The following is a 288,358-nucleotide window of genomic DNA, read 5'->3' as shown; positions in this document are numbered from 1 at the left end:
AGTTTGTGTGTCTTGAATGTACTCATGTGTTATCGTTATTAATTTCTCGTATGTTGAATTAGTAATCCCTTTATGTATTGGTGAAAACTATTGATGAAACATATCATTTCATGGTATCTTGACTTGCATGTGCTAGTACAACCTATCTCTTCGTGTGTTGAGGTTTATTGTACTTCTTTCATCATTGTTGCATGACTAACCTTTTTGGTTGTAACCCCTTTTGTGATTGTTATCATTTATGGAATTCTACTTGGTGTTCATATGTCTTCTAGTAGGTTTTTTGTTATTAATCTTGTTTAAGTTCTATGTTTTCTCCTTTATGTACTTCCAGGTTAAAATTACACAAAAATCCTAAACACCCCTATCATATGAGGGAGTTGTCCCTCTCAAACTTAGAGGAAGATCATGTTTCACAAAACAATCTCTTCAATTGTTGGAACGTTTGTCACTGCTCATCAGGCAAATAGGGTCAGTTTCAGGTAAACGACCGTAGTGACAAATATGTTTACCAACAAGAAGTCAAGATCAAATTTGGAGTTAGTTGTTCATTTAACGTATCGATTGAGAGAAGCAACTAAGATCGAGTCTGGTTTCAGGAAAGATCTATCCTATGTAAGATGTTTATCTAAGTTACCTAGTTTGATTTTAAGAGAAGTGACTAAGACTCAGTCTGGTTTCAGGAATGATCTATCATGTGTAAGACATTTATCTAAGTTACTTAAGTTTGATAAATGGTTGATTGAACTAGCTGAAAGATGATCAACAAAATCATGCAACACCATGACAGAAGTGCACTGTTTCGATTTGTTTATGCTCAGAATAATGATAACCAATTTTATGCTCCTTGTAGATTGTTTTAGGCAAGTTTGACTATTCTGGACTGACAAAATCAAAGATTCATATGACAAGTTTTACAAGACTAGATGCCAATTTAATAGCTTCAGGACGATAAAAACATAAATTCGTATGAGTTGTTGCCTATGTTCACACGACAGATGGGTATACCTTAGACGACAAACTAATGAATGTGATGTTTTTTTGTATGACACAGGACCAGAGCTCAGACGATAATTCCCTAAGCAGGATGACAGTTTATCATATTTTGTACGACACAAAATTCAGGGTCAGATGACAAACTGTAAGACTTGATGAAATTTTGTATGACAACAGTTATATAGAAAAACAATAAATCAAAAGAATCATACAATAGTTTATTGGACAGAGACAAAATTTCTGACAGACAGAGTTTTCAATGACTGACGATGACCAATTTTGAGATGGACTGAGTTTTTGGACAACTGAGATAGACTAGTTTGTGATAGAGTTTTAACTAAGATAGACTAATTTTTGACACGGACAGAGTTTTGACTAAGATAGACTAGTTTTTTGACACGGACAGAGTTTTGACTAAGATAGACTAATTTTTTATACGGACAGTGTTTTGACCAAGATAGACTAGTTTTTGACACAGACATAGTTTTGACTAAGATAGACTAGTTTTTGACACAGACAGAGTTTTGACCACTGAGTTGTTTATTGTTTTCTCCAGTTTTGGTATTCCAGTTTCAGTTTCAGGGATGAAATCATAGTAAACACACAATATGTATAATGACTTCAATCACAACATACTAACCCTATGGAAATAGGTGAGAGAAGGAAACCTTTGCTTGCATACTCCGGTACACATCCAATAGCTAATCAGAATACGGTTGCTGAGTCTCACGCAATGGATTCTCAATGTTGTATTAGCTAACTCCAAACGCTAATGGGGGCATGAAATGGCAAGTATCTTGGGAGAGTTACTATCTCTCTTGCACAAAGATTATCCCCCCTTTTGGAGGTGAACCGGGTAGCTTCTAATCTTAATTGGAACTAGTAAGGGATCTGTTCAGTGCGTCAGGGTATAAACTCAATTAAGAGGTCTCCCAGCCTTGAAAACCAAGGTTTGATATACTCAAATGTACAAAGGAGAGCTATTCACGAGCACTATCGTTGACTTGATTTTCATCAAATCACGTTTATTTTATAGTGGGTTGGAGTACTTGGCATTAGCCATTCCCACTTGGGTCGTTCCCCTCTCACCGACCTTATAAGCTCCTCGGGAGGGCAGGCCCGCTAAAGTTACACAAATCTCAAACCTAGAAAAAACCTCAAGGGTCTAGATTTCTAATTGTCTATGCAAACAAGAGCATACTCTCCTACCTCTCAGAATTTTCTTAAAACACAAAAGATAGATTTGTTCATTAACCAGATAGAAATTTAGATGCCTAAAAATGAATTTACAGAATACACAATGTTTACTCGAACTCCTCAAGCAACCTGCAAAGACAATGAATCAGTAATCATAATGTCTTTGTTTGACAAGCATATTCTTCGACAAGCATTCTGCAAAAAATGATTGGGCTGTGAAAAATTCCTCAGATGAACAAACAAGCCAGGGTCAGCGTTAGTATGATAAAAATTGAATAAGAAAACCTGAAGAATGAAATCTGCTTTTAACCCAAAAACACAGAATATCGTACGATGATTATCACTGACTCGTATGATAATTCATACGAGATCATATGATATCTGCAGTTTGTCGTTCGGCACTGTGGGAAAACTCGTACGATATTTTACAGTAATTGTACGGACGAAAATCCAAAAAAAATAAAAAATAAGAAAAATAAGAAAAAGTTAGTCTTTGAGGCCGAAAGATGTAGTCTTCTGCCCCACGGTGGGCGCCAAAAATGTGTGTGTGAAAAGTGGAATAAGTATCTGTAAGCTGTAAGACACAACACTTCAATTAAGTCATTACATATATGGTTAGACATATATAAGCATGAATAATAAAACCATAACAAATCGACCAATTGCCTTCTAAAAGATGCGAGTATAGACTTGCTCTCAAATTTGTATAAGCAAATACTATATTAGCATGATATTAAGCTAAATGGATGCAAGATTATGCTAGATGGATGAATAGTAAGCTATATGAATTCAAGAAATCATAATTGAACTAAATATGCAAAAAACTAAACTAAGATGCAATAATCTCAGAAAGGCAAGCACAATATCTTCAATGACTCTAGAGCAAAAACTGCATAATAACAATAAATCTCCAGGGTGTTTTGAATGAGAGATGAAGGCTGAATTTATAGAGAATCACAAGAGAGATCAAGAAAAAACACAATTTAAGATAATTGAAATAATCGAGAGATCTGATTCAGTTAACCTTGAGATAGATTCCAATTATAGTTTGATTGAAATGCATTCAAATTATAAGTTCGAGTTTGCATTGGAGATAAAACTCAATTAATTTCATGCAATTGAGATGAAAATAAGTAGTTCCATGCATATTTCTTTGATTTATTCAAGAAAAGTCTTTTCAATGCAACCGAACTTCTTTTCCCAAAAGATTTGAGTTCCAATTTTAGAGAATGATTAAATTAATTTAATCTGGTTATATGGTTTCAACAACCACTATCAACTTAATATTGATGACAAATCCTCCATCAAGATTAAAGGTCGTGGTACATTGAATATTGATGGCAAGCTTAAGGCTCATGATGTGTACTACATGGAACAACTGAAGCATAATCTGCTGAGTGTAAGTTAGATGTGTGATAAAGGGTACAAGTTTACATTTAACGCTACTGGTTGTCAAATAAGAAAGCAGAGTACCGGTCAAGTTGTGGCAGAAGGAAAGAGAAAAGATGGTAATGTCTACAATCTGAGGGAATGCTATGTGTCCCAATGTATGATGGGAGAGGTTGATGAAAGCTAGTTGTGGCACCAGAGATTAGGTCATGTGAACTTTGACAATCTGGTGAAGATAAGAAAGAATTGGTGTGTAAGAAACATTCCACGAATAACTAAACCAGCAAGTACTTTTTGTGATGAATGCATCAAAGGCAAGCAAATCAGAGTGAGCTGCAAAACAAAAGAATAAAATACCTCAAGACCTCTGGAGTTAGTATATACAAATTTGTGTGGACCATCAAGGACAAGGGACTTGACTGGTGAGAGATACTTCATGCTATTCATTGATGACTACTCAAGAATGACTTGGGTGACATTTTTGCATAAAAAATCATAGGGGTTAGCATCCCCTCAATTTTTCTTTAAAATTTCAAACTCAGAGGTCACCTTTGGTGTTTCTTTCCTCTTTCGGTCTTATGTTTCCTTTCTTTGAACCTAAGTCATTGAACCTTTTCATAGTTCAAAGGTTTAAGGTTCAAAACATGCTTTAAGTAATTTGCTTTGCGGTTTTGTATTATGGTAAGGCAAGCACATTGTTGTAATTTGTATTGAACTTGAATCCTTGAACCTTTTTGGTTCAAGGTTCAACCGGTTCTCTTGCATGAGTCGTGGCTATGTAATGTTATTTAATGAGCAAGTGTGAATGTGTTAAGTCAGTTTTGAACTTGAACTTTGAACTATTTACAAATCGGTTCAATGTTCAAGGTTCAAAACCTCCCTTTCTATTTGTTAAAGGTATTTGCTCATTCCCGGTGTTGTGTTGAGCCGTAGGTTGAGAATTCTTTGTTATATCTCCTCAAATTGAACTTGAACCATTGAACTCTTTGCGAGTTTGTTCAAAGTTCAAAAGGTTCATTCCAAGTTGGATCTAAAGACTTTAATAACACTGAAGGTGGCACTGCAAAAGGAATATTACCGACATCTTATAATTTAAAATTCTAAATTTGGAAAGAAATCGTGAAAGCATTAACCGTTTGTGCGGAGTTGATGGGTAATTAAGAAAGTGTCAGGTTCCTATCATATCACTGGTTATCTCACATGTTCAAATGAATTATTATGAGGCGTGTGTAGATCTTTCTTAGCTGTTTTCCCGTTTGTTTTAAAAAGACATTTGAATTCTCAAAATTATAAAAGTTGTAGTTGCTATTATTGAAGGAGTTAGAGACACAGAAAGTAATTTCAGCTCCATTTTGTCGAGGGTTTCATAGATTTCATGGTGGTTACAGGTGAGTTTTCATAATTTCCCTCTACTGTGTTTTTAGCTCAAAAGGTCGGTCAGAGTAGGAGAGATCTTTTGTTTTGGAATAGAATTTTGTCTTGTTTAGGAATTGTTGTTTAATGTAAAAGTGGCCTCAATGAGGCCAACACTTCCAAAACTTGGTCACACATCATGCTTGGTGAGTATACTTCCAGAGTTGCGCGACACCTCTTTGGCCCAAGCTAACTTGGGAGATTTCTTAGAAAGGGCTAAAAACCCCAAAGAAGGTTCAATGATTGAGAGCATAGTAACAAGTGGCTTGATGGAAGTTGTTGCTTTTCCAACTGGCGCTCCCTATCCAGATTTGGTAATAGCGTGCATAAACAGATATGATGTTGATAGCAGGTGCATTAGAACCAGTAGTGGCGAGTTGTTGGTGGAGATTAATAGAGAGACAATAATGGTTGTGATGGGGATCCCACATAAGGATCCATACGAGGACTGGTCAATTGGGACCTCATATGCATTTTTCTCTGAGATGAAAAGCACATATAGAAGTGTTATTGCAAGGAATTGGCTTCTGAAGGTTCAAAAAGGGGGGTCCCGGTAACCTAAGCCTCTTACTAGGGAACCTTTCATCATAGAGGTGTGAGATTTTGTCATACTTCTAAATAGACTTAAATGAAACTCGCATTGTTTCTACTAGGAGGATTGGATGTACTTCTATATCTAGGTGTTATTAGTTGGTGAGAAATACCTTGGCTGGGCTCAGGTTATCATTGAAAGGCTTCATGAGGGTTTGAGAAACTTTGTTGGTATGTCCATCTTTTACACATATTCATACTTTTTCTACATATTGGCTTGTACCAGAAACTAAAAAGGATTGCATAACGAGCCATGGGTAGACGGAATGAAGGTTTATGACTATTACCCTTACCTGCAACAATAGAAGTATGCACAGTATTTCATTAGATGGAATGATGTTTTCGCAGGAAGGCTTGCCTTTTAATTGCAAGGAGATATTAATAAAAGAATGTCAGCAGAGGCCATGGAACTTATTAGCATCTATGGAAGTTATTCCATCCAGTTTTCCAGATTTACTTATATTCGGGTGGGCAGTTTTGAAGGTGAGCCATTCAAATTACCCAGATATGATTTTGATAGTTATGCAATAATTGAAGTGAGCTGGCAATTGGCTCACATTGACAAAAGGTTAGGGACAAAGGGTTAATCTGGAAGTGTTTTCCCTATTGAACTTGGTTATTACAGTTGTAAATATGTATCAGATGCCTTGAACTTAGAATTGGAGTTCAAGAAAATGAATCTGTAGCCCTACATTGCCAAGCGAAAATTTGACAGTAGGGGATATGTTGTAGAAAATTTGAATGTGGATGATCATTTCTTCTATGAACCTCACTTAGAAGATTATTGGGAAAAATGTGGCGATGAATTTAAAGTGAGGAGGAGATTATGGTCAAGGTTCACCCTACAGCAGGTTATTACCATGAAATTGCCCATTAATGTATCAAGTGTACAAGAAGAGGAAGGGAAAGATGTCTCAGATCCTAAATTCAATGAAAAGGTTCAAGGGTAGCCAATTCCTAAAATTGACTGGGATAAAAGAGAGGATGAAAGCATTCAATCCAAATCCTTCAACGTCATAAGAAGAACAGAAAAATGGCTAAGGGATCGAAAGTTCAGAAAGGATTTAAACATGCCTCCTCATGAATTAATAGTTGGTCCATGTGCTACAACTCAGATTCCTACTTCTTCCTCTAACAAGATTGTTGATATTGCCGGTGACACAAGACCAATTATTGAAGAGGTTCAACCCAAAAGGTCAAACAGGTCTCCACTGAATTCTTTAGCAGTGTGAGTTAGTCACTCAAGGAGAAAAAAGAAGAGTAGAGAACCAGTAGTGAACCAAATTGTTGTGGACTTGGATCTGGGTGAAGAAACTGAAGTGACAATAGATCAACAAGTATTGAGTAACCCTCCATTGCAGGATACAGATGTAGGTAAGGAACCTAAAGAAGGGCCAAACCCAATGAGCACTCTGATTATTATTGACTCCCCAGATGCTCAGACACCTCCACCGTCTAAAGAAACTTCTAGCACTCCTCGATGGCTAGGAGCTTCAATTGGGAAGAAACGTAATGTTGTCCCTATTACAATTCCCATGGAGGATATGGTGAGCAAGTGCCTCGGGAAAGTATCTAAACAAAAGAAGCTCAAAACATAGGCAATGGTGGAAGTGGACTTGGCAATAGGTCATTGGGTGGCTGAAGTAGCTAAGCCCATATCAGGCAGAGATTCAGAGAAGGCCACTAAAGATGATTTTACTATGGGAAAATTGATTTAGGAGTTGCTTCAAGGGCAGTAGATGCTAAACACCTAGAATACTCCACAAAAAGGATGATATCTAGTTCTTGGAAGGATGAGAAAGACAAGAAGGAGCTGAAATAGGTTATCACCCAAATGGCAAAATACATTAACGCCATACATCATCCAAGCCCTCAGCCACTGTCTTAGATGACATTTTCCTTTTACCCTAAATCATCAGTGAACCAGAATCTGTTAGATCAAGTCCAAAGGAGCTGCATGATAATTGAAATATTCGATAAATGGCTTGATTATATTGCACAACAAGGTTCAGACTACATTGTCAGCCTGGTTAAAGTATATGAAGATGTCATTATTGTGAGCAAAGAACTAGATCTAGAAATTGTTGCATGGGAGAAGGAAAGAACCAAATGGGTGGTAGTCCTGGCCCAAATGAATGATGTGAAGAAGTTTGGTGTGATGAAATTCCTAACTAAGAAACTAGTAGAAAATCTAGATGATAATGTGCTTTATGTGTCAAGAAAGAATGTCGAATGGAGAAATTTGATTATTAGGCAAGGCGATGAGGAATCTGCTAAATTAGTTAAAGGGTTGAAGGATTTGATTGATACAATGCAAAAGGATTTAAAGTGTATTGATATACGACTCATGAAGGAGGATGGGCAGACAATTGAAGTCGTTGCAGATATGGCCAAGATCTTCAAAGAAAGAGTGTAGCTTGTAAAAGAAATGAAATCTCTGACCAGCGATGACTTTTCAAAAGTGGCAAGGATAGAGTCATGTTGACAATCTTCTTTGATCACTTGGAGGCACATAAAGAAAAGGTTACGTAGGTGAACATGGACAAGGAAGTGTGGAAGCAACATATCCTACACATTGGACTTCCATACTTTTAGGTCATCTTGAACTTTTCAGTAGCACATCTGGAGTGGTGTAATGTGCGTGGTGTCATTGAAAAGAAGGACAAATCAACGGTCACTTCTTGCATGATGGAGTCCTGATCAGCTAACAGATGAGTTGTCATCCTTTCTGTGGTCTTTTTTAATTTAGTTTCATAAATTTCAAAGCAGATGGTTTCTTTGACTCTAGGTTAGAGTTAAAAGGTTTAGGGTTATTTTGTAACAAACTATTGGCTTGGAGGCTATATATGTAAAAAAATCGAGCTTTGTTAAGGTCCAAAAAAACTTTGATTTGGAGGAACAGATTTGATTTTCCTGAAATTTCTCAGAACTGACATTTCTGGTACTTGAATGAAATGCTATTTTGATGCAATCTTAAAAATATGTGTGTTCGGAGGATTAGCCATCTCTGTTGAGGTGTACGCTGATGTACGAAATATGTCATTTCAATACCAATTCTTTTTGTGTTTGTGAATTCATTGATTTTCGTTGTTTACAAGAAATTTCATTGTTGTTTAAATGGCACTGATCCCCCTTGTCCTATGAGGCATGAGTGAGAATCGATCGACATTTACACTACTTTGAGTTTACTTTACTTTGAGTTTATTGAATGAATATATGCGGAAGTAGAAGTCTGTGAGCTTTACACTTATAAATAGATCTTTTGTAGCATTCTTTTGTGTTGATCAATGAATGCAAAAGCATTTCGCACTTTTTGCTGAAAAGTGTATTCGTTTATAAATTAACTGCATAAAAATTCATTGCAAATTTCACGAGGAGCTGCCCTCTAATACAGAGGATGAACCTCAATTCGGTTCACCTAACTGTTGATTCATTTTCTTTCCTTTCATAAGGGGTGTGCACGAGTCATTATTGTAATATTTATAAATTGAAGAAAGGGAAAATCTGTTAACCAACAGATTTTTGGCGACTCTGCTGGGGAGTCGAATCATAAGACTGGTTTCTTGGTTACAAGATACCAAGAATTGGATTGTCAATTTTTAAAGAACCTTTTTGAGTGTTATCAAAATTTTGTATTGTAGACAGACTAGAGCCAAGAAGATATACTAGGTCTCAAAGGCGGGAAGGAATAGTTGACTCTGTGTTTCAAGAATTGCAGAACCTAAATTTTCAGCCATCCCTTTTCACCTCAGAGATGAGCAAGAAGCAAACCTCCTTTTCCTTCATTCCCTGTATCCTCAGTTTTTCAAGCTCTAACCTTGCATGGTATTTTTTTACCCAGTATAATCAACCCGACCCCTCTCAATATCGTTCTTCCAATGGCAACAAACAATCCTTAGGGGGGCATAGTAGGTCCACTAAATTTGGATTTAAATCTAAATGCTCTACCCAAAGGAGTGAGAGATCACTTGCCAAAATTTAGTGGTGATGGGAATACCACAGTTGATGAACACTTGAATATGTTCAATGTTGCTTGGGGTATCATAGTTGTCCAGCATGAAGATGTTGCAGTGGGGCTATTTGTACAAACACTAACTGGAGTTGTTGCGGATTGGTTCTATCACCTGCCAAACAGTTTAATAACAAATTGGTAGGACTTGAAAACAAGGTTTGAAGCAAGGTTCAAAGTAGCAGAGGATGAACACTCTCTTTTGGCTCAATTGGCCCAATTAAAAAAGGAGATTCCAGAATCTATGAGAGATTTCATAGAAAAAATTGATAAGATTGTACATAAAATTTCTATCAATCAAAAACCCTCAGACAACAATCTGAAATATTTTTTCATAAATTCCATGCCTTCAGAGATAGGTTTCTTGATCCACAGACAAAGAGTTGCAACATTGAGTGACGTTAAAACACTTGTTGTTGAGTTGGAGGATGACTTGATCACTGCAAGAAAGTGGAAGAGAGAAGTACAGGTACCCAATGCTCAATCATCTACTTCTTCAAATCCTATAATCCAGAGACTGATGAATGATGTAATAACTCTTAAAATACAACTACCTAAATCTAGTACATCTTATTCATCACCTTATCAAGACATACCTAGGAGGAATACAAATCAGTCTCTGGGGATTGGAAACAAATCTTTACAATTACCCCCAACCCAACAAATATTGGCGATTGAAACCCCATCACCAAAAGGGAGTATGTGTGTTTTTCATCTTATAGATGAGAATGATGGCAATTCTTGTCCTGAAATGGTGTTATGTGCAACTGATTAGTTATAAAGAGATTTCAAATGAATTAAGTGAAGAAGAATCTTTTAGGAAACCTGGCAACTCTAAAATCCACTTCCTAGAGTACGAGTCAAATTTAGAAAGAGGAGGTGACATTTTGGTTACTTTAGAGGATCCTTCATGTGTTGTGCTGATAAGGAATCAACAGAATGTAAAACCTCAGAGTGTCTCTTCATCCTCTGCTATGAGTTCTTAAGGTAAGGAAATTGTTTCCAGATTTCATAACAATGATCATAAGCCTCAAGAACCTCAGTTGGTAAAATCTATAGAAATAGAAGGTTCATTTGATATTGTAGACTTTTGTAAATCCTCCTAGATCCAAATTACACCGACTGAGTACCTTAAATTAAATCCCAAAGAATTGGATAGACTTATTAAGTTTGTAAAAGGAAATAATGTATTACAAGCTAATGGAGCACAACAGTCAGTAAATACTACATTGTCTTCCCAAAGTGATGTGTCAGCTCATCCTATTGCTCATGAAGTGACCCCTGAAATAACTGCCCTCCAAACCGATGATACTTTGTCTATTCTTGAGTCAAAACCTGAGCCTTTTTATATATCATTGTTCATAAATGGTCATAAATTAAATAACTGTATTATAGACTGAGGTGTATCAGATAATATCATGCCATCTGCAATAGCCAAAGCGTTGGGGTTATCCTTGACATAAACCTTTCACAGATGTTATTCAATGGACTCCAAGAAAATACCCCTATTAAGACAGATCAAATATGCTCAAGTACTCCTTGCTACTCACTTGAATAAAAGAATCAAGCTAACTATTCTAATAGTTGATATCCCTACAAGCTATGGCATGTTACTAGGTCGTACATTCTATAGAGACTTAGGAGGTGAGATAAAGATGGATTGGTCTCAAGCCACTATTCTTATAGGAAAACAGCTAGTCATTTTGCAGCTTGAACCTAAATCTAAGTTTACTATTTTTCCCTCTGATGATCCAAAGGCTCAAATTTGTATCAAGAATGTCAATTCAGAAATTACATGATTTTATTTGATAATGAAGCTATAGAAAATGTGTCACAACAGGAGGCAGAAGAAAATTTATGGCTAATGGAGTTTGATGGGAGTTGTGCGGCATTGGGTTCTAGTGTAGGGGTAGTTCTTATTCCTCCCTCTGGTATTCACATTCCTTTTTCTTTAAAACTAGAATTCAAGAACACAAACAATATGGCTAAGTATGAAGCTTTATTGTTGGGATTAACCGAAGTGAAGAAATTGGGAGTAAAGCTTCTACAAGTCAAGGGAGATGCGGAGTTGATTGTGAAATAGGTCAAAGGATTGTTCAATGTAAAGAATGAGAAATTGAAGCATTACCGAAATAGAGCCTAGGATGAAATTGAAGATTTTGATGCATTTTCTATTGAGGCCATTCCCAGAGAACAAAGCTCCAAAGTGGATTCTTTAGCAATATCGGCTTCTTTATTGATTCCTCATCCTGAGTTTACAAATGATACTTATCGAGTGGAGTTGATATGTCGTCCTAGTGTTCCTGATAACTCTGAGTTTTGGCAGGTCTTTGAAAATGATAAACAAATTAACAATTTCATGCAGTGTATAGAAACATTCACTACTACATTCTTTGAAGGGTCAGATATGGAATGTAAAGAGTTTTCACCAGAGCGGGCCAAAGAGCTGAGTGATGGAGTTATGCAGTTAAAAGGGAATAAGATTTCTAAAGGGTTGGCCTCTTTAGAACGTCTCTTTGATCGCCATGATGCTTATAAGAAAAGAAAAGATGAACAGATTCCTGTAGTCCAAGATGTTGGAGGTTATGAAAGAATTAACATTGGCATTAAGGAAGATCCCAAGTATATAAATCTAGTAAAATGTTGCACACCTGCAGAGAAAGAAAGGTTCATTGCTCTCTTGTTGGAATACAAAGATGTTTTTTCTTGGTGTTATGATGACCTGAAGAACTTCAGCGAAGGAAAATTTCAACATCACATCCCTCTGAAGCCTAGAGTGAGTCCTTGCTGACAAAAGCTTAGAAATTTCAATCCTAAAGTAGCTGAAGTAATATTTCAGGAAGTAGACAAAATGTTGAAGGCCGGGATTATATACCCTATTCACCATTCTACGTGGATAGCCAACATTGTCCTTGTCTGAAAGAAAAATTGGGAAATAAGAATTTGTGTGGACTTTAGGAACCTGAATCAAGCCAATCTCAAAGATACTTACCCATTACCTGCTATGGATCATATTTTGCAAACAGTTTTAGATTCATAAATGATGTCCATGTTTGATAGATTTTTTGGTTATAATCAAATCAGTGTTTTAGAAAGTGATCAGCATAAAACTGCCTTCATTACTCCCTGGGGTACTTTTGCTTATAACAAGATGCCATTTGGTCTGATCAATGCAGGGGCAACCTTTCAAAGGGCTATGAACTTATATTTTGGTCATTTGAAAGATAAGATAATTGTTGTATATCTTAAAGAGAAGAAAGCATCACCTGAGAGACTTGAGGCAAGTGTTACAAAGGTGTCATGAACATGGAGTGTCATTGAATCCAAAGAAGTCGGTATTCAGGGTGACAGAAGGTAAATTGCTTGGTCACATCATCTCTAAAGAAGGAGTAAGAGTGGACTTTAAGAGGGTAAAGGCAATTCAGAAGCTAAGTCTACCATCAAATAGAAATGCAGTCAGATCTTTCTTTGGACAGGTAAATTTTTTGAGGAGATTTGTTCCAGATTTTGCAGAAACCACTAGGTACATTGTAAACCTAATGAGTGAAAAGCAAGCATTTAAATGGAATGAAGAGGGAAAGAAAGCATTTGAATCAATAAAGGAGGCCATTGCCCAGGAACTTGTTCTAGTTAACCCAGATTTTAAGAAGGATTTTATTATTTATTGTTATGCCTCAGAGCATACTATGTCAGGGATTTTGCTACAAAATAACGAAGATAATGAAGTTCCAATATCCTTCATGAGTGTTCCACTAAAGAAACATGAACTGAAATATTCCTTGATGGAAAAGCAAGCGTATGCAGTTGTGAAAGTTGTAAAACAATTTAGGTACTATATTCTTCATTCTCACGCAATTGTTTATGTGCCGCATTTTACAGTTAAGATCATTTTGACACAACGGGATATAGGAATGAACAATAGAGCCTCATGGGTATCTAAGATACAGGAGTTTAATTTGGACATTAAACCAACAAAATTGGTGAGGGGACAAGGCCTATGTAAGTTGATTGCTAAAAGTAAGAATGAAACAATCGAGGAGCTACGCTTGGTCTTATTTGTTGGGCTTCAAGATTACTGGTTTGCAGACGTTGCATATTATTTAACCTATGGGGATTGTACAGTGCATCTTTCTCCAAGAGAAAAATGGAACATGAGACTAAAGGTTATCAAATATGTCATTTTTTATGATGTGTTGTACAAAAAGGGGTTGGATGGAACTTTCCTACACTGTGTGGATAAGTCACTTCAAGAGTCACTTTTGAAGACCTTTCATGATAAAGCCCATGGTGGTCATTTTTCATCAATAGTAACTGCTTACAAAATCTTGAGAAATTGCTATTATTGGCTAGGTATGTTCAAAGATGCATATGCATGGGTAGCCACGTGTGAAAAGTGTAAATTATTCACACGTAAGCCATTTGACCGGTAGTTGTGGATGAACCATTCAAGCAGTGGGGTTTAGATTGTATAGGCCTCTTGTCACCTACCTCAAGTGTAGGGAATACACACATACTGACAACCACAGATTACTTCACCAAATGGGTTGAAGCTATTCCAACGCGGAAGACAACTTATGAGTTTGTTTGTAGTTTTCTTAAAGAAAATATTCTAGTTCGATTTGGAGTTCCTCAGAAAATTGTGGTTGATAATGCAACTAATTTCTCTTCTGTTGAGATTTCATTGTTTTGTTATGATTATGGGATCTCTCTCACTCACTCTTCAGATTATTACCCTCAGGGTAATGGCCAGGCAAAGTCGAGCAATAAAAATCTCATAAATATTATGAAAAAATTGGTGAGTGAAAACTTCAAAGACTGGTACAAAAGATTGTATGAAGCTCTTTGGGCAGATCATACATCTCCAAAAAGAGATATAGGGATGTCACCTTTTGAATTGGTATATGGTGTGGGTGCTCAGGTGGCACTTCCCTTAGAACTTGCGGCTTCCAAGTTATAAACTATCATTGAGGATGCGTATTTTCAGGATTCTCTGGAGAAAAGGATTACACATTTGATGAAGATTGATGAAGAAAGGGACAAGCTAGTTGACCGGATCACAGAACATCAAATGAGGGTCAAGAAAATATTTGACAGGCAAGCCAGGCCACGAAAATTCATGCTGGGTGATCAAGTTTTTCTTTGAGACAGAAGAAGGGAACCAAAAGGGGGGCATGCGAAGTTTGAATCTTTATGGAAAGGACCATTTGTAATTCAGGAGGTAAAAGGCCCTAACTCTTTCAAATTAGTGTATCAAGATGGTTTTGTTCTTCCCCTGACCTATAATGGGTGGATTTGAAGCTATATCAATTGTAAGGGAGAGTCCCTCATGAGTCTTGTACATAAGTTTTGGTTTGTTTAGTTTGTTGTTTTGTTCTATTTTTTGTGTTTGTTTTGGTCCTTTTGAATAAGGTTTGTTTGTGAAACCAGAGATCTTGAGGTTCATATCTTGGTCCCTTGTCATCCCAATCCCCAGTCAAAGCCAATGTTAGCATCCCCTCAATTTTTCATTAAAATTTCAAACTCGGAGGTCGCCTTTGGTGTTTCTTTCCTCTTTCGGTCTTATGTTACCTTTCTTTGAACCCAAGTCATTGAACCTTTTCATAGTTCAAAGGTTCAAGGTTCAAAACACGCTTTAAGTAATTCACTTCATGACATTGTATTATGGTAAGGCAAGCACATTGTTGTAATTTGTATTGAAGTTGAATCCTTGAACCTTTTTGGTTCAAGGTTCAATAGGTTCTCTTGCATGAGTTGCGGCTATGTAATGTTATTTAACGAGCAAGTGTGAATGTGTTAAGTCAGTTTTGAACTTGAACTTTGAACTATTTACAAATTGGTCCAAGGTTCAAAGTTCAAAACCTCCCTTTCTATTTGTTAAAGGTCTTTGCTCATTCTCGGTGTTGTATTGAGCCGCAGGTTGAGAATTCTTTGTTCTGTCTCCTCAAATTGAACTTGAACCATTGAACTCTTTGCGAGTTTGTTCAAAGTTCAAAAGGTTCATTCCAAGTTGGATCTAAAGACTTTAATGACACTGAAGGTGGCGCAAAAAAAGGGATATTCCCGACATCTTATAATTTAAAATTTAAAATTTAGAAAGAAATCATAAAAACATTAACCATTTGTGCAAAGTTGATGGGTAATTAAGAAAGTGTCAGGTTCCTATCATATCACTGGTTATCTCAAACATTCGAATGAATTATTATGAGGCGTGTGTAGATCTTTCTTAGCTATTTTCCCATTTGTTTTAAAAAGACATGTAAATTCTCAAAATTGTAAAACTTGTAGCTGCTATTATTGAAGGAGCCAGAGATGTCGAAGGTAACTTCAGCTCCATTCTATTGAGGGTTTCACAGATTTCATGGTGGTTACAGGTGAGTTTTGATAATTTCCCTCTATTGTGTTCTTAACTCAGAAGGTCGGTCAGAGTAGAAGATATCTTTTTTTTTGGAATATAATTATGTCATGTTTAGGAATTGTTGTTTAATGTAAAAGTGGCCTTAATGAGGCCAATACTTCCAAAACTTGGTCACACATCATGCTTGGTGAGTATACTTCCAGAGTTGGGCAACACCTCTTTGGCCCAAGCTGACAGGGGAGATTTCTTAGAAAGGGCTAAAAACCTTGGAGAAGGTTCAATGATGGAGAGGATAGTAAGAAGTGGCTTGATGGTAGCCACAGCTTTTCCAATCATTGCTCCCTGTCCAAATTTGGTAATAGCATGCATGAACAGATATGATATTGATAGCAGGTGCATTAGAACCAGTAGTGGCGAGTTGTTGGTGGAGATTAATAGAGAGACATTAATGGAAGCGATGAGGATCCCACATAAGGAGCTATATGAGGACTGGTCAATTGGGACCTCATATGCATTTTTCTCTAAGAAGAAAAGCACATATAGAAGCATTATTGCAATGAATTGGCTTCTGAAGGTTAAAAAATGGGGGTCCTAATTACTTAAGCCTCTTACCAAGGAACATTTCATCACAGAGGTGTGAGCTATTATCATACTACTAAATAGATTTAAAGGAAACTCGTACTCTTTCTACATGGAGGATTGGATGTACTTCTATATCCAGGTGTTATTAGCTGGTGAGAAATACCTTGACTGGGCTCAGGTTATCGCTGAAAGGCTTCATAAGGGTTTGAGCAACTTTATTGGTATGTCCAGCTTTTACATGTCTTCATACTTATTCTACATATTGGCGTGTACCAAAGAATGGAAAGGATTGCATAATGAGCCATGGGTAGATAGATTGAAAGTTTATGACTATTACCCTTACCTGCAACAACAGAAGTATGCAGAGTATATCATTTGATGGAATGATGTTTTTGCAGGAAAGCTTGCCTTTGAATGGCAATGAGATATTAATAAAATAATGTCAGCAAAGGCCATGGAGCTGATTAGCATCTATGAAAGTTATTTCATCCATTTTTCCAAATTTACTTATTCCCGGGTGGGCTGTTTTGAAGGTGATCCATTCAAATTACCCAGATATGCTTTTGACAGTTATGTACTAATTGAAGTGAGCCGGCAATTGGCTCACATTGACAAAAGGTTAGGGACAAAGGTTAAATTTAGAGGTTGTTTTCCTATTGACCTTGGTTACTACAGTTGTAAATATGTATCTGATGCCTTGAACTTAGAATTGGAGTTCAAGAAAATGAATCCACAACCCTACATTGCCAGGCAAAAAATTGACAGCTAGGGATATGCTGTAGAAAATTTGAATGTGGATGATCATTTCTTCCATGAACGTAAGTTAGAAGATTATTGGGAAAACTATGGAAATGAATTTGAAGTCAGGAGGAGATTATAGTCAAGGTTCACCCTACAATAGGTTATTACCATGAAATTGCCCATTAATGTATCAAGTGTACAAGAAGAGGAAGGGGAAGATGTCTTCGATCTTGAATTCAATGAAAAGGTTCAAGGGTAGCCAATTCCTCAAATTGATTGGGATAAAAGAGAGGATGAAAGCATTCAAGACAAGTCCTTCAATGTCATAAGAAGAACAAAAACATGGCTAAGGGATTGAAAGTTTAGAAAGGATTCAAACAAGCTTCCTCCTGAATTAACAGTTGGTCCATGTGCTACAACTCAAATTCCTACTTCTTCCTCTAACAAGATTGTTGATATTGTAGGTGACACAAGGCCAATTATTGAAGAGGTTCAACCCAGAAGGTCAAAGAGGTGTCCATTGAATTCTTTAGCAGTCCAAGTTACTCACTCGAGGAGCAAAAAGAAGAGTAGAGAACTAGTGGTGAACCAAATTGTTGTGGACTTGGATCCGGATGGAGAAACTAAAGTGATAATGGATCAGCAAGTATTGAGTAACCCTCCATTGTAGGATATAGATGCAGGTAAGGAACAGGAAGAAGGGCCAAACCCAATGAGCACTCTAACTATTATTGACTCCCCGGATGCTCAGACACCTCCACCATCTAAAGAAACTTCCAGCACTCCTCGATGGCTAAGATCTTCAATTGGGAAGAAACTTAATGTTGTGCCTATTAAATTTCCCATGGAGGATATGGTGAGCAAGTTCCTCGAGAAAGTATCTAAACCAAAGAATCTCAAAATGTAGGCAATGGTGGAACTAGACGAGGCAATAGGTCATTAGGTAGCTGAAGTAGCTAAACCCATCTCAGGAAGAGATTTAGAGAAGGCCACTGAAGATGATTTTACTATGGAGAAAATTGATTTAGGAGTTTCTTCAAGGGAAGTAGATGCTAAACAACTGGAATCCTCCATAAAAAGGATGATATCCAGGTCTTGGAAGGATGAGAAAGACAAGAAGGAGCTGAAACAGGTTGCCACCCAAATGGCAGAATAAATTAATGCCATACATCATCCAAGCACTTAGCCACTGTCTTAGATGACATTGTCCTTTGACCCTAAATCACCGATGAACTAGAATCTGTTAGATCAAGTCTAGAGGAGCTGCATGATAGCTGAAATATTCGATAAATTGCTTGATTATATTGCAAAGCAAAGTTCAGACTACATTACCAGCCTAGTTAAAGTATATGAAGACGACATAACTATGAGTAAAGAACTAGAGCTAGAAAGTGTTGCATGGGAGAAGGAAAGAACCAAATGGGTGGCAGTCCTGGCCCAAATGAATGATGTGCAAAAGTTTGGTGTGATGAAATTTCTAACTAAGAAACTAGTGTAAAATCTGGATGATAATGTGCTTTATGTGTCAAGAAAGAATGTCGAATGGAGAAATTCGATTATTAGGCAAGGCCATGAGGAATCTTCTGAATTACTTAAAGGGTTGAAGGATTTGATTGATACAATGCAGAAGGATTTAAAGTGCATTGATATACAACTCATGAAGGAGGATGGACAGATAATTGAATCTATTGCAGATATGGCCAAGTTCTTCAAAGAAAGAGTGCAGCTTGTAAAAGAAATGAAATCTTTTACCACCAATGAATTTTCAAAAGTGGCGAGGATAGAGTCGATGTTGATAGTCTGCTTTGATCACTTGGAGGCACATAAAGAAAAGGTTACGTAGGTGAACATGGACAAGGAAGTGTGGAAGCAATGTATCCTACACATCGGACTCCCATACTTTCAGGTCATCTTGAACTTTTCAGCAGTGCATCTGGAGTGGCATAATGTGCGTGGTGTCGCGGAAAATCAAGACAAATCAGCGGTCGCTTCTTCCACGATGGAGTCCTGATCAGCTAACGAATTAGTTGTCATCCTATATGCGGCCTTTGTTTATTTAGTTTCATAAAGTTCAAAGCAAACAATTCCTTTGACTCTAGGTTCGAGTTAAAAGGTTTAGGGTTATTTTATAACAAACTATTGGCATGGAGGCTATATATGTAAAAAAAGCAAGATTTGTTAAGGTCCAAAAAAGCTTTGATTTAGGGGAACAGATTTGATTTTCTTTGAATTTCTCAGAACTGATATTTATGGTACTTGAATGAAATGCTATTTTGATGCAATCTTAAAAATTTGTGTGTTTGGAGGATTAGGGATCTCTGTTGAGATGTATGTGGATGTGTGAAATATGTCATTTCATTACCAATTCTTTTTGTGTTTGTGAATTCATTGATTTTCATTATTTACAAGAAATTTCATTGTTGTTTAAATGGTACTGATCCCCCTTGTCCTATGAGGCATGAGTGAGAATCGATCAACATTTACACTACTTTGAGTTTACTTTACTTTGAGTTTATTGAATGAATATATGTGGAAGTAGAAGTCTATGAGCTTTACACTTATAAATAGATCTTTTGTAGCATTCTTTTGTGTTGATGAACAAATGTGAAAGCCTTTCGTGCTATCTGATGAAAAGTGTATTCATTTCTAAATTAATTGTATAAAAATTCATTGCAAATCTCATGAGGAGCTTCCCTCTAATACAAAGGATGAACCTCAATTCGGTTCACCCAACTGTTGGTTCATTTGCTTTCCTTTTATAAGGGGTGTGCATGAGTCAATATTGTAATATATATATATATATATTAAAGAAAGGGCAAATATGTTAACCAACAAAAGGCATTTGAAAGATTCAAGATTTTTAGAAGGATTGTTGAAAATGATAGTGGACACTAGTTAAAGTGTTTAAGATCAGACCGGGGTGGAGAATATTCTTCAAATGAGTTTATTTACTATTGTGAGAAACATGGAATTCAAAGACAGTATTCAACAACAAGAACACCACAACAAAATGGTGTGGTAGAAAGGAAGAATAGGACAGTAAAGGAAATGACTAGAACAATGTTAAATGAGGCTAGCATATCAGATACATACTGGAAGGAAGCAATTCATACTATTGTCTATAAATTAAATTGGGTATAGCTAAGAGTAAACAGTAGAATGACTCCTTATGAGTTATGGTACAACCAGAAACCCTCACTCAAGCATTTTAGAGTGTTTGGAAGTAAGTGCTTCATCAAGAGAGATGCATATGGATTAGGAAGTTTTGATTCCAGAAGTGATGAAGGAATCTTCTTAGGTTACTCAACCAAGAGCAAATCCTACAAATGCTACAAGAAGAATTTGAGAAAAATGGTTGCTAGTATAAATGTGAGAGTAGATGAAGACCTTCATAAGAGATAATCTACACCGACACCCTATATTGATGTTTCAAACAATGAGCATGAAGATCAATCATAAAATGGACCGGTAGAGGAAGCACCAAGAAATAACTCCAACCAGTATGTGTAGAAGAATTATCTGGAAGAATGGATCATAAGAGATAAAAATGAAGGTGTGCAAACCAGAAGAAGACTAGCCTAGAATGATGAGCAGGTAAATTTCTGCCTCATGACAGAACTTGAACCCAAAACTTTTGTTGAAGCTAGAAAAATTGAGAAATGGGTAGATGCCATGGATTAAGAGTTGACACAAATTGAGAAGAGTCAAACATTGGAACTTGTTCCTAGACCGACAGACAAGAATGTCATAGGTACCATGTGGGTCTACTGGAATAAGATGAATGAAGAAGGAAAGATAATCCGACATAAAGCAAGGTTAGTTTGCAAAGGATATGCTCAAGTGGAAGGTATTGACTTCGAAGAAACCTTTGCACCAGTTGCTAGGTTAGAGGCAATAAGAATGTTTTCAGCTTTCTCTGCCTATAAAGGTTACAAAGTCTACCAAATGGATGTCAAATCTACCTTTTTGAATGGTAACCTTGAAGAAGAGGTATATATGGAACAACCAGAGGATTATCTTTTACATGATGATGAGAGTTTTGTATGATGGTTGAAGAAAGCCTTGTATGGTTTGAAGTAGGCTCCCAGAGGATGGTATTCCCGGTTGGATAAATACTTGAAGGAGCAAGGATTCCACAAAGGAAATGCAAACACTAACTTGTATGTCAAGGTAAATGGAGATCACATGATTATAGTGGTTGTATATGTGGATGATATTATCTTTGGTGGAGACAAGGACATCATGTGCAAAGAATTTGCAGATCAGATGGACAAAATTTGAGATGTCTATGCTGGGTGAGTTGTCCTATTTTCTTGGTTTGTAGATCTCACAGTAGGAGAAAGTAATTTTCATCTCCCAAACCAAGTATGTGAAAGACATGCTGAAGAAATTTTAAATGGAGGACATCAAACCGGTAAGTACTCCCATGGTTACCAGTTGTAAGTTGAGAAAACTAGATGAGTCACCAAAAGTTGAGCCAACATTGTATAGGTCTATAATTGGTAGTCTGTTATATTTAATAGCATCTAGACCAAATATTGTACAAGTTGTTTGCATGGTAGCAAGATTCCAAGTTGCTCCTAAGAAGTCTCACCTAGATGCAGTCAAAAGAATCTTCAGGTATCTGCAAGGAACTATCAACTATGGCATATGGTATCGAAAGAAAGGAGACTTATCTTTGTAGGCTTATACTGATGCGGATTGGGTAGGAAGTATTGGTGACCGGAAAATTACAAGTGGAGGTGTTTTCTACTTAGGAGACCGGTTAGTATCATGGCATAACAAGAAGCAAGACTCAGTGTCATTATCCACTGCTGAGGCCAAATATATAGTTGTTGCTACATGTTGTTCACAAGTGCTATGGATGAAGCACACATTGAAGGACATACAGGTGGAGATATTGGATCCTATTCCAATTCGGTGTGATAAATCTGCAATCAAAATCTCCAAGAATCCAGTCATGCACTCAAGAACAAAACACATTACATTCAATTATCACTTCTTGAGGGAGAAGGTAGTAGACAAAGAGGTCATAGTTGAATATGTTCCAACTGGGGAGCAGATTGCTGATATATTTACCAAGCCACTTCGTTTAGGTCCATTTGAGTACGTAAGACAAAAGATGGGAGTTGTCCCACAAACCATCAACACTTAAATGCGTAGGAGGATGTATGATTTAGGGGGAACTAGTACTCTCTTATGATTCTTGAATCATGAAGCATGGACACAGGGGAAGATTGTGTCCTAACTGGGTGGATCCAAGGAAGAGATTATTGGTGCCAGACTAAGGTTCCCTTTGCCATTGTTGTCAAAGGGGGAGAGAAATCGAAACAGATAATGTTGACATCAATGCCAAAGGGGGAGATTGTTGGCATTGAGTTGTCATTGATGTCAACCGGTATTGCAGGCTACTAGTAGAGGTATATCAACCCCATATGAAGAAGATTGTTCAGGCATAAGGAATATTAACATGAAGGCTTGTCAACTGATATGGAGGAAGACAAGTAGGTATTGAGACTGTTAGTGACATCATCGGTAAGAGGTGATATTAAGTTGTGTGTTGGCATGACAAGTTGTAACCGGTATAAAGGTTGGTTGTTTTCTTGTGATAATGTTTGTGATATAGAAGAAGAGTGACAAAGAGATCACAAACCATTGGAGGTGAAGTTGTGCTACTGGTGTAGTGTACACTACCACTTAACAATAGGAGAAGGTATCACTGGTAGGGGCTTGTGTCGGTATGCATTTGATGAATGATCAATTTTAAACCAACTTTGTGTTGGTGAGTTGAGTGTATGTCGATGTGATGCCACATGGAGCTGAGGTGGCGAGCATGTAGAGGTCGGTGAAGTTTCCATCAATAGGGTTCTTGGAGCAGTTAGTCGACATTAAATGAAATAGCCACAAATCATGGGTCGATAACAAATTGATGCGGCTCGAGGAAGAATGAATGACAAAGAAAGATCAGGGATTTGTTGGCGCCTGGATCAAAGCAAGGAAATCAGATTGCAAGAGGACCTCGAGAAGGAAACATCTGGGTTATAGAATCAACAAATTTCAAGGCTGGAAATCATGGTCGGGTTTGCTATTTTTGGTAAACATATTTTGGATAGATGGAAAACATGTGATGGCTTATTCCTCCAATGCGGGTGTGTGATCCAAGGTAGATGAGGATCGGATTAGATGCAGATTTGGTCAGAAGAAGGAAACCCTAGCCACCCTTTGTTTGAATTAGTTTTTGGCGAGAAAGGTTCAGTTTAAAAAGATGGCAACCTAAGACAGATTGAGTTGCTTCTACTAAAGGGAAAAGAAGAGAGTGAAATTGTTGTCTGAGAGCCAAAGAGAAAAATACTTGATGTGTTTGTGAGTGGAGATTGTACCAGTAAGGAGAAGTAGGGTAAACCGGTGTAAGGAACAAATCAAAAGAGTGAGCATAGAATGCAGAGGTGACAAACTTAAGGAAGCAGTACCTGATAGAGAGTGACCAAGTGCAGTTTAAATTCAGTATAACAAAGGGAGAGAAGACTAAGGAGAGTTAGAACTAGCAGGAAGGCTAAGTTGTAGTGTGTGTCGAGTTGATATAAACTGGTAAGATAGAAACCGACAATGCAAATCTTGAAAGGTTGCAAAACTTCATTTGCAACAAGGATCCAAATTGTTTATCTAATTTTTTCATATTGTTGAGTGCAGGGGTTGTAGCTCATTTAGGTTGTATCCTATAAATTGTGTAGGGGTTGGTGCTCCTTTGATTTGATGCTCATAAATCAGGGGTTGGTTCTCCTTGGGTTGGTGCCCTAAAATTTGTAATCAGATCTTTTCATTTTGAGGCTAGATTGTAGCAAAAGATCTCCAGTAACTATTCTCACCGAGGTTTTTCCCACATTGGGTTTTCCTCATACATCTGGTGTTATGTGTTGCATCTTCATGTGTGTGATGTATTAATCATTTAGTTATTTCTCCTACACACATTGTTTGCATTGCTTTGGTAACCTGTATGCATCTTGTGTATCTCATATTGAACCGTCATAGCATTGATTAAGTAAAAACTGTTAAAATCACAAAATCACCCCCCTCTTAGTGATCCATTGTGTTGGACACAATGTCAACAGTGACTCTTCTTATGCTTCCTCCATGAGATTTTTTAGCACCCCTCAAATAGCATGATGATGATGGTATCTTTGAACATCCCTTTGAATTGTTCTTCATACTTGGGCTCACTTGTGATAACTTGTAGTTCTCCATTCAACATCTCTATAGGATTGTCTTCCTCTCCGATGACATTTGACATTTCTTGCAATTAATTCTCAAGGATCTCCTTTTGTAGCATGAATGAAAATTCTTCAAGAAATTCCTCTTCTTGTAATAGATGTGAATCACTATCTTCTATGACTATCGAACTAACTATTGGCAGCAAAGCAACAGGAAAACTGAGAGGGGGAGGGGGTGAATCATTTTTCACTAAACTCAACCAAATAAACCTTAACTGTAGATTTGATCATTAACATCAATTACAAAAATAATCACCACATCAACAACACACATAACACATGGATTTTTGACGTGGAAAACCTAGTTAAGGGAAAAACCATGGTGGGAACCTACCCATAATATGTTGATACTCTATAGTAGTATGTGTAAATATTATAATGGGGAATACACATGCATTCAGGAACACTGCCTAGAGCTCACTACTCAAATATAAGAAAGGACTACAACCTAGTGGAAGTCTCACTATCTTAAAAATATCAGACAACAATCCAGATTACATGAACAACAAAGATCGGTATAATCATTTAAAGTGAAATCGCCATTATTTGGATACCACCAACCATAAACAACTATTCCCTTCGAGTATCTGAATATCCTCTTTATAGTAGTAACATGACTTTCCTTAGGATCAACCTGAAATATTGCAACAAGGCATACAACATTCATAATGCCAGACCTAATCTGAGTCAAATATAGCAGTCCACCAATCATAGATCTATACAAGATCTGGTTAGCCTTCGAAGATTCATCATCTTTTGTCATCTTACATCTAGTCACCATTGGAGTTCCAATAGGTTTGGAATCATCTAACCCAAACTTCTTCAACAATTCTTCACATTCTTAGATTGAGATATGAAAATGCCTTTATCAATCTGTGAAATTTGCAATCTCATAAATAACTTCATTTCACCTATCATAGACATCTCAAATTCTTTTTGCATATCATCAATAAACTTCTTACTCAAATTATCATCTCCTCCAAAAATAATATCATCAACAAAGACTTCAACAATCAAAATATTGTCATTATCAATCTTGAAGTACAAATTACTATCAACAGTACCTTTATAGAATCCCAACTTCATCAAATACATGTCCAATCTAGCATACCAGGATCTAGGGGCTTGTTTAAGACCATACAATGCTTTCTTTAATCTGCAAAGCATGCCTTCTTCATCTATCAAAAAAAATCCACTTGGTTGCTCAATGTAGACTTCCTCTTCCAATTCACCATTCAAAAAGCTTGACTTCACATCCATCTGATATACCTTAAATTTTTTATGAGCACCATATGCAAGAAATAATCTAACTTCAATTCTAGCTACCAGAGAAAAAGTCTCCTCAAAATCAATACCTTCCATTTGTGAATATCCCTTACATACCAGTCTTTCTTTGTTTCTAACAACTTCTCCATCTTCATTTAGCTTATTTCGGAACTCCCATTTAGTACCAATTCAATTCTTGTCCTTAGGTCTCAGAAAAAGTTCCCATATTTTGTTCTTCTCAATCTAATCTAACTCTTCTTCCATAGCTTTTACCCAATTTTCATCTTTACAAGCTTCAACAACATCTTTAGGATTAATTTTAGAAATCAAACATGTCTCTTCAGCAACAATTATTTTCCTAGTCATCATATTTTTATTCTTATCACCAATAATTTGATTCTTTGAATGATTTATTCTTACATACCTCAAGGTCTTTTGATTATTTTGATTCGCAGGCTCTTGAAATTCTTCACTGATAGCAGCATATTGAATTACTATCTCTTTTGGATCACTCTGCTTCATACTCTCATTCTGCACTTGCTTTGAAATAGCATCATGATCATCAAACTCATATCTGCATGCTTTGATTTGCTTCTCATGATTCTCATCAACCTTCACATTCACACTTTCCACTATCTTTCTCAGTCTTTTGTTATAATACCATTAGGCTTTTCTCTTAGTAGAATATCCCAAAAAGATTCCTTCATCACATCTTCCATCAAATTTACCTATATCCTCATATCTTTTTATATAACATTTTCTTCCAAAGATTTTGAAATATCTAAGTGTAGGAACATGACCAAACCATAACTCATAAGGGTTTTTACCGGAATCACCTTTTATATGCACCCAGTTGAATGTGTATACAACAGTGCTAACAAATTCTCTCTAAAAGATATGTGGAGCATTTCCTTCAATCATCATAGTCCTAGAAGCATCCAAAATAGTTCTATTCTTCCTTTCAATAACTCCATTCTGCTGAGGGGTTCTTGGAGCAGATAAATGTCTTCTGATTCCATGCTCTTCACAAAAAGAATTAAACTCATCGGAGGTAAATTATCCATCTCTGTTAGACCTTGGGCACTTGAGATTCAATCTTGTCTCTATCTTTGAATATTTTGAATTTCTCCAGTGCTTCAAATTTCTCCCTTAGAAAAGTGACCCACATCATCCTAGAATAGTCATCAATAAAAAACATAAAGTATCTATCTCTCTACAAGCTTCTTAGTCTAGAAGGTCCACATAAATCAGTATGCACAAGATCTAACAATCCATTAGATCTATATAGTTTTCTCTTGAATGAAACTCTTGTTTTCTTTCCCAATTGACATTCTTTACATACCAGATTACTAGGCTTCACTATCTTCGATAGATCTCTAACTGCTTGAGTAGAACTGATCTTAATCATGCAATTAAAGTTAACATGACACATTATCCTATACCACAACCAACTCTCATCAATATGAGCAACCAAACAACTTTTCTCACTAGCATTGAGATGAAAGATATTACCTTTAAATTTAGTAGCTAATACAATCTCTATACTAGAGCTATTCAAGATCTTACATTTCCCATTCTTGAATTGAAAATCATATCCTTTATCAACCATTTGTCCAACACTCAAAATATTATTCTTAAAACCTTCAACACATAAAACAACATCAGTATTATGCTTATCATCAAGAGAAATATGACCCCTACCATAGATTACACAAGCTTTGTTGTCTCCAAATCTCACTACACCACCATCATACTTCTCCATACTCACAAATTTACCTTTATCTCTTGTCATATGATGTGAACAACCACTATCAATCACCCATTCATTTTTCTCATCAACTTTAGCAGCCAAAGCTTTCTCTTCAACAATACAGCTTGTAGAATCAACAAATACCAGATCATCTTCCTTGATAGCAATGTACACAAATCCATCTTTAGAATTCCCTTTCTCAGACTCCTCATCTGTCACACCTTCATCAGCAACATAATAACATTTCTTTTGATATCTATACTTCCAATTATGCTTGTAATACTTATCATACTTTGACAATCTCTCATCTCTCTCAGGACACCTACAAGAAAAATGACCAATCTTATCACATGAAAAACATTTCAAAGGTAACTTTCCTTCATACTTACCAGCTCCCTTAGGTAATCTTTAAGAAATAAGTGCTTCAAGCTCTTCCAATTCTCTTTCCTATTCTTCTATCTCTCTCATTTCCCTTTCATATCTGAAAACCCTAGTTGAACTTTCTCCCAGATCATACTTCTTCTTCACGGATATAGTAGCTTTAAATGCAGTCTCAGTTTTACAATGTAATTCACCAAGTTAACTCAATTCAAAACTAGCAAGCTTACCAACTAGCTTATCTATTGTCACAGTTGTCACAGTCCAGATCTCATCATAGTAGAAACTTTATTCTTATAAGCAAGAGGCAAAGATCTCAATACTTTAGCCACAATCTCATCTTCTTCAAGAACTCCATTGGCACATCTAATGTTCAACACAAGATCATTTACTTTAGCCATAAAGGATGCAATATTCTTATCTTCTCCCATCTTCAACATCTCATATTTTCCTTTCAAACTCTGTAATTTAGAAACTTTCACATGTTTATCTCCTTCATATAGGGTTTCAAGCTTCTCTTAAATATCATGTGCAGTCTACAATCCCATCACATTAGTCATCTCTACATCAGTCAAGGAACTCAACAATGCTTCTTTAGCTCATCATATATTACTTTCAGTATCCTTGATCTCAGCCACAGTAATAGGACCATTCGGAGGAACATTGTCAACATTCTTTGTGATCTTCCAATAATGTTCTCCAAGACAATTCAAGTGAACTTCCATCTGGTGCTTCCATATAGAGTAATTAGTTCCATCAAATCTTAGACTCTCCTTGAAAACAACAGTTGCCATCCCAGATCTCCTCAAGTGGCCAAGCTCCTTCTAGAGGATCTAGCTCTAATACCAATTATTGGCAGCAAAGCAGTAGGAAAACTGCGAGGGGGGTTGAATCGGTTTTCACCAAATTCAACCAAATTAACCTTAACTGTAGATATGATCATGAATGTCAATGACATAAATAATCACCACATCAACAACACACATAACACATGGATTTTAAATGTGGAAAACCTAGTTAAGGGAAAAACCACGGTGGGAACCTACCCACAATATGATGATACTCTGCAGTAGTATGTGTAAATATTACAATGGGGAATTCACATGCATTAAATCGCACTGCTCAAATACAAGGGCTACAACCCAAAGGAAGGCTTATTGCCTTACAAAGATCGGACAACAATCCAAATTACATGAACTGAAAGAATAACATCTCCAAATGTCTGATTATAGTTCCAATTAAGCACATTGTCTCCACACTAATTCTTCTTTGCGCATCCACACTTTTCAATGATAGGTTCACGTATTCTCACATACAACAACCTTAGACATCGCAGAAACACAACTTACATGATTACATCACCTATTTATACAAATCATCAACCTTAACCTTAAGGTCAACTCAACAAATAAGCCCTAAATACAAAATTACATCACACGATACATAAATCCATAACCAGACCAATATAATGTCGACAAGGACATAGCATGGACCCAAATCAAATCCTCAAACACGCAACATCACCAAATAATTTTCCAAGATCATCTGCAACATGCTAAACCACCGCATATGTCGCATAACATGAAGAATACCATCGAGCCAATAAAATCTTCAATAGCGCACACCATGATCAACATGAAACACCAAAATGCATAGAAAACAATCAAAGAACATCAACAAGAAACCTGAATTCCACCGCAATCACTGCAACAACTCGGATAATAAGAATCATTATTATTTCATCCCCGAAGCTCAAGAAAACCAACTGACAAACTGAAAGATACGCTTTTGAAGTTCCAAATCATGAACCATCTAGTCAAAGGACACACATGAATTCCCCAAACATTCTTCAAAATCCGCAACTCAAGATATAATCATTCCAAAGCAATATGAATCAAATACCACGACTCTGCAACACAACCAATCAGAAAAACCAGCCATCACACCGGATCACACAACTCGAACAAATCACCTTCTAGAATACTGAAACTCATACTGAATCAACTAGAGATAAATATTATGAAACCCAATAAACCGCATTAGCACATCTGCAATAGATCACCCATACCAACTCTCTGCAACAAGGTAATATGTTGGCATCAATGACAACAACACATTCCAACAACTCTAATATCCAATACTAACACATTAATCATCACTAACCACTATCCCATCATCTTGAACATTCTCAATTGCTTCTTAAAATTGCATTCTAATGTACTCTTCTTTAGATGCAAGGTATGGAAAGCTATTCACTGCAATACATTAATTATTAAGTTGACTTATGTCATCGATTTGTGATTGACTTTCTTCATTGTAGGATGATGTAGCAATGCCTTACTCATGTATTCTTCTATACTTGTTAGCTACAAGGGATGTGCTCCGAGCTCTATTCATTATACACTCGTCCCAAGATAGCATTGGTAATCCCATCTGGCCTCTAGCTTGATTGATAATTTCTTTGCACCATGAGAAAGCTAATTTAGAGTGGGGTGCATTGTGAATTCTACACCATCATGGTAGCAATATGTGTTCTAAGTATAATTCACCTGAACAAGCTTATTTTTTATCATCCATATAAATTGTGAAAGAGGATCATTTCTCTTTGGGACACTGAAATTGTTTGATTTTGCCTCTAGCTTGGGGACAATCTAAAAAAAGATATTTACTTGTACTGTCGATTCCATCCTTGACAAGAATGTCAATCAATGCATCTCCTCATGTTTAGTCATCTCATGGATTCTACACTATCTTGGCACTACAAGGTTTGACAAGCAGCATGGATGAAGCTGCGCATTCAATCTCTACCAAAGTTGAAGAACATCAACTTATTTATCATCTTGGCAATGCTACTGCCCTTCCATTGAGAAACTGTTCTTTTTAACTTTTTGATTTTTTTTTTGGATTTTCTAGTTTTTCACTTTTTTGGATTTTCAAATTTTCTACTTTTTTGGGATTTTTTTTGAATAAAAAAGATCTTGCAAATTTCAAATTTAGCTTGAAATCTCAACTAATTATAGGTACATGAATTATTTTTTTTCTTTTACAAGTCTGGTTGATATTCTAGCAATCATCTTCCTCTTGTGATAACTTTGTTGGGTGTTGAGGATGACTCTCCATTGATCTTCCACTGGATTCCCCTATTCAAGTGTTCGCATTCATGTATTCGCTATCTTTCCCTCCTTCAAGCACCAATTCTATTGATGGTGTTTTTATGCAGTATGCAACACAGATAAAAATACCAAAGGCACTCTATCCTCTCTTTATCAAAATCTCCTCAAAGGCTAAATAATGTGATCAATTGAGATGACTCCAAGGTTTTTAATGCTAGGTCTTGATGTGTAGATAGCTCAATGGTTGATGTGATTGTTTCTAATCTAAGGGGGACTTATGTTGAACATGAATGTTGTGGGAACATGAAGACTTACTTAACTTGGAAAACAAATAGAAAAAGGAATTAAGGGTTAAGAAAGCTAATCTAATCCTAAGAATGTAGAAGCTAATTGTTGATTGTGAGTCTTTCTCCTTGTAGTGCTCACAATTTTTTCTTTTTTATCTTGTTTTCTTGCAATGTTTCTCCATGATGTTGGGATCTTCTATGTTGCAATTGCTTAGCTAGAACTTCTTGTGTAGCCTTTTGATGTTATCCTTGAAGTGTATCTCTGATTTAACCATTTGATCTTGGTACTAGCTTCATCAATATGTTATTCATATCTATTAATGAAGTCCTTTTTCTATTGAATTCTAGTTTCACCTCCTATAATTGTGATGCTCTTTGATGTTACAATTTACTCCTCCATCCCCTCCTTAGTCACCTATGAAACAAACAAAAAAATCTAATCAAACACACTTGATATTCCACTCTAAGTATTCTAACTTCTTATCTTTATATCCGATTATGTAGTTTGATTAAGTTTTTATTTTTGAATTTTGCTTCTAGTTTGAACTACTCCCTTGCTAGTATCCAATTGCAATTAGGCCTGCAAATAATAATTATTATAAATCAAAGAAACAATCAAAAGTTAAGTGTAAAATGTATATTGTATCAAGGCCTAGGTCTGATTTCAATGTCACATGCCCCATTTATGTCTGGCCTCATGTTTAAATCCTCTTTATAATCTCACTAAGGTCTGCATGCCTTGCTTAGGTCAAGACCCATCCATCAACAAGTTGTGATTTAGGTCCATGTGTTAGGATTCAAGCTGACTTATTCCCTTTACATGCTTCATTTCATACTTATCTTTAAGCGCCCCATATTTAGGTCCACATGCTTCACTTTTCTTAGGCTACTCACACATTTTAATCTTTAGGCTGGGTCCTAAATTTAGGTTCACATTCTTGGTAAGGACCTATTTCCATTTTGTTTCCTTAACGCTTTTTTATTTGGGTCACATCTTTAACATTTGGGTCCTATTGATGTGTTCTTTATGACAGCGCCTAACACAAAATAAAGTTACCTAACAGTCAATTCACTCTCTCTTGATCAAAGTGCAATTGTATGCTAAGATTGATGTGAGTTCAAACAATCAACTCTAAGGTTCCTTTTTGCAATGTACGTGACTTAATTTGTTGATGTGATTTGTCGGTAATCCAAGGGGACTTATGCACACTCAGAGAAGATTAAGCAATTTTGCAATTTTCAAGGAATTCACTCACGAATGATTTATCAATGAGGCTCTTTTTAATATTTTTGGATTTTAAATATGTAGAAAGTAAATGGGAAGAGTTTAGAAACGCTACTCTAACTCTAAGAACAAGGAGACAATGATTTCTCAAGTGAAACCAAACCGCACTTTGCTTTGCCAATCTTCATCAACTAGAAAAATATGATGCAATCTTCAAAGTTGCGCATGAGTTTTTCATACCACCAATGGACACCATCATAGAACAATATCCACCCAATGATCAAAGTTAAGTTTATGCATAAAAGGCTTAGACTAATCTTGCAAAGTTAATAGCAAGCAGCTACTAACAAAAGGTATGAGAAAGGGTTTCACCGCAAACAATCTCATCAAATCCTATTCATCTAACAACTGAAAGCAAATCTAATCTAAGTGAAGAGAGAAAGACAATGAAAGTTACAAAATGGAACAAGCACACACCATCATATTGAACAATGTATTAAGTTACAGCTTCAACATCTTATAGCAACAATCTCAAAGAGAAATCTCTCCTCCTTTACAAATGAGGGGGGTCATCCCTTTATATAGGCTTCAAGCCTTGGCCACATGCAAACTCTAATTAGGGTTTTCCCCTAAAAGATTCCCTACACATGATGCAACAATGTGGGAATATTCTTTAATGACCCATCATGCCCATTAAAAATTGATTAGATTCCTGCCAAAAATAGTGCCCATAAAGCATTAATTAATCATTACATTCAAAATGTGCCCACTATGCAATAAATGCACCCTCATGCAAAAGATCACCCAACCTGCAAAAGAGGATTCATTATTTCATTAAGTATGATGACTATCATGCATTAAATCAGCCGCCACTTGGTCAAATATTCCAGCAATGAATGCACCACAATGATGCCATGCGTTCAATTGATTCTTGCCATTCAAGGGTCAAGTGGACCCTGTCGTCATTTATAAATTTCTTCGTCGTGCTTCATTAATACAAAATATTCTCTTTGCATGTTGCCAACTCATCTTTTGCAAGAATCATTCCATTCTAAGCTCAAAAAAGACGTTTTGGAAGATTTTCTTGCCTTGGAAGAATTTTAACAAATTTATTTGCCCCTACAGGAATCCTGTACATCTGGAATTCTTGGAGAGAGAAAATCCTTGGAGAGAGAAAGTTTTGTCCAGGAAGACTTTTTGTGTTTTTGAGTTAAACTTGTTCTAAAGGAGATTTTTTATCAATTTGTCATTTTTCCTATTTTGTAGGATTTTTTTCATTTCTGAGCTCCGAAATCTAGGAGAGAGAAAATTATCTCCCTTGACCAATTTTTTACCTTGCCTCAAAATTTCTTCATTCTAGGCAAATTTTATTCTCTGAGAAAGAATTTTGAAATTTCTTCCTTGACTAGGATTTCCATGCTTCCCTTCCAATGTCAATTTCATTTTGTGGAGGAATTCTTTATCCGGAAAGAAATTTCTTTCTTACGCCTATCCAACACTTCATCTCCAACTTGGGTGATAAACACACATGGTGAAGGAATTTTTTTCAAGGAGGAAAAATCTTCCACATTGATGGGAAAGGCTTGGGATAGACTAGCCTAGTCTATGCTCTTTGATCCTCTTCATGGATCACCAGGTGTTCCAAACACACCCTAGGTTCCTTAGGACTTCCCTTGTTTGTAGGATCCCCTGACCTTGCCCAATCCACCCACCAACAACAAGTGATTATTCTCCTAGGCTCTCACCTACTCACAAGCTTCAAAAAGCCTTACATAGGCTTATAAGGGTTTAACTCTTCCTACACCTTCTCAGGTCCTAGCAAGGATAGGACAGGTCTTTAAGATGTTTCTGCAACCACTCATGTGCCCCCAAGAGGTCTTGACATTCCTTCTTGTTACCGATTTCACTATTTTGATTTTTTCCTACAAAATAGGGTTACAAGGAATGAGCCCCTATTAGGCCTCCATTCTGGACTTTTAGGGCTTCCACCTGCAAATGATGCCAAAACTTGGAAAACTTCCCAAAGGGACTGTTATTCATTTGTCAAAAGCTCAAGGATTTTCCTAGTTTTGGGACCCCAAGTGTCCGTACACTGCCCTAGGTGAAATTAAGGGTTTTTAAGGGTTTTATAGCCTTGCTAGGGACACAGAGATGGTTTTCTATCTTCACCACCTTATCTGGATTGGTGGAAGCTCCTCCTTCTCACCAATGATTCTCCACACACCCCTCTTCAACTCCTCTAAAGGGTTCCTCCTTCCTTGTCCTTCCTTGCTCTCACGGACCTTTGCAACGGACCTTTGCAACCTTGACCCTTCCTAGCCGGGCGCAGTCCAGTCTCGCCTAGGAGTGGGTCTTTAAATGGTTTTCCTACATTTTCCAGGGCCCTGCTTCCTCCAAGATACTATATAGGGTCTATACTCCTATACCCCATGGTTTCATGGTGTTTCCATAATGGGGATAGGAGTTACCAACCCATTTTCACAAAACAGTCCAAAACTAGACAGTGAAGAAGAAATTACAAAATATTTACAAAGCACACAAAACCTGCAAAACAAACCTGATCTAAATGCTCAAAATGAAACTATTAACACTACACAAGACTCTCAACATAGTTTAGTTTCCAGAACAATCTATTATCAATCCTTCAATGCTCCATTTGTGCCGACTGGCAACAAAAACTCAGTCACAGTCAAGGTGTTTCTCCTTTGGCCGTACAATCTGACATCCAACCACTCATTTTAGGGTTTGCAACAATTTATAATGTCTTTGCCTTGGTTAGTGTGCCAAGGTTAGGGTTCCCAATGCCAAGCTAAGGTTATGACCAATTTGTTGGAAAAGTTGTTGAGCAACTTTGAAAAGTTGTCATGCAACTTTTTGCAACTTTTAAGCAACTTTTGCAATGTTGCTTTTCTTGGCTTTTAGGCCTTTATTAGGCTATCCTCTAGACACAAACATGCCAAAAGGACCCCAAACTCATCAATAGGCTCACATTCCCTCAACTCCAAGAGAAAACTCAACCTAGACTTGTGAACCTAGGACCTAAACTAGGACCTAAACAAAACCAATGAGCTCTTGGCTCTTATTATATTTACATGGCTTCATAAAGAAGCAAAATCACAACAAAACCAAATGGTGGGAGCCCTTAGAAGGGTTCTCCTGCACCATACTCCCCCTCTGCACAAAAATAAGGAACTAGGGGAGAGATAAGAGTCAGATCAATACCAAGTTTCTTGAACGTACCCTCTTCAACCCAAGTGGCTTCAGACTCAGGTTGACCTACCCACTTCACTAAGTGTTCCATGTAGACCTGGTGTCTAGTAGACTTCTTCACCCTTGACTCCAAGATCTGCTCTGCTATGGGCTGCTTCACTTGAGGCAAGGCATTCACATCTAAGTCCTGCAACACCTTGGCTTGATTCTTAGTCTGCCCTGCTATTTCACCTATGTATAATATCAGATCAACAACATTGAAGACTGGTGATATAGCCAAATCTGAAGGAAGATCCACCTTGTAGGCATTCTCACCATATGTGGACAGAATTTTACAGGGTCCTACCCTCTTCATTTGCAGCTTAGTAGGCATGCTGCTTTGCATTCTAGCTTTGCTTAAATGGACCATCACATAGTCACCCACTTTGAACTGAACCTCTCTCCTTTTCTCATCCACCTTATCTTTCAATTTTTGAGTAGACTCTAGGATGGCTCTCTTGACCTATTCTTGTACTTCCTTGATGGTTTGGGTGAAGTCCTCTGCTTGCCACTCTTCATCTCCATTGAACCAAGTTCTCTTAGTTCACACACCCCTCTAGGGTGTATGCCATAGACAACCTCAAAAGGACTCCTTCCAGTGGTCCTATTTACACTATCATTGTAGGCATACTCAGCTTGTGGAATAACTAGATCCCAAGTTTGCCCATACTCCTTGGTTAGACACCTTAGCAATTTTCCTAACACCTTGTTAATGACTTTAGTTTGACCATCAGTTTGTGGATGGTACGATGAGCTGAATGATAGATTAGTTCCTAGTCTTCTCCATAAGGTTTGCCAAAAATAGCCCATGAACTTTCTATCCCTATCTGAACCAATACTTAATGGGAGTCCATGAATCCTTACAATCTCCTTAAAGAAGAAACGTACAATATAACTAGCATCATGAGTAGTTCTACATGGAATGAAGTGGCTCATCTTGGAAAACCTATCTACTACCACATAGATGCTATCCATACCTGTCTTTGTCTTGGGAAGTCCTACCACAAAGTCCATGCTCACACACTCCCAAGGCCTATTTGGAACCGGTAATGGCTGAGAGAGGCCTGCATTGCTTGATCCTCCTTTTGCCCTTTGGCACACACCACATTGCTCCACATACCTTCTCACATCCCTTGGCAACCTAGGCCAATAGTAGTATCTTTGTACTAGATCCAAAGTTTTATGGATTCAAAAGTGTCCACTTAGGCTTCCATTGTGTTTCTCTTGTATGAGATTTTCTCTCATGGATCCTCTAGGCAAACATAACTGATTGCCTTTGAACAAGAGACCATTTTGAAGAGTATAATCTGCATACTCACCATGAAAATGATTCTCAAACTCCTTGCAGACCTTGTAGGCTGATGAGAAGTCTTCATCTTCTTCATAGAGATCCTTGAAACCTTCTATCCCTATGCTCTGCAATTGCATTTCTTGGACAATCAATAACTTCTGACTTAAAGTATCTGCCACCTTATTGAGCTGCCCCTTTTTATGCTTGATGGTAAAGGTAAAGGATTCGAGGTACTCCATCCACTTCAAATTTATTTTTCTAAGATTCTCTTGAATGTTAATGTAACTCAAATCCTGGTTATTCGTGAACACCATAAATTATTTTGGGAGTAGGTAATGTCTCCACTTCTTGAGAGACTGAACTAGTGCATACAACTCTAGATCATATGCTGAACTCCTCTTCTTTGCCTCATTAAGCTTCTCACTGAAAAATTCCACAGGCCTTCCCTCTTGGCTCAAAACACCCCCTACTGCAATTCCACTTGCATCACACTCCAATGTAAATAGCTTGTCAAAAGTAGGTAAGAGTAGGATGGGTTTTGTGGCTACTTCTTGCTTCAATAATTGGAATGCTTCATCAGCTTGTTCAGTCCATTTGAACTTATTTTTTAGGCCTCCTTTTATAGTCTCAAGTACTGGTGCACATATGCCACTAAAGTTCCTCACAAACTTTCTATAGAATTGGGCTAAACCATGTAAGCTCCTAACTTCAGTCCCTATTTTAGGGGCAGGCCAATTCAAGATTGCCTCCACTTTGCTTGGGTCCATCTTCAAGGTTCCCTTAGACACCACAAACCCCAGGTAGACTAACTCTTGCTTCAAGAACTCACATTTCTCTAAGTTCATTGCCAACTTCTCTTCATGCAACCTCTATAAGACTAACCTCAAATGTTCAAGGTGCTCCTCTTTGGTTCTGCTATAGATGAGTATGTCATCTAAGTACACCACCACAAATCTGCCTGTGAAGTCCTTCAACACCTCATTTATCAACCTCATGAAGGTGCTTGGGGCATTGGTAAGTCCAAATGGCATCACAAGCCATTCATACAACCCTTCTGTGGTCTTAAAAGTGGTCTTCCACTCATCACCCTCCTTAATCCTAATTTGATGATAACCACTTTTAAGGTCCAACTTAGTAAAATACATGGCACCCCCTAAACAGTCCATCAAATCCTCTATTCTAGGAATTGGGAATCTGTACCTTATAGTGATCCTATTTATTGCCCTTGAATTAGTGCAAAGTCTCCACTTGCCTCCCTTCTTTGATGCTAGCACTATCGGGACTGCACATGGGTTGATGCTCTTCTTGATCAGTCCTTGATCCAACAACTCCTGCACTTGCCTTGCCACCTCCTTGTTTTGATCAGGTGTGAGCTTATATGCTTCTTTATTGGGCAAGGATGCACCAAGTACAAAGTCTATTTGATGGCTTATAGACCTTCTTGGTGGAAGTGTTGCAGGTGCTCCATCACTCACTATGTCTTTATATTCTTCCAACATTTGCTTTACCTCCTTAGGTACCTCTGTCTGCAACTTGCCTTCCTCCTCCTTTGGCTTCACAAAGATGGCACATCCCACTACCTCCTCTTCATGCAGCAGGTGTAAGAACTCTTTACCAGTGTTAAGTAAGACACTAGGTGTTCTTGAGGCTCCCTCATCATTCTCTGTCAGAGACTGAATCTTAAAGGTTCTGTTGTCCTTCTTGAAGGAAATGGAGTTCTCCTCTCCATCATAGATCACCTTCCTATCAAATTGCCAGGGTCTACCTAGTAGCAGATGACAAGCATCCATGGGTAGCACATCACAAAGGATCTTGTCCTTGTACCCTCCAATAGAAAACTCCAACCAAGTCTGTTCATTGACAAGCACACTCTGCTCTTGATTCAACCATGTCACCTTGTAAGGATTAGTGTGGGGTAACTTTATGAGTTTCAACTTCTTGGCTACCTCATCTGATATGATGTTATCAGTTGAGCCTAAATCAACTATCACCTTGCAAACCTTACCAAGGATTTTGCATTTCACCCTAAACAATGCTCTCCTATGCTTAGGTTCATCCTTAACCGACTGTCTTATCAAGACCCTATTGAACATCAGATTTTCTCCAATTTCTGATTCAATATGGTCCACCTCAGGTGTTTTGCTGCTTGATGTGTCTTCATGGGCATAAGCAACCCTCTTTCCACTATTTGATGAGGTAGGCTAGTCAGGGCATCTATAGGCCGGGTGTCCCAATTGACCACAATTGTAGCATTTCATGGTTGCAAAGTAGGAATTACCCCTTCCGGTACCTCTACCCCTATTTGGACCTCCTTGTGCACCTCTTCCTCTAGAATGGCCTCCTATGAGATTGGTTTCACTGTTATGCTCAATCAACTTGGACTCTCCTTGGTTCCTTTGCTCATTTGTCTTGCTTTGGTAACCACCTCGGTGACTCATTTGATCTCTACCTCTGCCTCTACCCTTATTGTTGGAGTCTCCCTTCTTTTTGTTCCTCTCTTCCACCTTAGCAGTAAGCTAATGACACTTTTGGACAGTGGTAGGAGTCCATAGGCTTATCTCCTCTTGGATGTTCCACTTTAGGCCACTTAGATACCTAGCCACCTTGATAGATTCCTCTTCTTGGACTTTGGATCTAAGACAAAGCTTTTGAAACTCCTCTATGTCAGAGGCCACATCAAGATCTTTCTTCTTCAATCCCTATCTTTTCTTATGAAGTTGGGCTTCATAATCTTCTGGCAAGTAGTTCTCCTTGATCTTACTCACCATGGCCTTCCAGTTTTCAATAGGTGGCTTCCCCATGTTGATTCTCTCCTCTTGCAGGTACTTCCACCATGTCAAGGCTACTCCCCTTAGTCTTGATTTGGCAACCTTAACCTTTTGGACTTCTTTCACACCTTCACACTCAAAATGGTTCTCCATACCCTCAATCCATTCCATGACAGTGTCAATATCCATCCTTCCACTGAAAAGTGGCAATCCTTCAAAAGATTTTGTATTCAAATCCTTAATGGCCTTTACAAAAGGTTCTTGATTGATTAAGGGGTCTAGTTCAGGTATGATGTCATCTATATCAATAGTTTTCTTGCCTCTATCATTGGTGTCCGCACCCCAGAGTTCTTGTGCCCTTTGATCAACCACTTCTTGCAGCGTGTCCCTTATCTCACTCATAGCATCTTCAAGGAGTCTATTTTTCTCCTTTTGTTCTTCTACCTCCCTAGCCAGCTTTGCATTGGTGACCATTATGGTCTCCCCTATTGATTCACTATAATATAGAGACATGCATGGTCCACCAAATCTTTAACCTGGCTCTGATACCAATCTGATGGGAAAGGCTTGGGATAGACTAGCCTAGTCTATGCTCTTTGATCCTCTTCTTGGATCACCAAGTGTTCCAACCACACCCCAGGGTCTCTAGGACTTCCCTTGTTTGTGGGATCCCCTAACCTTTCCCAATCCACCCACCAACAACAAGTGATTCTTCTCCTAGGCTCTCACCTACTCACAAGCTTCAAAAACCCTTACATAGGCTTATAAGGGTTTAACTCTTCCTACACCTTCTCAGGTCCTAGCAAGGATAGGATAGGTCTTTAAGATATTTCTGCAACCACTCATGTGCCCCCAAGAGGTTTTTGACATTCCTTCTTGTTACCAATTTCACTCTTTTGCTTTTTTCTTACAAAATAGGGCTACAAGGAATGAGCCCCTATTAGGCCTCCATTCTGGACTTTTAGGGCTTCCACCTGCAAATAATGCCAAAACTTGGAAAACTTCCCAAAGGGACTGCTATTCATTTGTCAAAAGCTCAAGGATTTTCCTAGTTTTGGGACCCCAAGTGTCCGTACACTGCCCTAGGTGAAATTAAGGGTTTTTAAGGGTTTTTAAGGCCTGCTAGGGACACAGAGATGGTTTGATGTCTTCACCACCTTGTCTGGATTGGTGGAAGCTCCTCCTTCTCACCAATGATGCTCCACACACCCATCTTCAACTCCTCCAAAGGGTGCCTCCTTCCTTTTCCTTCCTTTCTCTCACAAACCTCTGCAACCTTGACCCTTCCTAGCCGGGCATACTCCAGTCTCGCCTAGGAGTGGGTCTTTAAAGGGTTTTCCTACATTTTCCAGGGCCTTGCTTCCTTTGAGATACTATACAGGGTCTGTAATCCTATACCCCATGGTTTCATGGTGTTTCCACAATGGGGATAGGAGTTACCAACCCATTTTCACAAAACAATCCAAAACTGGACAGTGAAGAAGAAATTACAAAATATTTACAAAGCACACAAAACCTGCAAAACAAACCTGATCTAAATGCTCAAAATGAAACTATTAACACTACACAAGACTCTCAACACAGTTTAGTTTCCAGAACAATCTATTATCAATCCTTCAATGCTCCATTTGTGCCGACTGGCAACAAAAACTCAGTCACAGTCAAGGTGTTTCTCCTTTGGCCGTACAATCTGACATCCAACCACTCATTTTAGGGTTTGCAACAATTTATAATGTCTTTGACTCGGTTTGTGTGCCAAGGTTAGGGTTCCCAATGCCAAGCTAAGGTTATGACCAATTTGTTGGAAAAGTTGTTGAGCAACTTTGAAAAGTTGTCATGCAACTTTTTGCAACTTTTAAGCAACTTTTGCAATGTTGCTTTTCTTGGCTTTTAGGCCTTTATTAGGCTATCCTCTAGACACAACCATGCCAAAAGGACCCCAAACTCATCAATAGGCTCACATTCCCTCAACTCCAAGAGAAAACTCAACCTAGACTTGTGAACCTAGGACCTAAACTAGGACCTAAACAAAACCAATGAGCTCTTGGCTCTTATTATATTTACATGGCTTCATAAAGAAGCAAAATCACAACAAAACCAAATGGTGGGAGCCCTTAGAAGGGTGCTCCTGCACCACATACCCTTCATTTGGCGCCCATTTTTTACCTTCATTCTACTTTACCCCTGAGGAAGGAATTTCTTCAATCCTTAGCCAAATTTCACATTTTCCAAGATTTCTATCTTGTAGGAAGGAATTTCCAACGCACTCAATATTTCACTTTCATGGAATTTTGTCCTAAAGGAAGGAATTTCCAACACTTAGCCAATTTTTCACTTTCTTGGAATTCCTTCATCCTCGGTGTAATTTTTTCTTGTGAAGAAATTTTTTGATCAATCATCAACTTTCCTATTTTTTAGGAATTTTTTCAAATTTGAGTTTCAAGGTCTAGGAGAGAAAAAGTTCTCCCCCTTGACCAATTTTTGTCATCGCCTTGAAATTTCTTCAACTTTTGGTAAATTTCCATGCCTGAGAAAGTATTTTTGAATCGCTTCCCTGAGGGGATTTTCCTTTTTTTCTTGTCCTTGACTTCAAATTTCCATGTCCCTCATTTTCAATCATTTCCTTGGGCATGGAATTTACCTCGCTTGGAATTCCAATCAATGGCGCCAAAAAACACATGCAACTAGATTTTAGCCTTTGGAGGAAAATTCCTCCATGGGGCTATTTTAGCGCTCTCCTTTCATGCTTGGGTGCTAAAATCATATAGTCAAGGAATTCTTCTTGGGGAGGAAAATTCTTACATGTCCTAGTTTCAGCGCTTACCTATCTATCTTGGGCGGAAATCACATCTTGAGGAGGAACTTTTACTTTGTTGGCTTTTCCTTTGCACCCCTGTCCTAGCACTCTAACTTGACCTTGGGCATCAAAACAATATGCTTCAGGAATTTTTCCTCCATGATCCCAATCTAGTACTCTACCCTCTGACTGTGTGCGAATTTGATGTGGTGTAGGAAAACGTGGTGTGGAGGGAAATTCCTCCATCACCAAGTTCTGGCACTCCTTGCTCTTGGGCATCATTTCCACATGGTCATGGAATTTTGGATTTTCTCGTTTTTCCTTCTTGAGGTTATTCTAGCACTCACTTGTGACTTGGATATCATTTTCACTAGGGTAAAGGATTACTTGATTTCTCGCCCGACTTAGTCATTTTTTATCAACTACCACATTAGGATGCCATTTTTGGAATTGAAGTGATTTTCGTGTCTTAGGAGGACTTTCAATGCCTTTCCATTTTTGGAATGATTTCTACACTTGCCATTTTTCATTCAAAAGCCTATTTTTTTATAACTTTTCGAATTTAGACCAATATTCAAGAATGCTTAGTCTTTAGTGCTAGGACCCATGCCTGTGAAGAACCTACCAAAAAGGACTTACTAAAAATAGTAAGTATTTCAAGATGTCAAAATTAGGGCAAAAAAGATAGGATAACAGTTACTAACAATAGTAAGTATTTCAAAATGTCAAAATTAGGGCAAAACAAGATAGGATAACAGTTACTAAAAATAGTAAGTATTTCAAAATGTCAAAATTAGGGAAAAACAAGATAGGATAACACTTACTAAAAATAGAAACCGCTAAAAATTAGAAAATTTGATTTTTGGTGAAATAAAGACGATCTGGGAGGCAGTGAAATCCCTAAAAAATAGGAACTTTCTAAAAATAGAAAGTAACTCAGAATTCATTCAAATTTTACTGGTAGGTTCCTTGAAGAGTCTTGATTCTAATGCAATGTTCAGTTTTTCCAAAACCCTAAGGAAAAGACCCCAAATCTAAGTCTGAAGGGAAAAACCCTAAAATAGGCAAAATAGGATTTAGACTTAGCCAAATTTTCTCAAACAACTTGCAAACTTGAACAAATTCACCCCAAAACACGTGCAAACGAAGGAGACAGAAGGGATTGCTACAAAAAGACCCAGAAAAACACAACCAAAAATTAACTCAGAATTCATTCAAATTTTACTAGTACGTTCCTTGAAGAGTCCTGATTCTAATTCAATGTTCAATTTTTCCAAAACCCTAAGGAAAAGACCCAAATCTAAGTCTGAAGGGCAAAACCCTAAAAAAGGAAAAACAAGTTTCAGACTTAGCCAAATTTGCTCAAACAACTTGTAGACTTGAACAAATTCACCCCAAAACACTTGCAAATGAAGTAGATAGAAGGGATTGCTATGAAAAGACCCAAAAAAACACAACCAAAAGACCAAGAGGACCTAAAACATAGGGGTCCCCATTTGCAATTGGGTGATGTGTGAAAACGTCACAACAAGTCCACTATAAAATTTGAGCCTACACATTTGATTTAGATCTATATTTGATAGCACAAATTTGTTTTAGGTCTAGCCCTATGCCACATGTTTGATCATTGATTACCCCTATATCTAAGGGCACACATTTCATGTTCAAGCCCACACTCCTTGTTTGGGTCAAGTCTTATCACCAATACGTTTCCTTTTGATCTTTCTTAACTCCATTTTTCTCTTTGGTTCCACACATTTCACCTTGAGTCTAGACCTTTCCACCTTTACCGCATGCCTCAAATTAGGGTCTCTTTTATGCATTTTAGGCCTAAACACTTGACCCTAGGCCTGCCTTATTTTCTTGGGCGAGTTTCATGGTTCAATTGTACAACTTTCCATGCTTGAGCGAGATTTTAGCTTTCATTTGCATAAAACCTTTAGGTGGCATTTTAGCTTTCAATTGCACAAAGAGGGTGGTTGTTGCCTCTTCATTTGGACAAGTAAATTTGCCTAATCGTCATCTCAACCTTCAATTATAGAAAGATCACAACATTTATGTTCTCATTTGCACAAATCTGGTGGAAATTTCATGTTGGTTTGCACAAGGATGGTAGCATTTTGAGGCTTGTTTGCACAACCTTTGTGGCATGTCAACCTTTGTGTGCACAAAAACATCTTGCTTAAGCAACACTGGAGGGTCCATTTGCACTAGGCTGAGCAGCATTTTGGTGTTGAATTGCACAACTTAGAGAGCACAATGCATCTAGGCATACACAACATGGGGTACAAAATTGAGGGCATGCACTATGTTCCCTAGGTTCACACTTAGTAACCTTTATTAAAGTTTTCAATTATGACCTTGAACTCCTTCAAAGTTTGATTTTTCTCCAAGCTTAATTTTAACATTTTTTAGGCCTGATTTGTTCACTCTGAGGCTTGATTGCTCATGTTTTAGGACTATTTTAATTGCTTGCAGATCAAACTTTTGTTGTTTTAGGTCTTATACTTACCCCCTTAAGATCTACACCCTAAGTTTACTAGGCACATATTGAAGGTGCTTGTACAATTTGGCCATATTGTGCAAGTTTTCTCAAAACAACACAGTGAAAAATTCTGTCTTCAATTCTAACCTTAGTGCTTTCAGGTTTGATTCCTAACCCTTAAGGTCTAATGTTTGTGTTTGGAGGTCTAATATAGGTCTGAGTCCAAGTTCTAGGCCTGACTTTATGCATTGACAAGTCTGATTCAAAGTGTTTGTAGATATAATCTTATTGTTTTAAGGTTTGATGTTTGTTATTTACTATTGGGCACATTGTACATGCAGGGGTGCACAAAATTACACCTTTGTATCCTCCTATACTTGGGTGCAAATTCTAGGTCCAATTGCCCAAATTGGTCATGGTGAGCAAGCCAATATCAGGACCATGAAATGAGCAAAAAATTTAACTAAGACAAATTTTCATCTTCAAAGTTGTGATGATCTCACTACTTTCACACTTCATCACTTGGATGTATATGATCATTGAAAGCAATTCTAACAACCAACCATCAAACCTAGCGTTTTTCCATCTTAAAACCCTAGGACCTATTCATGTTAACTAATGAGATTCTAATGACTTGATCACCTAAAACAACTTAATCACACAAGTCTCAATCTAACTAACCTCCTCACAAGCAAAGGTTAACCACTATGAGAGTGACACTAGGCCAAGACAAGAACACCAAAACCTGAAGCCTAAAGCAAAAAAGTGGGGGTCACCATTTGCAATGAGGCGATGTGTGAAAACAACACAACACTTCAACATTATGGCAATTGTGAAGAACATAAATGGACACTAGGAGGGGGGTGAATCAGTGTATTTTAAAACTTTTAACTATGTGTGCAAGTACTTAAACTGCAAATTAATTAAGAGCATACACAAACACACACAAATCAAACCACAACACAGACTATACGAGGAAAACCCAATGTGGGAAAAACCTCAGTGAGAATACCTGTTGGAGTCTATTGCTCCAATCCAGCCTTGCGGTGAATAACAAATTACAAACTTTAGGGCACCAACCCAAGGAGCACCAACCCCTTAACTTTAGGGAACCAACCAAAGGAGCACCAACCCCTAAAATTTAGGGCACAAACCCAAGGAGCACCAACCCCTAAACTTTAGGGAACCAACACCTACTCAAAGGAGCACCTACCCCTGCTTTGAGCACCCACTCAGAGATTTACAATGTTTATAATAATTTACAATATGGTGATAAAGCTTTGTTACAAATAAGTTCTATAACACTTCCAAGTTTCTCATATCTTGAGAATGAATTTTTCAAGATATTGAGAATCTTCCTTTGTTTCTTCTTCCTCCTCTATCTGGTTGTCTTCTTCTCTTAGCTATAGCTTCACTTTCTAGAATACTCTATTCTTGCTCTATTCTTACTTCCTCCACTTCTATAGATTTCTTTGTTTTCTCTCGGCAGCAATACCACTCTATTCAGCACACTCTCTTGGCAGCAACCCCAAACTCTCCTCAGCATACACTACACAGTCGACTTGTTAAGATATTTATATGTTTCCCTCTATCTTTATCTCAACAGCCACACCTACCAATGTCGAATCACATTTACAACCTTGTATAATTGACTCTGCATAGAAGAATGTTTTTCCCTCCAAATCTGCAATTTAAAGTTAATTCATTTGTCTCTTTGGGATTCGGTCTGTGGTAGATTGGATTTTCTTTCTTGGATCGACCATCTACAATAAATGGATGTTCTCTGATTTTCTAAAAATTCTTTGTACTAGGTTTCTATATTTAGCAAGCTCAATCTATCCAACAGATTTTATTCTGCCTTTGTCGATCACCTCAAGTCCTTCAACCATCTGCAACTCAGTTGCCATTAATGCGTTTTCCATCCTTTGTCCACCTACCTGGACAAGATCGACAACTACCATACTAAAATCCATCAACATCGACTTCTACGTATCAGATATTCTCATCAACAAGACAGGGAGCACATGTCTCCATTTTTTTTGTCCAGATCATTCAGTCAAGGTCAGACAACATCCACATCAAACCCTTGTGCCTATCGGCATGCACAGATGTCGTCAAAAGTCTTCTTAATTGCCATCTAGGTCACTTGGTCAACCTTGGTCAAATGCCACATGGACTATTGTGCCTATCAAGATGTCAATGTATCGACTAAAACACCTCTAGTGGTCATAATGACCTTAAATTATGTCTCTACGAGATGGCAAGATGCACGCCATTTTTCCTTTTAACCTACCCTGCATCATCGTTCACGTGCCCATTTTACCCATGCGAGCTAAGAGACTTGGTTTCTCTCTTTGTCTACATTTACCTCGTAGGATCCTCTTTTCATCTCTCTGCAAGTTGTGAGATAGTGGGACTTCTCTTTCTTTACTAACTTATCCCGCATGATCATCATACACCTATCTTGAATGGTGCAGGATAGCGGGAACCATTTACCGCTATCTTCATGTTACCCTGCACAACCATCATCTCATCCTACTTATCACTATGGGATAGCAGGATACATATCTCGCGTCTTCTTATGTTTCCCTGCATGACCATTGCTTCTCATGTTTTGATGACATGGGATAGCAGGGAGCCTCTAACCATCCATCGATTTCTAATCCCATAGGACCAATTCATTTTTTTCATTAGCAATACGGGATAGAGGGGGGAACTCGATGTGCCATTGTCATTGTTATCCCACACGATCACACACATCTTGTCCATTACGCCATGGGATAACAGGGGTCTTTGAGCTCTATGAAACATTTATCCCGCACGACAAGTGCATCTTGATTTTCAATGTTGCGAGGTAGTTGTGGATAGCCTTTTCTTCACTTATGTGTTATCCTGGATAGTTTCTTTCCTTCATGCAAATACACCATGGGACCCACCAACACAAGTGAACCAACCAAATGCTACCACATGGAAATCATGGCTCACAATACCCAACTCAAAACTTGGTCAAACACTGAAGACTTCCCTGTCGAGTGTTGAGTGTGACAACTGATGCACCAAAGAAGGGCCCACATGTACAACTCACCAACATGTAACTCCAAACCACTACCGACATGTGGAGATAATGAACTTGACCAAATCTCTTGTAGCATAACACAACGTGTTATGCGTAATTTCATACATGACTGCATAACCTGCGTGTTATGTGTTTTGTATGTCTTCGTGTTATGCACACTACTACATGCTTCTTTGCAACCTCATGATATTCCTTGACATCAATGACAATAATGCCAACAATCTCCCCCTTTAGCATTGATGTCAACATTCTTGCAGACCACTCGCAGACCCTTTCTCCCCCTTTGACAACAATGGTAAAGGGTGAAATGACCAACTGTTCTGACACCAAATGTTCTCCCCTTTGATTTTCTATAGTAATGAATGGAACTTCCAATTTCGATCATGACACATCTGAAATAGATTAGAAATTTCCTTTACAACTTCTTGAAAGATGTCATATCTTCATGTTGGGCTACCTCTATTGCCTGTAGCTAGATGAACCATTATTACAATATAAAAAGCAATGTCAATACTACTTATAAAAATTCAGAAATCCCCTTGAGACTGAAATTGAAAGTGTTGCACATAGGTGGAAGGACACCCAATTTTTTCCTCAGATATTCAAAGTTGTCCTTAGGCAGGGGCTTAATGAAAATATCAATAACTTGTTCACCAGTGCACACATATTCTACTTTTACCTCTTTCTCTGCAACCTTTTCCTTGAGAAAATGGTACTTGATTGCAATGTTCTTTGTCCTAGAATGCATGGAAGGGATCTTTGATATATTTATAGCACTTGAATTGGCAAACATTATGGGGATAGGATCTGAAAAACTCTACCTTAATTTCCTTGAGAGTTTGCTTCATCCACATGACTTGAGAGCAACATGTGGCAGCTGCAATGTACTATGTTTTAGCCTGCTTTAGCAGTTGATAGTGAAATGGACTCTTGTTTCTTGTTATGCCATGACAACTTATCTTCGAGGAAGAAAGCTCCACCACTGGTTCTCTTCCTGTCATCTACACATCCTACCTAATTAGCATCAGTATAGGCTTGCAAAGTGAAATCTCCTTTCTTCGAATACCATAAGCCATAAGTGAGTGTTCCCTGCAGATGCTTGAATATCCTCCTAATAGCATTGACATGCGATTTCTTACGAGCTACTTGGAATCTTACCACCATACACACAGCTTGAACTATATCAGGCCTTGATGTTGTAAGATACATTATGCTTCCTATCATGGATCTATACAAGGTCTAATCTACACTAGGTGACTCATAATCTTTTCTTAACTTGCATCCTTTTACCATGGGAATACCAACCGATTTGTTGTCCTCCATCTGAAATTTATTCAACATGTCTTTAGCATACTTAGTTTGTGAAATGAATATGCCCTTATTTTTCTATGATATTTGCAAACCAAGGAAATATGATAATTCTCCCAGCATAGACATTTCAAACTCTGACTGCATCTGATCAGAAAATTCTTTGCCTAAAATATCTTTATTGTCTCCAAAGATGATGTCATCTACATATACCACAACTATAATCATGTGGTCTCCATCCATCTTAATGTACAAGTTGCTGCCAACATTTCCCTTTTTGAAACCTTGTCGATGGAGATACTTATCCAGTCTAGAATATCATGCTCTAGTTGGCTACTTTAGACCATATAATGCTTTCTTCAATCTGCAAACAAATTTATCATCTTCATGTAGCTAAAACCCTTCAGGTTGCTCAATGTAGACCTCTTCTTCTAGATTTCTATTGAGAAATGCAGATTTAACATCCATTTGATTTACTTTGTATCCCTTATAGGCTGAGAATGCCAAGAACATTCTGATAGCTTCAAGCCCTACCATAGGTGCAAATGTATCCTCAAAATCGATGCCTTCTACTTGAGCATATCTCTTGCACACTAGTCTTTCCTTATTTCTTACTACCTTGCCTTCATCATTCATCTTGTTCTTGTAGACCCATTTAGTTCCAATGACATTTTTGTCTGCAGGTCTAGGAACCAATTCCCATGTTTTGTTCATTTCAATCCGTTGCAACTCTTCTTCCATATCCTTCATCCACTTCTCACTCTTGTTGGCTTCATCATATGTTATGGGTTTGATGCAGACAAGGTAGGGAGATCCAATGAAGGACAACCCCGCCTTGCAGCCAATAACATAATCACCATGAAAGATATTGATAACTGGTTCACACAACACAAGATTTAATCGGGAAAATAGAAAAGACAAATCCTTATAAGAGTTAATGAGTTACATATGCCCACAAGATTTACACACATTAGACCACAAACAAGGATTACAAAAAAATTCTTCCAACTCAAATCTATGATCCACAGATCATCTGCTCGACAATTCAGCCTCCGGTAACAGTCTGTATTGTTCTGCACTGATCCGGACCTCAATCCCTATGGACTTCAGTCCCCCTAGACCAGAATCCCTCTGGAAACTACATATGTTCTGAATCTTTTCTTCCTCGGACCTTCTCCTCCAAAATGAATCTCCAAACATCCTCTTTATACCATCCGCAAGCAACAACAACTAAATCAAGTCGGCCAAAGATCAACCGGTTCATGATGAAACATGCAAACAATAATATGTCGGCCCAAATCACCAAGAACACCTCCAGTAATGCTTAGAACTTCACAAGAACATCGGTCAGGTCCAAAACACCATCTCCCAACGATCTGCAAGTTACGAAAACCATCTACAACCCAATTTAGCTTCGCTTTACTCACTATAGGACCAACCGGTAAGAACACACCAACACCAGACCAATACCGGAATCGATATCTCACTAGAATCAAATGAAAATTCCATGAATCCTAAATATGATCAAGACAACGAGCTCAAGGTGATAAATCCAGATCTACAACACTAAATTCTTAGACATGAAGAAACACAACAATCTCCAATCAATTCCACTGCTAACTGCTCCAACCGGATGAACTACTCTAGTGGTCCTGCATCAGACTCTTGAGGTTAATCTAGTTCAACGATCTATCAGTAGGTACTTGCAACTACCTTAGGGGTTTGGTGGTCTGACTACAGGTTCCAACTGCCTCTCCTCCGTGAATCTACCAGACCACCTTGAAGCCTGCCTTGGTTTGGCAATCTGTTCAAGTCTCCACCTACCAACTACCTCAAGCTCAAGCTCCTAGGTTCGGTGGTCTACTTGCAAGCCTTGTACTACCTCAATGCTTAGCAATCTGATCAAGTCTTCAAGTTGCCTCAAGCTCTTTTCATCCAACTAGTTCGCAACCAGCTCTTCCTCCATCAACAGGTTCATAACCATCTCTGATACCACTTGATGTAGACAAGGTAGGGAGATCCAATGAAGGATAGCCCCGCCTTACAACCAATAACATAATCACTATGAAAGATACCAGTAACTGGTTCACACAACACAAGATGTAATCAGGAAAACAAAAAAGAGAAATCCTTATAAGAGTTAATGAGTTACATATTCCCACAAGCTTTACACACGTTGAACCGTAGCGCAGGATTACAAAATAATTCTTACAACTCAAATCTATGATCCATAGATCATCTGCTCAACAATTTAGCCTCTAGTAATAGTCTGCACTGTTTTGCACTAATCCGGACCTCAATCCCTTTGGACTTCAGTCCCCTCAGACCAGAATCTCTCCGGAAATTACATATGTTCTGAATATTTTCTTCCTCGAACCTTCTCCTCCAAAATGAATCTCCAAACTTCCTCTTTATACCATCTACAAGCAACAACAACTAAATTAAGTCGGCCAAAGATCAACCGGTTCATGATGAAATGTGCAAACAATAATATGTCGACCCAAATCACCAAGAACACCTCCAATAATGCTTAGAACTTCGCAAGAACATTGATCAGGTCCAAAACACCATCTCCCAACGATCTGCAAGTTATGGAAACCATTTGCAACCCAATTCAGCTTCGCTTTACTCACTGCAAGACCAATCAATAAGAACACACCAACACCAGACCAATACCAGAATCGATATCTCACCAAAATCAAATGCAAATGCCATGAATCCCAAATAAGATTAAGACAATGATCTCAAGGTGATAAATCCAAATCCGCAATGCTAAATTCCTAAACATGAAGAAACGCAACAATCTCTAAGCAATTGCACTGCTAACTACTCCAACCGGATGAACTACTCCAGTGCTCCTGCATCAGGGTTCCATCTCAGTCATTAGGCAGAAATTTACTTCCTCTGTCTTCCTTGCTCTCCTTCTAGTTTGCACACCATCATTCTTGTTACCAATAATCTGATTTTGAGGGTGATTCTTTTGCACATATCTATTTGGGGCTTTTCTTGGTGCTTCTTGTTCACTTTCAAATTGTTCTTCATCTTTGACATGTGGTTCTTCAATTTGATTCACTGTGGTTGGTTTACCTTTATGTAGATCTTCATCAATTTTTACATGCACACTTTCAACTATCTTCTTTAGTCTTTTGTTAAAACATTTATAGGCCTTGTTGAGTGTAGAGTAGCCCAAGAAGATACCTTTATCACATCTTGATTCAAAGCTACCCAATCCATCTTCATCTCTTTTGATGAAGCATTTGCTACAAAACACCTTGAAATGCTTGACTGAGGTCTCCTATCATACCATAGTTCATAAGGTGTCATATTGTTGTTCACCCTTAGTTGTACTCTATTTAAGGTGTATACAATTGTGTGAATTGCCCCTTTCCAATAAACATCAGGCAGATTAGCTTCATTTAACATTATTTTGGCCATCACTTTGACTGTTCTATTCTTCCTTTCCACAAGACCATTTTGTTGTGGTGTCCTAGGAGATAAATATTTTCTTTTGATTCCATGTCTATCACAGCAATCTTCAGACTCATTTGATGTAAACTCGCCTCCATGGTCTGACCTCAAGCATTTCAGCTCGTATACACTTTCCTTCTCAACCATTTTCTTGAAGACCTTGAATCTCTCAAATGTTTGTGACTTGTCTTGGAAGAAAGTGACCAATGTCATCCTAGAAAAATCATCTATAAGTAGCATGAAGTATCTTTCTCCATTTAGGGCTCTTGTTCTTGTAGGCCCACACAAATCAGTAAGCACAAGCTCAAGAGGTCTTGTAGTTTAGTATTCTTTTGTCTTGAAGCTTACTTTAGTTTTCTTCCCTCTTTGGCACTCATCACAAAAGGTGCTTGTAGGTTTGATGATCTCTGGTATGTGTCTTACATATCTTTTCTTGCTCACTTTGACCAAATTGTCAAAATTAATGTGTCCTAACTTCCAATGCCACAGCCAGCTCTCATCAACTTGTCCCATCAAGCACAGAGACTCAAAGCATTCCTTAAAGTTGTATACATTTCCATATATTCTTTTACCTTTTGCCACAAGTTGACCATTACTTTCATTTCTGATTTCACATCCCTTAGAATCAAATGTAAACTTATATCCTTTGTCACACATTTGACTCACACTTAGCAAATTATGTTTCAGACCTTCCACATAATAAACATCATGAGCTTTCAGCATGCCATCTATGTTTAGAGTACCTTTACCCTTGATTTTGATTGATGAGTTGTCTCCAAAGCTTACTGAACCACCATTCCAATCTACAAGTTTAATAAATTTCTTCTTGTCACCAGTCATGTGGTTGGAGCATCCACTATATAATACCCACAAGTTTTTCCTTTCAGCATGTAGGGCAGTTTGAACAATCAAACGTGACTCATCCTTGTCTTTATCCTTTTCTGCCCAAACTTGTTTGGTTTCTTTCTTCTTTTCTGTTGTCCCATTCAGATTTGGTTTTGTATTAGGTTCAAATTTGGCACTGTCTTCTTTTTCTTAGCTATCCTAAGCTTACAATGTTTAGCAACATGTCCCAAGTTTTGACAATGATAACATTTTATATCTACATTGAATGATGCATTTGAAAAACTATTGTAGGACTGAGATACATTTCTTCTACATTCATAACTCCTATGACTATTCCCATTACAATGATAACAAATGACATTCATATCCCTAAGAGCAACAAAATGATTTCTACTTTCAAAACTAGGTGGAGTTGTATGCATAATCTTACAATTAACAGTTCTATGACCATAAGTATTACATTTATAGCAGGTATCCATGGAATTGAGGTACATACCAATCATTATTGAAGTTGTTTCTCATTGGTCTCCTTGGAGCAGCATAGTTTGATCTTCTTGAGCTCTTCCTTCTTGTATCCTTGACCTTTGTGAAGCCTCCATTATCAACATTTTCTTTTCTTTTAGGATCAACATGCTAGTTCATTGATTAATTCTTTGTAGAAGCAGCATATGTCTTCTTCTAATTTGGCTTGTTGACTGTGAATGTTTGTTTGATTTCACTTTCACTTGAAGATGTGAAGCATATATCCTTGCTCAATGAATCTTTATTGTAAGAACATTGTCCATTTTAAAATCCACCACCATTGATTTCCTTGTTGTGCTTCTGCTTACTTAAAATTTTGTCTAATGCTTCAATGCTTCCACCGTACTTAATCCTTATGTTGAGTTCATCCTTGTTCCTTTCCAATTCCTTTCTTAGCTTTACAAGATCTTCTTCCAATTTTTGACACTCTTTATCCTTCTTGTCTAAATCTAATTTTGTTACTTCATGCATCCTTTTAGCTTCTTCCAATTGAATTCTCAAATTAGAAATTGTTGTCTTTGATTCCTCAAGTGATTTGTTCAGTAGATCTTGTTCTTCAGTATCAGCATTCCTATACTTTTTTATATTCCTTTATTACTTTTCTAAGTTCTTCTAGTGCACTCACAAGTTCACCCTCAAGGTCTACTTCAGCTTCAATTTCCTCTTCATCATCAACAACATGTTCATAAGATAACTCTCCTTGTGCCATAAAGAGATTGACTTCTTTTTCAGCTTCACTACAACAATCTTTAGAGACACTTTCTTCATCAGAGACATCATTTTCAAATGTGTAAAGACTGCTCTTTCTCCTAAAATTTCTTCTCCTTGACTTATAAGAATTCTTCATCTTTTCTTTTCCAAACACCTTCATGTTTTTCTTTTTATCTTCATCATTTTCTCCATAAGGGCACCTAGATGCAAACTGTTCAATCTTGCCATAGTTGAAACATTTGAAAGGCAACTTACCTTTGTACCTTCCTAAACCTCTTTTTATCTTCCTTACAAAGTTTGCTACGACAACATTAGAATCAATTTCATCCTCATTTGTAGCTTGTTCTTTTCCCTTTTGTATGGTATTGAAGGCAATCTCTCTCTTTGAAGGTTCAACACTTATTGTCCTTAGAACATAGGCTGACAGAGAGCCAAATAGTTCATCCATAGAGAAGGTGGTCAGATCTTTAGCATCTTCAATGGCAGAGACTTTAGTGTCATATTTTGGATTGAGAGATTTGTGTGCCTTTTTGACAATAACTTCATCTTTGACTTCTTCTCCAGGTCCTCTTATAGTATTTACAATTTCATCTACTCTTTGAATGCATTTAGCTATTTTCTCTTCTTCCTTCATTTTTAGTCTTTCAAAAAGACCTCTGAGATTTTGTAGTTTGGCCTCCTTTACTTTGATATTGCCCTCATAGATTTTTTGTAGCTTGTCCCAAGTATATTTTAATGAAGTGTAGTACATGACTTTGACAAACTCTATATCAGACAAACCACTTAAGATTCCATTCTTATCTTTTGCATTGTTTTCCTGTTCTCGTTTAGCATCAGGATCAGTAGGAGGGGTGTATGGAATTATATATCCATTCTTTACTGACATCCATACATCAAACCTAAGAGAAGACATGTATGTCTCCATTCTTCTACTCCAGAAGGCATAGTTGGTGCCATCAAACATGTGCCTTGGAGGAAGACTCATTTCTAGCCATTGTGTTCACAAGACAGGATCTACCCAAGCTAAAGGAAGCTTTATAGTAAGGGAACCTAGGGCTCTGATACCAATTGAAGAACACAAATGGACATTGAGAGGGGGGTGAATCAGTTTATTTTAAAACTTTTAACTACGTGTGCAAGTAATGAAATTGCAATTCAAATTAGAACATAAACACACACAAATAAAACCACAACACAAAATATATGAGGAAAACCCAAAGTGGGAAAAACCTCGGTTAGAATAGCTGATGGAGTCTACTTCTCCAATATAGCCTCATAGTGAATAAGATATTACAAAGTTAAGGGCACCAACCCAAGGAGCACCAATCCCTAAACTTTAGGGCACCAACCCCTGAAATTATGAGCACCTACTCAAAGTAGCACCTACCCCTTCTCTGAGAACCCACTCAGAGATTTGCAATGTTTATAAGAATTTACAATGTAGTGATAAAGCCTTGTTACAAATGGGTTTTGTAACACTTACAAGTTTCTCATCTCTTGAGAATGAATTTCTCTGCCTACTAAGGTTCTTCCTCTATTTCTTATTCTTCCTCTATCTGGTCGTCTTCTTCTCTTAGCTACAACTTCACTTTCCAGAATACTTTGTTCTCGCTTTGCTCTTACTTCCTCCACTTCTTTAGATTTCTCTATTTTCTCTCGGCAACAATACCACTCCATTCAACACTCTCTCTTGGTAGCAACCCTACACTCTCCTCAATAGACACTACACAGTTGACTTGTTAAGATATTTCTATTTTTCCCTCTATCTTTGTCTCAATAGCCACACCCAATGTCAAATCACATTTACAGCCCTGCACAATCGACTGTATAGAAGAATGTTTTTCCCTCCAAATCTGCAATTTAAAATTAATTCATTTATCTCTTTTGGATTCAGTATGTGGCATATTGGATTTTCTTTTTTGGATCGACCAATAAATGACTCTTCTCTGATTTTCTAAAAATTCTTTGTACTGGGTTGCTATATTTAGCAAGCTCAATCTATCCAACATATTTAATTATGCCTTTGTTAATCACCACGAGCCCTTCAATCATCTGCAAATAGATCACCATTAATGCATTTTCCATCCTCTATCAACCTACCCAAACAAGATCGACAACTAACATACTAAAATCCATTGTCACCAACTTCTGTGTATCAGATGTTCTCATCGACAAGCCAAGGAGCCACATGCCTCCATTTTCTTTGTCTAGATCATTCGGTCAAGTTTGGTCAGCATCCACGTAAAACTCTTGAGCCTATCGGCATGCATAGATGTCATCAAAAGTCTTCTTAATCGCCATCCAAGTCACTTGATCAACCTCGGTCACATGCCACATGGATTATCATACCTATCGAGTTGCGAACTTGTCGACTGAAACACTTCTAATGGTCATAATGACCTTAAACCCTATCTCTACGGGATGGCGGGATGCGTGCCATTTTTCCTTTTAACCTACCTCACATCATCATTCACACCCCCATTTTACCCATGCGAGATAAGAGACTTGGTTGTTCTCTTTGTCTACATTTACCCCGCAAGATCCTCTTTTCATCACTCTGCAAGCTGTGGGATAACAGGATCCTTCTCTTTCTTTACTAACTTATCCCGCATGATCATCACACACTCATTTTAAATGGTGCAGGATAGCAGGAACCATTTACTGCTATCTTCATGTTACTCTGTGTGACCATCATCTCATCCTAGTTAGCACTATGAGATAGCGGGATACATATCTCGCTTCTTCTTATGTTTCCCTGCATGACCATCCCTTCTCACATTTTAACAATGTGGGATAGTGGGGAGCCTCTAACCATCCATTGATTTCTAATCCTGCAAGACCAATTCGCTTTTGTCATCAGCGATGAGGGATAGTGGGGGGAACTCAGTGTGCCATTATAGTTTTTATCCCACACGGTCACACACATCTTGTCCATTACGCTGTGGGATAGCGGGGGTCTTTGACCTCTATGAAACTTCTATCCCACATGACAACTGAATCTTTCTTTTCAACATTGCGGGGTAGTTGTGGATGGCCTTTTCTTCGCTTAAGTGTTATCCTACACACTCTTTCCTTCATGTGAATACACCATAGGAACCCCCGACACATGTGAACCAAACAACTGCCGCCACATGGAAATCACGGCTCACAATACCCAACTCGGAACTTGGTCAAACATTGAAGACTTCCCTGCCAAGTGTTGAGTGCAACAACTGACGCACCAAAGAAGGGCCCACATGTACAACTCACCAACACATAACTCCAGACCGTTGTCGACATGTGGAGATAATGAAGTCGATTGAAGCTCCTATAGCATAACTCAATGTGTTATGCGTAGTTTCATACATGACTACATAACCTGCGTGTTATGCACTTCGCATGTCTTTTTGTTATGCACACTACAATGTCCTGCTTCTCTGCAACCTCACGATATTCCTTAACATCAATGACAATAATGCCAACAAATTAAAGCAACTAGGTTTTTTCTCCAATTCCTCTTGAAAATTCATAGCACAAATAGAGAAATAATCAATATTAACACTATTCTAGTACAAAAGGCACAAATTTACTCGTCTATTTGCTTCCCTGAAGCTCTAGCCTTTTGGTCACACTGAATTCACAATGCCTTGCAGAGCTTTATCACCTTCAAATTCTTGAATGCAAAGTGACAAATGGTGCTTTGATTGTCGAATTTATTATGGGCGAGCTAAAAATTTGATTCCAGTCTTGTCTACATTAATGCAATTGAGACAATTCATTTGAAACTGGTAGCCGTGCTCAAATTCAAACCCTAACTATGGATATTGTCATGCATGAACAATGGACGGCCATGATTTGGTCTTCTATGCTCTAATTTTTAGTGACTAGACAATCTTTCTTCATCTTGGCAGTCAACATCGCATCCACTTCATCTCCATGTCCATGTGGCAATGCCACTTCAATGTTTTTGGGCCCACCTTATTACTTTACACATCTTCGTAGTCCCTTTTCTTTCATTTCTCACCACTTGCAGAGTTGCGAGGTGAGGGATTTTCATTTTATAATGCTCACTTTTCATCCCCCACACCTCCATAGGTCTCAAAGTAAAGTTAATTTCTTGCAAAGTTGTAGGGTACATTTTGCATGTTACATTTTCTCGCTTCCCTTTCCCTGCACCTCTACAGGTATGAATTGCTTCATTGTTTACCACCCTAAAAACTGAGGGAAAAACATTATATTTAATACTTGCACCCTATAGCTCCATAGGTGCACAAAGATAACAATGATTTACACATTGTGATCTGTGGAATGTGGATCACTTAAGTGACCAAATTTTGCAAATTTTTAAATGTTGCCACTTAACCAAGGGTAGGGAGTCGTTGGCTAGGAAAATTAAAAGACTTAGACATCAGACCCATGAAAATATTAAAATAGATAAATATCTTGTCCTAATACAAAGGAGCTGATAAATGAACGTCAAGGTAGACTTAAAGTTGTAACTAATAGCTCGAGTAACCAGTCCAACAAGTCAACATAGGATTATAACAAAAGCAGAACAAACACCAAGTACGATGCAAAACCCTTTGATACTTAGGTTAAATTTTTGCAACCCTTGCACATGCAGAAATCAGAATTAGGAACAAATGCTTGGCAGAAATTACGAAAAATTTTGCAAGTCCTAACATGACCAATGCATAAAACTCAAGATCATAGGCAAAACATTAGTTCTTAGTGTTGCCCCCTTTTTATTTTTCATTTATAGCCTATCAAAAAAAGAGGGTAATTATTTTCTAGGACTTAAGTCTTCATTAAACGAACTTCATACTCATTCGTCGAACCTTTAATAAAGTTCACAATTCGAGTTCAAGAGAAATGCGTTCCATAAAGTTCCAAGTTGTCATTAGCATAGTCATTGAACTTGAACTTTGAACTTTTACGGTTCAAGGTTCAAGGTTCAATCGGTCTTTTGTCTTGTGTTTTGCGGCTGTCTTTTTAGTGCTTGTCTTGTGTTCGCTTTGAACTTGAACCATTGAACTTTTGTTTTGAAACGATTCAAGCTTCAAGGTTCATTCCCGTGCTTTTGAATCTTCCTTTTGTCTCTTTCTGCTTGTTCACAAATGTGACTTGTTGTCATTGAACTTTGAACCAATGGACTTCTTTAAAAATGAGTTCAAGGCTCAAAGCGGTGTTTTCAACTTAGCCCGTTGGTGTCATGAAAAAAAAAAGGCGGCGCAATCAAAACAGAATTTTCCTTGGTTTTCGTGTTTTCAAATTGTAATTATGGAAACAATCATGAGAAGGCATGTCGACTGTGTGGAGTTGATTTCTAATTAATAAGCATGTCAAAATTATATCAAATCACAAGTGGTTTCACACAGAGAATAAGCTGGGCCAAAGCGTGTGCTAGTTCATTTCATTCTTGTCCGTCTTTAAATATGGGGCATCTCAGGTAAGGTAATTATTGTTGCCATTGGCGAAGAGTGGAGATGCAGAAGTTAATTTAGCTCAGTTCTTCCGAGGGTTTCACAATTTGATGTTGAAGACAGGTGAGTTCAATTGCTTATTTTCCCCTGCTCTATTTAGTTTTGAAAATTGGAAAGTGTAATTCTTTGCTTTGGAATTGAATGTTGTCTGATTGACGCAATTTAAAGAAAAAATGAGACCGATTCTGCCCAAATTGGGTCGAACATCATGCCTGGTTAGTACCCTTCCAGAGTTAGATGATACAGCCTTCATTCAGGATGAGTTAGATAACTTTTTAGAGAGGGCCAAGAACCCGACAGCTAATTCCATGATGAAAAAGATAGTTCATAGTGGTCTTGTTGAGGCCGTTGCATTCCCAATTGTTGCTCCTTGCCCAGAATTAGTATATGCATGTATGAACTGATATGATGCTGGTAATAGGTGTATTAGAGCCAATAATGGAGACATGCTAGTGCGGATTGACAGAGAAACTGTAATGGCTGCAATTGGAATTCCTCACAAAGAGCCATATGAAGATTGGTCCATAGGAACCTCATACGCATTTTTCTCTGAGAAGAGAAGTGTTTATCGGAGCGTCATAGCCAGGAACTGGCTCCTTAAAATACAAAAGGGAGGTTCTAAGCTGCCCAAACCCTTAACAAGAGAGCATTTCATCACAGAAGTTAGGGATATTGTGGTCCTTTTGAACAGGCTTAAGGGGAATTCACATGCCTTCTATTGGGAGGACTGGATGTATTTTTACATTCAGGTGTTATTAGCTGGTGAGAAATACCTGGACTGGGCGCAAGTAATTGCTGAGAGATTGCATGAAGGGTTGAGTAATTTTGTTGGAACAGCTAATTTTCACATGACTTCATACTTGTTCTATATTTTAGCATGTATCAGAGAATGGTCGGGATTACATCAGGAACCTTAGGTTAATGGAATGAAGGTCTACGAGTGCTATCCACATTTGCAAATACAGAGATACACAAAAAATTTCTTGAGATGGAATGATGTCTTTGCAGGAAGATTAACTTTTGAACTGCAGGGAAATTTGAATAATAGGATGTCACCTGAGGCATTAAAGTTGGTCACCACATATGGGAGTTGTTTCATTCAATTTCCTAGATTCTCTTATATCAAAATTGGAGGCTTTGAAGATGAACCTTTCAGATTACCCAGATATGCTTTCGACAACTATATACTTTTAGAAGTTAGCAAACAGCTAGCTCATGTGGATAAGAGATTTGGGATGAAAAGTGAATCTGAAGCAATTTTCCTAGTTGAACTCGGACATTATAGTTGCCAAACTGTTTCTGATGCCTTGAACTTAGAATTGGAGCTCAAGAAGATGAATTTGCCGCCATATGTTGCTCGGTAGGAGTTCGACAGCAAAGAATATGCAATGAAGCAACTGAATGTTGATGTGAACTTCTCACATATACCCCAATTAGAAGATTATTGGGAGGATTGTTGTGATGAATTTGAAGTTCGGAGAAGATTATGGTCGAGGTTCACTTTATAGAAAATTATTACTTTGAAATTGCCCATGAACATTGCAAGAATACAAGAAGCAGAAGATGAAGATGTATTGGACCCAGAGTTCAATAAAAGAGTTCATGTGCAACCTATTCCTGAAATTGATTGGGATAGGAAAGAAGAAGAAAATATTCAGTCAAGAACCTTTAATGTAATAAGGAGAACGGCGAAATGGTTAAGAGATCGTAGGACTAGAATAAAATTTGATGCCGGCTTAGTCGAGAAATCAGTTGAGAAATCTCATGCTGCTGTACCAATTTCTTCTTCTAACATTGTTGTTGATATTGCAGGTGTCACTGGTACTCGAAGTGAAAAGGTTCAAACTAGAAGACTTAAAGAACCACTGTTTGGCCCCTCATCGGTTCGAGTCACCCGTTCCAGAAGTAAAAGGAAAGGTGCAGACATCACAGGAAAAGAAACCATCATAGTTCTTGATGCTGAGGATGTGCAAGTGAGTATGGGTGAACCAGAAACAGACATCCCTGTAGCTCAAGATGTAGGTAAAGAAAAGGAGCAATCTGGGGAAGGCCCCGATCAAGTGACTACTTTGGTGACCATGGATTCCTCTGAATGTCAAACGCCACCAGCTAAGATATCCTCAAGTGTTTCAAGGTGGTTAGGAGCATCAATAAGTAAGAAACGCAATGTAGTCCCTATCAGTGTACCCATGGAAGATATGGTGAGCAAATGCCTCGGAAAAACACCTAAGTCCAAAAAGCTAAAAGCAGAAGCTATGCTAGAGGTGGATGAGAATACAGGGCACTGGGTAGCTAAAGTGGCTAGGCCTATTTTTGACAAAAATCCAGAAAACGCAACAGAGCAGGATTTTGTTGTTGAAAAGCTTGATTTAGGAACTGCTTCAAGGGCTGCTGATGCAAAACACTTAGAGTCCTCTGCTAAACGAATGTTGTCCAAAACATGGAAGGATGAGAAAGACAAATGAGAGTTGAAGCAGACCCTGAAGTAGATGGTGGAGTATATTAACGCCATTCATCATCCCAGCCCACAGCCCCTATCACAGGTTCCTCAAAATTTTGATCCTAGATCTCCCATGAACCAAAATTTGCTGGATAAGGTTTAGAGAAATCATGTCCTGGCAGAAACCTTTGAAGAGTGGCTTGAGTTCATAATTCAGCAAGGAACAAAGTATATTGCTAATCTGGTAAAGGCATACGAGGATGTTGTGACTATGACTCAAGAGCTGGAAACAGAGGTGTCGGCGTGGGAAAAGGAAAGGAAAAAATGGGCTGTAGTACTGGTTCAAATGAAAGATGTACAGAAGTATGGCATCATGAACTTCCTTACAAAAAAGGTAGTAAATGATTTAGATGACAAGGTACTGCATGTGGCCAAGGAAAACAATGAATGGAGAAATTCAATCATAAAACAAGGTCATGAAGAGTCCATTAAGTTGCTAAAAGAATTGAAAGAACTCATTGTCGTGATGCAGAAAGACCTGAAGTGCATCGATGTACAACTTCTGAAGGAAGACGGACAGACCATTGAACAGGTAGTAGATATGGTGCAAAATTTCAAAGGGAAAATCAATTCCGTTAAAGAATCAAAATCCTTTACCCGCGATGACTTCACCAGAGTGGCCCGCATTGAATCCATGTTGGTTGTCTGTTCAGATCACTTAGAGGTGCATAAAACTAAAGTCACGCAGGTGGGTATGGATAAAGAAGTCTAGAAGCAACGCATCCTGCACATTGGTCTCTCGCATTACCAAGTAGTTCATAATTTCTCCGCGGCTCATATGGAGTGGAAAAATATACGTGGCACCACGCACACTTCAGAGACAATTTAGGCCGTTTTCTGTTCTTTTAGTTATGGCTCTATCTACAGCTTGTAGTCGTTTAGTTAAATTTCAGTTATAGGCGGTTGTTTCTGGAATTTCATATTTGCATTTTATTTATAAAGACAATTAAGCCTGGCGGCTATATATATTTGTAAGGATGTTTTTGCGTGATATAATTTTTTTGGATGTAAAACTTGAAGGACCAGACTAATTTCACTGGTAATTTTAGTGAAATACCCATCTTTGAGTGGAATGAAATATATGATACAACTTGAGAAACCTGTGTGTTTTGAATGTGTAAAATTTCTGTTGGAATGATGATGTGTTCGTGTATCAATTTCTTTTCTCTGATTTTTCATTTGAAGTCTATGAATCAATTTGGTAAATGAAACTAGCTGTAAGCTTTTGAATTTTCTGATTCCCCTTGTCCTGTGAGACATGAGTGAGTGTCAATCAGAATTCAAACATTCTTTTATCATCCTAAGAGTTAATTTCCATTTGAGATCAAACATCTTATTATGAATTTCATTATCCATCATTAAGCATTCATATTGTGTTGACTAATGAATGTTGAAGCCTTTTGTTTACTTTCTGGTTAAAAGTGAATCACATAAAGAGAAAATTATTCAAAATTCATTGAATATTATATAGGGAGTTGTACCTTAATTCAGAGGGTAAGAACAATAATTATTTACCCAACTACTGGTTATCATTGGTTTTCTATTTGGGCAACAGGGGTATTTATTTGTAAATTTTGAGAAATCCAATCCGTTAACCAACACTTAGCATTATTCAATTTCTCATTAAAAGAGACCACTGGTTTACCTTCTTGACTAAGAAAAACCCCTATTGCCAATCCACTTGCATCTCACTCAACTTGAAATACTTTATTCAAGTCAGGATGTGTAAGAATAGGTTGCTCACTCACCTTTTGTTTAAGAAATCTGAAACTTCTTTCAACCACTCAACTTGAAATACTTTATTCAAGTCAGGATGTGTAAGAATAGGTTGCTCACTCACCTTTTGTTTAAGAAATCTGAAACTTCTTTCAACCTCTTGTGGCCATTCAAATTGTCTTTTAGAACCCTTAATTGTATCATAATGGGAGCAACTACATGACTGAATTGTTTTATGAACTTTCTATAAAAGCTAGAAAGAACATGAAAACTTCTTACCTCCATTGTAGTCCTTTGTGTTGGCCAATCAATAATGGCTTGAACCTTCTCTTTGTCCATCTTCAACCTACCCTTGGACACTACAAAGCCCAAATAAATCAACTTGATTCGCATAAGGACACATTTCTTCAAATTAATCTGCAATTTTTTTTCATGTAACCTTGTCATAACCAATCTCAAATGCTCCAAATGCTCTTCCTTGGACCCACTAAACACCAAAATGTCATCAAGATGTTGGTTGAAAGTTTTGTACACCTAGGGAAGCATACAAAATTGTGGTTTCAGCCACAGTGTGTGAGTATAAACTCTCCTAATTCTAAGGTAAGGCTCCCCCTTTACTACTACTAAGACTAATATAATTTGGGTGGGATGACATCTTATTCTTTCTTCAAGACATACGACATTCTTTCTCTTACTTTAGAAAAGAAGTTATAGCAACAACAGTAAATACAGAAATGCAACTTTTTCTAGGATTTTTAGAACATAAAGGGAAGCAAAGTTTCCATGAAAGCACAAAGACTTTCGTCACTTCCTCAAGATGAGAAAATAAAAATGAAAGCACAAAGTCTTCAACAATCGTATTTTCCTATCAACCTTCTCAAAATGATAATAGTGTACAACACACAATAGCTCAAAGTCTGTCTGTATGATGCACTTCACCTTACATGCACAGGTCTTAAAAATAAAATCAGTACAAAGTCTAGAAATTATCTCCTTACTTGAGCTTTCTACACTAGCTTCAAATGTGATAAGCAACTCAAAGTCTACAAGACCAAGTCTAAAAACCAAACCTATAACTCTAAATACAATTAGCATCTCAAAGTCTGCAAGATTGAATTTAAGTCCCTCTTGAACAATAGAACAAAAATCACAATCGATTCCAGAAAATGTTGTCACACAACAACTTGAATTGGCACAAAGTCTCAACACAACTTGCCTCTTTTATTGAAAGCAATTTGATTTACATTTAACCTCAAAGTCTTAGAGTGCACATACAGACTGGTAGAATTTTGTTACATTTCCAAGAGATCCCTATTACATAGAGCACCCTCGTTTATATATAGGAGAGGGGTTGAGAGAAAAATATGGGAGAAGACTAACTAATTGAGACTTTTTTCACAATTAACTATGACTTCTTCAAGTTATAGTCCTATTGTCTTTCGAGTTGTAATTTGTTTACATGCAATTACAATTTACAAGAATGCAAGTAATGTGATTACTTGCAATGACAATTTTTGACATTACATGTAATTTGTCAAAACTAAATTACAAATACACAATTGAAACTATTTTGTGTCTGAAGACACGACTCTAACTACATCATTGTCTATCCAGAAGGTCTTCATGCTGCTACAAGACGTTGACACTTAAACTATTTAAGATAGGTGAAGACATCTCGAATCGAAACGAGAATTCGCATCCTTGATGATCTTTGTGTCCTTGGCCAACAAACTTCAATCTTATCTTCTTGCTTGTCGTAGTACTGGCTTTTCAGGAGGGAAGTACTTTGCAAGGCTGCGATAAGAAGCCTAACTATGTCTTGAAAGCATTCTATACTCTCAATCATTCATATCACTTATCCATCTTCTTGTATGTCCCTGTCATGTTGTTGTTCTTTCTTTGTATCATCCTCCAATCTTGGAATCTACTTGCAAGCTAAGGCCCATGCCTTAATTTGTTTATTTAGTAGGTCATGTATGCAAATACGACTAACAAGGATGAGACAAAGGGGTTGCAAAAGTGGGGCCAAACCTCAGTTTCGGGTTTGGGAAGGCTGACTGCAAGTGCAAGTATTCACATGAGGCTAATTTTGACATGGTGAAAGGCCATACAAACCTTAAAGAAAGTGTTTTCTTGATGGGAAAAGCATAGATTTGTCAAATATCACTACTTGTAATCGGGTTTCAAAATCCCAATTACAAGTAAAATGCAAATATACTTGAAGGGAAACTTGTCTTATGAGTAAAACAAAAGACATCTCTAATAGTCATGGCCATGATTGGTATGAGAAACAAATTTAACTTGCAATGCAATGGGAAAAACTTTGCAAATCATCCATAATGGGAGTAAAACAATGGAGATGAAGAACTTTGACATTTGGAATAAAAGAAACTTGCAGCCACCTTGTGGAGATCCGACCGTGGAGGGAAGATACAAAATTTTCTTTGGAAAATCATTTTACTTGCTTCAACAAACCTTAACCGTTTAAACAATAACAAAATTTGCACCATGTCTTAGCAAATATGCCCACGTGACTTTGCAACAAAGACTCATCTCTTCCTTAAAATGTGAAGCAAGGATTCATTGAAGTTGTAGATCTGCCAAGAGTTCTTCATGCCAAGTATTTCTCCAATCAAGGTTCATATTAGCAAGAGCAAGTTGAAAAATCCACAAAAACACTTGCAAAACTGATTTCGAGTTTAGGGAGACTCATTACAAATTTAAAATAACTTGTAATACTTGAAGCAAATCAGGTTTTTTATGACCCATTACAAGTTACTTTTTACAAATAACTTGTAATGGGGATTTTATAATCACTTTACAAGTTTCAAATATGACTTAAAGCCAATTTCGGGTTTCAAAAGTCACTTTACGAAAAAAGAAAATATGACTTAAAGGCCAATTTCGGGTTTCTTGGAGACAAAAACAAGTTGAAAGACTTGTAATTTCAATTACTTGCAATCACCTCAAAACGTTCCTACCTGCAATGAGCTTACTTGTAATTGCATCAAAAAAGTTCCTACCTGCAATGAGTTTACTTGCAATGACATCTAAAAGTTCCTACTTGTAGTGACTAATTTGAAACCAGAAATTGCACAGAGATGGCCAAAATAAAGGCCAAAAGTAACCAAAATTTTCACAAAGATGGAAGATAAGCTCATGATTTATCATCAAGAAATGTAGACTTTCCACCTTGGAAAGCATGCCTTAGAGCCTTAAAATCTTGTAATTTTGTATTAAAATCTCCTACTTGTAGTGACTACTCTCAAACCAAAAATTGAAGAAAAAACCAGCTTTAAGACATGAAAATTGACAAAAATGGAGGTGATGGACTTGGATTCATCAATGGATTCCTAGGTGATGGAAAAATGCCTTAGTAAGCATGTCTAGAGCCTTAAAATATCAAATTTCAAGCAAAAATATGTGAGGTCATCCCAATTTGTGCTTGTTCAAAAATTAGGACAACACAAGATATACAATCACAAACTTTCCTAGGAATGGTTTCAAAACCTCATTAATAAGCCTCATGAAAGTACAAGGTGCATTATAAAGTCCAAAGGGCATAACCAACCATTCATAGAGACCACCATTAGTCTTAAATGTTGTTTTCTACTCATCTCCAAGTTTGATCCTAATCTGATAATAACCATTGATTAGATCTGATGCAGGAGCATCCCCGGTTCTTAGCAATCTTGTATCAACCAAAAATATTTCTTTCAGTTTGTTTTCTGTTTTGCAGTTTTAGCATTTATTTCTGCATTTTCTTGCATTTTCACATCGGATCTTGTGGAGCTGGTATTTGCTTGTAATCATGATTATCTTCCTTATTCCTGAACTGTGGAACGTTTGGATCTTTTTCCGACAAGTTATCGCTTCCAGATTCTAAGACAGTTTTCTGGCTCAGAACACCGAAACCGCTTGGATCTATTTTCTATTTGTGAATCTTGTGGATCCTTTCTGTAGCTTGCAGAGCCTCAGTTCATTGATTCCAATTTTCCTTGGCATGTGGCCGACCTTCCCTCTGATCTGCACTTCTTCCTTTGGATTTTACAGAGGATTTTCATTGGTAGAGGCCGACCTGGTGGTTTTTCACGTTTGATCTTGTTCTTCGGCATTTGATTCTTCTTGGGCTGACCAGATCCCTCTAGATCATATAAATCAATGTAATTAAACATCATAATTCATCGCATACTATATGGAAGAGATATCTTAAGAAATAGAGGTCTGGAGTTGACTGATTCTGTAATTGAGCATGAATGTAGCAAGCCGATGAGACGAATCTTGTAGCCCGGATGTTATCGACTGTTTGTAATTAGTTTTCATGATCTAATTCATTCAGTTCATTGCCTCCATCATATTTTCTTTCATTCATTGTGTTTACTCTTGTTGCATGGTCCTAATATATCTCATTGAGGCCCCTCCTAACCATGACTGCACCAAGATCTATATTAGAAAAATATATTGAGTCACTCAAACAATCCATCAAATCTTCAATCCTAGGAATTGAGAATCTATATCTAACAGTTATCTTATTAATGACCATAAAATCAATGCACATTCTCCATTCACCTCCTTTCTTTGGCACTAAGATAATTGGAACTGTTGGAATCCAATAACACTGAGAGTGGGGGTGAATCAGTGTTATACTGGAATGATCAATTTTAGCCTTACCAATAGGTATACCGACACATACAAAATTGAAAGAAGTAAAGCAACCAATATGCCAATCACATAAATGAGAACCATAACACACAGAATTATATGTGGAAAACCTCAAAGAGGAAAAATCATGGTGGGATTTGTGACCCACAATATCAATCCACTGCCCATATGAAGAGATATTACAAAATATAAGGGGCCTATACTTGCAGGAAGGCTTACAGCCTAGAGCACATTGCTCAATCACCTCACTGACTACATATAAATCTAGACTACAATCCGGAGAAGTGTTGAACTGCAAAAGATAGCATCTCCTATGCCAGAATACAGTTTCAGTTAAGCTCTGTCTATTCTGGTCTGAAACCCTAAACTCTTTACCGAAATAACCCTTACATAAATATCCTCACATACATGATCTCTCTGATATATTTTGCATCTCCTTCCTAGTACATATTTGCATCATATCACATCTACATATCCACTACAATATTCCGATTCTATCAAAATGATCTAATCCAACTAACCTATATACCCTATACAATTTATCATGCCTTATGTGAGCTTACAAAGATAATTAAAATATCAATATACATGTCAGCTAGATAACATAAATACATGAATATCAAAATCAATTGTCGATGCCGGATCCAAGAGATGTCGGCCTCCAATACCGATAACCATATTCTAAACCATGTCGGTCTGCATTGTCGGTAACCAAAGAAATCCTTCTATCCTATTGGTGTCGGTGTCAGTGCCTGTCAGTACACAACTGAACCAAAATATGAAGTCGGAACAAGATACCATGTTGTCATCAATGACAACATAGTGAAACCAACCAATTGAGTGTCAATTGCCAACAATCTCCCCCTTTGGCATTGATGGCAACACTCATGTGAAAAATGGTCAAGGTTTCATCTGTCGATTTCATCCTGCCTGCTCCCCCTGAGCTGAATATTCATTAATGATCATAATAAAAAAATACTCCATACTCCCCCTAATATATACAACTCCTAATTTTTTTCACATCTATATCACTCCCCCTTTGACATCATTGCCATCAAAATTCCAAAAAGAAGCCAAAGATCCAAAACTGTACAATGAGTATCCCAAAAATATCTTATCGGAGCTTAACAATTTTGAAAATTTCCGGATATGCCTTCTCCAATAGCTCAAGATAAGTATCCCAACCAGTTTTGAAAGTGTCAAAAATAGTAAGTCCATTTAGTATATGTGCAAATGACTCTTTCTCACTTAACTCTGTCGGTGTGGGCTTTCCAACCATATCCATACACTCCTTATGTACACTGGGCGAATCCAACCAGGGACTCACCAAGCCTCTAAGACTTCTGGCTCTTCTTATTATTTTGTCTTTTTCTTTCTCAAGAACATAAATTTGGGCTTCCAAAACCAATATTTGACCATCAATGGATGTAGTCAATAAATTCAATCCATCAAAGGAATTGGCTATACCTGCAATTTTCTCCTGAAATTCCTTAATTTTCTTATCCAACTGTAGGTACATTTGTGTTACAAGAAACCCTATAAATATTTGTACACTGCTTCAAAGAATTGTCTATTAATTTCAAATTTTCATCAATCTTCTTCCTCTCAGACTCAATTACTTGATCAAATGTAGCTCTTTTAGCCTCTGTGAACCTCTCCAATGCTTGCCGATTTGAAATATGCTGCAAGGATTGAAAATCCTTTGAAATGTGCTCAGTAATTGTCTTTAGCTTGTCGGAGGGGCTCGCTTCTCTGTCAAACTTGCAATCCGGGACTAGTCTGTGCAAGACAGTGATAGACTAATCAATAATCCCTTTATCCATAGATCCCTCCATCAATTTTTGTGCAGTCATCATCATGAGTTCAGTAGGACTCATCTCGGTTATGTTTTCTTTACAACCTGTGAGGTGTCAATTGACAACAATGATGGACCTACTACCGGTTCCTTGCCAGATTCCCCTTTCTTCTCCTCTGATGATTTGTCCTTAATAGCTTTCTCACTTGCACCAGTGGATTCGCCACTTGGTGCAGTCTTTGTAACTATCAGTTCCTCTGTAGGAACTGTAACCTCATGTACATTTGTAGCAGGAGGATTGTTATCCTCAATATTAGTATCATGTACATCATCAACCTTTTCACTCTTTGTATTTGCCGGTATCTCAACATTTGACTGTACATTTGTATCTACCGAGGGCTTGATTTCCACTATCTTAATGTTCTTCAAAATTGGGGGTGAAGTACCCATAATACCCTTTCCTTTCCCTTCAACCGGGGTGTCTGCAGTGTCTTTTTTTATTCTAGTGAAGTAAAGAAACCTCGATTCTCTTCAAAGAACTTAACCCATGCCTTTTGGGTCTCCTTTATTATCTCATTTACCCTTCCTATCATAAGATTGGTTATTCTATGTTTTTTGTTAAAGATTTTTCTACCTGCAACCTCAAGTGTCTTATCCATTTCCTCTAGAGTAATAGAAACAAACAGATCACAACTCTTGAATTTTAATATGCTTGTCTTCTTGTATTGTTGATAGCCTCCTAGCATCTAACATATCATACAGTTCTTCCGGTATTTGGTTTTCAATTTCTATAAAGGCTTTCTTATAAATATCCAAATATAACAAAATTGCTTCCTCTACCTCTCTTTGTTCAACATTATCTAAACGATCATAGTAAAACTGTACATTCTTTAACATGCCATCCTTAGTTATCTCATTTACTAAATCTGAACAAGTTTTTGGTGGAATGATAGTTACATTACCAGATTGAATTGTCGTATCAATGTCAGCCTTCTTTTTCCTTTTTGTTGTACCAGATGGAGCTAAAGGTGTTACTTTTGGTGCTTGCTTCTGTGTCAGTAACTTGAATGTAACTCTCCTAGTAGGGTGCCTTTTAGTTTCTACCTTGGTTTCCTTTTTTTTCTTCCTTATAACCCTTTTGAAAGCCAAGGGCGTGTCATCCTCAAATTCAGACTCTGTTGTAACAAGCTCAATGTGTACTTCTGGATCCTTCCTCTTCCTACCTTTCTTCGGGACAGCATCAATCAATGCTTTAATGTCCTGTGAAACCTTTTCTACAAACTTGCTTTCTTTTCCTTCCTGCTTCTCTCTCTTCTTCCGGTTGAACTATGTTTCAACCTCTTGTGTCTTTTTCTTTGTAGTACCACAGGGCTTCTTAGCTTCATCAACAGGTGCATCAATCAACATCTTTGCATAAGCATCAAGGATCTGTGCATCAACTTCATAGCCCATTTCCTCGATCCAAATCTTTCGGGGCTTAACCGCTTTCATAATTATTTCTTCTTTCTTCACCATGAAGCATATGTCGGTTGAGTATTTTTCAACAATATGCTTAGGAACCCTTTCTCTAGACTTCGTAGCCTTCTGGAATGCCTTAAAATATACCAATACCTTATCATCTCTCTGACTGCCTAAAGTAGCAATTGACTGTTTCAATTGTCTCCCTACCGGGATATCAAATGCCCATTGTCTCTTCCCAAAACCGAGAGTGTCATTCATGAAAAATAGCATTAAGCAAACAATTAAGTTTTCATATCGAAAAGTCCCTTTCTTTTCTCCTTTAATCTTTCCTAGGTTTATCAATAATTCATCTAACATCCAACTACATAGATCCAATTTATCATTTTCTCTCATGATCTTGTAAGTTGTGAAAATGCAGGAGCTAGAAATAGAATTCAGTCAGTTTGACTGAGTTACCTTATAACCGATGACCATGCTACCGAATGTGATGTTTGTGTTAGTAATAGTGTTGATTCTCATAGATCTCCTATCTGATGTTGTGTCAGTGATCTTGTTGACATAATCATTAGAAACCTTCTTATGTGGACGTTGCCCAACTTGTGGTAAACCGATGAGTGCCCTGATGGATTCCTTCTTGATCTTGTAAGGTCTATCCAACCAGATAAACTCTCCATGTACTCTGCTTAAAACATACCTAATGATTTCATCTTCGAATTTCAGAATGTCCAGAATGTCGGTAAACCCTAAGTCTTCAATGTGCTTGTATGTGGGTTTAACTTTTCCAGAATCTCCCATAAGCTCGCTCATGTACATGCCCTTTATATCAGATGTCCCCAAATCCTCAATGTGACAATGTATGTATGCCCCAACATCTTCAACATAAACAACTCCCTTTGGAACACGAGAAAATGCTCCAACTGAGTCATCCAAGGTAGCCACATGCAGATACCGCTTGAAAGTTGACCTGAGATGGTTTTTGACCTCTACAACAATCGGATTTGCAACAAAGATAGGTGTAGACACATAAAAATTTCCATTAATTTGTCCTCATTTAATTTCAAATTTCTTCGAACATCGGGTGAGTCCTTATTATTACATTATTATTTATCCATAATTCATTATTCACAATTTCCATCTTTTATTATATTATTATTAATATATTACCATTTATCCATTAAATTTATTAAATAAAACATTATATCATGCATACACCTTCATACATTCACATTATACACATTTCTCTATTTATTTAATAAAACCCTTAAATATCCCCTCCTACCACTTACCATTTCCCATTTACCACTCATCTTGTATTATCCCACATTCATCCCACAACATGAACTCGCCCGGAGAAATTCTATTTAAACAAGCCCCTCTCTCTTATTTGGGCATCTCATCTTTATGCGTCGAACTTATGTCAGTTTGTATTCTTCAACATCTTGGCACTTCATTTTCTTTAGCTTCCTTTGCATCAATCATCTTGAATCTCCAAAAAACCATAGCTTCTTGTGTGTGCTTCCGAGAGCAATATTATCTACATAAGATCTTGGTTTAAGGAGTGCAATGGAGTGGATTATGTAACATGCATGTGTGTTTCTTTGTTTATTTTGGCTTTGCATGTGTGTGTTTTGCAGGTACTTCATTGTTGGATGTTGGAAGAAGCTAGATCCATGATTTAGTTTCCCATTTCCTCCATCTACAATAGGAATAGATGATGATCCTGCTTCCATGCTTAAAGAAAAATACCTATTAATTGCTTCCAATGAAACCCTAACAAACTCTTTCAATCGCCAGTGAAATCGCTCGAGAAGATATATGATTGCTTTGAAATCCCTTTGATCACTCTTAGTCGCTCTTGATCACACTGAATCACTCTGAATGCAAGATGATAAAAAATGAAGTGAATTAGACCTTTTATCCTCCAAGAAAAACCCTAATCTTTCATTGACATCAATGACTTCCAGTGAAAGATACTGGATCTCGAACAAACCATCTCCATGCTAGATAAGCATCTCCAATGTCTGGAACATCTTCCAAAACCTCTTCCTGGGGAATATGCAACATCTTCATGAATTTTGCCTACCCCTAAGGCATCTGCCTCGATTACCGGTTGAGCTTCCTGCTGGTGCAGGAGCAACCTCCTCTACTAGATAAGTAACCGATGCATTCTCATCTGTTGATTGTTCTTTAGCCTTCTTGGCCCATCTTTGGATATGATCTTGCTAGATTTCATTAACCTTCTCTTTCCCTTTCTCATTTGATCCTCCATTACCAACCAGTGGATTTCTGCTTCTACAAAATTTAGTAATATGTCCAACCTCATTACATGCATAACATGTAACATTGTTCCTTTGAATTGTTTGACCTGCACTTATTAGCCATATGTCCAAATTTTCCACATAAATAGCATTTAACATTCATTCTACAATCTTCTATCTTATGACCATACTTATTACATTTAGAACATTGATCGGGAGAAGAATCAGGGTTCTGATTTGCTCTGTTTCTACATTGCCTAGCCATGTGACCAAATTTATTGCAAACAAAACATCTACCATTAAATTTATAAGCATTAAACTGCCTTACCAGTGCCTTATGGTTTTGATCTTCATTAGCAGTATCAAAACTCTGTCCTTGCTCAAATCCAAGTCCACTGGAATCTCCAATATGCCTTTGTCTTTTCAATAACTCATCTAGTTGTGTTGAACTATTCTTGAATTTTTCTTTATACTCACTTGCAGTAGTTAGATTTTCTCTTAGAATTATCATTTGTCTCTCAAGCTCTTATTCATTACTATGGGATTGTACTAAATAAGTTCTCAACATATCATTCTCATGAACCAACCTACCACATTCTTCAAATTTGTTCCTCAGGGATACAACAAGATTTTCTTCCTTTTTCTTCTGATCTTAATTTTCCTTAGACATCCTCATGGTTATAGCTTGCATTTAATTTCTCATGACCATGTTCTCCTAACTCAATTTTTGACATTGTTCCCTAAGTGCATCTTTCTCTTCATCATCTTGATTTTGTAAAAGTTCCTTCCTCCTAGCTTGAACAGATGACAACCTCTCCTGTAGGACAAGAATGAATTCCTTAGCAGAATTCAATTCATCGTGTAGCTTTAAGTTCTTCAATATTTCAACATCATAATCTTCAAGTGCCATCTCAAGTTGCTTCTCCAAGCCCATATCCATGGATTCCGGATTCAGGATCTCCCTCAAGTTGTTTAACTTTCTCTGAGGCACAAGGATCTGATACCAATTGTTGGAATCCAATAACACTGAGGGGGGGGGTGAATTAGTGTTATACCAAAATGATCAATTTTAGCCTTATTAAAACATGCATACACCAACCGGTATACTGGCACATATAGAATTGAAAGAAGTAAAGCAACCAATAAGCCAATCACATAAATGAGAACCATAACACACAGAATTATACGTGGAAAACCTCAAAGAGGAAAAACCACGGTGGGATTTGTGACTCACAATATCAATCCACTGGCCATATGAAGAGATATTACAAAATATAAGGGGTCTGCACTTGCAGGAAGGCTTACAGCCTAGAGCACACTGCTCAATCACAAAAGGAGCCTCACTGACTACATATAAATCCAGACTACAATCCAGAGAAGTGTTGAACTGCAAAAGATAGCATCTCCTATGCCAGAATATAGTTCCGGTTAAGCTCTATATGTTTCGGTCTGAAACCCTAAACCCTTTACTGGAATAACCCTTACATAAATATCCTCACATACATGATATTTGTGATATATTTCGCATCTCCTTCCTAACAAATATTTGCATCATATCACATCCACATATCCACTACAATATTCCACTTCTATCAAAGAGATCTAATCCAACTAACCTATATACCCTATACATTTATCATGCCTTGTGTCGGCTTACAAAGATAATTACAATATCAATATACATTTCGGCTAGATAACATAAATACATGAATATCAAAATCAATTGTCGATGCTGAATCCAAGAGATGTTGGCCTCCAATACCGATAACCATATTCTAAACCATGTCGGCCAGCATGGTAACCAAAGAAATCCTTCTATCATGTTGGTGTCGGTGAAGTTCCTGTTGGTACACAACTGAACCAAAACATGAAGCTGGAACAAGATACCATGTTGTCATCAATGACAACATAGTGAAACCAACCAATGGAGTGTCAATTGCCAACATGATCAACACAAGGGCTAAGACTTTCTCTTATCAAACCTTTCTTGAGTAGTTCTTCAACTTGCTTTCTAATCTCCTCATTCTCCTTTGGAATCAATCTATATGTAGCCTTATTTGGAAGGCTAGCTCCTGGTATCAAATCCATGTGATGGCTAATGCTCTTTATATGAGGCAATTCACTAGGCAACTTTGTTGCAACAATATCTTTGTGCTCCTCTAAGATTCTTTAGGCAATTCCTCCAACGTTAATGATGTAAGGACAACCTTGGGTTTGAGTACTAAGCATATGCCATTTCTTCAACCTTCATGGTATGTAAAAACTCCTTTCTGCTCACCACCATTATTGTATTGTTGTGGCTACTGCTGTTTTCCCCGTGTTGTTCTTTCATAGGCAACAAGGTATGCTTGATAATGTCCTCAAAAGTGTAGGTGTTATCTCTTCCATTATGTATTGGCTTCTTGTCAAATTGCTAAGGTCTATCAAGCAATACATAACACACATCCATTAGCATAACATCATATAACCCACTATTCTTATAACTACCAATCTAAAATTCAACAATAGCATGTTCATCTACCAATGATTGATGCCCTTTCTGTAACCAAGAAACTCTATAAGGAGAAGGATGTTTAGTTTTCTTAAGGCTTAACTTCTCTACCATCTCTATAGCCACAATATTATCAATACTACCACTGTCAATGATTAATTTGCAGCACTTACCTTTTGCCTTACACTTGGTTTTAAATAGAGCTCTTCTTTGAATTGGTTCGTGACTTTCCTTGGGTGTCTTCAACAACACTCTTTTGAACATCAATGACTCTCCTGACTCCGGTTCTTCTTTATGATGGGCAGGTGACCCCACACTCTCTTGGTTTGCTTGCACAATTTGATTGCTCCTTTCAAAGTTTGTAAGCTCTCCTTGTGAAGTTTTAGTACATTCCCAACTTTTGTGGCCATTATATTAATTACACTTGAAACATTTATCATTAAATCCTCTACCCCTTCCTGGAAAACCTCCTCTTCCATATGATCATCCTCCCTTATTTGTATATTCTCTTTCAGTATTGGTTGTCCCACTAGAACTACCAGCCCCTTCTTGATGATGTTGCTAACCTCTTCCTCTAAATCATCTTCCCCTCTTCCTTTCTTGCTAGATTTGCTTCCTCAATAATTTATCTTCTGCCTTGATGGCAAATTGGTAAACCTCCTCAAGAGTTCAAAGAGATACAAGACTCAACTCATCTTGCAAACTATACTTCAACCCATTCAAACACCTTGCTACTTTCTGCATGTCATGTTCACTATGTCTTGACCGAATTACCAACTTGTTAAACTCTTTGGTATAATCTTTTACTGACATATCCATCTATTTTAAGTTCTGCAATCTTTTGAAAGTATTATTTTGATAGTCTCTTGAAAGGAACTTAGCCTTCAACTTTGCAACCATTCGATCCCAAGAAATAATTTTCTCCTTATTCTTCCTCCGGCTCTTTGATTGAACATAATCCCACCACATAGGAGTGTGGCCTTTGAGTTTGGTATAGACAAACTTGACCTTCCTTTCTTCTGTAACTCATTCATATTCAAAATATTTGTCAAGGTCATTGATCCAATCAATGATTTCTTCACCACTCAGACTTCCAAAATATGTAATTAGGACCTCAATTTTTGGTTTGGTTCCCACATTCAATATTGTTCTAAAAAATCTCACTTCAAACCCCTCTGGTTCTACCAAAGCATTTTCATCAGCACCCTAAGGTTCCTCTTCATCTTCAACCTCACTAACATCATCAATTGCTACTCCTCTCCATTGCGCTTGTTCCATGGCATCCATCCTCACTACCAGGTTTTGCAACATCTCTAGAACTCCTTCATGCCCTCTTTGGCCTCCTCCTTTAGCACCTCCTCTTCTCATTCTTATTGGTGGCATTCCGCCCACACCTCAGTCAAAAATCACTTATACGATGACAGTTTTTCTGGCTAACAAAGGATAGGAACTTAGAATGACAATATTGTGACAAAATAATGATAGGAAGTTCAAAAATAAATAGGTTTTCAATCACAACCAAATTGACAATGAATTGTGATAGGAACCAAAACTCAAAAATACAACTCTCCAAGCTTATTCTAGATTCACAAGAAACAAAATCAAAAACTTATCCATTGTTATCTCAATTTTGTTTACAAAGGAAATCAACTATTCTAAGGATCGAGCTATTATCTTTAGCCATATTTGTTATTATCAATCTCCCACAGACTCTTCTGCTACTTCTCGGTCTTCTCACTCCTATCGTTGACCCCTCAAGGCTCGACTTTCTTCTTCTCTTCAATTGAATTGTTATACGTCGATTCCACAAACCTGTCCTTTACTTCTTTGATGGTTGAACCCCTCCATACTACATTCCTCCTCCTTTTATCATGGACTCAGTTACCGATTAGTTGTGTTTGATAGCAGATTAGTTACGATCAATCTATAACTGTCGACCAACCCGTTTAGGAACCAACACTCTACCTTCCTGCCCACGTGGAGACAAGAAGTTTGTTCCATCCTCCATTAAGGTTAAGATCACACCCATTATGGAGAGTGAGTGTCGACAAACTAAGAGAAACTAATTAACTTCAAACCAAAATTAAAAGCTTGCTAAACATAACAAACATAACACAAAGAAAGGTAAAACAAAATTAGAAATAATGATGCCCCTGCATCATCTCCTTTTCAATTTAAGGGAAAATACGATGGATTCTCACATAGCTGGCAAGTAGGAAATAAAAACTCTGATGTTTTGTGGGCAAGAGTGGTGTTGTGACGTTTTCACACATCACCCCATTCCAAATGGGGACCCCCTACTTTCTAGGCCCTCCCGGTCTTTTGGCTTGCATTTTTGGGGTCTTTTCGCAGCAGTCTCATCAGTCTCTAAGATTTGCAAGTGTTTGGGGGTCATATTGATTAAATTTGCTTTTTGTTTGAGCGAATTTGATGAAGTCTAGGGCCTGTTTTGTCTTTTCTAAGGGTTTTGCCTTTTGTCCTAGATTTTAGGGGTTTTTGTTAGGGTTTTCAAGAAACTAAACATACGAATGGAACTAGGACCCTTCAAGGAACCTCCCAGTAAAATTTGAGACAAAATGAAGCAACTTTCTATTTTTACAAAGTTCCTATTTTTAGGGATTTTACTGAGTCCCAGATTGGTCTAATTTTGCCAAAAAGTAAACTTACTATTTTTAGTAAGTTTCTATTTATAGTAAGTCATTTATGTACCCTGTCTAGGGGTCTAACGTTGACACTTTGAAGGTTTCTATTTTGGAAAGTCAGTGCTGATAGGATCATTCGGGCAAGGCGACAAAGATCAAACATTTCCAAATATTTCCAATTCCGGAAAGTCAGAAAGCAGACAGAGAAAGCCAGAAAATGGATAAGTGCCGAAAGCCCATGCCTGAAATAGAAAGTTTAGAAATTCACCCAAGGTTCAAGAAAACACTTCAAAATCACAAGGAGGTCAAAATATTCTAAGTCTGGGGGATTGACTGAGGAAAATCTGTGAATCCTTGGCCAAAGCAAAAACCCACCCAAATGTGGAGTCAAGTGCCAAAATGGGATTCCCATGGACAGAAGGAAAATCCGTGAATCCTTGGCCAGAGCAAAATTCCGCCCAAGTCTGCAGTTGGGTGCCAAAATGGGATTCCAATGGAGAGAAGACAAATTCCATGAATCCTTGGCCAGATGAAAAATCCGCCCAAATATGGACTTGGGTGCCAAAATGGGCATTCCATGCAAGGTGTAAAAAGGTGAAAATTCCAAGGCACGGTGAATTCAACACCCAAGCTAAAAAGTTGAAATTTTGCCTAAGGCATGGAATCCAAGGGGTCAAGGAGGAATATAAAATAAAATTCCCCTCAGGCTAATTTTTAAATTTGCCATTTTTAGACACCGAATCTCGTTGAAATGAGGAAATTGTTATAGATTCGAAATCGTGGCAGAATTCTACATCCAATGAACCTGGCTCCTAAATTTTAGGAGGATCCCTAAAAAATAGGGATGTTGAAAACAAGACATGGACAATTCACAAAATAATGAATTCCTTCCTTGGGAGGAATTTCCGCCCCTGCCTTGTGCAGGGCGCTAGAATGAAGAGTGCATGGAGAAACAGGCAAATTGCAAGAGTCCTTGACCAAGGCATTTTAGCGCCCAAGTGAGAGAAGGAGTGCCAGATAGAGGGATGCAAGGAATCCATGGAATTGAAAGAATTCCCCACCAAGTGTAAACTGCCACCTAGGAACACAGGAGTGCGCTAAAATGATCTTCTCATGGACAGTGCACAAAGAGATGAGTTCCTTCATTGGGGAAGAATTGCACCCAAGAAGAAGAAATTCCTAGAAAGGTGAAAAATTGACTAAGTGTTTGAAATTTCTTCCTTCAGGACATAGTTCTTGGAAATCATGAAAATTGGCTAAGGTATGAAGAATTTCCTTCCTCAGGGTAAGGAATAAATTTCTTTCCAAAGGAGAAATCCTCCACAACAAAAAATCACATCCAAGGATGAATTGAAGATAAAATTTCTAAGGCAAGGAAGGAATTAGGGATGAACTAAACAAGAAATTTCCCCCAAGAAAAAGTTTTAAAAATCCATTCCCAGGCATCAAATCACATCCAAATTTCAAAACTTTTTACAGATTTGGATTCGTAGGAGAATTTTCTCTCTCCTGGACCGTGGAACCCTAATTTGGAAATTTTCCTAAAAAATAGGAAATGTGCAGAATTGATGAAAAACCTTCTTGAATCGAATTTTCCCTCTCCAACAATTCCAAATGTGCATGAGCGGATATACGACGGGGGTTCCACTTGCATGGCGAGGATCTATTGAACACATGGCAGTAGAGTGGCGCATTCATTACCGGAATATTTGACCAAAATTGCGACCCACAATGGCAGATTCCTTTTGCATGCAGTCGTTGCATGTGGAAATGATGGAGCATTTATGACATAATGGGGTGATTTTTGCATGGATAAATATTCAACGCATTTTGGGTGAATTTGAAAGAGGTGGTGCATTTAATGCGCAGTGGATGCTATTTTGGGTACTTTTGAATCAATTTTATATGGGCATGATGGGTTATTAATTGGAGATTCTCACCTTGTTGCATCTTGAGTGGAGAATCTTTTAGGGAAAACACTAATTAGGGTTTTGCATGTAATCATGGCTTGAAGCCTATATAAAGGGGTGACCCCCCTCATTTGTAAAAGGGGGGAGCTTGGTATGAAATTGTTGCGATAAGTTTTTGAGAAAATAATAGTGAAATATTGTTCTTTGATGGTCTCCACTTAAGTTATTTTTTCAAAACTTGCATGGTTTCACCTTCCTCACTTAGAGTGGAAGTAGTATAGTGCTTTGATTTCAATGGAGAATGTAATGGTGTTTGATGAATTTCCATGGTTCATACTTTTTGCATCTTAGTGATTGTAAGTTGCAGTGTAAAGTTAGCCTGAACCCCCTAAATTTGTGCTAAGTTCGATTGTAGATGATCGTTTGGATTGCGCCATTTTTTGGGTATTCAAATGTACTTTCTCGATTTGAAAATCCTCTAGCATCCCCAGAAGATTGCACCAGTTCTTGCGGAGTTGTAGTTGATCTTGGCATAGCAGAGCTTGGTTTATCTGGAATTTGTCCACCAGAGCACTATTCATTGTTATCACTGCCCTTAGGAGTAGATTTAGATCCTTCTAAACCCTTTTCCCTTTTACTTTCCGGTTCAGTCTGTTTGAAGCAGAAGCGTCGCAGATTTGCCATATCTGATGATGGAGTTCCAGCCAGAGCAAAGAAGTGAAAGAACGATGCAAACGTAAGGCCCCTTGGATTATGAGCAATCACATCAGCCAACTGAGTGATGTCCACGCATTGAAGGAACCTTGGAGTCGATTGTTTGAACTTCTTGCAATCTTAGCATGCAATCGTACTTTGATCAAGAGAGAGTAAAGTGACCGTTAGGCAACTTTATTCTGTGTTCGACGCTGTCATAAAAAACACGCCAACAGAATTGGCACTAGAAAGAGGGCCTGATCGCGATGAATTCCTGAACATCTGAACTCCAAATCATATAAATTCATATTTGCGAGGAGTAATCTTAAGGACTTTTTTTCACCCTCCTCCCGCAGCCAACAGAATTGGCGCTAGAAGGAGGGCTGAATACGCGGATTCCAGATTCTGTCATTTCAAATTTGTGGAGGTTATCTCAAGCCCTTTTTTTTACCCTCCTCTGCAGCCAATAGAATTAGCGCTAGAAGGAGGGCCTGACCACGAAATTCAATTTGGCTGGAACTAGCATGAGCTTTCAAGTGCAAAATCAGAGATATTTTAGATCTCTTATATGTCAAAAAATCCAAAAAGTGAAAAAATGAAAAATCCCAAAAAATCAGAAAATTGAAAATTAAAAAAAAAAGATTTCTCAATGGAGCAAGAAGTTGACATTCTTCAACTATGGTGGAGACTGAATACACAATTACATCCCCGGAGTTTGCCTGAATTCGCATCAAGGAATAGTTGTAGAATTCATAACACTAGCGGACACAATGAGATGCATTGTTTAACATTTCTACCAAGGATGGAATTAGCCTTGCAAGGGAAAGTCTCCGTTTCAGAAGTACATGGGCCCGTTGTACCGGTGAAAGTGGAACCCGAAGCTTCAATTGCTGAAAATTATTTTTTCATGAGGTTCAAGGAGATGGTTAAGAAAGGATTAAGTATTGAGAAAGACTTGTGCATAGAAGGCATCTTGCTCCCGTGTTGGTGTAGGATCCACAATACCACTCATTCTGAAGTCACATGTCCATCATGCAGGGAAGCTATTCACCAAGCTAAGATGCAGACAGAGTTGGAAGAATTGGCAAAGATGTACACTATAAAAAAGTGGCGGAATGCTCACCTTCAACCAATTGACTTAGCATCAAATGAAGAAGTTATTACAGCAGCATCTTGTAGTGAAGAAAGCATGATTGAGCGGGACAATCAACACAATTCATTTAAGATAAAATTTGTGTACCTCATGCCAAGGAAAGGAACACCCGCTGAAGTGGAGGTTGACAAATATGTTCAAACAAATGCAAGCAATGTTTCCACAGTCAAGCAAGAAGAGATGCTCCTTGATGAAGAAGTTCGTTCGTGCATGCTCCAAATGGAAGAAATGATAAGCAGCTCGAAGCAGGAAGGAATATGTGATAGTCAGTGGGCCGCTGAGATGGAAGTAGAGTATGAAATGCAGGTCGGGTCAATGCTTGAACCTCTACTCAAGATCCAAGAAGAATTGTTAAAAAAAAGTGAGATACGTGAGATGTCTATCGATGAACAAGTTGCCATGATAGAAGTGAAGAATGAAGAGCAATTCGGGTTGGGGCTCAACTCGTTATCAAATATTCAAAAGGAGTTAACTGAAGAAATGTCCTCTATTTCCAAGTTCCCATTCAAATCCAGCTCACACCGCAGTTTGCTTGCCATTGAATGTGATCCCAATCTGCATGTTTCAGATGCAAGTGGGATGATACACCACCAGCTTCGACCTCCTGATGAAGCAGTGGATGACATGCCAGAATTCTCGCCCACGCACAAAAACCACCAGGTTGTCTCTTTCCTTGCTCCTAAATTTGAAAGTTATGAATTTGATTATGGGAATTTGGGAAGAAGAACTTGTTTATGGATTGATCATGGTCCCGATGAGTTGCCACAATTGCTAATCTTTCCTGAAGTTTTGCTTGAGTTTGAGATTTGTATTGTGAAAGATTACTTTTCTGAGTTTAAAGATAAATTTGCAAGGCTTCGAACTATGACTAATGCCCTATTGCTCCTGCACATCCTGAGAAAACATGTTAGGAGTTGTATATATTTAGGTCTTGTGAGTATTGTTCGTTCAAAATTTTGTTCTTATTAGAGTAGGTTTCCTTTCTGTTTGCTTTGTTTGTTTTGTTTGTTTTCCCGTTGGTTTTTGGGGTTTTGGCTTGTTTTGTTTTGTTTTTCTTTCTTGTTTGTTTCCCCGTTGGTTTTTTTTTTTTTGCTTTTTTTGTTTTCAGCCTTTGGTGCTGGTTTTCCTTGAGCTTGTCCGCTCAAGTGGTTTTGCTTAGGTTTAGGGGGTTTGGAGTGGCCTAAATTGTTTGGAGTTCCTGTTTGTGGGTAGAGTTGAGGATGTTGTATTCCACTTATGTTATCAATTGCTCTAAGTCATTCATATCTCTTAGGAGAAGTTATGGTTGGTGAAAACTTTACATCTTGCTTCAGCGCCACTGGAATCTCCAAACCCATAGTAGGCTTCATTGCTTACAAGCCAAAGGAATTGATGGAAATGAAATGAAATATCAAAGGAAAAGAAAAGATGAAAAAATGAAAGAATTATCAAAATATTGGCTTTAGGGAATGTGTGGATAACTCCACCAGGGCTATGGATGTCTGGCTGACAGTGGAACAATATTCGTGGAATTCTAGAGACAACCTCGTCGGAGCTATGAACGCTTGACTGGCAGCGAGGCAATGTCCTGGATGCTTTTGAAGTATAGATACCTATAGCTTGCCATGACTAATTATAGAAGTCAGGATGGTCTTGTGAGATGGGATTAATGCATATGCACACACATAATCAGATGAACATGCTTTAATTTGCGTTTTGCCCTAAAGTGTTTTTCAACACTTCACCCGTGGATTGGATTTTGTCTTTGAAATGTTCGGGAACATTTATTTGGGAGGGGGCTAGATGTTGTGACGTTTTCACCCATCGCCCCATTCCAAATGGGGACCCCCTACTTTTTAGGCCCTCCCGGTCTTTTGGCTTGCATTTTTGGGGTCTTTTCACAGCAGTCTCGTCAGTCTCTCAGCTTTGCAAGTGTTTGGGGGTCATACTGATTAAATTTACTTTTGTTTGAGCGAATTTGATGAAGTCTAGGGCTTGTTTTGTCTTTTCTAAGGGTTCTGCCTTTTGTCCTAGATTTTAGGGGTTTCTGTTAGGGTTTTGAAGAAACTAAACATACAAATGGAATAAGGACCCTTCAAGGAACCTCCCAGTAAAATTTGAGCCAAAACGGAGCAAATTTCTATTTTTAGAAAGTTCCTATTTTTTAGGGATTTTACTGAGTCCCAGATTGGTCTAATTTTGCCAAAAATTAAACTTATAGTAATTTCTATTTTTAGTAAGTTTCTATTTATAGTAAGTCATTTATGTACCCTGTCTAGGGGTCTAACGCTAACACTTTGAAGGTTTCTATTTTTGGAAAGTCAGTGCTGATAGGATCATTCGGGCAAGGCGACAAAGATCAAACATTTGCAAATATTTCCAATTCTGGAAAGTCAGAAAGCAGACAGAGAAAGCCAAAAAATAGATAAGTGCCGAAAGCTCATGCCTGAAATAGAAAGTTCATAAATTCACCCAAGGTTTAGGAAAACACTTCAAAATCACAAGGAGGTCAAAATATTCTAAGTCTGGGAGATTGACTGAGGAAAATCCGTGAATCCTTGGCCAAAGCAAAAATCCGCCCAAATGTGGAGTCAAGCACCAAAATGGGCTTCCCATGGACAGAAGGAAAATCCGTGAATCCTTGGCCAATGCAAAATTCCGCCCAAGTCTGCAGTTGGGCGCCAAAATGGGATTCCCATGGAGAGAAGACAAATTCCATGAATCCTTGGCCAGATGAAAAATCCGCCCAAATGTGGACTTGGGCGCCAAAATGGGCATTCCATAGAAGGTGTAAAAAGGTGAAAATTCCAAGGCACGGTGAATTCAACGCCCAAGCTAAAAAGTTGAAATTTTGCCTAAGGCATGGAATCCAAGGGGTCAAGGAGGAATAGAAAATAAAATTCCCCTCGGGCAAATTTTTAAATTTGCTATTTTTAGACACCGAATCTCACCGGAATGAGGAAATTGTTATAGATTCGGAATCGTGGCAGAATTCTACATCCAATGAACCTGGCTCTTAAATTTTAGGAGGATCCCTAAAAAATAGGGATGTTGAAAAAAAGACATGGACAATTCACAAAATAATGAATTCCTTCCTCAAGAGGAATTTTCGCCCCTGCCTCGTGGAGGGCGCTAGAATGAAGAGTGCATGGAGAAACAAGCAAATTGCAAGAGTCCTTGACCAAGGCATTTTAGCGCCCAAGCGAGAGAAGGAGCGCCAAATAGAGGGATGCAAGGAATCCATGGAATTGAAAGAATTCCCCACCAAGTGTAAAATGCCGCCTAGGAACATAGGAGTGCGCTAAAATGATCTTCTCATGGATAGTGCGCAAAGAGATGAATTCCTTCATCGGGGAAGAATTGCACCCAAGAAGAAGAAATTCCAGGAAAGGTGAAAAATTGACTAAGTGTTTGAAATTTCTTCCTTCAGGACATAGTTCTTGGAAATCATGATAATTAGCTAAGGTATGAAGAATTTCCTTCCTCAGGGTAAGGAACAAATTTCTTTCCAAAGGAGAAATCCTCCACAACAAGAAATCACATCCAAGGATGAATTGAAGATAAAATTTCTAAGGCAAGGAAGGAATTAGGGATGAACTAAACAAGAAATTTCCCCTAGGAAAAAATTTTAAAAATCCATTCCCAGGCATCAATTCACATCCAAATTTCAAAACTTTTTACAGATTTGGATTCGTAGGAGAATTTTCTCTCTCCTGGACCGTGGAACCCTAATTTGGAAATTTTCCTAAAAAATAGGAAATGTGCAGAATTGATGAAAAACCTTCTCTGAGCAAGGAAAGTTGAGGAGACTTCAAGAAAATTCTTCCTGAATCGAATTTTCCCTCTCCAACAATTCCAGATGTGCAGGAGCGGATATACGACGGCGGGGTCCACTTGCATGGCGAGGATCTATTGAACACGTGGCAGTAGAGTAGCGCATTCATTACCGGAATATTTGACCAAAATTGCGACCCGGTCATTACATGTTGAATTTATGGCAGGTTCCTTTTGCATGCAGCCGCTGCATGTGGAAATGATGGAGCATTTATGACATAATGGGGTGATTTTTGCATGGATGAATATTCAACGCATGTTGGGCGAATTTGAAAGAGGTGGTGCATTTAATGCGCAATGGATGCTATTTTGGGTACTTTTGAATCAATTGTATATGGGCATGATGGGTTATTAATTGGAGATTCCCACCTTGTTGCATCTTGAGTGGAGAATCTTTTAGGAAAAACCCTAATTAGGGTTTTGCATGTAATCATGGCTTGAAGCCTATATAAAGGGGTGACCCCCCTCAATTGTAAAAAGGGGGAGCTTGGTATGAAATTGTTGCGATAGGTTTTTGAGAAAATAATAGTGAAACATTGTTCTCTGATGGTGTCCACTTAAGTTATTTTTCAAAACTTGCATGGTTTCACCTTCCTCACTTAGAGTGGAAGTAGTATAGTGCTTTGATTTCAATGGAGAATGTAATGGTGTTTGATGAATTTCCATGGTTCATACTTTTTACATCTTGTTGATTGTAAGTTGCAATGTAAAGTTAGCCTGAACCCCCTAAATTTGTGCTAAATTCGATTGTAGATGGTCGTTTGGATTGCGTCGTTTTTTGGGTATTCAAATGTACTTTCTTGATTTGAAAATCCTCTAGCATCCCTAGAAGATTGCACCGGTTCTTGCGGAGTTGTAGTTGATCTTGGCGAAGCAGAGCTTGGTTTATCTAGAATTTGTCCACCAGAGCACTATTCATTGTTATCACTGCCCTTAGGAGCATATTTAGATCCTTCTAAACCCTTTCCCTTTTACTTTCCAGTTCATTCCAGTTCAGTCTGTTTGAAGTAGAAGCGTCGCAGAATTGCCATATCTGATGATGGAGTTCCAGCCACAGCAAAGAAGTGAAAGAACGATGCAAATGTAAGGCCCCTTGGATTATGAGCAATCACATCAGCCAACTGAGTGACGTCCACACATTGAAGAAACCTTGGAGTCGATTATTTGAACTTCTTGCAATCTTAGCATGCAATCTTACTTTGATCAAGAGAGAGTGAAGTGACCGTTAGGCAACTTTATTCTGTGTTCGACGCTGTCATAAAAAACACGTCAACAAGTGGCAATGCCTTAAATTAGCCAGCAAAATAGAGGAACATTTATGTCTCACCTATGGACAAAAAATCAGTGATTAATGATAGACTTAGTTTTTAGTAAACAAGGAACCATAAACCCACGACCAACACACATCCATTGTCTTGTCACGAACTCACAATCAAAAATTCATCCTCCCGCCTTGCTAGTGCTCTGAATCCTCTAAACTTTTTTTTTTTTTCCGTTACAACGTGGTTCTAATACTGTTAGGCCCAGGAGGGGCAAAATATAAAAATATAATTTATTGTAATTTATTGTATGTCATGAAATTACGTTTGAAGAACAAACAGTTAACATGATTATTTTATAGACAAGAAATAGTTGAACTGTCATATAACTAAAAATAGTTTACAAAATAAAGTAGTGCAAGATGGTTTGCCTGCAAGAGGAGAGGGTAGTGATGCTCCTCAAGAGGGAAAAGGCCGTGGGCGGTTGGTTGTTTTTGGTAGTGGCAAGGGTCGTCCGCGAGGCAGGGGTCGTGCCCAGTCTGGAGATCAAGCATAGGGTTGGCATTTAATGCATGGCCAATGCAAATATGAATTTTTTTGCTTTTATATGAGAATTTTGTCTAGCTTTTAAAGACTTTTATGCAGTATCAATGTCGATACTTTTAGACTCTTAAGGCAATAAGGTTGTTATTGCATGTTTATAATTTCAAACTCTCGAGGCAGTTAGGATGTTTTTTAATAGCTTTGAAGATCATTCCTGTTTTGTTTTTTTTGCTGTGGGATGATTTTGGTTGGTTCTGGGAATTTGTCCCTTGTCTATTTTGAATACTTAGCCCTAAGGTCTCTAATATTCTCTATGTAAATGGACTTTCAATTTTAATATAAAAACTCCTCTAGCTCTGCCGTTTACCAATAAAAAAAAAATAGTTTACAAAATATATAAATGTCTTAACCATGATGATTAACACATTAACAATAATGTTGGCTGCATGTGATCATTCCACAAATGTAAGGAGAGAATTGCCTTTAGGTAGACGGAAGGAAATGAGAAACAATGTAAAAATATCAAACTAAGGAAGGTACAAATCAGAATTTTGGTCATTAAGGATTCGAAACAAAGTCATCCTATTACCTTTTTGATCCACACTGGAGAATAATAAGAAAGAACTTTCAAGTGAGAGTGATCATCAAATGTCGTCAACCATGGTGAGTGGAAGTTTAGCTCCTAAATAACCCTTCATGAGAGATTTGAGTCATAACCTTCTCATTCTTCCCTAGCTCCTAAATATTTCAAGAACGTTATTAGGATTGCATCTCAACATGATTGGACTATAATTTTACTTTTCCTTGAGCTTATTTCTAAATAGTATAACTAGTATAGCATTTAAACATCAAGTGACCACTAAAAATATCATCTCAAAGAAACTAGTAGAAGCCATAAGAAAAATTGGGGGAAGTAATAATGATTTTGCAAACAAAATACAAAGTCTTACAAAAGAAGGATATATATTCAATAGTGCCTCTTACCTGCAAGTATTTTAAAAAGCTTTATCAAATGGATGAAGTTACAATGTAATACGGTGCCTAGTTTATTTCCTCTCAATGGTATCTGAAATCCCTAATGTCATTACAAGTACAGTTCAATCTATTTGGCAACAAAATTGAGCAGTTAAATGAGCTGGCTATTCCTTTTTCTATTCCCTCGTATTAGCCATAAGATGTGGTCATTGACTTTGAGAAACATAGTTACAAGTTGCCTCTTCATATCCTTTGCACAAAAACTTCAAATGATAACTGATCGTTAATATGTAGCATAGAATTTGGTAAGATTAGCTAAAAAAATAAACATATAAAAATACATCAGTGATTTTAAATATCGTGTTCCATTTGAATGATTGTAAAATATCAGAGATTTTCTCTTGAATCCTCCATAGGTACAGATGCAACTACTTTTTGCACGCAATCTACGATATCAGCACACTCTAATGAAGGTAGACTACATTCCAGATCGTTTTGCATGGATTGTCTATTGCGATGTGGTGACAGCAGAGCCCCATGGATCTGACAAGCCTTCATAGTTTTACAATGCTCTGCTTCATCATCTCGAATGTTTATAAACACATCATAAAGGTTTTCTGCAATACATGATATCACAGATCACCATTAATGGAATAATGCAAAATTTGCAAATAAATATCCTAAAATTTCAAGGGCAAATAAGAAAAGAGGGTAAATATGTACCAAAACTGATTTACATATGGAGTGTACATTGAGCCAATATTCTGGGAATTGTATACTAGAGTATTAATAGTACTAACCAATTTTCGGTCTTCGTGAACAAGGTATACGATCAGTCTGAAACTCATCTGCAAACATTTCAGCAGGAATTCCTTACCATAAATATATCAAATGTGAAAGATGGCATTTAATGACTATATATATAACTGAACTAATCTATTTTAAAGTTCAAACTTAAGTCCCATTCTGACCACAAACACCGTCACAAATATACACAACTCAGTTGAGATTTGTTCTTAATTCTCATCTGACTTATGCTTGATCATTTCTAATGTGATTATCACGTCTATCAGTAATGAATTTATAGCACATGCTGGAGGCCCTAACCATCAAGGACTGAACTATATGTACTTCAATTTTTTTTTACCAAAAAGATAGAGATCGCCTTCTGTGTAGTATTTGATTGCTACTTCAGGAGCCGGTAGATTTTTCAGGTCTTCTGCACAAATAAATACAAAGCAATAAAAATGAATGAAAATGTGTTTTTTGCATTATTTCTAAATAAAATGAATTTAGAAGAAAAACTATTTAATAAATTCAACTAGAAAGTCTTCCTTTTGTAATTGTATTGTTGTATCATAAAGTCACCCGTAACAAGAAAATTTTCCTGGTTCATTTTAAAGAAATGAAATCTTGGTCCACAATAGAATGATAATGCAGCATGGCCACTGCATTGAATCAAGCATGAAAAAGTTGAAGTATCTAAGCTGCTCATATTCTGTCACAAGATATTTCAGTCCACAAAGACATAATAAGGACTCTGTTGACGTGTATTTTGTACACAATCATACACAGAATAAAATACCCAAAGGCATCTTATCCTCTCTTGAATAAAGTCTCTAACTGCTGAAGATTCGCATGAAGGATCAGTTAGGATGACTCCAATGTTCTGGTTAGTAGGGTCTCTACGTGTGGATAAGCTCCAGTGGTATGATATGATTTGCTGGAATCACAAGGGGACTTACATCTGATGATTGAACTTCCGATCTGCTTTGCTGGAACACAGGCTCTTACTAGCTTAGATTTGAAAAAATGGAAAAAAAGGATGAGGGCGAAGAGAAGATTTAATCCTAATACTAAGAATGTAGGAGCAATGATTGATCTTTGATGAAACTCTAACTAGGTCTTGTTTTGACATCACAGGACCATCTCCACAAGGCTAGTGCGATCTTCTAAGGGAAGCTTTATGATGTTCAAATCATCACCGCAAGCATAAACACCATCAAGTTGATGCATATCAATGAAGAAGCGACAAATTGAAATTGAGCTTAAGCTGAATGATTCCAGTTGACTACGCAAGGCAAGTCTGCAATCAACAAACTGCTAGTAGTATGGATATACGAATTTCCACCATTAATCAATCACATTTCCTCCATTCATCTAATCATCTACCATCTAGGATTGAAGACTCAACAAGAAACCATGCAAATTGCAAGAAACGACACACTTCACCATTACTTCAATGAAAATAGAGTTTGTTTACAATCAATGGCAACAATTTCTTGCCTTGTCCTCCTATTCTACTCTAATTACTATTCTATCAACTAGCTAATCACCTTCTAACTACTCTCTAATTGCTTTCCAACTCTTTCCTAACTGCCTTTACAAAATGAAATGCCAGGGCTTAAATAGTGCCCACAATACAATTCGATAGCTTAGATCAATTCAAGATCAATGGCCAAGATTCAACAATGAAAACCCTAATTAGGGTTTGTTACAACCATTACATAACATTTAATGCTTGACCAATGATAAAATTGTATTGCTTGGACACATGTCCCCTCTAGAAAAATCGACCAATGGATAGTCGGGGTAGGTACATTAGAGTTTGTGCCACCTTCCATGAGTTAAGTACCTTGAATCTGGACATGCTGAGGTGGACCTCATTGATTGGAGAAATGATGACTAGGACGCCACCTCATTTGACACTTGTAACTTGGTAGATATTCAACTTGATGTTGTTGAGAAGCTTGCTTTAATTAATTCATCTGGAACTATTTACTTCTTCAACGAGCCCTTGTTCTAACTCCTTGTGTCCTTGATGTGCAGGATGATGATGTACCTCGCCTTGGAACGCTGGATTGAAAGAGGTCGCCCCTGTCCTGGCTTGATCGTCCCGGCGAAGACCGTCCTTGATCCGACTTGATTTTCCTTGATGAGATCTCCATTTGATGCCTACACAACATTTCATAATAAGTAACATGATTCTGCAATGAATAGCATAGATTAAATTAATTTTAGGAAACCTCATGATAAGTCCTTGAATTATCATTTCCTAAAAAACGATTGGGCTACTGGAATTCAAAATTTCAAAATTTAAGGCTATGACGATCAAAATTCGAAATTAAAACAAGGGATCTTGTCATACCTCTCTTGAGAGCTAACACTAGAATGCAAAATGAAGAAAATTCGCCTAGGCAAAATTGATATTAGATGGCTTCAACGTGATCTCTTGTTCAAATCAGGAACTTCGCCACCTTTGATATGTCCTTGATGTGATCTTCAATGTCCTTGGCAAGTTCGCTCAAGTGGAAACTAAGTTCGCACTCCTTTGATGATATTAGCGCCTTCCTTTGCTTGAAATGAAATTCGCACCTCTAACACACAATTCGCACTACTCCTTTGTCTTCCTCAAATCGCACTTGAATGATAAAATGGTAATGTGAAAATAACAATCTTCACCACCCTTTATAAGCGCTCATATCACCAATTCACTTAGGCCGACTTTGTAAAAATAAGGCAATTAAAACGATTTTTAATAAATAATAAAGGCCGACTTTCATAAACCAAGCGCTCCATTTAATTTTTTTAATTAATTAATAATTAATTATTAAATGCCATCGTTTTTTAATTAATAAATTCGATCTTTTTTTGCAAGGCAAAAATAATTAATTAATGATCAAGCGCAATATTTAAATGCCATTTTTAATTAAATTTTCAAATTATCGAATTTTCTAGCATTTAAATAAATTCAAAATGTTTGTTTAGCGCAAAAATTGGAAAAGTGGGAAGATTCAAACCTCATCGCCCTGGTCCCTGACTGAGGGACAGGAGCGATCTTCATGCTTTCTCCTTGATTTTGCATCTTCGATCTCCAATCTTCATCAGAAGGCGAATAATGACATCATTTCTCCACTCCACGCTTGTTTCATTTGACTTCTACGAGGCATATTTGATGTTTAGAGGATCATCGCCCTGGTCCCTTGGAGAGGGACAGGAGCGATCTTGATGTTTTCTCCATTTCAAGCTCAAATTGGTAACATTTTAACGTTCTCCTCCTTTGTATCACCTTCCAAATGATGTTTTAAACTTTGTGCAACTTTGCTTTGACGTGATCTTCAAAGGATAACAAGTGTTCTAGCAAATATCGCCCTGGTCCCTTGGTGAGGGACAGGAGCGATCCTGGTGTCCTGGCTCAAATTTGCAAACTTCCAATCTTTGCTTCTTGTTCATCGCTTTCCAAATGGCGTCCTTGATCTTGCCTATCCTTGCCTTGTCCTGATTTTGAAGGAAAATGAATGATCATGTGCAAATCGCCCTGGTCCCTGACTGAGGGACAGGAGCGAATTTGATGTTTCAAGCTCAACTACACTTGGCCACCTTCAAAAATTATCTTCAATGGTCTTATTGTGCCCCATTTTATTCATCTTTGGCTTGGAAATCATTCAAACTTGGCAAGAAATTCATCTAAGACAAAAATCGCTCAGGTCCCTCCCTGAGGGACAGGAGCGAACTTGAGCATTTGGGTCCCTTGTTGATGTTTCATAATCTTCAATTTGTCTTCAACGGGTTCAACTCACCTCCTTTCTTGCCTTCGAACTTAAGACTTGCTTGATCTTTGCCCAGAACGTGCCTTATGAAGAATTTCGCTCTGGTCCCTAGGAGAGGGACGGGAGCTACAATAGACTTCGCCCTGGTCCCTGACTGAGGGACAGGAGCGATTTTTGCATTTTGGTTCATTTTTCTTCACGACGGCACTTCAAGTTATATTCATTTGGTAAAATGCATCTCCTTGGACCTCTTCAAATCGTCAAGTCATTAAAATCCTGCAAGGACAAAGCAATATTTGATTTTAAGCTTCGGTCCTTCACTGAGGGACAGGAGCGAAATTTGCTCTCTAGGCCAAATCGTTACAATTTTCATCAAAAAAAGTCTTGGCTAAGGAAGATATCATCTTACTTAATGCTATGAATAAAAGTTAATGTCCAAAAAAAGGTCTAAAATTGTGCATATAAAGAAAATCGCTCTGGTCCTTCAGTGAGGGACAGGAGCGAATTTGACCTTCTAGGCAAAACTTCATCATTTCATTGTTTTTGATCAAGTCTGGATGCTCTATCATGCTCATTCCATCCTTCACCATGCCTTTGATGTCTCAATTCGTCCAAACAAGGTCAGGAATGACTCCACTAAGCATTTTCGCTCTGGTCCCCTGGTGAGGGACACGAGCGATTCGCCTTGGTCCTCCTGGGAGGGACAGGAGCGAAGTTTGCTCTGGATCCTCAGTGAAGGACAGGAGCGAAATTTGACTTTTCGAACTCTCTATCAGGATAAATTTTATGGAATATAACATTTCCTTTTATGTTTCTTCTTTCTTATACTTTAAGTTATAAGTGACATTTCCTTTTATGTTTCTTCTTTCTTATACTTTAAGTTATATTCCATATATACTTTCAGGATGTTTGAGAGTGGTTTCAGACCTCCAGGAGTTATATTGCAAAATCTAGTTTTTGGAGGTTTTTTTCAGTTTCCAGACTTAGTCAAATTTCAGGATCAGGACATTCCAGACTTAGCCAAATTTCAGGATCAGGACCTCACTCAAGCCGGACTTGCTACCCTATTGATCTCCCCGACAGCACTCAAAATGCAAAGGCCAACTAACAAAACCCTAAAAAACCTAAAGAACAAACCCTAAAAAGCAAAAAAGCAAGGGTCCCCATTTGCAATGGGGCGATGTGTGAAATGGTCACAACAGACTCCAAGAAAAATACAGATTTTTGCTTGAATTAATTGTGACAGAAAATTAATGGCAGAAGTTAAAATTCTACTGAGGTCATCGTAACCTCAAAAAAGAAATCAAAAGTGAGAGCACTCTTAACACAACATCACCATGCTCTAGGTGAAAGCATTTTCCTGTATTCTCGGGGCTTGAATCTTATGTGCACAAACAAAGAATGTTCTAACAAGGCAGTCAGAATGCAGTATCATCAGAAACTACAAGGCCAAGATGAATGCTAGTGGGTTACAATTGATACAATGTGGAAAAACAATCCTTTGTCGGTTACGCTTCCAATAATGTGGTCTACCTAGACTTAAGCACCCATCCCAAATGTTCTAGAAATAGGGAGCCATCCCTGCCACTCCCTCCTCACACACACCACTTTTCAACAAAATTGGTATGGCTTCTTAAAAAACGAAGTTATTGGTCTTGGTATGCTGGAGGTATTTCTACTGATGCTGAGTATGGCGGTATGACATTTTTTTCCCCTCGGGTATATATATGATGTCCTCTCGCAAAGTCTAGTCAGATGGTGACAGTTTGCCTATTCCCTGGGTTCCTGTAGGCTATGGTGGTTGGTTAGGCAACTCCTCAGTTCTTGGAGCCATTACACTTCAATTATTTCAGCATTTCTATTTATGGCAACGAGTTCGGTTATCAGTGAGAATTGCGGTGACTTTGGAGTTGCTGCCCAAGGAGAGATTAGTTTATATTTTTCAATAAAGTAACATGCAATGCTTGTTTGGGGTTTGATTTTAGGGAGATATAAGGAATTCAATTAATTGATTTTTATTTTTTTTATTTCTCCATTATGGTACTTTGGGATTCGGGAGAAACATAAAAGGAATTTTTAGAGCTCTCTTGGCTGTGTGAAGTTGTTGTGTTGGGGAAATGCTGCTGGTTTTTCCAAGAACTTTTTGAAGATGAAACCCTTCTCGAAAAATATCATCTATGGTGGTGAGAGATCCTCCCTGGGTGATTGCAAATAGTTTCACACAAAGACTATGCTAGTGCTTCAGCTATGTTGATTAATTTGAAGTTTTGGAATTGAGTTTCAAAGGAAAAATGCAAATCTTCATGGTATTTTAATGGTAGGTTGTATGGCTTCTTTTTGGGCGATTATATGCAAGGATTTGTGGTATTATGTTGGTGTTTGTTGGACTGATTTGTAGAAGCTTCTTCCTTGCTGTACAATTTGTTTCGATAGTAGAAAACTCCCATTTTGGTTGACTAGGACAGAGTATTTGTGTTGTGGTTCTGGGTATTATTTCATTTCACTCCAGGACTCTAGGCAGTCCAATTTGGCCCTTAAAACTGTTGATACTTGTTGAATATTATTTTTAAAAGATGAATCACCCCTGTTGGCAAGCCACTACCCTTTTTTTGGCTCACCTTAGAGTTTGCTGAGTGTTAAGGATGAGTTTTGGAGGAGTTTAATCTACTCTCAGTCAATTCAATGCTAATTTCATGATGCAGGCTGTTCCCGCTATCATCTATCTAAGATGATAAAAAGGAAAAAATCAATCTCATTAACCAACTTTAAGTTTCAACATTTAATAATCATATTAAAAGAGGAAAATTTTATTACATTTTTAAACTTCCATTATGGCCTTAAATATTTTTTACCTAGCCACAATGTTGTTAGACTTCATTTGCACATTTGACAAGAACAGAACTCTCCTTGTGCATGAGTAAAGATCTCTAACTCGAGGACTGTGTGCTAACACTAGGCGACATCAACTCTATCCTGACTAGAGCCCACTCGAAACATCCCGATCTGTCTTGAAATCAAGGCAGTATTGGTAATGCCGGATTGAGGATATAAATGACTGCATTTAGGGGCTTGTGAATTTAGAGGTGTTATCTCCTATCAATGATCTCTCAAATGGGATGATACTTACCCTCAACTCTTGCATAGATGGATCTAATGGTGTCCTTGGCCCTATCCATGCCCTCATATATGTAGCCCATTGCAGGCTTCTCCCCATTACCAACTTGTAAAAGAAATACCAAAGGCTCAATGAATTGTGATTATTGTGAAACATCAACAAGTGTGAACGAAAAGAAGCAAATAAAAGAAAAATAAGAGTAAAATTTAATACATAATGTCGAATTAGATTTTCATTTACCTTCACGATCTCCACAACACATACCCAAAAGTTTGGCTCATCAAAAATGTAATTTGCCACATCAACCCCTGCAATGGTTGTAGCATAGGATGAGGAAGTCCACTCCTCACTAACAAACATACACCTCAAATCTTCCTTTGACCAAATCAAGGATTATAATGTGACAAAATTAGTAGAAGTTATGGTTATGCCAAGGCAAGCCAACTCCTTTTGCCCTGTGTATTACCTCATTAGGTTGAGGACCCATGTGTGATTGTATGCATATTTACAAATATTTTTTGCTGAATCCACACATGTTTTGATCCATAAAAATTTGCCAAAATCCTCCAATATGAGGTCATGGCAATGGGCAACACATGGAGTCCAAACTAATGTTGGGTGCCTCTCCATCAATAGTCTACCTACAACAACATAATTTTCTGCATTATCTATCACCACTTGCACCACATTCTCCTCGCCCAGCTCAACTTCCTCTAAAGCCTCCCAAAGGTATGTAGCATTTTTTGCATGCCCTAAAACATCAATTGATTTCATGAACACGATGCCACTTGAAAAAGAAACAAAATCAGTGATTCAACAAAGCATAAATTAAAAATATTAATCACTAAACCAATGCATTGGGGGAAGTACAATCCACCTTAGAAAGAAACAGGTTAATTCAGTAGTGTCCTATTTCTTCTATTGGTCCAACCATCAGTCATGATGGTGCAACCCTTCTTCCTCCATATCAACTGTTGCTCCTCCATTGTAAGTTTTACATCAGCCACCCTTTATGTCAAAATTGGGCTCTATAAGTCAGCTTCACAAGGGGCTTTGAACCCCACCCCACAAATAGTTATGGCATCTACCATAGTTTGCCAATAAGGAGATCTAACACGTCACAAATAAATTAAATAAAATAAGCATTATAAAATGGAGAGTTTAAATCTGAATTCTACAATACCTCTAAATATAAAAAATTCAAGAGACAAAGAATCAAGCTATAAATTTTAAAACAATCAAACAAAAAAGAATTAGTTGGTTGAAAAGAATTAATTCATTGCAAAGAATGGAATGGTGCAATAGTACCAAAAGTCTCCAATTGCATGTCTAGCTGTGTCATCTACGTCCTTGTTCCAACTCATGCTCTCAAGTAATGGTTGGGAACTAGGAGTAATGCATGGCACAAAAATGAATCCATCCTATATTTACGAATTCGAGGTCTAAGGCTAACATTTCCACTACCACTGGAACTAGCACTAGTTCCAACACCAACACCAACAATGCTACCAACATTAGCACTAGCACTAGGACAAAATGAAGGCATGGAAGAAGACTCTCCATTACCACCAATGCAATCCAACTCCACCCTTTGCCTCTTTTTCATTTCTTTTTGCATCTCAATTGTTTCTAATTGCACTTGCACTTCACGAACAACCTCACGAAGTGCACATGTGCATGGTATAGTATCATGGGCAGGTATGTGTGCAAGATGGTATTCCAATCTATTAAGCCTCCTCCACGATAAATTGTTTTGCAAAAAGAACATTTCACCTTTCCTCTTTGCCCAAGGAAAAGTTTATCATGTTTCCAACATGGGTCCCTTCTAACTAGGGTTATGAACAATGTGAAAATGACGATTTGAAAAGAGGCTCCTACAATAACATATAAATACCAAATAATTAACATTTGTGAATTGTAATTTATAAATTATAATTATGTAGGGTTTGTTGATGTCCAAAAGAAAAATCAAACACATCTAGGGTTCTTCCTTTGATCTAGTAAAATAAAATGGATAAAAGAAATGAAATGTAAAGAAAAATGTAGTTTTTGCTTAAAAATACAAAAAACCCAAAAAAATTCAAGCTTACCTCTTAAATCAAACTTGAAATCAAATGAAAACTCCTTCCATTCGTTGTTAGATACCTCTTGATGCATCAAATGTATCTATGAAGATGCCCAAATCCAATTCAACAATGGATTTTCGCTCTACCTCCTTACTGGTTGCCCTACAATGCACTTTAAGTTTTTCTCACAACTCTCTTTTCTCCTATTTTGCCAACAAAATCAAATGACAATGCTTTTAGGGTTGTAGAGGAAACATAAATGAAAAAAAAAGGAAGTGAAATGCTTTATTTTTATGTTCTTATTTTTACTTTTCTCACTTAGCCACGCAGTAGAGTCTTCCTATCAGAACTTGCTAAGACTCGCGAGTCATTGTGAGTCCAGGAAAATCTCGGCAAAGTATGAGTCTGAGTACCAGAGACTCACTGGCCTTGCCCTGCCTTGCAGCTCACTGAGTACTCACAAGTCTTGGCGAGTCTCGTTTCTATGCTTTCAACTTAACTCTATGGTTGAACACGAAACAATTGAAAATGCAACTTTACATTTGGATGGCAATGCACATAATGGTGGTACCATGGGCTGATTGCTTTAGGCCATGGTCAAATTGTTTCTTATGATAAGTATACTGAGAGACTAATTGATAGATTTCATAAGGACTCAAAATTGAACTTCAAGAAATTAGCGCAGCTGAAACAATGGGGTTCAATAGAGACATATCCTACAAATTTTTAGAGGTTCCTAGTGATGGTCATATAGATATTTCAAAGAGGAGGTTGACTATGATGTTTGTTGATAGGTTGTCTGATCCTTTGAGAGATTGGATAAAGGCTCTTAACCCACCCACATTGCAGGATGTCTTTAAAAGGTCAAGAGACCTGGAGTCCTCTACCTTTAAAAAAAAATTCAGTCAAAGGGGTTCTATTGATGGGTGTTTTGTGACCACACCAACACAAAATAAAGATGCATAAAGACACTCTATCCTCTCTTGAGCAAAGACCCCTCGTATGCTAAGAATGCGAAGATCGTAGAGGCGACTCCAAGGTTCCTACTTCGAACATGCAACTTTATGTTGGATATGAGCTCATTTGGCTTGATGTGATATGTTGGTAACACAAAGGGACAGGTTTGGATCATTCTTCACTTTTTTTGCAATGCTGGCTGAAACTTCATCGGATATTGCAATCTCATGATGCTTCTTCTTCAGACGAACTGGAAATATACTAAAAATAAAAAGGGCAAAAGGTTAGAGAATCTATTCTACTACTAAGGACAATGATATCAATGGATAGTGTTCCAATGGATGAATTCCAAATAAACCAAGTTTTGCTTTGCCAAGATCAACTATAACTCCATAAGACCTGGTGCAAAATCTTCCAAGGATGTTGAAGGATTTTCACATCGAGAAACTGCAATTGAATACCAAAACGGCGCAATCCAAATGCCTATCCACAATTGAACTTAGCACAAATTGAGTGGCTCAAGCTAATTGTTGGACACAATGCACCACTGAGAGGGGGGTGAATCAGTGGTTCTCAATCTTTTCCCTTTAACTATCCTATGTGTGTATACCGGTTATCAACCTATTACCTAGTGGGTCTACCGGTAAGATAAATCAAGACAGTGCAATGCAAGCATACACAAGGGCATCACATAACACTAGCATATACGAGGAAAACCCAGATGGGAAAAACCTCGATGAGAAATGCTGCTGGAGACTACTGCTCCAATCTAGCCTCACAATGAATCTTCGATTACAATGTTTAGGGCACCAACCCCTGATTTTAGGGCACCAACCCAAGGAGCTACAACCCCTGCACCGAGCTACAACTTAGTGAATACAAAACATAATCATTTGCAAATTAATAACCTTGTTACAAATGGATTTCTTGTCCAGTTCACTGCCGGTTCTCTACCTCACCCTTTTACTGCTGCAACCTTATCTTCTGCTGCAACCATGTCGGTTTAGTCTCTTCTCCTTCTTTGTCGGTTCTCTCTCAATCGGTTCTCTCTGCTGGTTGCCTCTTCTCTCAACTGCTCTGCTGCTCTCCACCGGTACTATCTTCTGTCGGTTCTTTGCTCTCTACTCTACACTCTTCTGCAACTCTTCACTACCGGTTTTGTCACCACCGATTACCTCACTGTTGTTGGTCGAACTCTTCAAACTCTTCAACCCTAAACTCTTCTCAAACTCAGTCTCTCTTCTGGTACTTGTTGAGTACTTGATTGATCTTCTCTCAAATGCAGCAACCCTCTCTCATTTAGCAACCTGTCGTTTGCTTTAACCTCACCGATTAAGCCTTCGCCAAAGCCTATTACCGGTTGTCTCCCTGTTATTCGATCTCTATGATCCTCTGCAGATATCACACTTCATCTACTTCTTTATTCGGCCTTTTGCATCACTTGGCAGCATCTCACTCTAAGGCATCCTCAGATCTGTCTTTGGCCCGCATATTTGTATTCAGACATTCCCGCCAAAAACAACATTCAAACTTGGTGCCTTAGGGCATCTTCCACTGATCACGAGGCACATTGAATCCAATTAGATCTCATTCGATCTGAGCTCCAAGACAACTATATGTACATCACCACCATTAACGTGCCTTCCAATACACGCCTTCCATCTTTAGCCATCTGCATTCAATCTGTCGGCTCATCTTTTGGTCAATCGCCATAAATGATTCAATGGTTTGCTTCACCTACTTCGATCTATATCCAGACATCCTGCATCGATTAGTGCACTCCATGGATCCGATCTGATACGTCCTGCCTCGAGCCGCAACCCCTCTGCAACTCAACCCACAACAGTCTCAGTCAACATTAAATGTCGACCAACTCTGCAACAACCTCACTGTCACGGCACTTCACCGACCTCTGCAATCTTGGCACTTCAACTCCACGTGGCATCCCTGTTGGTATCCATCTCAGCTTAGACCTCTATGTCGGTTCAGACAGAATCACCGAACAAACACTCAACTGGTGCACACCTACCAAACTTCTAACCCTACCGGTTCTCTATTAACCCTGCTGGTATGTCATCTCTTAGCACCTTTGTCGACATCCACATTAGCTCACTATGTCGAACCAACATGGTCACGAACCAATATCACACAACCGGTGTATGTTTCATACAACCGGTCCCTCTTTGCCTATCGGTTAACCTTCTTGCCTTCTCCTTCCTTGTGTCGGTGGATCTTGTCAGCCTGGTCATCAATCATGTCGGTCTTTAGCAGCTCTCTTGAAGGACACATCATGTGCATCTTCAACAGACTGAGAGCACTTCACTTTTGTCTCTCTATACACTTGGCAGTATGTCGGTATTCGCCTTGTTTACCAATTTGCATGTTTCTGCCTTCATATCGGTAGTGTGCATGATATCTTCATGCCAACTATCTCCATCTGTTATGCATCTGTGGGAACACCACTTTCCATTTGCATACCGGTAACTCCATGTGTGCAACAGCAAAGCCTCATTTTCATTTGACTAGTTCTCTTCTTAACCGATTTGCCAAGGAGGCAAACTCACCATCTTAACTCTTCCTTTTCTGCCTTGGTAGCACACCATATCTTCTCATGCTGAACCCGTGCACATCTTTGAACATATCCTATGGAGGCTTCCTCATCTTCTACATTAGTCATCCGGTCTATGTATACAATCACTTGCCTCTGCTTACTGAAGAAGCACATACTTTGTCACTCTTCTCTTCATCCGGTGGGAGTCCTGCTGTATAACATCCAACTCTTACCGGTGGACTACACATGCTTCACCTTCGGTGTTGGTGTGATTCTTGTCACATTCCGGTTGGCAACCACTCAAAGCCAACACATTACTTACCGGTCATCATACCATACCGGTCTCCAATGCATGTCTACAACACATGCCAACACTGACTTGTGTACCGGTGACCTGCAATACTTGGCTAACATCAATGTCACCAATACACTTCAATCTCCCACACTGGTTATGCAATACTGGTTGACATCAATGACAACACAATGCCAACAAACTTTACACTGCAACTTATAATCAACGAGATTCTATGTATACAATCACCTGCCTCTGCTTACTGAACCAGCACATACTCTGTCACTCTTCTCTTCATCTAGTGGGAGTCTTGCTGTATAACATCCAACTCTTACCGGTGGACTGCACATGCTTCACCTCCGGTGTTGGTGTGATTCTTGTCACATTCTGGTTGGCAGCCACTCAAAGCCAACACATTATTTACCGGTCATCATACCATACCGGACTCCAATGCATGTCTACAACACATGCCAACACTGACTTGTGTACTGGTGACCTGCAATACTTGGCTAACATCAATGTCACCAATACACTTCAATCTCCCACACTGGTTATGCAATACCGGTTGACATCAATGACAACACAATGCCAACAAACTTTACACTGCAACTTATAATCAACAAGATACAAAAAGTATGAACCATGGAAATTCATCAAACACCATTACATTCTCCATTGAAATCAAAGCACTTTATCTAACAATTGAGAAATTGGAAGAACACCATGCAACAAGTTGAAATAAACATGAATCCACCATATCTTCAATGAAATCAAATTTTATTTCTCCAAGTCTTACAACAACGTCTTCTCCTTCTCCTACTCTACTTCTACTCTAAGGAGCAAGAGCTCTCTACTTCTAATGAGCTGAGTATCTAATAAATTACAAATGAGAAGATAGGGCCTTTTATAGAGATCCTCCTACAAATGAACAACCAAGATTGATTTGAAATCAAGGGACGAGATTACAAGATGCAAAACCCTAATGTAATATACTGGATATTTTGTTTTGGTTGTTAATTGCAATAAGAATTACAAACAAACACATAACCCGTTAAGATTAGAAAATATAATCTCAAAGCTTGCTGAAATTGCAACCCTTCCACTTTTCGATCACCAAGTGCTCAATGTGGGAAGGTGAGAGCATACGGTGATAAGGGGTTCGTTAGCTCACTAATCTACTGGAAATTATAAAGCAAATACAATAGTGGGCAGCAAGCCAGCCCCTTCCGCTTATCCAGTGGGAAAGCAAGGAACTTGGCGGTGAACCAGCCAAGAAAACAATACTCCAGACACAAATCACTCTACCGCAATATTTCAGCGGGAGGACTGAATTACAAATTACTCAACTCAACCGCTTATGCAGCGGGAGGATCATTACAACCAACATCACTCGACCGCTTATGCAGCGAGAGGATTGAATTACAAATCATCAGATATAGGCGGCAAGCCAGCCTCTTCCACTTTTCAGCAGGATATGAGATTACAATCCAGAATGGGTTAGTAGTACTACTACTTAACCTTACAATAAAGAGGAAAGTGAGTAGAAGAATATTGCTGAACATAAGAGATAATGATCATGAAACTCATTCAACATCAAAAACAGTAGGCTGGAAATGCATAACCATTAACCCATAAACTCACTAAATTACTCATATCTCACTCAAATCTCACTCAATTCACTCCAAATCACTCCCAAACCAATACTAGACAAGCAGCGACTAAGACAAACCAAAAGGGAGCTACAAAAACACTTCATAATACCTTGCACACATCCCAATGCACTCTCTAAAACCCATGCCTAGCTAGGATATTTTGATTTGCATTATTAAATTCAAAACTTAGAGAAAAGTGCTACAAACTTACAAGATGTATTGCCAACAGAAAGAAGGAAGATTGAACCAGTACCCAGAATGATCGGTCGCTCAGGCAGAGAGGCATGATAAAAAACGTGCTTCAGCCACAGGGAAACCAACAACTCCAAAAATCACTCCAAACTCCAAAAACACTGAAATATGCAATGAAAACATTATAGATTATAGCACACAGCTAGGTACTATATCTCAAGTACGAAACTGGAAACACTAGGGAGCCACACTCCGAAGATTCAAAGTTCATACGCCAATCCGGCAACATAACGATGCAAATTTTCAAGATGCCCAAAATGAGAGCCCAAGGCTCATATTTATAACTTCACGCCTCCCCAAACGAAAATGCAAATGGCGTCCAAACTCCACTCAAATTCCCTTTCCTTTCGCTTCATGTCTCCACCAACATGGCGCCCACTTTCCTCTTCCTAGGCAAGTTCGAACTTTGCCTTATGGTGGCGTTTTTTGCAATAAAAAAAACATTAAACAAGAGATGTTTAATCCTCCTAAATTGCCACCAACAAATTCGCCTTTTGACTTAGGAAAATAACACATGGATATCAATTAATTATTTTTCCCTAAGTCATCCTCAACATTTAATCAAAAAATGCAAATATTTAAATATTAAACCTTTGACAAGGAAATAATATTTAATTAAATTACTTATGACTCCCATACTAATCATTAACAAAAACCAGGATGAAGCAGAGTAAAGAAGACCATAGAACTGTTGCAGGACCAGGACCCTATCCACTGCCAAAAATAGAAATACTCCATACTGCCACTTACTAAAAATAGTAAGTCATGAATTACTACTCTGAAAAGCATGATCTTCGCACCCAGTGACAGAGCATGGAAAGCTCAGTAAGACAGCATCATCCAAACAGCCAATCCCTAACTTACTAAAAATAGTAAGTTCTCGCTTCACCAATGTTTGAAACCCTAATTCTTCATTCCACATAGCCTACGGGTGACCACTGAAAGCACATCATCGAGAAGGGGACATTACACCTAATTAGGGTTTGACCAAAAATAACCCTCTGAGGCGCAAAGTAGTGGGCCTGACAATCAATGAGGCATCACGCCCACTAAACATTTAATAGCCCATCACTTAGAATGGCACGCCCACTAAGCATTTAATAGCCCATCACTTAGAATAGCACGCCATCTAATCATTTAATAGCTCATCGCCCAAAATAGTATGCCCAATATCTCTCTCCTTGGCAGCAAATGCAATGAATCGAGTCATGACGGTTTGGAAACATGTGATTGGCCGGAGAAGGTGATGGGGTGCCACCTATGTTGGACACCATGTGGACCCTATAACTCATCACGAAGAATATTCCATTTTGACTAATTGTGATGGAGTATATTCCCAAATTGCATCATCTAGACCAAGGTTCTAATTTTGATCAACTCTTCTGAAATTGTCATTCCTTGATCATTTTCTTCTTTCCGTATACTTGGGTTCAGGAATTCACCTTCTTGGAATATCTTTCCTTGTCAATAACTATTATTCCTTGAGTCTTTTCCTTCTGACTTTTGATCTTGGATTTCAAGAGGAAATTCAAGATGTTGTAAATTCTTGTCACTTGTGTTGTCCTCATTTTTGTTTCCAAAAATGAAGGACCACTACGATGGAATTTTTATGAAAAATAAAAATTATTACTCTATGGCACGCTTCCCGAGGCAAAATTTTGACTAATCCTTGGACTGGCTTAATCCTCAGTCCATTCTCGAACTACGTTTCAAATTTCGTCCAATTCTGGGTTCGTTTGCCATGCCTTTCCTTCAATTTCGGGTTTTAAAACCCAGACTGCAGGTGGAGAATTTTCTTCAAACTGCAAGTTTTAATGATATTCATTGTTGTGGTCTTTGTAGGGGAATTTTTGATCACTTACATGTGCATTTTTTATTTCAAATATGTCACTTGTAATTTATTTTAAGTTTCCCATTTAATGTTTTTATCTTTTTGTTGTTTTTTGGTCATTTTTAGTTAAAATAGGGGTTTTTTAGCTCAACTGCAAGTAAACTTGCAGTTTGTCCAAAAAACCCCTACTTTAATGGGTTTTACATGTAATAGGGATTTTAAATCCCCATTACATGTGTGCAAGTGTTTAATACTTGTTGTAGGGATTTTATTTCCCCCTTACAAGTATTTTTAAACTTGCAGTTTGTCTTTTAAAACCCGATTTTAACATAAAGTTCATTTTTGACAATTTTTAAACTTGTCATTTGTCCAAAAAAACCCGATTTTGGCTTAATGAGTGAAAAGGTGAAATTTTAAACTTGTTGTTTTATATCCAAAACCCGATTTTAAGCATGAAAGAGGGAAAAGTGCAAATCGAACTTGTCATTTTATATCTAAAACCCGATTTGCTTCCTTTTGAAGAAATCGAACTTGTCATTTGTTTTTCAAAACCCGAAATGCAAGAGGGAAGCGATTTTGGACTTTTTCAAAGCGAAATTCATGGATGAATCGTTGGATGAATGAGGCGTTTTGGGTTTGTATCCTATCTTCTTGCATTTTTGGACATCTATCATGCCATTCCAAGGACAAATTCGCTGGTTTTTACCCTAAAAACAGCAACCACGTTTTTTCCTAACGTGAATCATTAATGCCACGTTTTGAGGGGTTGAATCTTTAAAATTTCGCACACTCCTAGATCGTTTTGATCTTTCTTCCTAAGGCGTGGAGGGTAAGAGAAGTTTCGCACCATTTAATGGTGCATTGAATGTGTAATGTGTAATGAATACCACGTTTTTCACAAAAACGTGACTCTCTTGGCTGCGTTTTAAATCCTTTGGCATTGATACCTCTTCAAACACCTTTGGTATTATTGCTTTAGCAAATACCTTGATCGTTTTGCTTCAACAAACTTGAAATGAACACTTTCATTGGCATTTTACTCTTTCAAGTTTAAGATTGCTACCATTTTTGGGGGCATTTTCACAAAAACGTGATAAGGGTTTAAAAGTTCAGTTTTGCTTCTTCATCTCAAGAAGTATTGCATTGTTGGAGAAGCATTTTGATTTTCCAATCAAGGTATGTTCTTCCTTTCTTCTCTTCTTTTTATTTTCATGTTTTCTTCATTTTTCGTTATTAATTACATTCTTCACATGTGTTGTTCTTCCCTTAAAATTGGTTTTCATAAAACAAATCTTCCCTTTGAAATGCAATCGTTAAATTGCATTATTCTTCTCAAAATTCCATCTTAGCTTGTATTCGGGATTTTTAATCTCGATTACAAGTTCGCTGGAAATTCTTGTTCTTCCCTTACGGTTGAGAAATTTAATCATTTTTGGTTAAATTTCCAAGCTTGAAAAATGTGAAATACCTCTCTCTTGCAAATTCGTGTTTTGAAAACCGGATTACATGTTGAAAAGATCTTCCCATTTTCATGAAAATGACTATCCCGGATATTCCCATTTCTATCCATTCACGTTCCCCATATCCGCACTTTCCATTTCCATCATTTCCCGCAAGTCAAAATCCCATTTTTCATCCGTTTCTCCATTTTCGAATTTACAAGTATACTTGTATTCGGGTTTTAAAATCCCGATTGCATGTATGTACTTTCCAACTTGTATACTTGCGAAAATTCCCCCAAGATCCGAAATTGGTCAAAGTCAAGATTTTCCCATTTCTACATGTCTTCTCTCTTCTTCTCACAAAACCGTGAAATTCAGAGATCAAAGTTTTACCCATTTGAAAAAAGAAAGAATGATATTTGCGGCTAATTATGATGTGGCCTTAACCCTTTTAAGTCTTCATCACAGCATTCCAGGTTCGCAATCAATGTCAGATTTGCCGGCATCGCCAACTCCAAAGAAAATGAAATACAAATATGACAAATACCAGAATGAGGTTACACCTTCCCAGGTATCCTCTCCATTGGATCGCATCAGGGACACAGAAATAGGGCATGTTGATATGGCAGAATTCATTCACAGGGTAGAAGATCCACAGGATAACAACTTGCAGCGGCTGTTGGACAGCCATATCCATCATGCGTCTTCTTTCCCAGTGGCTGCCCTAGAACCTGAATTTGTTCTTGCATGCGCCCATCATTTTGACAAAGAGTCAAGAGTCATAAAAAATGATGATGGTGAAGCCATAATTCGTCTTGATGCGGATACAATCGAGAAGGTCTTCAAAATACCTCCTGCACCTGTTTACATGGAAATCACCAAAGAAAGTGCAGCAGAGTATTATGTGAAAAGAGAAAAAGATTGCAAGCGCCACATCAATAGGTGGATTCATGAGCCACGTCCTTCCTTCTCAAGATGGGCAAAGTTGTACCGTTGTGATTTCAAGTGGGAGATAGGGGACACCATCACTCTTCTCAGCAGAATGTTAGGCCTTGAGCACTCTAATGTCTTTGAGCCATGGATGTATCAATTCATCATGTTCATACGGCAGTCGCATCACATTTCATGGGGTGAAATCATCAGCGATGCTTTGTGCGAACAACTTGCAGCGGTTCCTACCACTATGACCTTCTTTATGCATTCTTATTTGGTATATTTAGCAGCATCACTTAAACACTTTCCAGGTCTTTCTACCAAGGGTGATCACTCTCTCATACCAGTTTGGGAATATTATGACCAGCTGCCTTTGAAACCTAGCAGACTACATTTCAGAAGAGTCCAAGACGCATTCTTTGGATATTTTATGTGTCAGTTCGACATGGATCTCAGAAATAAACGAGTATCAGATGGGGCATGGGTCAAGGTATCTGAGTATGGGTGCTTATTCCTGCAATTTCCCACCTTCACCTACATGAGGATTGGGTGCTATGATGGACAACCATACATGCTACCAAGATACCCGACCGATAGGATAATTCTTATGGAGTTGGGTAGACAGATTATGGCTGTTCATACTCTTCAGTCTGCTAAACACAAGGTTGGAATGGGGATCTCCAGCACAAATCCGTTGAAAATTGGTCGATACTCCCTTGTCACATCTGTGAAGGCTAAAGCCATGGAGGTTGAATTGCAGGAAATCAAGCTTAAGAGGTTCAAACCTAGAGCTGATTTTGATTATAGAGGTATGAAGGAAAAGATCAAGAAATCCTTTGTACATGTTCATCGCATTGAAGACATCTGGGCAGATCTCCGCACAGAAGCTGAAGTCCTGAAGATGGATTACTGCAGGCTCACTGTTGAGCAAATTGTTGACTTGAACTTGGCAGATATCCCACAAGGGATGATTGATGATGGGCGTATACTTGATCCTGAATACACTTCACAGAGGGTTGAGGAAGCTCCACTTCCTTTGATCCAATGGTCACATAAAGAGTGCGTCTCCATTCTTGACAGATTTCAGCCTATCTTGGCCAACACTAACGCATGGTTGAAAAGCAATGCTGTTAGACTTATCAAAATCAAGGTTGGTAAAGAAGATGATTCTACAAGGCCTCTTGGACGAAAGTCTGAGATTCAGATTGATAATAAGGAGGGTGCTTCATCTTCAAGCACAAGGATCAAGTTACAAGTTAGTCGTGCAGTAGTGCTTCCTCCTGAGGAGACAACTACTCGTGGGAAGGAGAAATCACGGTTCCATGTTCGGGTGATCGATCTGGATAATCCAGAAGAGGGGCAGCAATCTAATGATGCGCCTAAGTCTCCAGTTTCAGACACGCCTCATGAGGTCATTCCTCCAGTTTCTATTGAGACGCCTCTTTCTCCTCCTGATTTGCTCATTGATGAGTCTCCTCAGAATGCAGTTCGCATTTCAGCATACGGGCCTTCTCCTGAGCAACAACGAGAAAGTGTGTTGGAAGTTCCTGAAGATAATCCCACTTGCATTCAGTTATCAGAAATTGATACTTCCACTTCTGGTTTTGAAGAATTCATGAGGCAATCTTCATGTCCGTTGGTAACTGAGCAAAACATAGTCGCTATTCAAACAGATATTCCTCCCAGGGTGACCACAGTGATTCAAACAGAAACTGCTTCTCCTTTGCCTACAGCTGTTACAGGAAGTGAGTTGATGACTTTGCCTCCATGGCTTAGTTCTTTCACCCCGAAAAGAAAGAAGCAAGAGATCTCACCTGATGCCTTCGACTACCAGCAACTCAAACAGTCCAGATCCAAAGTTGCTAAGAAGGCGAAGACTATTTCCAGGGTAACTGTTGATAGCAACAAGATGAAAGTAGCTGAAATTGTGGAACCTATTGCAGATAAACCACTTGATGAAATGTCAGCTGCTGATTATAAGGTTACAAGGGTAGAATTGGGCAAGCAAACACATGAAGTCATTAAACATGATGCTCAGTTTTCTGTTGCTTCCCTAGTGCAAAGGTGTGACGATCTTCTTGCAAAGAAAGACAAGCTAGAAGAAGAAAACCGACAGCTCATGGCAGCCATCAATAAAATCACAAAACCTGCTGCTGAAGGGAGTAACTCCATAGGTTCTTCCGGTTCCCAAGAATCGATTCGTGGAGTAGAAAGGGCTGCTCAAAAAGTACAAGCACTGGATTCCTGGATTGATCACCTTCATGATCAATGCGTGCAAGTGATAAAAGACATTTTTCAAATAATGTCTAAGCTGGAAACCATTGAGGAGAAATTGAATCAGACTTCTAACACTTTCAAAAAGAATCTGGAAAGTGTTGAGAAAAGTCTGGCAATCTGGCGTACCATGCCCCAACAACAGCTGAGTATTTTGCAGGAGCACGCCATCATCTCTTCCAGGGTCATGTACTTGGAATTTGAGGAACTCATGGAAAACAAAACCCTTGTTCTTAAGTCCCTCATCGAAGAGATCAGTGATGCAAGGAGATTCCGGAATGAAGTTTATCAAGGTATTGTCTCACATTGTGAAAGGGCTTCTTGCAATATAGTAAGTCAGGATGGAGAGCTAATTCCAGAAGAAGAAGTTCTTGCGGACTTACAGATGAGGATTCATGGTGAATGGAGGAGTAAACAATTCTCGGCAGTTTCAATTCAAGCATTGATGAAACATCAAGCCTTTTTGCATGAGATCCAGTCCATCCTGGATAGAGACAATTCCGCGCTCCTCCGCTGTCACGACACTATTGTGAAGACTATGGTAGTTGCTAAGAACACTCATGAACCGAATCCCGAGGAACTACAAGCGAGCATCCGGAAATTTCAAGGATTCATGTCTTCACAAAAGGCAACCTAAGTGTTTTTCAACACTTAGTTGAATTTTCTCTCTTTTGTAATCTTTAGTTGTAATTTCGTTTTGACAAGTTACATGTAAAAGTAATTTTTGTAAAATACAAGTTACACATTACTTGTACTTTTGTAATTACATGTAAGGCAACTACAAGTTATGTCCGATTAGGACTGTAGTTGGAATAAGTCTTAGTTAGTTAGAGTAACTCTTAGTTAATTAATGAAGTCTCAGTTATTTATTGAAGGAGTCTTGGTGGATGAGAGAATCTCTCAAGTTAGTTAGGATCCTCCCACCTTTTTCTCAAGGCTCCTCTTCTATAAATACTGGAGAGGTCCATTGTAAATATATCTTTTGGAAAACAAGCAAAAACTCTGCCAAATTTACAGCAAGAAGTCTTTGAGCTTATGTATGTGAATTGAAGGTTTTAAAGAATAAGAAAGAAGGATTACTCAAGTTTTGAGTCTTTGAACTACATGTTTGAGTTTGAATCTTTTTATTTCTTCTATGCAAAGTGTTTCTAAAGGAGCTTAGTCCAATCTGATTTGAAGTCTTTGAGCTGCAAGTAGAGAAGATTAATTAAAATAGGAAACCCTCTTGAAGGAGCAGCAAGTCTTTGAGCTTGCATCTATTCTTGAGGAAAATTACTGTTTGATAAGAAATAGCAGCAAGTCTTTGAGCTTGCATTAGTTCTTGTCTTTGTGTTAAAAGAATAGATTATTCCAGTCTTTGAGCTGTTATCTTTTATTCGTTGTAAAATTTAGTATAGCAAAGGGTAGATAGGACTTCCAATAGTCAAGTCTTTGAGCTTGATATTGCTGTCCCGTCCCGAAGGAAGTGACGGGAGTCTTTGAGCTTTCAGGAAACTTCACTTCGTTTCTCTCATTTTACTTGAAAGTGGTTACTGCTGTTATTCAATCGCTATCCTTTTCTGTGAAGAGAAAAAGGATATTGTCTTTCTTGAAAAAAAAAAAAAGAAGAAAGATTGCTGTCCCATCCAATTTTATTTTCCAAGTTGTAGTTAGATAGGGGGAGCCTTCCCTTAATTAGGAGAGTTTTTACTCGTTTGCTGTGGTTGAAACCACAATTTTGTATATTTCCCCAAGTGTACAAAATTTTCAACCAACAACTTGCAATTGAACTTTGGATCCCTGAGGTCTATAACTAGATTGACCTGAAGGCCAAAGGTTTTGTTGGTTGAAAATTTTGTACACTTGGGGGAAATATACAAAATTGTGGTTTCAACCACAGCACACGAGTAAAAACTCTCCTAATTAAGGGAAGGCTCCCCCTATCTAACTAAAACTGAAATAAAAACAGGATGGAACAGCAGTCTTCCTTCTTTCTTCAAGAAAGACAATATCCTTTTCTCTTCACAGAAAAGGATAGCGATTGAAAATGAACAGCAGTAACTACTTTCAAGTGAAATGAGAGAAAGGAAATGAAGTTTCCTGAAAGCGCAAAGACTTCCGTCACTTCCTTCGGGACGGGACAGCAATATCAAGCTCAAAGACTTGACTATTGGAAGTCCTATCTACCCTTTGCTAGACTAAATTTTTACAATGGATAAAAGATAACAGCTCAAAGACTGGAATAATTTATTCTTTTAACACAAAGACAAGAACTAATACAAGCTCAAAGACTTGCTGCTATTTCTTATCAAACAGTAATTTTCCTCAAGAATAGACGCAAGCTCAAAGACTTGCTGCTCCTTCTAGAGATTTTCCTATTTTAATTAATCTTCTCTACTTGCAGCTCAAAGACTTCAAATCAGATTGGACTAAGCTCCTTTAGAAACACTTTGCATAGAATAAATAAAAAGAATGAAACTCAAACAAGTAGCTCAAAGACTCAAAACTTGAGTAATCCTTCTTTCTTATTCTTCAAAACCTTCAATTCACATACATAAGCTCAAAGACTTCTTGCTGTAAATTTGGCAGAGTTTTTGCTTGCTTTCAAAAAGATATATTTACAATGGACCTCTCAAGTATTTATAGAAGAGGAGTCTCGAGAAAAAGGTGGGAGGATCCTAACTAACTTGAGAGATTCTCTCAACCACCAAGACTCATTCAATAAATAACTGAGACTTCATTAATTAACTAAGAGTTACTCTAACTAACTAAGACTTATTCCAACTACAGTCCAAATCGGACACAACTCGTAGTTGCCTTACATGTAATTACAAAAGTACAAGTAATGTGTAACTTGTATTTTACAAAAATTACTTTTACATGTAACTTGTCAAAACGAAATTACAACTAAAGATTACAAAAGAGGGAAAATTCAACTAAGTGTTGAAAAACACTTAAGTTGCCTTTTGTGAAGACACGAATCCTTGAAATTTTCTGATGCTCACTTGTAGTTCCTCGGGATTCGGTTCATGGGTGTTCTTAGCAACAACCATAGTCTTTACAATAGTGTCATGACAACGAAGGAGCGCGGAATTGTCTTTATCCAGGGTAGATTGGATCTCATGCAAAAAGGCTTGGTGTTTCATCAATACTTGAATTGAAGCTGTCGAGAATTGTTCGCTCCTCCATTCACCATGAATCCTCATCTGTAAATCAGCAAGAACCTCTTCTTCTGGAATCAGCTCTCCATCCTGACTTACTATATTGCAAGAGGCCCTTTCACAATGTGAGACAATACCTCGATAGACTTCATCCCGGAATCTCCTTGCATCATTGATCTCTTCGATGAGGGATTTAAGAACAAGAATCTTGTTTTCTATGAGTTCTTCAAATTCCAAGTACATGACTCTGGAAGAGATGATGGCGTGCTCCTGCAGAATACTCAGCTGTTGTTGGGGCATAGTACGCCAGATTGTCAGACTTTTCTCAACACTTTCTAGATTCCTTTTGAAAGTGTTAGAAGTCTGATCCAGTTTCTCCTCAATGGTTTCCAACTTAGACATTATTTGAAAAATGTCTTTTACCACTTGCACACATTGATCATGAAGCTGATCAACAAAGGAATCCAGTGCTTGTACTTTCTAAGCAGCTTTTTCCACTCCACGAATCGATTCTTGGGAACCAGAAGAACCTATAGAGTTACTCCCTTCAGCAGCAGGTTTTGTGATTTTATGGATGGCTGCCATGAGCTGTCGGTTTTCTTCTTCTAGCTTGTCTTTCTTTGCAAGAAGATCGTCACACCTTCGCACTAGTGAAGCAACAGAAAACTGAGCATCATGTTTAATGACCTCATGTGTTTGCTTGCCTAATTCTACCCTTGTAACCTTATAATCAGCAGCTGACATTTCATCAAGTGGTTTATCTGTTATAGGTTCCACAATTTCAGCTACTTTCATCTTGTTGCTATCAACAGTTACCCTAGAGATAGTCTTCGCCCTCTTAGCAACTTTGGACCTGGACTGTTTGAGTTGCTGGTAGTCAAAGGCATCAGGTGAGATCTCTTGCTTCTTTCTTTTCGGGGTGAAAGAACTAAGCCATGGAGGCAAAGTCATCAACTCACTTCCAATAGCAGCCGTAGGCAAAGGAGAAGCAGTTTCTGTTTGAATTACCGTGGTCACCCTAGGAGGAATATCTGTTTGAATAGCGACCACGGTTTGCTCAGTTACCAATGGGCATGAAGATTGTCTCATGAATTCTTCAAAACCAGAAGTGGAAGTATCAATTTCTGATAACTGAATGCAAGTGGGATTATCTTCAGGAACTTTCAACACACTTTCTCGTTGTTGATCAGGAGAAGGCTCGTATGCTGAAATGGGAACTGCATTCTGAGGAGACTCATCAATGAGCAGATCAGGAGGAGAAAGAGGCGTCTCAATGGAAACTGGAGGAATGACCTCATGAGGCGTGTCTGAAACTGGAGACTTAGGCGCATCATCAAATTGCTGCCCCTCTTCTGGATTATCCAGATCGATCACCCGAACATGGAACCGTGATTTCTCCTTCCCACGAGTAGTTGTCTCCTCAGGAGGAAGCACTACTGCACGACTAACTCGTAACTTGATCCTTGTGCCTGAAGATGAAGCACCCTCCTTATTATCAATCTGAATCTCAGACTTCCGTCCAAGAGGCCCTGTAGAATCATCTTCTTTACCAACCTTGATTTTGATAAGTCTAACAGCATTACTTTTCAGCCATGCGTTAGTGTTGGCCAAGATAGGCTGAAATCTGTCAAGGATGGAGACGCACTCCTTGTGTGACCATTGGATCAAAGGAAGTGGAGCTTCCTCAACCCTCCGTGAAGTGTATTCGGGATCAAGTATATGCCCGTCATCAATCATCCCTTGTGGGATATCTGCCAAGTTCAAGTCAACAATTTGTTCAACAGTGAGCCTGCAGTAATCCATCTTCAGAACTTCGGCTTCTGTGCGGAGATCTGCCCAGATGTCTTCAATGCGATGAACATGCACAAAGGATTTCTTGATCTTCTCCTTCATACCTCTATAATCAAAATCAGCTCTAGGTTTGAACCTCTTAAGCTTGATTTCCTGCAATTCAACCTCCATGGCCTTAGCCTTCACAGATGTGACAAGGGAGTATCGACCAATTTTCAATGGATTTGTGCTGGAGACCCCCATCCCAACCTTGTGTCTAGCAGACTGAAGAGTATGAACAGCCATAATCTGTCTTCCCAACTCCATAAGAATTATCTTATCGGTTGGGTATCTTGGAAGCATGTATGGCTGTCCATCATAGCACCCAATCCTTATGTAGGTGAAGGTGGGAAATTGCAGGAATAAACACCCATACTCAAACACCTTGACCCATGCGTCATCTGATACTCTTTTATTTCTGAGATCCATGTCAAACTGACACATGAAATATCCAAAGAATGCATCTTGGACTCTTCTGAAATGCAGTCTGCTAGGTTTCAAAGGCAACTGGTCATAATATTCCCAAACTGGTATAAGCGAGCGATCACCCTTGGTAGAAAGACCTGGAAAGTGTCTAAGTGACGCTGCTAAATATACCAAATAAGAATTCATGAAGAAGGTCATAGTGGTAGGAACTGCTGCAAGTTGCTCGCACAAAGCATCGCTGATGATTTCACCCCATGAAATGTGATGCGACTGCCGTATGAACATGATGAATTGATACATCCATGGCTCAAAGACATTGGAGTGCTCAAGGCCCAACATTCTGCTGAGAAGAGTGATGGTGTCTCCTATCTCCCACTTGAAATCACAACGGTACAACTTTGCCCATCTTGAGAAGGAAGGACGTGGCTCTTGAATCCACCTATTGATGTGTCGCTTGCAATCTTTTTCCCTTTTCACATAATACTCTGCTGCACTTTCTTTGGTGATTTCCATATAAACAGGTGCAGGAGGTATTTTGAAGACCTTCTCGATTGTATCCGCATCAAGACGAATTATAGCTTCACCATCATTATTTTTTATGACTCTTGACTCTTTGTCAAAATGATGGGCGCATGCAAGAACAAATTCAGGTTCTAGGGCAGCCACTGGGAAAGAAGATGCATGATGGATATGGCTGTCCAACAGCCGCTGCAAGTTGTTATCCTGTGGATCTTCTACCCTGTGAATGAATTTTGCCATATCAACGTGCCCTATTTCTGTGTCCCTGATGCGATCCAATGGAGAAGATACCTGGGAAGGTGTAACCTCATTCTGGTATTTGTCATATTTGTATTTCATTTTCTTTGGAGTAGGCGATGCCGGCAAATCTGACATTGATTGTGAACCTGGAATGCTGTGATGAAGACTTAAAAGAGTTAAGGCCACATCATAATCAGCTGCAAATATCATTCTTTCTTTTTCAAATGGGTAAAACTTTGATCTCTGAATTTCAAGGTTTTGTGAGAGGAAGAGGGGAGATATGTAGAAATGGGAAAATCTTGACTTTGACCAATTTCGGATCTTGGGAGAATTTTCGCAAGTATACAAGTTGGAAAGTACATACATGCAATCGGGGTTTTAAAACCCGAATACAAGTACACTTGTAAATTCGAAAATGGAGAAATGGACGAAAAATGGGATTTTGACTTGCGGGAAATGATGGAAATGGAAAGTACGGATATGGGGAACGCGAATGGATAGAAACAGGAATATCCGGGAAAGTCATTTTCATGAAAATGGGAAGATCTTTTTAACATGTAATCCGGTTTTTAAAACCCGAATTTGCAAGGGAGGGGTATTTCACACTTTTCAAGCTTGGAATTTTAACCAAAAATGATTAAAATTCTTAACCGTAGGGGAAGAACAAGAATTTCCAGCGAACTTGTAATCGAGATTAAAAATCCCGAATACAAGTTTAAGATGGATTTTTAGGAAGAACAATGCGATTCAACAATTGCATTTCAAAGGGGAAGATTTCTTTCATGAAAACCAATTTTTAGGGGAAGAACATCACATGCCAAAAATGCAACTAATAACGAAAAATGAAGAAAACAAGAAAATAATAAAAAGAAGAGAAGAAAGGAAGAACATACCTTTATTAAAAATGCAAAATGTTTCTCCAACAATGCAATACTTCTTTGAGATGAAGAAGCAAAACCGGACTATCAAACCCTTAACGCGTTTTTTGTAAAAATGCCCCAAATATGGCAGCAATCTTAAACTTGGAGGAGCAAAATGCCAATAAAAGTGTGCATTTCAAGTTTATTGGAGCAAAACGCCTTAGGCATTTGTTGGAGCAATGACGCCAAAGGTTTTTGTTGGAGGTAATGACGCCAAAGTTTTAAAAACGCGGCCAAAGAGAATCACGTTTTTGCAAAAAACGTGGTATTCAATGCACCATTAATGGATCATTAAATGTCTTGAAACCTATCCCATACTCCACGCCTAGGTGGGAGAGGGCAAAACGCCTTAGGAGATTGCAGGTTTATGGACTGAAAAACGCCCAAAATGTGGATTGGATAAACCACGTTTTTGCTGATTTAGCTCCAAAAACCAGTAATAACAAACTCTAAATGGCGAAAAGTGTGTTTGAAAATGCTTGAGAATAGGATAGAATCCTAAACGCCTTGCATCTCTAGCAAATCTCCCCAAAAAATCGCTTTGACATCTTCAACAAATCCATTTTCCTTGCAAATCGGGTTTTAGGAGACAAACAACAAGTTCGATTTACCCAAAAACATGCAAATCGGGTTTTAAAGAGAAAATGACAAGTTTTATTTTCACTTTTTCCATTTACAAGCCAAAATCGGGTTTTAAAATACAAATGACAAGTTTAATTTATCACTTTTTCACTCATCAAGCCAAAATCGGGTTTTTTTGGACAAATGACAAGTTTAAAATTTTCAAAAATGCACTTTTATGTCAAAATCGGGTTTTAAAAGACAAACTGCAAGTTTAAAAATACTTGTAAAAGGGAAATAAAATCCCTACAACAAGTTAAAAACACTTGCACATATGTAATGGGGATTTAAAATCCCTATTACATGCGAAAACCATTAAAGTAGGGGTTTTTTGAACAAACTGCAAGTTTACTTGCAGTTGAGCCAAAAAACCCCTATTTTAACTAAAAATGACCAAAAAACAATAAAAGATAAAAACATTTAAAGGGGAAACTTAAAATAAATTACAAGTGACATATTTGAAACAAAAGTGCACATGTAATTGATCAAAAATTCCCCTACAAAGACCATAACAATGAATATCATTAAAACTTGCAGTTTGAAGAAAATTCTCCACCTGCAGTCTGGGTTTTAAAACCCGAAATTGAAGGAAAGGCATAGCAAACGAACCCAAAATTGGACGAAATTCGAAACGTAGTTCGAGAATGGACTGAGGATCAAGCCAGTCCAAGGATTAGTCGAAATTCTGCCTCGGGAAGCGTGCCATAGAGTAAAAATTTCAATTTTTTCATAAAAATTTCACTGTAGTGGTCCTTCATTTTTTGTAAACAAAAAATGAGGACAACAGGTTTGGAGTTTGAATGTCCTCCTTGATGTTTGGAACTAGAATTCTTCCTTCATGAACTTCCTGAGACTGGATTTCCTCTTGAACTTGGATGTCATAAACTGGATCTGCTCATCTTGGACCTCCATGCCTCTTGACGTCTTGATGTTGTATTTGGATTGGATAGATGAATCCTTGATGTTTTATCATTTTCTGACATTTTGGAGATGTGCACATTTGGAACTCGAAGAAAGAATTTCTCCATAGTCAGATTTTTTAGTTTCCATTTTTGTGGAATTCTTGAGAGTATACCAATCCTAGAGGAGGATTTGTCAACACTTAGCAAAATTTATCATTTCTTCCCTTTTGAGAGAGGTGGGTGCATTCTGAGCTTGGGGAAGGAATTTTCGTCACTTGATTAAATTATGTCATTTTCATACTTAACCATTTTTCACATAACCATTTTTCACTTTTCCAAAAATTTTGTCTTGCTTGAGGTTCGGAGGAGAGAAATTTCCAACACAGCCATTTTTTCATGATTTCCAAGTTTGACTGCATACATGGGCACATTTTGGGCCTAATGGAGGAATTTTGTCCTTGAGGAAAAATCCTCCTCTGCTGGTGATTTGCGCCCTGTTGATGTGTTTTTTATGCACATAACATTTCAGAATAAAATACCAAGGTAATTTACCCTCTTGAACAAAATCACCTCAGATGCTAAGAATGAGATCAACTAAAATGATTCCAAGGTTTCTACATGTCAGGTCTTGACGAGTGGGTAACTCAATGGTCAATGTGAATTGTTGTGTTCACTTGGGGACTTACGCAAATGTTTGGATTATCATGAAGATGCGGAGTAGGTGTGCTGACAACTTAAGATTTATCAATATGGCTTTGGATTTACTTCTTACTAAAAAAATGGGCAAAAGGAATAGGGTTCAGGAAATCTATTCTAAGCCTAGGAATGTTGGAAATGATGAATATATCTAGTGGAATAAAACTAGGCAAGGTCTCACAAACAAGTATTGACACAAGCTTAGTGCAATCGTCTAAGGTATACTTAAAGATTTTCAGGCTATCACCATCAAACGTTGACACCATCCAAGTTGATGCTTGTCAAGGGACGCGTAATAGTTGAAGTTAAGTTTACTCAAATTTCCAGTTGACCACACAAGGCACATTTACTAGCGGCAACAGGCTAGTGGTATGGATTAAGGATTCCACACAAATAAATTCAACAAATCTTCCACTCAATCTAACATACATGAAAATAAATTCTAATCTAACTTGGAGGAATTGAGAACCATGAATGCAAAGACAACACTTGAAGAGCAAAATCACCAACAATTGAACAATGATTATGATTCAAATAGCTACAGCATATACCAACAATTCTACAAAAAAACTCTCTTACAAATGAGAGACAAGGAGGCATATATGGAGTCTCTTACAAAAATGGATGGCCAAGATTGATCCAAGATCAATGGCCAAGATCATGCCAACAAAACCCTAGAATTGCCCTAATTAGGGTTTACGTAAAAAATGGCGCCACCTACATATGGCCCAATAAAAAGACACCTAGTCATCAAATAGGGAATCTTCTAGAAGATTCCTCCCTGCATCTCTCTCTCTCCTAGCATATTCCAAGAATCTAGCCAATACACGCCTAAACATTTGAATGTGTTCGTCGTTGTAGTATAGTGGTGAGTATTATTCTTACTAACATAGGCTATTTACTCCTAACATTACTTATGCTATGACATGTGAATCTGTTCGTCGTTGTAGTATAGTGGTGAGTATTCCCGCCTGTCACGTGGGTGACCCGGGTTCGTTCCCCGACAACGGCGCCAAAATGTTTAGTCCTAATGTAAGGTTGGTCAAACTTCACAGATAACACAATGTTTCCACACGTACCAATTATTCATGTACCAATACATTCACATGTCATAGCATAAGTAACAATGATAACAACTTTAGACCAGAAGAGTTATATCTTTATTGATTTATCCCAAATGTATCCATACATAATCTCCCCTACCGAGGTTCCATCCAAACAATATATAGACCCGACGGTTGGCCAAGTTGCCAACCATCCCCAACTCCCAACTACTCGACGGGAACCTCTCGGCAATGCAACATAACCATAAACACAATTATAACTATTATTCTTACTAACATAGGCTATTTACCCCTAACACTAACTCCTCCATGGAAATGCTAGGCAAGGTATCCTGTTGCAAATCAACCACGTCCAGTGAATCCGAGCTAGCATCCAAAGTGTTATCCCAATCTAGCATGAGCTTCTGCGAACTATGAATATGAATCAACAAAGAGACCAAGTCGTCTATCTGACTCTTCTTCAAAGAGTCCAACTGGCAAAAATACATAAATTTCATCTTGTCTCTTAATTCGGCTAAGTGTAAACCACTAGCATCACTAACATCAACACCCAATAATTCCTCAATCGAGGTAAGGATCTTCATCTGAATGTCCTGAATCAATCCCTCCATCTCCATACAACTCGATTGGGCGTTCTCATAAGTTGATTTCTTCACGACTAATGAAAAATACCAGCCATGGAAATCGTATCTGTTTCCACTGTGCACAATGCTCTCACTAACCAAGGTGGAATTAGGAATCTTCTTCAAAGCTTGGAAGCGTGGAATAGTTTTCTCTTGAATAGGCCGGAATTCTTCCCAAACTCCCTCCAAATACTGGATTATAAATACGAGTCTTGTTGTCCTATCATATGCATGGACAAACTGAGTAAGGAAATCATCTGCCTGCTTTCTTGTATTCTCAATCCACTTTTCCACCTTTGAGAGTGTATCTCTCGCTGCCTCATAGTGTGAATGCATTCCATGGTCAACTGCAATAGGAGAAATAAGGGTGGGATTTTCACGCCTTATCCCTGCAATATACTCTCTAAGTCTGATATTCTCTTCTCTGTACCTTTCTTTCTCCGCAATCTCTCTGTCTAACCTTGCATCGATTGCCTTGAGGTTTTCACCAACCTCGTGAAATTCTTTCTTTCTGGATGTACGACCAAGGGCAACTGAAGTGATCTGGAAATCCATAGGAGTAGCAATGTCACTGCCACGCCTGCAATAGGAACAACAATCTGTGCAATCCGCATTCCTGTCTCATCTCTAGCTATGTGCGACAAAATCTCCGCTCTCTTTGGTTCTTTCTCCTCAGCACTCCTAGCTAGGTAGTCATCAATGTCATCAATACGCTGTACCTCTATCATTTTCTTACTTTTCTCCATACTTCTCATCAACCATTCAGGAATAGCGGCCATCTCCATACCATCATCGAGACACATTTCTCGATCAAGTCCTCTCATTGACGAGATAACATCATTATCATCATCAGGATTATTCTTGGTCCAATCATATACCTCATTTCCCAAACTAACTTCCAAAAGGACAGTAGGGGATCTCGGCTGATCATCATTCTCATTTGGAGGTGCAGATGTCGTTGTGGCATGTAACTCCTAAATATTCCCTGGTAGTATCACTGTGTTGGAACATTGTTGAGTCTCCTTGTTCTGTTCTATTACTTCGATCACTTTGATTGATGAGACACAGAGAGGTGGTGAAGGAATGATAGGTGGAGGCATGATAGTCTTATGTTTCTTCTTCACCTCCTCAATCTTCTTCCCTCTAGCCTTGACTTCTCCTGGCATGTTCTTCCTTCTCTTTGGAGCATGACTCTCTTTGTCTGCATGAATCCTAACATCACTGGTAGTCCTTTGATCATCCTCGGAAGTAGACTCTTCCAGCTTCGTCCTTTCATAAGTGAAGGGAACACCCATATCAACTAACTTATTCATCTGTATATCTACCCATGCACGGGAGAAACTCAAGACCTCTCTCATCAATACATTCAGGTCAATCTTTTCTGACTCTGACCAATTAGGCAATAGGATTGCCTTCTTCATTTCACTCTCATACTGTGGATGCATATGATCTCTGTCATCTAACACTTGATCAGGAATGAGAAAAATACCACACTTCCTCATGAATTCCACTGACATTCTAGACCACATTCTTCTCTTCATTGCTTGCTCGTCCATCAGGTTGGCCCAATAATCTTCTATGTCTACTTTGTGAATGAACTTCTCTCCCCTGATCCTTCCAACTTTCTTATCTGGATCAAATATTTATCTTTTCTTATATGTAGCAAATCGATAGAATGCAAGCTTTTCACTAAGTTGAGTAGTTAAACACATTAAACAAGTGATAATCCAATTAATGAATTAGGGGGTTGAGTAGTTAAACACATTAAACAAGATAAGGTGTGCCCCGCTCATGGCTTGAGTGCTCATTTAGGCTCAAGATGAGGTGGGAAGGCTTGGAATGGCGTGGTCAACTACCCTGTCTTCTTGAAAGGTATGTTGGTTCCGCATGAGACGTGAATGGGGGTCAGGGGTTGGGAGTGGTTGCTAGGATAACCCAGGATGGGGGTCAGGGCCTATGGAGGCTTGCCAGGATAACCCATATCAAGCTATGCGATGACACACTTCCCTTGTGGGCACTAGTGTCCTATCTCTGTGATTGCAACCTCTGGATTATTCCTGTTGGAGTTTTTCTATGTGTATCTTCTTGTGAATTTACCTGGTGGAAGTGTGTTTAGACCATGTATTGTATTTCCTTATTTGTATGCTTGAGGGCCTTATGTCTATCTCCTAGCACAGGGGGTGGTCATTTTGGGTCCACATGGTTGGGTGGTAGTTGCCTTCTTCCATCGGGGATTTTGTGTCGGTTTTGCGTGGATTGGCTTCGTACTTGTTCCAGATTTCTCTCTTGGATTCGGTCAGATTGGTTTTCCAGATGGTGACTTTATGTATCTGCCAATTGTATTATTGTTTATCTGATGTAACCTATGTGCATACAGGCCTTCATGGCAATGATGTAATTATGATGTACTTATGATGTAACTTTGATATAGTGTTGATGTAATCTTTTGTAAGTTGAATGAGTTTTAGACGATAGGTTCTTTATGTCAGTTAATGGAAACATTGTTCTTGCAATTAAATATGTTCATGTTCATCTCATTGTGTTTTGTCAAGGAAGATAGCTTTAGAAATACTTATTTTATGCAATGCAATTGTATGAATCACTATTTTGCTTAAGTACATGTATGTATTAAATGTTATCTTTGATTTAGATTAATTCCTTAAATAAGGTATGGTTAGATTAAGTAACCACGTTGAGAAGCCTTAGGGGAGAAGTTGTAGTAGTCTTCCACTTGTGCAAATTAACTTAATCTTATCATTTTAATGTATTAAGTATTCATTTAATATTTTTTTTTTAAATATATTTTCACTCTCATTTGGGAACATTAGTTAATTCCTCTAGGGTTTCTTGGCAGGGCATTACACTAAGCTTGTGTCAAATTGTTCATTGATGGTGAGACCCTGCCTAATAGGATTCCATTGAATCATTCATTGCCTCTTGCATTCTAGGTTAGAATCCTAAACCGTCATCATTTTGCATTTTATTTAAAAATCCTTTGTTAGATTAAATCAAGAGCTCAATTGCAAAATCCTAAGTCATTGGCAAAACCTATTCCAATCCATGATAAGCTCAACAAATCCGAACAATTGTGTAAGCCCCCTAGTGAAAACAGCAATTCACATCAACCATTGAACTTATCCACACATCAAGAATTGACATTTCATAACCTTGGAGTTGTCTCATTTGATCGCGAAGCATAGCATTTGAGAGACTTTGTTCAAGAGAGGATAAGATACCTTGGCATTTTATTATGTGTTTGTATGTGCATAAAACACACATCAACACCACCCTGTGGCATAAGTAAGTACAATGTCTTTAGTATTTACACATACATGCATATACCTAGAAATAGAAGCCAATGTTTTCCCTCGAATGAAAGACTAATCCTTGATCTAAGCATGCTTGCAATTATATGTATAAAATTATAAATAACACAAAATCTATCCCAATTAACTATTAACTTATTAAAGTGTTGCACATATATTTAAATGAAAAAGACATATTAAAAATTCAACTTACAAGCATCTAGATTACCAGCAGATCCAAATTAATGTTTGTAAGGATTGAAGAGAACCATGAGTTCGTCAAGAAAAAACTATGAAGAGTAACTCACCTCCCTTGAGCGTGATAAATTTATCATATGTTGAGTAGGCATGCTTTTCCACACATTCAGAAAAGTGATCTATCAAGAAAATGATGAGTCAAAATTTATCTAATAAATAACAACAGAACTCTAATTTGTTCAGCATGAAAATAAATTTTTATATAGCTGTAGATGAACAGTTCATGCAAAAAGTAAATACTGGTTGGCATACGCAAGCATACTAAAATAATAAGTCTTCACATACCAAAGCAATTCTCATGCAAGGATCATATTGGTGAGTTGCTAGAAATCCATGAAAAAAGCAATTTGTGGTGATGATGAAACGTGAAAGGGTTAATAAATCTATGCATTGAGTCATCTACAAGTACTGTTCAAATTGTTAAAGTTATGCATTGAATGAGAAATCTGATGTATGTCCACTGAGTGTGACTTGAGTGGTAAAGGCTGAGCATTGCCACAAGCATGTCCAGGTTAAAATCACCACAGAAACTCCTTGAATGAACCTTCCATTAGTCATAATAGTGTGGGTCAAAAACACGTGATAAGGGTGTTAGAAATACCTATTCCTTGGGTTGTGGGATCTATCAAAAACCCTGACCAATCAATCAAAAGGAAGATAACCAATTTGTTTGTATAGTTTCAATATTATCTTTCCCCTTATGTGCAGAAGGCATTCAATTGATAAATCAAAAGTAGAATCTGACCTCATAGCACTGACATAGAGACGGAAGGATAGAAAATTATTGCAAAGAAAACGATGCAACAGTTGGAATGTAATGCATTACCATTCTAGAACTTCAAGTGTAGGATAATTTGTTTCGAATAGTTGTTTTTGATAATAAAAGCAGCCAAAAACGAGGGGGCTGACCCATAAGTACAATTAAGAGAACAGTCGTAGAACCATTGTCCGCATAAAATCAGCAAAGAAGCAGCGTTTTACCTCTATCAAAAACAAAAACCATACTACAAGAGTTTAACAGCGATAAAATACTACTAGTCAGAGTATAATTCATAAGCCACGCAGGGCCATAAATAGCAAAATATAAGCAACAGTCTAAACTAGGCTTATCCAACCAGAAACTACATAGCATCGACAAAAAACTCCTCCACATGCAAAAAGTTATTTCTTTTTCGCTTGGCTCTTCTTAGGGAGCAGTTTTCTAGCCCATTCTTTAGTGAGGAACTTGAACAGGCCTTTGTAGTCGTCATCCTCCTTGCCTTTCCCTTTGGCCGTGCTTTCTTGCAACAGGCACAGCGTAGTAGCCGAGCATCTCATAACGTTCAGGGCAAACTTGGACACATCGTGCATCTTGGACTCCGCCGCCTTCAGTCTGCTGGTGATCACCTGCACATTGTCAGAGAGGGCCTCTATTTTATTCTCAAGCTCAGCCAGGTTGGAATCCTCTTCCTTCACGCTGTTGGCCTCTTCAACGACCAACATTTTTTCAATCTTGAAGGTCGTGGAGGGGAAATTGGCTGGCTCCGGACTCTTGGAGGAAGCGGGGCTTTCATAAATCCGGGTGGAGCTCACGGAATGAGGGGTCGGATTGTGCTGGGCCAGGGGCATTTTAACAGTCGGAATGCAGTTGCCCGTGTCATGCGAGGAGGAGGGGTCTCTCAGGGATTTATCCGAGGGTTTAGAGGCCAGTCTGCTAGAGCGACGGGGGGTGTTGGCTTCTTCAGTAATATCCAAATCAGAGTCAATCTCTTGGATTTTGACTCTTTTGGGGGTTCTGACTTCCTCTGGGGAGTGGTTCTTGGTTTTCTTACTGGAGGAGCCAAATTCCGGGCGCCAAGGGCTTGAATCATTAATGGTCAGAGGTTGGGTCGAGGGGTCGACATTCTGCACAGAAATGGAGCGAGGCGGGCAGAGGGCGAGGTGAAAGTTATACAGGCAGAGAATAAGGCCCTGATGCAGGATGGGAAAGTCTTTCCCTTTCTTCTTGGCTTCGACTATATCTTTAATCTTAGCATCCATTGAATGCAGTAAAAAGAACGGAATGGAAATGAGGTCTTTGTTCCTCAAGTGGTTCAGGAACGGGAGATGGTAGTAGTAAAAAATGCCATACCTGCCCTCCAGCGTAAAATACTTCATGACGATGTAGCAGACCTCGTCCCACGGGTGAGGGAGCTCCTCCCTATTGAATCCTCCAGCCCTCTTGATAGGGTTCTTGCCTTGGCGGAAGAACTGGTTAAGGCTAGTAGAATCCGCAATGCAGCTCTACTTTTTCCGTTTTCTGCCCTCCATTGAAAGGCCCGTCGCTTGAGCTATAACCTCTTCGTTGATTTCGAAAGAGATTTCCCCCCATGGTCACCCTTCTGTCCTCCCAGGAAGTCACGAATTGTTTGGAAAGTCTTTCATCATTACCCTTCATACTTTCCATGAATTTGTCAATACCGCCTTCAGTGCACACAAACCAGGCTGCCGGTTTAGCTTTGAACTTATCCACTTTATTGGGTTCCAGTCTGAGCTTGTCCCCCCCCCCATTCTTGAATCCTCCAGTTTAACAGATTGAGAATGACTAACAACCACAATGCAGAGCCGAAGCAAACTTAAGGCGGAATAGTTAAGATAGTTGTGCCGGACTTGAAATAAACGGTCGTAATAATCAAAGTGATTATTATCCCTTAAGATCCAGTAGATATCGAAAGCCGGAGATCTACTCAGAACGTGCGAGCCTTCACTCGGGCCAATGTGCGTTGACAGATCCCCAACGCCGCCTTTATCGTCGCCAGTTGGCTCCGTCCGGGTAATAATTAGGGAGTAATCATTCCCGATGTCTGTACTTTCATCATAAATCCATCCCATATGGTAGTGGTGACTTGGCCTGCCTTTGATACGTGGCCGTCTAGGGTAGAAATTGGCGGGATCCCCGCGCCAATTTGAAAATTGAAAAAAGGTTACCTTCATCATTGAGCGGATGGGACGGTCGCTTCCTGGGTAAAGGCTTTTTCCTTTTCCAAGATTTCCTTAGTGGTGACCGGCAGCAGACTGTGGTCCCTCCAGCATCGTAAGCCATTCTACAGCCTTCCGTCAGCCACCATGGAGTCGGCAGCTCTGTTTCCTTCTCTGAAGATGTGGCGGATAGTGAAGTCCTCCATCATGACCAGAAGGCACCTGATATCTCTCAGAATGGGTTCCACTCTCCAACCTGCCGAAGCGTTCCCTTTGACAGAGTCAATAATGATTTGAAAGTCTCCTTCAATTTCCAGATGTTTTATTCCTATGGAGTTAGCCATTTTCAGACCCCAAAGGAGGGCCATTCCTTCAGCTTGAGTGACCGAATTATTCCTTAGGTTGGCAGCATAGGCTGTAACCGTGTTCCCGAGATGGTCCCGAATGACTCCACCTCCTACCTGACAATTGCTTTGAGCAGAACCATCAAAATTCAATTTAAACCAGTGAAGCCTGGGGGTTGACCATCTAGTCATCCGTCTCTTGTTCTTGGTACTGTTGTTGAAGCGATCAAAGCCAGGGGGGAGCTTCCAGCAAACAGCAATCCTATTGTCAGCCTCATTGGGAGGATAAGGGGGGATTTTCCATTTTGTAACTTCTAAATTTTCCGAGATCATCTTAAAGCAAATGTGAGCCACAGTGTCTGGGGGGGTCTCAGTGTCTCTGAAAATTCTGTTGTTTCTTTCTTTCCACAAGACCCAGCAAATGTGTGGCGGTATTTGTTTCCAAAGTTGGATGATGAGGGGATGACAGGAGGGGGGGGTCCAATCAAAAGCAACATTTTTAATATTCTTTTGGAAGACCCAACAAAGACCGCATTTCTGAAGAGTAATAGACCAAATATGAGCCGCAAAGGGACAGAGGACAAAAAGGTGGTCAATAGATTCCTCATCGTCTTTACACAGACTGCATCTGTTGGGGAGATGGAATCCCCTCTTTTTCAAGTTATCAAGTGCGAGGGTTTTACCATGCACGAGGGACCACCAGAAGAAATTGATTTTAGGGATTAGCTGAGGGTTCCAGACTTTCTTCCAACATTCAACGTCCACAGGGTGCTTAAGGAGCTGATTGTAAGCAGATTTGACCGAGAAATAGCCCGATTGGGTCTCTTTCCAGATGAAGCTGTCTTCATTCGGGGCCAAGGGGATTCTGGTTTTTGACAAAATGAGTTGCAGGTCCTGAGCAAGGGGGACCACGTTAGGTCTATTGCTGCAGATGAGCACAATGTCCTTCCAGCAACCACTTCCAGGATCCAAATAATCCGCAGCATAAACCCCCAGGATACCTTTAAGGTGGTTCATGATTTGATGGAAGTGAGTGTTGACCAAAGGCCTGTCCTCTATCCAAAAGTCTTCCCAGAATCTCACCTTTCTACCATCTCCCAGCTGCCACTTCAGACCTTCTCTAACCATCACTCTGCTCTTCAGGATGTTGTTCCACAACTTGGAACCTTGGGGGAGGTAGGTTGTATTCAAATTATAGTAGAAATGCTCCCGGTCCAGGTACTTAGCTTTGATAATGTTGCACCAGTCCGCCTCACCTTTAGCCAGAGTCCATCCAATCTTGGCAATTAGTGCCTTATTGAGGGTATTAATCTTTCTTATGCCCAAACCTCCCAGAGATTTGGGTAAACACACGGTATCCCAATTGACCAGAGCAAGGCGTTTTTTCTCTTCCAAGCCAGTCCATAAGAAAGCTTTTTGGATTTTCTCAAGTTTTTCCCCCATGGTCCCTGATATTTTAAACATGGAAATAAAGTACACCGGAATTCCCTGTAGGGAGGCTGCAAGAAGCTGGAGCTTCCCCGCACTACTGAAGAATTTCCCTTTCCATCCCGCAAGTTTTTTTTGCATTCTTTCCAAGATCGAGTTCCAGAAGGTGGGGGTGACTTCCTTGACCGTGAAGGGGAGACCCAAGTAGGTCCCCGGGAGAGTTGCCACTTTGCATCCGAGGATGGAGAGAATTTTGAGTTGGAGGTCATTTGGAGTGTTGAAGAAGTAGAGATTACTCTTCTCATAGTTGATGCATTGTCCCAATGCCTTGGCGTAGTCTGCAAGTAGGATTTTCCACCCTTTGGCCTCCATGACAGAAGACCTACCAAATAGGAAGGTGTCATCCACGAACTGTTGAATATTAGAGGAGGGAGCGTGGAAGCCGCTTTGAACCCTTGGAGCCTACCATTGGTGACCAGATGGGTCACATTTCTGTTTAAGACTTCAGCTATCATGATAAACAGATAAGGGGGCAAAGGGTCACCCTATCGGATACCTTTTCCAGCTTTGAAACATCCCCTAGGAGTCCCATTAATCAACACTGAGAATTGGACCGTAGTAACACACTCCCGGATCATACTCACCATTTTTTGGTTAAATCCCAGTTTTAGAAGCACTTTGAAAAGAAACTCCCAATTAACCTTATCATAAGCTTTAGATATATCAAGTTTAAAAGCCATACCAGGTAATTTGCTCCTATCCATGGAGTGAATTATCTCATGAGTGGCAATGGCAGCATCCAAAATTTGGTGTCCCGGGACGAAGCCTTTCTGGGACGGGCTGATAAATTTTTCCAGGAAGGGTTTAATCCTATTCACAAGGATCTTGGAGAGTATCTTATAAATGGTATTGCAGAGGCTTATGGGCCGATACTCCTTCAAGCAGCTGGGAGTCGTGGTCTTGGGGATGAGGACAGTGAAAGTGTTGTTGATCTTTTTCAGCAATCTCCCCGTCTTGAAAAAATCTTGAATAGCTTTGGTAACATCGTAGCCAATAATGTCCCAAAAATCCTGGAAGAACGCCGGGGGGAAACCATCCGGGCCCGGTGTCTTGTAGGCCCCCATAGCAAAGACAACCCGGTGAACTTCATCAGCAGAGATGGGGGCCATGAGTTGCCGATTGTCGTCCTCATTGATGGCCATCTGCAGCTTACTAACAAGGCAGTCCTGGAGCGGATAATCACTTCCACCAATATCCGTATACATTCTAGTGAAAAATTCCACCGCATTCCGTCCAAGCAGAGAGTCTTCAGAGATCTCCTGACCAGTTTCATCCTTAATACTTTTGATATAGTTCCTCCTCCTGTGGATACAAGCCGATCTGTGGAAGAAAGCAGAATTTCTGTCCCCTTCTTTCAACCACTAGATCTTGGATCTTTGCTTCCAGTACACTTCTTCCTTGGCGAGGGTATCTTTCCAGCTCTTACAGCAGTCTTCCTCCTCCTTCAAAATGGGGTCCGGGGGGTTACCGGTAGCCATAATATTCTAAAGTTGTTTCAGTCTGGACCCCAGGTCCTTTTTTCTGAAGATGTCTCCAAAGGTGGTCCTATTCCAACCTTTGATTTCCCTACTAATTAACTTTAGTTTCTCCATAATTCTGAACATGGCAGTCCCTTAGATCGGGGTGGTCCACTAGCATCTAACCAGCTCCCTGAAGTCCGCATGGGAGGCCCACATGATCTCATAGCGAAAGGGGGGGGACCCTGGTAGGGTCTGTCTTTCCAGTGGAGAAGGGGGTTGTGGTCAGACGCAGTCCTTGGGAGGGTTTTCAGGTAAGAGCTATGTCCGATGTCCCAATTGGTGGAAATCAGGAATCTGTCCAGTCTGACTTGAATAAGATGTTTACCTTTCCTATTATTCGACCAGGTGAAGGGGGCACCCTGTAGGTCAATATCCATAAGGCTAGTAGTATTAATAAAACTAGCTAGGTCGCCCATGCTGTCAGAGAAATCCTCCAAGCCACCACACTTCTCGGAGGGGTAGAGGGGGGAATTGAAATCTCCCGCAAGCATAAACAGATCCTTCTGGTTAGTCACAATGATATTAGAAATTTCCTCCCACAGGAGTCGTCTCCCCGACCTTGAGTTCGGAGCATAGATATTGAACATCTGCTAGCATTGTTCTCCATAATGAAGAGAAACCGCTAGGAAATTTTGGGAGCTAGCGAAAAGATTACCTTTCATTTTAATGGGATCCCAGAGGGTAGCAATACCCCCAGAAGCACCCAAAGCATCAACATACAGATAGTCCGCTCCAGGCCAAAGTTTACCAGCAACTGCCGCAAAGGTTTGAAAGGGCATCTTGACTTCCTGAAGGAGGCAAATGTCAATTTTCATCTCCAGAATGAGTTGTTTTATAGCGAACTGCTTCTGGGGGCTGTCCAGACCCCTTATGTTCCAAGAGAGGAACTTCATTTCTTACTTTTGTTAAGTCCGTCCAGGGTTAGTTGTCTGCCCTTTGCAATGTCCCTTGCCATAACCTTGTGTCTCAGGACTCTTTCTGAGGGTCTGCCAACTTTATTTTCGATTCCCCCCACATCAGCTTTCTTGGCCTTGACTTTCTTCTTCTGGGTTATCCATTCTTCATTATCCATCCGAGGAGATCCCGGGGGGGACACTTTCAGCGGAGTTGCCAGGGAGTTTCCAGGGTGCGCCTCTCTATCCCCCGTTGCAGGGGCGAGGGGGGTTGAAGAGGTGGGCAAGATACTTTCAGTCATAAGAGGCTTGACCAAAACCGAGCTAGGGGCGTGAAGGACAGGGGGGGTTGGGGAAGCAAAAGGGCGGGGGTTGGGGGACAGGTTGAGGGCTATCACCTATGGGATCTCCCCTTCTTCCAAGGGACTGCATGAGTTTTTGACTGGGTCCGCTGGGGATTTTAGGATCTCTATTATCTTGTCCGTGTGCGGGTAATCCTCAGATATTTCATTCACAGTAGTCAGCTCAAGGGGGGCCGAGGATGATGGGTCACCAAGGTTTATGGGCTCGGCCCAGATGGCTTTATTTTTGAGCTTGGGTTCCGAAACCACAGGAGCTTTACATTCAGTATAGAAATGCCCCTGATTATTGCATTTCTGGCAAAACAGGGTGGCATTTTCGTACACAATAGCCTGACACCATTTTCCCCATTTTGATTTTAGGGAGATAAAGTTTGGGAGAGCCTTGTTAATAGTAACATTAACACAAAAACGAGCATACACCAACCTGGATTTGTTGAGAGTGACCGAGTCCGTTGCGACAAAGCTGCCAAATGAATTTCCTATCCAGCGGAAGATTTGTTCATCCCAGAACTCCATAGGGAGTCCAGGAAGCCTAACCCAGACTGGAGCCATACGGTTTAGTTCTGCGGAGGGGTCAAAACCAGGCTTCCATTTAGCCATGGTTAGGAAATGCTTTCCATATGCCCAAGAACCCGACAGAACGTAGATCAGATCCTCTTCAGTGTTGAACTTGAATAGAAAGAGTCCCCCCGGCATAGCTGAAACCTCCAGGCTTCCTTTAAGCTTCCAACGAGATTTTGCCCATCGCCTGACCATGTCAATAGATGGTCGGAAGGAGAAGAAACACACAACTATTGTCAGGTGAAGGGAAGAGGCGATTCTGTCCATCAGGTTGTCTGGGAGTTTGATCTCTGTTCCGTCTTCCGTTTGGGAGAAAGTGGCCACAGCATCTTCAGGGGTCGACTTTGTTGACCCAAGGAGGGCGTTCTTCCAGTTAGACTTGGGATTCTCCTTCACAAGATCCACATCCACCTGACCGGCAGAAGTTTCCGGTCCGAGTTGAGGTATATTCCTTTCTTCCCCTTTCAGGCCAGTATCAGTCAGAACTGGTGAAGTGGAAGGGGTGTGAAGACTGGCATTTTCTTCCGTATGGTCCGCAGACCGTGGGGACCCCGCAGCCGGCACAGCAGCATGCACCCCGACCGTAGAATCGGGTGTTGGGTTCAGCAGGGGAGGGGGGACCTCCCCAAAGGGGGCGGTCATCCAGGAACACAGATTCAAACGCGAAACAGGCAGGAGAGTTGCAGAGGGAAGGCGGGATATTTTGCTATGATGATTCGAATAGTTGTTATTGTACTGAAGATATACGATAAAAGGCATATTATATTGATTTATTAAAATACAAAAAGGATACTTGGTGCAGGTGTTATGTGTTGGTATGATAGCAACACTCTACATTAACAGTTGGATCAAAGATATAGAAGCCAGCAAGTGGTCAATCTTGGTATGTCATGACTATGTTTATAAGACTGTATAGTATGCAGATTATCTTATATTTTGAAACAATTGGGATCACACAAAAAATCAGATCAAGGGATCATGTATATGAATAAATATATGTTGGATGTATGATCCTAGGCTATCATTAGTTATAGACTTTAGAAGCAATTAATAAAATATATATGAGACATACATCTCATTTGAGAAACCTTCACATTCAAATATCAAGAAAGTAAAATAGGAATGGTAGAAATTTGTGATGCTTGGCTTTCCATGGTTGCTATCTTCCTTGCAATGTCCAAATTTTCGGTCACTTCAGCATTGTAGTTGGCTCTGGCTTTTTCGGTGACTATCAGCCTTGTCAGAGGGGATGTTTGATGTTGGCAATGAGCTCAGTTGGTCTAGACAACTCCCACAACACTTTTGGAAGAGAATTCCGACTTTTGGTGGGTTCTCCTAGCTTCTTGGAGATAATGTCTATTTATAGTCAGCTATCCGGTTGGCACTGTTTTTCATTATTCATCATTGATATCATTCCACTGTAGTCAAATTTCGATTCCAATGTTTGTCGACAGTTATCACAACTCAGGTGTATTATTGACTTTAATTAACTTATTTTACTAAGGTTGCTTAATTTTATTAAAATAATTTAAGGAGCACCTTAGTGTAGTTGGCTCTGGCTTTTTCGGTGACTATCAGCCTTGTCAGAGGGGATGTTTGATGTTGGCAATGAGCTCAGTTGGTCTAGACAACTCCCACAACACTTTTGGAAGAGAATTCCGACTTTTGGTGGGTTCTCCTAGCTTCTTGGAGATAATGTCTATTTATAGTCAGCGATCCGGTTGGCACTGTTTTTCATTATTCATCATTGATATCATTCCACTGTAGTCAAATTTCGATTCCAATGTTTGTCGACAGTTATCACAACTCAGGTGTATTATTGACTTTAATTAACTTATTTTACTAAGGTTGCTTAATTTTATTAAAATAATTTAAGGAGCACCTTAGTGTAATAGCTCATATTTAAATAATTTAAAGAGCACCTTAGTATAAAATGGTTTAAATCATGAATGCATAATATTGGGACCTTGCATATCAAATATTATCATTATTTTGATAAATGGGTCTTTTGGGTAAAACGGAACTTTTTAATTGAAAAGACAAGTTTAAAATAGGTATTCTCAAAAGTTCGGCAGAAAAAGTATATAAGGAGGTTTGAGAGCTCATTTGCATCATGCAGATTAGTTCATTCTCTTTGGTGAAACCCTTGTGGTTCTATGGGATTGAACTTGGCTCATCTCAGCCTTCTAGAGGACGGAAACCCTCTCGGAGAAGATTAAAAACGGTGGTGAAAGATTCTCCTTGGTTAATCCAGTGTAGCTCATTCAAAGTTACAGGTTGCGCTGAAAGGATTTGCAAGTAGATTTGAATGATTGAAGATTTAAACTTATTAATAGGCAGATTGTCAGAAGATTGAGTTTGTGATGGATTATTCTTCCTGTTGGACACCATGGTTGAAGTTGAACTTAGAGTTAGATGTTGGATATTATAGTGATAATGGATAATGGATAATGGCTATTGCATTTCTATTGGGTGTTAGAATCTGAAATCTTTGGGCACTAAAACCATACTATTTCCATTAAGATTAGAAACAAATTTAAGGTGTCAAAACAACAATTGTTGATCGACTTCCCTTTATAGTTTGGACATGGTCACTTATCTTAGGAACTAATGACCTTATTAAATAACTAAATCTTAAGTTTAATAATTTAACTACAGTTTTAGGCCAAAAAGGGAACATTACAAAACTGGAAATTCCCTACATTGTTGATGGAAGCCAACAAATTGATTCCTAGATCTCCAAGAAAATTGGAGTTCCCTAACTTCCACCAATTAGCCTACGAGAACCTAGGGCTAACGGTCGCAACAACAGTCTAGGCAGGAGAAGAAGACATTACAATACATGTGCCTATATATATTATTAAATATGTATGTCTATATATATACATACATAAGAGTTTGTTTCTTATTCAAATACTAATATTTATATTCTAGTGTATATTCTTTACTTTTCATATTTATGGCTTCTTAATATAATTTTGGTTTTCCAAACAAGATTATCTTTCTTGAACCATCCTTTGTGTCTCGAACCATGTGCAACCTCTCCCCCCCTCCCCCTCCATTCTCTCTTTTTATTCTATCTTGATATACAACTGACCATTTTCATCTCTAGTAGCTCTCTATCATCTTGATGATGGTTCACGGAGTGTTGTCTGAAACATTGTAGCAAAATACTCTCACACAATCTAATTGAAAAACAGTAGTGATCAGATTATGAATTGCAGAAATATGATATCATTAATTAATCATATTAGTTTAAGTCAGGCCTGGTAATTTCCAATTTAAAGGTTAACTTAATAATCATTCCTTTGAGCATCATCTTCTTGTCAGCAATTTGCAATTCACCTTTTTTGGAATTAAACCTTTTGTTCAATTTTCACATCTGAGGACGAAAAGCCTCTTAATTTTTCATCACCATATTTGAGAATAAAAACCCTCATATCTATTGAGGTAATCTCCACACAAAGGTTGCATTGGAGCTGAGTTAGTGATTTCATTCAAGTTTATATCTTTGGAGCTGAATATTGTTGATTTTTCAAGATTTCCAGTTTTGGGTGATTGGATTTGCAAGCAAATTATTATTTCACCAATTTAATAAGGGTGAGACTTGGGTGACCCTTTGTACAAGGTATTGGAGTTTATGATCATCATAAATTAGAAAAGTATAATACTTTATACCAGTTGAGACAAGGGTATAAGATGTATCAATCACCATTTTAACTGTTGCGCCCATTGGCTGGTGCATATGTCATATGTAATATGTTGTACTTAAGCAAATAAAATTGGATCCCTACCTATTGTGGCTACCATCTAAGTACAAATTAATTCTGCATAAATATGCTGGTGTTATACCAGTTGGGGAGGTTGAACTGAATAAAGGATTCATATTGATGTTCATTTTCCTATTGGAGGATGCTTACTCGATTTTTGCGTCCGCACATGCTATTTTCTCATTGGTTGATTCCATGATGATGTTTATCTAGATAGGGTTTCATTTGTATCAAACCCTAATTAGGGTTTAGGCGGCAAAATCTTGGCCCTTGGTCTCCATTCAATCTCAACCCTCCATTGTATTTGGGAGTATTATATAAACTCCACTCATTTCATTTGTAAAGGTTAATAGTTAATAGAGAAATAGCGAGTTTAGATAGAAATCTAGTAAGCAAGAGAGTTTAGATAATAGAGAGAGAATTCAAGAGTGATAAGAGAAGGACTTGAAGAAATGTTGTTGTTTGGCTTTTGGAATAATAAAATATTGAAGTTGTGGTGTTTCTATTCAATCTTTGAAGCTTATTGCATGGTTCTTTATCCTTTCAATTCAATCTTGGATATTAGTTTAAGTGTTTAGATTGAATGATGGAATGTTATACTTCATGTATTGTGAAACTCGTAATCCATACCACTAGCCTCTTGTTGAATGTAAGTGTGCCTTGTGTGGTTAAATGGAATCATTAAAAGTGCTTGAGTTCAATTGTTACTTAATCTTGGGTATGCATTCAAATGATGGTGTCTAATGCTTAGTAACAATTTGAAAAATCTTAAAGTATCCTTAGAAGATTGCACTAGTTTTGGAGTTGTTCTTGTATGGCGAAGCTAAGACTAGTAGAGTTTCACTAATCTCGTCCTCATCCATTCATTCCTAGGATAGCTTAGAACCTCTCTAAACCCTCATCTTTTGCCATTTTTTTGACAAACATTCAGTAGTATTAGGAAAGAACTTCACCGCATATCATTCGCAAAGTGCTTCATGAAATCTTTTCTTATGTAAAAGACCCCTTGATGAAACAATATTCACACCGACCAGCTATGCTTATCCACATGTCGTGACCCGACATATGAGAACCTTGGAGTTGTTTCAAGTGATCCTTAAGCCAATCTTCAGCACTTGAATAGCTTTGTTCAAGAGAGGATAAGATACTTTTGGGTATTTTATTCTGTGTTCGAATGTGTGTAAAAAACACATCAACAGAATTGGCGCTAGAAGGAGAGCCTCGCTTCACTAAAGTGAAAGATTTCTTTTAGATCATGATGCGGAATCGAGAATCTACCTGCTACCAATCAACAAAGGAGAAATTGAATCGGCTCGAGACCTTGTGATGAATATGAATCATTATGGTGTTACCCGCTCCTGCTAGAAGAGGCGAACCTGCTAGAGAAGGTGAATTTAAATAGCCGGGCTTAGGAGACGAAAGAGACATCATAGCCAGTTTAAACAACCTTGCCTAGGAAGTAAAAACAAGTGCACCACAATACATTGGAATCACTTTTGTGTTGGACGAAGAAGAGGAGATAGCGGACAAAATTGAAGTTCAAGTTAAAAGAGATTTGCTCACCCAAAGACTACAAGACCGAATTGCTCCTAGATAAGTCATTCAAGAACAAGCTTAATTGAAGGAGTCATCATTTTCAATGGTATTGCCACATAGAGGGTTGGACGAAGTAGTACAACCAAAGTTGGAATTAGGCAACATGCAAGAGGACATCCTCTCAGGATTAAATGACCTAGCTTGGAATGTCAGGAGAAGTGAAGAAGAGTACACAAGAATCCGAATCTTGCTAGACTGAGAAGAAGCAAAGGCTGAAGGAATTCGAAGAGCTGCTGCAAGAGCAATTTTTAATCAACAAAACCCACAGTGAGTTTGAAAGGACAATCACTTCACGTTGGAGCACATAGGTTCTTTCTCGCTCAAGAAACATCAAAGGATATTGAGATCAACCCCAGGAGAGGAGCTAACTGAATTGCAGTTCACTTCAAGATCAAACAAGCAAAGAAAGGAGAGACATCAAGAAAACCTATATTGAGAATACACGATCAAAGTAGTTCACCTGACCAAATCAATTCATCTCAAATTCCATCACTCCAGGAACAAGTTCAGGTTGCAATTCAAACAAGCATCCAAACAGTTACAAAATCAGCAAGTCAAGCAAGTTCTACTTCAGCAAGTTCTCATTCAACTTCATCAAGTTCTCAATCAACATCGCAAACAAGCTCTAAGTCAGCTACCCAATCAAGTTCACAAACTGCAGCAAGTAAAATGGCTCATTTGAGACCACCACCTCCTCCCCCTACTCATGTGCTTAATGGAGCTACATGGATGATCAACAATCCATCCCCGCAAGAATTTGTAGTATATCATGAAATGCCCAAAAATCCGGAGAATTTCTGCCCAAAGTTCAATACAAATGATTTCAACTGGACAGCAGAAGATCACATCAAGATGTTTGAAGACCTCCTACACAACAAACAAATTGAATATGGAGATGTGGCTTGTAGACTTTTTCCATACTCGCTAGGAGAGGAGGCACACTTCTAGTTCATTCATCTCCCTACAAGATCAATAAGAACATGGGATGCAATGAAAGACGCATTCATTACAAAATTTGGCATTCCAACTACCCCTATTGAACTATACAAATAGTTTGTAGAGATCAAAAGAAGAGAACATGAGCCTATCACCGCTTTTAATAACCGGTTCCATAGAGCTTACACGATGTTGCGAGCTCCTTATCTCATCGCGAATGCAAGAGAAATATACTATGGTGCCTTAGATCATTTCACTTCCATGTTCGTAAGAGCCTACCCTGCCCCAAATGATTTGAATGCAGCATACATAAAAGTTATTGAAGTAAGCAAGAATATGGGTCAAAACATCACTAGACCACTGCTTCATATGGGACCTCCCGTGGCACCTAACCAAATTCAAGCCATAAGTCAGGCCTTGATGCATCAAACCCCAATCCTGAATGCAATTCTGCAAGCAGCGTATCCTAACATGCAGCCATCCAACCAATTGGTACTTCATCCACAAGTCGCACTTTCTCAATCTCCACCAGCACATCCAGTCTACCTGCAAAATGCATCAACATCTACAAGTACGCAAGAAGAAAAGGAAGAAATGAAAGAATTAATTGAGCAAGTTAAGAAGTTGTCAACTGAAGTAATATACTTGAGAAATCAAAATAATCAGTTACAAAGCATGCAAAGGATTAATCAGAGCTATCAAGGAAATAATCATAGCTATCAAGGAAATAATCAAAATTATCAAGTTAGTAATAATCAAGGATTCAGAAGTAACAATCAAGGATTTCCAAGAAGAACATGGAATACAGCTCCTAACAATGGAAACGTAGTTTCACCGCTGGATAATCCACCCAACTCACAAAATCAAGAGAATCATCCGGTTGACAAAGTGTTCTTAGCAGAAGCAGCATTGTCTAGTTGGTGCAGATTACACAATACAAACCAACATTCCGAGCTCCAATGCCCCGAATTCAAAATAGTTGCTGACATATTTCAACAAGAGATGCGCTACACAGAAGCACCAGAAAATCCTCCTACAACAGGTTATGAAATGGTTCCCACAACACGATATGATCAAGCACTAATTGTTGAAAACTTCAAGCCTACTTCAGCATGCTCAGATGATCAATATCCCTAATCTCCAATGGTGCCACCAAGTTCTCCATTTCCACCTGCTTCTGCAAACAAACCTGTTGAAGATTCTGAATATGTCTTTCCGCCCCTCAACAACGGTGTCCTAGTTGAAGGCATTAAAGAAGTACATACACTACAACAATCATCAGGAAATCAAGGAACAAAAGTATATTAGAGGAATCATAGAAATCAAGAACCGTTAACAACATCGATTCCTCCAAACAATTTTTCTACTCCACCAGATCCAAATGCGAGCAATATCCCAAGTTATCCACAAGATGCATCATAATATAGACAAAGGAACTCCCCTTCTCCTCCCAAGGATGAATTGAAGAAACTCAGCTTGTATGTGCTCAAAGAGTTCAAAAAGGTCAAAGTCAGCTTGTCATTATTTGAGTTGATGAAAGCACCTGAAATTAGGGAAACATTGATCAACATCTTAAGTGATGCCGCTGCAGCAAGACCGAATAGTCAGAATACTTCCAATGTCTCAAGAGGAACAACCAACACTACTCAAGCTAATATAAATGTCATTCAAGAAGATGTAGGTGAAGAACAACAATCATCAAGAAATGAATGCATGGTCCAAGTTTCATCCTTCTTGTCAAAGAAAGAAGATATGCTAGAAGGAAAGACGCTGCTCAAAAGAGATAACAAGACCCCGGAAACCCCGGAAATAGAAGAAAAGTCTACTGCGAGTGTGATTATCCCAAGGAAAGAGACCACCATCAAAAAGGATATAACTAAAGGAAAAACATCAAAACAAGAAAACAATGTTGAAGGTGGGAGTTCAAAAGGACACAACAATGTTGACAAAAATGAAGCAAGTCAACAAGAGAAGAAAGATAAATCTACAATTTTATGTCAAGGGAAGGATGAGCCAGCCCCATTTCTACTTTCAATAAGAATTTTTGGGAAACTCCTACATAACTGTTTGTACGACTCAGGAGCCTCAAGCAACGTAATGCCCTTAGCTATCTGTCAGAAGCTAGGTATAACTCCTTCACCTACTACAAAGAAGGTAACTCAATTAGACAAGACAAAAATTCCAATAGTAGGAGACCTCAACAATATTCATATGCAACTAGCAGCCAACCCAAGAGTTCAACATTTCATTGATATATCAGTCGTAGAGATCCCTGATACCTACGACATGCTGTTGAGTAGGGATTGGTCACGGCAATTGAATGGTTATGTTTCAACAGAATTTTCTCACATGTGGCTACCATGGAGAGGTGTTCCCAATCAGATCAAGATTGACAGTACTCCCAGATTGAAGCTGATGATAACAAAATACGGTGAGAACAATGAAATTCTATTCCTAGAGAAAAATCTAGGAACCTACAAGCCCAAGGTCGAAGAAGTCCTAATGCTACAAGGTCTTGATGAAGAAGATAATTCGCAAGAAATCATAGAATCAACTAAGGCTATTGTTGAAAGTGATCGTGAATCAGATAATGAAGGAATGTTTGAAAATTTCAAGAGATTTGTCCAGAAGAATATCCAACAAGGGGTTGAGCTTGGAAATCTGGCATGCATCCAAGATCTATAATTGCCGAATTGGTGTAGGTTACATAACGCCTTCCATTCTAAACTTTCATGCACCATGTGCAAGATTGCTTTGGAGCAAGTCTACAAGAAGATCCCCGAGGTTGTAACATTAGAAGAAATTGAGATCCCGGAGACCGATAGTTCATCCGAATAAGACACTACATCAAATTCATCAGAAGATAGCAACAATGAAAATCAAACTTCACCAAAAGAAAAGATAGATGAAAACCAAGTGTGGACACTAAGATTTGATGGATCAAAATCTAAATAAGGATCAGGAGACGGCTTTGAGCTAATCAGTCCTTCAGGGGAAACATATTTAGCTGCCCACAAATTGCAATTCCCTTGTACAAATAATGTTGCTGAATATGAATCATTGATTCATGGGTTGATGCTAGCTATAAAGAAGGAAGCAAAGATCCTTCATGTGTTTGGAGATTCAGAAATTGTGATAAGGCAAATAAAGAAACAATATGTGTGTCATGAGAAGAGGCTAGGAAGATACCGCAATCAAGTGTGGGATCTCATTCAGAGCTTCGATGCTTTCAATATTAAATTAGTATACAGACATCAGAATCAAGTACCTAATTCCCTTGCTCAAGCTGCCAGCTCATTAGCTCCAGTTGCCATGGAAGGATTGAAGAAATTCACAGTAGAGTTGATGCCAATGCCTTCAGTTCCAGATAATGTTACAAATTTCCAAGTATTTGAAGATGACAAACATATATTGGATTTCTTGACCAAAACAGATGTCTTCTTAACTCAAATCATTGATGAGGAAGACATAGAAGGTGCAGAGTTTGATCCAAAAGGCATCCTGAATTTGAAAACGAACAATATTCCAAAGGGTATGATAGAATTGGAAAGAATCTTTGACCCAGATAAGTTGCAGGCAATCAAGAGTCATAATGTCGAAGGAAAAGCATGTGAGACCGTCAATCTAGGCAATGAAGAACAAATCAAGAATGTATTCATAGGGAAAGCTTGCACTCCACAAGAAAAGGAAGGTATTTTGAAGAACATGAAAGACTTCCCAGACGTTATTGCATGGAGCTACGAAGATCTGAAAACATGTGATACTACAATCATCACCCATACAATACCTTTGAAGCCAAGAAGCAAACCATTCAAATAGCGGCAAAGACCCGTCAACCCACTTTTGGAACCACTAATATGTCAAGAAGTGAAGAAGTTACTATTGGCAAAAATCATTTTTCCAGAAAGACATTCGATGTGGGTCGCCAACCTGGTTCCTGTACGAAAGAAGAACGGAGAAATCAGATTATATGTAGACTTCAGGAATCTCATGTAATGTCCTCGATATAATTAAATAGTCAATTTAAATAATTTATTGTACGACCCCGTACTTAATAATATCTTTCGGGCCCTTTTTATTTATTAATAAACATTTTGGTGTCAGCCCGTTTGTAACCCTTCGAGAAACTTCTCAGAGCCCATTTATAAGGGCCATGTTTGGCATAGTTGTAGGTATGGTGAATTTTATATTTTCTTTGTATCTACAAATTCCAGTTGGAGTTTGGCACTGTTGCAATTTCAGAGGTGCAAGATCCTCCCTATTCTGTAGTCACAATTTTGGTGGTTAGCAGCCACCCTAATCTGTCGTTGGAGATATCATTTCTGATATTTCACTTTGTACTTCATTGTCGAATCTATCTCTATCGTGTGGAAATATAATTACAAATATCTAGTTCTTGGCCATTCAATTTTGTTGGTGTACACTCTATGTTGATAATTCATTTCCGTATCTGCAATAATCTTATCAACGGAGGAATTATCTACGATTGGATCCTTCAGTGGAAGTAACATTGTCGTACAGAGTGTTTGTAAGTGTGCAGCCTACTTTTCCGTACAAGTGGAACTTTACGTCCGGAGCCGAAGGGTGTCGAGTGTTGTTGATTGAAGGCCAACAGTGTCTAAGGTACTTTGCCCTCGAGTTCTTCCCATGGGTATTTTCCCTCGGGTTCTTCCCTGGGGTACTTCCCTCAGTAATTGCCCTCGGGTATACTTCCCTCGGGTACTTTGCCCTCAAGTGCTTCCCTCAGGTATTTGCCCTCGGGTACTTCCCTCGAGTACTTTGCCCTCGGGTATTTACCTCCGGTACTTACCGTATGGTTGGGTACATTACAGTGGTATTAGAGCCAAAATCCTGCCAGCCTGTGGAATGCTTGGGATGACTACAGAAATGGTAGAAAGGGATAATGAAATTGCTGCCAATAAAATTACCAAGTGGTATAACAAATATCAAAAGAGGAAGAATCTTTTGACATTTCAAGAATATCTAGTTCTAATAGGAAAAAGTATACCTGTGCATGAGGAGGTTATCAGAATCTTTGATGAATACTCAAGTGAACCTAAGGAGATCAAGGCCACCGAACCTTTGATAGGTACTATTTAAGGAAAAGAAAAGAGGAGTTGGATCCTGAATTAGGAACTCAATCAGAATCAAAGAAAGATGAAGACAAGTTCACATGTTCACCCGAGCGACAGGAGGATATGGACAAGCCAGAGACAACAATTGTCCCTTCAAGTGGAGAACACTTAAACTTTCATGACAACTGCAAGGATGAAGATGTTTGTATGAATTTTGTCAAGCCAACAGTGGTTGATCAACTTCAGGGAGATGCAAACTCTAGCAATGATCCCTTACAGGAGCAATCTCTACAGTTGGTTGAATTCGAAGTTTACCCTTTGGTTGGTCATGAGGCGTGCATGATTGCCATCTCTCCTTGTGAGTGGCATCTATATGAAGAAAACAAGTTGGATTTTGATGAGTTATTCCTCAACTCCGAGTAGGGCAATGTTTATATCAGAGTGGAGCAGCGCAAGCTGATTGGGGATTTGCAGGTGGTGCTTGTAGTCATGGTGCGGCGTCAAGCTTTCAGCGGATACGGCTACCAGCATACGCGCATGGTTTGGGATCCCAGAGCTTATCAGATGGCAAATAGTTACGGATTGCTTGAGGGCAAGCAATCTTTGGGTCGGGAGGACTGTAAGTCTGTAATGTCCCCGATATAATTAAATAGTCAATTTAAATAATTTATTGTATGACCCCGTACTTAATAATATCTTTCGGGCCCTTTTTATTAATTAGTTAGTTATAAAGATTTTGGTGTCGACCCGTTTGTAACCCTTCAGGAAACTTCCCGGAGCCCATTTATAAGGCCGAGTTTGGCATAGTTGTAGGTATGGTGAATTTGATGTTTTCTTTGTATTTGCGAATTCCAATTGGAGTTCCATTCTATTGCAATTTCGGAGGTGCGCGATCCTCCCTATTCTGTAATCGCAGTTTCGATGGTTAGCAGCCACCCTAGTCTGTCATTGGAGATATCATTTCTGATATTTCACTTTGTACTTCATTATCGGATCTATCTCTACCGTGTGGAAATATAATTACAAATATTTAGTTCTTGGCCATTCCATGTTATTGGTGTATACTTTGTTTTGATAATTCATACCCGTACCTGCAATAATCTTATCAACGGAGGAATTATCTACGATTGGATCCTTCAGTGGAAGTAACATTGTCGTGCAGAGTGTTTGGAAGTGTGCAGCCTACTTTTCCGTACAAGTGGAAATTTACGTCCGGAGCCGAAGGGTGTCGAGTGCCGTTGATTGAGGGCCAAAGGTGTTGAAGGTACTTTGCCCTCGAGTTCTTCCCTCCTGTATTTGCCCTCGGGTACTTCCCTCCGATATTTCCCTCTGGTACTTACCGTACAGTTGGGTACATTACATCACGTAAGGAAAATTGTTGGGACATGTTATTTCAGAGAAAGGAATCTCTATAGATCCTGATAGAGTGAAAGCAATATCAACAATCAATCTCCCCGCAAGTAAGAAAGAACTCAAATCATTCTTTGGCAAGATCAATTTTGTGAGAAAGTTTATCACTGGATTTGCAGAAATAGTCAGGCCACTGAATGAAATGTTAAAGGATGCTAAGATGGAATGGACTACACCAGCTAAAAGGGCGTTTGAAGAAATTAAGCAAGCAATTGTTGAAGCTCCCGTATTAATCAGCCCAAACTACACAAAGCCTTTCTATCTATATTCTTTCGCCTCATAACACACGTGCAGCTATTGTTACCCAGAGAAGCGAAGAAAAGGAAGAGAATCCTATAGCATTTACAAGTGCTCCACTCAAAGATGCTGAATTAAGGTATCCAAATATTGAAAAGCAAGCTTACACGCCAGTGAAAGCGATCAAAAAGCTCAAACATTACATCCTAAGGAGCAAGGTGTATGCGATAGTGCCTGATGCGGTTGTAAAGACTCTCCTCATGCAGAATGAACTAGGAGAAAGCAGAGGAAAGTGGGTCGCCACCATCCAAGAATATGATATTGAGATTCAACCAATGAAGCTAGTTCAAGGACAGGCTCTTGCACAAACTCTAGCTGTAGAAGGACCAAGATTGATTCAACAAGTGTATGAACTGGATGACCTCGAACCAGACGAATGGTATAAGGATATTGTGACTTATCTGCTCAATCATAAATGTCCCGCACACATGACTCCTACACAAAAGAGAGCACTCAGATTGAAAAGCCAACACTATATGCTCCAAGGCTCGGTTTTATACAGAAAGAATCACGAAGGAATCTATGTAAGGTGTGTTGGTAAAAATGAAGCAAAACAAATCATGGAGCACTTTCACAACAAATTCGGAACAGGACATGGAGCAAGCTTAGCTACGACACATCAGATATTAAGGGCAGGATACTATTGGCCTACACTATTCAAAGATACTTATGAGAACGTGAAGACATGCCACACCTTTTGCAAGTAGAATCCAGCAATGCCGCTACAGCCAGTGATAGAAGCCCGACCGTTCGCCAAATGGGGACTAGATTTCATTAGTATGATCAATCCACCTTCCTCAGCACAACACAGGTATATTCTAACTGCTACCGATTACTGTACTTGGTGGACGGAAGCTCAAGCTTTGAAATTTTGCAATACTAATGTTGTAATTAAGTTTGTGGAAGAAAATATCATAACTAGGTTTGGATGACCTCATGCTTTAGTATGTGACAATGATCTTGCTTTCACATTATTAAGATTTTCCAATTGGGCTTTTGAATATGGAATAACACTCAAATTTTCATCAAATTATTACCCGCAGGGCAACGGTTAAGCAAAATCCACAAACAAGAACCTCCTGAGTGTAATTAAGAAGCTGTTAGAAAGGAACACAAAGGATTGGCACACCCAGCTAAAATTTGCTCTTTCGGCGGATCGAACTCGAACTAAGAATTCATTAGGGAATTCCCCTAATTTTCTAGTCTATGGACAAGAACCTGTTCTTCCAGTACAACTGAAAACACCAACATTGCGATACATGGAAGGCGAAGACAGAGTATAAGCCCGTTTGACACAACTCATGAATTTGGAAGAAAAAAGAGATGCAACATTAGACAACTTCGCTAAACACCAAGGAATGGTGAAGAGATGGTTCGATAGACAAGCAAGGATCAAAGCTTTTAGAGTTTCGGACCTCGTGCTATATTGGGATAAAGCCCATGGGAAGAAACGAGAGCATGACAAGTTTGATAAACTTTGGAAAGGTTCTTATCAGATTTCAAAGATCCTAGGGGAAAATGACTTCAAACTTAAGACCTTAACGAGAGAGGATGTTCCATTGCCTGTAAATGGACAATTCCTTAAAAACTATTTCCAACCATGAACCCCTAAGAGGTCTATCTTGTAAATAGTTAGTATAGGTTTCTTGCTTGGTTTGCCTTAGTTTAGTTGTTGCATGTTTTCCTGCATTTTGGTGTGTTTTGAGTTCAGTTTGCATCGCTTTGCCTTAGTCCTAGTTTTCTTTTGGTTTGGTTTAGGTTTATAGTTTTAGTTTGCTTTGGGTTTTGTTTTAGTTAGTTGTTTGGGTTTGCTTTCCAGGGGTATCCATTGTGAAAAAGGTGAATGTGTTATGATCCACTCTGGCATTCCACTGTTTTTTGTTTTTTTTACGTTCAAGTCTATTTCTTGAATAAGAGTTCATGAAGACCGTTTGAATCCAAGGTCATTCCATCTCAATGATATCATTTGTTTGGGATTTGTACATAACCAGGAAAAAATCCCTTGTACCTTGATATTGACATCTTGGAGATTATTATATCTTTACACATTAATTAACTCCGAGGCGTTATGGTTTTCAAGTGAAGTCGTGGTTAGCGAAAAATCTAAAATCTTGCTTCAACGCCACCGCAATCATCAAACCCTAGTAAGCTTTATTGCTTACAAGCCAAAGGTATTGACGGAATATGAAAGCAAAAGAAAAGTTATATTCAAAAGAAAAACGAGATGAAAAGAAAAGAAAAAAATCTAGAAAAGAGAAAATGAAGGAAAATCAAATATCAAAATTGGCTAATGGGAACATGCAAGTAACTCCATCGAGGCTATGGACGTCGGACTGGCAATGGAGCAATATTCATGAGATTGCGGCGATAACCTCGCCAGGGCCATAGACGTCCGACTAGCAACGAGGCTCTATCCAAGATGCTTATGAAGTTGAAATTAAGTACGTACTTAATCACGAAGGAACCTGGAGGTCATAATTGTCTTGTTGAGAGGAATAAACTCAAGTGCACACACATAGATAATCAAGGATTAAGTATTTTGATACTATTTGAGATTTTCCTTCTTGTTTGTGTACGTTTTCTAACCATTTAATTCATTGAATGGAATTCTCCATAGGTTCAAAGGTATGGATTTGATCTTATTCTTGAAATGTTCAGGAACATTTTCTTAGTGGAGTCGCCAGATGTTGTGACCATATCAAACATCACCCCATCAAGATGGGGACCCCCCTTTTTTTTAGTCTTGACCTCTTAAATCTAGTCTCTCTCCCTCTCGCAGGTGAAATGAGCAAGTTCATAGGGTCTAGATGTCATGTAAGTCAATCATGAGCTCAACCGAAGTTGTTTCAAGAAGCCTTATCTTGTAAGTTTGAATGGAGAAAATGAAGCAAGGTGATGAGCAAATAGGCAATATTTGATTTCAATTCACCTTATTCTCCAAGCCCCCAAAACCCTGACTTCATGTTAAAGCCTTAAGACAGCACGCTTCAGGTATGGCTATAGGGTAGCAAACTTCAAGAATTAGGCTATATGAGCAAACTTCATGTTGAGAGATAGGAGAGTAAATTTCCCTTGAGGGCCTTGCTTGAGTATGAGTTTGAGTGTTTGAAAGTCTAAAGATTGAATCAAAATGCAACAAAATGATTGGAGATAAGTTCATTTTGCAAATCTACTTCATCTCCAAGTCCTCATGAGGTTTACTTCATGTTTGAGCCTAAGTGAGCAAACTGTGAGAGAGATTTGAAAGCATTTGTCTTGAGTTGATTCAATTGGAAATGAACTTTACCAATCAGCCCAAATGATCAAGCTTCATGAATTGGACTTCACCTCAGCGAACTTCATGTTTGACCCTACATAAGCAAACTTCAAAAGTTGAGGTATATGAGCGAATTTTACATTTTGGGGATGAGTGAACTTCGAGAATCAAAGGAGAACAGCGAACTTCAACAATCAATGTGTATGAGCGAGCTTCAAGATTTGAAGTAGATGAGCGAAATTGGAAGTAGAGGAGTGAAAGAGATGTGATAGCATTTGCCTTGAGTGAACCTCAAGAATGGAGGAAGATCAGCGAACTTCACAATTTGATGCCCATGAGTGAACTTCATGAGTTGAAGGACGAGCGAATTTGGTTGCCTACAATAGGATGCAAATAATAGATCATTTCCTTGAAGCTAGTTCCATGCCCTAACGCGTTTAGAAGAAAATGATTTTGAATTTGGGATAATGAGAGGAAAGTTAATTTCATGTTTAAGGCAAGACAAGCTAACTTCACAAAATGGACTAGATGAGTGACTTCAAGAATCAAGGTAGATGAGCAACTTCAACAATCAAGGCATATGAGCGACTACAAGAATCAAGGTAGCTGAGCGACTTCAACAATCAAGGAATATAAGCGACTTCAACAATCAAGGTATATGAGCGACTTCAAGAATCAAGGTAGATGAGCGAACTTCAAGACTTGATGAACATGAGCGAACTTCAAGGATCAATACACATGAGAGAATTTCATGATTAAAGGGAAGTCAATGTCCAAGCACCTAAGAATCAATGACTGAAACGAACTTCACAAATTAGCCTAGATGAGCGAACTTCAAGATTTTCTATAGATGAACGAACTTCAAGAAATAAGGGAGATAAGCGAATTTTCTTGATGCACTAATCCAACAGTAATAAAATTCAAAATTCAAATAGGTAAGTCGGCCAGCTTGAGAGTTTTTTGTTGTTGTTTTAATTTAACCAAATCGGCCTAATATGGAAAAAAAAAACACCCTTTCCCTGATCGCCTATAAGAAGGAGAGCAAGCATTCATTTTAAACATCAATCAAAGAAAATTCATTTCTCTAATCAGCGAAATTCAAGAGCAGATTAGTGAACTTTAGCAGCAAGGAAGCAAATTTATCGTTATTAACAGCGAATTCATCCCTAAGGATCAGCGACTTCATCTTTACAAGGGCGAATTTTAGCAGTTTGGAGGGCGAATTTCATCCTTCAATAGCAAGGAATTAAGATGAATTTGAAAGATAACGAATTTCTGGACATTAACAGTCAGATTGTTGATCATATTTTGAATTCAAATCAGAAGTAAGTGCATCATTTGGACTGATATAAAGACAGGAACAGGTCTGATTTAGGTCCGAAAGTGATTTTGCTAAGGCAAATTAGACCTCCCTAATTCATCTAGAAGAGCAAATCATTCACATTTATTGAGATCCAAGATTCAGATCAATTTCATAACTAACTTATAGGCCTCATTAAATCAATATTTCACCATTATCTTAACTTACATATCTCTCGCAGGTGGAAGATGGCAGCTCCTAAACCGAACAAAACCATGACTCGTCATACACTCGTCAAGGAAGATTTGAAGAGCGGCACATTCGAGAGTAGGAACACTTCACATTGGAGCAAAGTAGGAGATACCAATCTTGGAAAGTTCGACACCAAGAAGTTCCAACATCCATCATACATAAGCGAACCTACTGCTACAGCAAAGAAGATGATTGAAAGTGGGATCATAAATGCAGCTGGCTTTCCCCCCACGGTGCAATGCTACGAGCTAATTGTGGAATGTGACAGACATTACGACTCTCCCTCAAGAAAGATAGTAGCGAAGTATGGAACAATGCTCGCATCTCTCTCGGAGACAGCAATCAGTGAAACATTTCATCTACCTGAGCCTAAGGACATAGTCTAAATAAGCATAGAAGGAGCTAAGTCCACCTATGATGACGATCCAAATGCTTGTGCAAAGATCATCGACAAGTTTTAGTTGAAGAAGAGTAGAGGTGGTAGGAGCAGATGGCCCGACAAGCTACATAAGGTGGACTTCCATGATGAATTCAGAGAATTCATCACTCTACTCCACTGATTGGTTGGTGCACCCGAGGCTTCATATTTCGAAGACAAGATGTTCTACTTCATTGAAACTGTTACTCGTGGTAAGAATGCAATCAATTGGGTGAGGCTCATCAGCAACAACATTGATCTACAATTAAGGAAGTTGATGCGCACCAGAACATTCTATATGAGCTCCTACGTCATATACTCCCTTGCAAGAAATTATGAGTATCCAAGACTTATGTACACGAGCGTAGTCGGAAGGAGAACTGGAGAGATAAAGGTGCATGAGTGTTATCCACGGCTTAACCATCCATCGAAACAACACTATAGGAGAGTGAATGATGCATTCACTATGCACATCACGAGGATGCTTCGAGGAGGATTGCAGCAAAGACTCTCTCTAGAGGCATGAACATTAGTAGAACAACATGGTGCATGGTTCATCCAGTTCCCGAAATTCACTTATATCAGAGTTCAAGGATGTCTTGTTCCTCCCTAAATGTTGCCGCACTACCCGACAGATAGAGTGGTGTTACTTGAGGTGGTAAGACAGTTGGTGGCATATGTCAAGGTACATAGGCATAAGCATGGAACCAGTGTTTCTTTCCATATCATGCTCGGACATTCTATTGAAGTATGCCCTTCATTTCATGTAGCTGAGGATGTTGAGAGAGAGTTGGCACTCCATTCACTCAAGCCATTCACACCTGGAGATTGCTTTGATCCATATGGTAATGTAAAAGAAGTTTTGGGAAAGAAGTATGGACACCAGTGGCAGTTAGAAGATTATTGGATGAACGTTCAAGATGATGTAGAAGTGAAGAAGAAGAAGATGTATTCCAGGCTATCTCTCGATTTCATCCGGAAATGCAAGTTGTTTCATGTTGCCGATCAAGTTCAAGATAGTGGTAAATATCTCCAAGCAGCCTATGCCAAAGAAAACAAGGAGATCAACATCAAGTGGGTTGACATAGAGGTTGTCGATTTGAAGGAATTGATGAAACCAGTTTTAGAATACACTCGCATATGGATAGATATACAACACCAGAAAATGAAAGAGCAGAACAAAGCAATGACATTCCATTTAGAAGAAAAAGCAGATGGTGAAGAAGCAAGCGCAAGTGGGAGTGCTCCTCAACCATCTCACTCAAGAGGATCAAAGAAAAAGGAAGATCGTGGAGAAAAGGAGCCCTCGAGGAAGAAGCATAAATCAAATACAAGTCAGCCTTCCTCAAGACATGAAGAAGAGCCAAACCTAGATGAAAGGAACAAAGAGCAAAGGGTAGAAAAAGAGTTAAGTCAAGGAGCTAATGAATCAGCAGAATCGACAGGTCACAACGATAAAGGCAAAGAGAAATCGTCACAAGGACAAGAAGATCTCACCCATCTCATTCAAGAGATTGAAGGAGGTGAAGAAGAGGATAATGATGAGACTACTTCCCCACCTAGAGATGAGCAAATGCATGAAGAAGCACAAATTCAAGAAGGAAGATCTTCTATTCCGAAATGGTTGAAGGAAAGACTAGCTCAAGAAGTGATAGTAGTTGGTGAAGAACAAACATACGATATAGCAAGTCTTCTAAACCAAACTCAACGGTTACCGAGAAGAAGAAAGATACGAACATGTCCAAGGTGATTAGAGATGATTCTGGATCAAGGAAGTTCCAAATAGCTACTCCAAGGGTTGAGAAGTATGAAGGCGAGATCACAGGAGATGAGTATGATATGGAGACTATTGATTTGGGTCCACTCACCTCCGAGCAAGCTATAGGTGATGTTATTGATTCATTGAAGGCAGCCAATGATATGTTGAGAGCTGAAATAGAAAAGAATAGAAGATTAGAAAAGGAGATAGGTGCGTGGAGGAACTATGTCCAACAATTTCAGCAACCATTGAGGCATCAGAGTCTAGCAACTACACCACCACCTTTGCTTCCTCTAGAATCAGTTGATCATACGGAGAAAATGAGGAACTCCGCACAGTTGATGGGTACATGGATAGAAGACTCGTATATTAGAGTTAGCAAGTTCATGAAGTGCATAATGAAGACACTAGACACTGTCATAAAGGTTCTTGGGAGAACTCATGTCCTCATAGAAGCCTTTGAGGCATTTGCTCATGCTAGGGATGTCATCATTCCAGTGCTTCAAGTAATAAGGAAAACATCCAAAGAATTTTTATCACGAGAGAAGATAACAAGAGAGGGATCTACACACAGCTTTCTACGATGGAGCAGTCTATTTCGAACAAAGAAAGTCATTTATGAAAAGATTGGAAATGCATGTAGTTAAGTTCAAGATGATATGCATCGGATTCATGATAAGATAGTGGATGTAGCACAGATTGTTTTAGAGAGGAAGAGAGATCTGGGAACGATTATAGAAGCTAGAGAGTTGGAAGAAAGAATAAGAGTCATCTTCCATGGGACTGATGGAATGTGTTGGTTGAAAATTTTGTACACCTAGGGAGTGTGCAAAATTGTGGTTTCAGCCACACTGTGTGAGTATGATACTCTCATAATTTAGGGAAGGCTCCCCCTATCTACGAACTAAACTAATCTAATATGGGTGAGACAACAGTCTTTCTTCTTCTTTCAAGAAAAACTATACTCTTTTCTCTTCACAGAAAAGCAATAGCAATTGGAAATAAATAACAGCAAATACAGAAGTGAGACTTTTTGTACAATTTTTGGAACATAAAGGGAAGCAAAGTTTCAATGAAGGCACAAAGACCTCCGTCAAAAACAGAAAGAAAGCTTAAAGTCTTCAGCTATCTATTCTCCTATCAACCTTTTTAGATGATTTTCTGCTAACTAAGCACAATATGTAGCAGCTCAAAGTCTAACTACATGATGCACTACACCTTACATGCACAAGTCTTAAAAATAGAAGCCACACAAAGTCTACAAGCTATCTTCCCACCTGAGATTTCCACACTAGCTTCAAATATGATAAACAGCTCAAAGTCTGCAAGACCAAACCTGAAAACCAAATTTTGGGAGTTGTTGTGCTTGCTGTCCATAGTGAATTTCAAGATGGATCAGACAATTTGTCTTCATCTTTGTCATATCTTTTATTTCATTTTCGTGTGATGCTTCATTTGTCCAAACCTAGGCGGTCTTGGATGAGAATATGTCAAATTTCTATGGAAAATTTTTCGTGCTTGAATGTCTTCCTCTTGACAAAGCGAAGTTCTCAATTTATTGGACAGATTTTGTGCTTAGTTTCTTTGGACAAAATCCTTGCCAAGATGGAACTGGAGGAGGTTTAAACACTTTGTTAGCAAATTTTGAGAACTTTCTTCCTTGGACATGGGCGGACATTCCACATCCTTGGACAAGTTTTGTGCTTGGACACAATCTTAAGTTTGTTCATACCTTTCTTTATGGCACACATGTGTATTCCTTTGTGTCCAGCGAACCTCCAATTTTCTAACTTTCTTTGATTGCTATTTTAAACAATTTTGCTTGATTCCCAAACCCTTGCTCTATTTCCATGGCAAATTTTGTAGGCTTTAGACAGGTTTGTATCATATTTGAAGGATCATCTCATGTGCATCAAATTTGAACAACCTTTCTCTTCTAAGGTAGGTTTAGAGGTCTGATCATGATTGCAGCAGTTGGACAATTTCATTTGCTTCTAGATCCTTGGATATGTAAATTTAGATTACTTTGTTCTTGGCAGGGCAGGTTTACACAAAAGTTCACCTTTTACTTGGAAGAGCATCTGTCAAAGATGATTTTGGACAAGTTTTGGATATGTATCTTTCTCCAAATTTGTTTTACTTCTTTATCAAAGGCAGATTCGATAGTCTTCTAGACAAGGTGAAGTGCAGGCTTGAATGATTATTAAGAAGACTATGCACAGATTTGGATTCTCTCTCTCTTTCAAGGCAGATTCAAGAATGATCAATGATGGAATCAGAATATTATTAGCAAACCTTCAATCCGCTGTAAATGGCGAATTTGTTAAACCTCTTGACAGTCTCCTTCAAACCCTTAGATTTTCTTTATATGGCCAATCCTCCTAAAATCTAATCAGACTTTGGAGTGATTTTCAAGAAGAATTTGGACTTCTTTTCTTGAATCTGCTTTATTCCTTCTTCTGGAGATGTTCAAGGTAGAAATTTCACCTTCAATCTGCTGTTAATGGCGAATTTGAGGAGAATATTGAAATTATTTCCTTCAAACCCTTGAATTTATACCTTCAAACTGTTATCCAAAGTCGAATTTTGCTAACCCTGCTGCAAATTTGATAAGTTAATCAATCTTTGGAGCTGCTCCCTTTGGCGAATTTTAGGAAGAATTCAATCTTTGCTTTGAAGAAAGAAGAATTAATGAGATGAAACCTCCTTTTATAGCTTCTAAGATGGCTTCTAGAAGCTTTATCCTCTCTTCTAGAAGTTCAAACTTCTCCTTGCTAGGCAAATAATTAAGTCTTTAATGAAATAAAACCTTGTCTTATAGTTTTCTTGGAGACTTCTACAAGCTTTATCTTAACCTTTTGCTTGTCACACAAGGAAGTATTTTTAGGAAAGTTTTATTGCTTTGAGTGTTCCTTTATGAAGTTTGAATTTTTAGGAAGTTTTAATCTTTATTCTTCCTTCTAGAAGTTCGAACTTCTCCTTGGAGGCTTCCATCAAATTTTAGAAAGTTTTATTTGCTTTATTCTCCTTCTAGAAGTTCGAATTTTAGGAAGACATGTCACATTGCTTTATTGCTTTATTTGCCAAGTCATCATCTTCAATCCTTTTGGAATGCCATGTCATATTTTACTGCCATGTCATCTTCAACTTAATCTGAGTGGGCCCTTCATTGCCATTCTTTCTCAAGCTTTGGTGAATTTTGTCCAAATTCCTTGTGCCATGGTCAAACTTGCCTAGGCGTATTTTGAAGGTATGATGGACAAGGCGGACTTTGAAAGTGTTGGACATAATTGCATATACTTAACCATTTTTACGCCTCGGTTTCTTGTTTGCTTAACTTTGAGGAGGAGTGAGTTAACTTTCGCCATGAGTTAGTTAACCCCCGGTAGGAGTTTGCCATCTGTCGGACAATTTTATCTTGACTATGAGGTACACTTGGATAATTTGTAAGACAATTTTGTGTACAAATAAGCTTAACCCTAGGTAGGAGTTTAAATAACTATTGCTATGATTTAGTTAACCCTTGGTAGGAGTTTAACATTTGTCGGACAATTTTGTTTGGACAATTCTCCAATGCCTTGGTGAACATTGATTATGCTAGAACATCTTCCATGCTTGACATTCTTGGATGATTTTGACTAATCACCTGCTATTCCTTTTGCTTAACCTTGAGCTTGTTGAATTTGTCTGCCATTTTTATTTCTTCAACCTAGGCGAAATTTTCAATGTGCCATTTCACTTGCCTTCTTTTGACTTGGTCAACAATGTTCATCCCATGTTCATACCTTGCTGGTTCATCTGAACAAAAACCCTAATCTAGATTTCCATTTTGCTTTTTGCACTTGGAGACCTTATTTTCGAAATCTGAGAACATGGGTACTGATATTATAGCTGGTCTTCTGGAACAAAACCCTAATTAGGGTTTGCATTCTTCTTTTTACCCTTAAAAACATAATTTTTAAAATCTGAGAACATGGGTAGGAATAATTTGGCATGAGGATTGAAACCCTAATCTCGGAAAAAAGAAAAAAAATTCAAACCCTTGCTTTTTACACTTAGAAGCAAAAATTTTCTAATCTGAAGACATTGGTAGGATCAAAACGACCTAAAGAACAAAACCCTAATCTCAAGAAAAAGAAAAATTTTCAAAGCCCTTCTTTTTATATTTAGAGGCGAGATTTTCAAATTCTAAAAAAAGGGGTAGTAATAAAATAGCTCAAAGAACAAAACCCAGATGTCACTTTCAAAAAATGCAGAAAAAAACAGAAAAAGCAAAAATTTCTAAAAATAGCAGGTTGACAGAAATGACTCAAAGCAATTGCAATCCTCATCCTTTGAGCCTTTTGAGCACTTTGACAAGACTCAAATTCAATTCTAAGCATAAATTCTCAATCTGGCCCAGAATGACCTCAAAACTCTAACTCTTAACTCTTTCAAAATGAAGATTTATGAAAATGCAGAGCTAGGACAAAACCTAAAAAAGCAAAAATTTCATCGCATTTCGAGTTCGTTTGCTCTGTTTTTCCTTCAAAATCGGGTTTTATTCTCTGGACTACAAGTGGAAAATTTTCTTTCCTTTGCAAGTTTTGAGTTTCCTTTATGTTTTAGTGTTGTAGGGGTTTTTTTTCTAGCAATTACAAGTGCACTTTATTTAAAACTTGTAACTTGTAACTTGCTTTTTATTTTCCCTTTTCCATTTTTGTCTTTTAAGTTGTTGTAGGAACTTTTTAGACAAATTACAAGTTAAATTAAAAATACAAATTTAATGAGAACTTGTAAGTTCTCATAAAAGTTCCTACCTTGTGCTTTTAAGTTGTAATATGGATTTTATTTCCCTATTACAAGTCTTTTAAGTTTTTTAAATGTTTTTATGTCTTGTGTCTTACTTGTAATGAGAATTTTATTTCCCTATTACAAGTTTTTATGTTTTTATTCCTTTTAAACTTGTAATGGGGATTTTATTTCCCCATTACAAGTTGTTTTGTTATTTCTTTTTGCTCTTCTTCCTTTCAAACCCGAATTTGCTCAACTGAAGGAAAAAGTAATGCAATTTAAAACTTGTAAAGGGGTTTTAAAAACCCGATTGTTGGAGGGCACATTTGCTTGTAGTTGGAGAGAAAAATCCCGATCTGCATTCTTGCTCTCACAAATCTGATTTTTGTGGCATTATTCCCTTGAATTATCCCACATTCTTGCTATGCTGCTGGAGATCGATGGTTGTTGCCATGTTTTTGGGATTCAACAGTTTTGGCAAACACATTGTGCATAAATGTGGGGATTTTTGGCTCCATTTTTTGCTATGTAAGCTCCACGTTTTGGGTGCCCATATTCCGCCATTGTTGCCACATTTGCAACACGTTTTGCATCCTTCATTCATTGAAGAGTGTTTGACATCAAGCGTATCTCTCCTTCCAAGCCATTTTTTGTGGAGTGGGATGAATGCAAAACCGATTTACTTGCTGCAAGGAATATCAATGTGGTGACTCTTTCATCTATTTATAGAGCATTTCAATTCTTCCCAAGCTCATTTGTTTTGGTCTAGGGCCTTTGACCAAGCAAAGGTTCGGGTTTCTAAGTGATGTTCCCAAATGGATAAGTTCTTTGAATGCACTTTGTAAATTTGCATGATTTTCCCCTCTTTCATATTTTTCCCATTCATTTGATTTCGGGTTTTACAAATCTGATTCGTTGAAGTTTTTCCCTCTTTCCACGTTTCCAAGCTGAAAATGTGTCTTTCCTTGTCACATAAAGTTTGCCATTACCAGTTGATATCATTCTTTCCATCTTCTCCTTCATGTCAAAATCCCTTTCTCACCATTTCATCCATTCATTTCACTTTCATCCATTTTTCCCATTTAAAGTCTACTTGTAGTCGAAATTTTAAAACCCGATTGCAATTCTGTCTTCACTTGCAATCAGCCTTCCAAAACCCGAAATTGGTCCAAAATGCACTCAAAAACACTTGAAAATGAGTCTCTAGGGTCCAATTACAAGTGCAAACTTGTATTTTCCCATTACACATATGAAGTTACATGTTTGTTCTCCATATTTGCAAGTCAATGCTCTTGTTTTACCACACCTGTAATGCAGTCCTCTTGTGAGCCCATCTTTGAATCAATTTATCCCTACCCATGTCAGTCCTGCTTGCACACACGACCTACCAAATCAATAAATTAAGGCATGGGCCTTATTTTGCAAGCAGATTTCAAGATTGGAAGATGATACAAAGAAGAGATACAACAACAATTCATGGATGCAAATTATAGAATGCTTTCAAGACAGAGATAGGTTTCTTACTTCAACCTTGCAAAGAACTTCCCTCCTGAAAAGCCAATCCTACCCCAAGCAAGAAGATAAGGTTGAAGTTCGTTGGCCAAGAACACAAAGATCATTAAGGATGCAAATTCCTATTCCACTTCAAGATTTCTTCACCAATCTAGAATACTTCAAGCAGCATGAAGATCATCACAGACAAAGGATGATGCAGTTGGAGTCGTGTCTTTGGACACTTAGATTAATTATGCATTTGTAATTTTGTTTTGACACTACATGTAATGTCAAGTTTGTAATTGCAAGTGTCACTTTATGTGATATCCCCTTCTCCGCAGTGATAAGTTCAGCTGGTTGTTAGCCTAGTTCGGAGGCCTGTAGGCAGGGACAGAAATTAGGGTTTCCTATTTTCTAGGAGGATTATTTGGTGTTTTCAGGGGGTAAATGTGTGAGTTTGACACTTTGGATTCTGGATTCCTTCTGGGTTTTCAGAGAGCTTCACGATGGTTCGACTTGCATCTGCATCAAGTGACTTTTTCCAGACATTATTTTTAGTGTGTGCGATGGCTACTCAAAATGTGGTTGAAATCACTTTGGAAACACTTACTATTTTTAGCAGTATGCTATTTTTAGTAAGTACTATTTTTAGCAAGATGTCAACAGGCCTATTCAGATGGCTATTTTCGGCAGGTCAGTTTAAGCAGTTGGTCTTTTAGCATTTTTTGGTGCTATTCTTAGCAAGGATTTTGCAACTGAGCTTAGTGGCTATTTCTGGTAGTATTATTTTGGCAGGATCTTGTATTCACTCAGATGACTATTTTTAACAGTTCAATTCAGAGCCCCAACTCAGTTCAGTTTTGGTGATTTCCAGCACTTAAGTCTCCGGCTCAATTTGGCAATAATCAGTATTTGAGGAGAAGGTATTTTTCATATATTAATACCTTAGGTATGAGGTATTAATATTTGATTATTTTATGAATGGACGACTTAGGAAGGGAGAAAATATTAATTTTATCCTAAGTCTATTTGGGCGAAATTTGCATATGACTTCAAGGGGGTCGTCATGGTGTTAATAATTAAATTATAACTCAAGGCAAATGGGGCGATTTTCTAAGTATATTGCCTTAGTAATATTTTTCATTTGGAAGTCATAGTTGGGCGCCCACTTTACACTTTATTTTATGACACATTTATTAAAAAGGGCGATTTTGGGTGAATGTGAATTGGGCGAACTTGTGCAAGGAAATGAAATGAAATGCAATGCCAAATGTGGATGAAATGGAATGGCATTTGGTTTGGGCATATTTGGAGTGCATTTGAATTTGAATTTGGCTGGCAAAAAGTTATAAATAAGTGTCTTGGGCTCTCATTTTGGTATCTCAGACAATTTACACTGTTATGCTGTCGGATTAACTCCAGACAATCTTCGAGGGTGAATACCTCCTAGGGCTCTTGACAGACTTCGAGTGTGAGACATCACTCCTAGCTGTGATTGGATCTTTTGAATGTGCGGTTCTATTTTAGTGTGCATTTTCAGATTTTCAATGTGGTGTGGATTTCAGTGTTGCTGGTTTTTGGTGTGGCTGAAGCAAAGATTCGATCGTATCTCCCTGCCTATGCAATCATATCTCGAGGGCGATCATTCTTCTACATTGGCATTTCATTTGGTGTTCTTTCTGATTTTTGGTAGCAAATCGAACTTTCCAGCTGGGCCGTACCATCTCTTGGCTGCCTTGGGTTGCGTATTGGCTGTTTGTGGTGTTTGCGGTGCAGGTTTCAATCTTTGGTTGCATCGCCTTAGTCATAGCTTTCATTTGCTTCCGTTTTTGTGTCATTCGGAGTTGATTTGGAGAAGTTATGATCATTTTGGGGTGTCCGTAGCTTGCTGGTCTGTGTGTTTTCTGTGCGTGTTATTGATTTTCAGAATTTCATAGTTGTGTGTTAGAAGAGCTTTTCGGTGTGAGTAGTCTAAGTTGGTTTGGGAGTTATCATCTATTATTGTTGCAGCTGTTGGACTTGTTATCAACACTTGATTCTTCATTATATATGATTTGTAATGCCGGTTAGTAGTACTAACAACAGTTATGTTATTTGTTAGTCCCACTGCATAAGTGGAAGAGGCTGGCTATGCCGCCTATCTTTGGGATAGCGATATTTCATGTATTGATAATCCATAATGTGCATTGTAAAGCTAATTAGTAGTACTAACAACTATCTTTTGGATTATTGCTTGTAGTCCCACTGCGTAAGTGGAAGAAGCTGGCCTAGCCGCCTATTTTGAATATTTTGTAATATTGTCCTCCCGCTGCATAAGCGGTTTAGTTGATTGTAATGTTGTCATCCCGCTGAATAAGTGGTGGATTTGATAGTAAATTTCATTTCTAGTCCTCCCACTGCATAACCCGTAGAGTGATTGTTCTTCAGTTTCTTGTACTATCCTTGGCTGGTTCACCGCCAAGTGATCTTCAATATTCTCCATTTCCCACTGAAAAGTGGAAGGGGTTGGCTTGCCGCCCGAGCATTGTATTATTTCTAGTTATTTGAAGTTAACGATCCCCTCAACACCGTATGCTCTCACCTTCCCATATTGGGCACTTGGTGATCAGAAAGTGAAAGGGTTACAACTTCAGCATTATTGTATCTTGATTTCCTAACCTTAACAGGTTCTTGTTGTGATTGTAACTGGAAACAAATTGAAAAAATTGTTGGGGATATTACACTTCACTTGCATTTTTGTGAAATGTAAGTACATGTAAGGCAGCTACAAGTTGAGTTAGATTAGAACTATAGTTGGAATAAGTCATGGTGATTGAGAGAATTTCTCTAGTTAGTTAGGATCCGCCCACCTTTTTCTCAAGGTTCCTCTCCTATAAATACTTGAGGGGGTCTATTGTAATTTTTATCTTTTGGCAATGCAACAAAATTCTGCCAGTTTGTATGTGCACTCTAAGTTTTTGAGCTTATATGTAAATCAAATTGCTTTCAATAAAAGAGGCAAGTTGTGTTAAGACTTTGTGCCAACTCAAGTTGTTATGTGACGACATTTTGTGGAGTTGATTGTGAGTTTTGTTCTATTGTTCAAGAGGGATTTAAATTCAACCTTGCAGACTTTGAGCTGCTAATTGTATTTAGAGTTATATGTTTGGTTTTCAGATTTGGTCTTGCAAACTTTGAGTTGCTTATCATATTTGAAGATAGTGTGGAAAGTTCAAGTGGGGAGATAGCTTGTAGACTTTGTGCTGCTTCTATTTTTAAGACTTGTGCATGTAAGGTGAAGTGCATCATATAGACAGACTTTGAGCTGTTGTGTGTTGTACATTGTTATCATTTTGAGAAGGTTGATAGGACAATAGAAGTGTTGAAGACTTTGTGCTTCATGATACTCTCATGTGCTTCTAGAGGAAGGTATCACAAGACTTTGAGCTTGTGATAATTTTCATTTTAGTCTTAGAAGCGCATTATATTTGCAGACTTTGTGTTGTTGTACCTTGCACTTGTTCTTGAAAATTATTGTTATAAAAGGGTAAATAGGATTTCAAATATTCAAGACTTTGTGCTTGATATTGTTTTCCCGTCCCGAAGGATGTGACAGAAGTCTTTGTGCTTTCAGGAAACTTCATTTCCTCTCTCTCATTTTACTTTATAGGTTGTTGTTATTTATTTCCAATTGCTATTACTTTTCTGTGAAGAGAAAAGAACAGTTTTTCTTGAAAGAAGAAGAAAGACTGTTGTCTCACCCATATTAGATTAGTTTAGTTTGTAGATAGGAAGAGCCTTCCCCAAAATAGGAGAGTATCATACTCACACACTGTGGCTGAAACCACAATTTTGCACATCCCCCAGGTGTACAAAATTTTCAACCAACACAAACAAAGGCAAAGCGAACTTGAAAACAAACCAACACACCAAAGCTTGAATGGGGTTTCGGTATCATGGGTAAAATGCAGATACATACATTTAAAAACCTAGCAAGAAAAAGAAATATGATTCAAAACCGAAATTAAAGAAGGAAGCTTACCTTGAAAGAAAACCGCTTTAAGACACTTAAAGAATCCTTATGCAAACCTGCCTAAAAGAAACCTTATGCAAACCCGCCACAGCTCCAAGATGAAAGAGTTTGAAATGATTCAAAAATCTCAACAGGAGGCTTTATAAAAATGCTATGAAGAGAATCCTACTTCCAAACAACAATGCCTTGAATGCTCTCCATGAAAAACGCTGAAAATAAAGACGTGTTGGAGTAAGACGAGGGTAGTCGGGTTTCACCAAAGGTGATGCAAGTAAAAGAAGTTTCATTTAATTTTGAAAGTCACTTGTATTGGGGTTTCCAAAACCCGACTACAAGTACATTTAAAATCAACTTTCTTTTAAAAAGTGACTTAACTTGTAATCAGGTTTTAAAAACCTGATTGCAAGCTAAGCACTTTTGTTTGACAATACAAGGGAAACACTTGTAATCGGGCTATGAACCCTGTATTACAAGTGAAATTACTTTAAAAGACCTTACAACTCTAAAATCGGGTTTCAAAAGACAGATTACAAGTAGATAAAGTTACTTGTTATGTAGAGGAAAAGACCCCCAACTTAAACTCCAAGCCTCCAAACTCGACTTTGCATCAAGAGGAGCAAAAACAAGACACAAAACAACTGAAACTTAACTAAGAAAACCAAAAAGAAGATGCATGTTTAAATTGGACATTAATTAAAACAAATTTTGCCCTCGAAAAGCGTGCATCAAAACAAAAGACTTGAATTTTTCAAGAAATTGCCTTCATTTTTGAAAAACAAAAATGAGGACAACAGCATGAAGACTCTTTCTTGGCATGTGATTTATTTGGGGAGGCATACTCAGCTAGACATGTACCCATCCTTGGCATTGGAGCCTTTTGAGCCAAGTGCTGGGATTTTGTTCGTATTTGCTGGTTGAGGCATCAAAGAAGTGTATGTTGAGGGCCTTAAGAATCTATCAATGGCACCATTTCTCAGTAAGGAGGAAGTTGTGAGCTTCAGCTGGGACTTGTGATGACAGTTTGCTGGTCCAAGAACTCTTCTGGAAGGATATTTGCTCAAACAAAGATACTGACTGATTGTGGTGTCATTATCAAGGGATGTTGGGTTTATTAGAAGCTGTGTGGATATCTTGGAATGAATCTGAAGTTTATGTTCTGGCATTTGTTTCTGTATGTCATTTCTATCTTCCTTTGAGATGTGGGACTGCTGCTTCAATCCCTGCCTTGTGTGAAGAATCAGACAGTGAATATGCTTTCATTGCTGTGTTTAAAAGAAGTAGCTCAGATGGCAAACATTCTCACCATACTCTCTGGTGATTGCTGAAGGTTAAACTCTCTTCGCGCTCAAGTTTTTAACTGCTGGTTGAGGTCAGAAACTCAGTCCTGTAATCTGAGTATATGATAGTAATTATTTAATTAAAGAATTTTTGTTTATCTCTAGCATTTATTTCTGCTCTGTGATTTAAGTTGAATTTCATATGCATTAAGAGAGCAATTAAATCTTGACACCTGTATAAACTAAACCTTCAATAAACACTCCATACATGCAAGCAAACTGTTTGATGAAATGTCCATCAACTAAGTTTGGAAAAAGTGAAAAAAAATTGAGTATACTCTTACATCCTTTAGCTTTGCTTGCACAAGAAAGTGGTAGCTATTCTATAAAATTCACCTAGGACTTGCATCTAACCTCGACCATTGAGGTGTGCCACACCCAAATATGGATGTGGCAATTGACCTAATCAACTTTATTCAATAGAAACAACCTTATTCAACTGAGAATCAATAGACCCATCTTAATGTCACTTTGGGAATTTGAACCAAGGCCTCCACAATAAGAACTAGTTGATTTAACCAAATAGGCTCAACCCCTTTGACAAATATCACTACTCTCTATCATCCTTATATTTTTCAAAAAATATTCATAATGTAAAGCTAATACAATTTTTATTTATCTTCGCAATTAATCAATCTGCCTATAAATAGCTAGAACTGAAGAAAAATGAACTGCCAAAAACAATAATGATGAAAATGGAACAAGAAAGTATGCATTGAGTCAAATAAAAGAGAGAAATGAAACAGTATTAAGGTTCTGCAAATTACATACATGCCATCCTTGGACTCAATGCATACATAAAGGCTGCCATGAAGTAGTAAAACACAGCAATATGTTGAGCCAAAAACCGGTCAAACCACCTCTCATTTCCTCCCAAAGCCTGAAAGTAAAATCAAAACAAATAAATCATCTTTAGGATTACAAAGACACTAATTTCCTAAGGCTATTGCAATACATCAAAATGGCAGGAAAAGTCAACATGTATTGTAATGATTGAATAAGAACTTGCAATATATATAATTCACTCCTCTAAAAGCAACAACGTTAGTTGATATGCATAAGTTATGCAAGAAAATAGAATTGCAATGATTGTAAATTTATGGCATAATGGTGGTAGAAAACAAAAAATAGTATTGAATTTGGATTCAAAAGGCCAAGAAGAGAAATAAACCATTATAGTGCCCACTACGGTACCCATTTTTGTACACTAAATTGTAATATATCTTGTAATGTCTAATTTGTTTTAATATTTTGCAAGTATTAAAATTAAATGCAAAATCCTCACAATTTTTTTATCACCAAGATCTTCATGTAGGTAAGGTGAGAGCATACGCTGATTCACACAATAACTTACTAGATGCAAACCACATAGTCCTACGATGTATAAGTACAGAAATTTAAATTATTAACCAGATCATGGCAGCATTAACATCCAAACATATAATACAAAGGTAATTTGACAAGGAACCACATAGAGCTTTACAATATGAATGATAAAGCAATGAAATTCTCTTCTTTTTCAGTACTAGGAATTATAAACAACACTTGTTTGGGGGAAAAAATTCAAATAGTTGGAAAGCAAACTACATTACATATAAAATGTAAAATACCAAGGATATGAGTTAATTTATTTGAAAGTCTTGTTAATTTATTTTTTAAGACACCTAGAACACAAAATAAAATACCAAGTATTCTATGCTCTCTTGAACAAAGAAACCTCATATGCTAAATAAAATGATCAAATAAGGCAACTCCAAGTTTTATAATGCGAACAATCGATTTTAATTTCTGGATAGACTTAGAAGCTTGTGAAAAAAATCAAAAAGTTGGCCAAAATCTCACGAAACAATATTTCATAAAATAGGGACATTTGTGTATATATACTTTGTTATATGAATAAAAGACCAAGTGCTTTTTCTCAATCTTTGTATTTATTGTATATATATTTTTTGGCTTGGTTACTATTGTCATCTAAAATTGCACCCTTACTAAGCCAAGTTCAATACTTCAGAGACACAATGGGAATCAACTCTCAAGTGTGGAGCTTTTCTATACTTGAGATCAAACCTCCAAACAAAGTTGGTTCCTTTCTAAGCCTAAGTGTAGGTTTGCATCCAACCCAGCACAAATTAAAATTAATACCAGTGTTACCCGAAAACGTGTTTCCACCCCAAAGGCACACATTCCGAAAACGGAAACGGTTTCAGAGACGAACCACAAAAAATTTTGGAAACCATCCCGAAAACTTAGAAACGGTCAACTTCTTTTTTCGAGCACTACTGACCGTCCCCGAGATGGTTGGGGGTGCCCAAGCCATCCCCTAACCATCCCAAGGACAGATGGGCGTTTCTAACAGTAGAAAAAATTTAAAAATAGATTTTTTTATAAAATTTATTTTTCATTCCACCAATATTTCTCATATTTGTTATTGAATTTTTAATTTTGAAATATCGTTGGATTAAAAATTTAAGGAAAGCAATTAAATTTTTTTAATGAAATATCTATCGATTAAAATTTAAAAGAAAGCGATTAAAAAAAAAATTATTTTAAATATCAAAAGCGATTAATTTTTTATTTTATTTTTAATATCGATATCATATGCAATATGATATTGATATCATATAAAAGATGATATTGATATAATAATATCGATATCACGTTTCATATGATATCAATATTATTATATGATATCGATGTGTCATATGATATTGATATAACTTATAAGTCAGTTTTAAAACAAATAAAAGACCTCAACCTTTGAGATTTATTATTATCGACGGAGCTCACTCACGGCAGCGCTGCAGGGAAGAGAAAGACTGAAGTGTGAACTACTAAAGTCAAAGTGTGAAAGGTTTTTTGATTTCCGTCTGAGCAAGGGAAAAGAAGACTATGAAATGTGAATTTTATTGCTTAGGCACAAACTCAAGACTTCACCTAGGGTTTAAAGAAAAGAAGAAAATTTAAGAAGCAACAGCAAGACTATTTGGATTTGCCATTTGGAGGGTTTAAATTTTAGATTTGGAGCATTTAAGGTAAGTCCATGCTTCCATATTTGGTTTAATGATAATCATAATGGTTTTGTTTTACATTTTTTTATTTTATTTCATAGTTTCAAGAAAAGAAGTCTGATTTTATTTTTTTTCCTTATATTTCAGAATTTTGAACTTGCATTATATAGTAGACTCACTCATTAAACATGAGTGACTTTAGTAGCAGTGATGGTAGTGATGAAGGATGGGAAGGGAAAGAAGTTGCAATTGGGGGTGGTAGTGGAAGTGTTGGGGGTGAGTCAAAACATGAACCTAACAAATTTCAAATCCCTTCATCTATATTAAAACCATTTGCACAAGGCCCTTTTAACCATAAAAAACCTCTACTTTGCCTTAATCATCCCACAGATGCCAAAAAGAAAAAATCGGGTGGAAGTAGGGTGTATAAGCGTCATGTATGCGAAGGTGATATTAGAGAGAGCTACACAAGGGTGTGGTCTCATTTCTTGGCTGTTATGGGCAAAGGAGTTAAATATTGTAAAAATCTAAAGGAGGATGCAAATTTAGAGTGTTATAGATTACACATGGTCGTCGAATGCAAGTCTCAAAGTATGTCCTTCGTAATGCCTCAGCCCTCACAGCCATCTACTCATAGTGTTCACCCTATGTAATCTAGTGGTAGTGCCATACATAGTGTGGGAGCCAAAAAAATGAAAAATGAAAAAGGAAAGAGGAAGGCTAGTGATAGTGAGCAGCCAGTGTTAGTTACAAATTTGTTCAATGTGCAAGCACAAGAATTGGCGGAGAGTTTCATTGCTCATTTATTTTATGCCCATGCCATCCCATTTCATGTGGCCCATTCTCCTTACTTCAAGAAATAATGAGAGACACAAGTAATATTGGTCCCTCTTTTGTACCCCCTGGAGATCATAAACTACGCACTACCCTCCTTGACAAAGCATATTCGAAGGTGATTTTGGTGATGAAGGATATGAGGCATACTTGGATAAAGAGTGGTTCCATTGTGATGGATGGGTAGACCAATATTAGTCACCAACCACTCATCAACATCATGGTCACATGCACAACTAGCTCTTATTTTCCTAGAGCCATTGATTGTTCAGGGAAACGCAAGGATGCAGATTTTCAATTTAGCATTCTGAGAGAGGCCACGGAGGATGTTGGGCCCTCAAATGTTGTTCAGGTGATCACTGATTCAACACATGTAATTGGCTGGTTTGATGGTGGAGGATGCTTACAAGCACATCTTTTGGACTCCATGTTGTGTTCATGCATTGAATAATGCCTTGAAGGACATGGGGAAATTGGATTGGGTAAAGTAAGTGGTGACACAAGGTAGAGATATTCAAATGTTCATTTGCAACCACCACACCTCACTTGCTCTCTTCAAGACGTTTTCAAAGAAGAAATTTCTCAAACCTATAGAGACAAGATATGTCAATTAAGAGAGGATGGTTGAGGTGCATGATACTCTACAGATGATGGTAGTGAATTTAGAGTGGAATAGATGGCCTACTGCAAACACTCCTGAAGGAAAAGCCATAAAACAGAAGATCTTTGATGACAATTGGTGGTCCATTGTGAGGTAACACATCATGATATAATTAAAAATCATAAATTTCTTTCAATTTTCAAATTTTTAAATTTCTGATTTTAATTAAAAGAATTCTGATTTTCAGTCATTTAAAAAAATAAAAATTTGATTTTCAGTCATTTAAAAAAATAAAAATTTGATTTTAACATTTTGTTCTTATTCTTATTGCAGATATGTTTGCTCCATCATCTCTTGTATTGTAGATGTCATTAGATATGCTGATACAGACTCTCCTAGCCTTGGAGAGATATATGAGACTGTTGACAACATGATTCAGAAGATGGAGATAATTTTGGCTCACAATAAGTCGTTGGACTTATATGAGTACATTCAGCCAATTTTCATGTGGAGGTGGAATGCTATGAACACTCCACTTCATATGGCAGCCTTTGCACTAAAGCCAAAATGGTATGAGCCTAGGCTTGGAAGGTGCGCTCCTAGTGAGGATGTTGAGGTGAGACGTGGGATTATAAAGGCCCTTTAAAAGACTTCGTAAGCAAAGGGTTGCCTTCACAAACCTTGTTGGTCCAAACTTTAGCACACAAGAGGCCCAGATGGACAGAGCAATAATGGCACAGAAAAGCCCCGTTGGATGGTGGCTATGGCATGGGTTAGATGCACTAAAGTTGAGGTCACTTGCCATTCGTCTCCTCTCACAGGTTGCTAGTTCCTCTATTGCATAGAGGAATTGGTCTACATATAGCTTGATACACTTCGTAAAGAGGAATAGGTTTACCTCTAAACGAGCAGAGAAGTTAGTGGTTGTGCATAGTGCTCTGCAACATGCGGATCATAAGACTCCAAAGTATCGACAGGCTCCAGCTTTACGGTGGGATATTAATCCCGAAGACGCCACCCAAGTTGATGAGGACACACCACAGGGATTGTTTGGCATTTTGTTGGATGATGCAGCCTTTGAGGTTCAGGCTGACAAGGACAATGACTTTGATGTGGATCAAGATCAGGGGCAGCAACATACTATTTTTGTTTTCATTTTGACACTGAAGTTTGAGACTTTGACATTATATGATACATTGATACAATGATAATTGAATCTTGATATATGATATGATACTTTAAGTCTTTAACTTTTCATTTTGTTGAAACTTGCAGCCTTTTCTTATTTAAATATTTTGATATATGATGTCATATGATACTTGATAGTGATACTTTTCATTGTTTCAATGAATTATATCTATGAATGTATGAAATTGAAATTTGAACTCTCATTTGATTCATTTGATCATGATACTATCCTATGTTCTTAATCTTATTCTATGATGATTCGATTTGATTCGTTTGAGGTTATGTTCTTAGTTCTATGACGATTCGTTCAATGATCATTGATTCAATGATTTTAGATTTAGAATCTAGATTCTGATTTATAAATGTTATTATGTTGCTATGATGAATGTTTACTGTGTTATAAGGTTATATAAATTTCAAAATTTCCCTATATATATAGTCACAAGGTTTGAATTCGAATTCGAATTCAATAGCCATGAAATTCGGATGAAGTTCAACAAGGGAAAATTTCGAAAAAAAAAAATTTGGATTAAATTCACCTTATAAAATTTTGCTATTTTTAAATATATGTAATACTTCTAATAAATTATCAAAATAGTTTAACATTGCTAAATAGATGTGAAGTCATTGTAAAAAGATGGCACATTTATAAATAAACCATAAGAAACATGTGAAATCACGATTGCGAAGATGTTTTCTTTTCAAAAAGGTACAATAAAAAGTCAAGACTTTAGAACTTCAAAAAAGCTCTAAGTCATCAAGAGCACTTGGCTCAGATGGTGTAGCATCATCATCCGTATCAGTATCCAATTTCTCATTAAGAAAGTCAGGCTTATCTACAACTGACACTTCTATGTCTTCTGGAATACATCGTTGTGAAGAAGATGTGGAGTCACTTGCTGATTTGTTCATTAACAATTTCAAATTGCTGCGAATGTAAACAAGGTCTCCCAACTTTCCGGGCAACAATTTGTTCCTCTTCTTGGAATGTGGTCAAAGCAGCACCAATTCCTCTCACAAGCTGATGAACTTGCTCCCTGACTTAGTATTCTAATGTCAAAGCGCTAAAGTTCAGGAGTTTGTGCTCCATAGCTCATCCACCATCTATAACCAGGTACCGCATCTCGTGTCATACCATATTTGGCTCCTGCTATTCCAAACAACCCTTCCACTCTTTTGTATACCCAATCTTGGTCTCTGATTAAAGCTGCAATTGTTGGATCTGGTTCAAACTTGCTAATGGCTTCATGAAAACCCCGTCATAATTTCAAAATCACCTTGTCTATCAATATGAAATAGCTTAGGCTCCAAATAGCAAGTTGCTGCATGTAAAGGTGTGTGCATCATTTTCCATCTGGAATCAACTGTATCCCATATCTCCATGTTGTAATGTCCTCTTCTTAGTGAGGAGTAATCAATGGTCCATTGGCCTATTCCAGAGACCCGTAGGGTGATCGGAATGAAGAATTAGGGTTTCCTATTTTTGTAGAGTTTGGTATGATCTAATTGTTGCTTATCCGGTAAGGCTTCTGCAACTTCATTTGTGGATTCCTTCTAGGTTTTTCGAGAGCTTCACAATGATATAACATGCATTCAAATTTGGGAGGAATTCTGAACTTACTATTTTTAGTAAGTTGGTGGCAGTTGTTAGGGTTTTGAAATTATTCTTTGTTTTCCGAGCTTCTTCTCATGGTTCGAAAAGCAGATTGTTTAGAGTTGTTTTTGGGACTTCCTATTTTTAGTAAGTGCCATTTCAGGCAGTTCTATTTTAGCAGTGCAGTTCAGAGCCTTGGCCCAGTCCAGTTGTTGGTTTTTGGCATTTCAACCCATCATTTCAATTTGGCACAATCAGTATTTGATTTTCAGTGATTTATTAAATATTATTACTTTATGCTAAAGTTAATATTTAATGTGTTTTTGGACAACTTATGGAAAAATACTTTGCACCTAAAAATATTCTATTTTCCCTAAGTCGGTAGCGTGAGAAAAGGAGGCATATTTCATGAGTTTATTATGTTTTAAGTTGTAATTCATACACCAAGGAAAAAGTTCGAACTTTTTGCCTAGGAGTTGGACGCCAAACACATGAGGGAGTGGGAAATGAAATGCAAATGAAGTTGTAATTTGGATGCCATTTGGAGGTGAATTTGGGGTCTCGGAATCTATAAATATGAGAGCTTGGTCTCTCATTTGGGATCTTTGAACATTTTCGTAACGAAGTGCTGCCAAAATTGTGCTAGACCTTTGCTTCCAAGTTGCGTGCTTCCTAGCTTGTACTAGTTTCGTGCTTGGGAGATAGCACCTAGCTGTGAGAGAGCCTATTTCTCATTCAGAGGAGTAAATTGAGCTTCAAAGTGGTGGAGTTTGCTATTATATTTTCAGTTTTCTGATTGTTGTTGTGTTTTTGGTGTGTGTTGGGCATATAGTGGCTGAAGCAATATTTTGATCGTACCTCCTTGCCTGTTGAGCGTTTCAATATGGGTATTGGCTCTGATTTTCTCTATCCTATACACAATGATGTCCTCCAAAGGGGAGATGATAGTTTGCTGATTTGAATTTTCTACTGCTGGTCGAACTTTTCTGTTGGGTCGCCCCTTCCCTAGCTGCCTTGGGATGCATGCAACTGTTCTCGGACTTCAAAGTTGCAAGTTTGAGGTTCTGAAATGGTCACTTGTGCCATATTAGTCATTTTCTTTTGATTTGGTGTGATTTCGGGTAGATTTGAGCTAGTTATGAGCATTTTAGTGTTTCCGGTAGTGGTTGGTCTGCGTGTTATTGACTTTCAGAATAAAGAACAGCAGTAGTTGCTTTATGTTTGAGTTGGTTTTAGAGGTAGCTATCATTTGTGATCAACATTGTTCTTCTATTCTAATCATTTCTCTCTATATTGTAAGGTTGAATAGTAGTACTATCAACCACTTTTGGATTGTAAAGCATACTCCGCTGAAAAGTGGAAGTGGCTGGCTTGCCGCCTTGTTGACGTGTATTTTGTACACTATCAAACACAGAATAAAATACCTAAAGGTACCTTATCCTCTCTTGAGTAAAGCCTCCGAATGCTGAAGATGTCGCGAAAAGGATCAATCGAGATGACTTCAAGGTTCTTGTATGTAGGGTCTCTACGTGTGGATAAGCTCTCTGTGGTATGATGTGATTTGCTGGAACCACAAGGGGACTTACACTTGATGCCTGAACTTCTGATTTGCTTTGAATATTGCTGGAACACAAGCTCTTACTAGCTTTGACTTGAAAAAAGGAAAAAAGATGAGGGCGAAGAAAAGATCTAATCCTAACACTAAGAATGTAAGAGCAATGAATGATCTTTGATGAAATTCTAACTAAGTCTTGTTTTGACATCCCAAGACCATCTTCACAAGGTTAGTGCGATCTTCGAAGGAAAGCTTTATGATGTTCAAATCATCACTGCAGGCATAGACACCATCAGGTTGATGCATATCAATGAAGAAGCGACAATTGAAGTTAAGCTTAGGCTAAATGATTCCAATTGACTACGCAAGGCAAGTTTGCAATCAACAAACTGCTAGTAGTATGGATATACGAATTCCACCATCAATCAAGCACATTTCTTCCACTCATCTAATAACACGAAATCAAATATGAGAAGTATAGAGACCATGCAAATTGTCGAATCGACACATAAATTTCACCATTTCTTCAATGAAGTTTCACAAGTCTTTTACAACAACCTCTTGGCAACAATCTTTGCCTTCTCTCTGTACTCTACTCTAATTGCTATTCTATCAACTAGCTAGCTACTCTCTATTCACTAACTCCTTTCTATTGCTTTCTATCTATTGCTTCCAACTATTGCCTTTACAAATGAAATGTCAGGGCTTATATAGTGCCCTCAATACAATTCGATGGCTTAGATCAAGTCGAGATCAATGGCCAAGATTTTACAATGAAAACCCTAATTAGGGTTTGTTACAACCATTACATAACATTTAATGCTTGACCAATGATAAAATTGTATTGCTTGGACACATGTCCTCTCTGGAAAAATCGACCAATGGATAGCCGGGGTAGGTACATCGGAGTTTGTGCCATCTCCCATGAGTTAGGTACATTGAATCTGGTCATGCTGAGGTGGACCACACCGACTGGAGAAGTGATGACTGGGATGCCAACTCATCTGACACTTGGTTGATACTCAATTTGGTAACGTTGAGAAGTTAGCCTTAATTAATTCTTCTGGAACTATCTGCTTCTTCAACGAACCCTTGCTCTAACTTCTTGTGTCCTTGATGTGCAGGATGATGATGTACCTCGCCTTGGAATACTGGACTGGAAGAGATCGCCCTTGATGACGTTAGTCCAAAGAAGGCCGTCCTTGTCGATGCTTGACTGGAGGAGGTCGCCCTTGTCCTTGCTTGATCGTCCTTGATGAGAACCTGCCGACTTGTAGATCCTCCGGGCTTTGGAGTCGCCATCTTGATACCTACACAACATTTCAAAATTAGTAATATATCTTGAAATCTAAAAATTAAACTTTAAAAGGAAGACTCAAGATTTTAATTAGGAAACTTTATGATAAATCTTTGAATTATCATTTCCTAATTAACTACGCAATACTTAGATTTTCCAAAACAAATGTCTAAAAAATCAAACCTTGAACAAGGGTGTCAAGATGATTTCGCCATACCTCCTCTTGAGTTTTAAACTCTAAGAAATGATGTAAAAAAAATAGATTTCGCTAGGCAAAGTGTAGATCAAAGCCTTCTCTTGAACAAATTGCGCCTCCTTTAGCTTGGAAAAGAACTCCACCTTCCACTAGCTTCTTCAAGATCTGGAAATTCGCCTTCAAATGTCTTCAAAAATCTGGAAATTATCCTCCAATCTAGCAAGAAATTCGCCTCTCCAATAGCCTTCAATATGAATTTCGCCCTCCTTAGTCTCGACACTTAGTAGAAATTCGCTCCACTCCAGCTAGATTTCGCACCTTCAATTAGCTCTCCAATTTCGCACTTGAAAGGATGATTGAATGATTTAAATTGTGAAAAAACACCCCCAATATATAGAGCGCTCACCTTCTACTTACCCATGAGGCCGACCTAGCAAATAAAAGGTGAAATAATAAATAAAACCTCAAAAGGAGTAAGCCGACTTGCCAAATAAAGGCAAAATAATGCCTTGTGCACTCAACTTTTAATTTTTAATTCCACAAAAATTAATTTTAAATGCCTTTATAATAGAAATTCGATTTTTGAGGCCCAAAATTAATTTATTAAATGCCAATTTAATTAATTTTTTCAAATATTTCGAAGTTGATGATTTTGGCATTTCATGCGATTTGGAGGATATTAACGCCCAAGTAGAAAATAGTGAATGCCAATAACTTCGCTCTGGTCCCTTGGAGAGGGACAGAAGCGCCTTTTCACTTTTATCCTCAATTTTTTAATTGCCAATTCACGTTGTGGGGCTAGCAATGATCCCTTTCGTCCCTTCAGTGCATGTTCAACTCATTTTTTTTGCAAGGCAAAATTGATGTTCTAGAGATTTTTGCCCTGGTCCTTTAGTGAGGGACAGAAGCGCCTTTTGCATTTGGCCTAGGATCATCAAGTTTTGGAGTCAAACCTTTGTTCATCATGATTTAGAAGACCTTTCCAATCTTGCTCAACTTTGCCTTAGCATAATCTCGGAAGGAAATTGTTGATTTTATAAAAATCGCCCTGGTCCTTTAGTGAGGGACAGGAGCGCCTTTTGCATCCATTGCGCAAATTCTTGATCATATCAACCTCAAGGCATTTTAAACATCATTTCAAATTCGCGCCTTGGCTTAGATTTGTCCAAACTTGGCGAGAAGGACTGGATATTAGGTTTTTCGCCCTGGTCCCTTGGAGAGGGACAGGAGCGATTTTGCAAATCCAAGCTTATCCGTCCTTTGTTAGCCTTCCAAATTATATTCAATGGATAAATCATGTTTTCCTTGGTCTCTTCAAATCATAAAATTGTCTTGATCCTGCAAGAACAGTGCAAATTTGAAATTCAAGCTCCAGTCCTTCAGTGAGAGACAGGAGCGAATTTTGTCTTCTAGGCCAAAATGCTTCACTTTTCACCATGAAATGTCTTGGCTAAGGAAGATATCATCTTGTTACACGCCATGAATAAGAGTTCAAGTCTAAGAAAAGATCTAAAAATGTGTATATAAAGAAAATCGCTCTGGTCCCTTGGTGAGGGACAGGAGCGCTTTTACCTTTGTAGACAAAAACTCCATCATTTCATTGTCTTTGATCAAGTCTGGATGCTCTATCATGCTCATTTCGTCCTTCACCATGCCTTTGATGTTTCAATCTGACCAAACAAGGCCAGGAATGACTCAAATAAGCCTTTTCGCCCTGGACCCTTGGTGAGGGACAGGAGTGCTTTGCCTTGGTCCCTTGGAGAGGGACAGGAGCGAAATTCGCTCTGGATCCTCAGTGAAGGACAGGAGCGAAATTTGACTTTTTGAACTCTCTATCAGGATAATTTTTATGGAATATAACATTTAAGTATAAGAAAGAAGAAAGATAGAAGGAAATGTCACAAGATAGAAGGAAATGTCACTTATACTTTAAGTTATATTCCATATATACTTTCAGGATGTTTGAGAGTGGTTTCAGACCTCCAGGAGTTATATAGCAAAATCTAGTTTTTGGAGGTTTTTCAGTTTCCAGACTTAGTCAAATTTCAGGATCAGGTCATTCAGACTTAGCCAAATTTCAAGATCAAGTCATTCAGACTTAGCCAAATTTCAGGATCAGGACATTCCAGACTTAGCCAAATTTCAGGATCAGGACTTCACTCCAGCAGGACCTGCTATCCTATTGATCTCCCCAACAGCACTCAAAAATGCAAAGGCTAACCGACAAAACCCTAAAAGACCAAGAAAACAAACCCTAAAAAGCAAAAAAAGCAAGGGTCCCCATTTGCAATGGGGCGATGTGTGAAAATGTCACAACATCTAGCGCCACCTTGAATAAATGTTCCTGAAACATTTCAGAGATAAAGACTCAATCGACACCTAGAACCTCCGGAAAATTCAACCTAGCTCATCAGGAGATTAGAAAATGTACTCAAAGTGGAAGGAAAATCCTTAACCAAATCCAGACACTTAGTCTTTGATTACCCAGGTGTGTGCAAGTGTATTCATTCCGCTCGACAAGACAATTATAACCTTCAGGTTCCCCTGTGATCAGCTACGTAGTATATCTGAACTTCAAAAGCATCCTGGACAGAGCCTCGCTGCCAGTCAGACGTCCATAGTCCCGACGAGGTTATCGCCACAAGCTCACGAACATTGCTCCATTGCCAGCCAGGCGTCTATAGCCCCGATGGAGTTACTCGCATATTCCCCTTAGCCAATTTTGATATTTCATTTTTTTTTCTTCATTTTTTTTTTTTGATATTGCTTTTTCACTCCGTCAATTCCTTTGGCTCGTAAGCAGTAAAGCTTACTAGGGTTTGAGGATTGCGGTGGCGCTGAAGCCAGATTTTAGATTTTTCACCAATCACAGCTTTGCCTGAAAACCATAATGACTCGGAGTCTATTAATGTGTGAAGATATAGTAATCAACAGATGTCGGCATCAAGACACAGAAAATGATTCCCTTCCAAGTCAAATACAGGTCCTGATCAGATGATAAAGCTGAAGAGGAACAACCTCGGATTCCAAGCACTTCATGAATAGATATCTAAGAAATGAGTCTAACATAAGATCCAGGATGTTGCCAGTGTGTGAGCAACAACACAAACACCTTTCTCACAAAATGGAGGCTCCCACTCAAGACACCTAAACTAAAGCAAACCAACCGACAAACCGACTCAAAGCAAACTAAACTAAAACACACACCAAAAGCAAACTATCTAAAGAAAGCAAACAACTAAACTACCTGAGCCACGCTAGATCATGAGTCAAACGACTCAAGGCAAATCAAGAACAAGGCTCAAAAGACCTTTAACTAAAGACACGAAAAGAAAACTTACTCTAAACCTATATACAAGATTCCTAGACTCGACATGACTCAAAGAAGCAAAATATATACATGACTTCACATGATTTCTCAGGTTGTGCAACAGGAGCATGGCAAACGTGATGGTTCTCAATCGGGCAAATTCATCCTTAAACACAGAAAGGCAAACTCTCACCATGCATTTCTCATACTCAAGCAAGTTTTCACTCAAAATGATCAACTGAGGTAATTCGTTAGGACCATGATCAATCCAGATGCAAGTTGTTTTCCCAAAATCCCCATAATCAAAATCATAATAACTTTCAAAGCTAGGATTAAGGAAAGAGACAACCTGGCATATTTCAGGCTTATACAGAACTGCATTGCCGGAAGCGAGGTCACCAGCTGCTTCAGGAGGTCGCCATTGGTGATGAACTATTCCACAAGCATCCACCGTGTGTTGATCTTGATTAGGAAATTCCTCTCGAAACAAGCTCAGTGCCCCTTCGAATAGCTCAAGATTCTCTGTTTTCACTGAGATATCTTGCATAAACCAAGCATCTTCATGAAATTTTGTTAGCATATCTTCAAAAATGAGAGTCTCCTTGATGGATTGAGCTTCAAACATCTCCTCTAGTCTATCAAAGATAATCTCTTGTGGTCTTTCTTCTTCAAGCTTAGTCTCGGGAGGTCGGAGCTGATGATGAATCATTTCACTCACAGTAACTTGCTTATCTAGAAAAAATTTTGGCAGTGATTCCATTTGTATTTCCTCTACAAGATCCTTCAATGTTTCCTCAAATAGCATAATGGTGATGAAATCTTCAAGCGCCCCTTCGAATTGTTCTTCATATCTGGATTCTTCATTCAATATGTCAACTTGATTGTCTTCTTCAATGAGGCCATTTGAAAACTCCTGCAATTCAATCTCAAGGATCTCCTTTTGTAGCATAAACGAGAATTCTTCAAGGAATGAGTCATCTTCTCCTTTAATTGCTTGTTCAACTCCTAGATCTTCCTTTATTACTGCTGGAGTATCTTCAATTGATTCTTCAACTTTTGTTTCATGATATTCCTTTTCAGGTGCAAGGCATGGCGAGCTATCCATTGTAATACATTGTACCTCAGGTGTATTGGTATCGTCAACGTACAATTGATCCTTCTCACATTCAGATGCTGGAGCAATGTCTTGTTCATAGGTTCTCCTGAATTCGGCTGCGAGATGTGCACCCCAAGATCTGTTAATAATACATTCTTCCTTGGACAAAGTTGGCATTCCAAACTGGTTTCTGACTTGATCGATAGCCATTTCACATACTGAACAAGTAAATTCAGAGTGAGGTGAGTTGTGAATTCTACACCACAATGGTAGCAATATGTTTTCAAGACGCATTTCGCCATCCAAAATGAGTTGACTCTCGATCATCCATATGAAGCTTAGAAGAGGATCTTTGCTCTCTGGGACACTGAAGTTGCCTTCTTCGGTTTCTGGCCTGGGGACATCCCAAAAGAAGATTTTTCCCTGCGCTGCCGATTCCATCCTTGATAAGTACTTCAAGCAATGCATTTCATCATGTTCCTTTGTCTCGTGAACTCGACACTGCCCTGGTTTTGCAAACTCAGACAATCTGCGTGGATAAAGTTGTGTATCTAATCTCCACCAAAGTTCAAGAAAATCAACTTGTTGCTCCTCGCGAAATTGTTGTCGCTCCATTGAGAAATCTTTTCCTTTTTTTGATTTTTTGATTTTTTGATTTTTTTTAAATTTTCTATTTTTCACTTTTTTTGGATTTTCTGGTTTTTCACTTTTTTGGATTTTCTGGAATAAGAGAGATCTTGAATATCTCAGATTCAACTTGAACGTTCAACTGGTTCCAGCTTGATTCCTTCTTGCGTAAGTCCAACTGTCGATCCAACGATCACCTTCCTTCTTTGTTTGAGAAAAAGCTTTCCACTGATCTTCCTTGGATTCAAGAGTCCGTATTCGCCCCTTCAATTCTGTCGAGCGTGGAGGAGGGTAGAAAAAGTCTTTAAGATTGCGCCTTGCAAATATAAATTGATAAAATTTCGAAGTCCAACTGTTCATGCCCTCCTTCTAGCGCCAATTCTGTTGAGCGCAGGAGGAGGGACAAAAAGTCCTGCACAACTCCTTGCGAATATGATAATCTATGAACAGCTTGATAATGATCGAGGCATGATAGTTTCGGCCCTCCTTCTAGCGCCAATTCTGTTGAGCGCAGGAGGAGGGACAAAAGCTTTGGATATCTTTTCTAAATATGACTTGATAAGTTCCACTAATCGCGACTTGACAATGATCAGTCCTCCTTCTAGCGCCAATTCTGTTGACGTGTATTTTGTACACTATCAAACACAGAATAAAATACCTAAAGGTACCTTATCCTCTCTTGAGTAAAGCCTCCGAATGCTGAAGATGTCGCGAAAAGGATCAATCGGGATGACTTCAAGGTTCTTGTATGTAGGGTCTCTACGTGTGGATAAGCTCTTTGTGGTATGATGTGATTTGCTGGAATCACAAGGGGACTAGCAGTTTGTTGATTGCAGACTTGCCTTGTGTAGTCAACTGGAATCATTCAGCTTAAGCTTAACTTCAATTGTCGCTTCTTCATTGATATGCATCAACCTGATGGTGTCTATGCCTGCAGGGATGATTTGAACATCATAAAGCTTTCCTTCAAAGATCGCACTAACCTTGTGGAGATGTTCCTGTGATGTCAAAACAAGACTTAGTTAGAATTTCATCAAAGATCATTCATTGTTCTTACATTCTTAGTGTTAGGATTAGATCCTTTCCTCGCCCTCATCTTTTTTCCTTTTTTTTTTCAAGTCTAAGCTAGTAAGAGCCTGTGTTCCAGCAATATTCAAAGCAGATCAGACGTTCAATCATCAAATGTAAGTCCCCTTGTGATTCCAGCAAATCACATCATACCACAGAGAGCTTATCCACATGTAGAGACCCTACATACAAGAACCTTGAAGTCATCCCAATTGATCCTTTTCGCGACATCTTCAGCATTCGAAGGCTTTACTCAAGAGAGGATAAGGTACCTTTAGGTATTTTATTCTGTGTTTGATAGTGTACAAAATACACGTCAACACGCCTACATTTGATATTTGTAATTTTGTCCTCCCACTGCATAAGCAGTCGAGTGATATTTGTTTGTAATGGTCCTCCCACTGCATAAGCGGTCGAGTGATTTTTGTTTGTAATGGTCCTCCCGCTGCATAAGTGGTTGAGTTGAGCTTTGTTGTATGTGTTCATCCTCCCACTGAGATATGCGGTAGAGTGATTTGTGCTTGGTTATGTTCTTGTTTCTACTTGGCTAGTTTACCGCTAGGCTTTCTTGTTTCTATCTCGCTGGAAAGTGGAAGGGGTTGGCTTGCCGCCATTATTGTAATCAATACTTTTAGCAGTTTGCGACTAACGATCCCTTGCTACCGTATGCTCTCACCCTCCCAGTTTGAGCTCTCGGTGATCAAAAGGTGTATGGTTCTTTCCAGTTGGTTTGGATTTCATTTCTCTAACCCTAACGGATGTTGTCGTGCTTCTAATCTTGTTGAAAAATCAAAAAAAAAAGTGTTGGGGATATTACAGTGGTATCAGAGCCACAAATCCTACTAGCCTGTGTGATAGAAGGGTTCCATGAGTGACAGAGATATCAGATACTACAACCGGGAACCGAGAAGGCAGCAGTATCAGATACCATCAGTGCCAGTAGAAGAAACCTTTTCAGAGGTATTGAGAAACAAAGATAAGGAAGTTGATTCAGTAGACTCGGTGGATTCAATGGCACAGAGAACATCAGATCAAAATATTGCCAATGGGACTGTGGAAAGAGTTGAGAAAAAGTTCGATACTATGTGTTGACGTGTCTAAAGTCGCATCGCTGCAACTCTATCCGACCAACGCAGAATAGAATGATCTCGCTGAGTATCCTATCCTCTCTTGTATAAGGAAGCCATCATGCTGTTTTTAATCGATCAAAGGGGACAACCTCAAGGTTCCAAATGTCAGTTATTGACTGCGGGATAACTCAACAGTCGATGTGTTTTGTTGGGAGCACAAGGGGACTTACGTTTTGCAACAAGCTGGTCTGCACCCTACGATGCTGTGATTCTCAAGCTGCAAAATAAAAGCAAAAGAGAAGGGATAGGAGACCTAAGGACAGCGATAAGAATGACTAGTGTAGCGGGTAGACAGATTTCCATTAACAGATTCTTGTTTCGCCAGAGACACCCTCACAACTAGACAAGAACAGTGCAATTTCCAAGGGATGAAGGATTTTCAGACCGGAGACATTCATTTAGGCACCCAATTTTGGCAGAGCCTAAGACAAACACCTGCAGTTGAACTAAGCACAGTAAGATTTAGACTAACCATGCACAGTGGCCTACAATCAGCAAGCCCCCAATGGTATGAACAAGAAATTCAACAAATACTCCTCCACACTTCACCGATTAAAATCTCGGCACTCTAATTCTAACTAGCTGAAAGAAACCATGCAAACAGAAGAAAGAAAAGACAATAAACACCATATTTCAACGTTCATATATTTGTTTTAGCTGCCATTACAACAATTTCTGCAGCACCTCTATGCTACTGCTAAAATTTAACCTTCTACAAAACTCTAACCTATTCTAACTGCCTAAAAATCTAACAATAATCTCACCCTTTACAAGAGAAAGGCCCCTGCCTTTTATAGAATTTACAGTTTGAATTGATGGCCAAGATGGACTGCATCCAAGGGTTGCAATCTGCCTTCCAGAAGCTGGCAGCTTTAACCCATGCCCACTCAAATTTAAGTTATCTACCCAACCACTATCTCAACTGCCTACAACTGTTTGGCATTAATTCGGTCCTCCTGGTGGTTGGGAATAGCTGTCCATAACTAACCTGTTTCCCCTTTGTTTCAAAATATCTTGAGTGGGGCCCACAAGCAATTTTACATTAAACAATTTCAGTTTTTTAGGAACTGAACTTCTGGAATTAAATCCAGTTGTGTATCATTCGAGAATGCATACTTGCTGCAATTTGAATGTTCTTCAGTCTTTGGTCTGGTTGGTGGACTTCAATTTGGGGTCCAGCGGCATGCTTCCCAACGCTTGGTTTTGCGCTCTGCATCCTCTTCTCCAGCTTCCAACACTTGGTTTTGCTCGTGTTAAGTCGTCACTTTAACTCGTTGGTGTTGATTGCGATCAGGTGTCCAATTTGAGCTTCAGGTTGACGCTTTAGCTCTTCCTCGATGTCGTTGTCCTGCGAACAATCAATTTCACCTTTAATCAATCAATTTGAAAAATTAATTAAATTAATTTAACAAATATTAAATTTTATTTAACGTCTAGCTTCGTCTTGGTGGAGTTCGGGCTTTGGTTGGCGAAGGCGAAAGATGCTCGCATTTAAAACAATATATTTCCCTCCTTTGTGAATTTAGAGTTTTAAGCGAATTTCTCTTTTGTTGAAAACTTTGGCAAATTCACCTTGCTTCTATTTCTCACAAAATTGATTAAACTGTCGAATTTCTTTTGCCTCCTAATTTCGGTCGAAATGAGCCTTTTGCGAGAATTTGGTCTTTTAGTTCAAGGTAGAGTTACCCTTGCATTTTTTTTTTCTTTTCGCTTTTCGCCTTTGGAAGAAAATCATCCATTTTACAAGCTTTGCATGATTTTCACTTTTTAAGTTATATCGCCTTAAGTTTTCAAAAACTTCGAGCCTTTTAGATAGGAATGGACGATTTTTATTTGCCTCTCAATGACCTTTTTAAGAAATTCGGGCTATAGAGCCGAAATGTGCAATTTAACATTCTGTTTCAGCCCCCTTTATGAATTTCGAGTTTTAGGCCGAAATGTGAGATTTCGGGCCTTTGGGTCCAAATAAAAGTGCCAAGTTGTTATTTTGGGTCTATGAGGTGAACTTGTACGCATTGGCCTCTTTTTACCATTTTCGGCTTTTGAAGAAGACGCGCAATTTTCCCTTTGCTTCTGCAATTTTTTGCTTAATGAAGAGTTTATGCGACTTAGACTTGGCTATAGGTTTTCCACCTTTGAGGCAATTTTGTGAACTTCGGCCTCTTAGGTTAAGATGCAAGACTTTACTTTGTTTTCTAATTTTCATCTTAAAGGCCAAATTTGAGGACTTTTGAGTTTTCGGCCTGGAGAGCAACTTTGCACGATTTTGACTCTTTTAAACTTTTTCGGCTATTTTCCCTCTACTGCACGATTTTCTTCATGGCTTGGTTTTCAGCTTAGAAGATGGTTTTCGGCCTGAAGGGCCAGAATGTGCGATTTTAAATTTGATCTTCTTCAAAAACGACTTTCGATTTTATGAAGCATTTCACGTTTTCGGGCATATGAGGATCGTGAACCTTTTCTAAGTTTTCACTCAAATGCCCTTTCATGGCAATTTCGGGCCTTACAGGAGAAATGCGTGATTTTAGAAGCTCCCTTTGTTCTCGGCTTAATGAAGCCCTTTGTATGAACATTCTCACATTTTGGCCTTGTGAGTTGATTTGCAGGCTTTGAACTTTGCGTTTAGGAATTTTAAGCTGATTTTGGGACTTGGTCGGCAAATGAAGCTCGGGATTTTCAAGTAAAATGCGCAAAAAAAGAACGCAACATATCCTTTCATTACTTTACCTGGTTTGCACAGAGAATTCAGGTTGCTAATGCGATTTGTTCATAATACCTCTTCCTCTGCGGGAAGAAATGGGGGTACCCATCTGAGATGGGGTGGGGTGTGCAATACGCACAACACTATGATGAACATGATGTCCCAGTTGATGGCCACACTGAATCAGAATGCTGGTGGGGGTCGAAGTCAAAATCAAGATACTAGTGGACACCATGCCAGTACCTCTAACAATTTAGGAGGTAATGGGAATGGCAGCAATCATAGTAGCAACAATGGAGTACCAGTTGGTTCGGTGTCAAGACCCTTGCAAGTTGTTTTCCTTCCAAAGGAAGCACTACCACCTCTGGTGGAAGTCTCAGTAGCTGATGAGATACGGGCATGTTACATGGAGTATGCATCACTTCCCATGGAGATTTGTGACATTTTGTCCCTTGATCAATTCATGAATCAGAAGAAGAGAAGGGAAGGGAGGTTTGATAACAGATACTCCACTCCAAGAGACTATCAACAAGCTCTTGGAAAGGTCACTCTAGCGCATTTTGATGGGAGCAATAAGTGCACAGCTAGAGCTTGGGTGCAGAAGTTGGACAATTATTTGTCCTTGAAGCCTATGCCCGAAGAAGATGCCATCAAGTTTGCCACCTTGCACTTGGATGGTGTTGCTCACGAATGGTGGTGCCATGGGCTGGTCACCCTTGGTCATAACTTGATAACCACCTATGCTGAATTCACAAACCGGTTGATTGAGAGGTTTGATTCTAAGGATCCGGAGGTTAAGTTCAGAGAGCTTGCTCAACTCAAACAGCAAGGCTCCTTGGACAACTACATAACTGAGGCTAGTGGTTCTATTGACCTAAGGTCTTGAAGAGCCTTTGAAAGGTTGGGTTAAAGCCTTTGATCCACCCAACTTAGCTGAAGCCATCAAGATATCGAGTATGGAGTTGGCTGCCCCTAGGTCCAAATTTCAGTCCAAGCTTTCTTCATTTCGGAAGGACAAGAAGAAATTTTCCAATCAGCATAAGAAGTTTTCTTCCCGGATGGATGATGAGCTCCGTCAAGAGCTCCGGAGGAAGAATTTGTGTTATTCTTGTAGAGAACCTGGGGCCCCAAGGCATAAATGTTATGCGAAGGGTAAATTACATCAAATGTAGACCTATTCAGCTGATGGATCAGATTCTGAAATCTCCGAACAACAGACTGAAATTGAGGACAGCGAGTATGAAGAGGCTCCTTAAGGGTCTGAAAGTGAACAAGATGATAGAGGTGTGGTTGTTCAACTCTCGGGCCTTCACAAGAATGAGTCCTTTACAATTAGAGGAGTGTTGGGAGAGCACCATTTCATAGCTCTGATTGATACGGGAGCAACTCATAATTTCATTGATGAAAGAATTGTTGCTAAGAAAGGGCTAGTGACTAAAGAAGTTGAAGGATTCAAAGTCATGGTAGCTGATAGCTCCACCATTTCATGCAATAGGATGATTTCCAACATGTCTCTGAAGTTGGGAAATCATGAGATTCGAGATGACATCTTTGTGGTGAGCATAGGAGGAACTGATTGTAATGTCCCCAATTTTAATTAAGTTAATTAATTAAGTGGTCCTAAATTTTAAATAATATCATAAGGACTTATTTAATTAATTAATTTAATTATTAAATAAAGGGGCCCAGATTAATAAAACAATAAACTTTTTGGTGTCGGCCCGTTTGTAACCCTTCGGGAAACTTCCCGGAGCCCATTTATAAGGCCGAATTTGGCATAGTTGTAGGTATGGTGAATTTGATGTTTTCTTTGTATTTGCGAATTCCAGTTGGAGTTTCGTTCTGTTGCAGTTTCGGAGGTGCAAGATCCTCCCTATTCTGTAATCGCAGTTTCGGTGGTTAGCAGCCACCCTAGTCTGTCGTTGGAGATATCATTTTTGATATTTCACTTTGTACTTCATTGTCGGATCTATCTCTACCGTGTGGAAATATAATTACAAATATTTAGTTCGTGGCGATTCCATGTTGTTGGTGTATACTCTGTGTTGATAATTAATACCCGTACCTGCAATAATCTTATTGGATGGAGGTAATATCTACGATTGGTAATCCTGTCGAGCGTGAAACCCGTCAGAGGTGTAGTACGCTAAGAGTGTAATCCTGCCGAGAGTGAAACCCGCCGAAGGTGTAGTACGTCGAGAGTGTAATCCTGTCGAGAGTGAAACCCGCCAAAGGTGTAGTACATCGAGAGTGTAATCCAGTACGACGAGAGTGTAATCTTGTCGAGAGTGAAACCCGTTGAAGGTGTAGTACGTCGAGAGTGTAATCTTGTTGAGAGTGAAAACCTATTGAAGGTGAAATTCGGGTACCGTGCAGTTGGGTACATTACACTGATGATGTAGTCCTTGGAATCCAGTGGCTGAGATCTCTTGGTGAGATCACATTAAATCTGCAAACCATGGAGCTGAAGTTCATGTTTGATGGTAAGAAGGTAGTATTGAGAGCGATGTCTAATGATGGTCTCAGAATTGTGTCACTGAGTAGGATGGAGTGGCTGATCCGCCATGACCAAGCGGAAAGGGCAGCAGAGTGTTTGATAATGCCATCAAGTCCACTTGAAGAAAGGGGGAACTACTCTGTAGATGTTCAAGCATTAATCACAAAAAAGAGTAAGATTTTTGGGAATCCCCCTCTTGGCAAACCTCCTGAGTGCATGATCATGCCATCTAATTCAATTGAAGAGAAAAGAAGTTATCATGATGACATTCAAGCTTTGATTACAAAGAGGAGTAAGGTGTTTGAGAATCCACCTCCTGGTAGACCTCCCTAGAGAGGAACTGAACACATCATTGAGATAGAAGGAGCTAAGCCTGTCATGACTACTCCTTATCGGTACCCCAAAAAACAAAAGGATGAGATTGAGAAAGCCATTTAGGAGCTTCTTGACATGGGTTACATTCGGCCAAGCAAGAGCCCATTTGCTTCGGTTGTAGTTTTGGTGAAGAAGGATGGGACCATGCGCATGTGTGTGGACTACCGAGCACTTAATCAGAAGACTATCAAAAACCGGTACCCTATTCCAAGGATTGATGAGCTCATTGATGAGCTATATGGTGCAGTGTTCTTCTCGAAGATAGATCTCAAATCGGGGTACCATCAGATTAGAATGAGGGCATCAGATGTTGAGAAGATTGCATTCATGTGTCACTTTGGGCATTTTGATTTCCTAGTCATGCCCTTTGGCTTGACTAACGCTTCAGCCACATTCCAGTCTTGCATGAACAAGATCTTTCAAAAGCAATTGAGAAAGTTTGTACTCATATTTTTTGATGATATCCTCATCTTTAGCAAGTCTTGGAAGGAGCACTTGCAACACTTAGATGAAGTGCTCAGTATACTGGAGTCTGAATCCCTGTTTGCTAAGTAGTCCAAATGTGAATTTGGAATGAGAGAGCTGCTCTATCTTGGTCACATCATCAGTGCAGAAGGTGTGAAGGTGGATCCTGAAAAGATTAGAGCTATCATTGATTGGCCACCACCTGAGAACATAACACACTTGGAGGGATTCTTGGGTCTATGTGGTTTTTACAGAAGGTTTGTGAAGGGATACTCTCAGTTGGCTGCCCCCCTCAAAGATCTCACTAGGAAATAACACATGCTGACACGGAAATCGAGGAAGCGTCCTCCAATAGGAACGCGACATGCCAAATGAGATCATTAACAAACTTTCTTCTAGAACTTTATTTCCTTTCTCTTTCTCCTTCCTGGCATATTCGATGAATCTTGACGTCATGCTTTCAATTTCAGAAATCAGAATCTCAGGCAGATTCTTCATACGTTCTTCTAGGTGAATCACCTCATCAAAGGTTGTAAGAAGTAAGATCTCCCATCCATGCTCAGGTTCTTTTGCCTTATCAATATGAAACATAGTGGTATGCATAAGATCCAACTGTTTTTTTGTGATCGATCCACCTTCTCCTTGAAAGATAACCTTTATCCTTTTTTCTAATTCTTGAATGTCCACATCTGCTTCAATTTCCAATCCTTTGTCAAGAATGATACACATTATCTCGATGATCTTATCATGAATAGGATGGGCGGTATCTTCCACTTGGGTACATCTATTACTCACATCTTCAAAAAGGAGTTCCTTTATTTGAAGTAAGGTTGACCACTGTAAAAGATTAGGAGTTGATTCCTTCCTAATTATCCCTTCTTGTGCCAGCTTCTATCGAGGTGCCTTCTTTATTGTTTGCAAAACCAGAATGGTGACGTCCTTAGTATGGACGAAGGCATCAACTGTCATCATGAGGTTATGAACTATCTCAAGAACTCGAATGGCTCTTCCAAGTATTTCATCATATTCCTTACAAACTCATTAGCCGTTGTGAAAGATTTGTTGATCCAAGCCTCTAGACGTTGTGCTGAATTTCTCATTTTTTCCATTTGATCAATTGACTCGATAGAAAGCAAAGGAGGTGGTGTGGTCACCGGACTTTGATGTCTCAAAGGCTGCTGAAATTGCTGAATATAGCTCCTCCATGCACGTACTTCTTTTTCTAATCTTTTGTTCTTTTCTATTTCGTCTTTTAGCTTCTCATTTACTACTTTTACTGATTCAGTAGCTTCCTCCATGGCTTGCTCGGAAGTGAGTGGACCCAAGTCGAATGTCTCCAAATCATATTATTTTGCCAAGATCTCATCTTCATACTTATCTGCGACGGGATTGGCAATCTCTATCCTTCTAGAACTTGTATCATCCCTTATTATCTTAGACATCTTTGGAGCTTTCCTTTTCTCAATGACCTCTTGAGATCCATTTAAAAGACTATCTAAATCAAATGCTTGTTCTTGTTCTTCTTCTATCACTTCTTTGGTAAGCCTTTCCTTGAGCCATTCGGGAATGGAGGATCTTCCTTCTCTTACTTGTAATTCTTCAGGTGGAGGCTCATTCCTAGGAGGAGAGGTTACTTCATTATTATCCTCTTGTTCTTCATCATCACAAATCTGAATATGAAGGGCTGGATGTGATGAATCTTGAGACATTCTTCCTTGTTCTTGCTTGTCATTCCTGTCATTCTGCAGTGTTGACTCTATTGATTCATCTACTTCGTGGACTAGACCTTCATTTCTTCTTTGATCTTCACCTTGAACTTCTTTCTCATGTCTAGAAGAAACGCTGGGAGGTTGATCAAGATTTGTCTTTTGCTTCTTCTTGGAAGTTTCCTTCTTTCCTTGTTCATTCTTTCTCTTTGATCCTTTTGAGTGTGAAGTATTCTCACTCACACTTACCCTTTCCTCTTCTTCCATCCTTGTCTCTAAGTTGAAAGTCATGATCACATCTTGCTCCTTCAGCTTTTGATGTTGAATATCTACCTATCTTCGTTTGCAAGCTAAAATGGGATCCATCAATTCTCTTAAATCTGTGACTTCCTTTTCATCCCAATTGATCTTCATTCCTTTGTCGGCTTTCTCATAGGTAGATTGGATGTATCGACCACTATATTGTGCTTGGTCAGCCACCCTATATATCTTGCATCTTCTGATTAGGTCAAGAGGCATTCGAGAATGCATCTTCTTTCTTATCTCAGAATCATCTTGCGCATTCATCCAAAAGTCTTCAACTTGAGACACGTGTATGTACTTCCTTCCAGCCATCTCTTCTACATTACCATGAGGATCAAAATTTTCTCTAGAAGCAAATGGTGTAGATAAACAGAGAGATAATTCTGGCTTGGCATTTTCAGCTACTTGAAGTGAAGGACAAACTTCTATTGAATTCCCAAGTGTAATGGAATTAGTGATGACAGCTCCATGTTTGTACCTTAAGGATTTAGTACATGCTAACAACTGCCTTGTCACCTCAAGAGATACTATTCTATCCATACGATATCGTGGCAACATAAGGGGAGGAGAAGGACATCCTTGGATCCTTATATATGTGAACTTGGGAAATTGTATAAACCACGCCCCATATTGTTTGATTAGGTCTTGCGCGTCTTGAGATAACCTTTGATGGATTCCTCCTTGTAAGGTCCTGGTGATATGCATCATGAAAGTATCATTGACCAATCTATAATGTTGTTTAGGTGGATGATGCAATATCTCATAAGAATCACAAACCCTTATCTCTCTGGGCCCTCTTCCAACTCAGCCTCTATGTGGTAGCCCTGCATATTCATAGCTCCTTGCTAAAGAATATATGATATATGAGCTCATGTGAAATGACTTAGTTGGAATCAACCTTCTCAACTGCACATCTAGGCAATTACTAATGATCCTTGCCCAATTAATTATTCCCTTCCCTTGAATGATGATTTGAATGAAAAAGAACATCCACTTGTCAAAGCAAAAGGCTTGAGGAGCTCATACAACTCAACCAAGCAAGGTGATCAAATCTCTAAATTCCTCCTCAAAGTCCATTCGGTGTGGCCCACTGGGAATCTTGTTAAGGCGAGGTCTACTCTTTGGCAACCAATCCCTATTGATGATTGATAGGCATGTGCTAGGATCATCTTCATAAATTGACTTGGCTCCTTCTAGACTCCTATAGATCATGTCTCTATGCTCTGGTAGATGGAAGCCTTCACTTATGGCTCTCTCTGATAGGTAGGCAAATACGGTTCCATCCTCTGCCACGATCGTCCTTGAGTGTGAATCATAATGCTTGGTACACTCAATCATCAATTCATGACATCGAACTGCAGGAGGGAAACCGGCTGCCTTGATGATGCCGCTCTCTATTATCCTCTTGGCTATAGGTGACGGTTTGCCGATGTATGGTGCCTCACGAAACTTCTTCACATCGAAATTGCCAAGGTTTGTGTCTGCAATGTTGCTCTATTGAGATGTAATCTTGGTCTCCAAATCATCACTCTTTTGGTCTTCTTTGATAAGAGCTTACCTTGATGATGGTGTTCTTGCCTTAGGTGCTGCCATGATTTACCTATAAGAGGCGATCAAGTTAGTATTTTGATTAATTGAATATCTTACTTGAATATGAATTGAAACTTGCATCTAAAATATAGAATCAATTGCTGATACGCACCCTATCTTTGAATGAATTCCAGATTCTTTTTCTTAATCAGACCTTAATTTCAATTTTAAAATGCAGTCCTTACCTGTGATTTGATGAATTTGAACCAAGGACTAACACTAACTAATGAATGCAATCTTGATAGCTAAAGATAAATCTGGACTGATTAAGGATGAATTCGCTATATGACAGTCCTCCTTGCTGGATAAATGATGAACTCCTTCCTTGAATTTGCTAAACTTCGACTTTGTTGTTGTGTCTTCCTTGACAAATTCGCTTTGCTAATGACTTATTTCACTGTCTTGAATTTGGAATCTGCTGACTGCTAAAAGAGTTCGCTCAATCTGCTTACCAAGCTCGCTGATGATAGAAGATAAATGCTTTGATTTGATTTTTTTTAAATGATCTTGATAATGTCTTTATATATGCGATATGCCTTATGAAACAATTAGACAGACTTAGTGAAAAATAAATATCAATTAACCTTTCATGATGGGCGACTCTTCATTTTAAGTTTCCTTCATTGAAAATCGAAATTTTGAATATATTTTAGCGCCAAACATTTGTATCATGAGACTCTGCTTAGGAACTTGATCAAGGTTCATACATTTTGATTAAGCATTGATTTCACTCAATGTCTGTAGTATCCCAGTAAAAAAAATTTTGATTTTTTAACAATAAGAGATACAAGCAACACCACAACCCGTTAAGGTTAGAAAAATAATCCAAACTGCTGAAAGGGAACCCTTCCACCTTTTGTTCACCGAGAGCCCAGTCTGGGAGGGTGAGAGCATACGGTGTTCCGGGGATCGTTAGCACCAATAATCAAACTGAAATTACAATGCCCGAGCGGCAAGCCAGCCCTTCTGCTTATCCAGCAGGATAGAAACCAAACTCTCAGCGGTAAACCAGCCAAGGGAAAATGACAAGAAACAGAAATTCAATCACTCTACCGCATATTTCAGCGGGAGGACATTACATTAAACTATCACTCTACCGCATATTTCAGCGAGAGGACAATTGCATTAAACTTATCACTCGACCACTTATTCAGTGGGAGGACGGAGTACATAAACTGAATTTCAAAGTAAGAAGGCGGCTAAGCCAGCCTCTCCAACTTATGCAGTGGGAATTACAAAATAAGGACAGCAAGAATGATTGATCAGTACTACTGAAACAACCTTACAAAAATAGAGACGAAAGAAGGAGAGTAATGCAGATTTCTACAGCAAGAATATAATTTTCTATTACAATCAATCTGCAGGCTGAAAGTACAAATCAGCAGCCCATGGAAACACCCAAATGCTCATAACTCCCTCATTTTACATCCAATTTAACTCAAACCAGTCCCAAACCCACCATATTTCACTCACAACAGCAACCAATCAAAACTACAACCCAATAACTATTTGGCATGCATCCCAATGCAAGCACAAAAAACCAACGCTAGACCTAGGAAGTTCGATTTTGTCTAGAAAAATCATTGCTTAATTAAACTTGCTAAAAACTTACACAATGTATTGCCATGGCTAGGAAGGAAGGATCAGCCGGTACCCAGAATGATGGAATCGCCTGGTCAAGTGGTGTGAGCAAAATACACTTTCAGCAGTCCCGCGACCAGCAACCAGAAAACACTCCAATTCCACATAGAACACTCCACAATCTGCAACTGACTCACCAACAGCACTGGGAATACATGGACACAGCTAGGTACTATCTTGCAAGTACAAAACTGAGACTTAGCTAGGAAGCCACACTTCGAAGCTCAGATTTTCAGTCGCCAAACCAACAACATAATGATGCAATTTTCATAGATATCTAAAATGAGAGCCCAAGGCTCTTATTTATAACTCTTCAACAACCAAATTCAAATGCAAATTCCTCCAAACTCCACTCCTTCATTTGCATTTCATTTCACCCTCATGTGAACCCAAGTGTAGTGCCACTTTTCATAAGTCAAACCTCACGCCAAAAGGGAAAGGACCCACGTTAATCACTTGGCAAATAATGGAGATGCAATATAAAATAATATTCCTCTAAAATATTTCGACATCCCATAGTACACGAGTTTCGCCAAATACTTAGGATAAAATAGGCATTAATCCCAAATTTAAATAAATCAGTAGCAAATAATCAGATTAATTAAATATTAAACCTTAGGATAAGGAAATAATATTTAATTATGTCGCGTATGACTCCCGTACTGATTATTATCACAACTAGGATGAAACTGAGCCAGGACGACCACAGAACTGCTGCAAAAACAGAACCCTGTCTACTGCCAGAAATAGAATTGTGCCACACTGCCACTTACTTAAAATAGTAAGTCAAGAACTAATGCTCAGAAAAGCATGATCTTCGCATCCAGAGGCAAAGCATGGAGAGCTTAGTAGGACAGTAACACCAGAATGGCCATTCCCTGACTTACTAAAAATAGTAAGTCCTCGTTTCATCAATGCTGGACCCTCATTCTTCATTCCACCTAGCATATGGGTCTCAGGAATAGGCTAATGGACCACTGGAAGGTCATCAATGAGAAGGGGACATTACAGCCTCCTTAAGGACACGCCCTATATGGTTTTTTTCTTTTTGTCCTCTCGAAGGACAGGACCTATAACTAATTTGTTGACTATCCTTGATGAAGGTGGGGCTCTTGATGTATATTTCGCTCTATGACCACCTTAGGGACAGGCCCTATAATCAAAATTCGCTCACCATCCTTTTGAAGGACAAGACCTATATTCAAAATTCGCTCCATGTCTATCCTAAGGACAGGACCTATAAACTCGCTTTGGTCAGCCCCTAAAAATGTATGCTTTATCAAATCGCTTCATGTGTTTGATGATCAAACTCAAGGCAAGGACTTCGCTCAATGTCCTCTTCAAGGACAAGCCCTATGAACAAATTCGCCCTTCGTCCTTGCTAAGGACAGGACCTTTATCTTATTATTTCGTTCTATGTCCTTTGTGAGGACAGCCTTCAAGAAATGGTTCGTTCTGAGACCGATTCAAGGACAAGTTTTATATAGTCAGGTTCGCTCCATGTCTTGTCCAAGGACAGGACCTATACCATGAATTCGCCCATTTAAGAAGACAAGTCCAAAACGAAGAAGCTCGCTCATCGTCCTCTGGAAGGACAGGACCTAAATCCTATTTCGCTTTATATCCTTTGTGAGGACAAGACCAAAAGATGAACTTCTCTCACCGACCTCCCGAAAGACAAGCTCAAATCACTCCATAACCAGCCTAAGGACAAGTTTCAAAACATAGTTCGCTCAATGTCCTTGATGAGGACAGAATCAAGATAGGCAAAATTCGCTCTCCGACCTCTCTAGGGACAGGACCTAAATGACAAGATTTGACAACTTACCTTATGACCTTTACCAAGACATGACTCGAAACTTACTACTTCATCAACTTGAAAGCAACATCAATTCCGCCTTCTAAGAACACCTCTATAATAAATTCGCTCTGAGACCTTTGGAAGGATGGGACCTAGAGTAGAATTTCGCTCTATGTCCTCTCCAAGGACATGACTTAAATACCATCTCTTTGTTGAGAGATCAAATGAAGGACACAAGTCAAATTCGCTCTAAGACAGCTTCAAAGACAAGGCTAGAAAGTGTGCTCCAAGACCCTTGGAAGGACAATGCATGAAATTCGCTCTTGGATCTTTGGAGGGACAAGACCTAAAAGATAAATTTCTGAGCAATGATGACTCCTAACTTAGCCTGATCTGATCTATGCTAACTCCATAAACTCACTCATTTCATCCTGAAAGCAGAGAGAGGCAAGACTAGACAAAAAGAAAAACCAAAAAAGAAGGGTCCCCATTTTGATGGGGCGATGTTAGATATGGTCACAACACCCATGAAACTACCATATCATGCAAAAACAGCATACTGAAGTTTTCCTCACACACACCCAAAGGATTCACATTCTTCCCACAGAGATGCCACATCCCTTGAAGACACCTGCTTTTTAATTGTTGTGGATAGGTACACAATTACACTAATTGATTTACAAATGGCGAGATGCAAGGTTATGTAATCAATTGCATGATATTTTTCAGTAAAAGAATACCCGACAAATCATTTCTGCAGATTTATTCGAGTTTTTCTCCCGATTTTTTGTATTTTTTCCAAATAATTGCCTCGATTTTTTCCAAAAAATGGCCCAAGAGTTTTTTGCAGATTAAATTGTTGCCCTGAATGAATCGCGATAAATCGGGAAAAGATTTTTGGCAGATTTTTTCATCTATGGGTTCAACAAAGGTGCAATTTCAGGTGACAACAGTTTTCTAACTCAACAGCTACACTTAGGCTTACAAAGGAACCAATCTTCTTTGGAGGTCTGATCTCAAATTTAGCAAGGTCTCACACTTGAGAGAACATTCATCCCCATTGTGTCTTTGAAATATTGAACTAGGTTCAACAAAGGTGCAATTTGAGGTGACAACAGTTCTCTGACTCAACACCTGTACCCGTACTTATGCTTAGAAAGGAACCAGCCTTCTCTGGAGGTTTGATCTCGAGTTAAGCAAGGTCCCACACTTGGGAGATCATTCCTATTGTGTCTCTAAAATATTGAACTAGGTTCAACAAGGGTGCAATTTTAGGCAACAACAATTAAACATACTCCCTTGCAATTGTACAAGCACTTTCAACACATTTTTTATTTTTCCATGGCACTCCTTAATTATCAATGTCACCTCTTTTTTCTATCCTTTTGATATTTTAAGGGTATACAAATAAATAAAGAAAAGCAGCGCAATTTCTTGAGACTCAATTCTAATCCATTAATGATTAAAATCCAAAAAACATCACAACATATAAGCTTTTTACATAACACTATTTTTTTCTTATGGAGTTTTTTAAGTCAAAAGAAAAGCAACTCTCTCTCAAGATAAGTGTCTAGATTATTGTGAGAATGAGAAATTTGAATTGGAAAACAAATCAAAGATTATAGTGACATTCAAATCTGTGGGAAATATATATATATATATATTGGACGCCCAATTGAGACAACATCAATGAATTGAGAACATCAAAACATAATGTTCTTACCTCCATAATAAGCAAATGGTGAAGCTCATTCCAACTCTCCGCAAAATGGACTTTTAAATAGTCGGACCTTCTCCACCAACCAAAACTTTCATACATGTGTAACACAGATACAAATGCTGACAAACAATTGATTCAATTTGTCAAAAGGAATAAGAAAAATCACAAAGAAATCAATGAAACTTGCAAATTTGAAAAGACGGCATAACAAAGACTTGGAATTTAGCATAGTCCCATATGGCATTTGATAAGAATTAAGAAATAAGTATTCACTGCCTGAATTGAACAAAGGCAAAACAGAGTAGTATCTTCTTACTGACATTATCGAAAAGAAAATCTCTGCTACAAAAAAGAAATGCAACAGAAATTCAACACATGAACATTACCAAAGTAAGGTACTCTTGCAATGGTTTCCAACACATAGAACCTTGCGTAGTGTCTATCACTATAGAAAGCATCTAAAACTTTTATAACCAGCTCCTGCAACCAAAAAAAGTTGAAATCAATTTATTTTAAAACATAATTTCATCAAGTAGTTTAAGCTCTTTGCTGATGGCCCTACATCCACAGAAATTAAGTGTAAAGAAAATAACAGATATTATGGAACACTCATAACAAACAACTAGACAATTGACAAAACAATAATGTCATTCAGATAAAAATTACTAATACAGCAAACAACTGAAACTCTTGATTCTCTACTAAAAACTAAGGTCCAAACAACAAGCAATTTCATTCAGACAAAGAGAATGTGTGATAATAGAAATGTAAACAAACATTACAGCAATCAACACAATCTTGTTCATTAATTCAGTTTACCAAGGAAATACATTATTTACAAACTAGCTAGAAATAGAATTAATATAAGGTAACTTTTAACATAATCATATATTACATAGGAAATGACCACGATTCATTTCAATATACTAACAAATGGTTATTTACTAAATTCCCCACTCAAAGAGACCTAGCTTGCTATATCATTTCACGTGTTTTTTTAAAACAAGATTATTAATCGCATCAAGCCTTGCCCATAGTTACAAAACTCGGACTCAGCAGGTTTATTTTGTAGTTGAACTCAAACTTACACACATGGCAGATTTTTTTAGAAACACAAGAAAATTATGTGCACTTTTCTCTACATGACTTTAAAGACATAAAAGCTAATCAATTACAAGGTACATTGATTGCATCACACCTCGCCTATAGTTATGACTCAAACTCGGCAAGCTCTTTTTGGAGTTGTACTCAAACTTAGCACAAATGTGACAAATCTAGAATAACCATAAATACAAAGATTTTTAAAGGAATAAAAACATTATATGCTATCTTTGTTGGAAGAGAATTTGGATGGGAACTTACTTCTTCTAGGTGTTGCAAGCTCCATGCTGCGTGCTTTCTTCATGGCTTCCAACAAGGTGGGTGGGTCAAATGCCTTAACCCAACCTCTCAAACGCTCCAACAATCCCTCCATGAATAATATGACTAACCTCCTCTCTGAAATGCTAGGCACCATCTCTGCAAGACTCTGAAATTCACCGATATAGGTTTCCAAATTACCCACCTGTTTCAGCTGTGCCAACTCACTAAAGTACATCTCCGGATCTTTGCAATCAAATCGCTCTATCAGCCTATCAGTGAATTCTGCATAAGTGGTGATGTGATTATGACCAAGTGTGACTAACCCATGGTACCACCACTCATGAGCAGCACCCTCCAAATGTAGTGTGGCGAATTTGATGGCATCTTCTTCGGGCATCGGTCTCAATGACAGGTAGTTATCTAACTTATGTACCCATGCTCTTGTTGTACATTTGTCACTCCCATCAAAATATGGCATGGTAATTTTCCCAAAAGTATGTTGATAATCAGTATGTGTCGGAGTATGACATTCATTTCTCCCGCCATTTCTCCTACTCCTTTGGTTCATGAACTAATCAAATGACCACATATCTCTCAAATCAGGAGGTAAGTGGTATACTCCAGATATGCCTATCATGCTTCATCTCAATAAGGTACAAGGGCAGCAACATGTGGTTGTTCTTCCCGTAGAGTGAAGGTAGGAATGAGAGGTCTAGAGGTTGATCCTCTAGTGAAGGCATCACGTTGATTGACTGTCCTATCTCTTCCTTCCACATCATTGTTGCTACAACTCCCATGAGCACCACTATTTTCCCCTTAATTATTTTGATGATTTTAGTTTGGATCAGATTGTTGATTATTGTGTGTTTGCTCCATTTTTCCTAGTAGTCGTGACATCATATCAATCATGGTGTCGAACTTCCTTTCAATTCCTGCATCCTTATCATCTTCTGCCATGTTTGGGACTACCTTCTCATTTTCTCTTTCTCTCAAAACTTCTGGAAATGTATCTACTTCAGGTACCTGTGGGTTTTGATATTGTTGTCTTCATTGTTCCTTGTTATAATACCTAATATCCCTTTCACTCATTAATCACAGGATGGCAGGATCTTAGCTCTGATACCACTGAAATTTCCCCTACAGTGGATAGACTGAATATGAAAGGAATATTTACAAACAGTTGGTTGTCAAACTGCGTGTTATGCGGTTTATATAATTTGCGTGTTATGCTAATGGACTGTCTCAGAGTTTTCAGACTTGTTTAGGAGATATTAACCACACATATGCATCAATGAATGACTAGCAAACAACTTCTTAATATAGGATAATTCCCTAGGATGATTTATAGTGTCATCACACCCAAATTTGGAAGCAAACCATGAACCTACAGCTGACTGTAATTACATTGAACAATTGGCATGAAACCATTTCACAACGAGCAGTGATATGCAAACTAATTACTCCTTTATTTATGAGACAATAGAATCATTACAATACTCAAACATATGCCCAAAGACCTAGCTGCCTATCAATGAATACTCAGAAAATCTGAAGAGACATGGCAGCCATGGAGGTCTGCATACAACATGAAATTACAAGGAGTAATGATGCCAAAAGAACCTGGTTATACTCGCCTAGCCTTGAGATTGAAGAAGCAATCAATATCCTGATTTTTGGAGCCTCCAAATTGCCAAATCGAATTTGTTTCAGAATCACCCCTGCTGCAAGAATGGAGGTCTGATAATAAATAATTATCAGCTCCCAAGCCCTTACTAACCCCCTGAAAATGATCGATGCCTCTCTCCAAGTGCAGAACTACCTTCAAGGGTGAAGTTAGATGCTTGTATCAAACAAATTAAGCCAAATCATGGGGATGGAGGAAGAATTTCAATTTTGTCTCAGGCCTGATTTACACCAGCAACTGCAAGTATTCACCTTCAACGACCCCGATGAATGAATTGCCTCTTGACCACAATTAAAATCGATGCACTTGGAAGACCTAAAGATGATATTCTGAATACACCATGAAACCAAGTACCATGAAGATGCAACAAAACTCAATAGGCTCAATATGGAAGACTGAAATTATCTCCCACTCTCAACTGTAACCCCTCGGAGGATCTCTCACCACCTCAGTTATGCAAATCATAGGGAGTTTTCGTTCCCAAATGATTGTCTACAGAAACCCTTGGCTCCACAAGTCTACACAAGAGAAGATATCCAAACAACCAATGATGAACAATGAACCAACCCCCTCTATTTATTCTTTTCTCCTCCAATCGATTGGTTCCTTCTAGAAGATTCTTCTCATATCCTTTTATTACACTATTATTTTATTACACATTAATTAATTTAATTGCACTTTAAAATATTATTACATTATAATTAAAGTGCACACGTCACAAAATACGTGTAATCTCCTTATTTCACCATAGAATCAAGTAGACATAAATGTGAAGCCACAAATAACGGCCAAATCGACCCCCTAATCAATCTCCTTGGCCTACAAGGGTCAAATGATAGGCCAATCCCCTGAATGTCTGCGAACTACAGAGAAGGGGACATTACAGATAGAGAGGACCTCGTATCACTCAACACAACATCACTATCTATATATGGGCCTTGCATTCATATCCCTAAAAGGTCCTTGATGTTGCTTCAACCATAGTAGAACTACTTGAGATCAAGATTGACTCGGAAAATCAAAAGCATAATGTAATCGAAATTCAATTATTTGGGACATAAAAGATACAAAAAATATCATAAAAAAATTTAAAATTGTTCATTTTGTTGTTTCATACCAAGAGAAATTGTGTTGTTTTATCATCTCATGCAATTCAAAATATTTTTTCATATTATTAGTGTTTTAAAACCAATGCAAGGGGTGGGTTGAGGATAGCAACCCTCAGCGGGATCAAGAGGTGGCACCCCTCATGAGGTCCAGGGGCAACATTATCATCATGTTCCCTATTGCAATACAAGCCAAAACCAAGGCGTGGAATCCCCACCAACAAACACAATTAAGGCCTTAGAGGCCAAGCAACCTTCATGTCACATGCTATTTTTCATCATTTTATCGCTTTTAACCAAGTTCCAAGAGTCCAAACTCCAAATCCTTAAAGAAACTCCAGCATCATGGCCATAGAACAATAATTAGGCCTTAACTATGTTTTTTTAAAGGTTTAAGTCATTTTTAATTCTACTTTTTCAATTTTGGGGTGTTTTATGCAACCAAGTCTAACCTAAGGAACTCTTGAGTCCTAGTGAGTCCAACAAGTCTCCATCATACTCATATTCAAGTTTGCAAGCTCATTTGGCCTAACTTGGAAAGTTTGCTTAGTTCCCAGTGAGTCTTACAACTATGTTCTTACTATGTTCTTACCTATAATAGCAAGTAAAATGAACACCAAAGCTTTCACTACTTCACTCCACAAGCTAAAGAGTTATATCTTTAAGAACACAAGCAAGTTCCCACTTTTTCCAGTATTGATTTGTGAACTTTTGCCCAATTTTCGAGTTTTCCCTTGCACAGCTTGGTGTGTGTTCAAGAGGACTCCAAACTTCTTGGAGAGTTCTAACTTGGTTAGCAATAAATTTGGTTCTAGGAAATGAGCTTAGTTAGCAATATGGATCATTATGCCACTTTCAGAAGTGATTTCCAACACTTGGGGTGAAAAACTTCTTGGAGAAACTGTCTATTTTTGGTAATTCATCCGATTCGCTCTGATCATTATCCTACATCTTCAGTATCATCTTGATGTAATCAGTGTTTGATTATGATGCAGTTTCAATGTTTTTGGCAACTTGGGTGAGCTATTGAGTTATTATTTAATTCACTTAAGTTGTCTAATGTTGGGAAATATTAAAAGGACCACTTAGTGTAATAGCTCGTTGGAAATGTGTTAAGTTGTATTTTAAGTTAGATGCCTAGGCTTAGGTGTTCTCTCAGGAAAAAGTAATATTATTTTTCCTAAAAGGTCTTTGTCAAGGAAAAAAAGAATAATTATATTTTTAAATTGAATATTTCCCTCCTAAAAATCAATATAAGCAAGAGTTGGGCTCATTTGAGAGAGAAATTTAATGAACTGGCATATGATGTGGTACCAACATGTCCCAAAGTTACCAACACATGGTACCATGTAATGTCCCCATTTTAGGGTTTTCTAACATTGCAGGTCGCTCTGACCTTCTTAGTCAGTGTTTGTCTTGTCTACGGGGTTATTTGATGTTTACAATGAGCTTGAATGATCTAGAGGACTCATACCACGCTTGCCGATGTTATTTATGACTTTTGGTGTGTTCTCGAAGATTTTTGGAGAGAGAATCTATTTATAGTAAGTCACCCAATTGGCTTTGTCTCTCATTATTCTTCATTAGGATGACTCCAGTGCACTTAGATTTTGATTTTAATGCTTTCTACCAATTTCCGCAATATGGGTGCATTAATGGTTTTATTTTAATTATTTTACTAAGGATGCTTAAATTTTATTAAAATATTTTAAAAGCACTTAGTGTTATAGCTCGTTGAAAATTGGGATGAAAATTTTTAAATGATAGATGTTGAAAACAAGGACCTTGAGTATCAAAAAGATCATTATCTTCATAAAAGGTCTTTTCGAAGCTAAAATGGAGTTTTAATTAAAAAGGTGAATTTGAAATTTGTGCTTTCCAAAAGTTTGGCAGGAATAAGTATAAAATGCAATTTAGGGGCTTATTTGGCATTATGCAAATTATGATATTTCTCTTTGGTGAAAACCTTAAGGTTCTTAGAGATTGAACTTCATTTGTCTCAACCTTCTAGAGGATAGAAATCCTCTAGAACAAGATTGGCTACAGTGATGAAAGATCCTCCCTAGTCAATGCGATGAGATTCTATCAAAGTCTTAGCTTGTGGAAAAAGGGGTTTCCACGATTCAGAGTTAAAGAGTTTGAAGATTTGTTCATTTTTACCACGTTTGCAATTCAAGTTTGTGAAAGATAATATTTTGTTGTGTGTTTGTGTGTTCAAAGGGGAAGAACATTAAATATTTTATCGTAATTTACTGGGTTTACATTCTAGTGTTGCCATATTACGTAAACAAAAAAAATATTAAAATTAGCGCTAGAAAACAATTGAGCCAAATTATAGGTGCATGGTAGGTCAGGCATAACTAGCACGCTCTAAGAATTAACTGCTTACATGGCAAGGCCCACATCCCCACTTACATCTAATCTTCCCTGTTTCCATAAATCACCTGTGCCATTTCCATTCCCACTCACTTCTGGCATTGGAAACCATTTTATTTGCCACCTTTACTACTTACGTCCATATAGGTCCCCAGTTTCGAACGATTTTATTTGCCCCATGTTCTTATTCCCACATGCGCTGGGTGAGAACAATCAAAGAAATTATAGGCTATAAAAGGTAGCGCGCATTTCCTTATATTCAACGTATGAAACATCACTTAATATACAATAATTAGGATAAACATTAGAAAATATTAAAGGAAATGCCATGCTTTTTTATGTCTTTTGTGTCTTTTAAATTGATTTTATATTTGTCTTTTAAGATTTGCACAATTATTAGCAATAAATTATTAATAATTATTATTATATAAAAAATATTTTTTTAATTTTAAATTTTAAAATTATTCTATTAATCTATTGATAATAAATTATAAATGGTATTAAGTAATAGTAAGCATTAAATTTAAAATGATTTTTATAATACCAATCAATAATTGTAAAAAATAATAAAGTATTATTAATAAATAATTAAATAACAATTTTTAATCATTCCTTATTGATTATAAAATAATTTTTATTTTTATTTTTTTTGCTAGGTAAGAGGCTAAAGCCAATCGCTTTTGACTAGAGCTTTGAACTAGTGGGATCACAAAGGGGGGGCCATCCCCAAATACATTGGTGAGGTATTAACACCTCCATTTTTTCTTTCTGAAATCATCCCTCCTTATCACTCTGAACACCTTATCACTCCATACACCTTGATTTTTTACTTTATATATATATATATATATATATATATATATATACACTTGTATTTATTCACATATAGATATGTAAATACTTGCTAGTTATATATTTATTTTTATTTTTAATTTTTATTTTTCCATTTTTATTTTTTTTTTATAGTTATTTGCATATTCTCATATATATTATATATATATTCATTTTATTTTTATATCTTTTTCTTTTGTTTTTATTTGTATCTTTGTTTATTATTTTCTTACCTCCTCTTGTACTATCCTAGTACACCTCCTTCCTTGCTTGCTCTCTTAAATAGGTGTTGGTCTGCAACTTGTATCATCTTTTTCTTCTTATGATCTCTTTATCATCCTGATGATGGATCACGAATTGTGATCCGAAACGTTGATGAAAAAATACTCACACAATCGAATCCAAAAGCAAATCATATTAATCACATGGATTGTGGAAATCTACTAGCATTAATCCATACACCTTATCGCTCCAATCCTTATCACCATTCAATTCCCTTATCACTCCATTGGTGTCGCTCCTTATCTCTCCACTAGTGCATATCCCTTATCTCTCCATCACACCACATTGATCATCATGGCATCTCCTGCAAACTGTGTGTCCACTGTGGCATCTATAGTAATCACCGCTAGGCATGGTCTCCGTTGTTGACTACATCTGTCAGTGTTGTCTGTTCCGTGTGAGCATCATGAAGAGTACGCAATTATACAGAAAGGGAGGGGGGGGAGAGGGGGGGGGGGCGGTGAATCAGTATAACAACATATTTCACCAACTTAAACTTTTTCAATTTCAATTACATGTATATAACTTATCTTCTAAACATATTCATTGTTGATCAACATTCACATGTAATCTAACTATTATGAACACAAATAGAACACGAGATATATACATGGAAACCCTTACGGGAGAAAACCACGGTGAAATCAATGCTTTATATATTTTTTCTTTTACAATGTTTGTAGGCACCAACCTAGTAGAGGCACCAACCCCTAGGTTTGTGAGCATCAACCCACTGGAAGCATCAACTCCCAAATCTGATTTTGTGAGCACCAACCCACCGGAAGTACCAACTCCCAAATCTGATTTTGTGAGCACCAACCCACTGGAAGCACCAACCCACTGGAAGCACCAACTCCCACTTCTGAATCTGTGAGCACCAACCCACTTCACATAAATCTGATTTTCCACCTTGACAATGTTGCTATAACAACAAATGATGTACACTTAATTTCTTTCTTCAAACTGCGATGATGAACATTACTAACCAGTCATATAAACCTGGCCACACTTTCTTCATAAATCTGTGATACAGATCTGTTGTAAATTCCTTTACAAATCTAAAATTATTTCTTTCAACAAGTCCGATATATTATTGTCACTTACAACTGTCTCAATTTTCCTTCAAAAATCTGCTATAGACTCTTTCTTACATCTGCTATAAATTCCCCCTTTAAATCTGCTATAACTATCTTCAAATCTGTATATATATAAATTTATATATCTGTTGCCATACACTCAGAAATCTGTCAAAGCTGATTTCTGTGTCTACTAAAATCTGCACCAATTCTTCATACTTTCTTATCTCACACTCCCTATATACGACACCCTTCATATATTTTTCACTCTATAATTTCATGCTTCACACAGCACACCTATACTCAGCATATTACGCACATTCTTCTCCAAACTTCACACGTAGCTCATCATTCCTTTTTTTATATCTCCTTTTTATTTTATATATATATATATATTACTACACACCACACCTCTCTACATATATCTTTTATTTCTTAAAGATCGTATCCTTTCATAATGAAAAGACATTCCTTCTTACGCTAGAAAGACATACCTCTAATTGAGTCGATCCTTATCAAAATGATAAACAAAAAGTCTTTATCTTAAATGCTGCCTTTTAAGAGATCGCACCTTCTCATGATGAACCACGTACTATTCATTCGGCACCTCATCAAATCAAACTCTTTTTAATTATTAAACGAATTACTCAATGGTAAATCGCTAACTTTGCACCTCCTTCATCGCTGACCCACTAAGTTGACCCCAAATATATGTTGATGTTGAATATTCAATCATATGAGTCGGTTTGTCTTGCATAGCCGATTTTCCAACATAACTTTATGAAATCTTTTAGAAATGAAGTAGCTGTAGTATCAGGCCACGTATATTTTCAATTATTATGAAATTAAATGCCACGTCTTCCTTATCAGATAGTATCAATGTTTCTTTGCTAACTCCCCGTCTTTTCTTCTCACAACAGATTGCACTTGTATTCTTATTGAAAAAGTTTTATACACATTATCGTATATTTTTTATCAATGCGTACCATGAAGGAAGTCATCTTTTTAGTCACTGTCCTTTATATCGTATTTCACCTGGTGTCTTTAGCAGATGTAATCGCTGCTAACAGGGCGATGGACTTTATAACATAGTTCGCTGTCCTTAAATATTTCCCAAGGATAATGGTTGTTGTTTGCTCTCTCTTGAGAATCGATCATTTCCAGCACCGTATATATGAATTGCTGTGTATAACAAAATCTGGTTACCGTACCTTGTATAATATTTTTCTTCACGATTGCAACCTTGAATTTTGTTTCCTTGGTATTGACTACACACATCCATGACGTATATTTATTTGTCTTTGACTTTATGAATCGTACCTCCTTGTAATTTGATGAAACTTCATCTTGATGGCACATTGTTTTCAGTAATACGTCTCCATGATTCTAATCGCATATTTTCTCTTAATGATACAATGCATATTATATTTTTCATAATATCGAATTGCTGCTTCTCTGCACTGGTGAAGCTCTCGGATAAATGGTAGACTATACTCAACATATCATTAACATCCATGTTGCCACAAACAAATCAGATATTTTTAAACTGCTTTGACAAACCTCCATGTTTTGATTTCAAACTACTACAAAGCACTGAATGAAGCATTTTACCTGGCCTTCCGGGAATTATTACAGATCAATATATTTGCCAATACAGATCACTCCACATGCTTAAGAAGATCGCTGTCAAACCATCATGAAGACGACTATCATAGAACTGTATAATCAGACTATAAAAGAGATCAGTCTGCTATATCTGATCACTACATACTCTTGATCAATTACTGATCATAAAGACATAAAGATTACTATTATAAGACTGAATATCTGATTGGACTTTGCTGTACCATTCACTGATAATAATTGGGGACTGTAATACATATATATGTATGATCAAACTGAAACTATATTAACTGTAAAGCATTAACCATGTAGAGCATATTAATCTTCATCAATCTCCATACTATGTTCATCAACTTCCATGATTCTCCAAATTCCTTTGACATCAATGATCATATCCCCATCGGCAAATCTGGGACTATGTGTAACAGGTTCGAGGCAAACTCGAACCCAAGACATCCCATGAGGCAGGGTCACAGCAAACCGCTGCGTTGTGGGGTCATTTTAATTATTTATTATTGATTATTAATTATTTAAAATTAAAATTGATAGATAAATTAAAAAAAATCTACAATTTGACATTCTAAACCTTAGCAACATGATTTGAGTTTTAAAGAAATTCGACCATTTTAGATTTTGACAAATTTGACACACAAATGATCATTTGACGATGAAATTAATGTATCATATTTGTGTTTCAAATTGGGTACACAATAGACACTAAAACAAATTGAGAGATTGTTATGAGGGTAGTGATGCATCTTTTCTAATTAGAGTGCATTCCATGAGATCACAACTCTTTGAGGCATCGTGTCAAATAGTTCACATGCTTTGTCTATCCTCCAACATTTTGCATAGATTTCAAAAGGGTATTTGCAACATATGAAAAAATTCATCTTCATATTATGCTTTGATGGATGTCGATACCTTGATGCAAATCTCCCATATTAGGACAACCAACAAGAATTTTGGTGAAGGTTGTGGGATTTGTCTTCACATCTACCAATTGAGTTTGCTTGAAAGTTTCTAAAACCTTTTTAGCAAATCCATTATGTGTATATCTTACAATCATTAAAGGATATATATATATAAAATAAAAAGAAATGGGATAAATGTGAAAATATCAATGAGTAATGGAGGGCAACTTCTTCCTCTACATATGTAAATGCTAGGATAGAACTTGTAGGCCAGTCTAAGACTCCTAAAATTAGCAATGGAATAGCTGTTAATCTTATGTTTGTAGGAAAGTCTAAATTTGGTAATGTTTATTTTGTAGATAAAAAACTTTCCTCTCTTGTTCCCTTTCTTCTTCTCTCTTCCTTTCATCTTTTTCTCTTAAGTCTTTTGGATTTTCTTTGTAGGCTAGATAGGATAGGATTATATCTGTTTCTGCCTAAAATTGAGCTTCATAATTATCTTTAACTAGCTACACTTGGAATATCACCAATCCCCTGTTATAACATCTCATTTGCCACTATGTGATTCCTGTAAAGCCAAGTATTAGCAGCAATAAAACCTTCTGAAGATTTATACAAAAAAACTCCCAAGAGAGGAATAAAGTCCCTAATTCTTGAATTCTACTACCATATCATTTTGAAATTAAAAAAGTGGGGGTTGCGAGGGAATGCTTAAATTTTTTAGTTTAGAATTACATAAGTGTATAGTTGATTGCATAGTTTATCTAGTTAAGCTAGGGGCAACTTGATCTTAATGGATACTACCTGTTGATGGTGTTTTTACGTACTATGCAACACAGAATAAAATACTAAGTATTCTATCTCTTGAACAAAATCCTCCCAAATGCTAAGCTGCATGATCAAATGGGATGACTCCAAGGTTCTCGAATGTCAAGTCTTGATGTGCTCTTGGATAGACTCGGTTGTTTGATGTGATATTGCTGGAATCACAAGTTGGAGTTACGTTGAATCTTGAATGCTTGAAATGATGCTATAATGTGGAAGTTTCACTTAACGTAAAAAAGGGAAAAAAAAGGATGAGGGTTAAGAAAGCTAATCTATTCCTAGGAATGTAAGAGCAATGGACAATCTTTGGTGGAACTCAATTAAGCTTTGCTTTGACATACAGTGAACATCTCCACAAGGCTAGTGCGATCTTCTAGGGATAGCTTTATGATTCTCAAATCACCACTACTAGCATAGATACCCTCAAGGTGAAGCATATCAATGAAGGAGTGATAATTGAAGTTAAGCTTGGCTAAGATGGATCTAGTTGACTACACAAGACACTTTACAATTAGCAAGGTGCTAGCAGTATGGATGTACAAATTTCACCATTGATCATGCACAAAGTTCTTCCATTCATCTAAACAACATGAAAATTAAACGAGAAGTAGAGACCATGCAAATTGTTGAATCAACATATGAATTTCACCATATCTTCAATGAAGTTTACATGCTTCTTACAATAAAGTCTTGGCAACAATCTTTGCCTTCTCTTCCTTCTCTACTCTAACTACTTGCTATCTGCTATTTTCTACTCTACTATCTATTAACCTTTACAAATGAAGAAGTGGAGCCTTATATAGTGCGCTCATTACTATTGAGTGGCTCAGATTGATTCACAATCAATGGCCAAGATCGAAAGATAGAAACCCTAATTAGGGTTTATTACAAATTTACAACCATTACAAAGCATTTAATGCTTGACCAGTGATAAAATTACATTTTATGGGACACATGTCGTTCCTTGAATAATTAACCAATAGATAACGATGGTAGGTGCATCGGACTTTGTGCCCACACGTAGTAGTTATCCTCTTTGATGGATGAGCTAGGTGCATTGAACCTGGATGCCTTATCTTAGAATGATGTGATTGGATAAGTGATGACTAGGTGCCACCTTAGCTAGCTTGATCTTTTTAACTCATCGCGAGTTATGGATGAATGAGGCATATCTCTTCTTGATCATTTCACCCTTCATCTCTTGTTTGGGAATTCCGCCTTAGTGCTCCATTTGATGTAGACCTTGTGATGCTTATGCTTGATCCTTCCTTCTTGTCTTGAATGCATTGATCTTACTCCTTGTGTGATCTTGTGAAATCCTTTCCTTCAAGCAGCTTCCTTGTATGAGCCTGAGACTTCAAGTGTTGCATTTGAAGTGTGCTAGCATATCATCATGTTGATCATGTTCTTTGCATCCACTGCCATCCTCATGTTGATTGTGAAGTCTTTTGTGTTACTTTGCAGTTGTGATGACCTTCACCACGTTGCACTCCTTTATGTGGTTGCATCCCGATTGTGAAGTTTGACCTACTCCTTGCATCGTAGTGCTTTGTGCTTGGCAATCCCATCAGCTGCCTTGTATGAGCTTGAGACTTGAAGTGCAATGTCTCCCTTGGGCCCTTGTCTTTTCTCATGTGGTGAAATCTTGAGGTTGTATGTGAGCTTATAAGCCTTCATCTTGGAGCTGATCTTCATCAGTTGCTTTGCATGTTCATCCTACTTGCATCAAACCTGGAAACAAACATAACTTGAATCAAAACATTGCAAAAAGTACTTAATCAAGCTTCCTACTACCTTCTCTAAATCTGGAAATGAATTTTCTGATCATGGAAACATCTGATTTTAAGTCTGATTTTGTGTCTCAGGCCTAATTTGCATTGGTTTCAGGTAGCAAAGGAAGTGCTAATCCTTAGTTCGCACATTTCCATTGCCAAAAGAAGTCTTCAAATCCTTAAGTCGCACATTTCCATTGCCAAAGGAAGGGATCAAATCCTTAAGTCGCACATTTCCATTGCCAAAGGAAGGGATCAAATCCTTAGGTTCCCAGTTGGAGAGGTCAAAGGAAATGATCTAAGTGCTTAAGTCACTAATTTCGAGGGGTCAATGGAAATGATCCAAAATGGCAACTTTGTTGTCTTGATCCATTTGCTCCAAGCTTCTCATGATAATTTGAACTTCAGCCCCTTCTCCTTAGAATGTTGACCTCCAAAACCAACTTGCCTTAGCCAAATTTTAGTACTTCAACTTCTGATTGTGCAAGCAAAAGATGATCAAATGGAATGATCATCAAGAATCGTTCACTTCATAAGCCTTGAGAACTAATTGACCTCACAAATTGGGACATTATAGGAGGCAACCCACAGCTTCACTAAAGGAAACAGGAAGCAAGAAAAGTTTGCAATATTTGCTTGAAGTTGAACATTGACTCTTAGATTGAATAGAGAGTTGTGCCTATGCACATAAGTCCCAAAAGGGCCATGTATGCAAATAAAACAAGATTCAACCTTTCTCATTGAAATCAACCAGCTTAAAGAACATACACCTAACAATTCCAAAATGTGGTTCCTTGTTTGTCTTTAATGAAATGCAGTGCCACGATATCCAAACTCCATAAAATACTTATTAACTTTGCTTGCATCAATTTTTCAGAATAACCTTCTCTCCAATCAAAATATGAGGTAGAGAAATTTTAATTAATTACCAACAATCTTGTAAAATTGAAACTCTGAATAGATGAAGTATTTGCTCCCAAAACTTGCAATCTCCACTAAACCAGAAATCTTTATGCTCAAGCTAAGACTCCAATCGAATCTCATTGGCTCAACTAGGGTGGATCTCTCACCACCGTAGCCAATCTTCTTCAAGAGGGTTTCCATCCTCCAAAATGATGAGATGAACTGTGTTCAATCTCCAAACCCCAAGGGTTTCATCAGAGAGGAATAATAATCTGCATAATGTCAAATGATCCCCTCAAATGCCTTTTTATACATTTTCCTGCCAAACTTCTAGAAAGCACAATTTAAAATTCACTTTTTTATTTTAACTCTATTTTGGCTCCAAAAGGACCAATTTTATTAAAATAATGACAATTCGATGCGCAAGGATGCATCCATGATTTAAACTTTTTGCACGAGTTCCAACGAGCCATAACACCAAGGTGCATTTTAAATATTTTAATCAAATTTAAAAAACATTAGTAAGTTTAATTAAAATAAGCCATTAATGCACTAAATTTGTGGAAACTATCGAAACCCATTGGAATCCAAAAATGATCACAGAATGTAATCCCAATTATGAATAACGATAAACGAAGCCAACCTAGTGACTTACTATATAATTATAAATAGACGCTCTCTCTGAGATTCTTGGAGAGCACACCAGATGTCATTCAAAAAGTGGCATATGAATCCTTTAGACCATCTGAGCTCACTAGAAACATCAAATAACCCCTCTGGCAAGACAGACACCCATCGAGAAGGTTAGAACCAACTGCACTACAAGAGAACACTAAAATGGGGACATTATATCCTTCAGATGGAGCCATTCACTAAAAGGTTTCCATATTTATTGGCCTTTAAAGAATTGTCGTTACATTTGTTCAAAATTGAAACCATCATCTATTTGCTTGATTTCATCAAGATCAACAACTCAAAACTAGAACAACTACAAAAATGAATTCTTCTTATTTGCATAGATAATGTGAGCAACATAATAATGAAAATTGCCTCAAGAAAAGCTATAAAATCATCACAATTATCACCATTTGAATTGTGCTCTTTCCCTTCTCCGAAATTGTTTGCCATACCACTTATGAGCATTCAAATGAATTTCATAGTGACTGAATTATATAAAAAACATCAGCATAGATGAGGAAATTCTGACTTCTTGTCCTCTGAGCAACCATCTTCTTATTACTACTAACCTCTATCCCTATCAATCGATGTGCTCTTCCATAATATTAAATAGGCATAACCATGCTTAAGCTTTGTCATTCTAATATTCATGATAACTCCTTCATAGAGAGGATGATACTCAACACAACTCCTTGATTGACAATAGTAATGATGTTTCCTACTTCTTGGCAAACTTAAACACATAAGTTTAAACACCATGAAAGTTGTTGCAACACAGAACAAGCTCCATCGTGAAAACATACCTTAACTAGATTAAAAATATTGCATACCTTGATCTCATTCCATGAATCATCTAGCAGTTGTGTCTTCACCAAGTTAGCAATGAGGAAGCCTCCATGTATCATCACATTTGATATGAAAACTTCATCTTCAACCTCACTTATGCATTCTTTATTAGATGGTCTACATGGAGGATTACCAACAAGAACCTTGTCGCACTTGACCACAAGGCTTTGCTCTTCCTCATTATATGATTCCTTGTCCTTAAAAGGAAAAACCTCTTGTGAATAAATAAACTGATCATGGTGGGAAGCCCTCTCCATCTGCTTGGCAATAACAGTTTTGATGGTTCTTTAACCATATCACAAGGCACTATCTCATGTTTGAAAATTTCGCCTGGATTGTCAAAAGTTGTGTTAATAGAACCAAAATGTCCCATCATTCATCATAAAAAGTGGATTGTCAAAATATAATTCTGCATCCATTTCAGAGAGTCGATTAGAAAAAGATTGGTAATTAATCATGTTTTCCTCTTGAGTTCATTCCAGTTGTCAGCATTCTTCCTTGCAATGGAAAAACTCTTCTTCTATTGGCTGGAAGAAGATGTCTTGGAATAGAGTTTGATCTTTGGCACCGAACACTAACCCTAGCTTTCCTAAGAACATTTTCTTCTTCTCCTTGGGAACTTTTGTCTTCTCCTCTTTCTTTATTGACCTTATGTAGCTTATAAGGCCTCTTTTATTAGTATACCTTGCTTCAATTATTTTTTATAAATCATCAAAGAAAACTTTGTCTTTGAATTTATTAGGCAATTCTTTATACTAGTCAACAATTTTGGTGGCCTCTCATTCATAGTTCATTTTTTCCTTCTATATTCTTATCAATATCTCTTGGATAGGATCTACGTCTTCTTCCTTGGGTAAGAATTTAGGTTTCCAATTCATGTTCTCTCTTCTGCAAGCTAGCAAGATCAACAACTCTAATACCACTATGATGACCCTACCCCAAATTTCTCAACTTGCAACTAAGTTGGTTTTAGCTCATCAACATTTTATCATACACTTGGCTAATCATCAAAACCATTCAATATTTCTGAGATTTATGATTGAAAACATTTACACATTCTTTGAAATTATGGGAATACTTCACAAACAAGTGATCATATAATTCAAATATATGAGCACTTTATCAAACAATTGTTAAGAACTCTACAATGATTCTCATATTTATAACTTGTCATTATATTTTCCAATCAGCTGAGTGCATAAACATTTCACAAGCAAATTAGAGATATAACAAAGAATACTAAGGAAGATTGGCAACAACTGGAAATATTGGGATCAAATTGTTCTATAACAATCTCTACTCACTATTAATTGACTTTTGTCATATACAGCCAACTTAAACTCTGTAACAAACATTTGTTGGGCCGATAATACCCATAGAAGGGTAATGGCACATTTTGAAATAGGTATGACTCTGTTTACAAATGCAGAAAACCATTATATACCTTTATCTACTTCCCATGTCCTTACTACCGAGCACAACAATAATATAAGAGTGGCAACTCTAAAATCCTGACTTCTTTGGCAATGGCAAACCCATTTGTAACATTCAATAATCCCCAAAGGTGCAGCGGCAAAATGTAAGATGTTTAACTCCATAAAACTCCACATTGGGAATGTATTATGTTGACCCCTGATTTCCCAAGCCTCATACTTAGCACAGCTGGAGGTATCAATGGGACCCACGACACTCTCAAATGCTAGGCGGAAACATTCATTGTTTCCTTTTTGTCACCATTTTCCTTGTAGGAAACCCTACACGATTGCAGACAATTTCCCATGCCTCAGTCAGCTTAAATCACCACATCTTTAGCTGCACTTCCATAGGAACGACCTCTTATAAGCGACAGCTTCCATTTATTTCCCAGGGCAACATTCAAACTGCATATTCAAGCATCTCATTTCTTTTTTTTTTTTTTAAAACTGTGCGACTTATATTTTTGGTAAAAATTGTGATTTCACAAAGGTAGCAATCATTCCATACATAGCCCTTATAGTATTCTGCTCCGTAAACACCCGAGCAACATTTATATCGATCAAAACATCTACTACCTTCTCTCCACGTGGCCTGGTTTCTTCAAGAATATGGTGGCTCTAATATGGAATCGCAGGCAATCTAACCAACTCCTAAATTTAAATATGAATAAGTTGGTGAATCTTGAAGCCTCTTAGCCACGAGATCTTGCCCATAAAATATTCACACCAATACTTCCATACCAGGTGTGCCTGTCTTCATTTGAAAATTTAATTAAACCCATAAACATATGTTTTTCAAAAAATTCTCACCTGAAATACCAAGCAAACCCAAAAATTGAAATTATCAAACTAGGTACATTTAGCACTGAAGGTGATCCCTAAATGGAATCACTCACAATGAAACAAGCATTTTCGTCCTCCTACAATGCAATGACAATCCCTAGATGAGATCACAACACCATGTGGCTGAAAAGGGGAAGAAATTTCGCTCTTTTGAATAATAAATTTTCAAACTAATGTATCCCTCTAAATGACCAGCTTCTCCTTTTATAACATTACTCAATGGCTCTTTGTCTTCTTCTTCCATTAACAAAAGAGCCCTTATAAGCTACATAAGGTCAATAAAGTTCAAGGAGAAGACAAAAGTTCAAAGAGAAGAAGAAAATGCTCTTAGGAAAGATAGGGTTAGTCTTCTTGCCTTTTAGACGCCTTTTTGAACTTGATAATAAAATGACACCTTGAGAAGCTTAATTAATTTAATTATAAAATATTAGTTGCACTTTATAAAATAAAGTTATTTTGAGCAACTGAATATTAAATTATTAAATTATTTTGATTGCTCAATTAGGGTGCATAACATAATTGGTCAGTGAGAAGGTGTGATACCCAACTATGATGATGGTTCAAACAGGCATGCTGACCTAGATAAAGAAAATGTAATGAACATTCAGTGGTAGACATAGGTGAGTCTTCCTAATCGTTTAATCTAAGTTCATAGGCTCTATTTCACTCTATTTCCTCTTCGTATCTTTTGAATTCTGCATGTTTCATTAATCCATTTAGCAAATTTTCCCATTCTTTTCATTTTCAGACAAAGTGCTAAACCCTCTACATTACTCTTCTAGCACAGCAATGAAAACTGACTCTGCAGTTGACAAAGCTCCCTCTACTTCGAAAATAATGAAATACCCGTCATAGAGAATAAAGGAGAATTTAACTCATCATTTGGCTTGATGAGGACATGCACATCTAAGCATAGAACATATAGATGAGAATTATTTTTAATACATATCCTGACATTAATAGTTCTTTCAAATTATTGCTATAAATCAATTTTGAAATACATTTTAGATTATAGTAATTTTTCATGAGCTAATCAAACTCAAAATTATATAAATTTTATTTCCTTCACATCTAACAATACAATACTAAGAGATGATTATTGAACTGTTCGACACCATTCTACAAGTACAGGAAACAATCAAAGATGACAAGTCTCCATAATCAAAAAAGAGCATTAAAAGCATTTAGTCAAAAGTACATACTGTCAAAGCTATATTGAATGTTTGCTCAAATTTAATGACTGCTGTTTCAAGTGCTCCAGATGGATTACCAACATCGTTGCTCTGATATTCCTTCTCATCTCTTTTTTGCATTAATGTAGCTTTGATGGGCATTGACATCCTGCCAAATGGATAATAACAAGTAAAGAGATATTAGACTAATAACTACATGGCTATATCTCCTTTTTGCATTAATGTAGATTTGATAGGCCTAGACATCCTACCAAAAAGGATAACAGAGAAATTAGTTAAAATAACTAGATGATGATAGAGAATTATAACTCTAGTATGCTATTTTACTCTGCATATATATTATACTCTTTGCCCTAATGGATTGCTATTTATAAAATAAGTTTCAGATGAAGATTATTAACATAAGATGAAGGCCAAAATAGTATACATTCTATTATCACACAATAAATCCGCCTACATTGCATAGGGAGCCATAACTGTGAAAAGTTGTGATTTATTTAGTGTTATTTCCTAATATTCCCAGGGGCAAAAGATGGTGATGATGTCACATGAATGTTGTGTATCATAAAGATTATAATAATTATAACTCTAGATGCTGTTTTACTCAAAATTCATTTCATAGTATCATACCTTGCCCTAATAGATTACCATAATTATAAAATTTCATTTTAGATGATGTGGCTATTGATGTGAGATAAAGTCAAATGCATTATGCAGGCAGTAATCACACAACATATCTGCCTATATTGCCTTGGGAACCATAACAATGAAAACGAATACTTTATTGCAATTTATATAATGTTGTGCAATATTACTAAGGATGAAAGATGGTGGTGATGACATATGAATGTTGTGCATCATAAAGGTTATAATCATAACATTTTTTTGAGTGATCGAGGTGCCCTTGGGTTCCCATAAGGAGCTTGGTATCTAAAGAGGTTCTCTGTATAGTTTTTGGCTTTTCATCTTTGTTCTTTATTTCTAAGTATTATATGAAAATGCTGAGTAAAATTGCATTCTCTATGTTTGTTTAGCATTTTGAGATTTGATGTCAACTTTATGAAGTGGAACTAGGAATTTGCTGAATTTTTTCTCAAGGTGGAGTTTTCCTTAGGATGGTGAGTTTCTTAGCTAACATATCAGATAGTGCTGCAAGGAGATTAATAACCATTAATATGATTCTTCATCCGTCTTGCCTCATCTAGAGTATGCTCTCTAGAATTTAGTTTCCCATTGTGGATTTCTTTTCAAAGTATTCTGAGAGGATTGTTGTGGAGCCTCCAGTCTTTTTATTTCTTCTTTTGATTGATTTATTTGTGTTCTTGTTTCCCGGTTTGTCTCTGGTGTATGTTGTGTGTGTGTAGTGTAGATTCTTGCTAGGTGACCATGTTCATGGTATAACAAATACATAAGTCAGATATTCTCGCAATCCAAGGGCTGATCCCATTCAATTGCCACCATATCCAGAATTAACCCATCTTGTAGAGATTTGTCTAGGTAAATATTAATGCATGTTTGGGTATAGTTGATTACACCCAGTTTTTTTGCCAATTACAAGGCTGTGATGTATACTTTAAAGGGTGATCCTACTTTTTGCAGGAAAGAAGCATGCAAATACTCATTTGAGAGAAGAGAGAGACAGACCAACACTAGACAACACTTTGGAAGGTCCTCTATAGGGTTAAGCATAAGTGCCCAGCAGTTAATAATGAGACCTGACTTGGTTATGAACCAGGGGTCTCCATTGAAAGGTGCCTCCCTTTTTTGCTTTTAGCTTGAAACAACTATGAAATATTACTTTAGCATCACACAGATGTCCACTGAACTAGCATGATTCCAATTATTTTTCACCCAAGCTCTAAGCATTCTTGGTCCAGGGAAGGCTCCCATGAATCCGCATTGAGAACCTTATTTTTCAATATCCAAAGTTTGTGTTCCATTTCACTACAAAAAACAAGACTTTAAGAGGTGCCTGCATTTTGAAATTGCACCCATTCTCGTCCTTTTCTTGGAAATATGGGGCTAGAGATGGTTTGATGAGCAGGATATGGATGAACTCCTTGCTTTGGTGTCTATGGTTATTGGATAGGGCCAATTCAAAGTTTTGGATGAAGGTGAGAAGGCAGGTGGCTGTGAAGGAGGTGAAGAGGCCAAAGCCCCATCTAGATCGAGGATGAGACTGAATTAGTCCTCAATGGATAAGGAGAGCTGAGAAAGGGTTGGAAGAAGTTCAGAAGTATGGTTTGCTTGACTGTTCGCTACCATGGAGGCTCTTAAATATGTAATGAAACAGCACCACATTGGTATGTTTTGTGTCGATCAATCCTATAAAAGATCTTATGTCTTAAGAGACAACGGAAGGTGGTCTCAACACCAACCAATAAGTGGGAAGGATAATGAAAACGGTTTCAACTATGTCAAGTCCCTCATTCTAGTGATTATTTTCAGAGATGGATAGGATTTGGCATTGTTTACACCATAGATGACACACTCGCAGAGTACTCGGCGAAAACTCGCCGAGTTTTTGAGCTCTGCGAGTTTTTCTGACTTTAACTCACAGAAAAAACTCACCGAATTTTTGCAAAAAACTCGCCGAGTAATCGCCCAGTTTTTTGCAAAAACTCGGCGAGTTTCTTTAAAAACTCAGCTAGACTAAAAAAAGATGCCCAAACATGTCAAAAAATTATCAATTTTTGTTTTTTCAGGTCAATTTCATTCTCTTCAACAAAATATACACATGAAATATAAGATTTAAGTATAAGTGGCATTTCAATATGTCTTTTTCCTTTCTTATACTTTATGACACCCGACGCCTTTATAAAATAATAAAAGTATTTTTGGCTGCCCCTTGACCCCGCAAGGGGTGATGCCCCTTGACCCCAACTTGGGGGCGCTGCCCCCAAACCCCCGTCGAAAAATATAGGGGGAAACTGCACTGATGGAAGTAGGGAAAATTTAACCTCTGAGTCTAATTATGCTCCAAGTCCATATAACAACATAATTAGCATTGAAGAAATCTTGGTATTATACATTTTAGAGTTGAAAGTTTGAAACTATGAGTATGAATGATGAAATTTCAAATATTGTGTGTTTGTAGATCTCCACCAAGATCTAGACCTATCTCTCTACCCCTCTTTTTCTCACCCTCAGACCTTGGCGAGGGGTGCTACTTTCAACCTAATTTTAATTTGCAGATGCTTGGTGGCAAAGTTGGGGTGGAAATACCCCAAATCTCAAAAAAATTGCCCTCAGAATCTTATGTCAACCTTGTAGTTCATCCAGTTGTGAGCACAATTAGAGCTTGTTTGAAGCCATCGACACAAAGAAGAGGAGCAAGCTAGCTCAAAAATACCTCAATGACCTTGTCTTTGTGCAATATAATCTTTGATTGCACGCAAGGAAGGTAGAGGAAGTAGCAGGTGGTCCACTTGACTTCGATGATATAGATCCTTACAGTGATTGGACATCACAGGAGCAGCCTCCGTTGTTTTCTGAGGATGACAACACTGATTTGGAGAGGCAAGCTATGGAGGAGGAGGGGGGTGGATTTGGTTTCACACTGGATGACATTGAGGAGGAAGAGGATGAGGATGAGGAGTCATTGTCAATGCCACAAGCAGGTGGAGACATAGCTTCATCCAGGATGGAGGATGATTCAGCCATACCGAGCGAGGAGGCAAAGTCACGCCCACTACAGACTTCTAGGATTAGACCCTCTAGTTTTACCTAGAGCTGGGAAGAGGAAGTTGTAATTGTAATTTGTAATGATGTATTTACTTTTGGTTTTACAAAAACTATTTACTATTTTGCTTCCAGCCATCAGCATTCCTCATGAGGATGCAATTTTGTAGACACTTTGCATTTAAATATATCTAGAACCAGCTTGTTTCTTTTGTGTTATCATTTATTGACTCATTGGATGCATCTTCTCATTAAATTTTGCAAAAAAATGCATTTTTTACTAAGTTTAAGCGTGTTTTTAAGTTGCCGAGTTTTTCGCCGAGTTTTTCCGAGTTTTTCCCGAGTTTTCACCGATTTTTTTTCCTAGGGGCTTGGCGAGTTCAACTATGGTTTACGCAACTCCTCGATTGGCTAAAAGAAAGGGATCAGCATTAACTTTCATCAAATCCACAGCAAATATTTCTTAAAGGTGTTTGGCTAATCACCTAGGGTTTGGATACCAACATCATCAAACCTACTTCTGTTAATAGTCCTCTGGGCTTCTAAGGTTTGATGTCATTTCAGTGATATTTCAGTCAAAATATCAATGCCACAACAATCATGTTGACACTTTTGGAGAAATAAACTGATCGATCAAAGGATAAAATAAAAACTTTCATATGCTCCAATGTTTCAGAGCACTCAAGGTTGCAGATTTGAACAAGACTTCAGTGAAAAGACCAATGGAATTAAGAGTTATCAGATCAAAGCATGAAGGTAAATTCTTAGAGTTTGTAGTTCATTAAGGGATTGTCATGTTCAAAATAGAGCATTTCAAGAGATTTTGATATCTCAAATAGCTCACACTTTTTTAGCCATCACTACTTTTGACAAGATAAGCATTTTCTATAAGTTTACTTTTAGAGACTATTTAATAATTTATAGACCAACTATTTTTTGACAACCTTCTAGAAGATTTATTGTTAGTTTGTAGTTATTCTTAACAAAAGCCTTGCTAAAGATTGCTTTAGTTAGGGTTTAGTATCAGTGGACATGATTTAGTAATAAGCTTGTTTGGCATTGAAGCACCCAACTTGAGTATTGGGAAATTGGAATTTGTAAGGTATTTTCCTTTGTTTGAAAAGGTTTCCATTGTTGTTTGGAGGCTTTCAGGGTCTGCACTACCATTTCATGACCTTTGGAGAAGTTATTGAAGATTGGCGTCCAAACTACAAGTGTCAGTTAGCTGATTTCAATACCAGTACAATCTATTTCATTGCTGCATTTTTTGGGTATGTTTGAAATAGATATGTAATGTTATATAATGACATGGATGCCCTTACATTTGAGGAAATTTGTATTTTCAAAATAAAATCTAGAATTTTCAGCTTCATATATTTCTAAGTTTGGTCAATTTTCCGAGTTGTTTTCAATTGCTGCAATGTATTATTGTTGTGAAAACTACTTTTGCATCCCCGTTTATTTCTCTAAACACTCAAATTGAAAACAATACATTGCAAGAAAATTGTTTGACAAAATTATAGCAAGTGGAAAAGGCAAAAAAAATTATCGCAAAAAGGGCTGCATATTACAATTATGCCTTCTAGAGCATAAGAATGTGAACCTACTTAATGGCACTTGGATTTGATATTTGGCAATCAGTGGTAAGCATATATAAGGCTCCATCATCTCCATCAACGGACTCGTTCGGAAAAAGGGCAAGTGAAAATAATGCCAAAGCCATGAATGCAATTCTATGTGTACTATCTGAATGGAATTTGTCAAAGTTATGCATCTCACGTCGGCAAAAGATATATGAGACAAATTACAAAAGACGTATGAAGGGGATGACAAGGTTAAGAAGGCCAAACTTCAAGCCCATAGGAGACAATTTGAGAGTCTAAAGATGAAGGGTGAAGAAAATATTGCCAACTATCTACTTTGCAAAGATGAGATAGTTCATACAATAAAGGGTCTTGATGAAAAATTCGAAGAATCAATGGAATCTTAATGTCTCTACCCTTAAGATTCAATGTTAAAGTTTCTACCATAGACGAAATAAAGGATTTGGATAAGCTAACTATGGACGAGCTACATGGAATCATCACTAGATATGAGATGAGGACCGAAAAGGAGAATACATCCAAAAGTGAGGCAGCCTTCAAAGCCTCCAAAAGAATGAAGAATAAAGAGTCGTAATTGAGTGACAACTCTAGCAATGTTCAAATGCAAAGGAAGATCATTTTACGAAAAAACTTAAGAAAGAATCTAGAGAGTAAAGGGTAAATTGCCTTTCAAATGCTTCAATTGTGGAAAGGTAGGACATCTTGTTGCCAAATGTCCATATGTAAGTCATAAGGATGATGAAGATGATAGCATGGAGAAAGATAGTGAATATTATCAATACAAAATGAGGCGTAAGCATGGTACAAAGGAGAAGAAGAAGAATTTTCACAAAGATAAGAAGAGCCTCTACTCCAAGGAGGAAAGTGGTTCTTTCAAGGAGAGTATCCCCGTCCATTATAAAGAAGAATTTATATTCATGGTAATAGAGTCAAAAGATGATGCCTTAGAAAATAACGAAAAAGAAGAGATGGATTTAGAAGATATGGTAATAGAGTCAAAAGATGATGCCTTAGAAAATAACGAAAAAGAAGAGATGGATTTAGAAGACGACGAGTATGACTCAATGGATGCATAAGTTGATTTGGAAGGAGAACTCATATGTGCCCTAAGTGAAATCAAAAAGCTCAAGAAAAAGAACATGAAACTAAAATTGCAGATCCAACAATTTGAAAGAGAAGATGATGATTCCAAAGAAAAAATTTCACAAGGCCTTGAGGTATTACAAAAACTCATTATTGACTTAAAAGTACAACTTGAAGAAGCAAAAACAATAGAGGAAGAAAAGACAATTCAAGTAAAAGAAAAAGAAGGAAATTGTGAAAAACTTGAGTCTGAAATTGTTTCCTTGAAAAAGAAATTGGAGAAAATAAGTGCTCAATTGAACAAAGAATTGAAGAATGACAAGACTATGGAAATGTTAGATAACATTTTCAATTCCCAAAGGCCAACTTACAATAAGAGTGGTATTGGTTATGTAGGAGGTCAAAGCTCAAAACCACACAAACCTCAAAGAAGGTAAATGGACAAAATCCAAAAGGCCATGCAAATGCTTTCAAAAGTCCTATCAGATATTAAGTTAGCAAGAAGATAAGCACTCCTCCAAAGGATAATAAGGACAAATTAGAAAGTTCTTTCATCCAAGGAAGGGACACATGACCAAGTTCCAAAATTATATTTTATGGTTATCGATATTCACGCAATCACTTGGGTCATAAGGCAAGAGATTGTAGAGCACATGTGAGATATAATTATGATTCGAACAAAAACAAGAATTCACATGGATTTTTAAGATGAAACTATAATCCGTGTGCTCCTTTCGTAGATTGTAATGTAGTATGTTATAAAGGCAACAATTATGGACATATAGCCCGCTTTTTCTAGAAATGATTTTATGGAATCACCTAGATAGAGAAACAAAGAAATTACCTTGGCTAAAATAAAAACTACCAGAAGTTTGGAGAAGGAAGCAAGGACAAGATAAACAAGAGAAAGAGATGTTTGTGCAAACTGCACTTCATGCACAAAATTGAGAAGCATGAATTAAGAGGGAGCTAATGATTCTATTATCTTTCATCTCTGTGGGGACAACAATTAAAATATATATCAGCTGATGCATGAGGGCAATGAGCACCCAATATCATTAATTTCAAGAAAGAGGAAGAGCTAGTGGAAAAAGAAAAAAGACACCGTTGATGTCAAAAGAAAGTATTACAGAAAAGGGGAGTTTTTTCTTTGTAAAAGTATTGGACGTCCCTTTGCCATTGATGTCAAAGGGGGAGAGTTAGAGAATAGGAGAACAACAAAGACAGGAGGAGCATTATACCATATTTACAGATTATCTTTATGCGAGGTTGACATCAATGACAAAAGAGGAGATTGTTAGACATATTTCCATTAAAGTCAAAGGTGAGAATAATATTGTCATTGATGTCAAAGGTCAAACCAAGGCAATGGAGTTCAACGCAAAAATCAGATCAGATTTGGTGCTCAGATTGGAAGTATTAATTTAAAATTGAATAATTAAATTTTTATGGATCCCTAGAGACGACCCATGTCTAATGCCCCAATTAATTTGCAAATAAATATTATCATTTTGTGGAGCCCATCCCATCAAGAAAGCAAATAATCATCATTTTGTGTCCAACACATGCCTTGTTTACCACCGCCTCTATTAAGGATTTAAAATAATTAAAAATCTGTTTTAAATTAGGGCCAATCGCTCTTGGAGAAAGTCGACTCTCTTTAAGGAGTCATCCCTCTTGAGTGAAGAGGCAGATTGGTACAGTATAAATAGAGGTTTGAATGAAAGTTAGAAGGCAGATTTCAATGAAATATCCTTCCCATGCAAGTAGATTTATGAAGTATAGTCATGCAGATTTATGAAGCATATTTAAACTGAATGAAGGAGCGTCTTACAGCAGACTTATGAAATATATGTAAGGCAGATTTTGTGAACAAAAGATAGAAGATCATTCAAAGTATAATTATGGAGCAGAAAATTGTTGTGACGAGAAAACAAGACAATCATATATACACTAGCAGAATTTGGAAATAAATGTGTTATGTGAAGATCCATCATACAAATACAAGAAAATTGATGAGGCAAGAAGCGTGATTCTTCAAGATAAATTTTGTGAAGGAGTTTATATCCTAGGTTGAAGACTTTCCAAGTACTTGTTATCACAAAAGCTTGCACCCTCGCTAAGCTATCAACTCAACAACCTTGTGAAACATGGAAACAACCCCGAAGTGTGGGACCTTGCGCAAGGGGTTGAATCTCCGGAGAAGGCCGGCTTCCTTCTTCAAAAAGGTGCAGGTGTTGAAACAACTCAACACTCTAAAACTAATTCCTAAGCCTACCTAAACAACTTGCAGAGGTAAAGGGAAGAGAGAATGCTGGAAATAGGAGGAGGTGATGCACCAAGAAGAGATTGTTCCTCTCCCCACCCGAAATGGCACAAGGAATCAATTGAAATGCCTAAGGAATGCACAAACTTTAATTGCATGAGTGACCCAAACACATGTGGAGGTTAGGATTTTCTAAGTGTCAAGAGAGGAGAAGGATTCCCACAAGTCACACTCAGAAAACAAGTTAATACAGCATACATGTGAAAGAAAACCACTAACATACACTTATAACGGAGGTAAGAACACATACACAGCATGCATAAGTCAAAGTAAGGCAAGAATGGTAGTTTCAATTCATTCAAAGGCCAAAGGCCAAGCTTACAGTTGCAGAAATGCAAAAGATTACAAGTCTTCAAGAGAAGAGAAGAGCATAAGATAGCTCAAGGCAGCAGGGAGAGAACCCTTTACAATGAGGCTTAACAGCCTTATATAAAAAAAATGGGTTACAATGGTGATCATGACCCCTGCATGTCAATCTGGAAGTGCAGGGAAGTGCATGCACTTGGCTTGTACATGCAAGCAACCTAGCCATACCACCAAAGGCAATCCTGAGAAGGTGGATTGACTGACCTTCCAAAGTCAAACATGACATAAGTCACCAAGCATGGCCCCGTACCTCCCTTGATGGAAATCCTGCCAAAACAATTAATGCACTCTTGTGGCTCCATAAAAGAAAGCGCACAAGTCACCAAAACTGTCGGAGCATTAAAAGCCTTGAGTGTCGATCACGCCATCCGGAAGTGTCGCCAGTCGGAAGGAAGCCCGCAAACTTCGGAAGCTCGGACTCCCAAAGTGAGGAAGACAAGGGAAGAACTTTGGAACCTCGGGGTTCCGGAGTTCCAGGATAGAGAGAAAAAGAGAAGAAAAAGACCTTCGGAACCTCGGGGTTCCAGAGTTCCGGAGGAACTAGAGAGAGAAGGCAAAAGGGGAAGGAACTTCGGAACCTCGGAGTTCCAGAGTTTCAGGGAGAAGAAGGAAGAAGAGGGAGGAGGGAACCTCAGAACCTCGAGGTTCTGGGGAACTGTGCAAAGGAACTCGGAACCTCAGGGTTTCGGAGTTCCGAAAAGGGAAAGGGCTAAAGAGAGAAGGGGAACTTTGGAACCTGGGGGTTCCGGAGTTCCGAGGAAAGGAGAAACTTAAGAGAAGAGGCGAAGGAAAGGAAGGCTGGGAACTTCGGAACCTCGAGGTTCCAGAGTTCCAGAGAGAAGGGATTAAAGGGACAAGGAACTTCGGAACCTCGGGGTTCCGGAGTTCCGGGAAAAGGAGAGAAAGGCTAAGGAGAGGAGGGGCTAAGCTAGGGAAGGAACTTCGGACCCTCGGGGTTCCGAAATTCCGGAGAAACTGGAGAAAAGATGAGGGAAGGAAGGGAACTTCGGAACCTCGGGGTTCCGGAGTTCCGGAGAAGGAAAGAAAGTGGCTAAGGCAAAGAACTTCAGAACCTCGGGGTTCCGGAGTTCCGGGGAAGAAGACAAGGCCAAGGGAGGAACTTCCTCCAAACAAGGCAACACTTCACACTTCATGATTCTTCTCTCCTTGATCAACTGGGGCCGCGCTGATCCATGGAACATATCTCTGATCGGTTCTCACTAATGGACCAAGGATGTCATAAAATGACAACATTTTTGGCAATTTCTGCGGGATGCTTGCCTGCTAAACATGAAGTCCAGAAGCCTTGAGCATCCATTGGGCATTGAGTCATGAAAAGACCCAAAACATGTGTGTGCCATCACTTGGAGGAAAACTGAAAACTAGAGCACACATCCTCTTAGGGAGGATGCAGCATGTGCACAAGCACTTATGAAAGCAAAACAACCTCTAGTCTAATATATACATAGTCATCAACACCTTCTTTAGAAGCAAGGCTTGAGATGAATCCCATTCACTGGGATTGGAAGGATTTCGCCATCGGTCTTGGAGAGATGAAATGCATTGGCCTCCTTGCAACTAGTGATGACATATGGGCCACTCCAGATAGCATCAAACTTGGAGTGTCACCCAGCTTTGGCTCTGTCTGCATCCCACTTGAGAACTAGATCTCCTTCTTTGAAGACCCTATTAGTCGCCTTTTTGTCAAAAACTTTCTTGACATGTCCTTGATGAGTCTCAAGTGTATGCATAGCCTGACTTCTAACCTCCTCTAGCTCCATCAGCTCTGCTAGCCTTTACTATCATGGCATCATTTTCTATCAATTCCCGCTGATGTGCTAGTTCAAGAGAGGGTAACTCTAGGGAAGTTGGGAGTCTTGCTTCCTTCCCATTTACTAGCATGAAAGGGGAGTTACCAATTGCCCTCTTGGGTGTGATCCTGTCAGCCCATAAGGCTGTCTTCAACTTAGTATGCCATGCCCTCTGAATGTCTTCAATTGTCCTTTTAATTATCCTGGTGAGGTTCTTGTTGGAAGATTCAGCTAAGTCGTTACCCTGAGGGTAATAGTTGGATGATGTCTTCAAGTATACACCATGCTTAACTACCCAAGAACTGATTTGGGTTCCAACAAATGCCCTGGCATCGTCTGATATGATGGTGGAGGGAACACCAAATCTTGTCACAATTCCCTCAAGGAATTCCAACACTGAGGCCTCAGTGGCATCCCTCAATGCAACTGCCTCTATCCACCTAGTAAAGTAATCTGTTGCGGCCAAGATCCACTTATGGCCAGCACTAGAAGGTGGGTTTATCATGCCAATGAAGTCTAAACCCCATTGGGTGAACGGTTGATCTGCCTGGATGGGGTGAAGAGGTAGGGCAGCTAGTCTTTGCTTCCCAGAGAAGAGAGCACATTTCTTGCAATTCTTCACCCATCTATGTGAGTCAGTGAATATGGATGGCCAGTAATAACCAGCCCTCATTATTTTGATAGCCATAGTCCTTGCAGAGAAGTGGCCCCCTAAAGAGCAATCATGAAATTCCTCTAACAGTCTGCTGACTTGGTTTTGCTCGATGCATCTTAGTAAGACTCCATTGGAGTCTTTTCGGAAAAGAGTGCCATTCACTAAGGTATAGGGAATGGACTGCAACCTGAAGTGTCTTCTTTTGGTCCGGTCCAGACCTTGGACGTATCTACCTTCCATTAAGAAGGTGGTCATGTCACTTACCCAACTAAATTGAGTGTTGTTGTCAATTGGTTGATCTTCTTGTAACACAAGGGCGACCTCTGAAGGAGTCTTAGAAGATGAGACAAGCTGTTCACATAGGCCCCTACCTCTTAAAAGCTTGGTGATCTTGATGTTGATGTCATACTCCATGACCGTGGTTATCCACCCAGCCCTCTTCTCACTAATGTCCTTGTTTAGAAGGAAATCCTTGACACTTGCATGCGGAACTAAGAGTTGGATCCTGTTGTTGGACAACATGTGCCTGAACTTTTTTAATGCCCTTACAACAGTGAGGACCTGCTTCTCTACAAAGCTATATTTGAGCTCATATTCCTTTAGCCCCTCACTAAAGAAAGCAATGGGTTGCTCCAAATTGTCATTGTTCAGTTGTGTTAGGACAGTTGAGATGTTGGACTCTCCTCCAAAGATATAGAGGATAAAATCCCTTTCATAATTGGGATTGACAAGGGTAGGGGCCTGAGCAATTGCTTGTTTGATCTCTTCGAAACCGGCCCTTCCCTCCTTGGTCCAACTGAAAGCCAAATTTTTCTTCAACATGGAAGTGAGGGGTTTTACCATGGTGGCAAGGTTGGGAATGAACCTCCTCACAAAGTTGATCCTACCAAGGAAACTTTGCAATCCTTTCTTGTGACTGGGGAGTGGAAGAGAAAGAATAGCCTCCACTCGCTCTGGATCAATGGTCAAACCCTCCTTGGATATGATGTGTCCTAGCAATCTTCCTTGATCAGTAGCAAATACACACTTGCTAGGGTTCAAGGACACACCATACTCCCTGCATTTCATGAACACCTGCTCAAGATGACCAAGATGGTCAGCTGCATGCTTCGAATAAACAGTTATGTCATCAAGGTATACAAGCACAAACTTTGCTAATACACCCTTGAAAGCCATGTCCATTGCTCTTTGGGATGTGGCACCTGCATTGGTTAGCCCAAAGGGCATTTTACAATAAGCATAGGTACCCCACTTAGCAGTAAATGCAGTCTTGTATTAGTCTAATTCTTGGACCAAGATCTGATTGTAGCCTGAATACCCATCCAAGAATGAAAATCTTTCTGAGCCACTGACCTTTTGGAGAATCTGCTCCATAGAGGGAAGGGGATAATGATCCTTGAGGGAGGCTCTATTGAGATCCCTAAAGTCTACACATAGCCTGATTTCCCCATTCTTCTTCCTTACAGGGACAAGGTTGGCCACCCAGGAGGAGTGCTTGATAGGAAAGATGATATTGGCTTCTATGAGCTTGGTCAACTCCTTCCTCATTAGTGGCTCAATCTTGGGGTTTATTGGCCTTTGTTTCTGTCTTACTGGCTTTGCATCCGGGTTTAGCTCTATGGTATGCTGGGCTAAGCTGGGGTCAAAACCCTTCAAGTCTTCATAGGTCCAAGCAACTATGTCATCATTTGGCAAAGCTCAACAAAGGGCTCTTGCTCAATTGAGGAACACACCTTGCCCAAGTTCAAGGACCTCCCCTCAGCAACAACAACTGGCTTGTAATCGCCCCTCTTTGCAGCCAAGTTCATTTTCTTCTTCAACTGATCATCCGAGTTGAAAATGCCTTCCAAGGTAACTAGACCTTTAGGCAACTTGTTAAAGTTGAGCTGTATGATTTGATCTCCATACTGGTCTTGCAACTTAGATTGATTTTTAGCAGAAAACTCTGCTTCATTTTGCAAGAAGTTGAAGATCTATTGATCACTTTCGAACACTTGCCAATTCACTTGATTGTCTGGGACAGCAGGCCTCACAACAAGTCTGATGTGTTGCTCCTTCTCTCTTGCAACATGCGTTAGTATGTCGAACTGAGCACCAACCGCTGCAAGCCTATCAGCATGCTTGTTCTTACCCCTAGGAATGCTCTGGATATTGAAGGCCTCAAATCCTTCAATCAAATCCCAAACCCTGTGTTTGTATGATTTGAGTAGGTTGTTCTTTGCTACACTTTGGGCTCGGATGTGTTTGACAACCAACTCACTATCTCCAAATACTTGCAAAGCTCTGATCTTTCTGCTTTGTGCAAGTTGGAGACCCTGGATCAAGGCTTCATACTCAGCAACATTGTTAGTGCAACCAAATTGAAGCCTAAAGGAGAAGAAATATTTCTCCTGCTCAGGAGAAACAAGCATTACCCCGGCACCTGCACCATTCTTGTTTCTTGAACCATCAACAAACATGTTCCATAACCCCTCTAAGTCTCCTTGTGTCTTGATGAGGTTGGGAATAGGAGTATCCTCTTCATGGATACAATAGGTGCCAAGCCCAGTCTCTTCAGTCTCAGCTAATGGATCAAACTCAAAAGCATTGGCCCATTCATCCAACAAGCAATCAGGAACCTCTTGCAAGAGAATAGCAGGCTCACGGATAGCACACTCCTCCCCCTCTTCATGCAAAGTGCAATTCATGTTTATAGGGCTAGGGGTGTAGGGCTCAATGTGATTTTGGGCAATGGGCTCTGCCCTTATGGTGACCTTGGTACCATACCTTGTTCGAAATAGCATATGGGACCAGTCTGAAGACAGGTACCCACCTATCTTAGATGTGAAGTCTCTAGACAAGCAGATGGCAAAGAAGGCAGGAATGATATGTCTTGCAAGACAGTGCAACCAGGGCATGCATGCAAGGTTAACTTCAAATTTTTTACCACCCCTACTGTCTTAATAGAAGTGCCATCTAACTGGACCACCCCTTTGGTCACAGGTTCGTATTCTATGCCAAGAAGGTCAGCTACCTTCTTAGGCATGACTGAGCTACTAGCTCCTGAATCTATCATGCATTTGTGAACCAAGTTGTCTCCTATGATTAAGGAGAGATAGAAAGGGGGAGGCTTGCTGATCTTGCTTGAACCTTCCTCCTCCTTGGGTTGCACCAAGCTAGCGGAGACTATCCTTTCTCTGACTGCTGCCTCATCACCTGACTGATTGACCTCCTTTAGTGCCTCTTTAACCAAATCCTTTGAGATGGGATTGAAAGGGCCTCCCACATAGTGACATTGAGGTTGGCCTTCTTCATCTAATCAACTATGTTGAAAGGGACACCAGCTGATTTTAGAGGACCCTTTGAGGTTACAAGATCTGCCTTTGCTCTTTGGACGACTTGGGCCTCCTCCTGCCTCTTGTTCCCTTGCATGGTACTTTGGCTTGTCTCATGGACGATTACCTTGGGTGTTGGAGCTTGGGCTGATGTTGAAGGTGAGGCAGCCTCCATGGCTCTCTTCTTTGACCTTGCATACTGTAGCATGGACTCACCATTTGTTTGGTTCAAACCACAGAATTCTGCCTCCTGCCAATTGACAAAGGTGGAATCCCCTTGTAAGTGAGCCTGAGTGCCAGCACTAGGCTGATTTGGGTCATATTGCTGGCCAGAAGTGGTCAGCTCATCTTGTGCTACTAAAGTTTGGACAAACCCTCCACTTTGGCATATACCTTGGTTGTGTGGCTAATTGCATGGTTGACACCAATCTTGTTCTTAGGCGAGGTTATTTTGCATTGGAACTATCGCCTTTGAGATGCTTGCGATTGTGGGGTTCACACTATTCAAAGGCCTGGCATTGCTCCATTGGTTTTGCCCTTGAAAGGGTGGCCTATTTTCCTGATAATTTTGACCTTGTGCTTGGTAAGGTCTGTTATATTGAGTTTGCTGTCTTTTTAGTGCCACCAACTCATTGCCAAAGTTTTGTAATAGAACCTTGACCTCATGGAACTCATTGGAGGATGTATATGGCGTGGATGATTGTCCTGCGGGAGCCATGGGGATAGGAGCCAAGGTGGGTTGTTGAGTGGGAGCTTCTGGGAAGAGAGGCATTGGAGGCCTTGGAGCTATCTTCCCAGCCTGGATCAAACAATTTTTTGCTCTTATGGCTATGTCGTATGCACCCGGTAGAGAGGCTCCACCCATTGATTGGATCATGACAGCTATATTGTTGTTGAGAGCTCTAAGATAATACAAGAATGCATGATTTGGAGATGGCTTCACTAGAGCAGGAATCCTATTCCATGTCTTATGGAATCTGAAGTTGAAGTCTCCCATGAACTCATGGGGTGCCCTCTTGATCGTAGTTAATTGCTCCACAAGTGATAGGTGATCACTTTTGTCTTCGAAATGGTTGCACAACCTCTCCCCCAATTCATCCCAATTGTGAATGGAACTAGATGGCAACCCTCTATACCACTACAAGGCTTTGCCTTTCAAAGATGTGGCTAAGAGTCTGACAGCAACATCATCCTGAGTGATATTGTGGACGGAGCAGATGTTTGCAATGTCTTGAATGTGCTCGATGGGTGTAGTAGTTGTTTCACCAATGAAGTATGGTATACTCTTCAACGCAGCCACTGGTATGTCATTCCATTGAGTCAAAACAAATGGACTCCCCCCATTGAAGGTAACAAAGACTTGATTTCTTGCCATGTGAAACAATGGTCTATTGATATGAGTGGTGGGACCCCTTGATAGCAATGGTCTTGTAAATGGAGTAGAATGAGACCTGGGAGATGGAGTGTTTACAACCTCGACACCCCTGACTGGTGATAATGAAGATCTGCCTCTCCTCCTTCTAGAGCCTGCAGATGGAAGATCTATGAATTGAAAACTGCCTCTAGAAGAGGCCCTTGTGTGAATTCTGGGCATGAAATCCGCAACCCACCTCGGAAGTTCGGAGGTCCGGAGTTGCGGAGTATGACCACCGCGGCACCTCGGGAGCTCGGACGTCCTGAGTGAGGAAGTTCGGGAGTTCCGAACCTGGGGGTTCCGGGTTTCCAGACCTAAGCACCTCGAAACCTGGGGCTTCCGGGGTTCCAAGGTAAGATGGCCTCACTAATTTCGGAACTTGGGAGTTCCAGAGTGAGGAATAATTGCGTGTAATAGACCGGTCTTGAGCAGAGTTCCCAAGTGCTTGAAGATGACTGCTTCTAAAGGCTAAAACGCTAAGAATTAGCACTAAATCCTTAGCATGTGAATTGAATGAAGTCCCACCAGGCGTGCCAAAAACGGTTATCACAAAAGCTTGCACCCTTGCTAAGCTATCAACTCAGCAACCTTGTGAAACATGGAAACAACCCCGAAGTGTGGGACCTTGCGCAAGGGGTTGAATCTCCGGAGAAGGCCGGCTTCCTTCTTCAAATAGGTGCAGGTGTTGAAACAACTCAACACTCTAAAACTAATTCCTAAGCCTACCTAAACAACTTGCAGAGGTAAAGGGAAGAGAGAATGCTGGAAATAGGAGGAGGTGATGCACCAAGAAGAGATTGTTCCTCTCCCCACCAGAAATGGGACAAGGAATCAATTGAAATGCCCAAGGAATGCACAAACTTTAATTGCATGAGTGACCCAAACGCATGTGGAGGTTAGGATTTTCTAAGTGTCAAGAGAGGAGAAGGATTCCCACAAGTCACACTCAGAAAACAAGTTAACACAGCATACATGTGAAAGAAAACCACTAACATACACTTATAACGGAGGTAAGAACACATACACAGCATGCATAAGTCAAAGTAAGGCAAGAATGGTAGTTTCAATTCATTCAAAGGCCAAAGCCAATCTTACAGCGGCAGAAATGCAAAAGATTACAAGTCTTCAAGAGAAGAGAAGAGCATAAGATAGCTCAAGGCAGCAGGGAGAGAACCCTTTACAATGAGGCTTAACAGCCTTATATAAAAAAAATGGGTTACAATGGTGATCATGACCCCTGCATGCCAGTGTGGAAGTGCAGGGAAGTGCATGCACTTGGCTTGTACATACAAGCAACCTAGCCATACCACCAAAGGCAATCCTGAGAAGGTGGATTGACTGACCTTCCAAAGTCAGACATGACATAAGTCACCAAGCATGGCCCCGTACCTCCCTTGATGGAAATCCTGCCAAAACAATTAATGCACCCTTGTGGCTCCATAAAAGAAAGTGCACAAGTCACCAAAACTGTCGGAGTATTAAAAGCCTTGAGTGTCGATCACGCCATCTGGAAGTGTCGCCAGTCGGAAGGAAGCCCGCAGACTTCGGAAGCTCGGACTCCCGAAGTGAGGAAGACAAGGGAAGAACTTCGAAACCTCGGGATTCCGGAGTTCCGGGATAGAGAGAAGAAGAGAAGAAAAAGAACTTTGGAACCTCGGGGTTCTAAAGTTCCGGGGAGAAGAAGGAAGAAGGGGGAGGAGGGAACCTTGGAACCTCGGGGTTCCGGGAAAGGCAAGGGAAGGGATCCTCGGAACCTCGGGGTTTCGGAGTTCCGAAAAGGGAAAGGGCTAAAGAGAGGAGTTCCGAGGAAAGGAGAAGCTTAAGAGAAGAGGCAAAGGAAAGGAAGGCTAGGAACTTCGAAACCTCGGGGTTCCAGAGTTCCGGAAGGAAAGGAGAAAAGGGACAAGGAACTTCGGAACCTCGAGGTTCCGGAGTTCCGGGCAAAAGGAGAGAAAGGCTAAGGAGAGGAGGGGCTAAGCTAGGGAAGGAACTTCGGACCCTCGAGGTTCCGAAATTCCGAAGAAACTGGAGAGAAGATGAGGGAAGGAAGGGAACTTTGGAACCTCGGGGTTCCGGAGTTTCGGAGAAGGAAAGAAAGCGGCTAAGGCAGAGAACTTCGAAACCTCGAGGTTCTAGAGTTCCGGGGAAGAAGACAACGTCAAGGGAGGAACTTCCTCCAAACAAGGCAACACTTCACACTTCATGATTCTTCTCTCCTTGATCAACTGGGGCTGCGCTAGTCCATGGAACATATCTTTGATCGGTTCTCACTGATGGACCAAGGGTGTCATAAAATGACAACAGTACTCTTCAGAACTCTTCAAACTCCAAAGTCCCTGAACTAACCGAGCCGAGTCAACAAGACTCCCTGATGCAGGAGCATCCTTGGTTTTTGGCAATCTTGCATCAACCAAAAACATTTACATTTCAATTTGTTTTTTGTTCAATTTTGCCTTGCAATTTCAGCATTCTATTTTGCATTTTGCCGCATTTGTTCACCGGATCTTGTGGTGTTGGATTTTGTTCGTGGACATGTTCATCTACCTTATCCTAGGTCTATGGGTTGTTTGGATCTTTTTCCGGCAAGTTATCGTTTCCAGAATATGTGCTAGTTGTGCTAATCAAAGCACCGGAGCTGCTTGGATCTATTTGGTAATGGAGAATCTTGCGGATCATTTTCGTAGCTTGCGGAGCCCGATTTTGTACCCTCCAATGTTCCTTAGCTCGTGGCCGACCTTCCCCTGGGTCCGCACATCTTTCTATGTTGTTTCCAGAGGAATTCTTTTGGCGAAGGCCAACTTAGTTGTTCTTCACGTTACATCTTTATTCATCAACAATTGTATCTTGGGCTGATGTGGATCACCCTAGAGCTATGAATATCATATAAATCGATGTAATTAAGCATATGGAAGACAGATCTTCAGATATAGAAGAATAATCAGAAAATTAGGAGGTCCGGAGATGGCTCGCATTCTTGCTTGAGCCCAGATACTGTATTTTTCAGCATGTTTGTAATCAGCCCTGTGTGCCGAACCAGATAGCCCACATGTTGCCGACCAATTTGTACTTGAATTCCATGATATAATATGTTTGATTCTGCATTGCCTCCATCACATTGTGTTGCTTTTGTTGTGTTTACTCTTGCTGCACGGTTCGGACTGTTCTCCTTGAGAACTCTCCTACCGTGACTGCACCATGTGGTATCAGAGCGAGTTTTTGTTCCGGAGATTGCAAAGTCCTGTAAGAATTTTGTTGTGGGGTGGCAGAGTGAGGATCCGACCCGCAGCTGCAGAGGACTTGTGTAAAGATGGCCCGAAGAAATGCTAGAGGTGGTGGAGCGCATGGAAATGTAGACCCTGCTGTGATGGAAATGTTGAGAGGAATTGCAGCTCGATTGGAAGTTGTTGAAACGGCCCAAAGAAGAGGTCGACATGTTGAAGATGTGAGCGATGATGAAGAGGAAGTAGAGGCAGGAGAAGAAGGAGCAAATCAACCGGCGATCGATCCAGAAGAAGAGAGATTTCTAAAAGTCTTGACCAGAGTGAATACCAAACCACATTTTCACCCACCGGATTATGATGGCAAGTTAGATTCAAATGAATTGCTTGATTGGATCACAGAGATGGAAAAGTATTTTGATTTTGAGAGCACAGCTGAAGACTAAAAGGTGAAATATGCTTGTACCAAGTTGAAAGGACATGCGTCTCTTTGGTAGGAACACTTGCAGGTAGATAGACAGAGAAGAGGTAAAGAAAAGATTAAATCTTGGGAGCGAATGGTTAACAAGTTGAAATCGAAGTTCTTGTCTGCCGATTATCAAGTGAATCTGTTCTGGAAGTTGCAAAACCTGAAGCAGAAGGAACCTAGTGTGAAGGAGTATACAAAAGCATTCTACAAGTTGCATATCAGATCCGGACACACCGAGGATGAGATTGAACAAGTCGCTACATACTTGAATGGGTTGCGGATGTCTATACAGGATGAACTTAGTCTAATCAAATTGTAGAGTGTTGAGGAAGCATATCAATGTGCCCTGAAGGTGGAGGAGAAGTTGAATAAAAGACATGAGCAGAAGCAAAGAGGTAGAGGAGGAAGATTTCAGGGAGGAAGAACCTATACTAGAGGGAGAGAACCCTGTGCAGATCAGAATAAAGACAAGGAAGTTAGCAAAGATGGTAATTCATACCGGAAGGATGACAACAATTTTTACCGGAGAAAAGAAAATGATGGTTACCGGAATGAGGGTTATAGAAAAGAGGACAGAAGACAGGAAAAGAGAGTGTTTAGAACTTTAGAGGAACCTGCTTTAAATGCGGAGGAGAAGGACATCGTGCTTTTGAATGTAAGAGGACAGAAAACCGTGGAAGAGCAGCATTGGCGGAAGAGGAACCTACCGGATCAGCTAACAGACTGGAGGATGGAGATACAAATAACCTTGTTTCGGAAGAGATGGTGAATAAGCTAAATTTGGAGAGATTGAAGCACCCTAAGCCCTATTAGATAGCTTGGATTCAGGATGATCATAAGGTATTGGTAAGTGAACACTGTTTGGTAAAATTGAAGATTGGATCTTATCATGATGAAGTTTTGTGTGATATTATGCCTATGGATGTATGTCATATCTTGTTGGGTAGACCTTGGGAATATGATAGAAAAGCAGTACATGATGGAAGAAGGGACATATACACTATTGTTGCAAATGGGATGAAACAGACCTCGTTGCCTTTGGAGGAACCTTTTAAGAGTGAAGTTTGTACTAATGCTAGAATTTGTTTGGTAGATGGAAATAAATTCTTGGATGGGATAAGGCATGAGAATATGTGTTTTTCTTTAGTTCATAAGAAGATTGAAAACCCGGAGCATGAAGAAGAACAACTGGAGACGATAAAAGAGTTGCTGACAGAATATGGAGACATCATTTCAGATAATGTACCTGATGGATTGCCGCCTGTGAGAAGTATCAATCATTGCATGGACTTGATTCCCGAAGCTAGTTTGCTTAACAAAGCAACACATCGGATGACACCAACAGAAAATGAGGAGTTGAATAGACAAATGCAGGAGTTATTGAAGAAAGGTTTGATCAGGGTAAGTTTGAGCCCTTGTGCAGTCCCAGAAGCATTAGCATTTAAGAAGAATGGAGAATGGAGGATAAAACTGACTCTAGAGCAATAAACAAGATCATAGTAAAGTACAAGTTTCCTCAAGGAGCACAGTTTGGACCTTGTAAGATCTTGAGGAGATTTAGTTCTGGAAATGCATATGAAGTGGAATTACTTGATACCTTGGGTATTTCACCCATATTCAACATTGCAAACCTACATAGTATCATGAGGCAAAATTCAATGAAGACAGTGAAGCAAACTTGGAGAATCAAATGCCCCAAAGGGTACCGGACCAGATTGAAGAGAGTTTGGATAGCAGAATTGGGCGTAACACCTGAGGCACACAATACAGAGAGTATCTTGTGAAGTGGAAGGACAGACCAGTGGAAGACTCATCATGGATTTCTCAGGCTGAGGTAGACTATCTTGGTTTTCCTCTAGCCCCCACAAAGTGCGGGACTCATTTTTTTTATCAACCCCCGATGTCTAATGCAGGAGCATCCCTGGTTCTTGGCAATCTTGCATCAACCATAAACATTTACATTTCAATTTGTTTTTAGTTCAATTTTGCCTTGTAGTTTCAGCATTTTATTCGGCGTTTTACCGCATTTGTTCACCGGATCTTGTGGAGCTAGATTTTGTTCGTGGGCATGTTCATCTACCTCATCCTAGGTCCGCAGGTCATTTGGATCTTTTTCTGGCAAGTTATCGCTTCCGGAATATGTGCTAGTTTTGTTAATCAGAGCACCGGAGCTACTTGGACCTATTTGCTAATGGAGAATCTTGAAGATCATTTATGTAGCTTGCGGAGCCCCGATTTCGTATCCTCCAATGTTCCTTAGCTCGTGGCCGACCTTCCCCCTGAGTTCGCACATCTTTCTATGTCGTTTATGGAGGAATTCTTTTGGCGGAGGCCGACTTAGTTGTTCTTCACATTGTAACTTTATTCATCGGCAATTGTATCTTGGGCCAACGCGGATCACCCTAGAGCTATGAATATCATATAAATCGATGTAATTAAGCATATGGAAGACAAATCTTTAGATATAGAAGAATAATCGGAAGATTAGGAGGTCCAGAGTTGGCTCGTATTCTTGCTTGAGCCTGGATACTGTATTTTGAGCACGTTTGTAATCAGGCCTATGTGTCAAACCAGATAGCCCACATGTTGCCGGCCAATTTGTACTTGAATTCCATGATATAATATAAGTTTGATTCTGCATTGCCTCCATCACATTGTATTGCTTCTATTGTGTTTACTCTTGTTGCACGGTCCGGACTATTCTCCTTGAGGACTCTCCTACCGTGACTGCACCACTCCCCTGTCGAGTCTAGCCGAGTCTTGCTCCAAGACTCTCTAAGTCTCAAGCTTGGACTTCTAAGTCTTCAGCTCAAACTCTTCCATTTGGTGCTTCGACGTAACAACTATGCTTTTTTAAGTGAAATTTCAACTTTTCTTGGTCATTTTTTGCTCTTATTCACCCATTTCACCTAGTAAAGCATCAAAATAGAAAGAAGATGATTTGAAAAGAGATTTTTTTAGCATTTGAAGTTGATCAAATCATCAAACGGAAGTAGCAAAAGTGGATGCAATGGAGGAAAACAAAGACACTTTGAAGAAACATCTATCATCATTTTGATATTGACTTACCTTGTAGTTCAAGGCTTGAAAAATTTACACTAGCAGGTGAAAAACAAAGATGTAGATTGTATTTGGTTGTTTTTTTAAATTGTCATATCATCATATGTAAATAGTTATAATGTTGAAATATATTTATTATTCATAGTTTTGTTGTATAACAGAGTATTGTTCAACTTTGAAACTATGAAATTTCAAATTTTGAGAGCTTGAGGATCATGTGACATGTAATGTTTGAATTATGACAAATTGATAGTCAAATTAGACTTTAATCATTTTATGTTTTCTAAATGCATTAATGTCCTTTTTTTGTGTAATTATGAGGTTTTTTTTGGCTGAGTTTGTGCCAAGTTTTTTGTTGAGTCTGTGCCAAGTCCCAAGTCCGAGTCAAAATTTTGGGCTGTCGAGTCAAGCCCGAGTCCGAGTCTTCAAACTATGGTTTATATAACTAACACTCATTAAAGGAGTAAGATTAAATAAGGAAATTAAATTGTCCATCATCAGTTGTAGAAGTAACATTCATAAGGTGGAATTTGTTTTGAGGTTGGTGCCTCATATTGAAGAGACTGGTGTCTCCTGCTAAGTTGGTACTTAGTTGTGGGAAATGGTACCTCCAATGGGTTGATGCCTACAAATTGAGGGGGTTGGTGTCTCCTATTATGGGTTGGTACCTATAAAGTTTGTAAGAAAAGTTTATATAAGCAATATTTTTCCGTGGCTTTATCCTGTATGATTTTCCATGTTAATCATATGTTTTACTTGTGTTGTATAATTGTTAGATCTTATGTGAATGATATTGTGCAATTGATGTTATTGTGATTATTAATTTAAAAAACTAAAAGATTGTATTATACTGATTCACCCCGCCCCACTCCCCCTCTCAATATAATTGTGTGGTCATCACTATCATGCTATTAGAGTTGGAAAGCTTACGTTTCTTGTGTTAAAATTAAAATCAGAAAGCTATAAACACAGATAAAATTATCCTGGAAAACCCTCCACCTGAGGGTGAAAAACCCAGCCACACCAAAAGATAGTTTTATTGAAGTCTCAAAATAAGTACATATCTGTCTCACTTAGAAGGCAATCATTTTAACAATGATTGATAATGCTCAGATAGAAGTTGACTATCAGAAAATCTGCATACAAAATAATGTAAAGAAGATGCAATTGAACAAATCTGAGCACTCCAATGTTCACTGCTGAATAAAAATGATCAACTCAGGAAATAATAGTAGCTACGAAGTCACAGCAAAACGAACACCTCAAAGTAAGTCGATATTCTACTAAATAACCCACGGCACATGAATAAAGAAACTTCCTTCAATAACCGATAGACTCCTCAAGAAGAAACCGGTATACGAGACAATTAGGACGGTGTCAGTTACACACCGACATGCATCATGGGCCAATGAAGTCCAACGAAGGGAAGGAAACGGATTGCCAGCTAAGACAAAGTTGGTGACAGCAACAAGGTCTTCGATACATGAAGAATAAACAGCGAAAGATGTAAAATGAAACCGAAACATTTCCAGCTTGAGAGCACGAGAAAACCATAAATACGGCAGGTATGATATCGCTGAAGTTACCATCTTCGACATCTTGTCCTTATGTAGAGATATATGAAGAAAATTTTCATATCCTAGTGACAATGGCCTTGTGATAAATAAGATTGCATAAATCACACAATAATAAAAACTTCAAAATGTGGAAGCATACATAGATTAGTACACTTTCAAATGAGTTTTCCATTCCTTCGAAAAACTTCCAAGCAAACCTCAATAACTGATGTTACTCACAACTACACAAAAATCAACATGTACTCTGTTATTCAGGCATATTATATACAGTTTTTCAAAACTCCGAAAAATATTACTCTTTCATTCTTTTGAAAGCAATCTGTATGTTTTTTTCAAACTTCTTCATATCTTTGTACTAATTCAATTAAAAATCTGATATACTAAAAATCAGCTTTAATTACAGAAGCATCCTTATCACTTATAAAAATAAGATAGAAGGTAAGTCAAAATCATTAATGCATACGTATACTTTATTAGACTTATTTACCTAAATAAAAGACGTTCACTTTAATGCAATGGACCTGTGCGGAAGTTTCTATCCAAGCTAAAAACTCAATAGAACATTGTATATTAGCCATACAATATGAGCCTTCTTTTCCACATATGTGTATGTATGGGGACACAATCCTAACCAACAAAGGGTTGTTGATCCGAAGCTAATCATCTTAGACTATATATACTTGCTCCTTCAAAGATTAAGGAATGGAAGGAAAAAATCTTATCGTGGAAAAACTTTGTAGTTAAGTATATTTGAATTAGAGTAATGTTGCCATGGGTGATTTTTCCAAAGAAGTTATGGCATTTCCCCTACATGAACATCACATAATGATAAGTAAACCATACAGGACAACAAGAAATAGTTTCTTGCAAAACACTAATCGTAAAATAAAGGCCTTGCCTTAAAACTAAACAATTGAATTATGGTAGATTATCACATAGTCTAATATGCTGTTATACACCACATAGATGAAACGACAAACTCAAATATTTGAAGGTGAGTAAAAGACTGTACAATTTCCAACTATGACTCTAGAATGCGAAATAGACTACACCCTTGGTCTGTTGGGTTGCAAAATCATGAATCGTATACACGCAATAATAATTGATAAAACGACATTAGAATAAGTTATTTCACACTTCCTCACCTGTGGAGGGGGAGAGACTTTGACTTTCGACAAGCTGCCCATAGCCGTGTTCGAGTCGGTGTGGTGAAGGGAGGAAGCAGTGTAGGTTTGGCGGTAAGAATGAAGGGATTGATCGTCCAAGAGGCCATTGTTTACGATTGACTGGACTCACAGCTTCAATGAATAACAAATCAAACCTTACATTACCTTCACTCAAGCTCACCCTCATGGACAAAGAGAGAGAGTATATTCTTTTCTTGGTATTCATCTGGGTCTTCGTTTTAGGCTGTGGCCCCAAAATATCCCCCAAACTTGATTTACTTCTATCAGCTGACTAAGATAATGATCTTTTCCAATTTTAAATAAAAAATAAATAAACTTTATATTAAAATTTTGTAAAATAGAAGCAATAAGGTAGAGTTTTATTCATTGTAAAATAGAAGCAATAAGGTATAAAACATTCAGAAATGATTCTATTAATGTTTAATGGATGTATTTTAGGCTAGTAATAATTTAATGGTGAAATAAAAGTAAATATAGAGGATTCATAAACAAACAATCACAAGTAAATTCAAATTTAAAGTTTCAATTTCATATAAGATTCTTCTAACTAAAGTAGGTGTCTTCTATATCTGGGTTATTTCCATGGTCTATTTTCTAAGTTATCATAAAAAGCAAATGGAAGCACATAGATGACTTAAGGTTGTCATTAAAGAAGTCTTGAACAAGACAAGGCATGGATGAAACAAAACTCCAAATAAATGAACAAATAAGGCATCCACCTCAATACATACTCAAATAAGAATAAAGAAATAAAGGCTTTTGTTGCAAATAACTTTCACCTAGATCACCATTGGGTCAACATTATTGTGGTGAGTGAAGCTCTTCTTCCCATTCAGCTTTCCCTCAACTCTCAGATGCTCAATCCTGATTTTGAGGATCTTATGATTTGGAATGGTACTTCCTATGGATGTTTTTCGGTGGCATCAGTTGTCTCTTTGCTGACTTCTTCCTCATCTCCCCCTCCTTTTTAGGTAGAGCTTGGGTGAAAGATCTCATTCCTAAAGTCAATATATTTTTTTGGCTGCTTCTTCAGAACAAGGTTCTTACCATGGATAATCTTTGTCGTAGAGGATTCATGATCCCCAATAGGTGCTACCTACGTATGCAGGCTGAGGAATTTGTCTCTCATATTTCTCTACATTGTTCCTTTACTCATGAAATATGGAGTGAAATCCTGTAGAAATGGAACCTTTGTTGGGTGTTCCCTAAGTCAGTTTAAGACCTCTTCTTTCAATGGAATAGTCCTTCTTCCCACCAAGTCATCAAGGTCCTGTGGTATTTTATCTTTCCTCATCTCTTATGGGGGTCTGGAAGGAGAGAAATAATAGAGTCTTTAGGGATTTTGCTCTTCCTCCTGAGGTGGTTTCAGAGAAAATTTGCAAGGCCATTAGGGAGAACATTAACCTTTTGGGTGGTGATCTCAGCAAAAAGCCTAGTGTCCCTTGTAAGGATTATGATCTTAGAGTGTCCAAGGAGTGGTAGCTAAAATTTGATATATCTAAATTCATGGGTCAGATCATGAAGTCAAGATAGGGTCTAGTGTGGCATTACCCTCCTAGTGGATGGGTGAAGATTAATTTTGATGGGGCGGCTAAGGGAAACCCGAGGTCGGCTGGGTGTGGGGGAGTGATTAGAGATGAGAATGGCAGATGTCTTGTGGCGGTGGCACTCCCCATGGGTAGCCAGACCAACCACCTTGTGGAAGCCATGGGAGCTTATCAAATGCTAGAAACTGTTAGACATCTTAATTGTAGAATGGTTTGGATTGAAGGTGATTCTAACAACATTATCAAATGTCTAAAAGGGGAGAATAGAGCTTTATGGACTATTGAAAATATTATTAAGTCCTCAATCGAGATAACTCAAACCTTTGAAAGATGCTTCATCTCTCTATTGGGAAGTTAATACTGTTGTTGATTGTCTTGCTAATTTGGGTATGAAATCCAAATCTAAAAGAACATGGTATGGGGAGGACACCCTGGCGAAATATGTTAAAGCCCTTCTATCATATGACTGAACACATGATAAATTGGCAATTTGCCCACTTCTTTTTATGATGTCATTTATTGATAATGTGATCATTATTGTGAATGGCAACTATCAAAAAGCCTTGGATATCATTGATTTCATTTTTACTTCGCACACTTTCTGGGTTGTTCCTAACTTTATTGGGTTTGTTGGCTCTTTAGAGAGCTGTCTGGTTTTCTACCTATTTTGGGCTCATTTTCCTCTATCTGGCAAGATGGGTGGAAATAGATGAAGGGCGGAACCTGCAAACTGTGAGAATTGAAAAAATAATGTGACCATCTGGTATCAACTGCAGCAAGGTGGGGAGACGCCTTATTTGGAGAGGCTTCATGGGAATGATCAGAGAGTTACTAAGATTTTTGTGAAGGAGTGGAAAAATGGGAAGCTCAACTTATTTAGTAAGGCGGTTGTGGTGGATGAGAGCCTCATTGCAGAGGTTACCACCCTCTCCACGGAGGGCATTAAGTTTTATAGAGATAGAAAGCTCTCGGATGGGGTCGTTAAGAAGTTTCCCAAGATGGCTAACGAGAAGACAAATTTGGTGAAGGTTAATAAGTCTAACTTTGAGCCGAAGCAGATAAAGCCCATTTGGAGGGAACTTCTTAAAGCTATTATGGAATTCTTCACTCTAGATGGCAGGTTCATGAAGCTTATGGGTACCACTTTGTTTTTCTCAACCACTTCAGACATAAGGTGAAGATTTCCTTTCCCTTTTACTTGCTCTCTTATTTGAATGCCAACATTAATGAATATAGGGAGAATCCCCACAATAAACATGTTTTGCATCAAGGGTTAATCTTGCTAATCTATGAGCATTTTAAGGCTAGGGCCTCTGAGAACCCTAATCGAGCTCTCTCGGCCCTCTGAAAATGATGGGGAAGATAGTGATAGCTTTGAGAGTGAGGGATGGGACACTGAGGATGAGGAGGAAGAGGTCGTCCCCCCCCCTCCCAAGAAACCTAAAAGGGCGTAGAAGAATTTTTCTACAGGGACCAGCAAGGGCAAGGGTTCTCCTTCAACGGGGGGAGCTAAGTTTGCGAAGAAAGTTGAGGCAAAAGGGAAAGGTTTTGCCCTTGTGATATCTGATAGTTCCCAAGAGCATGATGTTCCTATCTCCCCTCCTAACTCTGAGGACTCTCTTTCTCCTCATGACAAGGAGGAGAATTCTCAGGCATCTATGGACTTGAGCTTTCAAGATTTTCAGCCCAAGCAAGAGATTGCTTTTAGGGTTTTGGAGACCGCCAAAAACATCTCTGTGTATTTCTTTAGGCTCTTTAGATGGGTTTTTCAAGAGATTAAAAGCCTCAATCTCAAACAAAGAGCCCTTTCTTCTAATATTGAAGACTTACATGTGAATAAGGATATGGGGGAGAAATTGTGGGTTTCTACTAAGCCCATGCACTCAAGTGGTGTAAAGGAGAAGCCTTAAGGGACCTTTGTTTGTGCCCTTTGGAATGAAGATGAGAAGAAAATGATGGCAAGTTATTTAACCAAGAATGTGGAAGCAATTGAAAAGATGAGGGATAGGTATGATAACGAGTTTAGGGAAGTGGAACAGAGGATCAATAAATGTGAGACCACCCTATGCAATATTATGGAGCATAGTCACAAAATTATTAAATCCTCGGCTGAAAATATGGCCAAGCTTGAAAAACTAGGGTTTTTGTTGACCTGGACTAGGATAAAGATTTGGGTACTAAGGATACTTCGGGTCTGAGCAAGAGAACTAGGGCGAGAATGAAGAAGAAGACTGCTAATCTGCTTTAGGACATCCTAGAGTTGAAGGAAGTGGCCCAAAAGACAAATCGACTTGAAGCTGAAGTTGTTGAAACTTTAAAGAACATGAGTTAGTGTTGTTTCTTCTGTTGGTGTTGTTGTGTTCTTCTGTTGGCATTTTGCTTGTTTTTTTTATGGTGTTGGGTTGGGTTTATCTCATTTTGTCTTGTTTTTCTATCAATCCTGATGTCTTTCTGGTTTATTTTGTTTTGTTGGGATTTAATGATACATTATTTGTAATTTCCTTGTAAAGGGTTTTGGGTCCCTTCAAAACTTGTTTTTACCTTAATAAAAAGCTTTCACAAGTTTATGTGGAAAAAGTAGTTATAAAGAAAGAGAAAATATTATTTTGATGAATAATCTCATTCATGATCATTAACAAAATGCATACATAGAGGTCAATATACCTTGGAGGGAAACAATACTTGTAGCCTGTTTGAAGACTAGCTTGCATCATCTTTGATGTGAAATGGGTAGATGGAAGAGGCCTAAGAAGAATGAAAAAAAAGAGTTCATAACTTTTGCACATACAAACAATTGAATTAGAAACACACTTTATTCTTGAATCAAAATAAAACCGTGATATTCAAGCCAAATGTTGTTGTTAGCAAGGTGCTTTGCCTAACTAGTCCACCGCCTAGGTCTTATCCACACTAATATTTTAAGTGTGCCTAGGGTATGTAAATAGGATACTTATCACTTTATGTTTCAAAGCATAAGATTAAGATACATGTCATAATCTTAGCAATCTCATTCTCACCTAGGTCTATATAACCAAGGGATTCCATTTGTATTCTCAATTAATCATCTCATTATATATTTACATATTTTGATAGAATAGAATTATTCTCACATTTTTTATCTCTCATGTGCTTTCATTAAAGCTCCTAGATCTCAGGTGGCTACATTTTTAGCTAAATATTGCATTGGATTATTTTGTACCAACACTTATATGGTATCAAAGCTTATGGGATTTGCTTCTTATTAGTCTTTATTAAGAGATCTAAGTTACAAATCTTGGTGCATCTTGAAAAGTTAAATTTGTACTCAAGAATCAAAAAAATTGATAGGAATACCAAATTTGAGGGGGTTCCTCTTTATGGTTTTGTGTTGCAAATTTGTTTTGGCTTGTTGGTGCAAATTCAACCTCACCATTGAGTTTAGAGTGTCCAAAATGGTTAAGTTAATCTTTTGATTTGTCCAAATTGGACATGTGAAGTCGAAGGGCTAGGGTTAATGCTTTTGAATAATGTAAAGATAACTTGTGATTAATCTCAACAAGCTCATACATGTCATTAGAATCATTAGGATCAACATTGTTAGTATGAACAACATTATTATCATCATCTATATCATCATCTAAATTAATCAAAATAGTATCTTTAACATAAAAAGAGGTTGAACCACCATTTTTCATAAGCATTTTTAATTTAGGTGATTTGAGTCAATCTTCCTCCCTAGGGTTAGGCGAAGGTTGAATAAATGGGACCAAGTAAACATTTGGTGTCTTTGAGGAGGAAATGGTTTGGGAAGAAATCTCACGATCCTTAACACGATGTCTTTGTTGGCATTCTCTTGCACAATGGTTTCTTTTAGTTTTAATAGAGACTTACAAAAGTTGAGGATCAATTGACATAGATTTATTTTCTTCCCTTATTGGGGAGGGGAGGTGTGGGCAATGGGGGGGACAAAAGAAACCCCAATAGGTTGAGAGATACATGATTCCAATTACTTTCCTTTATAGGACATAGGAGGTGGGATTGTGGCATATATGGGAGGAATAGAAAGAGTAGGAAGAAGATCAAGTCCAACATGAGGAAGAGGAATATTCATGGGTGTAGGGTCTCTAGGTTTACTCAAGGCCATTATCATCTCATTTTTTCATTTTTGTTAAGATAAGAAAATGATGTCATTTCAAATCTTTAAGGGCTCGGGTTATTTAGGCCAGAAGTAATCAAGAGTAAAATTTCCACGCTTCATTGTGGGTTGGTAGAGGCTATGATTAATCATTATAATAGTACCATTATGAGGTAATTTCAAACATTTATGAATTGTAGAAGGGATATCTTTCATGGAAGAAAGAGCCAAGGATGTCCCAACTTCACATGAAATTGATTCGATGTAGGAATAATAAAAAAGGTGACATCTAAGCACTTATTACCAACCTCAACGGGAAGAGTTATAGAACCAATATTAGGACAAGAAAAACAAACATACACCTTAACCATAACATTAGATTTATCATATGTTACTTGATGTAATTATTGATTAAAAAGATGTTCTTCAGTAATCACATTCATCATACATACTAGATCTATGAACACCCCTTGTGAGAGTTTGTCTTTGATCTTAGTTGTAATATATAATGGGACATTAGGTGCAACAATGGTCTCAATAGGATTGAAGGTAATGCATAAATCTTTAGGTTTTTCAACGAGGTTCACAAAATTATTAGATCTACACCAAGGTCATTAGGGGAGAAAGCAAGTGGCTTGAACTCAACACCATTAGTAGAATGAGAAGGTAATGTATTGGTGAAGATTTGGAGGTTTTGGTTAGGAGGAGCTACAAATTTATTCCCTTTGTCATTCACACTAGCTACATATATAGTATTGTTATCAATAAAGTCTTGAATCTTGTTCCTCAACTGGTAACATTTCTCACTGTCATGACTTGGTTGATGATGATATTAACAAAAAGCTTTAGGATGATGGGAAGTTGGCAATGGTTCAAAATAGTCAATTGTTTTTATGGCAGGAATTTGCAACACTTAACATTCATCAACCTCAACATTATACTATGCAAAGACTCCAAAAAGAGCAGTTAATTATTTTCTAAAGTATTTGGATAAAGGGGTCAATCCTGGTGTCATGGCTACCACTTGAGTGTTGGCATTATTATTTCTCTTGATGAAGCATTTGTTGTGTTTGAAATTCATAAATGATTGTTGAGAACTCTTATTCTTATCAACTAAATCCATTGAAGAGGATGATTCAAATTGGCTCACTTGAAGCTAATAATTATGAAGTACTAGCACACAATTGTGTAAAGGAAGTAAACTCAAAAAATAGAAGCTTGTCTCTAATTCCTTTTGTAAATTAGCAATGAATTCTTTGAACATCATGTTCAGGCACAAGAGAAGCAATTTGTGAATGCAAATGTTTGCATCTACCAATAAAATTAGTCACTTTTTCTTTAACTCCTTGCTTACAATCAATCAAATCAATTAAAGTAATCTTAGGACCAATGTTATTCTAAAATTATTGAATGAATGCATTAGCCGATTGTTGAAAAGAAGTAATAGAATAAGGAGACAAAAAAATATCACTGCAAGGCTTTTTCTCTAAAAGTTCGAGTAAATAATTTTGTTTATGGGTCTTTGATTATGAGAGAAATCACTACACAAGGTTTGAAATGTCTTTGCATGAGTCAAGGGATCACCTTTTCTATTGTATAACTCCAATTGGAGAATTTCCACATGCTTAGGAGCAACTGCACAGACAATCTCATCAAATAGTTGGCTTGCTACATCAAATGTAGGAACATTGAATTTGGATTCAGTTAACAAATCCAATTGGTGTTGTAAGGATGTGTAGTGGTGAAAATTAGGGTTTCCAACATTAGAGAGGGAGAACCATTATTTTTTGCTTATGATGACCATTACATTTAATAGAGGGGGAATCCAATAGATCCATTCACAAATCAGCAAAGATTAAGACCAAATACTTATTATATTGATTGATTTGGGGTCATCTTTTATAAATTGAATTGATGAATTAAGATAAAGTGCTGGTAATGAAGGTAAAAACATGAAAATAGTGAGCTAAAGATACAGGATTGAGTTGTGCACTTGGATCTGAGAAATGTATGCAGATTCGGATTTGATCCCCGAAAGAGCACCTAAAATGTCAGGATTGTGGTGGTGGTCGTCATGGTCCTCCGTACTTTTCGCACACCAAAGGGGGATTGATTTGTCTCTGTAGATAATGTCAATTATGAAGATCACAATTCCGTACCTTCTTTCTACACCCAAAAAGAAATGGAAATAGGTTAGGAATAGGGGCTTGCCTAAGTCAAACCCTAGTTTTGGAATTAACCATGAAATTGAGATAAAGATAATTGAAATGTTGTAAGGAAAGATTCTCCTTTTGAGGGAGATGTTGAATAATGACTAAAAAACCAAATGATATACCTCCTTGTGAGGTTTTGTTTATCTCCAAACGAAATTAGCGCTTTATGAAGTCTTCAACAAAATAGGACGAAGATGTCTACTTTAATGCTTGAATCTTGACTTAATTGTTGCTGCAAGTCTTGAAGGAAGATTGATTGCTGCTGAATTGCTCTTGAATGATTGATTGTTTGATCTCATGTGTGTCTTTTCTCCAATTGATGTGTGTGTGTGTTGTGATCAAATGAGAGGGGAAACCTCCTTTTATACTTGCCCATCAGGAAAACTAATTAATTTTCTGCCATGAGCCAACATAGAGATAGGAATCCCGCCCAAATTTGAAATGCTAAATTGGGTCTTTGAGGGGTCCAAAATGAGGAGGACCATGGTGCCACCCTTTGGTCCTACCCTATTTTGGGGCTAGGACAAGGTGCCAAATACATGAAAAAGTAAAAAATGGTGCAATACATGAGGGGCATGAGCATAATCAGGTCCTAATCAGGCCAAGGGGCTCAAACGCTAAGGTAGGGACCTAATGCAGTCAAAATTACAAAGAGGTGCAATTTTATGACGCTAAATTTAGCCCCCACTTTAGCAAGAGTATGAAGTCAATCATACTCTCAGTAAAGTACAAAGGGTTCACATTGAAAAACTTTCACCAAGTCATCAAGGAGGCAAGATACACCAAGCCCCTAGTGGACTTTAGGATCCCACAACTTTGAAAACAAGATAAAAGGGACATCATGAAGGATGGAGAAAGATAGAACCATGATTGTAAGCCTAGTAAGGTTCTGATGCAGGAGCATCCCCGGTTCATAGCAATCTTACATTAACCAAAAATATTTCCTTTTATGTTTTGCTTTCTGTTTTTAAGTTTCAACATTTCTTTCTGTGTGTCCCGGATTTGGCTCACCGGATCCTGTGGAGTTGGATTTTGGCTTGAAAACCTGATCATCTCTCTTATTTCAAAATTGTGGAGCATTTGGATCATTTCCAACAAGTTGTCGCTACCGGTTTCCGTGATAGCTTCCTGTTACCGGTTGACAGTTTCATGTTACCAGTTGCCTGGACCTATTTGCATTTGTGATCTACCGGATCCCTTTCATAGCTTGTGGAGCCCCGAGCATTGATTCTAATGTTCCTTGGCATGTGGCTGGCCTTTTCCGTGATCTACTCTTCATCCTTGGATTTTCTAGAGGAATTTATTTGGTGGAGGCCGACCTTGTTGGTTTTACATGTTAGGTCTTGTTATTTGGGTTTTGATCCTTTTTTTGGGCTGACCAGATCCCCTTGGATCATATAAACCATTGTAATAGAGCATTAGAATGGAAGGTAGAAGTGAGACTCAACATAGAAGATAGATCTTAAGATTTGAGGTCTCGGTTGTGACCTATTATGTACCTTTGAATATCTTTTAGCAGGCTTGTGAGCGGGTTTCTGTAACCCAGTTGTTATCGATTGGTTGTAATCAATTTTCATGTTATAATTCAATCTTTTCTGCATTGCCTCGATCATGTCTTTATGTTTCCATTATGTTTACCCTTGCTGACCGGTCTGAACTGATCTCTTTGAGGTCCCTCCTAACTGGTGACTGCTTCAAGTGGTATCAGAGCGGGTTTTCATTGCGGAGATTGCGTTGTCCTAAGAATTTTGTTGTAGGGTGGCAGACTGTTGAGCCGACCTACAGTTGTAGAGGACTGGCGAAATGATGGCTTGAAGAGGAACTAGGAATGGTGGAGCACGTGGGAATGTAGACCTTGCTGTGATGGAAATGTTGCAAGGAATAGCAACCCAGAGAAGAGCCTACATCGAAGATGTAAGTGAAGATGAAGGAGAAGAAGCCCCAACAAATTAAGTAAACCCACCGACAGTTGATCCGGATGAGGAAAGGTTTTTGAGGGTTTTGAGTAGGGCGAATACTAAACCTCATTTTACCCCACTAGAATATGATGGAAGGTTGGATTCAGATGAGTTGATGGATTGGATCTCGGAGATGGAGAAATATTTGGATTTTGAAAACACTACAGAAGAAAGGAAGGTGAAATATGAGTGTACCTGATTGAAAGGTCATGCATCTCTTTGGTGGGATCATTTGCAGGTTGATAGATAGAGAAGGGGTAAAGAGAAGATCAAGACATGGGATCGGATGATTGCTATGTTGAAATCAAAATTTATGCCAGTTGATTATCAAGTGAATCTGTTCCGAAAGTTGCAGAATTTGAGACAGAAGGAATCTAGTGTGAAGGAGTACATCGAAGCTTTTTACAAGTTGAATATCAAATCCAGACATGTTGATGATGAAGTTGAACGCGTTACAAGATATTTGAATGGATTGCGAGTGTCTATACAAGATGAACTCAATTTGATCAAATTACAGAGTGTTGAAGAAGCTTACTAGTATGCCCTGAAGGCAGAAGAAAAGCTAAACAAAAGACATAAGTAGAGGCAGAGAGGTAGAGGTGGAAGGTTTTTTGGAGGAAGAGGATATACCTAAGGTAGAGGAACCTATACAGATCAAAATAAGGACAAGGAAGTAAGCAAAGAAGGTAATTCATACCGGAAAGATGATAGAAATTTATACCGAAGGAGAGAACCGGATGGCTACCAGAATGAGAATTTTGGAAGACAAGACAAGAGAACATTTAGAGGAACTTACTTTAAGTGTAAGAAGACAGAGAATGCCAAAAGAGCAACAGTGGTGGAAGAAAACCCCATCAGATCAGATAATAAACCGGAAGATGGAGAACTGTTGATAATGAGGAGAGCTTTGTGTCATACCAGGAGAGATGAAGAGCCCTTGTAGAGGAAGAATTTGTTCAAGACCAGATGTAAGATATCTGGTAAGTGTTGTAGAGTTGTTATTGATAGTGGTAGTTCAAATAATCTTATTTTAGAAAAGAGATGGTGAATAAGTTGAATTTGGAAAGATTGAAACACCCTAAGCCTTATCAAATAACATGGATTCGGGATGAACATAAGTTGTTAATAAGTGAGAAATGTTTGCTAAAATTGAAAATTGGGAACTATCATGATGAAGTCTTGTGTGATATTATGCCTATAGATATTTGTCATCTTTTGTTGGGTAGACCTTGGCAGTTTTATAGATAGGAAATACATGATGGAGGAAGAATACATACACTATTGTGGCCAATGGGATGAAGCAAACCTTGTTGCCCTTTGAGGAACCTTTGAAGAGTGAAGTCTGTACGAATGCTAGAATCTGTTTGGTAGATGGAAGGAAATTCCTAGATGGGTTAAGACATGAGAATGTGTGTTTTGCCTTAATTCCTAGGAAGACTAAGAATCCAGAGCATAAAGATGAACAACCGTAAGAGATAAAAGGTTTGCTGACAGACTATGAAGACATCATTTCAGATAATGTACCTGATGGATTTCCACCCGTGAGAAGTATCGATCATTGCATGGACCTGGTTCTCGGAGCTAGTTTGCATAACAAAGTTGTACACTAGATGACACCTGGTGGAACCTAAAATTACAGGCAAAAACTTGGTAATTGATAACCGGATTATTCAGGTTGGACAATCAAAAAATTATTCTTAAAAAATTATTCTACAAGGAGTATATCTTACCCAAGAATATTTTTTGCAATGTGATTATATTTTACATATAAATGATTTAAAAATAAAATATATTTTTACAAAAGGGTAGGGAGAGGAAGTTGAACACTCAACCTCTCAACCTGACCTTCCTAACTACCCATACCTACCCTCCCCTTTTACCAATTGCTCCATTGTATTACATGAAAATGTTTATTAGGGTAAATTACTATGGATAATAATTTGCAAATATTTCCACAAGATTTTAATTTATTAAAGTAATTTTGAAATGTGGAAATACATTTTGAAATATGTGATTTAAATAAATTATTTTTACCCTAAAACATTGGTAAAATATATATTAGGGTAAAATGTTATCTCATATAAATGGATCTTATTTTGAAAAATATGTTAAAAGGTGTGAAATGTACTAATGAAGAAAATTGAATTTTGATATTGTTATTACCTTTTTTACTCTCTTGTAAATTATTTTTGCCCTTAATCACTAAATTAAATACTTTAGGGTGAATTTTATTTATTAAGAGATTAATTAAAGGATAAATATTTATTACAATGTTGTTTTATGTGCAGAAAGCTAAAATTCTTGGGCAAACATTAAAAGGGAGTATTCTTCATCCAAGATTACATTTTGACATTTTTTTTGTGATATAATATTTCTAATTATTACTTGTGAAAGGCATTTTGATATTTATAGCATCTTGATATACTTATGCAAGTAGTATTTTCTTTTTGCCTTTTAAGAAATTATAATTGTAATATTTTTTATCAAAAGGGAAAATATATGTGGTATTGGATGACCTAAATAGGGTTTGATATATTACTATGTCATTTTATATTCTCTTAGTATTATTTTCACCCTAGGTAAATAATTTGAACATATTCATTAGGGTGAGTCATTTAATGCTTGATTGCTTTTTGCAAAGGTTATTTCGTATGATATAATATTTCCCACCCAAATTAAAGATTACCAAAAGGTGAGAAATTATTGTAACATTATCAGAAGGGAAGTATTTTCTTTTACTTACTATACAAAATCTTTTACCTTATGTTATTTAATAAAAACTATTATTGGAATAAATATTTACAAGTGTTTAATACTTTGATTTAAGTGAATTATTGTAAATAAGTATTTTACATAGGGTAAAATGATTATTGCCTAATCTAAAGTGGAATATATTTAATATTTAATTAATAAGGGATTTGATTGGTTTATTTTATGTGTAGGAGATATTAAATATTTACGGGAAGTATTATCAAAGCGGAGGATAAAGGATATATTATTAAAGCTTTATTTAGTGTGTATTTTAGGGATTCAAATGTAATTATCTCTGTAAACCAAAGGGTGTGTCCTTTGGAAAAACAACTGTTTGTAACTCCCTCCTGTATGTGAAAGGGTGTGTCCTTTCACATATGTCTTTTGGATCAGGTATTCATAGGGAGTCTTTTTCAATTAAAAAAAGGAGGAGACAAATTCACAATCTGTCAGGCTGCCAGTAGGGGCTATGGGATGTCTATATTGGAGAAGTATGTAAGAATGGAAGTATCATTTTGAGCAATCATTGTGTAATGGAGTATCTGTAAGTGTAGCTATTGTATGCATTCACTCTCCAGAAATTAATATACAAGATTCACTGTTTCAATTCCAGAATTTGTGTATACTTTTGTGTTGATGAATTTCATTTTGTCTTCTTGATAAATCTGATAAAGGGTTTAATACAGTGTGCCACCACAAGTTGCTATAATTGAATATAAGATTTGCTTCTTCATGTTCTTATAGCACTTAATGGAACCTCTGTATTGATAGTCTTGTGTTACAAGTTGCCTAAAAACTGTCTCAAGAGTTTAATCGAATTATTTGTCCACAAAGTATCGTGCATATTCCTGGATAGAGGCACTGGTCTGTCATTTATTTCTGAGATTTTGGTTTGTATGCATAAGGTCCTTACAGAGAAACATTCTTCCATATCCTATTTGAACTAATCCTTGCAAATTTCATTCAAGTCCTGAAAGCATTTCATTTTCAATATACAATATCTTTAACATACACTTTTATTCATATTCAGTTTTAGGTTTTCAAAGTATTCAGCTAAAGCACATGATATAGCATAGTTGCAGAACACTAATTTGCCAGTTGTGTAAACTTTCTTAGAAGCTTAAATCCACATTTAAATAACTCTTTTGTGCTTGAGAGGGAAGGGTACACCTGCCTAGGTCTTGTGGAGCCTGAAGTGCAGAGGGATTTGGTCTTCGACCATCCCTGTTCGTTGGTCGAGGCTGATTGGATTTCCTAAGGGGTTGGCGAGTCTTTGGGTTTTCCAATCTGTGGTTTTGGGCACCAACAACACCGATAGAGAATGAAGAGCTAAATAGACATGTGCAGGAGTTTTTGAAAAAAGGTTTGATCAGAGAAAGTCTGAGCCCTTGTGCAGTACCATCAATATTAGCACCTAAGAAGAATGGAGAATTGAGAATGTGTACCGATTCTAAAGCAACAAACAAAATCACAGTGAAATACTGGTTTCCTTTGCCTAGGATGGATGACATAATGAATTGTTTGAGTGGAGCCAAATACTTTACAAAGATAGACGTGAAGAGTGGATATCATCAGATCGGGATCAGAGAAGGACATGAGTGGAAGACAACATTCAAGACAAATGAAGGATTGTATGAATGGTTGGTGATGCATTTTGAGTTAACTAATGCACCGAGTACTTTCATGAGGCTGATGAATGAGGTATTGAAGAAATTATTGGGTAATTTTGTTATTGTATATCTGGATGACATTCCGATTTTCAGTAAGACAAAAGAAGAGTGTTTGTTGCATTTGAGACAAGTTTTGCAGAGGTTGAGAGAAGAAAATTTGTTGATAAATCTTAAGAAGTGTACTTTCATGAAGGATGAGTTAGTCTATTTGGGATTTGTGATATCTGAGGATGGTTTGAAGATGGACCCTGAGAAAGTAAAAGAAGTTGTTGAGTGGCTTACATCGGAAAGCATTGGAAAGGTAAGATCATTTCATGGATTGACTAGTTTCTACCGAAAGTTCATCAAAAAATTTAGTTCAGTTTGTAACCCTATGACCGAGACCATGAGGGGAGATGGGAAGGAATTCAAGTGGACCACCAGAGCAAACAAAAGTTTTGAGTTGTTGAAAAGGAAAGTGACTGAGCAGTCTGTTTTAGCTTTACCGGATTTCAATAAAGTATTTCAGGTGGATTGTGATGCAAGTGGAACAACAATAGAAGCAGTCTAGAGTTAGAAAGGGAGAGAAGTAGCTTATTTCAGTGAGAAATTGAATGATTCCCAATGGAGATATTCAGTGTATGATCAAAAGTTTTGTGCTATAGTTCAAGCCTTGAAGAAGTGTAGACATTACCTGTTGCCTAAGGAGTTTGTGTTGTATACGGATCATCAAGCCTTGTAGTATTTGAACAGTAAGAGTAAGTTGAATCAGAGACATATGAGATGGGTAGAGTTTTTGCAGAGTTACACCTTTATGTTGAAGCATAAAATTGGGAAATCTAACAAATTTGTTGATGCATTGAGTAGGAGAAGGAATTTGCTGACATAGATGAGAGTGATAGTATTAGGATTTGAGGAATTGAAGACCTTGTATGATGATGACCTGGATTTTACAGAACCTTGGAGAGCATGTAGAGAACCAGTTACAGTAGATAGAAACAAGTGGTTAGATTACTTTATTCATTATGGGATGTTATTCAAAGGAGTTAAATTGTGCATACCTAAGAGTTTTATGAGGGAGAATCTAATAAAGGAGAAACACAGTGGAGGATTAGCTGGACATTTTGGTATTGACAAAATGGTAGCATTCGTGAGTGAGCAGTACTTTTGGCCCCATATTCATAAGGATTTAAAGATATATGTGCAAAGTTGTAGATTTTGTCAAGTTGCAAAGGGTAGTAGTTAGAATGTGGGATTGTATAAACCTTTGACAGTATCGGTAAGACCTTGGGAGGATATAAGCATGGATTTCATACTTGGATTGCCTAAAACATCGAGGGGGAATGATTCTATATTTGTGGTAGTGGATATATTCTTGAAGATGGCTCATTTCATACCTTGTAAGAAGACATCAGATGCATTACATGTAGCAGACCTATTTTTCAAGGAAGTAGTGAGATTGCATGGATTACCTAAGAGCATAGTTTCAAACAAAGACACTAAGTTTGTTGGCTATTTTTGGAGAACACTTTGGAAGAAGATGAAAACAGATTTGAAGTTCAGTTCTACTTTTCATCCATAGACTATGGACAGACATAAGTAGTTGACTGGAGCTTGGGAAATTTGTTGAGATGTTTGGTTGGAGACAGAACTGGAAGTTGGGATTTGATTCTTTCACAAGCAGAGTTTGCTTACAATAATTCAGTAAATAGGAGTACCGGAAGAACACCTTTTGAGATTGTTACTGGAGTGCATCTTAGAGGTATATCAAAATTAAGAGATATTACCAGTGAAGACCAGAGAAGTTCAGAAGCACAAGAATTTGTAGATCACATGAAGGACTTGCATAATCAAGTTAAGCAACATTTGGCGGACATGGACAAACAAGTATAAGGAGAAGGCAGATGAGAAGAGGAGACATAAGGAATTTGAAATTGGAGATGAAGTGATGGTGTATATGAGAAAAGAAAGATTCTCGGTTGGAACTTATAACAAATTGCAGATGAAAAAGTTTGGACCTTGCAGGATTTTGAGAAAGTTAAGTTCTGGGAATGCATATGAAGTGGAGTTACCAGATAGTCTGAGTATTTCATCTGTGTTTAACATTGTAGATCTTCATGAGTATCATGAACCAAAATTCAGTGTGGATAGTATTGCAGACTTGGAGAAACAGTTGCCCCCAAAGGACGTGTATCAGATTGAAGATATTTTGGACAATAGGATTGAGCGTAGTACCCGAAGGAGTCGGTATAAGGAGTATCTTGTGAAGTGGAAGGACAAACTAGTTGAAGATTCATCTTGGATTTCTCAAGCAGAGGTAGATTGCCTTGGTTTTCCTCTAACCCCGACAAAGTGAGAGACTCACTTTTTTTCAACAACCCTAGATGTCTGTGTTGGCATTTTTGATGTTTATGCTGTGATTGTCATTGATGGACACACACTTGCATTGAGATCCCCTTTATATGTATGAGTTAGAGCACAACCAGTATTTGTTCCAACCGGTATGTTGTATTATAGTCTTTAGACTATTGGTGTTTTGCAGAATGTGTTTCCTAGTCTGAAGCGACATGTTGACCCCAAGCAGTATGAGGGATTAAAGCGACATAACACATTTTTACCACTCTTCATTTTTGTCAAACTGACAACCGACATTTTGTATGAACCGGTAATACTCTGTGATGAGTTACCAACCGACATTTTGTGATGAGTTACCATCCACCGATTGTTTGACGGTGCCAACACTTTAACGGTGCTTTTTGTGTCGCGTTACCAAGTATGTCTAGGTTCATTGAACCTAGGGAATTGTAATGTAATCCTATTGGACCGACATGAAATCAGATTCCTTTATAAGGACATCATGTCTAGGGTTTTAGGTTGTTGATGTGGATATAGCGAAAGTTTATGTTGTTTCTAGGGTTTAAGGTGGTTGAGGAGTTAGAGAGAATACGAATGTGTAGAAGATTGAAGTAATGTTGGAATGCATTAGGAACGAGCTATCAAGGATCTAACCAAGTAGTCTGTGCTATTAGCTAGATCAAACACCTGTTGATTACTCACATCTTTGACAAGTCTATAGCCCTTAACCGGGTAGGCCCAAAAGCCTTTTGTAAATCCTCTAACAAGGTGGTTCACATATGTGGATCTAAAATCCTCTAGCAAGGTAGTATTTAATCAAACTTATCTCCTAACATAGATTGAGATTCCTAACAGGATCTGTTCTGGTAAAGAACATTGTAAGACCTTAACCGGTCTGACCTTAACCGATCTGGCTCCTATTCTGCAGATAGTTACTTGTGAGTTCCATCTCACCGTGGTTTTTCCCATTTGGGTTTCCACGTCAAAATCTCATGTGTTATGGTGTTTGTGCTTTTGTGGGTGAATGCATTATTTGCTATTTCGTTTGCATGTGTGCTAACCGTTTTGTCTGCTAAACTGTTTTACTGGTTTACTATCAGTCTTGTAAAGTGTTTAAGTGCAAAGATTTTTGGCATACTAATTCACCCCCCCTCTTAGTATTCATCAATTGGTATTAGAGCCTACCTTTCTATAAGTTTAACCACTTGGAAAGAGATATGGGGGAATACTCTATAAGGGAACTTACACATCGGCTCACTTAGTCTGAGCAAGCCTGTGATGATCTTATGGTCAAATACAAGGCATCTCAAGCAAAAAGGAGAGAACATGCAGAAAAGCTGATGGAGCTATCTGAAAATAGTTCTTCAGATGAAGCAGACATGGAAGCCCTAATTGCAGAAGTAAATAAGTTGAACGAATCAAACTCCAACCTGAGAAAGGAATTGGAAGGACTGACTATCTGGATGTGTCAAGAGCTTGAGAACCAGAGGAAAGCTGAAGATCTGGTGAAAGAAAGAGATCATGAGATCTCCAAGCTGAAACAAGAGATCAATGCCCTAACTGTTCAACTCCATACAAGCAAAGTGGAAAAGGAAGACATGCAAGGAGAAATGAGCATTGCCATCTCTGAGAATGAAAACCCGTTGGAAACAAATGCTGCTATTTCCAAAGAACTCTCTGAGTCAAAGGAAATACTTGCTAAGTTCAACAAGAGTATTGTCAAGCTAGAGCAAAAGCTTGAATCTGCCAAACCGGTCAAGAATACCAATGGACTTGGTTATTCCGGTCATGAGGAAGGTGAGACCGCTAGTATAAATGCTGGAACATCAAAGAAACAACCGGCATCAAAGGATAAATGTAAGCAAAAGTTTAAACCTATTTGCTTCAACTATCTTAAAGAAGGACATACTGCAAATGTGTGTAGGAGTAAGGCTTACAACAATTTTCCTTATTTCCTAAATGATAAGCCTAGATCCTTTAGATTCAATGGTAATTGTTATGCATGCAACAAGTATGGGCATAGAGCATCTGAATGCAGGTCAGTTATGAACAACATTGGTAGATATCCTCAGAGGAACCAAGGAGCTGGTCCTGAACCTTTTGTGAACCAAAATCACAATCGGTTTAATGCCTTCAATCATCAGCAAAGAAGTGGTGGCTATCAAGTGGCAATCAGATGGAGAGCAAATATTATGGTCTGTCATGGTCATGGTTACACTTCTACTACATGCAGAAGGAAGAATGGAAACATGAACAATGGACCTTGGAGAGCACCTGGATTGGTCTGCTATCACTGCAACAAACTGGGTCACATTGCCAGATTCTGTAGATCAAGAAAGAACATATCTGATGATATACCGGTCACTCTGGAAGGAAACATTGATGTTGACACTGTTCAAGTGGACATGAACAAAACTTGGAAGAAGAAACCAATGGTGTTACAAGAGGAACCAGTTTCTGCACCTAGTGTGGAAATCACGGAACCGGCAAACTAAGCTTCAGAAAAGCTTAGGGAGAGCAAATGGCGAAATGTTTCGAACCCCCGGTTTACACCAGTAAAAGACCTTAACCAATATGTGATACATGTCATTTGGCAGAAGACCAGAAATGGTAAAAAGGCAAATTAGGGTTTACGCCCTAATGGAGGAGCATTAATGACAGTAGGTGAGAAATATGCTTAAAAGCATTTTTCAAATCATTTCTCACTATCAGTTTTCGAGTGAAGAAATTTTTTTCAAAGAGCAGAGCGACGAAAAGGTGATTTGAGCTGAGATTTTGAGAAATTGAGAAACTGCGAAGGAGATTCAAATTCAAATTGCAAATGGTCAAGTGGAGAACACAAAGCGGTGATTTAGCAACCGACGGAGTGTGAAGTGAAGGAGAATCTGTAAGCGCTAAATTCACGTGTTTCAAAAGGTATTTCTCGAGTTCTTAAAATTTCTATCATGGCTTCCGCATCTCATACCAGTTCTAGTGCATCTGTCGAGTCTGCAAGTTTTATTCAATGAAAGTCTAAGTATAATGCCCTATCACAAGTTCCGGCTGGTGTGATAGTAGAAGAGGAAATTTCTGACTACATAGATTGCAAGATTGAAGACCTAGGGTCTCTAGCTATCCACTCCCAGCTAGGTTTATTTTGTGGAAAGGATAAGAAGATCAAACTGGAGTATAATATTTTGGAGAAGAAGAAGCTCCACAATGCTATTTACTTCCTGGAGGATTTCACAGAGGATCATATAAGGATAATTCTGAGCAGAGTCCATGGTGACAAGATGTACCTGGAGAGAACACATGATATCACACCGCAGGCAATTCATGCAGTCACCAATTTCTACAATACAGGGGAAGTGCCAGCCCTAAGGACAGTAAGCAAAACTGAAATGTCCAAGCTCACCGATTTAGAGAGCGACTCACGAGGCATGACAATCAATTCTATCAAGGATGATCTAGTTAAGTATGCCTGCATGGTGATAGGCTACCAGACATTCTCTGCCAATAGAATTAACTCTGTATCTGCTGCAGCGGTAAATGCCGCTTACCGAATGATAAAGGAGGACGCATCGTTTGACCTGTGCACTGGTATGCAGAGACAACTCCTGTTGAATCTGAAGTCAATCAAATAGGATAATGCACTAAGGTTCAAGTTTGGACAACTACTGGTTGGGTTGTTCTTCTATTTCCAAGGCTACTTTCTAGGAGTACGAGATGTCCAGTGGTCTACTGACCAACCGATGACCAAGCAAGTCAAGGAGAGAATTCAAGAAATCAGAACCGGTTACCCTGATGTTCTGAACAAGTATTTTGATGAGTTCAGACATAAAATGAGCCAAAGAATGAGGATATCAGGTGACATCGTTAAGAAATATGAAGACGATATCTGTTTCACCATCCAAGTGGATAAATGCATAATGGAGGCTGTTGAGCATAGACAGGAAGAAGTGGAGTCAATGGGCTATGAGGTGATGTACGATATGCTGGAAGGGTATGCCTCTACCCTTATTGCCTCACCTCTTGATCCTAAGGCAAAGAGGACCGGAACCTATCTGGAAAGGGTTACACTGGTTGAGGAACCCTCTGCAAGGAAAGGAAAAGAACTTGCAGTGAAGAAGGCAAAGGTAGTGCCTGCAGCATCAACACCGGTTCCTACTACAACTCCAAAAGTGACCAAGCGGTCACTAGCTAAGAAGAAACCTGAAGCGGCACCGGCTAAAGTGTTCGAGAGAAAGAGGAAGACAAGGAATACATCTCCAGACTCTGAAGAGACTATGTCTGAGGAGCAGCCCAAGAAGGTGAGACAGACAAGAAAGAAGACAAAGAATGAACCGACATCATCTGCACTGGTAAATATAGATATCTCTTCCTATAAACCTTTGACACATTGTCAAAGAACAATAAAGAATATTAGGAGAAAAGTGCTGCATGACTTAATTGAGTATTTTGATGACTTTAATGATGATGAAAAGGAAGCGGTTGAAAAGGAAATAATTCAGTATTTATGTGTTAATGACTGGTTGCCCCCTTAGAGGTTAAATCTCAGACACCAGATTCTTTATATAAGTCATTAGATAATAGATGGCGCATTGCCATAGAGAAGGAACATGAAATTAGGGAGAAAGTTTTTGCACAGTACTTTCCCGACCTGTCAAATTCTGAATTATTTGATGTTATTGACCAAAATAAAGGAGTCTTCTTCACTAGAAGAAGAAGACTCTGGCTTTTAGAAGGTAGAGTTGATGATGTCGAAAAAGACACTCCTCAGTATATGACAACTGCTATCCAGTCTCACAAAGTGCATCTAGCCAACCGACAAGCTAAAAAAGAACCGGTTATATCCAAACCGGATGAAGTATTTGATGATGAAGGAAATCCAGTTGTTGAACTGATCGACACCATTGATATCGATGCTTTGGACATAGAGGATGTTACTCAGGAAACACCATCTGAGGCAACAGGATAGGAGCAACAGGCTAAACGGGTTGATAAGCAAGCCGAGGACAGACAGGAAGAGACAAAGGAAGAGGCCGAGCAGAGGAAAAAGGATGAAGAAGAGAAGAAGAAAAAGGATGAAGAAGAGAAGAAGAAGAAGAAAGATGAAGAGGAGAAGAAGAAGAAGGATGAAGAAGAGAACAAGAAGCAAGAAGATGAAAAGAAAAAGAAAGAAGAGGAAGATAAGGAACAAGAGATGAAGAAGGAAGCAGAGAGGAAGAAGAAGGAAGAGGAAGATAAGGAACAGGAGAAGAAGAAGGAAGCAGAGAGGAAGAAGAAGGAAGAGGAAGATAAGGAACAGGAGAAGAAGAAGGAAGCAGAAAAGAAAAAGGTTGAGTAGGACAAAGAAGGGGAGAAGAGAAGAGATGCAGAGAAGAAGAAAGCAGAAGAGGATAAGGAAAGAGAAGCGACAAAGAGAATCCAGATGGAGACTCCGAAGGCAACCGGTAGTCAAGCCAAACTGGCTGACCTCACCAATCCTATCGACCTCCAGTTTGCAAGTGAAATGGAGCTGATGCAAAGCATCAAAGTTGCCCAAGAACGACTTGAAAACATATGGAGGAAGAAGGAGCAGGATGTAATTCAAGCAGCTATGGACACTTTTACGGGTTTGATACCCAATACTAACCTTCCCAACACTGAATCATCACTGGCCAAACTAAAGCTCCTATGCATAGTAGTGGATGATCAGGTGCAGAGTCTAGAAGAGGCAGCAGAGGCAAATGTCAAGAAGGAGCATCAAAAAGCTCTTAATATAGCTCTTGTGAAGAAGTTGAATGAGCTCCGGTCTGAACTGAAGAAAGAACAAAAGGATATAAGGGACTCTCTGGATGAGGGGAATCTGCTACTTAGCAAGATCTGTCAACCCCATCTATTCTATGATGATGTGCTAGCTCAGAAGCAAAAGCTTCAAATGGACTTGCAGTCCTACATGAGCACATTCAAGCCACCTTATGATTCCTTTACAACTTATGGGCAAACCATTCACCGGTTTCACATCCAGTCAGCAAAAATGGAGCAAGAGATCAACACCCGGTCTAGAGATTTGCAGGAGTTACAACTGGTTCTACTTCCACGATTGCAAATTCTTCAGAAGTGCTATCTAAACCTGGATGCCTTAACAGTGACACAGGAGATGAGCACAATCGATGCCATGGAAGAACAGGTCTCCCAGATGCAAACAGAGAAAGAAGTAGCCACCTCCCTACTTGAGTCCTGGTCTTTATCGATGAAACAATTCTTGCAGGACTTTAAATTTGTTTTTGACAAGTATTATTCCTTATTGTCATAAACTTTTATTATTTTAATACCAAATGAAAACAGGGTTGTTCAGCTGTACTTTGTCATTGTTGGCAAAGGGGAAGAAGAATTCTATTTGGGAGAAGTATCTGGTAATCAAAATTTTGATATATGCTCTGAATATCTCAATGTTTATGCTCTTTATGCAAAATTATTATACATTGTATTGCCAAAGGGATAGTGTATATGCTTAGGGGGAGCAATTTTGCTAATGGCATGATTTTGTTGTAAAACACTTAGATGTCAAAATTTTATTTTCCTAAGTGTTGCCATCAATGCCAAAGGGGGAGATTGTTGGCATTTTTGATGTTTATGTTGTGATTGTCCATGATGGACACACACTTGCATTGAGATCCCCTTTATATGTATGAGTTAGAGCACAACCGGTATTTGTTCCAACCGGTATGTTGTATTATAGTCTTTAGACTATTGGTCTTTTGCAGAATGTGTTTCCCGGTTTGAAGTGGCATGTTGACCCCAAGCAGTACGAGGGATTAAAGTGGCATAACACATTTTTACCAGTCTTCATTTTTGTCAAACCGACAACCGGCATTTTGTATGAACCGGTAATATTCTGTGATGAGTTACCAACCGACATTTTGTGATGAGTTACCATCCACCGATTGTTTGACGGTGCCGACACTTTAACGGTGCTTTTTGTGTCGTGTTACCAAGTATGTCCAGGTTCATTAAACCTAGGGAATTGTAATGTAATCATATTGGACCGACATGAAATAAGATTCCTTTATAAGGACATCATGTCTAGGGTTTTAGGTTGTTGATGTGGATATAGCGAAAGTTTACGTTGTTTCTAGGGTTTAAGGTGGTTGAAGAGTTAGAGAGAATACGAATGTGTAGAAGACTGAAGTAATGCTTGAATGCATTAGGAATGAGCTATCAAGGATCTAACCAAGCAGTCTATGCTATTAGCTAGATCAAACACTTGTTGATTACTCACATCTTTGACAAGTCTGTAGCCCTTAACCGGGTAGGCCCAAAAGCCTTTTGTAAATCCTCTAACAAGGTGGTTGACATCTGTGGATCTAAAATCCTCTAGCAAGGTAGTCTTTAATCGGACTTATCTCCTAACAGAGATTGAGATTCCTAATAGGATTTGTTCTGGTAAAGAACATTGTAAGACCTTAACTGGTCTGAACTTAACCAGTCTGGTTCCTATTCTACAAATATTTACTTGTGAGTTCCATCTCACCGTGGTTTTTCCCATTTGGGTTTCCACGTCAAAATCTCATGTGTTATGGTTTTTGTGCTTTTGTGGGTGAATGCATTATTTTCTATTTGGTTTGCATGTGTGCTAACCGGTTTGTCTACTAAACTATTTTACTGGTTTATTGTCAGTCTTGTAAAGTGTTTAAGTGCAAAGATTTTTGGCATAATAATTCACCCCCCCTCTTAGTATTCATCAGTCTGATGCGGGAGCATCCTCGGTTCATAGCAAAATCTTGCATCAACCAAAAATATTTTCTTTATGTTTTTAGTTTCAACATTTCTTTCTATGTGTCCCAGATTTGGCTTATCGGATCCCGTGGAGTTGGATTTTGGCTTGAAGACCTGATCATCTCCCTTATTTCCAAACTATGGAGCATTTGGATCATTTTTCGGCAAGTTATCGCTACCGGTTTCCTTGACAGCTTCCTGTTATAGGTTGACAGTTTCCTATTACCGGTTGCTTGGACCTATTTGCATTTGTGATTTACCGGATCCCTTATGTAGCTTGCAGAGCCTTGAGCGTTGATTTTGATGTTCCTTGGTATGTGGCAGACCTTTTTCTAGTGATCTACTCTTCATCCTTTAATTTTTTGGAGGAATTTCTTTGGCGGAGGCCGACCTTGTTGGTTTTACACATTAGGTCTTGTTCTTCGGGTTTTGATCCTTTTTTGGGGCCAACCGAATCCCCTTGGATCGTATAAATTGTTGTAATCGAGCATTAGAATGGAATGAAGAAGTGAGATTGAACATAGAATATAGATCTTAAGATTTGAGGTCCCGGTTGTGACCTATATTGTACCTTTGAGCATGTTTTAGGAGGCCCGTGAGCCGGTTTCTGTAACTCGGTTGTTACCGGTTGGTTGTAATCAGTTTTCATGCTATAATTCTATCTTTTTTGCATTGCCTCCATCATGTCTTTGTGTTTCCATTCTGTTTACTCTTTTTGACTCGTCTAGACTGATCTCTTTGAGGTCCCTCCTAACTAGTGACTACTTCAGGTTCTCTTACTATGAGTTGTGAAAATAAAAAATATAAAAAACACAAAGCAAAGGATTGAGTTTTCTAAGTAACTCAAGTATCAAGATATGTAAGAGAGAGAATCATTGAGTGGAGTTTATGCCCCCATGTTAAATTGATTGCATACGCCTCATCAGGAGAGATTACTTTAAGGTAGGATACACCCCAAAAAGACAAGCAGGTTATTGCAATAATATATCCCCAAGAGAGGAAAAATCAAAGGATAATGATCACAGAACACAAAGAGGGAGGTGACTATGGGGTCAATATACTTTTTATGATAAACCATGTATATCATGTATATATATTTGCATAGAATTGTCCTCATCCCCCAAAGAAAGAAAAACCATCATGGAAGAAGGGCACATGTGTCTTTTGAGTCAACATAGGAGAGACCAAAAGAGATCTCAATGCTTTTAATCCTCCTTAAGTAGACAACAATAGGGACAACAAATAGAAGAATTGAGAGACAAATAAAGGAAGATCACAAACAAGAAAGAGAGTAGAGAGAGAGAGAGAATCTATAGTGTGAATGGAGCTAATCAAGAAAATCATTCGCCTCTCAATCTTTCTTATCATTATTTCAAGAAGGTGGACAATATTCAAGAGGAGATATATTAAGCATAGTAGATGGAGCTATCACAATTTCCAAACAAGGACCATGCTCTAATGATGAGTCACTTTGTTTGTCACTAATGTTGGGAAAATGGTATCTCAACCTTGCATTTACATGAGGTTACTATTTATAGTAAGTTTTCATTTGAGCATGAAATGGTGTAAAATTCTTCCCAAATCTTTTGATTGGTTAGATAAGCATTGTGGTAAAGTTACGTCGCAAGATCACAACTAGTTTTGAAGATATTAAATTTTTCATTTTGGAGGGGCCCAATGAAAGGATTAAATTTTATTTTGAGGAATTTAGAGGCCTATAAATGCCTTGAAAAATGTGTGTAAATGACGTAATAGTTTATGAGGCAATAGAGAACTTTGTGAGCTTTTTGACGCTTCAAACGGTTCATCAATAGGACACACGGTTCTCAAGTTATGGCCTCCGCAAGTTTGTACTCCTGAAATAGGAAATATAATTTGTATTAGACACATAAATGAGCTGTAAAAAGGGAGGGACACATCATAGGGAATATAGAAGGGAGATAAGGTCGGCTGTACCTTATTGGGTGGTTTTAGCCCATGGTTTTGTAATACCATTTGATAGTTTCTTGTATTGTATCTCCTATATATGAGGTGCATGAGATAGAGGTTGTGTGTAAGAGTCTGGTGTAGGAGCACGTACCTATGAAGACATGAACCAAGAACATGATGATTTTATATTAGCTAGAAGGAATGTAATAAGACCTTATGGGTCCTTTTTGTAATTCAATGTCCTAGGAGTGTGACAAGTTTGTCCATATTTGGATCAAATTGTCATCTAGGGTTTGGTAGAGAAAATTGAGTCAATAAAGGTCACAATGGTCTAAATTGAGGGATCAAGTGACCACAAAGTCTATTTGAGTCATTTTTTATGTTTTAAAATCAAATTTAATCATTTTGGGGGACTATGATAGTCTGGAGTCTAAGTTGGGTGAAATAGGTAAAAGTTGTCATGTTGTCAATTTGTTGTCATGATAATTTTACACTTTTTGTAAGTCATGATTCTCCAACAGTCAGTCAGTTTGAAAAATAGTTGGAGGAGGTTATGGTCTTTTGGGAAACACCTTTAAAGGCCCCAAACGCCAAAGAATGTATGTTGGTTGAAGTTGGTTGATTTGGAAAGAAATTGAAGCATCAAGAACTGTTGGAAACTCATAAAAACTATCTGATTTTTTGTTGATTGCATACTGAAGGTGGATTGGTAAGAATTCTCATGGCATAGATCATGTAACTAGTTTGTTTAACCTTTTTTTTTTTTTTTCCCAGTTTGAAGTCTTGAAGTGATCGCTGCCCTATTTTGCAAGCAAATCTCTATCGGGTAGCCTAAAACCCTTAAACCCCTATGGTTTGACTGCAATAATGGGTTTTGGCCTATCAATCCTTTACTGAACTCTTTGCCATTATAGGAGATGATAGGCCACTATATCATATGTTAGTACCAAAATCCATTAAGAGGATACAACAGGGCAAAGAGGACGGAGAACTAACCCTAGGTCTGGCATCTCTATGTGACAGATCGGTTTGATGAGTGCAGTGCATGAGAATTGAGTGGTAGAGTACTGGAAAAGGTTTTGAATGTGGTAGAAGAGTATTTTGGAGGTTTACATAATATTTCATGTTCATTGGTGGTAATCCATTTGGAGAACCAAGCCATTTGTGGAAGTCTTTCAATCAAATAGGTCTAATAGCCCTATTAGGTCTGTTAGTGTAGTACTAGTTGGGATATCTACAAATTGATCCGGTACCAGAAACTGAGGTATTGTTGAGAACTCCCAAAAGGGTATCTAAAAATATATTTTGTTTTCTTAGATCCTCAGGGTGTCAAAAGTTATCACCCGATTCCTTCAAAAGGAGACCTAATAGTATCTGGTTCAGTTTGTGGGCAAGTGAATCAAAATTGGTGTTCTGTTGGTTCTAAACCATGAAATCCTATTTCATTTGTGTTAAGGTTTTATGAGAACACCCCTCCAAAGATCATTGTGTTGAATTGGTCAAGTGGGCCATTCAAACCCTAAAGCCTAGTAGTAACATACTCATGTATGCAAGGGTGTGGGTAGTCACACAAGAACTTGAGAAGTGTTAGTTATCTGTACAAGTGGACATAGTGGAGCCTTAGGGTTTTCCAAGGTGTTGTTTGGTGTCATTGAATCATTGCTTGACTTGGTGTTATGTAAGGATCTTCAGAATTAGGGATTACTGGTTGAGTTTGTGTGCCTTAGAGATTGGCTGGTTTAGGTTACCTCCTTCTGGTCTGTTGTCTCCTCATCATATTGGTATCAGAGTGATATTTTTAAGATCACTTGGGTGGTGTGGACTTAGTATACGTTAGAGAAAGAGATTGAAATAGGGGCTGACATAATGCCTCCTAAGAGTATGTCACAAGATGCGGTGAAGAAGTTGATTGAAGAGATGCTTGAGTCCAAGCTTGAAGAACTGAAAAAGACTAAGGATAAGGAATATGGAAGTGACACTGATGAAGAAGGGGATAAAAAATATGGGGAATCCTCTAAGTGGGTAGAGGAGATACTTGTAGATCATAGGGCATTTGTAGATGCCTTGAGGTTAGTCAATAGGGACACCATTGATGGGTTGCCTATATACAGTGGAAGTATGGAAGCAAAAGAGGTGATAGACTAGATTGAGGTATTGACCAGTCATTTTGAGTACAAAGAAATCCTTGAAGATAAGAGAGTTAAGTTGGCAAAAGCAAGGTTGAAGGGCTCTGCTCTTACATGGTGGAACTATGTACAAGGTGAGAGAGTTAAGGAGGGAAAAAGTATGATAACCTCCTGGGAAAGGATGAAAGCTAAAGTCAAGGCACAATTCATGCCCATTGACTATGAAGTGCAGATGTACAAAAGATTGCAAAACCTCAGATAGAGAGACCTTGATGTGAATGCATATATGGAGGAGTTTCATAAACTCAGTCTCAGATCAAAGAGACAAGAAGAGGAGTCAGAGAAAGTGGCCAGGTACTTGAACGGCCTAAGGATGAACATCCAAGATGATATCAACATCTTGGCACCGGAGACAGTGAACAAGTGTTTTCAATTGGCCCTAAGGGCAGAAGAGAAACTAAAAAGAAGAAATGAGCCGAGTAATAGAGGTAAAGGAGTGAGAAGTTTCAGAGGTAGAGGTAGTTTTGGAGGAAGAAGTCCTAACCAAATGTCTAGTGGTGAATCTAGCCAAGGAGAGCAAGTTGTGGACTCAAATAGCAGAGGAGGCTACCATGGGAGAAGACCTAATTGAAGAGGTGGGAAAAATGGATCAAGGAGAGGATCCAAGTTATCTAGTATGAGATGCTATAACTGCAATCAGATGGGTCACCCAGCCTACAAGTGTCCAGAGAAGGCCTCAACTTCTCATGGTGGTGAGAGGATATCCACTTTGACTCAAGAAGATGCAAGGAGTGTGACATCTCCTGAAGTAAATTTGACATGACAGATGGGAGAGAACCTAATGATCAAGGGGACACTTCTCAAGGAACTAGTGAAGACTGAGCGACCCCAAAGAAAGGCTTTGTTTAGAGTCAACTGCAAGATTCAAGGTAAGGTTTGTAAAGTTGTCATAGATTTAGGATCTACTGATAACATTGTATCTTTGGAAGTAGTAAACAAGTTGAACCTGAAAAGAATACCCCATAGTTGTCCACATAGGGTCAGTTGGTTGAACAAAGGGCAACAAATACTCATAAATGAACAAGCATGGGTAGAGTTCAGTATTGGGGGGTCTAAGGATAAAATTTTGTGTGACATCCTTCCAATGGATGCTTGCCATCTTTTTCTTGGAAGACTATGCCAGTTTGACATAAAGGCTCATCATGATGGAGAAAAAAATGCTTACTCCTTCCAAAAGGATGGTGTAACCTTTAGGTACACTTAGTGGTAGAAGGGGATCCACAACATGTAGGATCTAGTGTGATGATGGTAGGGGAAAAGTAATTCCTTGATACACTAAAGGAGGAAGGTGGAGTAGGTTTTGCTTTGATTATGAAGCCCAAGGAAGAAAGGAAGAAGAGTGTGAGTGAGGGAGGACCTAAGGAGGTCAGGAAACTACTAGATCGGTACAAAGGAGTGGTTGCAGAAGACACACTAGACTCCTTGCCACCTATTAGAGATATTAGTCATCAGATTGACCTCATACCAGGAGTAGTACTTCCTAACAAGGCAGTATATAAAATGACCCCACAACAGAATGAAGAGATAGCTAGGCAAATTCAAGAGCTCCTAGATAAAGGGTTGGTAAGAAAGAGCCTTAGCCCATGTGAAATACCTACTGTTTTAGCCTCAAAGAAGGATGGGAAATGGAGACTTTGTACTGATTCTAGGGCTATCAATAGGATAGTCATTAGATATCGGTTTCCTATTCCAAGGATAGAGGACCTAATGGACTATATAGGGGAGCTACCTATTTTTCTAAAATTGACCTCAAGAGAGGGTACCATCAGATAAGGATAAGAGAGGGGGATGAATGGAATACTGCATTTAAAACCAATGAAGGGTTGTATGAGTGGCTTATGATGCCTTTTGGTCTTTCAAATGCCCCTAGTACCTTTATGAGACTAATGAATGAAGTGTTGCAGGATTTTATAGGGAAATTTGTGGTAGTCTACCTTGATAACATATTGGTGTTCGGTAAGAGCAAGGAGGAGCACTTGGAACACTTGGAGATAGTCTTGAAGTGGCTGTAGGAGTAAAAGTTGATGATAAATTTAGAAAAGTGTGACTTAATGAAGAAGGAGTTGGTATACTTGGGCTTTGTCATCTCTAAGGGTGATTTAAAGATGGATTATTCCAAGGTAGAGGCTATTCTGAACTGGCCTACACCTAAGACAACCGAAGAGGTAAGAAGTTTTCATGGTTTGGCAACATTTTATAGGAAATTCATTAGAAATTATAGTGATATTTGTGCACCTATGTTAGAAACCATCAAGGGTGGTGGTAAGGTGAAGTTTGTGTGGACCAAAAAAGTAGATAAGAGTTTTGAGTGTTTGAAACAAAAAGTTGCCAAGTACCTAGTCCTAGTATTGCCTGATTTTAATAAGGTCTTCACCATTTAATGTGATGCAAGTGGTTTGGCTATAGGAGCAGTATTGAGCCAAGAGGGGAGACCAATGGCCTTTTTTATTGAAAAACTAAGTGAAGCAAAGAGGAAGTATTCCTCCCGATTTAAAGTTGTATGCCATGGTACAAGCTCAAAAAAAGTGGAGTCATTACTTGCTTCCTAAGGAGTTTATTGTGTATATTGACAATCATGCTCTTAGTTTTTTGAATGGACAGGAGAAGCTCAGTCATAGGCATATGAAATGGATTGAAAGTCTTCAAGCATACACCTTCATCATCAAGCATAAGAAAGGGGTAGCCAATAAGGTTGCAAATGCTCTAAGTAGGAGGGTGTTGATAGTGCAGGAAGTGTAGTTACATAGTATGGGTGTTGAAGCAATCAAAGGATTGTATGAAGAGGACAAAGATTTCAAGGAAGTATATAAGGTATGTTGTGAGTTTGCAAATGCTTTTCATGGAGATTTTTCTGACTACACCTTGCAGGATGCTCTTTTGTTCAAGGGATGTCAGTTATGTATCCCTAGGTGTTCAATGAGGGATAATGTAGTAAAGGAGAAGCATAGCGGTGGTTTAGGAGGTCACTTTGGGCTAAATAAGAATTTGGACCTAGTTAGGAAATTTTGCTTTTGGCCAAAGATGCAGATTGATATCAGAAAGTTTGTAGAGAGTTGTACTGTGTGTCAGAGAGTAAAGGGGGTTTCAACCAATGCAGAGTTGTAACAACCTTTGTCTATACCAAGTAGACCATGGGAAAGTTTGAGTATGAAATTTGTGATGGGATTACCCAAGACAAAGATAGGTCATGACAATATGTTTGTTGTGGTAGACAAGTTCAGTAAGATGACTCACTTTATTCCTTGTAAAACCACAAATGATGCTAGTTATATTGCAGGATTGTTTTTCAGAGAGATTGTTAGAATCCATTGGTTGCCTTTGAGTATTGTATTTGACTGGGACAACAAGTTTGTAGGGCATTTTTGGAGAACCTTGTGGAAAAGGTTGGGTACCCATTTTTCTTTTAGCTCAGCCTATCACCCTCAGACCGATGGCCAAACTGAGGTTGTGAATAGGTCATTGGGAAATATTCTTAGATGTTTGACAAAGGATCTTGACAGTAGTTGGGATGTGGTGATACCTCAGGCAGAGTATGCCTATAATGATTCAGGAAACAAAAGTACAGGTCTGAGTCTTTTTGAGATTGTGTATGGTAGTCATCCAAGAGGACTTTTTGAATTGAGAGATGTCTAGGGGTTGGACAAAAAGAGTGGACATGCTGATGAATTTGCAGAGGCTATGAAAGAGGTGCATCAACAAGTCAGAGATACCTTACAACAGAACAGTCAGAAGGTTAAATCAAGAGTGGATCAGAGAAGGAGAGATATGCAGTATCGAGTGGGTGACATGGTCATGGTTCATCTTTAGCAAGGACAGGTTGCCCAAGCGAAGCCATAGAAAGTTGGTGATGAGAAGGAATGGCCCTTGTAAAATTTTGGATAAATATGGTCCTAATGCCTACAAAATTGAACTCCACAATGATATTACTATTTCACCTATATTTAATGTTTCTGATCTAACATTGTATAGGATTCCTACTGCCGAGTGCAAGTGAATCTGCTATGGAAAGTGAAGAATGGATAAAACACTTACCATCTAAGGAGCCGCCTAAGATGGAGTGAATTTTGGACAATAGGGAAGCCAAGAAAACAAGGAACAAGACCTATTTTGAGCACTTAGTCAAATGGCAATGCCTTCTCGACTCAGAAGCTACCTGGATGTTGGAGGAAGATATCAAAAAGTAGGGTGGTGATTTGGAGCAGTTAGTCTCTAAGAGGACTTGAGACAAATTTCACCCGAGGAGTATAGTGCAGGAGCACCTACCTATGAAGACTTGAACCAAGAACATGATGATTTTCTATTAGCTAGAAGGGATGTAATAAGACACTATGGGTCCTTTTTGTAATTCAATGTCCTAGGAGTATGACAAGTTTGTCCATGTTTGGACCAAATTGTCATCTAGGGTCTGGTAGAGGAAATTGAGTCAATAAGGGTCACAATGGTCTAAATTGAGGGATCAAGTGACCACAAAGTCTATTTGAGTCATTTTTGATGTTTTAAAATTAAATGTAATCATTTTGGGGGGCTATGATAGTCTGGAGTCTAAGTTGGGTGAAATAGGCAAAAGTTGTCATGTTGTCAATTTGTTGTCACAACAATTTTGCACTTTTTGTAAGTCATGATTCTCCAATGGTCAGTTAGTTTGAAAAATATTTAGAGGAGGTTATGGTCATTTGGGAAACACATTTAAAGGCCCTGAACACCGAAGAATGTATGTTGGTTGAAGTTGGTTGATTTGGAAAGAAATTGAAGCATCAAGAAGTGTTGGAAACTCAAAAAAATTGTTTGATTTATGTTGATTGCATAATAAAGGTGGAATGGTAAGAATTCTAATGGCATAAATCTTGTAAATAGTTTGTTTTACCTTTGTTTTTATTTCAGTGTGAAGTATTGAAGTGATCGCTGCCCCATTATACAAGCAAATCTCTATTGGGTAGCATAAAACCCTTAAACCCCTAGGGTTTGATTGCAATAATGGGTTTTGGCCTATCAATCCTTAACTAAAATCTCTACCATTATAGGATATGATAGGCCACTATTTCATATGTTAGTACCAAAATCCATTAAGAGGATACAACGGGGCGAAGAGGATGTAGAACTAACCCTAGGTTTGGCATCTCTATGTGACTGACTGGTTTGATGAGTGCAGTGCATGAGAATTGAGTGGTAGAGCACTGGAAAAGGGTTTGAATATGGTAGAAGAGTATTTTGGATGTTTACATAATATTTCATGGTCAGTGGTGGTCATCCATTTGGAGAACCAAGCCATTTGTGGAAGTCTTTGGTCAAATAGGTCTAATAGCCCTATTAGGTCTGTTAGTGTAGTAACGGTTGGGATATCTGCAAGTTGATCCGGTACCAGAAACTGAGGTATTGTTGAGAACTCCCAAAAGGGTATCTAAATTTTTTATTTTTTTCTTAGATCCTTAGGGTGTCAAAAGTTATCACCCGATTCCTTCAAAAGGAGACCTAATAGTAACCGATTCAGTTTGTGGGCAAGTGAGTCAAAATTGATGTTCCAGTGGTTCTAAACCATGAAATATTCTTTCATTTGTGTTAAGGTATTGTGAGTGTTGGTTCCCAAAACCACAGATTGGAAAACCCAAAGACTTGCCAAATCCTCAAGCAGTCCAATCAGCCTTGGCCAATGAACATGGATAGTCAAAGACTAAATCCCTCTGCACTTTAGGCTCCACTAAACCTAGGCGGGTATACCTCACACTCTCAAGCACAAAAGAGATTATTTAAAGTGGATTTAAGCCTTGTAGCAAATTACAAATTGGCAAATTGTTGTCTACAATTATGCTTTATTATGTGCTTTAAATAAATGCCTTTGAAAATAAATGATTGCGAATGTATATTGAAAATGAGATTGCTTTCAAGACCTAAAAGACATATGCATAGATCAGTTCATATAGGATTTGGGAAGAATGTTTTTCTATCAAGGACCTTGAATGCATACAAATCAAAACCTTGAAAAATCAATAATAGACAAGTGCCTCCATCTAGAGATATATATGACACTTTGTGGACAAAATATCTTATCAACTCAAGAGACAATTTTTCATCAACTATGAAGGTTCAGTATGTGTTACACAAACAATAAGAGCTCAATCTTTCACTTAATGCAACAACATGTGATTCACATCACAACAAATCTATAAACAGATTTATCAAGAGGACAAAGATAACTCATCAACACAAAAGTGTACACAATATTTGGAAAAAGAGATAGTGAACCTTGTATATTAATCTTCAGGAAATAATTGCATACATAAGCTGCACTTGTAAATGTGAGATTCTGCGAGAAGCAAGAATCGAGCCAAGATCTGATGTCAGTCATAGATCACATGCAACTCCTCACACAATGGATGATCGAAGATCAAAATAGCTGAATGAAGATAATTTCAATATGAGAGAGAAATAGAGACAAAGAGGAGAATTTGGAGAAGACTCTCACCGAGCTATCACTCCACTAACTTAACTAGTGAAGGTGAGAGTATAGTGCTTATTGTATAGAAAAATATAAGCGTATACATCCAAGGGGTGCATTAACTCCTATTTCCCATAAAAAGTGGGAGGTTTTACCTTCTTGGTAAATGTCAAAACATGTGGCATAACCTCCTTACATGAAGACAAAAAAGGAGTTGAGAAAGTTGGCACATAAGGCCAAAAGAGGGTGTGAAACCCAACTACCCCATAACCTACTTAGGAAATGACAAAATAGTGGTTATGAGAGGTGGCACAACAAGCCAAAAGAGGGTGTGTAACTCAACTACCCATGTGAGGTGGAGAGTTACACATGTAGCTGAAGTATTTCACCACGTGTCCTCATATAAACCACTCCTATTAACCTAAGCAAGCTTAAATAATATATGTGTAGGAAAAATAAATACCCCCTAACATAAGGAAAATAAAAAACCTACACTAACACCCCCCCTTAAGTGTAGCTTAGGTGGGTGAAAATATGGGTCCCGACAAATGCAACGATGTTAGGAACCCATGTACATAGATAGCCCCCCCAAAAGAAGAAGCCCCCCATAAGAGGAATAGCCCCCCCCTAAATAAGGAGAGAAAGAAAGGAGGACTAAGAAGTCCCTCCTGCAGTAGACACCTGTCGTATCCCAAGCAGAGATCGCAAATGAAGAAACTTGCTTTTGGTGAAGGGTTTGGTGAAGATGTCCGTAGTTTGCTCCATTGTAGAACAATACTTAAGATCAATGATGCCTTCCTGAATGAGCTCCCGAATATAGTGCATATGTATCTCAATGTGTTTCATCCTCTGGTGATGAACTGGATTTCTTAAGATTTGTATAGCACTTTGATTATCACAAAAGATGATAGTAGGCTTCCTAACTAGAATACCAAAATCAATGAGAATATTCTGAAGCCAAATAGCCTCAGTGGTGGCATTAACTGCCCCTCGATACTCAGCCTCTATTGATGAAAGAGAAATTGCAGACTGCTTCTTACTCGACCAGCAAACTGGACCAGAACTAAGTGAGAAGCAATACCCTGAAGTGGACTTGCGATCCTGAGAATCACCTGCCCAATCTGAATCCATATATCCCACCAAGTCAATATCCATGCCTGCTGCATACTGAATTCCATAATTGTGAGTACCTTGAATGTAGTGGAGAATCCGCTTAGCTGCTTTCCAATGCAACTCATGTGGCTCCTACAGGAATCTAGAGACCATGCCCACTGCATATGAAATGTTAGGTCTCGTATGAGTCAAGTAGATGAGGCTCCCAACAATTTGTCGATATAAAGTGTTATCAACCAAGGGTGAAGAGCACTTAGCCTCAAGTTTGACCCCAGACAAAAAAGGAGTAGGTGCAGGCTTACAATCAGCCATGCGAAATCTAGAGAGCATATCGAGTGCATACTTGGGTTGTCCAAGGAAGATGCCTGAAGAAGATTGAGTAATCTCAATTCCCAAGAAGTAATGTAGAAGACCCAAGTTTGACATCAGAAATCTATCATGTAGAGCAGTTTTCACTACCTTGATGGTGGATGAGTGACTCCCTGTGATCAACAAGTCATCAACATAGAGAACTAGAAATGTGAGAGTATCATCCTGGTGCAGAATGTAGATGTTCGGATCAGAATGACATCAAGTAAAACCAACTGTCAGAAGGAAGGAGTCCATCTTGGCATACCAAGATCGAGGAGCTTGTTTGAGGCCATAGAGAGACTTTCGAAGTCGACACACAAGTGAAGGATCTTGAACAAACCCTTATGGCTGCTCCATGTAGATTTCCTCCTGAAGGTCACCATGAAGAAATGCACTCTTGACATCCATCTGATGAACTTCCCAACGATGGGTTGCAGCAATAGCAAGGACAAGCAGGATGGAATTCATCTTAGCAACTGGAGCAAAAGTCTCAGAGTAGTCAACCCCAGGAACTTGGGAAAAGCCTTTTGCTACCAAGTGAGCCTTATACTTATCAACCGACCCATTTGCTGCAAATTTTGTTCGATAGATCCACTTGTATCAAACAAGTTTCCTTCCCTTAGGAAGAGGAACTAAATCCCATGTGTGATTCCTTTCCAAGGAATTAAACTCTTCTTGCATTGCAGCATCCCATTCAGGAACACCTATAGCTTCTCGAAAAGACTGTGGATCATAAGTTGAAGCAATGAAGAGATGTGGAGCTTGCTGAAATTGTGACCTAGTTCTTCTAGAATCTGATGGATCACCAAGTCAATCTCCTGCTGACTCAAAAGTTTGTCGAGCCCAAAGAGGCACTGAAGCTGGAGAGTCTGGGGGAGAATCATCAACCTCTGAAGGATGACTATGAGAAGAATGTGAATCCTCACCATAACTGTCACCATCTGAAGTAGAGGAAGAAGACTCCTCAACAGGATTAAGAGGATTAAGATCCTCAGAAGAACTGTCATCATCATGCAATGTCTCCAATGTGATAGTGGATGGAGAAGTGGTATGAGAAGAAATAGAAGAACTCTCCTCAAAATGAACACTCCTCTTAATGAACAACTCATGTGTAGAGGGATGGAGAAGTCTATACCCTTTGACATCATCTGGATACCCAACAAATATGCAAGGCTTGCTCTGTGGATCCATAGCCTTGCATTTCTCTGCTGGAATGTGGGCCCATGCAAGAGAACCAAACACTCTGAAATGCTTAACTGTAGGTTTCTGACTGGTCCAAGCTTGAAAAGGAGTTACCCCCTTCACAGCTTTATGAGGAACTCAGTTCTGGATGTAACATGGACAATTGATGGCCTCTACCCAATACTGAGGTGCCAAAGACTTGGAGTGAATCATACAATTTGCCATCTCCTTCAAGGACCTATTCTTCCATTCTGCGACACCATTCTGCTGAGGGCTGTATGGAACTGTGTGCTGCATGTTGATACCTTCTGAAGCACAAAATTGTTCAAACTAATTATTAACATATTCACCCCCATTATCTGTACGCAAAATCTTGATGAACTTCCCAGATTGTTTGTCTGCAAAAGCTTTGAAATCTAGAAAATTCTCAAATACCTCAGACTTTTGTTTGAGAAAGTAAACCCATGTAAATCTAGAAAAGTCATCAATAAATGTTAAGACATATCTAGCCCTGCTGAAAGATGGTTGTGGAAATGGTCCTGCCAAGTCACTATGTACCAACTCCAATAGTTGTGGAGCTCTCCATTCTTTGCCTTTATCATACTTCTCCTCAGGATGCTTACCAAGAATACATCCCTGGCAAACTCCATCAGAAAATTGAATAGAAGGCAACCCTAAAACCATGTCTTGTTTACTGAGTTGTTGCAAGTAATGATAGTTCAAGTGGCCAAATCATTGATGCCACAAACAACTAATCTCATCTGCATGAGTGAGTAAAACTGTCGAAGGAGAGTCAGGAACAAAGTGAGAAAACTGATATAATTTGGATTGATGATTTGCTTTTCCCACAGCAATAGTAGACCCATTATGCATTTCACTATTTGCCACTATATCTGGTGTGAACTCAACTCGCTTGCTAGAACCAGTGTGAGTGATCTGATAAATAGATAGGAGATTAGTTGATAAAGATGGAACACAAAGTACATCCTTAAATGTTCCTTCGCCCACATCAACAGACCCTCTCCCATGCACTTCAATAGGAGTGTCATCACCCATTAGTATGGAAGGCATAGAACATGGCTCTAAAGAAGTGAAATCATCTTTTGAAGAAGCCATGTGGTGCAAAGCACCTAAGTCAATTATCCAAGAATTGGGTTGTGAAGCAATAACAACTAGGGCCTTACCTTTTCCTTTCCCCTTACTCTTATCTGTGTCCTTAGAAGATCCTTCTGATGAACTCTATTTGACTGAATCATGAACTTTAATATTATTCTTTTCAAGAAGATTTGATAGGTGATCAATTTGTTTCTTAAAACACTTATGTTCATCATGACCAGGCTTCTTACAATAAGAACACTTGACCTTCTCCTTCTTAGGTTGTTCACCTTTTGATGAAAAGGTCCGATTGTCTGCTTTTGAAGTAGCAAATTTTTGATCTTTCTTCTTCTCTCCTTGGTTCTTTCGTTTCTTTTCTTGCTTACTAGACCCTTTCTGTTCTTTTGTGCCTTGATTTACAACTAAGGCATGTGACTCAGAGGGCTTTATTGTACCCATTTGAACCAATTTGTCCTGCTCCCTAGTGAGTTCTGCAACAAAATCATCTAGAGAAGGCATTTTGAATGTGGTACTTGGGGCACATTTCGTAGCATAGAATGTAGAAACAAACACTGAATAGTTAGGACCAAGCTTAGAAAGAATACTCAAGATCAGTTGCTTATCATCTTTCTTAGTTCCACACTGTTCCAATTGCAATCTTATAGACTTAAGTTTAGTGAAGAAGTCTTGTATAGTATCAAAATTGGTTGGATTCAACCCTATGAGTTCATTCTCCAATTGATGACCTCTTAGTTCATCCTGCTTACCAAAGAGGTTTTCCAAAGTGGTCCACACTGCATTTGGTGTAGTAGCAGATTCAATGTGAAAAAGAAGGTCAGGGGAGACTGACATACATAATGTACCAAAAGCTTCATCACATTTATTAAACCATTTAATCTTTTCTGCAGCATCTTCAGGTTCAGTTTCAAGTCCCATAATAACACGATGATATCCATGTCTTTTCAGATATATTATCATCTTAGATTTCCATTCAAAATAATTATATGGTGTTAAAAGTAGAACTATAGATGCATCCATGATAGCAGAAAAGAAGATTGCAAAGATTCAAGAAGAGTGCAAGAAAGAAGACACAAGAGACACCCCCCCTTTTCACTAGTCTCAGAAATCACCCCCCCCAAATATTACAAGGTTGACACTTTATAATTAGTGCATTTACAAGACTTTTTATCAGATTACAATTCTTTTAAGAAACCAATAGATATTTTAAATACAAATAATTTGAGACAAGATCTGAAACAAATTAGCCTTATAACTACTTAATTTATCTCACTACCTTTCCAACAACTATTAGTTTTTGAAAAATAGAGTTGTGAGGAGAAAGATATGACCAGTGGAAGAAAAAATGAAGCAGCTGATACAACCTTTAATATCTGATAGACAAAGGCAAAAAATTTCAATTAGACCTACAATAATGGAGAATTCTCATTTCTAGCTTTCCGTCAAGTATTTGTTTGCAAAAATCTGACACTCGAGGCAAAAGTTGTACAACTTTTAAGAAAGGCTGCTGAATTTCCCTGATAGAAAAATGGCTTAGGCCCTATTCAAGCTTGATTTCTGCAAAATTTAATCATTTTATAGAAATATCATGCAAAACCTAGAATTTTTTCGATGCTGGGAAGAAAACCCAGAAACTGTTTTTTCTGAAAGTGAACAGAAGTTGGAATACTAAAGCCGAAATGAAAATAGCTCCAGTAAAAACAATTTACTCTGATTTTTTACTGTGTCCTCCAAACTCCAATTTTGGTAAAGTAAAAGTCACTTTTGACTTTGTCAAGTCTTATGGACAGTCTAGAAATTCTTATCAAGCTTTCAATATTACCACAAAGCTGCAATCACCCAGATCTTACAAGAACACATACATGTAAACCAGATTTAACTAGAAGCTATTTTCCTTTAAACTGTTCTGATTCTCCAGATTACATGAGAATGCAGGAGAAGAGCATACTTAGTTTTTAAGGAAAATATTATCTATATAAAAGTCTCAAATCCCTCAAATAAAAAAAAAAAGAAAAGTAATGAGCTATACCAGACAATAAGCCCTGATACCATGTGAGATTCTGCGAGAAGCGAGAATCGAGCCAAGATCTGATGTTGGTCGTAGATCACATGCAACTCCTCACACAACGGATGATCGAAGATCAAAATAGCTGAATGAAGATAATTTCAATATGAGAGAGAAATAGAGACAAAGAGGAGAATTTGGAGAAGACTCTCACCGAGCTATCACTCCACTAACTTAACTAGTGAAGGTGAGAGTATAGTGCTTATTATATAGAAAAATATAAGCATATACATCCAAGGGGTGCATTAACTCCTATTCCCCATAAAAAGTGGGAGGTTTTACCTTCTTGGTAAATGTCAAAACATGTGACATAACCTCCTTACATGAAGACAAAAAAGGAGTTGAGAAAGTTGGCACATAAGGCCAAAAGAGGGTGTGAAACCCAACTACCCCATAACCCACTTAGGAAATGACAAAATAGTGGTTATGAGAGGTGGCACAACAAGCCAAAAGAGGGTGTGTAACTCAACTACCCATGTGAGGTGGAGAGTTACACATGTAGCTGAAGTATTTCGCCACGTGTCCTCATATAAACCACTTCTATTAACCTAAGCAAGCTTAAATAATATGTGTAGGAAAAATAAATACCCCCTAACATAAGGAAAATAAAAAACCTACACTAACAGTAAATACTTCATTACATATTGCTTGCACAAAATGATACTTCTTCTTCCTATAGACTTCTCTAATACAAAATGATATTCAATCCTTACAACATTATGTTGTTCTTATGACTCTCTCCTCCATATCTACATTTTTTAACCACTTATATATGTGGTTGAATGGGCACCATACCCCTTTTGGGGTGAAAAGTCACCATTTTACATTAAAATCAACAAAACCCTTTGAAATTAATATGCAAACTAGTTAGTCAATAACCTTTCTTTAAGCTATCTTTTGGGTTTTTGTTTGGTTGGCTACCTTAAACTCTATATAAGAATCTGAAATTTTTTGAGGTGGTAGGAAACATCCACTTCTAAAATGGGTCTTCTTGAAATTTGATATTTGCATACATTTTCATTCCAAGTCAACATCTTCTTTCATGCAGGTTGAAATAATAGGCTTTTCAGCCTTCTTACAGTCTTCTATATGGTCTATAGCCAAAAACACTTTGTATAGATCTAATATTTTTATTGGAGCTTGGAAACTTGATTTTCTAAAATGGGTATTTCTTATATTTTCATGTTTCATAATTCTCTGTTCATATCATCTTTTCTATAGATCAAAAACACTAGTCTTTCATGGGGTCCATTGAAATTAATTTATTCATATCCTCCTTTACTCTAGTTGTTCAAATAATTAATCATCCATTATGTGTCATTTCCATAAAGTGACCACCATTTTTAATAGTAGAGTGCTTGAAATTATTTGGAAATTTGAAGCCCCAATAGTGAGAACACCCCTCCAAGGATCATTGTGTTGAATTGGTCAAGTGGTCCATTCAAACCCAAAAACCTAGTAGTAGCCCACTCATGTATGTAAGGGTGTGGGTAGTCACACAAGAAATTGAGAAGTTTTAGTTGTCTTTAAATAGACATAGTGGAGCCTTGGGGTTTTCCAAGGTGTTGTTTGGTGTCATTAAACCATTGCTTGACTTGGTGTTGTGTAAGGATCTTTGGAATTAGGGATTACCAGTTGAGTCTATGTGCCTTAGAGATTGGTTGGTTCAGGTTACCTCCTTCCGGTCTGTTGCCTCCTCATTAGAGTCTTATGGCTATTGAGTTACCTCTGAATCTTTGATTAGTGATACTTGTGTGAAGAGATTTCTCTACAAGTATAGTGTAATCTGTTTTGATTGCTGAATAATATATTGGGCAGCTTTTGGAGTGTGGGGTTTTTCTCCCGAAAGGGTTTTCACCATGTAAATCACTGTTTTATGGTTTGAATGTTATTATATCTATTTCTATTTTCTGTAACTGTTGTGATGATCTATAAAAGTTTTTTCATTACTCTCCTCTCAAGGTTAGTGTAGGAAGTTGTTCCATTACTTAACTTCTTTACAACTTGGAGCTAGGATAATGCTTTTGAATTTTTTTAGATAAATCATTGTCAACATCAACATATTCATATTCATCACCTGAAATATTAGGATCAACATTTTCATCATTAACAACATTCTCATCTACTTCTTCATCAAGATTAAAACTAAATAGGAGCTCTAATGAGAATAGAACTTGAACCATCATTTGTCTTAATCATTTTACGTCTTGGAGATTTAGGTTGAACCTCTTAGTTAGGAGAAGGTTGAGAAAATTGAATTATATCAAGATTTGGTGTCTTCAGGGAAGAAGTATTTTGAGAAGCAAGTTCATGATCCTTAGCACAGCGTCACCATCGGTGTTCTCTTGCACAATGATTTTGTTTAATTTTAGCTGAAGGTTGTGAAGGTTTAGGATCAATAGGGATAGGCTTGTTTTCTTCTTTTAAGGAAGGATGGATAGTAGAAGGTTTCTTAGGTTGAACAATAGGAGGTGTTAGACGCTTCCCTTTGTAAGATGTAGGAGGCAGAACTACACCATATAAAGGAGGAATAGAAGGTGTGGGAAGGAGACTGAGTCCATCATGAGGAGGAGGAATAGGTATATTCTTAGGAGGAATACTATGTTTATCCTTAGAAGGGGGAATAAATTGACCCTTAGGAGGAGGAGCTTTGCTATCCTTGGGAGGAAGAATAGATTCATCTTTAAGAGGAGGAATAGATTCTTCCTTGGGAAAAATAATATCTATATCCTTAGGAGGAAGAATAGACTTATCCTTAAGGAGAGGCATATGATCATCAGTTGGAGGAAGACTAAGTGTTGGATTTCTAGGTTTACTCAAGGATAAAATTATTTCATTTTTCCACTTTTGATAGGATTTGTAAAGAACATCATTTCTAGTTTGGAGAGGTTGGAATTGTTCGGACCAAAAGTAATTAAGACAAAAATCTCCATGTCTCATTGTAGGTTGATACATTATATGATTAAAAATTATGATTTTACCATCATGAGGAAATTTCAAACACTTATGAATAGTACAAGTGACCGCTTTCATGGAAGAGAGCCAAGGATGTCCTGACTTCACACAAAATTGATCAGATGTAGGAATGATAGAAAAAACATCTAAGAATTTAGACATAACATCAATAGGAAGTGTAATAGAA

At 38.3% G+C, this 288,358-nt stretch overlaps 1 protein-coding gene across 2 annotated transcripts; it reads right to left on the bottom strand.

Annotated features, from left to right (window-relative positions):
- Positions 1–90,377: 90,377 nt before the first annotated feature.
- On the bottom strand, positions 90,378–244,762 carry LOC131067522 (ubiquinol oxidase 4, chloroplastic/chromoplastic). 2 transcript variants are annotated; one of them, XM_058002554.2, is made up of 9 exons: positions 244,476–244,762; positions 218,762–218,900; positions 199,350–199,443; positions 198,967–199,082; positions 167,432–167,540; positions 126,921–126,989; positions 91,559–91,630; positions 91,212–91,259; positions 90,378–91,028 (listed from the first exon to the last, which is right to left on the bottom strand). In XM_058002554.2, the coding sequence occupies exons 1-9, from the start codon at positions 244,601–244,603 to the stop codon at positions 90,799–90,801; spliced, it is 1,005 nt and encodes a 334-aa protein (XP_057858537.1). In that variant the 5' UTR covers positions 244,604–244,762; the 3' UTR covers positions 90,378–90,798. The 2 variants fall into 2 exon arrangements, with proteins under 2 accessions (XP_057858537.1, XP_057858538.1); XM_058002555.2 differs by lacking the exon at positions 91,559–91,630.
- Between the last annotated feature and the right edge of the window lie 43,596 nt (positions 244,763–288,358).

The sequence above is a fragment of the Cryptomeria japonica genome, chromosome 10 (genome assembly GCF_030272615.1).
Source record: "Cryptomeria japonica chromosome 10, Sugi_1.0, whole genome shotgun sequence".
Lineage (NCBI taxonomy): Eukaryota > Viridiplantae > Streptophyta > Pinopsida > Cupressales > Cupressaceae > Cryptomeria > Cryptomeria japonica.
The sequence above is the reverse complement of the archived record's forward strand: the minus strand, read 5'-3'. Positions and strand labels throughout refer to the sequence as shown.

Coding starts and splice junctions, on each gene's coding strand:
- LOC131067522 (XM_058002554.2), bottom strand. CDS start 244,603: ATGGCCTCTTGGACGATCAATCCCTTCATTCTTACCGCCAAACCTACA. Junction 199,083..199,349: donor TGCAAGAGTACCTTACTTTG/GTAATGTTCATG, acceptor ATTGTTTGTCAG/CATTTGTATCTGTGTTACAC. Junction 91,260..91,558: donor AGGCGATCTCTATCTTTTTG/GTAAAAAAAAAT, acceptor AAATGTTTGCAG/ATGAGTTTCAGACTGATCGT.